Source organism: Gallinula chloropus (assembly GCF_964237585.1).
Source record: "Gallinula chloropus genome assembly, chromosome: 12".
NCBI classification, from domain to species: Eukaryota; Metazoa; Chordata; class Aves; order Gruiformes; family Rallidae; genus Gallinula; species Gallinula chloropus.
Window position 1 is genome coordinate 20,140,632 of NC_140097.1, and position 256,881 is coordinate 20,397,512.

The following is a 256,881-nucleotide window of genomic DNA, read 5'->3' on the forward strand; positions in this document are numbered from 1 at the left end:
CAGGATACTTTGAGCTGCATCAAGGTTCAGGGTTCCTAGTGTCTATCTTTTAAAAGTGACTGGCTTAGATTTGTTTCTGGGTGTAAAAGCTGGTGGGTTTTATTGTTGAAATCCCCCTCGGTTGTCCAGGAGGCTTTAGCTGCTGTTTTAGCATCAGAGTTTGATGTTTGCATTGAATATCCTGCAGGTATAGTTTTTATCAATGAATTCCTCATTTGGAATAAAGACAGATCAAGGAGGGAGATGAGAGGTTCTTGTATGTGAGGATTTGAGAGAGGCAAAATGTGGATGGACTTTTACCCTGTTACTGGGAAGAGGCCAAGGGTGTAGGAAGCAGTAATGAGGGTTTCTAGTCCAGCCCAGCCCTAAACTGTGCAGTTAGACTGCTGGAGCAGAAAGTATTAACCAGGCTTTTGGGGAGGTTACACAGTGCTGCGTCCTTTACAGCTGCTGTGCCCTGCGGGATGCCAGGAGGCACAGAGGTGGTTGTGCTTGTGCCCTGTGCTCATGGATTGGGAGTCTGGCTGGGAGTTTGGTCATGGTTTTACCTAAGCCAAATAGTACTGAAGAAGTGAGGTCCTGGAGACTGGGATATAGTCACTGTGCCAGTGATGGATCGCTGAGCTGGTAATGTACAGCTGGAGTGAATGCTGGACAGAAGCTGGAGTAGAACTACTATCTGTGTCCAGAGCTGGGGCCTGCAATACAAGAGAGACGTGGAACTGTTGGAGGGGGTTCAGAGGAGCCATGAAGATGCTCAGAGGGCTGGAGCAGCTGCCCTATGGAGAGAAGCTGAGAGAGCTGGGCTGGTTCAGCCTGGAGAAGAGAAGGCTGTGGGGGGACCTCATTGCAGCCTTCCAGTCCCTGAAGGGAGCAGAGAAACAGGAGGGGAATCAGGTTTTTAAAAGGGTAGATAATGGCAGGACAAGGAAGGTTTAAATTAGATATTAGGGGGAGGTTTTTTACAGTGAGACTGGTGAGGGGCTGGAACAGGCTGCCCAGAGAGGGGGTGGGTGCCCCATCCCTGGGGGTGTTCAAGGCCAGGTTGGATGTGGCCCTGGGCAACCTTGTGTAGCTCCAGGCCTGGAGGTTGGTGCCCCTGCCTGTGGCAGGGGGTTGGAACTCTATGATCCTTGGGGTCCCTTCCAACCTGTGCCATTTTATGATTCTTTGATTCTATACTAATCCAAATTGGGTTTCAGTTTACATGGGATTGGTAGTAAAGCCTGTGTAAAGGGAGACATGGTATGTGAATTCTCTTAACAGAGAAGACCTGCAGCTAGGACCTCTTGGCTGGGCTGTGGTGTCGTGTGTCTTCATACACACATAGGTATTATCCTTCTGAACTGCTTCCACTAAGAAGAGTCTACAAAAAACATACTTATGTAAAGGTGAAGCAGGGTGAATCTTTATTGGCTAGGATATGGTCCTTTCTAGAAATTTAATTTCTTCTCTTACCAGCATTATAATACACAAGTCATGTTGAAGCTGTACTGAAGCTTGGTTTTATTTTTTTTTTGGGTGAGGTGTTTGAATGGAGTAGTTACCCTTCAATCAGACTAGTGTGGCCTTAGCTTAAATAAACTATTTGACTTGCACTGAAAAAAGGTCAGCTTTAACAGAAACTGGGTTGTTTTTAACTCTTTTAAAGCTGAGGGCTTCACACCTTCTGTTATGCCAGATACACTTTATTTCCTGTTTGGTTAATAAAGTTTTCTAGCTGGGAGGGAAAAGAAAAAGTGTTTGCTCGACTCGTTTGGGTCAGGAACAGGTTTGGGTCAGGAACAGTCTCCAAGGGTCTGACTTGGACAAACTTCTTTCAGGTGTCAGATGAACCCCTTGGCTAAACCACATTTTGATGTTTTAGCTGCGCTCCCAAGTACTGTGTTACAGTTTAGCTCTTGTCAGTGTTTGTATGTGGTAGGTACTTAATGGAAATAAGGATGGCCTGGCAGTCTGTGTCCAGGGCCAGCTTCAGTTGGACCATTATTATATTTTACTGCTAAATGTCTTCTGGGACAAGTTTTAAGTTTGTGTTTTTGTGTGTGTTTGTCAAGACAGGATGTGAGAAATGGGTTGCTTTTTCTTCCTCCTGTACCTTGACCTTGTTCATGTAGTGAAAATGCCCTGGTCAGGCCCCACCTGGAGTGTTGTGTCCAGTTCTGGGCTCCTTGAGATAAAAAAGCCAGGGTGGCTAAGAGAGCCAATGGGATCCTGGGATGCATCAGGAAGAGTGTGTCCAGCAGGTCGAAGGAAGTGATCCTCCCCCTCTACTCTGCATTGGTCAGGCCCCACCTGGTGTACTGTGTCCAGTTCTGGGCTCCCTGGTATAAAAAAGACAGGGATCTGCTGGAGAGAGTCCAGAGAAGGGCAACGAAGATGATTAGGGGCCCGGAACATCCCCCCTATGAGGAAAGGCTGAGTGAGCTGGGGCTGTTCAGCCTGGAGAAAAGAAGGCTTAGGGGGGACCTAATTAGTGTTTATAAATATCTTAGACTTGGGATGCAGGGGGAATTGGCCAGCCCCTTCTCAGTGTCTGTGGGGACAGGACAAGGGGCAATGGCTGCAAGCTGGAGCATGGGAAGTTCCGCACCAACATGCGGAAGAACTTTTTCACAGTAAGGGTGACAGAGCAGTGGAATAGGCTGCCCAGGGAGGTGGTTGAGTCTCCTTCTCTGGAGATATTCAAGTCTTGTCTGGATGCCTATCTGTGTAATGTGAGATAGGGAGCTGCTTTGGCAGGGGGGTTGGACCCGATGATCTCTTGAGGTCCCTTTCAACCCCTAAGATTCTGTGATTCTGTGATCTCCTGGAGAGAGTCCAGAGGAGGCTATGGAGATGATGAAGGGCCTGGAGCATCTCCCCTGTGAGGAAAGGCTGAGTGAGCTGGGGCTGTTCAGCCTGGAGAAAAGAAGACTAAGGGGGGACCTTATGAATGTTTATCAATATCTGAAGGACGGGATGCAGGGGGAATGGGCAGCCCCTTTTCAGTGTCTGTGGGGACAGGACAAGGGGCAATGGCTGCAAGTTGGAGCACAGGAAGTTCCACAGCACCATGGGGAAGAACTTTTCCCCAGTGAGGGTGAGGGAGCCCTGGGACAGGCTGCCCAGGGGGTGTGGAGTCTCCATCTCTGGAAAGATTCCAGCCCCATCTGGACGCCACCCTGTGTGACCTGTCCCAGGGCCCCTGCTTTGGCAGACCCCTGGAGGCCCCTTCCAGCCCCCACAGCTCTGTGATTCTGTGAAAAATGCACATCTTTGAGGTTATTCACGTGCAGCAGTTGCTATAGCTCTCAGTTCCCAAATCCTATGTTCCTTACAAGTCTTAATTGCTACTGTCACACCCTTTCTGTTAACGTGATCAGTATTTAAATGCTTTAAATTCAGAAAAGAAATGGCTGTGGCAATAGAAGTTGAATAAGCTCTCACTCATCCGCTAGCAATCCATGTGTCGCAGATGGGATAGGTCAGAGGGATGCACTTCACTCTCAGAGAGAGGCAAGAATACGTTTATTGATATAAGCAAAAGGGTGTAACGGTGTTTGGTAATAAACGGGACAGTAATTAAGATTCGATGGTAAGGTGCTCTTGATTAGTTAGTGCATAGAGAACAGGGTCAGATGCATCTATCAGGGAGACCCTCCCGTTGAGTCATGAGGTTCAGAAAGAATCCCCTTGCTTTCTAAACTCCTGCTCAGAGAGGAGCCCAGGTGTGGCTGGATTCAGTCTTAGTCCCAGATGGTTTATGTCTAAAGGACTCTATGTACAATCAGTCCTTTCTATTTCTTAGCTGAGATCACAAATGTTAGTGCACTTATTCCCAACTCACTTCCCGAGGATCTGTTGTGATCGGGTGAGGGTTCTCTCCACCTCGGCAACCTGTTGTGTTAGTATTGAACTGTGTGCTCCAGGATCTATCAAAAATTTTACCAATTGTCATCGAGGACCAACTGGAATTAAAATATATGGGCCATCATCACTTATCTATTGATAAGCCTCCGCTTTCTGTACAGGCAGACCCAATTTCCTGCTGGATGTTACTAGGTTTTTTGGATTCAGTTCCTGTAATTTCTTTCTAAGAGGGACGAAAGGATTTTCTTCCTTTCTAGGGGGTGGCATAGGAGGAGTTGAAATTTGCTCCTTCCTTTCATTGTTATCTCCCCTTTGGAATGCTTCAGTTAGACTCAAGATATTGCTAGTAGGCTGACCTTGAATCACAGCTCTGGGAATGCCTAGAGCTAATGCATTCCTCCATGACTCAGTCCTCTGTTTTGCAGATGTTGTTTGTGAGTTTTTAAATTTGTTTCCTTTTAGTTCAGTTTCTGTTTCCCTTTTCACAGGCCTTTTTATCTCCCTGGGACTTTTGTTTTTCAGATGGTATGTCATCATTCCAGCCCATTTCCCAGCTGTAGTTAACAATGTCATGCATCAATTCTGACCATGTAGGGAGTGGCTTAGGAGCTCTATTGCCATCCCTGTTGAATTCAGTATCTCTTTTAATCTCATCTCGCTTTGCAACTAGATAAGATTTAAGAAGTGCTGGGGCTCCTCGAATTAGTGGCTTTAACATTGCAAAATTTACTGTAGCAGATAGTGGGATCTCATGTAGTCCTCTCTCATGCATAGCTTGTAAGCAAGCAGCTTCTGTGACAGCTGTAGAGAGTTCACTTAACAGCTTTACTAGGAATTATGGAGGGTTGACCTCACTCCATGATGTCTATTCCACTGGCCCAATAAGCTCCTCGGCTAGTGATAGTGGGGTGTACTCATTGGGTTGGGTCCCAAATTTAAAAAGACTCCTGGACCCCAAAATCCATTTGCTTCATCCTCACTTAATATTATTCTGTCACCACCACTTAGACAACTAGCCACAGGTGTTCACATTCAGTTTCACCTGGGTTTCTGCTATATTTCTCTTGCAAATTTGTCAATTGCAATGGATCCCAGGGGATGGTTTGTGTAGTATACTGCAGCTGACCACCCCCGAGGTCCCATAGTTTCTTCTTTTTTAACAACAGGTCTGATTTCATATTCAGGAGGATTTGTAGGGAACAAAACGTCCTCCTTATCCAAGTCACTATCATTATTATCACCCCAGAAATCTCCATCCCAATCTTCAGGAGATACTGTCAGTTTCCTGATCTGTACAATATCATTTCAACTTTTTCTCCCAACTTTTCCCTTTTCTCTTTTTCTTCTTGCAACTGTTTCTGTATCTGTTCAATTTTTAAGGACAGTAACATTTCAGTTGCCTTTCTGCTTTCTATTTCCTTTTCCTGGTCCTTCTGGTTTTTTTGTCTCTCATTTCCCTTTCTTGATAGGCAGCTTGTAAACAGGTACCCAGCATTTTACAGATGATTCCTTTATTTTTTCCCGTCCTTTGTACAGCCTCTCGTAACTTTTAGGTGTTCTTCAATGGCTTCCCAGTTATGCCAATTGTCACAAGCCCATTCATTTGAGAAGTTGGGGGCTTGGATTTACTCCATGCCTCCCTAAATAATCAGAGATACTGTTTACCATCCTGCCAACTATGCCAATTTGTCACAGATGGGATAGATCAGAGGGAGGCACATCTGTCTTCCTGAACTGTGAGACAGATGCAGAAATCACAATCAGCACCAATGGTTATCAATCAATCCATATAAACAGGAAAACATGGGGGCAATGGGGGACACATACCATCACACCGTGCAGTGGAGTATGTATTGGAGACCTCAGCACTGATTCCCTTGATCTCAGGAAGTATTTCCTCAAAGCTCTCAATTAAAGGCAGGTGTCTCAGGCTCTGGCAAGCGGGATGTAGAGCTACCTGACTGGCTGGTCAAGGTGACATCATTAAATAGTGTTGTGTCAGCGAAGAGTGTGGAAGCTGTACACAATAGCCACAATGTTCTTTTGGTTGCCCCCCATTTTCTTCATTCACACAAAATAGGGAAGTGATGGCTGTTGCCACATACCTCTGAGTGTTTGGAGAAGCCTGAGGATAACCTTGTCTGGAGGACAGCAATGAATGTACAGCTGTACAGTTTTAATATCAGGTATTAATCTTTAATTCCACATCACAGCAGTCGAGTGAATGGGTAAGGGAAAGAAACCCAAAACAAACGGCAGATATTTACATCTAAAATTCACACCACTTATTTGTTGGTTCTGGAAACATGCTATCACAATATATACAATGAAGTACCTTTAGGACACTTGTACAAATTATTTTTTTTCTTTTAAATTTGATTTCCATTATAGATAAGATAGCTGTTTTCATTTTATTTTAAACATGAATACACAAAAGAGAAGTGGTTAGAGGTTTTTGCCTTTTTTAAATAAGCACAGAATGCCAGAGGTTAAAAACACATTTACAGGGCAGAATACCAGTCAGACATCACAATCTATACATTTTTTGCTCAATTTCCTGTACAAATACACAGCATTCAAATGGGGGTATTTACAAAGAAGCATGATCAGAGGAAATTTTAAATATCACATAATTTGTTTCCCAAAGGCTCTTGCTCTCTCCAGCCTCCCCAGTTTTGGCTCGTTCTCCCACAGAAAGGGATATGTAATATCCCTTACCTAAAAAAGGGTAAGTAAGCTAAAAAGTAAATTGAGGAAAAGACAGAAAAGAATCTTGTAGACAATAATAAAACCAACCCAACCATTGGGAAAGAAAAATTGTAGGATTCAGAGAAATTGTTTTAATTGCTTTTCTTCAATTACTGTAGTTTCTTCTCATTTTTGTTTCAGATGGGGCCAGCAGGTACACTGAAGATGGAGAGATTTGTAGCAGACTTCCACCAATTTTTCTCAGGATTGCACATGCTATTTTGTTAGGCAAAGAAAACCCAAGGAAGGCAAGTACATACTAAGTTTGAATTAGAGTTAGGTGTAGAATGACAAGGTCCCATTCAGAACATCCTGTTGCTGTGGTTTATACAAGGAATCTTCAAATCCTGCTGGGCAAGTGCAACAACTGTTGCTTCCACCTGCTCCAGGACCGAGCTTGATGCTGGAGTTGTACTATGCTATAAGACACCCCACCCTACTGAGAAGCGTTAGTTCCAAGCAGTGTTAGTTCCAACATTCACAACATCTTAACAGTGGTCTATCTTCTGCCCCCTTTAAGGCAAGCACTGCAGAGGGAGACAGGATACTTGGTAGGTACCAGAACAGTAACAGAAATTTAACTCCAGAGAGGCTTGAATTTGGTAAATTCAGGAATTTACTCTGTCCTCCTGTGTGTGTACCTGCCATAAAGTGAGTGTTTGTATACATCATCTGATTGTTGTTCAGTCCCTTACATAGAAGTGCCTGACTCCCTAGATGGCCTTGCTGCTGTAGTACAGTGTCTCCCATCAGAGCAGGATGGGACCGTTAGAGAGACTGAACAGAGCTCCAGTGGGCAGGTTTTCCAGCTGACTGGGACTTGCTCCTGTGGTAGTTGCATTGTTGGTTTTGCAGTTTTATTTTGCAATACCTGCTGGTTTTTTGTAATAAGGAATCTCAGTAAGTTGCCCCACTTACTACTTTTTGTCTTCCTGCCAAAATAAAATGGGGGGCAGGGGAGATGGAGTTGAATACTTAGTTCTCCTGCAAACTTCCCTTGAAGCCTCTCATTTGGATTGGAGAATAGCATATGTGAAAATACTGCAGTTGTTTCTAAGGAATTACCTTGACTTACCTTGAGTGAAAACATAATTTTGAGTTCTCATACATGTGTTCTATACCAGAGATCCATCTTGGTTCGTTAGCATTTAGTTCTGTCCTAGCATTGGGAAACTCTCCTTCCTGCTAAAGATGAAACATCCACTACAGCCTAGATTTTATTACCCTTGTCTTAATTGTGAAGGATATAATGATTACAAGCAGCCTGTGTTAGTAACAAAATAGAGGAAGCAAGAGAGACTTTGTTCCAGCCAAATAGGCCATTTAAGAAACAAATCCATAACTTACTAGTTTTGCATGGGCTAGAGCTTGAGAAAGAAAACAAATCCCCTTAAAATCCCCTTCATACAACTGCTGAGTCCAGACAGACCATATTCATGCGAGCTCAGAAGCGATGTACTCTGCCCAGTCACTGTATTTAGAGGTAGTGCTAAAGGTGACCTGTAAAAGATTCCTAATATCCTTTTTTGCTTCTTTATGTTGTTTTTCATGTGAGAAACTAAAAGTGGTTAGGGCAAGAGTTGGACGTGAGTGTGGGGTGCTATATCCATTCCTGATGCTAATTGACATGGTGGAGGTAAGTCTCTCGTTTCAATGTGCTTCAGATTGTTCAGTGGTGAGGAAGAGGGGGGGCTGTTCCCATCCTCTGGAGTGTGCTTTGCAGGCTGCAGGGGTTCTAGGAAAGGCTAAAATGGGCATGGTAGGGGGAAGGAACAGTGCCTGTTTATTGAAAAATATTAACTAGTTGGTGCTCTCTAGATTTCAAGAAGCTTTCAAAGTATTGAAAATAGGAGTAAAAGATTTCTTAGTGTTCTTTGGAAAGAACAGTTCTTGGCTGTATTAACCCACAGAACTTACTCCTTGTACTGAAGCAAGCAAATACTGATTAAAAGGCTTATTTTGTGTTCACAGACTTGCACTGTTATCACTTCTGCATAGGTCTGTTTCTTGGTTTTGCTAAATATTTTCCAGCCCTTTCTGGAGCTGGTCAATAAAAAAAAAGGTGGGGGGAGAGGGGTGGGAAAGGCTGTATTGCTGCCTGAGGAGAAAAGAAATCAACCTTGCAGAAGAGAGAAGAAGCTCTCAAAGCTTCTTTATACATTCTAAAGAAGCAAAAGAGGAAACAAACATTTCTTCTTTACAGGTTGCCTTTAAGATCCCTCACTCCAGGGTGTACACTATATACTGGGCTTTTTTTTTGAATCTTAGTGTTTTCTGCCTACTGTGAGAGATGGAGATTCTTCTGCACACCAGCTGCAGTGGGTTTTTGGGAGGGCCTGAGGACATGATGTTAACAGGGAATGAATCTCAGCTCCTGGGTGATGGAAGTTGGTGACAATGGTGATGTTCAGCCCTGAGGCAAGGATTGTGGGATATGATGTATTTAAGCCACTTTTTCTTTTTTTTTTTTAACTGGCTGGATCACCAACCAGCTGTGGCACAAAAAACTCAATTTAGTTGTGGTTTTTCTTTCTTTTTTTTTTTCTTCTTTTTTTATTTAAAAACTGAAATAGAAATGCTGGTGTCAACAGCCTGCCCAAAGTTGGGCATGGGAAAGGCCTACAAACAGGTTGCAGCTCCAGTGGCTACTAACCTCCTCTCATCCTGTAGCACAGATGAATAGCATGTGATTCCAATGAGAAAGCAGGTTGGTTTAGCCAGTGAAAGCAAAATTTAAGAAATCAAACAGTACATAAAAAACAAAGGAGGCAGAGTTTGTTGGAAATGATATCTTGGAAATCAGTGCATCAGCACTGCTTAGATTGCCTCAGCACCTATGAACCAATGCAGGGAGATCACTGCACAGATATGTACAATCCTGCTCTCAAAAGAGCCAATTTCTTCTTAGAATTGCCATCTGTCCACTGCCTGCAGCTCACGCACCTTCCAGCCTGACAGTTCATAGAATCCCTGATTTCAGCAATGAGCTTTCACTTCTGTACAGCAAAGAAATATGTCCCTAGTGCAACTGCTTCTACTCGTGTGCGTCTCAGAACTGGGAGGAAAGCAGTTTCAAAATCAACTTTCCATTCCCCCCTTTATTTCCCCCTCTGCTTAAAATACTATTTTCCAGCTTCTGCCAGTCTCTATGGCTTGTCTGCCATATGATGTGGTTAAGAAACTGCAGAAGGATTCAACTGTCCACTGCACAGAAAGTTAAAAAACTTAACAGAAAGGTGTAAAAAGAAATTAAAAAGGAAAGCAGCAACCTCCCATGCTGGCCCAGTTGCTTTTGTGGGCTCCAGACATAAACTTGCGGCAGTAGAAAATGGGGTTTGCTGTTCTCCGAGTCCTTCTCTCTCTCCTTTGCAGTCAGACCTGGGATGATGATGCAGGCTGCTTACCAGGAGCTGTCCCTACTGCTCGCTGATGCCGTGTTCCCACGCTACCCTGGCCTGCTCTTCCTTTCCCCCGCTCACGGGCTGGGACACTTTACGGTGCAGCGGGCGGTGTTTGTCATCGTCTTCAATCATCATCCCCTCCTCGTTCTCCATGTTTGGCAGCCGGGAGTGGTAAGGTTTGGGGGGGAGAGCAGGAGGGTCCATGGTGTCCTGAGGAATGACTCCAGATGGAGCAGAGTGGCTTCGGCATGGCTGGGATTTGAGCGACTCTAGGACATCAGGCTCAGAGAGACTGTACCTGACAGGGAGGTAGGGTGTCTCTAGATCTTCATCCGTGTTCCAGGCCTGGCTGGGGACAGAATCCATGGTGTCTGTGCGAGGAGGTGGTTCAGAAGAATGTCCAAAATTACTCTCACTCAAGGAAGAGACACCACTGCTGGCACTGCCGGACAAAGTGGAGTTACTTCCATCTAGACCAGACTGTGGACTGGTGGGCGATGCAGGGATAGGGTGGAGAGGGGACTGTTTGGAGAGAAACAAAACAAAGTTACAATTCACAAAGGAGGTGACACTGCATCGTGTGTGGTGTTCCATGTTTCAGCTCTCCACAGTGACGTAAACGGTGCGGTTCCCTCTGCACTCAAAGTGGCAGCGAGTGTTGGTTTGTGTGACCTGTATGGCAGTTCCTGTGGGCACACAAGTGCACTTAACACCGGAGCTGTTAAGCTGTAGTTGAGGTGATAATCAGGGTGCTGGAAATCACAGCGTGTGATGTGAAAGCTGGAGAGGGGCTGGTGACAAGGGCAGGGGGTGATGGGATAAGGGGTAATGGGTTTAACCCAAAAGAAGGTAGATTTAGATGTTAGGAAGAAATCCTTCCTGGGGAGGGTGCGGAGGGCCTGGCACAGGCTGCCCAGAGAAGCCAGGGCTGCCCCTGGATCCCTGGCAGGCTTCAAGGTCTGGCTGGATGGGGCTTTGGGCACGCTGGGCTGGTGGGGGGTGTCCCTGCCCAGGCCAGGGGTGGTACTGGGGGTGGAGTCTGAGGTCCCTTCCCACCCAAACCAGTGTCTGATTCTATGATGCAGAGAATGGAAGCGCAAGGGCCTATAACACATGTAATTTATTTCTATAGACTTCAGTTCTGGAATAGGTGATGGGCTTTCAGTGGAGTTTCTCCCATGTAAGTTACTGGCATGTTAAAAACAGTGTTTCTGTATTCAAAAGCTGCTTGGTGGGGGTGGAGGAAGGGGGTTCCTTCTACATCCCTCTGCGCTCTCCTGCCACTTCTTCCTTACCTTGCGCAGCGTTCGTGCAGGCAGTGCCGGGGGAGCGTCGCTGAGCTGGTGGTGGAAGGCATCAAAGTGCAGCGAGTAGTGCCCTGGAAAGAGACAAGCATCAGGCATGCAGATTGGTGCTGCCTCACTGCAGCACTGAGCTGGGGGGTGACACTCTGGAATGCCAGGTAAAAGCTCCAACCTCCAGAAACTCCACTCCAACCTAGGGCTTCCTTTCTGATGGATAGATACTGTGGAGTGCATCTGTCACATCACAGAGTGCTAATGAGAAGTGCAGTGATAGATACCCACCCACCCCTTTTATCAAGGATCTCATGGCAAGGCAACAGGCTCGTAAAGAATGAACAGTTGAAGTTTCATTTAACAGCTTTGTAGCTTTAAATTACCACTGAAGATGTTCACTGGCAGAAAGCCAGGCCAAGCTTTGACACTTGACACACAAGTCCAGGTTATTATAAGGACTGTAACAAATTTTTTGGGAAAAAAATAATAATTGAAAACTTTATCTAGCGCTAACCTAGCAGACCAGGAAAGACTTTGGGAGTTTTGTTTCTGTTTGTTGTTGTAGGGGAGGAAAAAGGGCTCAGATCAGCTTCCAGGTGGTCTGGACGTATCTGTGTGGCTGCAGGCACTATGCATCAGGCCTGCTGGGCATTTCCTTACCATGGGGCAGGCTTCGGGGAGGTACTGGTGGGGCCAAGATGCTCCCAACGTGGGCAGACAGGAATGGCAGGGCCTCTCTGGTTCCGCTGTCTAGGCTCCAGCTGCTGGGTGCTGCTGGCACAGCTGAAGGAGTGAAACAGATTCATCTTGGATAACGTAACAGGGAGTGTGTGGGGCCAGAAGGACTGGCTTTCCTGTGTGCTCTTTAGCAGTGAGAGAGGCAGGTTCCAGGGACTCTGAACGGGAGGGTTGAAGGCACACAGAGACTGTGTCTAGTCTACAGGGTGTTAAGTTGACAGGTTGCTTTGTTAAGGAAGCAAGAGTTAGGTGGTTGTAGTGTTAGTCTGCCCATTGCCCCTTAGTGACCCCCAGGCTTATTTCTAGCAGATCTCAAGAGCAGTAGAACCCTGCTAGAGGGTAGTTTGGGGGGTGGCTTTGCAAACCAGAGAGTAAATAAAAATGAAATCTCACTGATGTAACAGCAGCTGGAGCTCAACTGTGAGCTGTTCTGCTGCAGATGATGACAGAGCAGACTGGAAGGTGTGTCAGACCCCTCTCGAAACACCGTACGGCCTCTTGCTGCACTGCAGTGGCCAAGGTCAGACCGAATAAAGGGCTGAGGGACCTCACACTGACACAAGGGGAGTCCTGACTTCAGAGCCCCAGTTTACTAAGCCACAGAGTTGATGACATAATTGTCATAAAATTTTTTTAAGACTTTAAGACAGCAGTTTGGACTCCTGGTATTATAAAGTCACCTGAAGAGATCAAGGCTTTGTTCATGTGGAAGGATAGAGAGGGTTTGACTTGGACTTGCTGCTTTCTAATACGAATGTTTGTCAAGATCTTGAGAATTCTGCTGACCTTAACGGTTATTAAAATATACCTTCCTTTCTTCCAAACACACTGCAAGACTTGATTGATTTGGAGCTCAGGCAGATATGCAGGAAATGTGTTTGTTGCAAAACAAATAAACAATTTCTTCAGATTAGCAAAGAGAAGGAAAATAAAGTAATTCAGGGAGCCTAACAAAGAATCCTCAGATACAAATTGCTTTTTCCATCTTTGGTTTGGAAAATGGAAGCCTGGTGAAATAAACACAGGGTGTGACATCTGAAGAGGATTTCTCCTTAATATAAATGCCTGCAGCCATGTTTGATGTATTTCTTTCTTTTCTAAAATAATTTTGAAGGTTTTTTTTTCCCCTCCTTAGTTCATGAGTGAGTTAGCATGAACACAGGCTCCCCAAGACCTAAAATTCTCTCAAGTAAAAAAAGATCACAAAATGACATCTTCATATGGTGGAACAAAGCCCAGAAAAGTAAATGTTTTTAATGAGATACCCTCAAACTGAGAAAGGCAAATGAAGAAGATAGATATGAAGAATCCTGACAGAGAATAAGTTCAAACCAAGGGATAGGGATACATCTCAACAAAGAAGGCAGTGGCTTCAGGTGAATTTTGTGAGCCCCCTTGCTCGTGCTGTACATGTGCCCGAGTGCTCTAAGTTGCACTCCTGCAGTTGGGTGTCAGAAGGCCCAAACAGTGGGACAGGATGCAGAGTGATGCCAGCCACTCTGTCTCTCCTGCAGTATACCAGCAGCCAGTGAAAGGGACAGAATGAAACCCCATTTGCTTGGCCTGGAACAGGATTGTTGTGGTTTGGGTTTTAAACCTGGAGATGCAGAAGAAGAATGGGAAGAGAACACGGTGACCCCAGTTGCATAATCCATTTATACTTGGTCAGAGTTCCCTCATTCACGCCCTTCTGAGTATTTAGGAGAGCTGGAACTCATCCTGAGGCCAGATGATGTTTGAAGTGGCTGCTGCCTGCTAAACCCAGTGCTTTATCCAAAGTGCTTCGGGGACAAACCTACCCAGAGAGCTCCTAGAGCTCTGTCCTCACCCATCTCTCTCTAGAACAGCAAACAGTGGCCAAGTTTAATTAGCAGGGAAGCTGTATTTGAACCACCCTGCTCTGGGTGACTGATGTCACCCTGCTGTCAGTGAGAATTACTGAGCAGAGCTTCTGACATGGCAAGGAAGGGGGTGGGTAAATTCACAGGGCACAAATGTTAAGAACCAAGGCAGATGGCATCCTGAGGAGGGTTCAAGGGCTGCTTCAAACCCAAGTACCCTAAGAATGATTATTGAACGTCATCTGTGTCTCATGGCACCTTTGAGCTTCTGAAGGGGATTCTGTTTGAGCCCCTTCTCGTGCTGCACTCTGCACTCTTGCTTAGTATTGCTCAGAAACACATTCAAGACTTTTTATAGACTGGTAATGAGTATTTTTCTACTTTCCTTTTCCAGATCTTTCCCTTGTCCACTATAAAGATCATAGAATCATAGGATGTGTAAGGTTGGAAGGGACCTTTAGAGGTCATCTAGTCCACACCCCCCTGCAGTGAGCAGGGACATCTTCACTAGATCAGGTCACCCAGAGCCCCATCAAGTCTGACCTTGAATGTCTCCAGGGATGGGGCCTCCACTGCCTCTCTGGGCATCCTGTTGCAGTGATCTACCACCCTCAGACTGAAACCCTAATGCTGAACTACTGTATTTGGATTTATTAGGAATTATTCCAAAAGATAGGATTTAGTTCAGGCACAGCTACTGAAACAAAAATACTGGTAAAAGTCAAATGGAGTGTATTAGGTGGGTCAGACTGGAGAATGGGGATGGTCTTTCCTGGCCTTAAAAATCTTCTAAGATTCCATTTCCCAGCCACACACAGGACTGTTGCTTTGGCAGCCTCGTCTCAGGTTTTGACTCATGAGTTTTGCCCACTCCTGCTTTTTCAGAACGCTGCCTTTCAGATCATTTTTTTGAGCCCATCACTTTGTCCATGGCACCCCTTTTCCAAGCTCCTCCTTCTCTGGCATCCTGTTTTCTCCAGGGGCTCTGCCTGTTTGGGTTTTTCTATTTTTTCAAAATAGTGAGTTAACCCCCCCCCATACATTCCTAATGATAAACCTGCATAAATACAGAACTCCCTCAGAGAGTAATTACAAGAAATGTAAATATTTTGAACAAATGCATCTTCAAAAAGCAGTATGTCTCATTATTTAAAAGCAGGGTCCAAATACTGCACTCATCTTTCAGATAACTTCTCATTTGCTGCTTTGGAAGTTTTGCTTGGTAAAGGCTGCAGGATTTGTTTCAGTAACAAAATCCTAAACCCAGAAAGCTTTCTGAAAAGGAGAGGTTTGTGCAACTCCACCCTTCTGTGAATGATCTGAAATGACTACAGTTTGGCAGAAGGCCCAGTTAATTAAACTGTTAATTAAAAAAATGTGAGAGAATGCACTCTACCAGGAAATGTAGAAGCCCATTCGTTACTTGCTGCAGCGTGACCAGAGGAATAATAGCTTAGGAAGTGTGCATGCTGGCGAGGAAAAGGGGTACCTTTCTCAGCCACAGACAGGTTGGGGTCACTGCAGGGTTTGCATGGTCCAATCATCTGCTGGATCAAGGCGCGCTGGAAATTTGGAGGCTGAGGGAGAGGAGAGTCAGCACAGAAACAGGAAAAAAATAAAGTTAGTTATGAACAGTTGTTGCAGAACCCTGAGCTCTCTGTCAGCTGGTTTTAAGCAAAGGGTTCTTTTAACTAAAAAAGTCCTGGGACCCTTCAGCTGTGTCTCCATCAGCAGGTCCTGCAGAGCAGGAGTAGTGGGTCTCTGGAGGGTAACCCACAGTTGCTGCTGCTTGTGTTGTCTGGAGGAGTTACTTCAGACTAGCTCCAGCCTGGCCTTGTGCCTGTTACCAAGTTGAACTGACCACGTGCCCTTCTGGAGCTTTCCTTTTCAACTCAATCAATCAATCAATCAATCTTTTTGCTTTAGTTTCCTTTGAAAGATCAGAGTTGCACGCTCTGAGGCAGTTCTCTGCTGTGAGCTGAAGAGTGGTAAGTGGGCATGATGAGGAGATTGCCTTCAAAAGTACATGCCAGGCCCAGATTAAAGGCCTACAGCTAGGCACGTCCTGAATCCCTCAACTTGTCCAGGGAAAGTAGTAGATACAGGCACAGGTTGTTTGGAGACCCCATATCAGCATATTATTTTAGCCTCTGGAAATTACCATAAAGCTATTGAAAATCAACTTTGAAGCCAGGCTGCAGGACAGCCATGGTTCTAGAAAAACCAGTAAATAAAATGACAGGCAGCAGAGCAAGGCTGGTAGGGTCGAGCTGGGAAGTCAGGAGCGTCGGGTTTCACAGCGTGTATCTGCAGCTGTGAACAGTCGTGATTTGTGTCACTTGGTCTCACAGTGAGTGGCTGGAGGAAGCCACTAATGTGAAGAGTTCTGTGCTGACTCTGGAAATGATCCAGTGTCAGGTGTGCTTTGAAGTGGTCAAAAAATACTACAACTAAAGTCAGAGTTTCATCAGGTGGCTGAAGTGCCAGGAGAGGAAGGAGAGCTGCTACCTGTCCGTTTTCCATGATCGCGGCGGGATACATGGCGCTGCTGGGTCGGTCCCGGTGGGTCGGCAGCAGCATCATCATCTCCCGGGAGTGGCGGTACTTATCTGGTAGAGAGGGAGAGCCTGTAAACAAGTGAGAATGATCACGTACACGGGACAAACAACAGCCACGTCTCCGCATGCCCAGGGAGCTCAGGCCTCCTCTGCAGTTTGTTCGGACAGATGAGCTTACAGGACTCCAGAAAACATGGTGCTGAGCCCACTAAGCAGCTACGTGTGGGTGAGGTGCTTAGCACGAGGAAGTGCAAGTGAAGGACACACCACCTGAGGTGTGCAAGGTGTCGGTGTCCCTGTAAGCTGCAAAACGCTTCCTCTTCAAAACAGACAAAAGTGGGCATCGGTGTGGAATCGGGTGGCTGTGCTGCACAGTGCCTCATGCTCCCTCGCTCCATAAAGAGCGGTAGGTACAGGAACTCCATACAGTTGTGGGATTTAGGAGTGGATGTGGGAGAAAGGGATCAAAGCTTGAGATGCACCGTTCGGTGAAAGCGGGAAGCCACGGGAAGCTACTTCCTTCCTCAGTTGTAGTACAGGCTGAGGGGCTGCCACTGAGCTGGCAGTACCTGGGTTAGCTTCCTCTTTGTTAAAGCAAAACAAAACCCAGTAATGAACAGGAGGCTTTTTAAATGTGGGTGGCACTTTGCTTATAATGCTGGGTAATGCATGATTACTGCTGAGTGCTTTGGTATACTGAGCCACTTGAAGCCAAGAGGACGTTTACCAATGCTTAGAGTGACAGTAGGGATGCACTTAACTGCATAGTAGTCATTTAAGATACTGGGGTGTAAACAGCTTCCTGGGGCATGGAGTTATTCGGGACTCCTGTCCTTCAAGATGAGTGCCATGTAACAATATGTCTCCTGATAGGCAACAGCTGACAATGAACTTGCCAGGGGAATGATACCCATTACTGACTTCCTAAAGCCTGATACTACTGATACATGCATCCCTTGGGATGCACAATATTAGGCAGGAATTGATGTGAAGCTGCTGGAGTGAGCTTTAATTTGCAGTGATCATTTCATTGCGTCACACACACGCACTGAACAGATGGCAGCACACAGCGCATTACAGAGCCATGCTGGCTTTTGGGGAATACATGCCCCCTTTTGCAAACTTTCCACGACCACACACGTTACCTGAACAGCACTCCAACGTATGAGCAAAGGCATTGGTGCTGGTTAATGCAGCTTTTACCCCAGCAAAAGCAAACATGCAGTTTTTAGGACTGATATTCAGCACACAGTGGAAGGAACAATGTGTCCAGCAGAATGCAGGATAAGGTCCTACAATTGCAACAATTCCATCAGGGGTGGCAGGTCCCAGATTAAGCTACACCCCCACCCCGACACGAACAGCCGCAGAGTGTCTGCATTCTAGTTCCGAACTCATTTTCTCCCCAGACATAAAACAGAAACAGAATCAGACAACATTACTTGCTGTTATGTACAACATCAGCTGGGGAAACACAGGTTAACGCTTTATGCTGAGTCTCTTTTACTCACACATCACAGGTAGTCCTGTTTCTGCATGACAGATGTGAGGATGCTGAACTTTTAGGTGTGCCCAGAATACAACACAGCACGACCTGTACTGTAAACCTCTCTCTTATATTTCATCATCCTTGCTCTTTTAACTCCAAGATGCAAACCACCTCTATGTGCCACCGGTTCAGATGGGATTACAGTTTACACAGCCCTTGCAGTGCATGACCTGAAGGAGCCCATGTGTAAGGGGGAAGAATCTCATTTAGAAAACAAACAGCTCTGCTGTTTGGTGCCCTAAATTTGTAAATCACTACAGCTAGAGAGACTGTAACAGATTATGCCAACCACCCAGTCTGCAGGTAAAACTGAGTACTGATACCTCTGATTTGTGAGCCACGAGAGGAGCTGCTAGAACAGAAGCTTCATGAATGGTCAGGCCTGCTGCTCGGGGCAGACAGAGAGCACAGTCACCACGTCCCCTTTCAGGGACTGGCAAAACTTACAAAGTTCTTTTTTTTTAAAATAAAAGCTTTTAAAAGCTTCCAGAGCAGCCAGTGGCCACTTAAAAGGCTGCAGCACATACCAGGGCCTATTGCTTTGAGCTTGTAGCTTGGTTCATTGTATGTACTATTAATGAGAAAGGAGAACCTCTGATGAGACCAGAGGTAGGAGGGTTTTTTTAAATTATGAAAATGTTCATCCACTTGTGACAAGTTTTAAGGAATGAAACTGAAAATTAAAGTAGTTAAATTCCAAACTCAGTTACTCTTTTTTCTGTTTTCATTACAATCACGAAAACAGTTCACTCCTGCACCAAAACAGAACTTTTTTTGCTTTAAGGAGGAAGTTTTTAATGTAAGTATGTGGGTACTTGCAAAGTGCTGAATAAGGGGATTCATTTTCTACACCTTAAAAAGAAGGCTCTGTTAAGGAAGCAGTAGGGATGCTTTAGTGTCAAGTGGGAGTTGCTTTTAGAGTGCATGGGAGGACACCCATACATATTTTAAATGAAATTACTGAAAAAACCCTAACCCACTCCTAACTCTTTCCAGGCCTTTTTGCATTACAATTTCTGGTTAATGAACATGGGTTTACATAACCTTTTGATTCCAGTATGGTTAGAGCAGTGCCTCATGAGTCACATCAAATGAAGCCAAAACAAACCCTGAATTTCTTACTGATCCTCCATACAATAGTGTTGATTTCTTCATAGGGAAGAAGCTACACAAGGGTGAAGCCAGGAAAACTGAAAGATACATCCTGTTAATCTGAAAAACAGAGTAGCTAGTAATGTCTTTATCATTACCAACAGGATTACAAGATTCTTACTGTATTCTGACTGCAATTCTATTTAAGGCTTCTGCTCCAACTTGTGCACAGCACAGCAAGCATAAGGTGTGCTGCTTTCATCTGCAGTTCCGTGATATGATCAAACCATTAATTACTGTCTTGATGACTAGCTTTTAAACAGAACGGTGGATTAATGGTTTTAGTACTTTCTTTGGACAAGCCAGATGATTTCCCTGTGTTGCTGTTTTAAATGTCATTAAAGGGTCATTCTTTTGGAAGTGGAGAATTGGAAATAACATTTAAGTTCCTGCTGGATTCTTAATACAAACGTCCACGGCTTCCTCTGAGCACTGATGGGTTAATCTAAATTAGGAAGGGGCCTGTCTCCTCAGAACCCTGATAGTAGCTGAGCTCTGGGACGGACTCAGCAGTTAGAGAAGGTGGTATCAGTAACTGGATTATGGGATAGTGGTTTTGGACTTCTACATTAGTGTTTGAATCAGTGAGAGAACCATTTAAACCTCTGACCACACCCTGGACGTCTGAGGTAACCGTGCTCAGGTTAAAGCCCAGGTGATGAGGAGGCCAAGTTGATACACTGAGGTGGCCTGCATGAACCCAATTGCTTCCCAGCTGGAAAGGGCTTAACTGTAGCAGTGTGACTATTGCAGCTTTGTTGGCAGTCTCAGCAGAAAGGCCAAGGATTGGATGGGTCATGGTGACTGAACTATCCTCTCACCTCTAGAGGTGGTCCCTCCAGGACAGAGATGAGGCACATTGGTGGGGGCAGCGTGGGGAAGCTTGCACGGCTGCCGCCCATGCTGTATCTGTTCTGTGGATAAATAGAGGGCTTCAGCCTCCAGTGTTGTCAATCCAGCACCTTTCACCAGCACTAAATTAAAAAGAATATAAATAAATACCAAAAAAAAAAGGAAAAAAAAGGAAAAAAAAAAGATAGAGGTGCATTGGCAGAGCTGCACATGGAATGTTTGTGAAGTACCTTGCTCCAGCCAGTGATACTGGTCTCTCAGTTTCACAAGCATCAAATTCACCCAATTATAAAAAACAAAGCAAAAGGAAAAATCACCAAGGAGAAAAACAAAGCTGTATTACCACAGTGGAACTTAAGTGCTTTTTCTTGAACAGCTCCATTCCAGACAGCGGTGTCATAACAACCAGAACAGTGACCTGCACACTGGGAAGCACAGAGAGCATCTGGAACTGTACTAGAGGCAGAATCCCATCGTTCATGGGTAATGTCTGAGGGCTGTGCTCATCTAACTTACACGTCAGCAAAACTAGCAGAGGAGAAATGCTGTGTCCTAGTAACATGTTAGTAAGAGTGAAGAATAAAGCAGATGTATTTGGTGAAGTATTTTTCAAAACCATTGCTTTCCTTTTCCTCCTTTGTGGTCATTTACACTGTCTCCTTCTCATCTCTGGGAGGTGCTGTTGGCTCATCCATCAGCACCAAAATCTTTGTAGCATTCATCACTTTGGTTTCTAAGCAACGGCAAAGAATACAGTGAAGAGGGAAGCTGTGACGCTGTGCAGTCATCCAGCTCAGAAAGGCTGGCACAGCCTGGTGCTGTGAGCACTGGACTTTTAAAGTGGAAAACAGCCTGAAACACTACGAGCACCAAAACCTCTCAGGTCCCCCAAAAGATTCAGGGCTCACGTGCCAGCTGAGGCCCATCTATCCATTTAAGGACAGATCCCTGAGATGACATCTCTGTCCTCAGTTCCACCTTCCCTTTCCTGTTATGCCAGGTTCATCTGGTTATTCTTTCCCTGGTAACAAGTGAAGCTATGAGCCTTCATCTGAAGAGGTCCACTTCTAACCTTCCTCCACCATCTGATCCTTAATTAAATCCCTCAGGTCCATTTGGGTCATAAGAACAGCCAGTCAATTAAGATTCTACTGCAAGACTGAGCAAAAAAAGCCCCAAACAGGCCGGAGAGAAAGAGCCCTTCTCTGTATTCTCTGTCCGTAAGGAGACATAGAGTTCCCCTGTATGGGAAAGAAGGGCAAGATTTAAATACCAGCCTCTATCTCTGACTAGATCCTGGATACTTTCTTCAGGTGCCTGTGAAAAGAGATGCAGGAATTTGTGAACCTGCAACTGAGAGTCCAAAAAGGAGAGGAAAAAACCCAAACATTTGCATTGAAGTTACCCAACCAGGAGATTGTACAGAGTGGCTTTGCTTCAGCTCTGAGGCTTGGGAAGAAAGTGATTAGCAATATCAAGACCAGCTACTGTGACAGCAATGGCAGTACGAATACCCCCAGAGTCTGTTTTTACATTTTTCCTGCCTTCAGGAATTCCCCAGCAGGGAAGCCCTTCTCCAACTGCAGTACTTAAATCCATATCTTTCAGCATTCATCGGATACATTGGCTTCTGTGTACACACATTTCTGCTGAACTGCCTCAAGTTCTTCATTGTACCCTAATTTCATTAAACATGTAAAATGATTTTTTTCCCTTTTGTCTTCATGATCTCTCCCTTTTAAATACTCTGCCAAAGACTCTGCTTGTTCTCCTGTAGATTGCCTGCCACAATTTTGTGGCAGAACAGTGGAAATCATTATGAAATTCAGCTGCCCCAAACCAGCATGTATTAGAGATACATTCCTAAAATAAAAACCATTACTACATCTATTTCTGGATAATGAAAAACATTTTTTAAGAAATAATTTTTGAAGAGGCATTTACAGGTCAAAAAACACCCCAATTTCAGTGTAGGTGGTCTTTCACCAAGAACTCAACAATGTTGCCAGGTCTAGGGGACACTGCAGGTCCCGTTAACCCTTCACTCGAGTCCATCCGTTCTTACCTCGAGCGCTGGAAGGAGCAGAGTTAATCATCTGGGACGGTGCCGAGTGAGTGGAGCTCAGGCTGGAGGTGGAGGGGCTGGCCTGGGACGAGGACAAAACAGAGACGTTGGTGACTGAGCCTTGGTACCTGCAGTTAGGGTAGACAAGCTGAGGGAGGGTGAGAAATCACCGAGAGAGAACCGACTGATCAGTGCACTGGATATTTCCCTGTCTGAGCTTCAGTGCAGACCTCTATTCGTCTGCACGCAGGACTGTGGGACTCATCCCACCCTCCCACAAACCAAGAGCAACACTAACTGTGTATGGTGATCAGGTCAGATCAGTAACATGCTGAGTGAATCTTTCTGAAAGCAGCAGTGTGATCTCAGAGCACAGCAGCAACTTTCACCGTACAAACAGATTTCTCTCCCAGGCAAACCCAGCCGCATTCCCCTGTCTCATGCTAGAGTGTTAGACTCTGCCTATTCCGTTCAGAGAAAAACACCAGAGGACAGAGCCAGGCGTGCGCAGGTGAAGCGTGCTCCTCCAGAGCACCTCCAGCCACTGCTGGCTGTGCTGGAGCTGTACCTGCATGTGGTACATCTCCTCAGCAGCCTCTCCCACAGAACTGTCTGTCAGGATCACCAGGTTCCCTGTTTCGCTGGAGGTGTGGGATGACAGAGAGGATGACGAGTGTCGCACTGAACCGAGCAAGTTCAGCGGGCTGGAAGAGAAACACAGACAGGCAAAAGGCCACGTTATTTTTTGAACCTGTGTTTTAACTTGTGGAGCCTGATTTGTTTCTGAGCTAGTAAGTACCTACAGTTATCTAATGCTTTGGGTCACCTCTGCATGTCAAACACTTGAAAAATCAGGCCAAGTAAGCTTAAACAAACCCATAAATGCGACTAAACATGAAAGAAGTGTCAGCAAGGTTACATGTAAGACAACACAGTATGCAGGATGTGCAGTTCAGAACCCAGCACCATGCTGACATCACGTCATGATGCTGGGTGCTTATTTGTTTCATTTATAACAGAGCACTCCGAAGTCACTCTCATTTTTAACTCTGAGGTAATGATGGTTGGAAGCAGCTTAAAACATTCCAAAGGAAGCCAAGCAGGAGCTGTGCAGGTGAAAATAAGAGTTTTCCTTCTTGCATGTGTAGGACCTCAGCATTACAGTTGAAGGCAACTGTGTAGCTGACAGTGCATTAATCCAGCCCAGCTGGGGGCACGCTGCACCCTGATCACTTAAGGAATGATTTTTTTCTTTTTCACTGGATCACATGCACACATAGATACTTTGTACCCTACAGAACGTCCTTGGTTTGCCCTGAGCACTAAAAAAGGCTTTACAAAGTGAGGAATTTTGAGGAAATAAATGTCATCACCCAGACACCAACTGTCAAACTGCCAAGTCACTGCAGCAGTGTAAGAGCTACTCAGTTTAATAGTAAAAAGAACGTCACCATCCCAGATTCATGCTCTAAAGACCAAGTTTCCACAGGCTTTAAAGACAGCTATGTGGACCCACCAAGAGAAATAAAATATGGAAGAATAAGCATCTACATTTTGAGATGTTTCTGTGAAGACTGGGCCTTTTTCTTTTTTAATTCTAATCAAAACACCTTGGCAGCCTTTCATATATTGGGGGTCTGATTTTTTGATCCCTAAAAATGGGTACATAGTGAGTTGGGTTCTAAAACAAGCAAAATACAATTTTCTTTCCTTCTGCCAAAACTCATCCTGCCCCTCCCTGCAGTCCTGCTTAACCACTTCTTAGATCTGTGAATCTTAATGCATCAGTGTGCAGAGATCCCAGATGTTTCAGTAGGAAAAAGCAGGGTACCTGTGTCGATGCACCAGCTTTATGCTCTCTGGGCTCATAGGTCCATGTGAAACCAGAACATTGCTGCGTGGTGTACTGTTGCCAGAACAGGCTGGACTCAGCTTATCCAAACCAGGTAACTCCTGCAAAGGAAACAGGGTTTTTTTTGTATGAAATAAGGAAAGCAGCTAAGCTTGTCAGGAAAATTAGAGGTTTTCTTCTCAGAAAAGTCTCAGGAGACTGAGGGGTGACCTTATTAATGTTTATAAATATGAAAAAAGTGAGAGTCATCCTAACACACATCTCCAGTACAGCTGTCACAGACTGCTAATGCAGAGCAGAGCACATAGAGAAGGAAAGGTGTCATTCCTAGAGTGTGATACTTGTGCTTCTGGTACAGAAGAGGTGGCATGAACCATGCTCTGGAGGCAGCTCACTCAAATATACAGGAACTACAGACCCATAATAGTGTGTGTCCTGCTCACCAGAGTGAGGTTCCTAAAGGATCCAACAGGAATTCCTGTCACTGTCTGTATAAAACCCTTCTGCAGGGCCTAACCCATGTCATGCTACTCAACATCTAACACGCTGTCTTAATGTGTCTTCCTCTGTTTCACAGCATTTTCTGCTACATCAGACAGCAACTGAAGATCCAGCTTTACCATTGATTTGTGATACAAAAAAGAAGACATGAAAATGAAAAATTCCAGTTTAACTGAAAGGCTCAGTTATCAGACTTACAAAGACTTCCTTCTTGCACAAGAACCAAGAATTCTTTTGACAGTTTGGCAAGCCAGTAAGTTCAGTCAGTGCTCTACCAGCCCAGTTCTTTTGTGAACCTTACTGCAGCTGACAGTAAGGTTTGTATTGCTGAGGGATTCAAAATGGGGAAGAGGCCTGTTGGCTTACATGGTACAGGCTGGATCGCATCATCTGGAACTGGTCTATCAGCTTCTTATGCAGGGGACGCATTTCTGGGTGTACAAACTTCTCGTGCACTGCCAGACCAACTCCCAACACGTGCACCTGTTAAAGAGAAAAGGTACCATCACAAAACCACACAGGTCTAGGAGCTGGAGTGGAAGCCTGGCCCCTGGTTCTGCCAGTGTGCAGGAAAGTCCTGTCAAACACGGCCCTGTTCTTTCACAAGCCCAAGAGACTGGGGCGAGTTCGTATCACTTCAACAAGTGGTGTCAGTGTCAGACAAGTACATCTGTGTCGTGCTGGATCACCTGTGCTAAGAGATCCCTGTAAAAAATGACCAGACTGATTCTCTCTCCAGAGTGACCTGTGTTACACCCTCAGTGTGGCAGAGACGACGCTGTCCACCCAGGCTCAGAGAAGGGGTTAAAGTTGCCAACAGAGATGGCTAGAAGGAGGTTCTGATGGTTGAGCTGCAGTGGCAGTGTGGCCTGTACAGTCACTCTGCTGCTCATTATTTATTTTTAAAGGTCACTTTTTCAGAGGTGAAGCATGCAGTATTAGCGATCGAATCAGATTATATAAGCTCTCAGATGAAAGAAAACAGTAATGATAACAGGCTTGAGATGTATGTAATTCCCTACATGATCCCAAGTCTGTACAAACAATAGCTAATTAATCTTCAAACATCCTTTTGAGGATTGAAGGGAGATAAGCACTATCTTTATTTTACAGATGGGCAATCTGAAATGCACTTCAGTGATTTGTTGAAGAAACAGGCCTAGTAGCTCTATTCAAATTTGGACACATTGTTTAATGGGGCATATATCTTGCCCAACTTTGAGTTGAGGCATGTGATTTTTTAGTTTCCCTCCCAGCAAAGCATCCAGCTAGCTTTATCTGCCCAGATGTTTCATGGAGACACTAAGGAGAAATACAATTGCAGATAATACAAATAGGCATTAAGTTTTCCTATGCATTTCTGCCAGTTTAATCTCAAGTCTGACCTGGCTTCTCCTGACAGATTATCTCTGAAGCTTACTGAGAAGACACAATTTGAAATGCCCCAGATGAATGGCAGGTTTGAGTCGTGGCAAGATGTGTATTGGATAATAAATGGAGACAAAATTAATGTACTTTTAGCTGAGCTTCACCTCACATCCTGCAAGGTGACTGGCTTGTGCATCAACTCCTTGGCCACCTCCCCTCTGTTTTTTGTCTAAATAGACTTCAGATCTCCTGTACCAGAACTCTCTGTTTCTGAACGAATCGTTTGGATCCGCTGTGCTCAGGCTGACTGCTGAGCAATCCAGACACTGTACCTGTTCCTGCATGAGTTCCTTGAGCTGTGTGATCTTCTCTGCATCTCCAGGGTGCTTTGTGATATAATCCTTATCAAAAAAGGCCTATAGAAAGAAAAACAAAACAAACAACAAAAACTCTTTGCTTACTGGAAGGTATTTCATCATAACTTGGTGTCAAAGGGTGAGAGGAAAAGGTCCAAAAATCTTAGGAAAGCAAAGAATGTTAAGCTAACAGCAGCTTCACTGCATTGCTCTTAGCACTCTGGGATCTGGGTAACGCTGCAGCACAGCTTTAGCAACCCTGATGGTTCTGCTGAATCGTGAATCTGACCCCAGGTGAGAGAGATGAGCAGGACCACTAAGCCTTGTATCACCCAGGTAGTGAGTTTTATATAGTTCCCTTCACATAACCACGTAGAGGTAAATGAATTGTGTGAGGAATGTGGTAACTAAGGTAAAGCACAAGGAACATTCTTTCCATGGCTCTGGAGGGAAGACACAGCCCACATCCCTGGAGCACTGCTGCCATTTCCCAGTATTTCACCCTAGACTGACCTTTTGCAATGCAGTCTAAGAGCTGGCCAGAGATCACACCAGATAACATCCTGCACAGACCATCATTACAGGGTTACAGCGAGTCCGGAATTAGCCTGGCAATGATAATGGCTGAGTAGCACGGATTAGTGTCTCTTCCTGATTACAGGCCCAATCAGTCTCAATTACTGGGAACCCACTGCCTCCACTGCAGAGCAGTTTATAATATAAGCTGTATAACAAAATCTGCTTCACTCTTTTACCTGCCGAGTCGGGATTTCCAGGTAAACCACCTTTCATCCTGCCAACTGCAGCTGCTCCAGTGTGATATCCCAACCCCACCTCTGGATCCCCTCCTGTTGGTGTGTGGCTATGCAAGCACTGATGCAGAATAACCAAGTAGGGGTTTTAACCTCATATTTAGATAATGTGCATGAAAATGTCTTATCTTATTAAGTCCAACTCTGTTTGAATCGGAAATGGAAATAAAATTGAAAGAAGATGATCCTGAATTCAGAAGCAGAGCCTGGCTTACCTCCTGGTATCGTGCAATTCCCCCATTAACTGCTGCATCAATCACTCCATTCAGACACATGCTGAGAAGATTAATGTTGCCATGCATTTGTTTGTGCTGGTACTGGCTTATCAGTGTTCTCAGCTCCTGGTTTTTGTTCTCCACCACTTGAATGGCATTTTCCAAAGGACTAACTTCAACCTCAAAGGCAATAAAATATACTTTAATTCCATGGACACTTCTTTGAGATTTATTACCTGCCTTGTAATGAATTTACAGTGTAGTACATTGTTCAGTGATCTCTCAGTTTTTCCTGCTTTGTAGAAAATTAGCTATATTAACAAGCTTTACTGTTAGCAGTGCTGTGTTTTAGGTCACTTAGTTGCAATACGTTCTTTCTGTATACTGAAGACATAGTAACATTATTCCATCTTTCTGACTGTTTCCATTATACTGTCATGTTCCCTCACATAATTCCCCTGGTTATATCTAGCAATTATTTAGACTAAATGGTGAAAATAGGACATACTTTGGTATACATTGGTAAACTTCATCATTAAGAACTGCAGGATTTCAGCCAAAGGAATTTTAAGTTTCCTAGCCCATGTCCTCAGTAACCCATCAATTCAAATGGCACTTACAGGAACTGTGAATCTTACCAGTTCTCTTCTCTCCACCTCAAACCAACGGGAGATCCCAGGCAAACTGTGAGTCAAGGTCAGAGTGGTACGTTCAATCCACAAGCTCTGCAGAGTGTAATTGAGAACGTGAGGTACACAGTGAGTCACAATCACATCGTCTGTACTGTTACTATAGGTGCTATGGGTGGAGTTCAGGGAAGAATTTGTGCTAACTTCCTGAGCATTATCTTACTTGCAGGAAGTCACCTCAACAAATCCAGATCCCAGTGTGCTCTCAGGCAACACGCACAATGTTTCTATTAATTTCTAAAGGTTGGTCACCAATTCTGTCATGGGACCCAAGAAGACATTCTGGACATATAAGGTAGCAAGAAACAAACAAAAATCCAGCCAAACAAATACAACCACCGACAAAGAAAGAAAAGAAAAAGAAAACAACATTAACCACCCCTCCAAAAAACCCCAACACAAACAAACAAAATCTCCCCTCCAAAAAAAAACCCCATCAAAAACAAACCAACAAAACTCCCCCCAAAAAACCTCCCCAAAACCTGTTCCTGCTTCAAAATGTTTCTTCCCTGGCACTCCCATAACACACCTTTAAACTGGAGAAGGCTTTCCTCAGGTCAGGTGTGGAGCCACCAGACCCGATGGCTACTGGTTATTCACGTTACTACGGTATCTTTGGTCATCACATCAGAACTTGAAAGACTCTATCAGCATAAAATAACCAAACAGATTTAACACAAACTGCTGATTTGCTACTTGTACCTTAAATTCGTTCTCCTTGTCCTTGGGGCCCTTGTGGAAGGGTCTGTCGTAGCGGAACTTGCGGATGTTGTTGACTCGGTAAAAGCTCTTGATGCGATCGGGGACTCGGTCCATTTGCAGCACGTCGATGTTGTCTGGGATGGGAGTGACTGCATAGATCTGCAAATCTGCATGTTACCTCGTCAAAGGCAGACACAGGACTTCAAACAGGAAAGCTGTCTCTACCCTGGAATTGAACTCAGAAAGCCAACTCCTCTTTGCTTTCCAACTCTCCTCGCACTAGACTAGAACTACTGGCAGAGCCTGTGGAGTTACAGTCCCACACAGCCAGGTCAATGGAAAGGAACATACCTGGGGATGCAGAGTATGTATAAGACATCAAAAATAGCTACAGCAGGCAAAATACCCAGGTGCTGTTAGCTTTAATAGAGCTCACTTGTGCAGGAGCTTTTGTAGATCTTGATGTATTTAGGTACTTAAATATCTAATATTTACCTTTGATAAGCTTCACCCTCAATACTTCAGCTTTGTCTACAAACCAAGGTTGTTCTGATTTCCTCAATTTACAGCCCAGTTTAAACAAACTGGTTTAGCCTCAGTTCACAGACAAGATCACTGCAAGCACAGAGAAACCAATCAAAATACACACACAAGGAACCCTGCTGTCTGTCTGTGGCAGAGAAATGAAAAAAGAAAAGCTTATGTTATAAAAGACAAGTGGGAAACAGCAACCAATTGCAGGAGATTCCACTTGCTTACGGTTAAAGCCTTGTGCAACGTCCTTTCTGTTGTCACACAAGCCAAACAGGGGTGTTCTCATGACTAAAATCTCCAGTAGTCTCCACACACCCATTAAATGTTATGTGACTCAGTGCTTAAGTGTACATGGTGTCACACTCGTCACATCAAACCACAGCACAGGCTACTGAGGAGAAGAAGGAGATCCAAAGCCTCAGGTATGAAAGAGTTCAGCAGTTTAAAAGAAAGGGAGACTGCAATAAAGGAAACAAAAAAGGTGTGAAAAATAAACACAAATGGAAATAACACTTTGGAGCAGTATCTGTTCAGCACAGAATGCTCTCCAAGAGACAGTATCAGGAATACTTCTAATGTATTCCAGTTAATGTATTTTAACATACACAGGAAGTGCATTATGGCAATGCTGTTGGTAAATGCTAAAACAAAGGACAGATCTTTCCCTTACACATCAAAAACGACCTGCATTACCCCCTGAATGAAAAGGGACCTCTCCAACCACACACAGTGCAGTGAACCAGCTGATGTTTACTGTAGGCAGGTGTACATTTTGCCCACATCCAGCTCTACTGAAGCCACTGAGGAACAGAGGTATCCAAGTTGATGACCTTTTCAATACCTTTCCCCTCTACTCATAGCCTGCCCTTTCACTGAAGGATACACTGGGCATCACACTGCAATATAGAGTCATCGGGGTGGTTTGGATGCTGCATTGCGATGGCTTGTGGGAACTCACTCAGCATCCTCTGCTGGAAGGCTTCCAGCCTCTCATAGTCGTGGCCCCGACACACATACTCTTTGTTCTGCAAGAAGGACGAGCGTAAATCAGTCTCCTTAAAAGTAAGTTAAGTTCTATCAGATTTCATCTCACTTTAAATGCTGCTGCTTCAAAACCAAAGAGAAATGACACTGTCAATATGCTAATGGGAGAGTAAAGTGGGTATTTAATACAGCTAATATATTTCATTACTTCCTTTTTCTGTACAGTGTATTTCAGCAAGAAGTGATGAAGCAGGCTACCCCCTGATCTCTCAACAGAAAGATGCCTCTAATCAGTCCACATGTAACACTCCTGTTGTCTTACTTGCTTTCTGACAACTGAAAAGGGAATATTTTGTAATGAGGCTGCACTGAAGCATATCAAACAAAACTTAAGCCTAAGTCTCCAGCTTAGCTGTTGTGCACTGGGAAAGCTGCTGTCAGATAGAATTTAGATGGATCAAAGTCCTGAGGATTTCACAGAACAGAGGGAGATACAGGTTTATCAATGTATCAGGCATCCGTAGAGGGAAGTCCTAACAGACTGTTCACAAAGTAGCTGTTTAATCACTGCTGTATCCCCATGGCCACAGAATCCCCCTCTGATCAGCCTGAGCAGTGTCCTCAGGAACTCCCCGCTCTGTGGTGGAATAACAGGGAAGAGCTGTGCCAAGGATTCTCTGGGGCCACCTGCAAATTCCCCTTCAGCTCTAACAGCACTTTCCTCTTGACAAACACAACTCTGTTTCTGCTGGAGAGCTTGCTTTTAGATGTGCCTCCTGAGGCACTGAACCCCTTGTGCAGAGTTCCTGCACGCTTTGTGAGCCATCTTGAACTTTGACCAGCAAGATGCAGGATTTCTGAAGCCCTCAGTGTCACACAGGTTTTATTCCAGGGTCTGAACTGCGTTACCACAGCGCAGTTCGGGTTGGTGGTAATGTCTCCTGGTGTGAGACCAGTCGAAGCAGGGAAAGTCTCTAATGCTGGTACTTTTAACTCATACACATAAGGATAACTGGGAGCACAGGGAGATTTTCCACCTTTGTAAAGCAAAGAACGGATCCCAGCAAACAAGAAGAGTTCCCGTTGTACTTCTTGCATTTAGAAGCTGCAGTGTAGGTGATGACATTTGAGCTGATTGCTCTGAAAAAGGGTTCTGGCTGAGCACAGAATCACAGACTGGTTTGGGCTGGAAGGGACCTTAAAATGACAAAGTTCCAACCCCCTGTGATGGGCAGGGACACCTCTCACCAGACAAGGCTGCTCAAGGCCCCATCCAACCTGGCCCTGAACACCTCCAGGGAGGGGGCAGCCACCACCTCCCTGGGAACCCTGTGCCAGGGCCTCACCACCCTCGTGAAGCAGCTCTTGATCTTGTAGGAAAACCAAAGGGAAAGCAGCAAAACCTGATCATATGAGACAGCCAAGGAGCACAGTTATCTTTGGCTTCGTGTTTCAACTTTATGGAACGGGTCTCATGTTCCAGCTGTGACATCTGTCACTTTGTATGCATCAGTCACAGCAGCCAATGAACTGGGAGAAAACCTGCATGATGGATCTTGACAGTTCAGTCTGTAAAGCTGAACTTTGCAGCTATTATTAAATTTGGAGCGAGTCCATGTTTGAAGGTGAATCTCTTCATGGCACCTACTGCATTCCCTATTTTAGCTTTTGATTGCAGCAATCCAGAAAACTCTAAGCCTATAAATAAAGTTATTGTGATTCTAAAAATAATGCCCTGAAAACACCTCAGAGCTAAATTTAATAGACTCTTCAGACAGATGCCAACACAAGATCTCAGAACACAGCTTGTCAGGCCTTACTTAAACTTCTGGTAGGTGGAAGACATGGGCAGTTTTACTTGTGTAGGAACGCTAGAAATAGATGCAGAATTTGTAGAAGCATGAACAGTGACTTCTCTAGACAAAGGGTCTTCAGAATCAAAGATGTAGAAAGAAGTGGTTATTTGGTTATTTTCTTTTTTAAGCTATACAGCAGCAGAAAAATAGATGAGAAAAGGGCATGGAGTTATTTGATCACTTTAAATCACTCCCATATCCATTTGAAAATTTTAATTCCATGTAAATCTTTTTTCTTCTCCAGAATAGCTGCTTCCAGTCTCTTTACAGGGTGATCCATGCTGATGTGATTGCTAATGGGCTTAGTCTGCGCGTCGCAATGTGTACGCTGTATGGATCATTAGAGAGAGAAAGGAGGAGGATGACTTTTAATGAGATTGCTACATTAGTAATCTGCTATCAGAAGTACTGCTACCAAATATAATTGCAGAATTAACAAGGATTATAATTATGTAAGCTCATGTTCACTGTTCGTGTCTCCAGCCGAGTTCCATATTGTCACGCTGCCTCGCAGAGAGCAGTGCTGAGCGCTGCAGCCTCGTGCCGCGTCACAGACATGGCCTGTGCAGGACCCAGGGTAAAGCTGGGGGCTCCATGGCAGGAAAGTTAAGCTACATTCACTCATACAACTTCACATGTAGGATTTATGTGCTGGAAGGGTTTTGTTGTCATTTATCTTCTGAAACATCTGTTGTTAGATACAAGAAATTGCCAGTTTCCTTCAAAGATCTTCATGAAACAGGGTAGCTACTGCTTCGTGCTGCAACACTTGGCATTTCCTCAGATTCCTTTGCAAGTGTGTTTTGCACACCAGCTTAAGCTGCTGCCTTGTGGCACTGTGCAACTTCACCTTGATTAATCCAAACTTGCCTTTACTTCCCCCTTCCGCCTCCCTTGCTTCCATTAAAAGACTGTAGTGAGACACCAATCTTTAAATCCTAGTTAAAAAAAACCCCAACTTAGAATTTGGGAGTGCAGTTTTCAAATTGGGTACCCTGTGGGGAAAATGGCACAGAGCCTGGCTTTCTGTGGCTTCGTCCTGCGTAACTCAGGAGTGGTGCCACCTCTTGTCAAACTGCTCTTTAAGGAGAACACAGAGCATGCACCTCCAAGGCCCTGAAAGCAGGCTTCCAGTTAGCTTGTCCTGTCAAGCTAGATGGCATCTACCATCAATTTTCAGACAGTTCTTACAGCAGTTGTCAGATTATATTCCTTCCATGCTCTGAACTAGCACCAAGACATCGTATGAGCAAATACCCATTGTAAGTCTGATTCCTCATTAGGAAAAGGAGGTAATTTCACTTTTGAAACAGATTGCACACCCAGCTGATCCTCTGTGTACCAGTAGACACTAAGCTGAAAGTGAGGACATGTCCAGAGAAGCTGCTAGGCTGTTTGTTGGAGAGAGGAAATTTTCACTTGCAGATAGCGCAAGAGAGTCATCAGTCTGGTATTAGCATCCTTCTGTCATGTGAGCCTTTTTAAAGCCTGATAATTTGAGATGATGAAAATTAGTTGAGTAATGACCCAACGTTGCAATACAGCATTTTGCTTAATATAGAGGCAATTTGTGCTGCATGTGCAGATTGTCCAAAATACACATAGGCACGAGTCAAACTTCTGATCTCTTTTCCTAGGAGCATTCCCAATGGACACAGCCTTCAGTTCAACTAGAAAGCTGTTTGCTGCTTGTGAGGCATTAAAAAATAACTCCATAACAGATGCACAAGGGCTGAACTGCAACTCTGAGCCCGGTCACTCTGCCCTGTCTTGTCCAAGCCTGGCTTACCCGCAGGAAGAATGGGAATTTCCGACCGTAAAAACCAACTCTGAAGAACTCGGGTTCCAGGCGCTGCTGCTCCATGATGTTGTCATAGTATGTTGCTTCCATTTTCTGGGGGGGCAAAGGAGAGCCAATGTCAGAGCCCTAGAGCTGCACTTAAAACATTACAATAGCAAGACACATTAAAATACCACATTGCTCTCTTGCCCCCACAGCTTCTGTGAAAAGATAAATTTCTTTTCAAGGTAATTTTTAATTAAACAGTCCAGATAGTGGAACAGACTGTGGTATCCTTATACTAATTTTACATTTTTGGAGATGACAGGAATTTTTCTGTTGTATCTCACTTGAAGTTAAACGGGTCTTGCACGTAACTGTCTTTGCATTGCAAGTGGCAAAGCTGAGATTAAGATCTATGTTGCCTGGCTCATAGTGTCCTATTCTGTCCTACAGCTCAAAATCTAGAGCACTGTCTGGAAAAAGATACCAAAATCAGTTGGGAATGTCTTCATTGATTGAGGGGCATGAAAAAGGATGAAAAAAATTACACCTTCTGTAGCTGTGTGCACCAGTAAATTTAACATGGAAGAAAAAAAAAGGAGGGGTTTGGAAAAAGTAAAAGGACTTTTCTGCAGTTATTAGCTTTGTGGCACTGGGCTCATGTTTGTATCAAGATGGGGATTTCAAGACCCCTCGTTACACTGAATCTCAGCTGAAAGGCTCACAGGAATTTCACCATAGAAAATGATAGCTTTCTAAAGAGAATAATCCACTTGACATCATTGCTTTCACTGCAGGGAACCCTAACAGCACCTTTGACTCGGAATATTGCATCAAGGCTTTGTTCCCAACCAGCTCCTTTTCTAAAATGGAGAAAGTCCCATAGTCATCGCAGGAAGAATAAAGGAATGTGTTGAATGATGTGAATATCATAGAGGAAGAACTATAGAGGGGGTAGAAATTCAAGTCAGTTCAGGTCATCACAGATTTTGGTACCTTGGACAGCAAACAGACCACACTCAGGAGAGTGGAAGCATGAGGTCAACTGGTTACACCGTCAGCAGAGATGCTACTCACCTGACAGCTCATTAAATCCAAATAACAGTCAACAAGAATAGCTAATTTACAGATGTTTTAGGGAAGAAAGCCTTGCTGCACAACTTGAGTAAGCCTGTTAATAGGTTGGTTTGCTCATCATTCATGCCTGCTGTTCTGGTACAGTATTTCCTGTGCTCTGGGGTAAGCTCTCACACTGCCCAGCTACAGTAAACGAGTGTTAAACTGACACGGTCACCTGTACACTCTTTAGAGCCACTTTGAAGAAAATAGGTTCATGCACCTAGCTAGATGGGTAGCTTCAGATGAGAAAAAAATTGACTTATTTGAAAAATTTGACTTAAATTTGACTTCTGAAGATAATTTAAACTACTCTGTATAATAATGTGTTCATAAATTTTCACTCAGGACATATGCATGCTGTCCCAGAGGACAGAAGCAGATGAACTATTTTCACATTCATAAAGCTTTTAAATAACAACCAGCACCGTGACTCTTTCTGATTAAAGAATGATTCTGCAAATGTGCCCTGATTTAATCACGTGCTTGGTTTTACCAGAGGACCAGATTCTTGTAAACTGACAAGAATGCCATAAGCATTTGCCTTCTCCATTCTTCCTGTCTTGTTCCTCGAACATCACCTGGGGCACAAGCTGTCCTTGGTATTTTTGGAATTAAGTATCATTACATCATTTTTTTCAAATAAGAAAAAAATACTTTATGCAAATACATCTACCTAAGTGTGCAGTTGCAGAGGGAAGCCCAGCTCCTCTGTGTGTGCTGTCTCCATATGCTCATGGGAGTTTACTTCTAGCAGACATAGGAATTACTCAGTGGGCCTACGAAGTTATCTAAGTGAATCAATGGCAAAGAAGTCAGTGGAGCTCTACAGGGAATATGTTTTTTAAATTCAGGATATTCTGACAGGAGAGCCAAATTCCCTGGGACATGAGAGTCTACAAGGAGAGGAAGTGCTGCTACTTACCCGAATCCAGCTGAGGCTCTGGTAATCATAGAGACTTTCGTACTGTATGGCCAGCTCTCGGCACAGCGGGATTCCAAACTCCCAGCTCTGCAAAACCAAAGCAGATCCACTCACAGCAACCAGAATGTTCTCACCAACTTGGCTGAGAGGAACATGAGAACTCAGTTTTGGGAATTCATTTGGTACGAAATGCCAGGGATTACAAGTGAGTATGCATTGTGATGCAACTGCTCCCATTAAATATCAGATTAATTCCTTCTTCGGGGTGGCAATGGAGGCATATGTTCTCTTGAGGTTACACACACACTGCTTGTTACTGACAATTCACTCATGAGACTGGGAACTTACTTGGAAAAGGATAATACAACTAACAATTAGGAATAAATGGCTTTTGTCACACTGTGTGAGCAGAGTCTCACTTCCAAATGGGATGCTGTGCAAAGCCTACGTAATTCTCTAATCTGTCTTCTGGATGGGAGCAGAAAGCTGGCCATCTTCCCTCGAGGTGATCCTGAAGATGTAACCTTTTCATGCTCCTTTTCTGATGTGAATTAAACTAACAACATGTAACCACATCTGATTCTTTATACCAGCTCTTCTACACGTGCCCTGATACTATTCCTGTCATCCTAACCCAGGCTTTCTCTCTCTCTTTTGGTTAGAGAAATTCTGTTGAATATTCCGTAGATACAAGATGAGATACAGAAGGAAAGAAACACAATGCACAGGTAACTTCTTAGAGACAAGACAGTTTGCAGATATTTGGAAGGCAAAGAGAATGAAAGGAAATCTGAATCACCAGGACTCTCTATTTTAAAATCTGTGATGTTGATGGGTACCACCGTCACAGTGCAGACACGTAAGATGTAATTCCGTGTGCTACACAAGTGCCACTTCCCTCTAAAGCAACAGTTCTCCTCCTCCTAACAATTCCTAATGTCTCCACTGTTAATTTCCCTCATTACTGCTTTCTCTTTTGCTGAGGTCTGATCTGTCTGCACGTTCTGTATTATGTCCTTCACTCACAAAGCACATTCATATGACATTTACTGCAGCTTTCTCCTGTGGCACCAGCAGCTCCCAGCAGAGTGCTGCTGACTGCACATGAGGAAGCACAGATAAAGACAATCAACATTTATGAAAGGCAATCTTTATTTACTCACATCCCAACGTGCAGCTTTTGGAAATGGGATACAAATGAGGGTGCACAAGAGAAATCAGTTCAAATGTTGGGTATGGAGCACATGATCTAAAAATGCACTGCTTTGGAAAGACAGCTTTGGGTCTCTGGCACTTGCTGGCACTAAGGAGAATGCACACTGTGATGGGAGCTGGTCAGAATTTTGAGCTAATAAAATCCAGCAGTTAACTGGACAGAAAAGGGTTGTGTAGTTCTCAGGGTATTGCTGTCCAGAAGCATAATCAATTAGGTACATAGTCTCCAACTTAGAAAACCTTGAGTTTCAACAGATAAAAATCGTTACTGTGAATTAAAAAGCAAACCAAATCTTGTGCCCACTGCTGACTGAGCCATAGACCAGTTAAAGCACAGCAGAAATGCACAGGAAGGAGCACACAGCCAGAGTGTGCTTAAAGGGCTTGGGAGCACCTTGTTCCACCCCAGCAATGCTCCAGGCCTGCTGTGGGCCATGCCACTGCTCCTTGCCCTCCGCTGCAGCGCCTGCTGTATCAAACTCAGGACAGTCTTGTGGCCATAGTTTCCCTCCTTCTTGTTCTGAGAAAATCTTCCCATTAATAAATGCACAATTTTGATACCCTTTTCCTGCTGCTTGGACCACTCCCCAACCCCTCAGTGGAAGATGCCAGAAACTTAACTCTAGAAGTGCCACTGAAGGACACAGAAAAACAAATTCCACTCTTCAGGTCTCAAGGAGGGACCATCTTAGGGCAGTGCAGAAAGAAACTATCAGACCTGAGTAGAGGGAAGCAAGTTTCTTCCATTCCCTGAGCTGTCCCTCGTTACACAGCCTCAAAAAGAGCTCCAAAGCAGCGAGAGGATTTGACTTCTCAGCCTCTCTCACTTCCACACTCTGAGTGACATACATTCTGCTTAAGTAGATTATTTAGTCATTCAGCTACCATTTATAATAAAGGAGGATTAAAACACAAAGTCAAGTAACTCCAAAACCATCCAGTGGGGAAGAAAACCTCAAGAGGTTAACACTCTATAATCTGTTAGGAGTTTTATAGCAAAATTACATCCATCAAGTTTTCGCTCCCTTTCCATGCAGATACAGACTGCCTGTTGTTTCTGAAAGCCACAGGCTTGCTTTGGCTTAGTCTGTACACCATTGCTGTCTAGTCAGGCAGTACAGTGCTGCAGTATTTCAGCACCTCAGTAATTTATTTTAAGTGCAGTCTGAAAATTTCTGAAACTAAAAAGAGAGCCATAAGCAGGATTATTACAAAAGAACAATTCTGGCAAAACCCCCATCTTCCTAATTAATTGCTTCCTCATAAAAAGGCCATTTCTTTCTACACATGGGAATCTGACGTCCTTCTGCTTTAGAGAATGTCTCTGCCATATGCATCTGCCTGTTACCAGGGCTAGAAAAGAATTACCTGGAATAGCAGCTCTGTATGAACCAAATCACATTTGTATTTAATGCTGCTGTCATTGCCATCACAGACAAAAACAACCCTGAGGCACACATCCAGATGTTATCTTCCAATAATACAAGCTGTAGGAATTTTTCTAGGGAAGGGAAGAAATTTAAAATACTCTGACAGATGATATCACTTGTAAGGTTTACCTCCAAAATGTTCCCAAAACGCTGTCACACAGGGGACTGTGACACCTACATCTGCAGTGACTTCAGAAAAATCTTGTAGGAAAAACATCTGGAATACGTGAAATGGCAACGGCTTGGCTTTCATCATGGGCAATGGGTGGAACTGCACTTTAATTGGAAGCCACTTTCAAATAACAGTGACACTGAAAAGACTTAAATCTTTTTTAATAAAGGCACTCCTGCAGTGCATTGCCTGGGATTTACTTCTGTATGTTAGAAACAAAACAAGTCCTTAACTCCTAACACAGCGATTGGCACAGACGATTACAAAACGCAATCCCACTCTCCAAAACCTAATGAACTGTCATTCATAGAGCTCTCTGCTGTATCAGGTGACCCAAAGTTTGGTTTAAAGGTATAAATATATTCTGGTGTTTTCCTGTTGGCCTGCCTGAACTAGTTCCCAGTGTTATGAATAATGAAATACCCATATCCTATTTTTTTCCAGCTGTTTTTTTGTCTAGAGAGCCAAACCCAAGCAACTTATCAAGTTATAAACCCCTTTGATACACATTTACTTCCCGCCTACTGAACTGAGGTAGGCTTGCAAGCCCTAAGTAAGTCAGGACAAGGGAAGGAAGCTGCTGGAAGAGAGAAGAAGTTGGCATACCTTCCCTTTGTTGAAGTAATGGATAATCTTACGGCACAGACCTTCCTTACGTTGCCACTCTGACTGAGACGGATAATGCAGGAACTCTCTCAGAGGTCTGTCCTCCCACTGGAGCAACTCACAGTACAAAAGCAAAGTAAATGCAGCCTCTGTGGGAAAGCAATTATTGAACACTGAATCAACCACACCAAAGAAACACAACCAATGGGCTGAAAGGTCACTAGCCCTGCATGTAAACAGCCTGGAACTTCTGGTTACAGTTTGAGGAAAAAATTCTGAACTCTTAGATGTTCATTTAATTACTCAATTACTTAAATTAGCAGCACAAAGCTCTTTGCTCTGAACCTAGTTTTTAGGTACAAAGCTGTCAGGTTTGGTTTTACTAGCTACTTGATTTAAATGCACAGTTGGATGTTCAGATATGTAACTAGATTTGGGGCCTGGAGCTGTCAGCAGAGCTTGGACAGCAGAGAATTAAGGTCTGTACACTTTCTAAGTGCTCCCTAGGTATTACAGTGCCAGGAAACATGGCAAATGATAATATAACTGTGATTTTAATCTTCCTCTAATTTTGATTCTGCTGTCGTGATCTCTTCTGATCAGCTTCCTGACAGAACACTGGAAAACAAAACCCGGGGGTGCAACCAGCAGTCTTATGGCTGCGTGGGCACAGACAGACATTGTTTCACTTGAGGGAATGGGCTGGACCCCAGGTTCTTACCTTCCCAGCTGCCATAACTTACTCATACACATTTCTCCCAAAAGAATGAATCATGTGTTGGAGTATAAGCTTGGGAGAGCCAAAGATTTCTTTCACCTGGTTTCAGACAGACCCCCGTTACTTACCTGTGTAGTTCTCAGCCTGCAAGTGCATGTCACACAGCTTGTGGATGTAGCGGATGTACATCTCTTCCTTGTTAATTTCAGATTTATAGAAATTCTGTGAAAGAAGAGAGAGTTGTCATCCTTACTGACATTCTTCCTTCATTCAAGACAATCAGCAGCATTTGTGCATGTTTAAGGGTGTTGAAAAGAGCACGTTATTAGCATAAAAGGAATAATCGTTTTCACATTCATGGTGATTTAACCCACTAAGTTCATCACACCATGATTTTTTCCAAAAAGAAGGTAGTCAAAAGCTGAATGAAAAAGCATGAGTGGTTGTAGAACCCCTGGCACAGGGATAGATACTTGGAACTCAGCTGGACAAGGCTCTGAGCAACCCGACCTACTTGGCCCTGCTTTGAGTCGAGTTGGAGCGGAGGCCTCCAGGCGATGCTCACAACCCCCGTCACTCTGCTCTGTCATCCCGGTGCTCAGCTTCTGAAGCTCCACTTGCCTGACATATCCCTATCCCAGCTTTTCCCATCCCACTTGTGACAACATCACACAGTATCACAAAGAGATAAAGGAAACATCTTTACCATGAGGTTAACAGTGCAGCCAATTTTCTTGTTTTCCGTTTCGTCTCCTTTCATGCAGTCCCTAAGGAAGCAGAGCAATGTTGAAACATACCTCTGCCAAAAAACCCCTTTAAAAATAATTTTGAAGCTGTCTTATCCTCCAGAGTTTCCTTGGATCAGACACAACAGTTAAGCATAGACTTTATTTTATAAAGGTCCTCTAAGAAAAACTTCCACATTCATGTGTAAATAGGAGCCAAACGTCCATTCACATGGCTGCACCTGAGAACAAGCACCTGAAATGACTGCTGCTTCATTTCTTACAAGAATCTGACAAACTCAGATAAAAGATCTACTGTAAAAGTGAAAAATTATTACTTATCCAGATGTCAATGTTTACTTGTTTTCTAGTCAAAGGATTAGTTTTCCTAAGTTCAGGTATCTGGTGCAGTGTTGGCATGCTGAAAGATACAACCTGAGTAGTTCAGCCTGGATTACTTTCTCATAGGCAAGTTAAATCCCAAAGTTCATCTTTAGTCTCTGGAATATTTTAGAAATTATACCTATTCAAGCAGTACCTAAAGCTAAAGGCTTCAGAAATCACTAATCTTGACTTGAAAAACACACATTTATTTGTGAGAGAGAGAATTTTTAAAGCAGCAAGAGAGCAACGTCTCGCGAGGCCCCGTGTCAGCTGCGGGCAGCTGGACTCCACGGGCCACTCTGTAATTCTAAATTCTGATGCAGTTCCTTGTTCTGGGAATGAAAAAACAATTGCTGTGGATGAAAAATCAATTAAAAGCCAGTATCTGTTCCTTAATTAAGCACGGAAATGTGTATCTGTCTATCAGAGTTGCATTGATAGCAAACTTCATTAAAAAAACCCCAGCTTCCTTGCGGTCGTTGTGTCCCACTGGGATCCCCGCTCTTGCATAGCAGGGTAGAGCAGTGGTGTCAGGAAACACACAGGAGATTGGATGGGACTAGTGAGGACAACAAGAGCAGCAGACTGAGAAGCACAGAAGAGGATTTGGGACTGCAGAATGCCTGCCTAGTCACAGGTTTTCACCTATAATGAGCAGTAGCAAAAATGATCTGAACCCTTGTCAGTAGGCTAAAGACAGGAGTATCTGGAGCAGTTCTGGGTAATTTCCAATTGTCTGTCATTCCATGGAAACAACTCTGAGAGTGTGTGTGTGTGTGTGTGTGTATGTATGTGGAGTTAAAATATTTTCAGCTGCATTGGCACAACAGTCCTGCAAACTTCAGTCTAAACCCAAACAAAAGGTGCCTGATGTACAGTGGAGGCTTGCAGACACACCACCGGCTGACATGTCCAACGTCCCTCCCATGGAGACCTTTCCCAGCCTGCGTGTGTAACTGGGGCATTCAGCACACGCTGGTTCAGCGAGGCATTTGAGATCATGCTGTATTTAACAGCTATTTTGCTGAATTCTGCAAGATCATTTCAATGACAAGAGGAATGAATCATGTAGCAGCCTGATTACACCTTAGTACAGAAGTACTAATGGAAGAATTTCTTTATCCTTGCTATTGGCAGGCAAGAACGGGGATTAGGGCTCTAGAGAGACCCTTTTAGGAGCAATGAGCGTGGCCTGCTTACACAACACTTAGCATCAGAGAAGTATGCAGCTTGATAAACAACAGCAATACTCCCTGTGGAAAAGACATTTGGTACCACCTTTTTACAGACCCCTTATACTTAGAGTAGGTCACCGCTGGTGCCAGATACCTGTAGTCAAGCAGACGCTCCATGAGGCGAGTAACTGATGTAACGAAAGAGATTCCGGTCTCCCGCCACGTTTCCTGCTCAATCTTCTCCAGCAAGCTGTGTGGAGATGGAAGTGATCAGGTGAGGCTTCCGGGAAGCGGCCCAGGGTGTGCAGACAGCTGTGGGCAACTTGGTTTCTCCCTCATGAAGCAAATTCATCAAATTACTGTCTTACCTGGGATAAGGCCCAAAGAGCTGGGTTCTACTCCAGGCAGCATGAAGCAAAGACAAGGAAATTACAGGACTGACAGGATTCACAGTGCCACTTAGAATAGAGGACAAAGAGCAACGCTCACGGCAACGGCTGATTCCCACATTATCACCTGTAGCTTAAATACTGCTGGCAGCAGGCAGAGGTTGGGAGGCTAAAACCAATGCAAATACCTTTCTCTTTTTTGCTCATCCCTACATGAATTTTCTTTAATCAGCAACTGATCAACCAGTCCTGAATCACTATTTGAACTGTAAGTAAATACAGGCAATATTCCCCTGCTCCCCAAACCAGACAATACGGGGAGCATCTCCCTGAGACAGCTCTGAGGATAAGAGAAGGCTGTGGGTGAGAAAATAAAATCATACTGAAAAAGTAACAAGAGAAAGCAAATTTACATGCTGGTTTCCTGAAAGTGGATCTCTGGTCAAAGAACTTGCCATTTTTATACTGGCAAGAGGAAAGAAGTCATGTTGAGTGTCATACATGTCCTCACAAGAGGCACTCTTCTGTACTGGAAGGATTTCCTTCAGCAGTGTTTGCTGAGGCAGTACAATTCAGGGTCAGCTCTTTACTTTGCACAGTGTTTAACAACTTTGTGAAACTGTGGTATTGCTTCCTCAAAGTTCACACTGCACTCAGAAAAGTTAGTAGCAAATATAAACTCCAGGTTGCTGGACTTCCAGGCTTTGTTTCTTGGTAATACATGCAGTCACTACCATCTAAAAATAGCTAACAAGCTGCAGGCCCTGAATTCTTAACATTTCAGGTAACAAATGTCTTCAACTGGAGCAAAGGAAACACACAATATTCCTCTTGCCAGGTGAATTTAAAAAAAGGTAGAACAGGGAAGGTATTTTCTTTCCTTTGCCCCTGAAACAGATTTTATGTTATCTGTGCACATAAAGCCTTGGGAATATGCACAAATCAAGACTGACTGCATTTACTGCTTCCTTGGGATAGGTACACAGGATGGGCAGGCTTATTTCTCTTGAAAATGAAGGAATGTGTGATTGCAAATTCCAAAATACAAGCAGTGAGGCTAGTGAAAGAAAGGCTGATGCCTCAAACTGCCAGCATGCTGTTGGGGGCCCCTAAAATTGTCTGGAATATATTGGCTAAAATTCTGCTAATGATCTCTGTGGTTCACTGGAATATTGAGAGGTTTAGGGCTAACTGCTCTGGACTCTCAGTTCAAACTAAGCCCTCCTGAAACAACCTAGAATCACTGGAAATGGAATTTGGAGACAGATCAGTAATCAAAGGTAACTAAGTGGGAAGTCAGATGTAAAGTCATTAAGTTTCTCCTTACAGGTATGGATTTTTGGTGTGAAAAGGAGTGGAAATACAGTGTCGTGATGGGCTCTGCAGGAGGCAACTTGCAGCTGCTGAGCCAACCAAACACAACCTTCAAAAACTGGAATAAACACAGGAAAATGCTGAGGAAAATCTCTTCTGTTCTGACAAGGCCTGGCTTGCCGGGCAGGGTCTGAGTTGTCAGGACCTGGAACAGGCTGACCAGGGAGGGGGTTGAGTCACCTTCCCTGTATGTGTTTACAAAAATGGGTAGATGAGGTGCTCAGGGAGATGGTTTAGCATAGGACAGGAAGGGTTGGACTTGATCTTAAAGGTCTTTACCAACCTGGTGATTCTGTTACAGTACACTGTTTCTCTGAACAGTCCTGAAGCCGTGATTTCACTTACTGCCATGTAAAACAGAAGGCACTGCCTCCTCTAGCAACTCAGTTTTTGATAGGAGGATAACTAGCTGTGCAGCCTTACATTAGATTTCACAGACAGAAGGCAAAGAAGAAATCAGGTGTATGTATTTCAGAATTAGGGTGATGTGTTCCTGTTTCACTGGGCCATACCATGAAACCCTGCCAGAAAGCCCTTCACAGCTTTCTCTGAAGATCAGCACCGTAGCACAGATCACTGCTCTGACTCTTTCAATGACCCCACACAACAGAGAGTGAGCAGAAACTGGCAGAGCTTACAGCAGGCTGAAGAGTTCCCTGTAGTTCTCATCACCTTTTCCTTCGGATACCAGGCTGTCCAGCTTATCGATCAACTCAGCTTCCACCTGGATGAAGAAGCGATTGGTCACAAATTAGCTGTTCATGTAGAAGACAAGAGCCCCAGACAGAGAAAGCCTGGAAGAACATTTCATTTCTCATGCCCTGGGGCTGCCCACTTCTGTGTGGGAGATGATTTCTGGCTCTGTGGCTCAGTTAAATGGATGCACTTTTCTCATTTTCAGTGAAATAGAAAGACTAAAACTAAATTATCCTTTTGCTTATCAGGGTCTAAATGAACATCCCAGGGGAAGGAACTTCAGGAATTTCTGAAGTTAGTCTCTTACCAAATAAATCCCTCAGACACACTTTCTATGAAGCACTGTACCAGATAAATTTATATCCTTACTGAAACAGAATATCCATGCAGAGAAACTAATCAGTGGTGTGATCACCACTGCTCTGCTGTGATTGTTTTACTGGTAGGAAATTGATTTCTAATTGGGAAACTGTTTGTTCAACTGGGAGATTGTTTATTAAAACCAGTTTTGTCAAGCTGCTTTGTGATCGTAGGATGTGTTTTCACACTTCTATGAAGGGCCACAACAATATTATTAATGTTTCTCTTCCCTTAGAATGGTTTTGAATATGTATTCATTTTCCCCCAAGCCTAATCTGTCCTATCATCAGGTTTGACATCAGCTATTCTATGTATCTAACATGAAACAAAAAAAATTCCACATAGTCTTGGAAATCATACAGAAAGCATAACTTTCAGTACTAATGAAGACAGAAGTTCCTAAAGGTTGAAACTGTTTGCAGAAATACAACTTGTTTTTATTTGAAGTAAGCATAGTTCGAGCTTCTCTCTGTTTTCAGCTGCCAAATTGCAAAGGAAGTAAAGATGAGAAGGGAAAGCAAATCCGAATCAGCCAGTGGCACACAAATGGAGCTGGTGTTCTTGTTGCTGAAATCATTAAAGGGAGCCCTGATTTAGTTTGTGAATCAGACTGCATTGTTACCCAGTAACGCTGGAAAAGAACGGTGTTAAAACACGAGCGACTGAAGAATATAAAACAGGGCTGGAAAATTAATTTCCAGGATTTTTATATTTTCTGACAACCAATTTAGTGTCCAACAAGAGAGAAGCTCAAAATGAAAACCTCCTACCCTCAGTTCGCCTGTGATCTGCCATGACTTGACAGAAATCAGTAATGCAGCTGTCCAGCTGTCTGGGCAACAAGGAACTTCCTGGTTTCAGCAGCTGGTGTTAATAAATCTGCCTTGTGCTCTACAACTGTTTATTTCATTCTCACTAATACAGATAATTCTGTCTTTAGTCTTAGAAAATTACGACATATGCTTCATAAGACAGTGTGGGATTTGCTCCAAAGCCCATTTAAGAAGTATTCTTGGAGGTCCTGTTTAGAATACATTAATTTAATATAAAAATTAAAACAAGATTATGAAGAGTTCATCTTGATACAGAAAGTATAAACAGGTCCAGAAACTCCAAGATGACTGTACGTACTTAGAACTTTAAATGCCAGAGCAGGGACTGTCCTATTGTTATGCTAAAACAGCAAAAAGAGGACTGTGATCAAATGCTACTGTAATAATAATAATAGTAATAATTAGAATAATAATAGTAGCAGTCAAGGGAGTTGAAGAGGCAGAAAAACATCAGCTCCTGGTAATACTTTTCCATCCAGCCTTTAATAGGTCAGGTTATGGAAAATGTCTGTTATTCTCCTGTAACGACAGATTAGATCTGGAGTTTTAATGAGTTTGTGGGAAATAAACAATCACATGAATTATAATAATTTAGCTAAAGAGATTCAGTACTCCAGAGCACTTATCTGCAAATACCTGCCCCCAGCATTGTCCCAGTCACAATGACAATGAAGCACTGTCACCTAAGGATCAGGTGCAAAGCCAGCCCCCGTTAGTACCGCGCACTCGAGGGATGCGCTTTGCAGCAGAAACTGAAAGCCCTTCTCTGGCCATGGACGGGCTGCACCGCCCGCTCTGCAGTCAGAGCTCACAGCAGGTGGAAGCTACTGAACCATTCCAGGGCCTCACCATTCCAGGGGAGATGCTACAGCATCTTAAAGAGCAGACAGTCACAAAGTCTGTCCCAAAGCATGGTAACTGTATTTAATTATACAATATCACTTTCTAGCTGGAAATTGAAGCTGGAGAAGCAGAGCCCACTGTTGTCACAAACACTGGCTAACACTTCACAACTCCAGTTTTGCTTTTCAGTCTGACCTATTTACTGATGATCTCAGTGAAACAAAAGGGAGTGGTGAGAGCCCAGCACTTTGAAAGTTCTTTTCTCTTCCTCACCTCTGACGCAATGAGCACATCACCCCTCTTCTCTCTGCTCATTAATTAAACAGGACACTGTTTCAATCAGCTCGGGGGTCTACTAATAGTTTTGTGAATTATGCCTCAAATTTTCTGTTTTTACATAATCACACATCATCTTCCTTACAATCACAGACCCACAGACACAAACTGCTTCCAGCCAGGCGTTACAGAAAGACAGAGCAAGAGAAGGAACCCTGCAGGTGCCTGGGAAGCAGCTTCACCTGTTTGAAGTTGCCGTTCTTCCGCTGTTCCCAATCCATCATGTCATGGAAGATGGGGATCATGATATTCCGCACTTCCGGTTGTGGGACAAGTGTAACACCCAGAAAGGGGCCAATCATCCCCGGAATGAAGTGAATCTTGTGCTCACCTGTACAACACAGAGCAAATGTATTAAATAAAGTCTTTGTAACCTGTCACTGAAAAACAGGGAACCCTGGCAATAATGACATATCCAAAGTAGTACACATGAGTGTTAGAAAAGCAAATACATTCTTTTCCTGAAAGGGCTGATAAAAACAATATTTGCTTTACAGCATTCCTTGCAAAGTCTCTGGGAGCATTTTGCATTTCCCTATGAAAGCCTTCAGCAAAAATTGTCAGCACATTTTACTTGCAAAGGAATTGCAACTGTCAAAAATCACCAAACTACAACATACTAGCTGGGGGGAAAGAGAGCACACATACTTCTAATTTATGAAGAAAAAGATTTTGATCTTGGTGAGAACAATGGCATTTAATGGAACACAGATTTTAAAGAAATATAGAGCTCTTCATCCTCAGTGCTACGGAGGTCACTATTTCATAACTGACCTTGACTTAGAACCACACTGCTGCTCAGCAGCAGAAACCTAAGGCATTTTGCAAACAATCTCTTCTGTGGCATGCTTGCTGTGCAGTCACAGGGAATAAATAAGAACAGCCATATTTGGAACAGCAGTTGGGGATAGCTCTGTATCTGCATATCTAAAACTGGCTTCTCACTTCTTACATGAATTTGTCTAGCATCATTCTCTGGATATTTGGTATCTGTTATACTGGAGACTCTTCTATCCTCCGCACACATGCTTAGGCCAGACTGCCTCAGCATACTTCTGAAAGTGAGTCCCACATGAGAAATCTCCATTTACCTTTTGAGAACTGTAGCAAGAGGTATTTTTTCCCCCATTTAGTAACACGCCTAATTTCTTAATCAAGATTTAAAGGAAAAGGTCAAATGAATTGCAGAAGTTGAAATTTCATCACAAACATTATTATTTCAGATGGGGCTTTTGTGAGGTCTGGGCTGGGGTTTGGTTTTAATTTCCTTTTTTTTTTTTCCTTTTTAAAGTAGTAGCATTGCCCTTGTCATGCATATTGGATACCCAAAGACACCATAAAAGATGCTCTACTGGATGCCCCTTATGGGGTTTATTATGAAACAAGCACAGCTGTGGTTTAGTGGTGGACTTGGCAGTATTAGATTTACATTTGGACTGGATCATCTGACACATCTTTTCCAACCTAGGTTATTCTATGACTCTGTAATTTTGAATCACAACAGCTTTGGCTTTTGAATGAAGTTAGTTACAAATGTCACGTTTCTGCTTCGCAGCCATGGATCAGGCAGAAGTCAGAGTAACAGTGTATCTCCCTGTGACTGACTGCAGCTCAGCTGAAGTGATTAGAAAAAGCTGATCTTGTATTTACAAACACACAGAAACTCTCCCCGGTGTGTCAGAACCCCAAAACCTGCCACTGTCGCACTGGAGAAGAAAACATTCAAATTCATAGCAATGGATTGTTTCAAATGAAGTCTGATGAGACACTGCAGAAGTTTTTGTTGGGAGAGGAAAAGTGCTTCCTGGTTTTACAACCCTTAGGAGAAACTAAGTGTTCTACAGCTACAGAACTTTCCAACAGAAATTGGGGGTTACTTTGGCTTTGGTTGGTAGGACAGAGGAGGAGATGACATACCCAGGTTCTGCCACATGCTGAAGAGCTCGTATGCCATCATCACTCTCATATCGCCGTATCTGAAAGAGAGGAGAGAGACAACTGCCTCAGGGAACAAAATCTGGCCAGGCAGCAATGTTAAAAAATACTAAATTCACGTGTAAGTCAACACAAGAACATCCAACAACTTGACTAAACACTGAACACTGTACAAGGAGGTCTACTTCTTTATTTCCCAAGCATTTCCACATTGCCAGTTCGTAATAAATCATGGGGACTTGTGGTAGAAAAGGCTGGGAACTCAACGAAACATGTTCTTACTTGTCCAGAATCTTCTTCCTCTTGGCTGGCGTGGCATTTTCTAGCTGGAGACTTGGCTGGTTTATAAACAAAACTGCCAGGCTGAAATAAGAGTTCCACACCTGTGACACAAGAAGGAAGTTTCATAACATTACACTCCAAGGAGTAAGCTTTAAATAAGTGCAGGAAGACATATGCTCCTTTGTATGAGAAATGAGACCATTCCTTTTTGTAATCAAGACGTAACATAATCAGTTGGTATCTTAACTATTGAGATACTAAACTCTTAAGGATACCAGGGGGTTATTTAAAACCTGGTAGGAACTAAAATTAAAACCCCAAGAAGGTAATGCCACTGGGCTTTCCTCTCAGCACCAGAGTTCAAAAATGAATAAACTTGGTGACTTCAGCCAAGTTTTAAATTGGTTTTCCTGCAGGCTAAACAGATTTTCTCGCTCACAAATCCCCAGAGATTGCATTGTATCATGATTGAGAGCTCTATAATTTAGTTGGTTTACCCACAGAAAGGAGGTTTATGTCATCCTGCTGTGCACACATGTGCTTAGGTACATGTCTGGCAGCTTTTCCGTGCCAACACTGAACTTGTTTGCCCATTCTCAACCACATCAGGCTCTGGGAAAACACGCCCTGAGATGCCATGTTTCTCCAGGTTTTAAGTCAACACCCAGCAAGAGAGGCTCTGGGAGTGGGAGATCAGGAATCACAAGTGCCCCAGCTCCAGGAAGAGCATTGCCTGAGCTGTTTGCATTTCATTAGCCATGGCTCTGCAGGACAGCAGGCTTCCTCAGCTCCACTGCTTATTCGTTTCCTTTATAAGGGGCTCAATTTTCTTGATTCAATCTCCCAGTGTATCTGCTCTACTTCCTCTCAGTTCCACAGCAAATTCTAATGCCTGTCTTTTAGCAGTTAGGTCATCTTCCTCACAGATACTCAGATAAATGCTCTAAATACAATCAACCAATGTAGAGAACAGCTCTTGTTCCTTGGTTACTGCTTGTTTAGAAAGATGAGGTACCATTTTCTCAGTATCAATTCTTACTTTGAAATCAAAGTCCGTCTCCGTGAAGTTCTTGTGCAGCGCAGACGACAGGTACTGAACGGTTGTAACTATGATACTGCAGTCAAAAAGAAAGGGGGAAAAAAGAGAGAAGAAAATCACATTGAAATCTGGGGTTTGTGCTGCTGCTGTTACTGTACATGCAGAGAGGGGCATTCTTCATGTCGTCACTGCAAGACTCACGGGCATCTCTCCCTTGTAATGAACAGTCTGTACTAAGTGACACAAGATTAAGAATTTTCAGCATTGTGATTTTTAGAAATTACACTGGAGCATTTAAAATCCTGCCTGTTTTGTATGGCTGAGCCATATTACCTTCACTGAAACGACAGGATACACAAATCTTTCTCCTATTTTAAGCAGGATAGCAACTCAAAGAGGTTGAGCTATTTTCAATCTTGGCTGTACAGTGGTCCTTTATCTGACACATGCTTCAATTCAATGCATTTTGAGTTCCCTGGTGGGTTTTTTGTAGATGGCTAAACACACCTTTGTGCAAGGCAATCAAGGCAAGTGATAAAATTCAGGAATTCATAAATAACATGTAGATAAAGCAATAATAGCATCAAAAAACCCAAGCACATCTCTGATTCACTTCCAGTAACCCTATTAAACATAACAATGAGGTTTACAGCCAAACTGTGCCAAAGGAAACTAGGTAACCTGCAGCATCTCAGGTAACTACTCCTTCATGTGGACTTTTCTTACAGAACTTCATTTCAACTCTGCAGGTGAAATACTGAGGTCCACCTCTTTTACTTCACATTAGCACTGTGAACTTGCAGAGCATACAGCTCCACTGAGCAGTCAGCCTTTAGAAAAACTACTCCAAGGTGTTGTCTTATAATGGGAACCCCTCCAGTTGCCAGTTAGAAGTAATTTCAGAGCTAGTTTATGTAAAGAAACAAGAAACCAGTAAGTCCAGCCAATGAGTGTTCACCATGCATCACTCCAAACAGCATCTTACTTAATCCCATCAGAAGCCAGAAAACTAGGCAAAATTAAGCCTTAAAATGGCAGGTGACAGTTTAATTGAGAAAAACCTCTATGCAATGCATGTGGTGTGATCGCTCCTCCTTTTCCCAAACAACTGAGCCCTCCTCCTAGGCAGGTTAAGGAATGATGCTGATGGGAAGAGACAGACATTTCATGTGGTGACGTACTGAGCGAGGTTGTTGAGGCCTGTCCACTAATACAATGTGGCTGTTCCTTGCCATGTAGGTGCTGTGCCACTCTTACCCTCAATGCAGCTACCTCAGTGCTGGGTTTAAACTTTCAACTCTCTGATCCCTGTGCACAGTGGTGGAGTTTAACAAACAGAATGAACAGAGAAATCCCAGTTTGGTCCAGAGTGGTTAAAATAACTGCAGCGTGAGGATGAGCACCCCTCATTTCCTGTGCTGGTCAGCACATCTCAGTCTGATGAAACACACTGCATCACAAGTTTTAACTGCCCAGCTGGGGAGAATATACCTCTGATGCAGAATGCCAATAGTTTAGACCTGCTTCTCCACTTACTTGCTGGTGAGCAACCTCATCACCATCCAGTCTCGAGGAAAGACACTCATTTTCATCAGGTTCCGAAATACACAGAAAATCTTCAGGAGGAACTCCTGTCACACAGAGAAACAAATTGAGCAATCACCAGCTACTCCAGACTAACCTATTTCCTTGATTATAAGGCAGACAGGTAAGCCAAGTGTGCTCCCTCCCCATGAGCTCTGTGTCCCTAGGCCATTCCCCTGAAAGCATGGCAGCGCCCTGTATTGGGATAGGGCTCTGTTAACTCTGCAGCTTGTACTTACTAAAGTTGCAGCTGTCTTTTAAACCTTAACTTCTACAGTGAGACAAACACTTCCTTATGTGCACAACTGTACATGCCTACTCCTGTCTGCTAGAGTTATGGTGTCAATCTGTAGCTTATTTAGGCATTTAATTAATGACTGTGTCCAAATTTCTTTGTACTTGTGTCACAGATTTGATAAAACCTCACACACTCAAACCCAGTAAAACTTTTAAAAACAGTAACAGAAAACCCCATTTCTGGCAATATGCAGCAGAGATCTCTCCAACACATTCAGCTGAGTATTTGCTATCCAAGAAATTCCCCAGACATGAAGACATTTTGGTTTTGTTGTGTACTTGCACCTCTGTGCCTATACCCTCACAGATAAAACATGCATGCCTCTGGCCTTGCAAACTGTGATTCTGTTGGTTTGCCTTTCTTCTACACAAAGTCAAGAGAGCACAGACAGCAGCAGTGTGGGGTTTCTTCAGAACCATCTGATCATTATGCCTTAATTTGGGGGGAGCGTGTGTGAGAAGATTAGCGTTTTAGGAGTAAAGCATCAGAAGCTCCTTGAATTTAGGCCTCATTTTTGCCCAGATGTAACAGTGCTAAGTAAACACAATGCCTTTCATCCAAGAAAAAGTACTGGAAGTATTACAGCAATATTTGAAAGGAAAAAAGTAATACATTAGGTCAAGTGATGGCTGGAAACAAAGCAGTGTGTAAAAATCTTCAGCCTCTGTGATACACCTGAACGTATCCTTCCATTATCAGAGACATGACAGTTTTTTCCCATGGGTGTAAAGACAAATTTCATTTCTATGACAAACCTTTCACTAGTCTGACATAAGAACTATAGTTTAAATAGCTTTTTAAAATATCTGTTATAAATCAATATGAATTAATTTACCAAGTAATTTTGCTATGAGCAGTTCAAGTTAGCTGAAAGGTAGTAATCTCCAATAACTATCAACATTGGACCCTGCAACCTAAAGGTAAGAATTCTATCATCATAAATTTAACTCCCCAATTTATTTAGCTACTATATGCCCATTTAGAAGCTGAACACCTGTTCAGAAAGGTTTTCTCACTGTTTCTTCATCTCATTTAAGACATGTTCCATTCTTCTTCTTGTCCAAATTTTGAATGCCATGCTAATCTAAAGCACTTTATAGACAATCTTGGCTTTACAAAGTGATTCTGCCTTTGAAACGGTCTGCTGTCAGAAATACTCCTCTTGCCTGTAGAGACAAGATGAGGTCAGTACACCTCACCAACCCCTTCTGTTCATGAACAGCCAGAATTTCCACTACCGTTCCCAAATTTGGGAAGGATGCAGCAAGTGGACTAGTGAGGTTACTGCTTTCCCAAGAAAGATTTTATCTGCTAGGGACATCTGTATCCGAAAAAAGGCTTGAAATTCTCTTTTGGCATAAAATCAATACTCTGTAAGTAGGCCCCATGCATCCAACATCTAGTAAAACACTACAGAACAACTGACTTTACATTCATGGCAATGAAAAAACCTGCTCCTCTTGACTGTGTTCTGTATAATACAATGATTATATCCTTTTCTGTCTCACATCATCTATCTTGAGACTTTATTTGCTCTTATGAAGATAACTCAGTGCCCTGTGGTCTTCAACGTTTTTATAACACAACACCTATTAATATGACGGTCTGTGAAGAGAGCGCCAGTGAATGGGAGCGATAAGCTGAGCCAATAAAGCTGGAGGGATTCCCCTCTGTTCTCTCATTTGGAGTGAATCATCCTGCAAACACAAGGTTCTGGTGTACCTTTAGTTCATCCTTGCTTTGGAAGTTGTCCAGTAAGTGCTGGAAATGAGTGTCTGACATCTGACGAAGCAGAGATAACAGGCAGGAGACATACTCTCCCTGTTGACCAAATGAGACACCATTTCATTCAGACAACCCGAAATTTCCTAAACAGAAAACTCAACCTGGGGTAAGGTATAGAGGGAGGGGTCTGAAATGGCCCCAATGCCTATGAGAGGAAAGCTGACATGCACAGAGATTAAAAATACTGCATGTTAACAGTTCCTGAATTACTGGTGATCTATAGGAATACACCTCTTAGAGGCTCCTCCACAGCTGCCGCTTTTAAAGGTCTTTTAACCCCTCTTGTAGTCCAAACAAAATAATTTCAAATGATTAACACAGACATTAGTGAATCACCCTCCAAGCATGCAGTTGTTGACAATCACCTCTTTTGTTAACTCCATAGACTATCACAGGTATGACTGCAGCTCAGACAGACATACCAGGAATTATTTGAACTAGCTGGGGCTTAGAACAGCAATGCTGACGGCAGCGTGGGATCAGTGTGGGCTACAGAAGGTGCCTGGCATCTTGTAAATACTTGGCTTGTTAGTGGCCACCAAGGTACACACTGTCACAGCTACAGGACGAGCCACATTCCAACAAAGTATTCTGAATGTAGTTTGGGAAAGCCAGCTGAGCTACAATTACACTGCTGGCCAGCAAAGCAGATGCACCCTAACCAGTTACCACAGTATCCCAAAGTGTTTTCCAAAGATGAGCTCCCCCATTTTACACATCTGAAAGCAAAGCACAGAGAAGTTAAGCAATCTGTCCAAGATACCAGGCCAAGCAGTTCCAAGAACGTAAGGAGTTTGTCTTTTGTCTGCCAGTCCCTTGCACAACATTATCTTTTTCTGTGATGAGTGATTAACTTGGAAAACACATGCACTACTTTCTAAGCAGTGTGCAGTAAGATTCCACGTATCACTGTGCTGTGAAACATAAATTCAGGAACAAATACAAGGGGATTTTACACCCCCAACCATTCATTCAATTTTAATTTTTTATTTTCTATTTGGCTCCAGCAAATAGAAAATAAATTTGCTCCAGAATTTGCACCAAATTTGCTCCAGAAGCTTTGACACTGGTTGATCCAATAAACTTTGGAAACAGGAAAAAAAAGGCGTGTGCTTAGGTGTGAGGTGGCCTGTAATAAGTCACAGGAAGTCAAATGGTAGGAGTCAAAGGAAATGGAGACGTTACTGGACATCTGCAAGGTAGTGCCTTTCTTGTTTCATAGCAAAGAATGTGTCTGAAAGCTGCTAAAAGCCTTGTTCTTTATTAGGATTCACTTTATGTGAGCTAACACAGAATGACGGAATGTTCCCTCTTGTGTGGAGTGTACCTGAGTGTACATGTGCCCCAACAATACAGCTGGGGGTTCAGCCATCTGGAAAAAAGCAAGTTCTTCAGAACAGCTTAACATCATACATTGTGCAAAAGCTATGCTGGGGACTAAAATAAACTTGGGTAAAAAAGGGCAACAATTCCAGAAAAGAAGCAAGCTGAACAGGAAAATTCTGTTCTTTTTCTCCTCTTCCATTGCATGTTCAAAGCAAGAAATTCTTCCCCATGGCTTATGCTCACACTCGGGACAGAGCAGAGGCTTTTCCTTCTTCTTCCACCAAGCTCAACAACTCACTCAACTTAGGATCTGTTAGTTTCTTTTTCAGTAAGTTGTGTTCATCTGCATGAAATAATCAGTGAAGCTGGACAGAAGCTCTCCAATAAGCTCTCCAGGGTGTTAAGTGATGGGACTTGCCCACTGAGCCCTGTGGTATTATCAGCCTTTGAAATCAGAGACTGATACTCATACAGCCCTTGGTGACCCCTATTCTGGGGTGAAGCCCTAGGCAGCTGCCCACCTAGTGTATGCCTGAAGCCCTGAACAGTAACACTCAATTGCAGCTGCAAAAACAAACAAGAAAATAACTGGGAAACCCACAAAAGCTTCCTGAGCTCCACTGCTTCCTGCAGACCTCACTGCTGCACAGAGGGAGGAAGGGATTTGTGGCTTATTAAGGGGAAGATACAAAGCCTTGGGCGTTCATGCAGCAGAGATGATAATGAGGTGCTGGTGGTGGTGAGGGACTGAACCAAAGGTTAGAGAAGCAGGAAATAGAAACTGATTGTTAGTTACTAACAGTGATTTCTGCTGTGCACTGCGGGCAACGCTGCCCTCTTACCGCCTCCTGAGACTGCGATTTACTCATGATTGTAAGCAGAGTTTGTAAAAGCACATCCAGGAGGCTCTCCACCATCATCTCAACCTCCTCCACGACATCTCCCTCCTACAGTAAGTGGTGAGCAAACAGACAGTTAGAAACTGGAGAGAATGGAACTGGCAAAGACAGTTCTGCTGAGTCAGCCATACCACAAATACTCGTTTGCTAGAGCGCTCCATAATGACAGTTCAGAGAAGTACAATCAAATCCATCAGTGGTACCAGATACTGTTGTGTTACCTCCTCAGTCTCTGATGGAAACATTCAAGGTCGCAGCCATAAAGGGAAATCTATAATCAAAGGTCTGCATACACTCTAGAACACAATGGGATCAAATTATGTTCAGGAACCTTTATTTTATGGCAGCATTATTTTAGCTTATTACCACGATCCCTTTCATCTCATTCCTTTCACACAAAGCCATAACTTGTAATTGGAAATACTCACTGGTATGACTTATATTTAGTGTGCTGAGCTTCCTCCTCTAGAGTCAGGTGGGGAGACTTCACCAGCCTCTGTTTGTGAGCATGGCTTTGAACGATCAAGTTACCATTCGAGCTCAGGGTATTACGACTGTCAAAGCTGGGTGTTTAAACTCAGCAGCAATTGCCAGGAGTAAGTGTGATTTCACTGATTGGATAATTTTAGAGTATTCTCTTAACATGAATCACAAAGTGCTAGTTACTGTCTCTTGCAGAACTGCGAGTCCTAAAGCTGTGTACAGCTTCTGAACTCCATTGACATCCATGTTCTGGGCTTGGATGAGGAAAATTAAACAGTGTCAAACCTGGCAAATGCGTATGCTTCCCCCTCCTCCTAACAGCAAGAACACTGTGTAATCAGAATGCTCTGAGTCACACACAGAAATGCAGACCACCCTCATTTCAGATGCTCTCCTGCTGACAGAAAGTTGGCAGATTTTTTTTTTAAAAGGATCTTTGAAAACCCCCTATTAACCTATAAAAAACACTCTTCATTTTACTAAATCAGTGGTGCAATCAAATAAATACATAAAAAAATCAAGCAGCAGATTACCAAAGAGCTGGTCTTGATTATGGAGAAGATACTACTGAGGATCCCAGAACAAATAAGCAGCTCCTTCTGCTGTCGTAGGTGAAGGTGAATGTGGTGAAGAACTACAGGCAATAGGATGCGCCGGGACTCTGAAAGAAGGAAAATCAGGTCACAGGTCTTCCAAAAGAAAAGTGAATTTCAATCATCCCAATCAGCAGCCTTTTGGCACCCAAACTGGCCTGCTGATACACAGCAGGTTTGATTAGTTGGTGCAACCTGTCCTGTACAGTTTGTAGCACAGCACACATCCAGGAATGGGGTCTAATAAATTAACAGTGCATCTAGTGTTCAAAGTTCACACATGCAGTAAATGCTGTACGCATGATGTCCTCACTACTGTTACAGCTTGGAAGCACCAGCTGCAAAGTGATCCTTTCTAATGCTCACCTCCTTTGTGCAAACCTCCTCTCACTTGCTTTCCAGCACTCCTGTCACAGCTAAGAGAGCTTCTGGCTAATTCTTCCTTTCTAGCTAGCTTACACACCTTAACCTTATTAAAGAAGGGAGAGCAGGTAGCAGCTGCAGGAAACAGTAGCCAAAACAGAGAAAAAGACAGGCAGGGAAAACAATGGCAAGGTATCAGGAATCAGGCTGATAGGAGAGATTAAAGCAAGGAACACCATATGGGAGGCAAGAAAAAGAGAACGTTATCTTCCTTTAACTGGAAGACCTGAAGAGCAGGTAGGGTGGGCAGCCAAAAGGTAACTTTGGAAACTAGATCCATCTTCCAGGTGCAGATAGCACACGGAGAGACTGTTGACCTGGAAGTATTGAGTCATGCTACCAGGGAAAGTAACAGGGAAAGGGTCTACCATTATGTTGGGTGGAAAAATGGGCATCTGTGCAGTAACAGCTGCCTTGCAGCATTGGAGCTTTCTTTTTGGCTTTTCATGCTGCAGTGAGATGTCATGGTGCTGCACAGCAGCTAGAAGCATCACTAGTTGCCAGTATTATCATAAAGGTGAAATGAAGAACTACAGCCCTGGACCCTGTGGGTAAATTTACACCTGGCTTTATTGAGAAGTCAGAAGAGGTCTTTGGCTGTGAGCATGGGACCTACAAAGACAAATATTTTTATCAATAGATTCAAAACACTATAAGGAGATAAAGCTCACTGCCTGTTTTACAGCCACCTCTGGACCAATGAACTCATTCCTTCATATTTTTTTGAGATTTAAAATTTAAGAAAAAAATGTTTATAAACAATTACAATGGATATTTTAGACAGGATTCTGTGATGTTACCACTATCACCTTGCACTGACTAGAGTTATTTGAATGTACTATCTATTTAGACCTTTATGTATTAAATAAGCTCACAATTCTTAAAGAATTACTAATATGTCAAGCCAAGGAAATGCTAAAGTTATAACGTAAAGATTCAACATACTTGAAAAGAATGCAGAGGGTTCCTTACGTAACTTTATCTGCCTGTTTTTCAGAAAATAAGCTTGCTGGAAAGAAGGTTACCTTCCTATCCACACCAAGAATAGAATAGAGTAGGTTGGCAATGACCCTTAAGATCATCCAGTCTAAATAATACAAAGAATCAGGTGAGAATTGGCAGTTTTAGTAAATGACTTCATTTGTTGACATATATATTTTATCAACCTTTAATAACTACGGTTTATTCATGATGGATTTATAACTATTTTCCACCCACCATAGGGAAATGTACAATGTACCCACACTGAACAGATCTATCAATGATGCCACCAAGATAAATAATTACCAAGATTACTGGCATTCAGCAATTAATTGTTTGAAACAAAGCAACTGCGAAGTAAATGTAACGTGTTCCTACCCTTAGCAGCAGGACTTAAGCTCAGGTACCACTGTCTTACCTGAGAAAGAGAACAGGCGGCTGTCAACAGTGCGTGCAATAGACTGTAGCTTCACCACATCCATTGACTGCCCAATGTGTACTGTGCTGGGCATGCTGCCCAGGGTACCCCGCACGAACTCCGCTACTTCCTGCACCGTGAACATCTGCAGCAGCTCATCGAAGATGGCAGGGAAGGAGTTCAGCAAAGCAGCCTGAAGGAAGTGAAGGAAGAAACTGAAAACACTGCATTCTGTAACTGCAGCTAAACACAGTGAAATAGAAACAACAGTGAAGCTGAAGTAAGGGTCTGCAGAAAGCCACTAAGCAATGCACTATGGCTGGTGTTAGTGTCTTGCAATACCCAAAGCTCAGAGTGAAAAACTCACACGTGGTATATAAACATCAGGCACTGTTGCTATACTGTGTCTTAGAGTAAGCAGAGCCCACAGACACTGCAGAGCTTCCACAGGTTGGGTCTTGGACCCAGCCTTATGAAAGAGAAACCCCCCCCGAGGCACCAGGGAGCAGAAAACGATCCGGTTTTGTTGATTTACTTTTGTCAGTAACTAGAAAACTTGCTTCTGATCAGGGAGTTCCATACCAATTGATTGTGCTGAGCAACTAGGTAAGCTGGCTGAAACTCTTCAGAAAATGTTCTGAAGAACATGGTGACAGACCCTGAGCTGTAGCAGCACTCTCACATCATATCACTGTATTTCTGCATCAGGGGTGGGGTGTGATTCATGTGAGAGAGACATGACATCATGCAGTACGTGTGCAGGTGATTCTTGCAGCAACGGGCATCTCCAGTAAGCTGGAGCTGTCCTTGAAGGTGTTTCTTAAGTGCAGAAACAATATCAGCATCACCACAACAAAATCAAAGACCTCCTTTGTAATGCCACACTCTTCCAATGAATTCCTTGGTAACAGCAGAAAATTCCATGCATTGCCCTATCCTCAACTTCCACAGGCGTGGCAAGGTACCTAACAACTGGCCCTCACCTGTCATGTTTGAAAATCTTTGTCTCTTGCTGTACACCCTGCCCAAGGTCCATACCTCCATTACAACTACTTACAGTTCCCAGCAGTGGCTTTCCTGTGCTGCTGGGCAGGCTGGCTTACACCCCCCTCCTCACTGCTTCCCCCTGCCTTGCCTGAAGCTCTCCACACAAACCACACCGACTTCCTGCACAAGTTTGGATCTACCAGACTCTGCGATCTCTGTTCACTTCAGCCCTTCCAGCACCTCACCACCTTCCAGCATTTCCTTCTATTCTGCAAGTTCTCCTTTTTCCTCAGAGATTTTTTTGTTTCCTCATTGCATAAACACTTCTGTACCTCTCCCATGCTGGCTCTGACACTTGGTTTGCCTCTCCTAATCCCACGTATAGTTTCCTTCTTTGCCAAGTCTTTCCTCAAAGTATCCTTTCCTCCAAACAGCACAGTGATATCTATTTAGTAGTCTTTGAGAAAAGGCAAAGTTATTTTTACAACTCACACTGTAGAGACCATTAAATTATTCCAAATATAAATTTACCTTTCTTCTTCAGCGTGTTACCGCTCTCAACATCTTGTCTTGTTACCATCAATTCAGATTACACAAAACCCCACACAGCCTCCTGGGTGTTGTCACCTATTTGTTGCTACATACAGTGTACTAACAGACAAACAGGAATCATTTAAATAGCTTGTGGTATGCTTGGAAGGCTGTAACAGCTACAAATCCAGGTATCATCTCTATTTTTGAGACAATACAAGTGAAATTACAATACTGGCCCAACAAATCCTTACAGGAGCTTTCCTAAACTTATTTCTAACTAGTACTATGAAGCAGGGGGATTTCCATGGGGATTTAGGGTACCCTATGTGAGGGTATGCACAGGATCTCTCCAGCAAGCCTTGGAGCAGTCCTGAGGAAAGCTACATCATTTCATCAGTTCCTTGAAGGGCTCTCATCTGTACACTACCCTAAAATATTCTGGAACATTACTCATGTCAAACTAATTGCCTGGAAGGAAGCACATAATCAGTTTTAACCTCATTGCTGGGAGGAACTATATTGAGATCTCTCTAATATCCTGGATAAGAGGACAAGTGTGAAGAAAATGATGTTTGCTATGGCCTCAAGCATTTCTGTAGATATTTAACAGTTTTCCAGATTTCCTGAACTAGTACATGATCTCCTTGGCTGTCCTGAACAATCTGACTTCTATAATCTTGTCTAGCCCTCAGTACTGTTGGTATTCTCAGGCTGCGGATGCCACAAGCTGTTCCATGAGTTACAGAAACATTCCTAGTCCTAAAGTACCAGCCACTGAAACATTAAATTCCAGTTTATATACAGGAAAAAGAAGGTTTGGGGTAGGGAAAAGGGATTAACTGGGAACAATCGTGATGAGATACTTGTGCAGTTCTGGGGATCGTTACTTACAGAGTTAAATGACGGCCTTGAAGTACCACCACATTTTTGTGGGGCACATGTCCCAGCTCCGCTCGCCTGCCCTCCAGGCTGAGAGGCCTATGGGGCAATTGGGATCAAGGGGCAACATAGTGGCAAGGGGGAAACAAAAAGTAAACTTTTCAAAGATTAAACAAGGACAGGCTTTACAAAATACTAAATCCAAAGTAAGAAATACTGTAGTGAGAGAAAGGAAAAAAACAGAAAACAAACAAACAAACAAAATACAAACAGAAAAAGGGAAAATAACCCCATCCTCAGATCTGGTCCCCTCTGTAGTTTGATTAACACAACTGCAAAACAAACAACACTAAACAGCCCGTGTTCACAACGTGCTGTTTCCACTCACTTTGCTGGCAAAATCTGCTCACTGATTTCTCATGTTCCTGGCTCATCTTATTATAGCCACTAATGAGTGATTAAATAAAAGATTAGAGCAGCTGTTCTCAAAATCTTTCAGAGCAGCTTCTTAAGGAAGTGATCACATTGCTGGCAGCTTCCCTAACCAGTGGAGTCACTCTGTTTTGTGGCAATGTTCACAGCAACTGCTTCTTTGGCAAACTACGGGAGGTGTTCAAGCATCTGTAAACGGTAAATTAAGGGATTACAGATCACCTTCACCTCACCAGGAAGTTCTGGGTGGTCTGTCTTTGGTGTTCTCTGAGCTGAGGCACCCACATAATGCATGACATAACTATTTACCTGTTAAACACAGAAGTATGTCATTTAGAACAGTGGTCTTTAAAAAAAAATCCTTACTCACTTTGAGTAATATCTTAAGCCCACATCAAGTCCTCATGAAGTCATTTGGGGTATATTCAAACCAGCAGATTAAATGTGAGCGTGGGTATCACACTGTGCTTGCAGTCAGGCTGCATATGATTCTGACTGTAATTTTAGACTATGCTGGAATTAAGTTTATCTGACTGTGAGTACCTCAGTTGAACTTCTCTGGTGTTGCTACGACCCTAAGTATTGACTTGAGCTCCTACAATTAAGGCTTACAATGTTTTTAAGCCAAGACATGTGAACGAGGGGCTTGAAAACGCAGTTTGCTTTTGAGAAGAGTAGAGATTGAATGTGACAGTCACTTTCCTCTTGAGAGTCCACAGTTCAGCTCACCTGTACCTGTGCAGCAAAGCTACTGTCTAATTACACTAACTGGTGATGTCATTTTCCAGCATCATCAACATGTTAGAGGGGGACACTCTACTAACCTGCATTTAACTGTCACGTGTCCATGTGTACAACCTGTGCTGGAAATCGCTGCCTTTTAGATTGCCCATTAAGGTGTAGGAAATAGCAAACCTGTGTAAAGATGAGAGTCTCAGAGCTCCTGCTGTCCAAGCTGAGCACAAATCTGATGGACTGGAAAAGCTCCTGGATGCTGGAGCGGAACTGTTCCTCCTCCATTCCACAAGTAGCTCTGGAGTAAAGGATCCGAGATTGGACAATGAACTTGAAAAGATATTCCAAGGCCTTAAGGAGTAGGAGAGGAAGGAGATTAAGACAGAGAAAAAGAGAGAAAGAAAAATAAAGGAGCTTTAAAGAGAACCAGGAAAGAGACTAGGTGTGTAACAACTAAATTCTTCAGCTGTAGAAAGGAGAAAGAAAACCAGGTTTTGTAAGGTATATAACTCAGTTAAGGAAGAACAACTCATAGGCAGTATTCCTTCTCAACCAGTAACGTTACTGGCATGTCCCACTAATAGCAGCACCAGCAACATTCCCCGTTTCACACACCATTAGAAAGCTGTCCCTTCCCACAAGAACACACTCTCATCAGGCAACTGAGGTTTAGGTCCTGAGCAATGGCAGGTGTAGAAGTTCCTGCCAGTTAAAGGCTCCTGTATCTGCTCCTTAAACTTCCAACCTAACCAGTGACACAACGAAGCCGCGTCACAGCCAGAGACGGAAAGTGGATCCGCAGCACCTGTGCCTGATACACTGAGAATAACAGCCTCTTGACATGCAATGTGTAGATCACATGTACACGCATGGCATGTGAGTATTTACTCCATGCAAGTCCCAGTGAAGTTCTCCACAGGGCTGCAGAAGGACTTAAGGAGATATAACTCTTCCTTTTTTTTTCTGCACAAGAGTGGATCTCCCCCTAAAATTAAAGTTTTGGCAAAATATTAAAAATAATTAAATCAGTGCCAGGCTACCCTTGATTTGATCTACAGCTCCCCCAGCCCTTCTGCAGTCACAGATTGGAGCAGATACACAGATACTTGGTTGGATACATACTCTCATTGCTTCCTGGATGTGGTCTTGGCGTACGAGCTCAGCTGAACGGTCCATGTACCACTTCAGACATCGGATCAGCTCTCTGAATATAACAAACAGTGAAAAGAAGAGGAACTTTTAGCACTATTTTAAAAGTAGTCAGGCCACAAACATTTGGGTTTCAGGGAGAAATTATAAAATAGTCTCATGTCACTCTGTTTTAATGTTTAAGTTTCAAAACCAGAAGATAATTTCTTCTCTGTAATTGACTTCAGCCATGAGGAAGACTGAGAGGACATCAAAAAGGTGTTATTAAAAGAGAGAGCTTTGATAAAGGTATGCAACAGAGATTCAAGACCAAAACATACTGGGGGGGGGTGTGGGAGGATGGTAAGAAATTCCAGATCTCCTTCCTCTAAGCAAGCAGTTTCTGGGAAGTAGGACTAACTTAAAGAGCTGTATTAAAAACACAGTCTTTTTCATCAGACAAGCAAAAATCATTTCTTTCATCTGAAAGAGGTAATAAGAACTACAAAGTAGCACACCTTCTTATCCCTCTGAACTTGACTAAGTCTTCTACTGTTGGATGGAACCTATGTTTTTTTACCTGCCACTGACAAGGGTTGTTTTTTTTTAATTCCACTAAAATGCAAATGCCTTAAACCAATCAAAACCAATTACAAGTTGGTTTTAATAGTTTTATCATGGCCAAAGATAGAATATCATCAAATGTACAAAAGAAATGGTCTAAAAGGAAGGAAAAACAAACCCCTGAATGATAACTGTCACTGCTTTCAAAAATCTGTCCTCTCTGATGCAAAACTCACAGAAAGAGTACTAGAAAATAAGGGAGAATCTTCAAAGTGACAGTGAAAATTGAATTTCTGGTTTACGGAAATTTTACATTTACTCTAATCAAATAGAACATTATCTTCTGTGAATTCTTGTCTACCTTGGAAGTAGAAATTACATTAGTTCTCTAAGCTTTCACAGAAGTCTTGTATCCCAATGTCCTTAAGACAGAAATATGTATGCTCTTGGTAGCCCGTTAGTGCAGACTGAGGAGTTGTTGCTGAGTGACAGTGTCTCTTCAATTAGAGAGAAAAGCAGGTGAGATTTGCCAGTACAGAAAGGCCAGGTGAACCCCCCAGCCTGCTCCTTCCCAGCCACCGGGTGACACTCAGCAGCTTCGCTCTGTAACGGGGCTGGGAAACTTGTCTGAGTAGTTCTACTACTGCTCACACAAAGGTTAGGATTCTGATGGTGATATCATTCAAAAGTTTGCTAATAGCATCACTTTAAGTGATGGATAAACAAAACCTACTTGTAAGCCAGGGCTCCTGCAAAGTGCTTCTGAATGTAAGTGTCCATCACAGGTCGAAAATGAAAATACTTGCTGTCACGCAGCAGATTTATGATGAATACCTGTGGGAGATGAGAAAGGGAACCCATACTAAAGGAAACTGCACACTGTTGCCAGGTTTCTATAATCAAGTTTCATAAGCTAAAGGAACAATGAAATACACGAGTTTAATGTCAGAGTTGCTGCTTGCTTGTCCCAAGTGACAGCAAATGTTGCTGTCCTGAGGTCTGCTGAGGCTGTCCTGCCCTCCTCACCCAAGACTGTTACAGAAGACACAGGGCTGGATATTTCAGAGTTCATGGAATTAAAATACTTGCAATGTGATAATAAGAAACTTCAACCTCACTGACCATGAGATACAGAAAAGTAGAGATTCAGTAACTTACCAAAGACTGAAAGACCAGCAGACCATACTTTTCTGTGTTGTCATCCAAAACTACAAACAACGTGTCGAGAATATCTTGTAGGAACTAAAACATGAATAAACAGAGAATTTCAAATTCAGTTGTATTAAAAGAAGGTTATTTGCCCCTGCTTTAATTATTTCATACATGGTGACACCTTTGTGAAATGCTCACCAAGGACAAACCACTTCAGGTTCACCCACAGATTTTTATTTTTTTAACTGAGAATAACTTTTCTCTTTAGAAGGACTATTTCTAAACAAAACCAGAATGACAGAAAACCAAACAAAAATAAGCAATAGGGACTGCAGGCCTGATTGACAAATCTCAGGAAATAAATCTCAGCCTTTGGCTTTCACTGTAAGCTGACCAAGCACTTCCTAACAGCAGGAGAACTAACTTCCATTTTCATGTCATGGGAGTGTATTGGATGCTGTTCTTCATCAGTTTGAAGGTTTGGAAGCACGTTAACTGGTGCTTCAAATTTTGTTTAATATTGAAACCCGTTCTTATATGACAGAAAGCAAAACTACAGTAACAAGTGTTACTTGGGGCCAGGCACACACTGCTTGTTGTTCCCTTCATCCCCAACACTGCGGCTCCCTGAATGCTGGCAGGTCAGTGATTTTTTCTTTCCTGAAAGCCCAGTCCTTGGAAAGGATGACTGTGAAGAAGAATGCTGAAGGATCAAGTAAACGGCCGATTCTCTCATGAGTTTTTAATCTATTCTAATTAAATATTGGATGTGGAAAACAAGACATAAAATACAACAATTTATGAAGTCTCTGAAAGGATAACATTTCTTTTTTTTTCCTGAATTATTGCATCTGTTCTTCATATCCCAACGCCAAACGACAGCTGATTTAGGGCAACAATCAATTACTTCTCCCCATGGAATAATTTAATCCCTATCTTTTTATGCTGTGCTCTATAAAACCCAGAAACTTTAACTGCCCTGCAAACTAAGTGTACGAAACATGACATTCTTGAAGAATTCCAATATAAACGGGGTATTGTCCACTTCTGATGCTGTGACGAAGTCATCATGAAGATTAATGTTCAAGATATGGCAACATTCAAATGAGATACAGTGAAGTGGCTTTAATCATAAGCTAGCAATGAAGTGATGGGATTTCTCTTTGGTTCTTCTCTCTGGTTGTTTGCCATTACAAATTATCTCCTTTTACTTCTAGGTTAATTCTAGGGACTGTTCATAGCATATGTAAAATGATCAGAGGGGTAGTTGGAACACACACGTGTTTGCTGAGACCACAAGTATTCAAACACGTTTTGGAAATGACCAACCACACTTAGTTTGATTTCATTAAATGTCCTTCAGAAAATGCTGTTGGGGCAGGTGGGTCTGCCCAAAGCACCACTGCTGGGGCTGTGCCTACATCAGCAATGTGGCTCCACGGGAGCAGGCCCACTGACAGAACAGCAGGACCTGATACAGCTCATGTGGCTGAGGGCACTGTCCTGAGGATTAGCTCTGGTTTGATCCCAAGGGCTCACGATCCATTAATTTTGGGAGTGTGTCTTCCTGTTCAGTTTTGCATCAAATTAAATCCCAATTCAGAGTCTTAAGAACTCACAGTGGGAATCAACCAGGGCAGTAAGAGGGAACATGCAGGAGTGCACTGCAGGTCTGAATTCGCTTCTTAACACAGATACATCCAAACCCCGTTACTTCTTGTAGTACCTTAACAATTTCCTCGCCACTGACGTGTCTCAGTCTTCCTAGAATATCCATCACACGATCTGGGTAAGCTTTCCACTTCAGTAGGGCAAGTAAATCCACTGCAGAACAGTAAGAGAGAGAGCTAGAATCCATGCGCAGAGGGAAGAGCCGCGACCCCAGACCCACCAGAGCTCCAGTACATGTTACAGCTCTGCTCTTCCTGCAGCTCACGCTTCTTGGGGCAGGGAATAAATTAAGGGAAAATAAGAAGGAAAATAGGGAATAAGTCCAATACTACCAACAAACAAATGAACAGAGGAGTGGCAAAGTACTTTAAAAAGAGTAAAGACTGCATTCTTCCCTAGGTGGCTTGACACTGCACTGTGGACAATCCACTTTTGTCTTCTCATGCCTCAGAGAAGTTCCCATGAGAAATTTTTATTTAATTAGTAGCTCTGTAAAAGCTGAACAAAACAAATTTTGGATTGTGTGGAAAGGCTAACATTGAATTTTTTGTTCCTCAATCATCTAATGAAAATTACCTTTGCTTCAACATATTACCCTACTCTTGCAAAAACGTCTGTAATTTCTCTGCTGTCAATATACTTATTTCCTCAAAAAAACGCTTTCTGCTCATTTCAACAGTGTTAGTGAAAAACCAAAGCATACCTATAATGAAATGATAACCCAGGAGTCATTTAGTTAAATAAACAGAGCACAGGCATACCCATCTTATCTTTTTCATAACCCCTGTTGCCTTGGGCAATGTCGGAGGCTCAGCTACTTACCATTCTGGGTCAGTTTGGTAGAGGAGAGCTGTGTGGAGACTGAAAAGGTCTCTTTGGTGCTGCGCTGGAAAATGAGGCTGGAAGGGATGTTGGGGCAGCCGTTGTAGTCCTCTTTGCAGCAAGGCAGCCCCAGGTACAGTGCGTGATTGTTAAAAGTGCTGTTCTCATCACACTGCAGGTACAGGACAGGAAATGGAATTGTACCTAGTCTGTCTCACTCCCCACACTCACACCCTGACAGGACTGTCACTGATCTTTTGGGTGCGTGAAACCACTTCTAAGACTAATACCATCAGCTGGAAAAACTGTTGGATGTCCATAAACACTAGTATGTTAGAATTCAAAATAGGTGGGATTTACAGAAAATAATTCATAGTTACCTGAAGGGAAAAGGCAAGCTGTACTTAGAGCAGAAGGCTACACCCTTACCTAGTCACCTGATTCTCAGTGTATACGATTTTGAAACTACTATTAATCTGTTCCTCACATACTTCTAATGAGGGGAAAAAAAGACATACTGCCATGACCATTACTTATTGAAACTGAAGTACCGATGTGCAGGTGAAAAGTCAGCAGAGAAGACTCAGTACCTTATAAACATAAAGCTCATGGATGTCATCTGACAAGGTCGTGCCATCATCTCTCATCAACGGAGTGAACGCAAACCCAAAGAGCTTCTTTTCCCCTTTGTCTTTTGCTGTCACAAGAAACAGAAACAAGGAATTGTACGTATTCTGTCTGTACCACAGGGTTACTCAGTATTTACATAAAGCATGCAGGTTACATAAGAAAAAACATATAATATACTGTGTCTAATTCTATCCTCAAAACAAACATAAACATGCTGAACACAGTGAAGTCTAAAACCCACATCCTGTAAGGAAAACATTCTGCAGGAAAACACAGCAAAAGCACAGCAGGGGAGAACATTTACAAATTGTTTTGCGCTGCACTGATTGCTCACAATGTTTTTAACGTGCTGATTAATAAATGTAGCAACCAGTTAATAAGCAGTGCACCTTCACTGCATTTTAGGTTGGCAGCCCTAGAATCATAGAATGGTCTGAGTTGGAAGGGACCCCAAGGATCACAGAGTTCCAACCCCCCCTGCCACAGGCAGGGAAACCAACCTCCAGACCTGGAATTTCACAAGGCTGCCCAGGGCCCCATCCAACCTGGCCTTGAACATCCCCAGGGATGGTGCATCCACCACCTGTTCCAGGCAGCCTGTTCCAGCACCTCATCACTCTCTCTGTAAAAAAACTTCCCCCTAAGATCTAATTTAACCCTTCCTTCCTTTAGCTTTAATCCATCCCCCTGGTCCTGCCATCATCTACTCTTTGAACAAGCTGATTCCCCTCCTGTTTTTCTGCTCCCTTCAGGGACTGGAAGACTGCAATGAGGTCCCCCCAAAACCTTCTGTTCTCCTGGCTGAAGAAGCCCAGCTCCCTCAGCCTCTCTTTGTAGGGGAGGTACTCCAGCCCTCTAATCATCTTCATAGCTCCTCCGAACCCTCTCCAACAGTCCCACATCTTTCTTGTATTGGGGCCCCAGCTCTGGACACAGGACTCCAGCTGGGGCCTCATGACGGCAGAGCAGAGAGGGACAATCCCCTCCCTGTCCCTGCTGGCCACCCCTCTTCTGATGGATCCCAGGATACCATTGGCCTTCCAAGCTGCAAGAGCACATTGCTGGCTCATGTGAAGTTTCTCATCCACCATCCCTCTCCTGCTTTCCACCCAGTAACAGCCTCATCTGAGTTTAAACGGCCAATGGAAAGACCTTGGTGTTTTTAGCTTTTGGTTCTGTTTTGCACTCACTGGAGCAATGCCTGAACTCAAACCGGAGGTGAGACCCACGGAACCTGTCTATAGGGATGGGCAACTTGATGATTTCCCCCCACCGAGGGCTGTTATTGTGGTAAAGGACAAACGAGTGGTATGCGCTCCTGCTTGGCTCTCCGGAGCCCAGGCTGATGCAGTCCTGGAACAAAAGAAAACAATTTAAGATTAAAAGACATCACATCACTACCGATGAGTCATTTTATTACACAGTGATAACCTTTATATAATTCACATCTTTCTGTAGACATAAAGGACGACTCAGAAGCAGAAACCCAGACAGAATGAAACCTGAAATTTTTTAAGAGTTCTTTAAATTGTGCTTGGGGTCAAAGGATGAGCTGGGACATCTATGATACTGGAATTCATCCAGTAGCTTAAGTTATTAAGCTAAATTTTCTAGCGTTCTATTTAGGCTAGACAGAATAAACAGATAAATCCAAATATATAAAGACGAGTCCAAGAGAAAGGGACCTAACAGGACGATCACTTGTAACATTTGACTTGCCCAGAAATATAATTTAATCAGATTTCTGCTTTAGTATCTCAGTTTAAAAATGATACGTGAACTTTTCAAGCCCTTAAAAATGTTGAAACTACAACCATCTAGTCTTGAGTGTCCCACAGAAATCTGAGTTATTTCATTAGTGGGGAGCAAAGAATTTCTGTTGAATAATTGTCACCTAGAAATATTATGGGATCTATATTTCTTCTTTAAGGGCTCAGAGATCTCGACCAATCCATGTATTCTCAAAATACAAATAAAGAAAAATATTAATTGATATTCTTTAGGAAATATAGGAATCCTTAGAACACGAGCGAAGGAAGTTAGGAGAAATACTGAAGTCCTGAAATAAGGACAGTACAAGATCATTTGTAATGAAGACATGGAGCAGGAAGGACTTTTTTTTATGTAAGCACTAGCCCACGTTTTAGACCTAGCACTTACAAAGTGATCCAAAAGATGTGCTGTCTTATAAAACCATGGAGAAAAAAAGACACCTTAGAGATTCCTCACTTTTAGCACCTCCAAGGATAATAAATCCCAGAAGAAACAGAAGCTAAGCAGCCCTGGAATGACACACACAACATAAATTCTGACATAAAAACACCCTACATGGAATAGTATCACGACAAGACTTACCAGTCATGTCCCCAAGGCATCTCTAAACAATATTCCCAGAAAATACAAGCAATGTTGATTTGATTTTTTTTCATCTGTCATCAAGGGACTATTAAGTAAATTACATCCCTATAACCACGGTCAGCGAGTTCGGCCTGTGGTAATCTTCTGGCTTCCAGCAAGTTAAGAAGTTGTGAAGAAGCCCAAACGAAAGAGAAGTTCTCTGGAATGTTGGGATTCGAAGCACAAACAGCCACTGCAAAGGCTCTAATCAAAACCAAGTGACTGTAGCATTCACAAAACTCACTCCTCTCTAGTAAGACTTTAGTAACCATATGGTATGTGCCACAATCCCAGGATCAAGGTGGTTGTTTTAATACAGCAACAAGAACTAACTGTTGCAGATATGAACAGGTTGGAGTGAGAGCAGGGATGGCAGTACTAAAAACCAGAGAGCCTGTGTATTTTTTGGTAAGTGTAAGGTGGTTGGCTTCAACATGGCAATTATGAAACCCCATTCACATTAGGTTATTTGGAAAAAGTAAAAGTGTGTTCAATTCTTCTATAAGGTACAGTAAAAAATCAGATTTTAACATGATCTTTTTTTCTGGTGCCTCAATAATGACCTGCCCTGGTAGACAAATGGTTGGTCCTTGAATGCTGTTCCATGCTATAAATGTTAAGTAAATGAATAGGCACAGAGTCTCTTCTTCAGGTTAACAACTTAGTTTCTCTGCTTAGTTTATACTACAATCTATAGTCTGAGCAGGGAGGATTGTTTAATTCTGAATCGTGATCTGCAAAATATGAACATGAAACCAGTCACCATACACCTAGTTACCAAGAGATCCAAATATAGGAGTGAACTGGAGGGCAGGGGCAAGCTAAACCAGCCAGTGTCAGGTAATAATGTCATTGTTTAAGGCATGGCCTCCAATCAGAAAAATACCCCTGCTATGGAAAGAGGAGTGAGGAATGTGTTGAGGGTTTTTATTATTTCAGACTATATTAAAAGATACTAACAGTTGAGTAAGGCCATTTTGCAAAGGAAATACTCATTTACTCCCTGAATACAGTGCTGTTCAAAGTGAAATTTCACTGCTTTGAATAGGACTATTTCTGGACCAAGATATACTGGACCAACTGCTGCAAGGATTTGAGACAGAATATTCTCATTAACGCTGCATATGGTTCTGCTGAAGTTTCACAAAGGCATAATTCAGGTTTGGATTGTGCTGCTGGTCGGTAACAGTTCAGAGATTTGATTCTAGTATCAGATGAAGGTTCTGTGGCACGTTCCCAGCTGAACCGTGTACCTCGGCACGGGCTTTGTCATGGGGCAAAGCCTTGGGAAGGCCAAGGTCAGGAGCAGGAAAGGGCACTGCAAGCAGCAACAGGGAGGCTTTGGGGTCAATGACTAAACATCTGTTGTTCTACCCACACTACTCTAAGCATGCACTGGAGGTTTTTATTAGCTTCTCCACTGTATCACCTACAGGGAGTTATAAGATTAACAGCATAATTAGACAAATGAAAGAGAAGAAAGAAAAGAGCTACACTTGACTGTGAAAGCAGCCACAGGTCATACAAGTGATCAGTCAGGGAACAGGGAACCCAAACCAAGCAATTCCCTTCACCAGCACACACCCTGTTCTTAGCATTTATATTAAGACATTATTAGACTCCTCTCATTGCAGTCTTTAGTATTTTCATTTAGATTATGCTGAATGACTGAAATGAAAGCCCTGACCTAGCAGTATCTTTACAGCTGCATCATTTCGAATGAAATTCTGTTCTGTCTTTGGGTGAAACCAGCTCCCTCCTAATGGAAAACAGCAGGTCATCACCCACTGCTCTCAGTGCCCATATCAAAGATTACATAAACCAGATAGTGCCAGTGAAAAATAAGCTGTCCAGGGTTTAAAACCAAGTTTGTAATAAAAGGTAACCTGGTCTCCATGTAGTGGCATACTCAAATAACCCAGACTGATAGACCTGTGTTAAGGTTGAGGTAAATGGATGCTCAGACTTCCCCAAACCCATTGCACAGGTGGGATGGCTGGAACCGGTGTCACGCTCTGTTCCCAGGGCTTTTCACCTGAAGCAAGGGGAAGATTTTGAGCACAACCTTTACCTGTATGTTACAGCAGAAATCTGAATTCTGGAAGTTGAGACAAACTGAAAAATCTACCATTAAAGGAGACGAATTCTTGTAATTTTTAGGGCCTTTCTATAGACTTAGAGCAGCCATATATACTTAAAACGGTCAGTTGTCTTTTCAAGGACAAGGACATTACCATTGAATGGTAAGATGACCCACTCAGAAGGAATTCCACATGGTTGTCTCATTTGCTTTAACTTTGGTAGATGCAGAACTTTGAAGTCATGTAGAAATACAGCAGTGACAAAAAAAGGGGAGACTTGATTAGTCTGCAAACTCCGTCCTAAGTAGCTACTTCTTTCTCTTACGTGCATGTCATCATTCCTTCTCATTGCCATTTAGCACTGCTGAACTATGCCTCTATATTCAGTTCAACTGATGCTCAGTTTTAGATGTTCTTTTTCTACTTCTATGCTGCAGCTAAGAGAACACAAATGTACCTAAGCAGTGAGAAGGAGTTCAAATTAAAGGGAAGAAGAGTTCAACTTCTGTTGTTATTGATGGTTTTTTTACTTATTTTTCAGCTTACCTGAGTATTTCCTATGTAGGAAAATTCTAGTGTTGGCATGCTTGAAGGGGGATCTTATGCATCATTACACATCATGAACCAAAGATCTCCCTGACATAAAGCAAGTATCTTTGTTGCTTTGACTGTAACTATACAGAGGAGCAATAGCATCAATGCTGGTATAGAGATTTTCTTTCAAATACGCAGTCTGACTTTAAATCACACAAAAGATTCTTTATATGTAAAGCCTCTCCTTTATTACAAATGTTCACCTGAACTTTTTCTGATTGGATTGACTACCTTTACTGGCTGGTTGGTTGTACCAGGTCTGCTCCACTATCCCACATAAAGCTCTGAAGGGCTGTCATTGGCAAGGGTAAGGAAAAGAGAACTTGGTATCTGTGAATGACCATTAACTTAACAAGTTAAGACTGATAACGTCTAGAAATTATATGGCTTTTACACTTAATCATTAGTCATGGTTACGGTGTAATTAGGTACCATTACTTATGTTAGCATTCGAAGCTGCTGATATTGCAGCTTGGAGAGTGAAGACCTACACTGGTCTTTGGCAGACTGCTGGGAAATAAGGAGATGATTAAAAGTACGTCACTCCATTTGAAAGGTATGCCTAATGCAATTAAACAGGAAAGGGTTGTGATCTTCCTGTGACGGCTACAAGCTCAAGCCAGCTCCTTACACGCGAGATACTTGACTTTCAACAAAATCACAAGCAAACGTAGTAATAAGGGCGAAGTTCTTTCAATGAAAATAAAATGATTGTGTGGCAATCACTTTGGTACACAATCCCTTTGGTGTTTAGGTTCTTCTATGATGGCTACAAGGGCCATTTTATGGCAGTGGAGGTAAAATAAAAAGGTAGGAGGAAGTTATTTCTGATAGATAGTTATGTCAAAATACTTTGCATTTACTTCTCTATCCTCACACCCTCCCACCCTGCACAAGTTAACTTACCTACCACCTTCTCTTTGATAATACTAAAAGAGGAAGAAAGAAAAACATCAAACATAACCATCCACAGCTGGAATGGAGCCATCCCAGGGGAAAGCCAAGATCTTTGAAAAAAGGCAACTCAAATTTATTTTCCAAAGCTACGTTCAGTACTGTAACTCCAACAACTCAGATATAAAAGCCTCTTTTGTAATCACAATTCATCCTGTTCATAACATGTTACTGGATTTTAAGTATTTCTCATATACTCTTCAGTTCTTTCTGACTACAGTTAGGCTAAGTTTTCTTTATAGCACAGCCACTACCTCACATTTTGAAATTACAGAAGTTTTTTAGTTCATGAATATTTTCTCCAAGTCTCTTCTTCCCATATAGGGGAAGTGCTCCCAAACTCTTTCAAATTTATAGCTGACCATCTCCTCCATCATAATACAGCATTCAAAAACCAATAAACCCCAAAAAAGGTAAAAAAAAAAGGTCTAGTTTTAGATTCACACAATCAAAGATGACAAGAGAATGTGCCCATGGAGCAAGCATACGGCACCTGAAGCTCAAAGAAGAAATACGCACTTACCTTCAAGATTTCTCCATCTGCATAGAGCACATACATGGTCACTTCAATGTTCTTCTGCACGCTCTTCCCACCTCTTTCAAAGTCTCCCTTTTCTAGGGTCAGGTACAAGTCATTGCGTATGTCACCTGCAGAGGAAGAGCGGAGTCGCATGCTTCAATTCAAAGGGGAAGAGTCGGTGCCTGTGTGCAACCTGTTTTCATTCTGCAAACCGTTCTCTGCAAGACTATGGGTGATGCCCAGATCATTCCAAGCAGCAAGTTAATTGTTAATAAAGATGAACACTTCAACATCAATGCGTAAAATCAGACCGTTGTTAGTAATGCCTTTATTAAGTGTGACCTTGGAATCAGTACTTGCGATTACTGTGTGTGAGAGGGAACGGGAAACAAACCTGTACTGCTCTGCCTAGTTAGTGGATTTGGAAGTATCCAGCTAAGCCTGACAAAATACCATTGACATCAGACTTCCTCTTTCCCCAATATATTTTAATAAAATAAGTATTTTCTGTGATAATCAGCAGGAAATTAAGTTCAGTTAGCTCTTCAAGTATTTGCTATATTTTCAAAAGTTCTTTTTATCATAACAACAAAGTAAAGGTAACTGGTTTGGAAACCTGGCTGTAAATCAGTTCAGAGGGATTAAGAAGAAACATTTTTTTGCAAGATTTCTGGCCAGCCCTCGTGTCCCTGTGCATGACTATAAGAAGCAGGCAGTATGGATACTTGCCAATTACACATTACCTCATTTTTGAGAGCTTTCAGAGCAAATGACTCAGAAATACAAAGACTAGCATCTATCTCAGCATCTTGTTAACCTGAATTTGACAGATTCCAGGCTAACTTTTTGTCTTTTTTTTTTCCTTTTCTTTATATATATATAAATTTTAAGAATCTGACTTGGAAACTCCAAGTTAATGCAGTCAAATCTAAAGCATGCACCAAAAGGTAGCACCTATTCTTCTGTAAGGTTTAGCTACTGTCACCATTTCAGGATGGTTCACTTACCACTTCTTTTCATTTACTTGCCACAAAGGCAAATACACTAAAGAGCAATATAGAAAAATGCAATGTGAGTTCAGAAATTAAACCCTTTCAAAGGCAGGTATTTTGTTAAGCAACCTTGAGAGACTAAATAATGGAATGGTTAATCCAGCTAAGCAGAGTCTCCTTGAAGGTCTTATTGCTTCTACCCCAGTACTTGGAGAGGCTGATGCAGTTAAATCTGTTTATTAATCAGAAGCACAATGAAAATAGGCAGCTTTCTGGCAGTGAGGGATAGATATCCTTTTGTGTCTATCAAAGCAGCACTTCAAATTCTTGAAGTGTGTAACCCCACAGAATTTATTGCTTAATCTACTGTTGGGACAAAGAATAAAAGCTTTCAGTCCTGACTGTACTTTCATTTTTATTTCTGGAGAGAAGTACAACTTTTAAGCAGGGAAAGCAGAGCTCTGCAGCCAACAGTTCGTGCTTTCTGCTCAGAGCTCTGTGTGAATGGCAATCCGTATGCAAAATGTCCTCCTTTTCCCATCAGCCCCACTCTCACTGTGGACTCACACAGAGCTGACTGCTTGAAACTCCTCGCAGCCAGAGGTCTGAAAACGCTACGGTTCATTAACGGGAAAAAGATGATGGCAAGAGGCTGGTGAAAGACCTCAAATATTTGTTCTGTTTTTCCTCAACAAAGAACAAGCATCAAACATGACACTGCAGGCCACAACCACAGAGAAAATTACCTTGTGGTATAAAATGAAGCTCAGCTACCTACATGTTGCCTATCGGAATGGCCAGGAAATATCATCACAAAAGAGAATTTAAGTAAGGACTTCTCTTTGAAAATCCTCCTGCTTAACAGGCTCTGTGCTTTTGCCTTAGCAGTTTGCACATGGGGGGAAAAAGAACTCTTAATAGAAATTAACTGTACTCATTATAATTAGTATTTTGGTGCTTCCTATTTATGACCTCTTTTCTGGAAGACAGTCTGGCTACACAAACTCCGATGTCAGATTGCAAATCATTTTCTAGCCTAAATTGAAGGCATCATTTAGTTAAATATAGCTTCTTACCTTCCATTAAGCTTAACAGGAGGGATATTACTGCACTAATTAAAAAAATGCCTTGGGGGGGGGGGTAGAGGAATCTAAAAATCAGTGGGTTTGCATCAAAATGAAAAAGCATTTTAGCGAAGTTTAATGGTGCACCTTCTCTTGTACAAATTTTGTCTACTGAATCCTAAAAAAGGGGGAAAGGCCATTACATAGAGTAAAAATAGGAAAGTAAATATATCTAGCAAAGACAAAAAGCACTTAATTATCAGGTGTAGAGCCCATGCATTTCTTGAAAATCTAGAGTTAAGCCTACAAACTTAAACAGTGGTTTATTTCAGGGAAAATAACCTCACCACGAAGAAGCATCGCCTTCTCCCAACACAGTAGTTAGCCACATCTCCTGCCATCTTTTTCTCCAGCTGCTACTGGCTCTGAGGGGTTTGGGCTCGGATGCACTAATGGGCAGCACAGAAACTAGAGCAAGTGCTTCGACACAGAGCAGTTGGTTAACAGTTTTACTTGGAGTATGCAAATAGTAAGGCTAGAGGAAACATTCTGCATGCCAGCACACAAGGGCACGAACAGGCCTGCACGTGACTAAACAGTGTGATCAAGAAGTGATCTGTGTCAGCTCTAGCGCAGAATGACAGCTACATATCAAGGCACAATCTTGGCAGATAGAGCCTTTCCTGTATTTAATTCCATCACAAAAAGGTACATAAAGAACTTATTTAAGAGACCAGACACTCTGTGCCCTCTGTGGGCTAATGACTGTGTGAGCTGTATGGGCCCTGAAGTGACAGAACCACGTGTGTCAAGAGAAAAACGGTGTGGAACTGTGATCTGAATCCCTTCGGCCTCGCATCTTCACAACTGGAGCAGTACAGCTGGTAAAACTGGGTTAGCTGTGGCCTCCTATCATTAGTACAGAGATAAAAACGTGCTAGAAGGCTAGTGGGGCAGGAGTATTTCCAGACCAAAGCCTGCGGGGGACATTTAAAGCTGAGGGCTCTTTGTGTTAGCTGGCTGCCAAAGCTGAACCAAAAACCTAAGGGGACTTTTCAGAATGGTATTTGTTTTAAAACTCATCTTTACAATTGTTCTCAATTTAACTCAATTTAAACTCAAATGTAATCTGCTTTTTAGCATAAAATATGTACATTTGCAGTTACTGAGATGGATTCTTTATGAAACATCTTGAAAGTCAGTGTGTTTCACAATAACAAAAGAATTCTTATGTGTTATGCAGCTCTTCTTTTACCCTCCCTTCACTTTTCGGGGGGTTTTGTTTGATTTAACCTGTTTAACAAAGCCTCATGTCAAATGTAAAACTGTTTTTTAACTTCTAAATCTTAAATTATCACTTTGGGGGTTTCACTTGTATTGAAATGAAATCCTCTCTCCTATGTCCTGAAACTATTTTAATGGTAATGAGGAAAAAAAAAAAAAGTGTGATGGAAAGGGCTACACAAGCCATATGTTGATTTTCTGTTTTCAGTAGAAAGAAATGTGCTGGACGATGTTCAAAAGCTTATTTACCCTTTTCAAAACTTAATAACATAAGTAGTCCCATGGCCAATAATTGTCTGTTACCTATTAGAATAAGTAGATTTATCCTGGTAAGTTAGTAGGTTTTCCACTGGAGGGCTAACCGGTTACTTGAACTGCAAAGCAGTAACAATTTACAGAAACCACCTGCATTTAACACCTTCTACTAAGAGATCCTAAAAGATTTTATACACCGAGGACAGGAATAGCCTCGATTTTACATAGGTGAATACTGTGGGGAAAAAAGCATATATAATTCACACAACTTCCTGCAAGAGAAAGAGACAAACAAATCTCTGGCTCCATGATTCCAGCAAATTTGTTTTCTAAAAGGCTGATGCTCTGTGACTTTGTGAACCCGCAAAGGACATGTAACAGATCCCTGTAAGCTGGGGAAAAGAGGCAGCTCCCCACACGCCGGATGTGCAGGTCGAGTTTCAGGTAACTTAGTACAAGAACTGTATTGATCCAGAGTCTTCATTGGATTTTTGAAACAAAGTTTAGTCTCAGAATTTAAGCATCCAAGGATAGCAAGAACAATCTGTCTATAAAAATTAGCATTTATGTCTCTGTTAAATTGCTGAGCTGGTCCTAGTTACTTAGGGCCCAGCACTGTGATACAGCGTCTGCTCAACCCGAACATCACTGGGTGCAGAAAAGCACCAGTAACCCCAGTGCATGAAGCGGCAAGGCCGCTCAGAGCACCTCTGACAACAGCTTATGAAGAAAGGACAAAACCATACGTTTATGTCCTATATAAATGTGCTTCCCCACAACTAGAGTAAATCAGCATCACCCAGCTGACATAAAGTCACAGCAGTTTAAACCACTGAAGGTTTAGCTCTGTAAGAGGAGACCCAGGCCAACAAGCAAGTAAAATCTCTGAAACACGCTGTGAAATGTGACATGTTTGTACCTGTGGGTAGTATGGCTCTTCTTTCTGGCCAAGAGGGTCATATCAAACCAGACATTCCCCCCACAGACAGCTCTTCTCTGCAGTAGCTTCGGAGGCCGCTGCACAGGAGCAGGGTGGCGGCAATCAGACCCTGATCTCAAACAGCAGCACCCTGACCTGCAGTTGCAGCTTTCTCCATATGAAACACATGGCACTCCCTGGGGAGCGCAATGATTGCAACGCATGCGAGGCCCACAGGCAGCTTCAGGGGCATCGCGTTCTGTCTCCAAAGCAAACAGACTAAAGGAGACACCTGACAAAGCCGCCTGGCTGTACAGGAAGGGCCTGACGCTCCTTCCGGCCGGCTGCTACGGTCTTGTTCTCAGTCACACCTGACGATTCTCCCTTGTGTTAACAGTGAAATCACCGTTATGCTGGTGTGAAAATCTCCTGTACTGGCCACTGCATTACAACCTGCCTGATCAAATTAAGCGCCCTGTCTCTGGGAATCACACCAGATCCATTTCAGCAGTTTATTTCCCTGCCTCTTCACCTGTCGGTCACTAATTTAAGGTGTATATTGAAATAGATACTGTATGTGACTGTTAAGGTTATTGGGAGTAATGCTACAGCAACAAGGGGAAGCAGAGGTTCATCTACTCTGTGTGTGTCAAATTAAATTAGTATGTATTCTTTTTTCTGATGCAAGTTTCACTTTGTGTGCTGCTTTAGCTTTTGGTGTGCAGAACTCGCCAATCCTCCAACTACTTTAACTAAAAAAAAACGAGGAAAAGGAACAAACAGACTTCACCAGATTATTTGCTATCCATCTTTTGAATTCTGTGTATAGAATTTATTCAATGCTCTTTTTAAATTTGGCAATTTCCCTGAAATAGTTTCCTTTCAGTAGTGGTAAGTTGATTTTAAATACATATATTTTTTATGTCTTTCAGCTTAGGATTTTAACATTTGCACTATTTATGACAAAAACATTTTTCATTCTCCTTATGAATGCTTTTTAGGGATAATTAGTACATAACTATGTGTTAGTCTCATTGACTCTTGCCACGAACATTCTGAGAATAGCTGATGGATTTTGCCATGTCCTTTTCTTAATGTGTTATTGCCATGACTTTGTGCTCACTGACGGAACAGATGCTGAGATGTTTCTCACCTTTGCTACTGATTCATCTGTCATAGCTACTAAATTTGTCTGAAACACCGTGGTCTGAAGAGAGACTGATAAGACAAAGTTCTTCACCTCTCTGTTACCAAAGTTCCCCTATGATGTCATGGTTTGCTACCTTTACCAATCCCCAGCATTCCATGGAAGAGGTGAAAATGGGAAAAAGCAAGCAATAAGCAGACATTACACAGAAAAGCAGAAACTTACACCCAACTATCTTCATCTCTGCATCAGAAAGAAAGGAGAGAGCACAAAGGGAAAGGAAAGGGACAGAAGCCAGGACATTAAGACAAGGAGAGAGAGAAAAAAAAAAGAGAAAGAAACATCACTCACAAGTAGAAGATGAAGCATGCACTTTTCATCAGAGGATCAAAGTAAAAGACAGAATACTTATCAGCACATGGGGAAGGGAAGGGATGTCCTTTGGGGAACCGACAAACGCCATGCCTATGCAATAGATTTCTGATCAGCAAGTTCTGTATACAAATAAAGTTGCAATCCAAAAGGCAAGCAGCACATGCCTCATGGCTTTTATCTCTGGGGAAAGGTAAAATTATCAGGATCAGATGGATGGTCTTAAACCCAGTAGCAATTTAGAAAAGAAAAAAAAAAACCCACAAATGAACAAAAACCCACCACACCTCTGCATGAGGCTGGTTTGACCGAATTCCTTCTGATGGGAAAAAAAAGATCATTAAAGTCTGTATGATGCTCTTCTCTGATCACAACACAGTAGGAAGTAGCATTTTATCTTTCAAAATAAAGACAGGCATGGTTATTTTGTAGGATACTAATCTTGTTCTGCTTAATGATGCCAGATATAAGCAGATGAAGACTGGTTTCACTTTATTTCTTAATAAAGCCCTCACATTGCTCATGTCTGAGGGAGTGAAAAGTACCTATATCGTGTAGGTACTAACACTGCTGTTTTAGAAAACAAAATGGGCTAAGAAAACTGTGTGATATCAAAGACATAAGACACTGCTAAACAATCTTAATGGTTAAGATATCCACTTAGGAAAGGATTTCCTATTAAAAAAACCCAAGTAAAAGTATTAAAACCCATGTCCAAGAAGATTCATTCGAATTGCCAGAGCTATTTAATTTTTTAAAAAATAGATTTCTTGCTTCAGCAGAATGATCACTGCATATTTTAACAACACTAGGTGACCTAACCTTTATTAATTTATTCATAAAAAACATTTTAAAATCACACTGGCTTGAAAAAAATCTGCATCCACTTGCAAAACACAAGGCACAAACTTTTCTGAAAGAAGAAACCCTGTCTTTAATGAGAAAGAAACAGTTCTGAAGCAAAGCACGGAAAAAGTAGTTTGACAAAGACAATTAAAGCAGCAGACATGGTTTAGAACTGCTAATGTACATAACAGTGTTGGGGTTTTGTTATGTTTCTTCAAAAATTAAGTACTTCCTAAAGTTGAGACAATACTAGTAAAGCTGAGAAGAAACATTTGTAAGAACATAAGCAGAAAGTAAATTGATGGAACATTCCCTGTTCACGTAATCCACTTGATAGGTACCTTGCTCTACCCAAACATTCTGTCCTGGATATTGGGTAAACTCAAACCACAGTCTCATCTGTTGGTTTAAAAGCATACAACAGGCAATACCTGCTGTGGCTTGAATAAAGCCAAACACACTTCCATTGCAAAAAAAAAAAAAAAAGATAAATAATTAGAACAAACACTGTTCACAGCAAGTGAAGTTCCATTATATTTTAATCTCCCATTTTTTCAGGGCTTTCACTATTCCTGAGAATACCCAGGACAGTGAAAATTTCTGCTCAGAGCACCATTCTTGGCTACCTCTCCTGTCACATCCCACCCTGTGGCAATGTCCTCATTTATCATGACAGGGGAAGTCTGTTCACACTTCCCTGGCTGCCTTTCTTTTCTTACCTGGTGTTTGAAGACATTTACATTTTTCCAAATGCCCATGCCTAAACCTTGTCATCTCAGCTCTATATATGCAGAGCTCTGGCAGCCCCCTTCGAAGTGAGTAGTAGTTCTGCGTGTCCAGCGCCTCTCAAGAGGCAGTAAACATTTAAAGCAGAACACTGGTCCTTTCACACATTTGTTGGTATCAATCAATACTTTAAGCAGATATAAAATCAATGCCATATAGATTATAATTTTAAAATCCCAATGTTTTCTCCAGTACTGTTGTGTTGTGGTTTGCACAAACATGACGTTCACAAGCCACTGCTCTCTGGCAAACTACCATTTGAAAAACTGCTGGGCTGACCAGAGCTGGGAAGATCACTACTGTATATGTATAGTGAGCCTTACAAAAGGAGTGCTGCAACATATGCTGTGGGATGTGGTTTTAACAAAAGTCATAATAATAAAATACTTATGATTTGGTGGGCATCTTTTGTGCTGAGGCAGCGTTTCCACTAGCATCCTTAACTAGAGAAGGTTCAGAAATTCAAATTAGCTGCAACGACCAGAGAATTTTTAAAGTTAGAGTAGAAGCACCTGGTGGCATGAAAACTGCTAACCTGCTTGCTCAACTCCTGGACAAAAGCATTGCCCACACCAGCCAGGGTGGAGGGAAGAAAAGCCCCTGTGCTTGCAGAAAGAGATTACAGCCCAGAAAATGAAAAAACAATTAGGGGAATGCTGAGGCCGTAACACCGTTCCTCAAGCGTGCTAAAATTCAGTGGTTTGAAGCACCTGAGGGACAGCTCTACACATTGAAACAGAGAATAAAGTGATTCTTGCAGTTCACTTATACAGGTATGTAAATGTTATTTTTTTATGTTGACTTTTCTAGCTGTGATCTGGCTATTCTGACACATCCAGCTGTGATCTCAATTACAGCAGATCACCTTACAGCAGCTGTGCCTGCATATCAACAAACAGTATTTAATCTTTTCTCTCTTTGTTTGCTTTGGGTTAAGACTGGAACTATAAGGTCACTAAACCCTACAATTTGTAATTGGTTTTATAGCCCATATCCTCTGCTGCTGTATTGCTGTTACTTTCAAGTCCGTGAGTAAATAAAACACGTAGTGTTCTAAATTCTTTTACTTTCGCCTCTAGAAATTCTTCCCACCTACTTCCTATGTTTATTATGCATTCTGAAGAGCCTCCATAATGAGGCTACAACTGCTCTTGATACTGATGTGTCGCTGCAGCCTTGCGAGTAATAAAATCTGCTACTTTTCCCATTATGCTTTCATAAAATTTCCTATGTCTGCAAAGTCATCCTTGGTCTTGGTTATAATGCATAGCAATGAGGTAGTATTTCAAATGCTATACATGCAACCTAATTAGTAAGCCCATTTCTTACTACTCTGTAGAAGTCAAGATAGTAAAATGCCAGGTTTTATATCTATTTGCATGACTGGCCAGGTTCCGGTTTCCTTCCTAAATGAAGCCTTGGCTACACTGGGGCTACCTTATCTGGTGCCAAAACATGAAGCATCTCAAGCTGCTGCTCCAAACACAAGGAGCAGAGTACGGGAGTGCTTCGGCCAAGACAGCCGTGGAGCTGCCTAGGTGCTCTGTAAGTCCAGCTGGAAAAATCAGACCAGATTTGCAGCCTCATGTATTGCCAATCAACACAAAACAATCATATTAACTCCAAAAATCAAGGTGGCAATGTGGAAACTCTTTTCCAGGCTCTGGATTATGGGGAAGAAGAAACTTCATGCATTTTAAAAGAAAGATCTCTGTACTTATCATGAGGGCTATCTAACTGCCTAGGGAGTGTGGGGGGGAATATCAAAGTAATCCTTCCGGATCACCTTCTATACATGTGAATTTAACACCTTCTATTACTCTACCACTCCTTGATTAAAATCTTTTAGTGTGCCTCCATGAATCTGGAATTGGCATTTACTGATAAAAAAGGCAAGTCTCTAGGATTCATCTTCAAGTAAAGCACCCATCCCAGCAACGCCTGTCTAGGAGAGTATGAGAAATAAAATGACCAATGCTTAAGCTTAGAGCTGTTACATTTACCTGGCATTATGACATCAGGAAAACCCAGCTTCCTGGTAACAGAAATCCCTCTGTTAAAGATCATGGGGTTTTCCCTTCGAATCTGCTCCATATCACCACGAAGAAGCTGAAGAGATATAATAAGTCCTGGAAAAAAAGAGCCACAAAGATGTTAATTGTTTCCAGCCCTAAGAATTAGATCTCTCTATGTACTAGGTGTGCAGGTGAAACAATGCTTTGCCCCACAGCTAATTTAATTCAAATATATAAATACACAAGTTTTTTCTGCCTTGAAATAGAAGAAACTGAAGTGCTTTAAGCATCAGTTAAGAATATAACATTTATTGCTTTTAAATAGAATGCTTAAATTAACAGAGGCATTACAAGTTACAGTGAAGTCCTTGGCCCTATTTCTATTCCTCACATACAGCAGGTTACACCACACGTATGAGCAATGTCACCTCTAGTTGAACTATCACATCACACAATGTGTGAAGCATCTCTAAAGTGCTTTTAATACCACTTAATATCATTAAAAAATAACAACCCTCAGGCATTCCACTTGTTTCTTTAACTGCTTCACACAAAAATGCTGATTTTAATGAAACTCCTTTCAGTAGCTCCAACTGTTTCAGGAGCACCAACTGCTCAAACTGACTTCAGAAAGCAGGAGTAAGCAAGGCTCAGCAACCAGCTCTTTCAATATGGCCCTGTGTTCACTTGAACAGCTTAACTAGGAATAATTACACAGTTAATCACAGTTCAACTGCTTCCTCTAGTTGCTTTTAATATACAGTATCGTGCACCCCTAGAATGAGGATAATGTATTGGTAAAGTTAGAGCCAAGCATTAATATACCAGGAAATTCCAGGACTAAGCTTAACCACATAAGCTTGGTCTTATCTGCTGAGCATACACTACCAGCTTCCCACAGCACTGATTGCTGCGTTCACAATGTCATTTTCCACAACCTTTATCTCAGTCAGCGAAGGAGTCAGACAACAGTTCTTTCTATCCTCTCTGTTGCCTTGCTGGAAGAACACATACAAAAGCAAACACTGCCTTGTACACATATCCTCACACCAGCCACCCCAAGCTCTGCTATTTCCCACACTGAGTGCATGGCCTTTGTGAACAGCACTGGGTCGCCATCTTGTTAGTTACTGGGGGCTCGAAACCAGTAACATCATGTACCTCACACACAGTTTCTGCTCTCCACCCTTGAAAGAATTTTCAAGCATGTTGTTTGGCTTCAGTGAACTTTAGCAAGTAAGTCTAGATAACAAGAAGACTGCTCAAGTTTTGTGAATACCAGGAATTGGGATGGAAAAAGTGCATAAAGCTTTGATTAAGGAAAAGGGAGGCCAACCAGCCAGCTGGGCAATCAGTGTGTATGTACTCCAAAGCTGCTAAAACATGGACTTGCAACTGTCTGGCTAAGTAGGCAGAAGGGTGCTGCAAAGCACTGCAGGGACAGAGGCTTTATAACCATGGAAAAAATATCCAACCCTTCAGATACCATGTCTGAGTTTACATCTGTGTGTGTGGCACTGGAGGCTTAGCAGAGCACAGGACACAAGTTCTTTAGAAACCAGCCTCAAATGTTTTTGCCACTTACAAAAAAAACCAACTTGTTCATTTGTTATTCTTTTTCACTATTAAAACCAAATAAATTAAAATTTAAAAATTCCAGCATAAAGGACTGGAGTAAATTCTAACTTGGACCATCAGGGTGGAAGTTCACCAGAAGAGCACCAGAGTTAATCTATTATCTATAAAAATCAGTCACTGGTAGCAATATAATTTTCCAGCATGGTATTGCATATATAACTTATGTGATATGCTTCCACATATTCCACCCCAAAAACCTTCTGCCTAGCTCCTTGCTCTCCCTGAGAAATCAGTACATCTGCTCTCCAGGCCACATCTTCTACTCAGCCTTCTATTATTTTTTTTTCTCCAGCAGACCCAAAGGACTAATCTTACACGAGAGCTGGGATGGTGGGGAGAGAAATAACCAGACAGGTTTTCTTCAGGGAAAAATCAAATTTGTGATTTGAGCATTTTCTTCCTGTAAGAGCAGGTTCTGGGAGGCTGAAATGGTGTTTGTTACTGATGCTTACATCATGTCAGGCTGCAACCCTGCCCCTCCCACCAGGACAATGCCTCTGCCAAGATTCAACACCCTACTCCAGAGATGCACTAGATCTTAATGAAATATTTGAAATAATTATTTTAAAAAGCCAAAGGCAAGTGTAAAAAGCTATTCCCATTTCTTTCTATTCTTTAAAAATGTTTTAGGCAGACACAGAGAGCCTCTGTGCTAATTAATTTATCAGTGTGAAAACACTGGTTCTCTGGACAGTCAGAATTTTCTGACCAGCCAAGAACGTTAGACTCATTTAACCTCTGGCTTTGCTTCTGTTGACAAGGGTGCACGGTGTCCTCAAGAGAGCAAGCCTTAAATACGTGGGATACCTGGAATTTTCAAGGAACAGAGGATGGAAAGGAAGACAGTTTTAATCAGGGAAATTCTGATGAATAAAAATTTAAATTGGTCATTTCCTGTGCAGCCAAGACTGGCCACAGTAACACTTAAACTAGTGTGATAAAAAAGCCCTGCTAAAGAGTTCTTGATGCTGTATACTCTGGCTGTCACAAGCACAGGCAGACTCAGCAAGTCTAACAGCTGACAGATGAAGACTCACAGTGGAAGTTAGTGCTACAGCACGCTGCTAGCTCTCTCCACTGCTGACCTCTCTCCAGATAACATAACACTACAGATAACAATTATGAAGGGAATTTCATGTGCTGAAATAATATTATTGTAAGCTGTATCTGAGAGAGAAAGAAAGATATCAGGCACTTGTGGTTTTTTAATTCCTGGTTAAATTGGAAGCTGCAATACAGATTTTCACCTGTAAGCTGAACATGAACCTTTGTATGATCACAAGTGGAGAAATTCAGCTATGCATAATCTCACATCTGACTGAATTTCTCTGCTATAAATAATTAGCCATTTCCTAAAGTAAATCTTCAGTTGTTATTACAACAAACATGTAAAAGTAAATATTTACCATAGTTTGAGCTGGGTGCTGTGTATTTGGTGCTGGACTTGCGAATAATATTTTCATGGATCTGGCACCATTCATTTTCGTTGTTACACCTAAAATGAAAAGAACACTAATTCAAGTTAAAAGCTTTCTGCTGAACCATCTCAGGACAGGAAAGTCAACTGTGCTGTGGAGAGAACATGAAAGGTTGTGACGTTTTGATGGATGAGAGGAATGCCACACAACTTGTTTTTAAAAGTGGAAGGAAACAAAGCATTCCCAAATAGCTGTCTCCTTCTTATGGACAGTTTGGAGTCTGTGGTGGCTTTTCTGTCATGAAGGCCATTGTTTTGCTCTTCATATTACAGCAGAACAAAGAGAGCTCTGGATGCCTTTAGTTGACTTCCATACACATAGAACACTAATTTTAAGCTGAAATTAACTGTTACCATGTATTACCTTTCTGTGCTTATTAAAAAGAAAAACGTTAAAATAGTGACATTTAAAAGACTACATAACCCCTGAATTTTTATTATCTCAGGCAGTTACAAGACTATTGCATACCTAAATATTTTAAAGAATGCTTTGAAACATCACCCAAACTGTAGGACAAAGATATAACACAAAGTATTGTTCTGTACGTGTACCACCTTCAGAAGGAGCAATTCACCATTGTTTATTCAGCTACATGTAATTTTAATAAGCATTCATAAATACCATTCTATTTCGTTTTAGGTTACATTACCATCTGTAGATCTTCACTAAATTTCTAGACCAGACTTCACAATCTAATTATCTGTCAACAGATTTCTTATATTTCCAACTCAATATCTTTTCACCAGGAAAACTTCAGTTGTTAATATCTGTTTCAATAATACACAACAACTTGGTCGCTGGTTTATAACCTCCCTCCAACAATACCCAGGCAGGATAGCTGGCTGCACTGCTCCTGATCAAACCTGCTGGATGTACATCTTACTGAGACCACCACTTAAAGGCAGCGCCTATGAATGGAAGTCTTGAAATGCTTCCTGTTGGGTTATGCAGTTTAAGGCTCATCTGGAATACAAAGGGGAAGGGGAACAATGGCAGGACCCATGTCTGCTGCAGGAGGATGTTCGGCACATTGTCCTGTGTGAAACCCAGCAAGATGAGTCAGCCAGAAAGGCTCCCTGGATCGCTTCAAACACTGAAACTCGCTACTGCCTTTGGTGATACAGGACTAATTATGGGATGGTGAAGAAGAGCATTTTGGGATTGTTCAAGACTTAATAGGGATTGTTGGGAAATAGAGGGATAAGGATATAAAAAAGCCCCCATTACTTGCTGTCAGCATGCTTGTCTGACCACGACCTGTGCCTCAAACCAGGGACTGCAGGGATTTGTAGTGTGTAAATGTATGCACGTTTTTCTCTAACAACTTCTTCCTGTGATAAATGAGAGGACTGTAGGCTGAGACCTTTGGTGCTGTACATGTTTGAGTGTGTGCTCCCTGTCGGCTGTGTGCATATGGACTGTGTGACCGTACACATGGGATACACACTCAGCCTTGTGCTAGACCTGGGGGCATGGAGCTGTGGTGGCCCCACCTCTGTCATGCTACTGGATACAGCAACTAACACCCCTCACCATCATTCCAATGCCCTCAGCAAATTCAGAGACTTTAGACTAATGATGTGACATTGTATGCACTTACATGAGACTTCTCTTCTGGGCTGGTATTTTTTTAATGTTTAACTTCCAATTCCCTCCTCCATTCTTAATCTTTCTCAGGATTGTTTCCTCAAATTGGAATATATTATGTTCAAAATACAACCTCAGGATAATTATAAAAACAACATGAAGATAGGAATACAACAAAGAATGTGCTATACTCTCTACCATGCATGATGCTAACCCATCACAAATAAAATTGTGTAGCTGTGTAGTGAAATCAAAACCAGTATCTCTTATTGCTCCAACCCAAGTCTTGTGTATAAATATTTTAAAGCGGAGCAACATTAAAAAAAATCCTCTGTAAATCACTGTCTCTGTCTATAGGCTCTATAGACATTCTCATTACTCTGATGGCAAGGTCCTGGAGAGAGAAATTAGGGTCACTGCAGCATTTGGAAATTACATTGTGACAGAGATAGCTGAGAGCACCAGAAGCAGATGTTTCGGTTTCCTTCCCAGCCACGGAGAAATACAGATTCCTTTTAATTATAACCCACAAAAAAATCATCATGTGAGAAAAGAGCCAGCAAAGCAGGAAGCAGAACAAGAGGACATCTTGACACTTGCTTCTTTCTGGACCTTGGGCACCTGAGTCAGAGGTACCATACTTTTTAGGGTCCAAAGCCAAAACTGCAAGAATTGTGGTGCCACTGAGAGAGTAACGAAGGAAACAAGCCCCATGTCTGAGTCTGTAGGCTACTATCCCATTATATGAGACACATTACTCAGGGGGGAAGGCAAAGAACTCAGATGTCCCTCTATTACACAGAAGATGAGCCATATACACTTCTCTCATGAGCTGTGTTTTTAATAGGATTGTGGTGGTGTCACCAGCACCTTTAGAGGGCTTCTGGGTCTGCCTATAGCCCTTGGAAGAGGGGCAGGGCATTAAGTTTCCTTGTTTCTAGACAATAACCATAACTCTTTCATAAAGTTTCGGTATTATGTTGCATATTCATTCATGATAAACCTCAGGTACTAAAGGGACCAAAACATGGGCATCAGGTATGTTTCCCAACTGTGAAAACATTTTTCTAACTCTCCATTTTGAGCAATAAAAGTTCCCCACATATGTATAAATAATAATCAAACAAAATTATTCTATCATATTTTCTATATCTGTTACTACTTCAGATCTTTCTTCATCCTGCATCATTCAACCTAAATCCCCACAAAAAGCAAGCCATGCTAAATGCTTAGTGAAATTCCCAAACCTTTTCACAAATCAAGGACACAAGTCCCCATCTGCTAGGGAAAATGTTCCCCAGTGATGGGACATACCCAGCAATGTTCCTCATGTTTCACATTACTGTTTAGACAACATATCAATATTGAAGTAGTATTTTATGTTTTCACTATCAGACATGATTTGGCAGTTGTTAATCTGGACCTAGAATGCTGTGCTCAGTTTTAGGCTCTCTAATAAAATTGGACAACTGGAGGGTCCTGTGGATGGGCAGGTGGCTGAAGCATATGCTGTAGGAGAGGCTGAGGGACCTGAGCTCTTTAGCCGGGGAAAGAGGAGGCAAGAGGGAACCATTAACAGCAAAGACTACAAGTAGTTATGAAGACAGAAGAACAGCCAGATTCTTCAGTGATGCATCCTGAGATGATGTGAAGCAACAGTCATAAACACAAACAAGAAAGGTGCAGTCTGGGTATCAGAAAAAGCTTTTCCATGGCCTCTGTCAAGCATTATTGGAACAAGTTGTCCAGAGAGTTTGTGCAGTCTCCACCTTTGGATATTGTCAAGACATGACTGGATAAAACAATAAGCAAGCTGGTCTGATCTCAGAGCTGGCCTTGCTCTGGCAGATGATCAATCTGAATTAACACTTATTTATCTTAACATCCAAGTTACATGTCATTATTTGCACTAGTACACAGAAAGCTGTAGAGCCAAAGCACTGAACTCACTAAGATTGTATCATATGAGGAAAAAGGTGCCATCATTGCTGGACAGCTTGTTACCACATCATGAAAGGACAGATTATAAGTGTTGTAAAGCACTTTACACTAGTGTAAGCACAGCTGAACATTACTAGTATAAGAATCTGACTGAAAACCAAAAATGGGACCATTACCACAAACAGTGCTGTGGATTTGAAAACTAAAAAAAAATGGAAAAGAAAAAACCCAGCATGCTGATCGAGTCTAAGTGACTTTTAATCACAGAATAATAGTTTGGGTTGGAAGGGATCTCAAAGTCCCCCCAGTACCACCCCTGCCACTGACAGGGACATCCCCAACCAGCCCAGGGTGTCCAAAGCCCTATCCAACCTGGCCTTGAACCCTGCCAGGGAACCAGGAGCAGCCACAGCTTCTCTGGGCACCCTGTGCCAGGGCCTCCCCAGCCTCCCAGGGAAGGATTTCTTCCCAATCTCTCATCTAAATCTGTCTTACTTCACTTTAGGATCACGGGGTAATGACTCCTTGTCCCGTCACTCCACATCCTTGCGAACAGTCCCTCTCCAGCTTTCTTGTAGGTCCCTTTAGATACTGGAGGGCTTTTAAATTAAGTTGTGCTTTACTTAAAGACTTATAAATTCAATTGTGATTTATTTAACTCAGAACTGAAAGATTTAAAGATTCCCCATGAAGTCAGCAATTTTTAACTCAGCAGCAACAGTGAATCTTATTTCTCCTGAAGTGAAATTGAATTAAACGATTAAATTAAACTTCTGTCCTAGTGACTCTTAAAAGGAAAAAAAAAAAAAAAACCCTAAACCACAAAACCTCCCAAACCCCTAAGTCTATAAGCCTTCAGCTCCTAGATGGACAGGAGTCTATAAATCACTCTGTAAAACTTAACATTTTTTGCCTTGTTGCCTTTCCCCCAAAGAGTACCTAACGGCACAATCAGGGTGAGCTATGAGGCAGCTACTGTAAAGACAGCAGGGATTTTTTTGTCTGCTGCATTATGTAACTGAAAAATAGCATGGCAAAATAAATTAAGGCTATCTAGAACAACTAGTAGCTGGTAATTCTCTACAGCTTCAGTATTACAGGGCTATGGACTGCCAAGAATAATGAGATAACCCCCACAGCCTGTTATGGCACACTCACTGACACCCCCCCAAAATGTTGATTATAATAAAAGCAAAAGGACCATAGACAACTTGGAATAAATCAAACATGAAATCAGACAGTGAAAAAAAGAAAAAATGGAGAAAAAAACCAGAGTTACTTCCTCCCAGTGTGCTGTCTAAAATGCTGATCAGGCTCCATTCCTCTTTCTTCAGTTATCTGGTGCAGTTAGATGGGGGTTATCCCACCCAAAAATCATAGCTCCACCTGTCTCAACGTCCCTCCTGTCACTGCAAGGGTTCAGGTATCGGACATCTCAGCTCATTAAGAACATATGAAGGTTACAAAACCAGGCTCCCTACACTGGCAATGAAGGACACTGCTTGGGCAGGGAACTTGAGCAGCCAGGTTCATGCACCCTGCCCCGTGGCTGCTGGATTAGGGGTGTTAAGAGTGTACATCCCTGTCTGCTTCTATTCCTCTGTTTATGGACCTGTTCATAAACTTGTTTAATCCCCTCTGGACCTGCTAACACTGCCTGTCTTCACAACATCCTGTGGCAATGAACCCCAGAAGATCATTACCTGCTTTATAAAGAAAGTTCTTTCTTCCATCTTTCTTAATGTCACCTCCTGCCAATTGCACTGGGCATCCCTAATTCTTCTAATGTTATAATCTGTGAACAAATTTACCCTCCACAAAACCCACAAGATTTTGTAAGTCTTGCTCATATCTCTTCCCACCACCACTTTTCTCCTCTTCAAACTGCAGCTCCCCATCTTCTCAATCTCTCTCATAAAGAAATGACTCTATGCTGTTAAACATTTCAGTTGCTCTACTCCATATCCTCTCTAACTACTATATCCATTTTGGGAGGAGAGATCAGGTATCCAGACAGTAACTCAAGGTATGTCAGCACTGATGTGACACTCCAGACCTTAAAAGCAATGGCAAATCAACAATATTTGCACTGCCCAAAACAATCTCTCTCAACCAAAACACAACAGAGCTGAGACATAATGAACAGTACAAAGACCTTTTAAATAATTGTGGTTTTCTGTGCTAAGTCAGAACTTTAACCAATATTCAACTTACTAATCAGGAGAAAAATTGTAATTATCTTCACACTGCCAACACATTACAAATAATCTTTTGAAATGCAAATAATATTCTCAAAGTCAAGACATAACCTATAGGACAAATACTGTACCATCCTCCATCCTCACAGCTGAGACCTCAGAAAATTTCTAACCTCTGATAACTTTTTAGTTGCTGTACCAGCCTCTGGAGTGCAAGTTAAAATAGATTTCAGCCTCCAATGACTTATGCCTGCAAATTAACCTGGAACAAACTTATCCCAAAATCAATGGGCTGTAAAGATAGCTTAAAGCTAGTTTTGTACCAACCACCAATGTAAGCTGCACTTTACATTTCCTGAACACAAAGAGCCATATTCTCCCAAGTCTGAAATGCTGCCCTGAAAACACTTGCCTGTAGTGCATTTTATTGTGTTAATGTTTTACTTGTCTAAATACCAAATATATTACAAAATATATTTCTAGCTTAAATAAGGATTTTCTCTTGAGCCATCCATCACCTTTTCAGGTTGGCTGGCTCTACAGTGAATTTGCCATTTGGAATGTTTGCCATACTACATCAGACCCTGATGTCAAACAGATGGGTGCAGACATGCAATGTACGCTCTTCTCCAGCTGGGCAAACAGCAAGGACTGAGTATCAAAAGGGAAAGGCATTCAGGCAATACACCACTTTAAGAGGAAGGAATTTTAAGAGCAAGTGCAGGAGAAGGAGAAAAATAAAGGATTGGGAGAAAATAGGACAACTCCTCCTCTCCACATCCACTGAAAAAGATAATATGAATGAGTTTTCAGGGGAACAGGAAGGTTAACACAAAGAGCAATGTGCTATGAGCAAAAAACTCCATTAAAGAGAAAAATTAATAAAAAAGCCCCAACAACTGAGAATTAATTTCCATCTGACTTTTAAAATATTTTACATGTATATTATTAAAAATAATTATAAAAGTAAACCTTCATGCCTTTACATAATGAGCTTATAACTGGAGCTGTGCTACTATATCCTCTTAGTAAGATTATAACATGACTGCAGGATTAACAGAAAAATCTAGATTGGGGGAAAGAAGTATTTTTCAGACATAAATCTTCCATGATAATAAGGCAAGCTGAGAATGACTGGTGAAGTAAATTGATTCTTTTTTTTTTTTCCCTAAGCATTCTCTCTTGTGGATCCAACAGAAGTCTCCACTGAAACCCCATGTGTTTGTTTCAGCCTTTGTTAGGTTCTCAATCTCTCAGTTGTTTTCCAGCTTCTCCCTGTGAAAAGGCTTTCCTGGCTGTGTGCTGCCTGCCTCATTTGTGGTGGCTGTAGGCTTTAGCCAGGCAGCTACAAAAAGAAAGCCTTTTACTGCTCCTTTAAAAAACACAAACACACCTCCGTCCTTATTTCATCTTTATAGTGTTTTTGGGTCGGCCTGAGGCATTTTAGCGATAATCAAAATGAGAGCAGCAGGTAGGAAAAGCAGTTCAGGTTGTTTAAGCATTCATGTACAATTCTAAACTTACAAAGGACAAGAACCTGTCATTTCAATTTTGCTCTACAAAGCAAGAAAAGGTAGGTTAGCTAAAAGAATGTGCAAAGAGAAGGTGCAAGCAACTAAACCTATGAAAACATTCTGTTGTGGAAGACCAACAGCTATTAAAACTGCAAAAGGGATAAACTGCTGCTCTTTGGATATATTCATTTTCCCTTCTGAAAAATTTTACTGGAGGTTTAGAGAGAACACTTCAAACTGCAGTATCATAAAATAATGATGTACAAGACTTATAACAACTCAAGCAAATGACAATAGTGATAAACAAATGACAAGCATCTGATTAAAGAGTTGAAATCTGTTATGGACCCTATTTCTCTGTAACGGCCATGCACTGATGTTCAGAACAAAGGGCCCAGAAAAGCAGAGATGGTGAACACCAGTGGGTATAAACCTACTGAAACATTTGCTGGTTATAGAGCTGGTACTTTGGGTGGTTTGAATGGAATCCACATTAAGAAAACATTCCAGGCTAGGAGGTTGCAAAGGGAAGCTCTCTATCCTGGGATTTGTTTCCCCCTAATACTGGGACTTTGGATTGCTCTAACTGGCTGCATGACTGTATTTGTCACTGACAATTGGAGAAATCCAGTATTTTACAGGGCTTTTTCTCTCCCATCTTTCAGTAAGTAAGAAGCTAAAGATGCACTGACAGGACACCAAACTAGAAACCCGTTATTCGGAACGCTCCGTTCCTGCAAAGGCTGGAAATGTTGCAGTTCCAATACATTCACACAGATCTACACTATTAACATGAACTGTACAACCAAAAACACTGCCTTGAGATAAGCTGAAACAGAACGGTGACAAATGCCAAGTTTATCCACATTCTTTTGACACAGAGAAGAAAGAACATTTTATTCCCTATAACTTGGTATTTTTGCTACAGTTTTCATAACTGTTGGCAAAAGAAGAATGGAAGAACTGATGCCCAGAGACTCTTCTTTCTAATCTTGTAGTGAACAGTGAAAGCCATTTTTTCGTTTATAGTTTCCCCTGAATGTCAGATTTTCTGCTGCTGAATGCACTTCTCAAGAATAACAAAGTTCTCTAACCCCCTCAAATTATCTTATTACTCAGAATAGTGGCCACAGACTGCAAAGTAACGTCAGCTGTATTTCAGCCCATCTGCAAGGCAGATCTTGCCAGTATTTATTCTCACTGACAGGGGATTTAAATATTCCCTGCAGTCTCCAGACAGTTTGTCTTTATTACAACTGTTAGACCACATTTCATAATAAGAATTCATTAGTTCAAAGTTCAAAATCACAAATAAGAGAAGACTGATTCTCGCTCAAAAACTGTCGACTAGTTTTTTGGCCCCACACTGTTGACTTGAGTTGTTTTCTGCTTTTCTTCTTGCTCATCACAACAGATAAGAAATGGGAGATGGGGCATGAGTAGCATTCCCTGCATTAGATGAAACACAGCATATTTCTTTTTTTGAGCTTAGCAGATGTAAAATAAATCCCATCAATAAAAATGCTGCTTTGCATGCCACATAGGTTTGGGCAATAGTAAATAATTTCTGAAGCATTTTGCATATCTGAAACATCTGATAATATTCATTAGCTTCAATGAGCTTCTGGAATAATAAAGGAGCAAAAGCAGCACCAACACCTCCGGTGTACCATGTGAGGAAGATAAAGCAGCAAATGTAGTTTATGACACCTTGATATTTGATTCCTCTTTAGTATCTCACCACTCAACACATACAAAGCATTTTCCATAATTCCTTTCCTTCCAGGAGTTACTCACGTATAAACTTTGAGAACAAAATCCTTCTCTTCTTTTATTTCAGAGATGGACTGAAGTACATCCATGATGCTCAATACTGCACAGCCATAGGGGCGGCGATAGTGTAAATGAGGGGGCCCTTTTTTTGAATCATTTAGCAACATGCGACCTAGAATTAAACAGAATTTAAAATATTAGAGATTCCCAGGGACCCATTATGCCCATTCTGTTCAACTACAGCTTGCAGTCTTCTCTATACTTGTCACTCTTTTTCCTTCTTCCATGTTTTCAAATCTAGAGGTCCATTTAAACCTTCCCAACCCACTGGGCTCCTCTGATTAAGACACAACACCTCATTCAGGTAACAGAACACCCAAGGGCAAAGTGACCAGGGTCATGTCTGGCCATCTTTGATTTGTGGCCCCATGACACATATTAGCATCCAGATGAGTTCACTGCTCATCTTCTCTTGAATGATCCAAGAATACGGCTTGTACTCACCTGTCCGCATCCACACAGAGATTCACTGTGGTTCTTCCATTATAATACAGTACTCTCACAAGTTTTCACTTTATACAATTGCTTTGAGGAAATGCATTACATATTGAGTCATTTATCATATCTGTCTTGGAGCAAAAAAGGAGAATTCTGAGATGTGAAGCTGCTCAGTGATTAACTTCCCATTGCTAAAGCGGCTTTTTAATAGAGTAAAAAGTGCTCCAACTGTAAAAATCACTATGATAATCATAAAATCATAGAATCATAGGGGTTGAAAGGGACCTGGAGAGCTCATGGGGTCCAATCCCCTGCCAAAGCAGCTCCCCAGCTCATATTGCACAGGGCGGCGTCCAGACGGGGCTGGAATCTCTCCAGAGATGGAGACTCCACACCCCCTGGGCAGCCTGTCCCAGGGCTCCCTCACCCTCACTGGGGAAAAGTTCTTCCCCATGCTGCTGTGGAACTTCTTGTGCTCCAACCTGCAGCCATTGCCCCTTGTCCTGTCCCCACAGACACTGAAAAGGGGCTGCCCATTCCCCCTGCATCCCACACTTCAGATATTGATAAACATTCATAAGGTCCCCCCTTAGTCTTCTTCTCTCCAGGCTGAACAGCCCCAGCTCACTCAGCCTTTCCTCACAGGGGAGATGCTCCAGGCCCTTCATCATCTCCGTAGCCTCCTCTGGACTCTCTCCAGGAGATCCCTGTCTTTTTTATCCCAGGGAGCCCAGAACTGGACACAACACTCCAGGTGGGGCCTGACCAGGGCAGAGCAGAGGGGGAGGATCCCCTCCTTTGACCTGCTGGCCACACTCCTCCTGATGCACCCCAGGATCCCACTGGCTCAAAGCCAACTTGCAACATTAGACTTAATAATTTGTCCAGCACTTCTTTCATCAAGGTTAAAAATCTGAGCTTGAACTACAGCATATCTTTCTACAAGCTTTATCACCTCAAATGATTCAGAGGAATTCTAACTTTCAGACACAATGAAGTTGCATCTCCCCAAACCCAGGTAGGGGTTCTTGGAAGCACTGCAGAGTCCCACAGTGGAAAACAGATCTTTACATGCATTGTCTAACAGCCTTGGATTGAATGGCCAGGTATGCTGCTGTCCTGCCCTGTCAACTAGCTGTACATCATCAGTAAAAAAAACCTCATTTGAACTTTCGGCACATTAAACAAAGAGCCTTTTTAGTTCCTCTCTGCTCCCCGAAATGTGATGTTTAAACATGCATTTTGTTTTAGGCTGAAAAAAGCCACAGGCCACTGTTAAACAGTCATAGGAAACCTTTTAACACTTAGCTACACACAGCTGAATACGAATCTCAGCAGACAGACATGCTCTATAACTGAGTCTTCTAACTGGTTAAATCACTATAATGTCAGTTAAGCAAAACACATTGAAAAATACTGCAAAAACATTTTTAATTGCTTGTGTGTCACGTAATAAATCATATCATACCTATTCGAATTACATGGGCAACTATGTACAAATCTCTCTTCATGTCCTTGCTGCTGAGATCCTAAAAATTGGGGTGGAAAAAAAGACATTAGAAAAGGAATACATCCCAATTCCAAAGCAAAGCTCCCACAAACAATAATAAAGACTACCTATCACTCTCCATTCACTCAGCTCCTGTATCTTTAAATTAGAGGAAGTGTTATTATTTCCAATTTACAGTGAGAAAAATAAAGCACTGAAGGATTATATTTGTTCAGAATGTTCCTCAGAGTGTGGGAGAGTGAGTGAAGTAAGTGCACATGTAAGAGGAACATCCAAAAAAAGAGGTTTTAAGCTTGGTTCCAGTTGCTCACTTCACACCTCCCCTTGCACTGAAGCAATGGGCATCACCTCCCATTCTAAAACAATTTGAGTGGTTGCTTTGTACAATATGTTTCCAGCATTAGGCTTTTAAAAACAGCTCTAGGGCTTTCCATATGACTTTACAAACAGCTCGAGATGATAGCTATGTGTTCATGTGTCTCCACTTTCTTTTTCCATTTCAATCGAATACAGGTATCTATCCCAGGGGTACAGTCCTCCCCTAAGATGTACAGGTGTGTGGGAGAACACCACTGCTGGATTTGTTAGCACACAAACATAGCCTGGCCTTCTACTACTACTTTTTTTTAAAATTCAATGCAAAAATCAACTAGAAAAAATCTCACATTTGGATAAAATCCTGTATTTTTCTTTTCAGAATAAACACATGCAGTGTGGCGGTATTATAACCACTGTAAAAGGAAATAATGCAGGTTTGATATAAAGGAGGGAGGAAATTTTAAACTGCTGACAACTACGATGTGCCACTCCTAGTGTGAACCAATTTAGTGAATTAAAAATTGTGTTTTGCTGGAAGCTAAAACATGAACTTCAATTCACACAGCAAATTTCTTTCCCATGTGACCTGAGAAACCAAACTCCACCACAGAGATGATGATGGCAATGCACATAAACACTGGCCTTCCGATTACAGTGACAGATAGCACAATAAAATCCGGGCACGGTGACTGAGAATTAGGCATAAAAAGAATTCCTTCCAAGGAGAAGTTTCAGCCCCTCTCAAATACCATTATATCATTAAATTACAGCAGGCAAGTAATAAAGTCGTGGTTGTATCTTCTTAGTCTACACAAAAGGAGCGCTGCATTTCCCTGGGCAGCATATGCAGGGCTGCAAAGCTCTGTTCAGTGTGCTTGCTAGAGCTAGCAGTTCCTGTCTGTCTGAAGCCAAAGAATTAAGCTACATAAATCTTCCTCAGTGTTTTCTCTTCGAGTCCTATTTTGCTGCTGCATGAATAAGGGAACATACTTTCTAGGCTTTCTTCATCACCTAACATCCCGGCGTAGCATATGGCAGGCTTTATCTTGCATGTCTTGGAGAAATTAAAGTTCCACGCTAAGAAGGAATTGGACATAATTTTAATCCCAGTGGTGCCTGACAACACGTTTTAAAAAGCAGAAAAACCTTGGAGGTAGTGCTTTTTACTCTAGAGAGTAATAGATTTTAAAAATTATCTGTGATTTGATGTGGGGGAATTTATTATACTATGAGATTACCAGTTCTAATTAACAGCAATTTAGAGAACCATTTTTTTCAAGGGCAGCTGTCAAAATATCAGAAGATGGTAGGGCATGCACATATTTGATGGGTTCACACTTTAGTTGCTTTTTAATTTCACAAAAAAATATACTGTGTCACAGTCAAAAGACAAAAACTGTCGGCCCAGATGGCCTTGTATTTCATTTTGTACAGCAGAGGCTTTTTATAGGGGGAGAAATTACTATGACACGGACCAAACAATCAAACACCCCAACCCCTGTGAGGAGATTTTTAACTAATTTCTTTGCAGAGATTCCACGCACGTGACTTCGGACCCAGCAGAGGACAAACAACACTTATTATTTGCTTCTGTGCAATAAAAATAACTCAGCTTCCAGAACAGTGTTCTTAGCACAGGGGGTTATTTCCCACATCCTTCTCAGCCAGTTGATAAACAAAGTAACTTCGGAAGAAGAGCCTGGCTTTTCAGAACACAATCATGTGGAAGTTCCTCACCCCCAAAAAAGAGTTACTCTGGAATGACCATTAGTTCTTTTTAGTGCTGGGTTTCTATAAAGGTCTAATTGTATGTTAAACCCCCAAGACACCCAGAACTGTGGAATCCAAGGATACCTGACTGTCAGTAATTAGTTTAAACCTCACTGGCCACAGAGATGAAGGTATTTCATAAAATTAACAAGCTTACACTGTGCAGTGAGGCTTTAGTTCAGACACAGGGATGTTTCTGAAGTGTGTATAGGCTGAGGCTTGCTTGAGTGAGCTTTAATCTTCAGAGGAAGCAGCTTCTCACCTTTGGTGTGATATGACAGCAGATTCAAAACCAAAACCTAAGTGATTTTGATATGTTGCACAAGGAGACAGCTGAACCCCTAGCAGCAACAGAGATAGCAGGGAAAGGCAGGGATACCTTGAGTTATCTGTGATGTGGGGCTGCTTGCCTCTGGGGGAAAAGAGAGTTATAGAAAGATACTGTGGGGGGAGGGGGCAGCAAGAACTAACCAGATTTAACAGCAAGGCCAACAAACTTGGGACAGACTGAAAATCATAGAATACCTTATTGTGGATTTTTTTTTCATAATTAAGACATTATGGTAAGATAGAACCATTACAGATAAACAGTCATTCAAAAGGCTATTATCTGTTGCTCCTTTGCTACATACTTGAGAAAGTTCTTTGAACACGTTGATGGAAAATATTGCATCAGATATCTGCTTTTTTTTTTTGCACAGATTTTCTGCAATGACCATAATTGCTGTTATGTAGAGTAAGCATTCCAGAGGGTGTGAAAACCAACAAATCTAAGCATCTCTGAAAGCTGGCACTGAGGCAGCTTTGGTATTTGGTACAGTTAAGTAGAAAGATAGCTTGGGAAGGAGAGGTACAATGTAGGGGCACGTCTGTAACACCCAGAGCTGGCCCCACTTGTAATGTGCAGCAGGTCTCTTCTGGAGCTATGTTGTGCCTCTGGCCATAGCATGTAATTTTCTGTTTGCAGCTTTGAAACCACACAAAGACACTGTTACCTCTTCTGACATTTAATGAGCTGGTAGCACTTCACTGAAGGTACCAAAACCAGACCTGCTGCTGCTGTCAGCATCAATGTCAGTGCTATTTTTGGATTGATCTGCATCTCATATCCAGATGGAGGCAGAACTGAGCATTCTTACATTTGCCTAGACATGCCCTGTTCCTTAAGAGGAGAAATCCTGCCATCTTCTCAAAGGAGAAAAGGGAACGGTGCTGGGATCCCTGCCTATTTTAGGGTCCAGACCTGCTTGTCCTTGGAGGGTTTCACTGCCAGAACTAAAGCTCATACCAAAGCTGTCTGCCATCTTATTTTCTTCACTAGAGATATAAATACTTCTGTCAAAAAAGCTCTAGCATGTGCACTAGCTATAGGTGAGTCACGATGGAAGGTGTTTATCACACTTGGGATCTGAAATTCCTTACGGTTACTCTGTGATGAGCTGTTAAGTTTCAGTGTCTCTAGATTTCCATATTCTTCCTGAGAAGAGTTGACAGATAACATCATGGTTTGACACATGATTCTGAGGCAATTTTTAAAAGAAGTTCAGACCAGTGCAGAATGGATAGTAAAGTCTGAAAACTACTTTTTTTTGGCATAACCAAAAAGCTGAAACAAGAGGGCAGTTAGGTGAGACTGAGTCTGGAGAACTAAAAGGAAGTCAATCTCAGCCAGCTGCTTCACTCCCAACTGAGGTATCATCCGGTGGGAGCCACAGACGGGTATTACCCTGTCTTTCTGGCACAGATGGTTAAAGACTGACTGCTGGTACAGTTGGTCAGGACAGGGTAGCTACTCACACAGACCTGCTGTAGAAACTCAGCAGGTCAGCGTTCCCTTTATTGCAACCACAGCTCTGCAGCTCAGCTCGGCTGCTGCTTCTGCAGCACAGCCTCCTCCTCCTGTTCCCTCACACACACTGCGCTGCTGCGGCACCAACCTGGGGCTGCTACACAGACTCAAGTGGGGCATGACAAAAATCTGTTTAGAGAATTTGTTGTGTTTCTGTGTGCACTTTGCTGCATTTCCAGCTTTGATTCAGGAAAAAAAAGTGTCCTGCTTTACATTCAGGCCAATGAAGCTTTTTCCTGTGCCCTGCTTGGCTAAGTACACAGAACGAGCCATCAAAATATTCAGAATTCCAAACTGCAAGCAGAAACAAATGCACTTAAAAGGAAATATGTCAGAATATTTTACTTAGCCATAAAAATAATTTAGAAATACTTCCATTTTCTTATGCTAATGTTTAGCTATAACCACAACAAAACTTAGAAACAGCTTCTGGTTTACTGAATATATTGAAAAGGAAGCATGTGGGGGTTCCCCCCCCTCAGGGTGATTGCATCTACCATCACACTACTGTAAGGGAAGAAGATATAGAAGAGACACGTACTGTGAAAAGCGCACACATTCGATCTATCTTCTCCGGATTCCTGGGGCCTCCATTCTTGTTTAGCCGCACCATAAACCTCTCACTAAAAAGCAAACAAGATTAAAAAAGTAAGTAAGAGTTTCACATACACACTTCAACATCAAAATACAGGTAGACACATGGTTTGGGTTTTTTTGGGTTTTGGTTTGGTTTGGGTATTTTTGTTTTTAAACGCAAAGTATTAAAATTTAATTCCTCAAGCATGTGCAACAGTACTCACTGATCTGAGTGAGTCAGAATCATTGAATCATAGAATGGCCTGGGTTGGAAGGGACCCCAAGGATCACAGAGTTCCAACCCCCTGCCACAGGCAGGGCAACCAACCCTGTTCCAGCCCCTCACCACTCTCTCTGTAAAAAACTTACCCCCAATATCTAATTTAAACCTTCCTTCCTTTAGCATTAATCCATCCCCCTTGTTCTGCCATTGTCTACCCTTTTAACAAGCTGGTTCCCCTCCTGTTTCTCTGCTCCCTTCAGGGACTGGAAGGCTGCAATGAGGTCCCCCCACAGCCTTCTCTTCTCCAGGCTGAACCAGCCCAGCTCCCCCAGCCTCTCTCCATAGGGTAGCTGCTCCAGCCCTCTGAGCATCTCTGTGGCTCCTCTGAACCCTCTCCAACAGTTCTACATGTTTCTTGTACTGGGGTCCCAGCTCTGGACACAGGACTCCAGCTGGGGCCTCACAAGGGCAGAGTGAAATTACATGGAAGAATATAGACAACGTTCCATAGCAAGGACTCTGCACTTGAAAACATCATGCTGATGCATATTCATGATGCAGTAATATTAAATAATGTGACTATATGAAACACAGGGTTTGAACACATTACAAGTACTTCAGGCAAAGGCCAAGGCACACTTGCTGAGGCATACACTGCCTTTGGTAAAATGGAATTAATTAAAATCCACTCAAAACTACACGTAACAAGAATGCCAATTAAGCAATCTCCTTCAACAGATGCTATTTATAGACACAATATACTAATTCAAACACATTAAGATTCAATTGATGGATCTGATTATCAATCAAATTAAACAGTCCTTTTATGAGCCAAATCAGCGTGTATTGCCAGCCTGCAAAATACACAATCCTTACTACGGATGGTAAGCCATGGACATTGATATTATTTCTTAAGGCAGTCAGAGAATTTAAGTACCCAAATAGATTATATGAGCAGGAGTAATTTATTTACTAGATGTGCAACAACACGCTATGTATTGACTAGAATTTTCATCCTACAGCTTCACAGATATAAAGCAAGAAAACATAATTAAATCTCCTAGCTACCTTTCCATTATATCACAGACCTTTTCAATTTTATCCTGTATGATTGTACCCAGTCCAGTAACCTTTATTTGACTAAAACACATTTTCCAGCTTATTATCCACTCTCGGTGGCCTGAAATAATAGGAAAACATAGAGTACACAGCATTTCCTCTGGTAGCCTGCTCCCCCAGACATCACCCCGACTGTTAAAAAGCATGGGTTAACACCAGCTTGGAAACATCTGACTCCAGTGCTTAGCCACTGCTTTTTGTCACACTTTCTTCTGTGTGTTAAAGACCTCCTTTAGAACAGCTGATTTCTTACAGGGTAGTGATAGCAGTCACTAATTATCTCATGCAATCAAATGTCTCTCCAAACAAGTAAGCAATGTAGCACTGTTAGGAGATGCAAGAAGTGCTGGAATTGTTTTACAGAACTTTCCCATAGTGCAATTTTTCAACACTTTTCCCAAACAGCTCTAAAAATGTAAGTTTGTAACGGTCTAGTACTGGTACCACCCACACCATAAACACAAATACACCCCTATGTGTACTTCACACATATGAAATCGAGTCCCTACTAACCCTGTAATTTATCAAATATCACATATTAGCCTTTTGACTACAGCATTACACTGTGAGTTCATCTGAAGCAACCTGCCCGTTATAAATACTGATATATTTTCAGAATTGTTGCTTTTGTTGGAATAGTCCCTAATTCTGTCAGCATACCTTGTTATACACCTTTGGATGTTCATTTGCTTACGGTTTTCTTGCTGAGTAATCCAGATCATGCTTTCTGGCTGTTTCACTCTCCCTATTACTACTGACCTAACCTCCAGGTATCCCACAACCCCATTCAGCATTCATTTTAATTAATTTGCAGCAGGTGCTTATAACCTCAGAGACACAGGCTAACATGCCCCAAAGAAACCCACAAGAAACAGATGTTTGATGATTCTTTACCCACAACTGCTTTCAGAGGTATCGATTACTCAGTTAAGAATGTTTTAACAAATGCTTTAATGATATGCTATAATATAATCTTTCAGTAAGAATCTTATGATGCATTGAGTTCAGTCCAGTACAGTAGTACAACTTCAGTACACTGCAGGAATGGTTACATTGCAATGTTGTCTTCCCGTTTACCCCTCTACCTAGTACACAAATCACAAAAAAACCCAAGTAGAATTTTAAAAATAAGACCTATTTTCAATAAAAACACATTAATTGCTTTCTTAACCTTTATCACTAACTTAGTCTTCTGCCCATTATTTTACCAGTACCTGATTAAGACTGGAAAAAAAAAGTAGCCAGCAATTCAAGCAGGATGGTGAAAGCATTGCTGCTCCCAGCTGTTCACCTCACCCTCTGCTGCAGCAAAGCACAGGGCCCTCCAGCAGGACCTGTTTCTGCAGGAGCACATGCAGGCCCCCCAGCTCTACCTAAGCCACTGCACTGCAGAACTCCAAACAGAAACACAACTGAAATAGGTGCCAGCTTAGCAGCAGTTACAGTGGCTGGCGTTCAGCCCTCCCTACTCAATGTGTTTCAGAAGGGGAGCAGGCCGCACAGGTTGCAGGGATGCCCACCAGTAAGCTCAGGCTAATAAAGGGAATAAAGCCTAAATGACTAACTTGTAACTATCAATTTCCAAACAGGAATCACACTTTGGATCATTAAAAATATGTGGTGATTTAAAGAGAGACCAACTCATAGTCACGTTCTTCCCAAGCCATGGCAATGAACATCAGTATTTCCAATGCCTTCAAAAACACCATTTAAGGAGATTTGATTTTAATCCTTGAATCAGTTTAATTGTACAGTCTTTCATTGAGAAAGATTAGGAAGAAACAGACATTTAGTTTCTGTTACAAGTGTAATTTGTAAAACATATCACCTTCCACAAACCAAAATTCCTTAAAGAAAACAAAAAACTGTCATGACCTACAGAGTTACCAAAGTTATGTTCATAAAGTAACCATCATTCCTCTTTAAAACTGAGCTTGAGACCATGATAATTAAATGATTGCAGTTTATTTGTTACATGTAAATTTGTCAACACCCTCTACAGTACAATGAAAGATAATTACTGTACCCTCTGCGTATTAACCGTGTCCTGTTTTTAAGGATAAGAGCATACAATAGATCCATAGTACACAAACCAGATCTCTGGTAAACCACCCTTTCACTTCAGCTGCTGGGAGAGCAATTTGGCTCCCAAATGGGTACAACAGATGAACACAAAGCTAACAAATGCAGCCTAGGATCAGGAGGAAACAACACAATGAGCAGAAGATTCCGAGCAATATATATCCCATCTGCAGGTGAAGGTGTCCTTCCAATATCAAAGCATATCAGAGCTCACTCATATTTGATTGCAAATCTCTAGAACTTATTATACCCTACACAATAAACTCCTGGAATACCTTCACTTTCATGGCCGTGGTCAGATCAAGGCTGGCTCTATTAATTCAGAGACTGACCGATGTTCTGAAGGGAAACCAAACCACTAGTAGAGCACCAAGCTCTTCTGCAAGGTGAGGAGTTATTTGCAGGAAGAGAAAAGAGAAATTTGAAAATGCACTGCTGACTAAGAGTATTTTCAAATTCTGAGATAAAAATACACAAGGCCTATACCACTATCAAATATTATAGGAGCAGAAGATGCTGGTCTACAGGGAAACTGAGTCGAGATCAAAGATAGAAAATCATAACAATGGGCCACTATATGAAAGGTCCATATTACCCTACTATCCTCTCTTCAACAATGTCCAGTACTGGGTAATTAGAGAAACAACAGAAAAGAAAGTATACAGTTGTATTCTGCCGATAGGTACTATCAGCTTGCACCAAGGTGAAGCTCAAAACCAGTAGCAATATCTTGGAGTTTAATATTCTTGGATAGAACAAACCCAGAAAAGTATTTGGGCTGTCATGCTTAAAAAATTCTCTCTAGCCATGTAAAGAATAACTATTAGAGATGGGACTTTACAGTAATTTATTATGTATATATGTATCATACCAATGCATATACATAGATAGGATTGTCCAGCATAAGAACTTAAGAATAAAAACTCATTAAACTGAAGTTTAAGAAATGTTGTAATGGCTTTTACCTCAAATAATCTTGATAATGTTACATATTATATTTTAAATCTCCAGTAAGTTCTGAAGATCTTCTTTGAAAACTTACTTCAGCACTAAGGAGCATTTCATTTTCCTACCTGAAATTGAATACAACACCGTATGCCACAGAATCCTGTCCCTCTGGCATTGGCAGGGAAGGGACTGTCAGGTCTTTGAGCCAAGATAGTCTATTTATACCTGATTCATTACAACAAGTTGTATTGCTTAGTCTGCTTCCAAAACATCCAAAGAGAGAGGTTCTGGAGGCTCATTTGATAGCAAGGTTTTACACCATTAACAAATGAAAATATTTTAAAATTTGCAATTCATCCTCTTCATCACAGCCACAAAGAGAATCTGGTTCCTGTTCCCATATTCCAGTGCTTTTTCAAGAAACAAAGCAGACCACCATCTTTTCACCTGCCTAGTCAACAACTGTTTCCTTATTCCAACACTACTTCAGGAACAAACTTTAAATTCCTTCCTTTGAATTACAGTCCTTCCTTGAGTCTGTGTCACTATATGATTAAGGGGACTTTGAGGTAACAGAGCAATTGAGAACTGTGAAACATGGGACATCCACCAATAGGACAAGGAGAACAAAAAGACAGCAGTGCTAACAGGCCATCTTAGAAGACTAAGGCACCTCAAGTTCTGCCACCTTTCCTTTCTTCCACATTTCTCCTAAACATACAGTTTTGATTCTCAGCCCACAGCTTCTCTCATCTTTGGTATTACTGCTCAAGAAGAACTTACAGAAACTAGTCTAAATATTCCACTAAGGTCTCACTAGTGCTCATAATGTTGATATATCCTGGCTCCTCATGGAAATGGTCACAGCACCCAGCTTGACTGAGTTCAGGCTCAATCGATGCACTCAGTCCCACGCTCTGACTTGGATGGCCCTGTGTGGAGCCACGAGTTGGACTTCATGATCCTTATGGGTCCCTTCCAACTCAGGAGATTCTAGGAGTGTATGAATAGGACTTGAATCTGACCCATCAACTAGCTAGATACTCCTATTTTATAGCTGCAAATTTATTTCTATGTCAAAGGAAACCAGCTGTCCTCAACTATCATTATAGCTCCTTCTTTAGACAGACACACACACATTTAGGGACAAGAAACTTAAGAGGAATTCAGGCAATTTCTTATTTTCTGGAGCTACTTCTTTTGAAGGAGTTCAGTATTCACTGTGTCTGTTCCTCAAGCTTATCTTGCACAAAGACAAGAGCACACACAAAATCTAAACAATGTTAGAGTCCAGTTTGTTAAGACCAAAACATGAAATCCGAGTAAACTCCACATGGAAGTAATGCCCTGTGTTTGCATTAAGCATTATTTTTATTGTCACTGATTATGCAATAAATGCTTAAAGAAACCACAAACACAGTACTCTGTTAAAAAACCAAACTCACAAATCCATCATAAGGAAAATGAAAAAACTCAGAAGTTACAATTGCCAAATGAGTGGTGGAAATTAAGTATGGGGAGGCACTGAGTATTTGATGCAATCTGACTGCTTGCTCAAACCACAAACATGAAAAATAAATAAAACAGCTATTCTGAAACTATTAAAAAAATATCACCAAAACCAGTTCTCTTGCATAAAATCAGGTATAAGAAATGTAAGAAATGCACCAAAACAGAGAAAAGAATTAATAGTTTTACCTTCTTGAGCTCCAAACTAAGACGTGCCACACCAGCAGCGGTATTTTAAACAAAAGCTTGTTTATTTCTCTTGCTCCTACATGCTATAAGCAACCTTCAATTACTCTCTACTGCAAGATCTCCTCCTGTGCTAACTCATCATAGTGAAACTACCTCTTGTGTAGCAATAAGTCAGCTTTTACCATCACTCGCATGATTAGCAATTGCTAAAGCTACTCAAATATAAGAAACATTGCTCTGATAAGCAAAGTCAAATGGCTTCTTGTACTTGAAAGGAAGAAAGAATGAAAGCAGGATAGTGTCTCACTTCTTGGCTTCCTTTAAAGAGTCTGAAAAGCAGGACCATACTGAACTGGCATCTGTTTCTGCAAAAAGGAAGGAAGCAGTCAGTGCTTTGGGACATTACATTTTCAGCACGAAGGAAGGGGCAAGCAGGGACAAAATTTGCTGTTGAATGAGCAGGAGGGGCATTATGCCTTTGGGAAGAGGTTTTGTTGTGGAGGCTGGTTTGTTGGAGGGCTTTTACCACATAGCATGCTAAGGTGACAACAAAAGGCCTGGCAAAGGGCTTGGAACAGACTGGTGTGTTTCCTTGGATTAACTCCCTGACAGGTTTCAATCGTGTGGGGTTGAGAGGCAAAAGTCCCATGTATCACCTTACAAACCTAAGTACAGCATTAATAGATGCATGGTGCCAGAGCACTGGTCCTTTGTAGAGAGGCTGCTACTCATTTTCTGTGTTGGAAACCAATGATAAAGGAACCAAATCTTAAAAAAATATTATTTAACAATGTATGAGATCAGTTTTCTGAAGCAGAGACAGAGACACGTTGGGGCCTCAATCCCCTTAAGCAGAACCTCACATTTTGCACCATTACTGAGCTCTAAACTATGGTTCAGTGCCCATTTCTCCCAGAAACAAATGTCTCCTGCATCTTCTCTGTTCCAGTATGGCACTAAGAAGTAAAAGGTACAAATCTGCTCCTTCATTTTTCTTAATTTTCTTCGGCGCTTATTTCCAGAGAACAACTGGGAGGACACTGAAAAACTCCAACATTTTTACAAAGCTCTTCATCCTTTCTCAAAAGCTGTGTTTAACTAGGTTTTCAGAAGCTAGCATTTGTCTTATCCCTTCTAAAATAAAGGTTTTTTTAAAAAAAATATATATATTGGTCTCATAACGTATGTATCAGTGAGTGAAAAGGTCCATATAGGAGCAGAGAAGGTCATATAATAACTTATATTTTAGTCTCTGATCTTCTCTCAGCATAGAATCATAGAAACACAGAATGGTCTGGCAACCAGTAAGAACTGAATGACATTAAGCTATTAATTCAGGACTGCATGCCAGCTCCGGGTTCTGCTGCTGGGTTGGAAGGGACCCCAAGGATCACAGAGCTCCAACCCCCCTGCCACAGGCAGGGACACCAACCTCCAGGCCTGGAGCTACACAGGGTTGCCCAGGGCCCCATTCAACCTGGCCTTGAACACCCCCAGGGACGGGGCACCCACTCCCTCTCTGGGCATCTCCCTATGTTTTCTCACTCTTTTACTATCATGTCAAGCTTGCAGCCATAAACTACGTGCAACGAGCTGCCTGACCAGCACAGCTCACCTCCTTTCATCACATTCAGTCCTAACACTTAAGAAACTGTGCTAAGTAGGGTATTATTTAATTTCTCACAAAAGCAAAAATTCTCTTCTTGTCTCTTCTTTTAATGAAGACTCCTATACCTGACAATTTTAGAATAAAATTTGAGTTGGCATATGAGCATCATCAGCATTTCAAAATGGTACTGTAAAAGCACCATTTTTCCTCCCAGATAAATCATGAGAATAAATCTATGCTAGCCCAGGTCACCCAGGACAGACCTCACGATGAGCTAGTCATTCTCTATGACAACAGAAACCTTGCCAACATTTGCCTTCAGAATAGTGCAGTCTTGCTGTGCACACCACGTTTCAGGCAGTGTATTTCATCAGTGCCATAAGATACTGCATTCTTTCTACCACCATGGATATAAGCTTCTCAAGGCCAATATATTGACTAAGTGAATGGAATTATGTTAGGAATTACCAGGATATGACCAACATATTTTCTTAAATCTGGAAAAAAAAAAAGTACTTATTTTTAAACATTCCTAGGTTAGCAGAGAAACACTATGAAAAAGATTCCTGGGATTCAGGGAGAGGTATGGAAAGGGGAGATGGTGAAAGACTTCAACTATAATTTCTGAACCTCATGGTTTCCACAAGCTAATGTTTACAGGATTTAACTTGGGAAACTGTTCTCTGTATCAGAGAGGAAGCACAGCAAACAAGCACAGCAGAATTTTATAGCCCCAGTGCTGCAGCATGAGCTAGTTTTTCAGGACAGCAATTACTGCTCCCCAATTGCCTATGTGGTCACAGAGGAAAAACTCTGTCTGTATTGCCCTGGATTACCAGTGGTGCCACATCATGCTACACAGTTAACAATAATACAAGGCTTCTCATATTTGCTTGTACAAATCTACATAAGATTAGGGAAAACACAGAATTTTATTTTCATTCCGTTTGCCAGATTTGTCAAAATGTTTCTCATGTTTGTCAACTGCAAAAGCATTACTATGCTCAGTGAACCAACTGGTTTGCTATGGGACAGCATCGTACCTGATGCTTTTGAGAACACCCTGTAAAAACTTTCTAAAAAGGAAACTAGTTTCATGTCAGGACTTCTGAACTTTTATTTCAACCAGATGGTGTCATATTCAGGAAGAAAGCATGTGTGTCACTCGACATTTCAGTCATTTCCCACTGCCATAACACCACCGGGCTGGTTTTCCTCTTGAAAGATGATTTAAGCAGTAAGAGAAAAGGTTTCTGTCGTTGTATGACTGTTCATGGCACCTATGTAAGTACATGAAGAAATGGAAAAGTAAAGTAATGATCAACCAGTAAACAATTCTGGCTCTTCATAAGAGTTTTGAAGCCCCTTGTGAATCCTGCTTTGTGGAAAGATCACAAATACTTTTAACAGAGTTCCCTTTTTGTGAAAATACTTCAGAACACACCTACACGTTGCCATTGTACTTCAAAAGGCAGAAGTCTTGAGATATTAAACACTTTGTTTGCAGTTTAGGAGTATCCTCTGTAAGAAGCTTTCCAACTTTATTTTCTGTTACTCATGTTCACCTTTCAGAGTTGCTAATTTTTGCTCATTCTCTTGGAAAAACTCTGTCCTTCCAGCTGCTGTAAGACTGACCTACCAATAAAATCTCAATGCTCTGCAGAATGAGTCTTCAGTTCTTAGTTCTCAGTGTAAGAGTGAGTCAAAGCCTATGTACAGAACGATACTGTGTCTGTGAAGTATCAAGTGTAATCCAGTGGTGCAGTACCAGATCCCATGGTACAGCGGGGTTTGAGCGATCCATCATCAACAGGGGTCACTCCTGAACCCCCGAGAAACAAAGATCACCTCTGCTGAGCTTTCAGCTTGTGCATCCTCTGATCGAGGATTCATGGACCATTTAGAATCTTCCTTTCAGGCAAGAGCTCCTGGTGTGTGCTTGGTTCTCCCCAATTTCTTCTTCTTTCTTTCTTTTAAAGCAGGAGGGAGGCAGAAAGGGTTTTTTTCACAAGCTGCCTTATCCAGAAGATCTGCAGTAACCTCAGTTTCGAAAACAAGCGAAGAAAAGTACACTGCTTCGGTTTACAGAGTGTATTTTATAAAGACATCTTGGAGAATAGAATGCCAAATCTGTGAGGGAAATGAATCTGGCCCTGAGAAAACGGCTCCAAGCAACGCAGTTTGCTTCCCAGCAAATTTGGGCTTAATGCTCATGAATTATTAAGTTTCCACGTTGGCTCGAAGCCATAGGGGAGGATTACACAGCTTACAGTAAGGTTGGTACTGCAAACACTGGGTTTCCATAGAAACAGAAAATAGTGAAAATAACTACCTGCCATTCCCCTCTACCACATTCAAGGGAAAACAACCAGCACGGCAAAAACATTATTAAAGCTTGCAGGAGAAATGTAGCTAAGCACCAATTACACCCTCCTTGGGTTCTCATGAGTCTGCCATACTTGAACATTTGACACTGGCATTAGTACTCTCTGGTTATTTACATCATGAAAGGTATGTATTTGTGTTCCTGAAAGGAATCTGATCCGCTAGCTAGAGAAATTGCTATTAAAAAAAAAAAAAGACAAAAAAAAAGAGACAAAGACTTTTGTCATATACTGTGATTCCTTAGGCATGGACAGTGACCATCCTGTGGCCAGGATTTTAAGTAATGATAAGAAAGACAGACCAGCCCTGCCAGGAGGTATGTATGAAACGCTTTGACTTCTAATTTTGGATTACATGTATTTTATAGTTTAATTCTTTTATCACCCTCTCTAACCTGGAAGAAGCTAATGAGTCTGAGGTCTAATCTGGTGGTTGTCTCAATTCTTGTCCTACAAACCCAGTACCCAATACTTGGCTTTGCACCTGGCAATTGCAGTCAGTGACACAGAACTGGGTTTTGACACTGAATTTCCCAACAGAAAGTATGAATCACAGAATTATAGAATGGTGTGGGTTGGAAGGGACCCCAAGGATCACACACAGTTCCAACCCACCTGCCACAGGCAGGGACACCAACCTCCAGGCCTGGAGCTACACAAAGTTGCCCAGGGCCCCATCCAACCTGGCCTTCAACAGCCCCAGGGACGGGGCATCCACCCCCTCTCTGGGCAGCCTGTTCCAGGGCTCCATCACCCTCACAGGGAAAAAGTTTCTCCTTACATTCACATAGAACTTCCTATGCTCCAGCTTGCACCCACTGCCCCTTGTCCTATCGCTGTCATCACTGAGAAGAGCCTGGCTCCCTCCTCCTGACTGTCGCCCTTTTCATATTTATAAACATTAATAAGGTCACCCCCTCAGTCTCCTCTTCTCCAAGCTAAAGAGGCCCAGATCTCTCAGCCTCTCCTCATAAGGAAGGTGTTCCACTCCCTTAATTATCTTGGTGGCACTGTGATGGACTCTTTCAAAGAGTTCTGTGTCCTTCTTGAACTGTGGAGCCCAGAACTGGCTCCCCCAGTAATTGCTTGAAGAGGCCAAAGTTGGCCCTGTTGAAGTCCAGGTTTGTGGTCCTCCTTCTTCTCTACCCACCGCATAAGATCCTGAACTCCACCACCTCATGGTCGCTACAGCCAAGTGTACCCTCAATGAAAAGATCTTATTCCTCCTTCACCCTTTTAAAAAAAATCTACATGTTAAGAGAAACCTCTGTAGGTTACATATGTCTCCAGTGATGACGAAACCTGTATTTTCTAAAACTTAGATACTACACATCAGCAAGGCTCTTTGTCCACTGCCAGAGGTGTGCAGTAGACTTCAGAGACTTGTGTATTTCCCATGTTAAGTGACCAGAACAAGGGTCATTGCTGCAGACAGCAATGTCCCTTAATATTTGCTGACCAGATGATGTTTTTAAGGAAGTTCATCTTACGCAGGATCAAGAACTGATCTCCTCCTTGTTACTACTGCTACAGATCATCTATTGTTACTACTGCTACAGATCATCTATTTTTCAGTCAGAAAAATACTTTCCTTTAAATACCAAGAACCCAATAAAATAAGGTACAGGAGGAACTGATGGAGGATTACCTATCCCAACAGATCAGATTGCTAAGGGGTAAATGTTAGAAAGATGGCTTTTTTTCATGACTAAGCAGAAGAAAAACCTTATTAGTTGGTAAGCCTAATCCCTCGGAAAATTCTCTGAATATTAAAGAAATAATTCTGAATGATACAAAGTTATTTTTTCCCAGTAGGCAAATCATTGTACTGACAGTGAATGAGATAACTTTTCTATTTTAAAATAACTATGAGGATGCTGCTATTAAAAACATAACAAATGGAAAGTTTAGCGTGTAATTGCACAATAAAAAGTAAAATATAATTTTCTGCTTCCTAACATAGTAACTGCCAATAGGGGAACATTATATTTTTAAAGCAATTAAGAGGGGATAAATCCATATTGTCACAGCACTCCCAAAGCTATTGCCCAAAGGGAGAAGTAATGCAGAAAAAGGGATCTTAAGGTCAGTCCCATACTCTGGAGAGAATGCAGGCAGACTTTCTTGCCCCAGCTTTTAACATGGATCTTTCCACATTAACCAACTTCATTTCTTTTTTCAACTGCTCAACTTCAACCATATTAATTTACCTAGTGACCTTGCCTTCCTTTCTTCTGACCTTAACACCTATCTTCTTGTTTACTCATTATGTGCCCATATGTGTCCACTCTCTTTGCCATTGCCAGCAAAGCTTCCCTCTACACAAGCAACATCTGCAACACTGTTCTTACAGCTCTGGTTTGGAGCGTGCAGAGTGGCTCTGTGCAGCCATTCTCCCACTAAGCACATTGATCCTGCATGTCAGAGCTTTGAGAGGACTCAAATCCCTACTCAGAATCTGTAGAAGATTTGTTATTGCTTTTTCAGAAGTTTGCTTAGTGTTTATAATAAAAGTTCCAGATGATTATACTTGTCTACATTAGGATGTGTTACAAAAAGATTATTTTAGAAAAAATGGGTAAACACAATGTGATATTAGCTAGACCAGGACTGCTAACATTTTTGAGTACTCCTATTCACAGTCTAAAAGTCAAGAAAATACTACAAAATGATGATGAGAACCATGGAGCTAACTGTCATCAATAAGTACACAAAGAGATTCCTGTCAGATTTGTCAAGGTTGCCCTTCAGTAATGAGGAATACAGATTTGTATTCTGACATCTGAATTTGGAATACTGTGTCAGAGAAAGCTCTTACTATAGAAAAAGTGAAAATTAATTCCCCTACAAATTCATCATTTCTAGATCCAGTGTTTCCAAGGGGTGAATTTTATTCTAGTCTGTCTGAACACTGACACAAACATTTTCTTTTTACACCCCCCAAAAAAAGGCAGTGCTGTGACCTCTGTCAGTCTATCAAAACCTATGAGGGGAATGGTAGTTTAGAGATACTAAAATAGCACAAGACTTGTGAAAACTCTTCTTTTCTAACATACACACATGCACTAGTCAAATGAAAACCAGTTTGTGCAGTGGAAGTTAAACTATTTATGAGGCCAAGGAGCCAATACATTAAAAATAACAATCATGATGTTCTCTAGTATTTTTACACCTTTAATACTTTAAATTTCTATATGTTTGCCTGATAATTTTTATCAGATAAAACAACTTGGTTTGAAAGAATCTCAAGATGATGAGATGAGTTAGAAATGGGAATTCGTTATCCATCTTATTTCTGCAGTTACCACCCATACACAGAACTGTAGAGCAGTAGGACTTAGAATTTTTTGATTCAACCTTGGGGAGGGGGGGGGAGAAGGAGGCAGATGATTCTATGTTAGATGACTTTAAAATAGAAATCCGACTATCATGATACAGATTAACAGCATTTTTTTTTAGTCCACAACTCTTTTTCCAAGTCCTATTTCTCCCGCGAGCTGCTATGTCAGCGGTGATAAATCCTTCAGCCAGATGATGTGAGACAGACTGTGCTACCCACATTCTCCCCAACACCGACCCTCAAATTCAGAACATTTCCAGAAAAAACATCTTTCCATATCACCTATTAGCAAAAGGATTAAAGAACAGGGTGGTGTTTTACCTCATTTTGCTTATTACTTTTCCACTTTAACACAGAAATAGATGTTTCAAACTGACCAAATTCCCAGCACTGTATGGAAAATTGACAGCTAGGTAGAAGATAAGCTTCTACATTTCTCCTATTTAAAAATCACTGTGGGTCTCTGTTTTCTCACATTCCTGCACGTGCTTTACCTAGCCATCTGCTGAGAAAGCACAGATTATTATTTTATCCTCCAGTGAGAAGGAAAAGAACGTCAAAAGGCACCTCAACAAACCACAATGAGCTGCTTTATAAAGGCGTATACGTTAACCTTGTTAATACCTCTGAGGTAAGAATCAAAGCAGCAAGAGAAAAAAATGCGGCAATGAAGGTGTTTTGTGAACTTCAGAAGATATTTTTCTAAAGGAAAAAGGCCTTTCTCTGTACCACACCTACCCAATAACTGTTTGATTTGCATTAGAAAAGTTACAAGCAGTTATAAATTAGCCATTGAAGGATAAAGCCTGGAATCTGAGAAGACACGTGCTTTTCTACCCTTTATCTCACTGTCTTAGGCAAAGAGAAAGTGTGAGATCTGGACTTCTAAGGTAGAGATTTTTGGGGTTGGAGGGGTGGGATGGGAAATGTTTTCCCAACATATCTTTCTATAATTGCAATCTCTAGTTAAGATCAGCTTCCATCAGGACGCTTCTAGGAAGCTACCAGCTGATACAGCATAGTAAAAAGACTCGTACCTCGCAGATTAATTTTAAGAGTAGATGGGATTGTTATAGCAATTTAATCTTTTCTACTATATAACTCAGACCATTTATGCTATTAGAAACCTTTGGGTTTGCTGATTTTAAGAAGAGTAAGGGAGGGTTGAGGCAGATGTTTGGCTTAATAAATGTGATATTCTTCCCTTCTATTCCATACTTTCTAATTGGTTTTCTATATGTGCATTTGCTGTCTCTTTCCTTACATTAGAGTGCAAATGGTTTATGCTTACAATGTATACCCAGACATCAGCCTACAGTGTAAAAGAATGACATATACTCTGTTAACACACAGCATTTCAATACAAAGCCTTCGACGGGCATCTTGCACGACAGCATACACCCGTTGGTAGCAAATCCTACCCTGCTCCCACATCCACAGGTCTGAGCACACTATCTACAGTCATATCTACATTTATCACTTCAGTAATATGACAAAACCATCATAAAAACATGGTATGTTCTCCTTGTGTGAGGCTGCAGTTACAGAGCAAATAAAGCCCAAAGGCATAATTTAGTGTAGAATAAAAAAGCAAAGGTGTGAAATGCGAATCAGTCCAAGTTAATAATTAGCCAAATTATTCCCACACTGCTACTGTGCCTTTCCTACATTCCCCTCTCATTACAGTGCTTCACGCTCCCACAAACTGGCTCTCATGAATGATTTTAATTTCATTGCTCTTTCCCTTCTCCTTTCTCTTACCCCTTAAAAATAAGTGTTTATTTTGCAAATCAAAGTTTTTAAAATGATAATCAGAAGAAGAAATTCTAGTATCCCAATCTGGATGTTTCTCTTAAACTGATAACAAAGAGAAAGAATAAAGATCTGAGTAAAAGAAAATCATTTTAACCTAACAGTAAATTATTAAAGGATGGATGGCTGCAAATGGAAATGAAAGGAATGGTTTGAAAGAACCAAAAAAAAAAAAACCCTGAAAGGTGAAAAGCTCAAATAACTATTTGATTAGGTCCTGGTGAAACAGAATTAAAAAAAGGAAATCAGAAAAAAACCTCGGTGGGAAGAAATATTGCATTCTGTAGCAGCACAGTCAGGGAGGCATTATGGAAATGAGACTCCCCTCCAGAAAAAGTGCAGGAATTTGCATACATGAGAACTAGTCGCAGCTTTCAAGGTCAGTAACAAGGCAGCATCTTTCCTCTCATTTTGCTGTACTGGAAAGATAAATGGGTCATCAGTTTACAGATTTATATATGTCCTCTAAGCATCATCTTTGATCTCTAGAAATTTCCCATGCATTGGCATCTAAAAGGTCCAGCTGGGCCACTCTTCAGCAGAAGGAATATGTGGTTCTGCATTTACAGGTAAATTTATTTCTCTGCCTTCCCATACAAAGCTACCTCTTTCTCCCACCTCTAACTGACAGTATTTGTGAAATCCCTCAAAGCTGCCTAGACACTACAAATCTGTCAAAGAAAATCACATCAAAACACACAGAAGATCTACATGATGCATCTACATGCACCCTCACACGAGGAACAGACATTAGTCCTTACCAACCCTGAAACACCACCTGTTTTTTCCTGCAGTTCTATATCCTTTTGTCCTGGATTTTTCTTATCTTTCTGCTGCTGAAACAGGCTCAGTATAAGATGTCATGTACAAGACTTCTTAAAAAACAAACAATTTTTTTTTCTTTCATAAGCACCCTTCCAAATGCATTTCAGTAGAAGATGCACCCGTCTTGTTCTGCCTTCTCTATAGCACTGGGAAAAATCCAAGGCCAGTTAGCGGCTAGAAAATAATTAAATGGATCAGTGAGAGCAGTACCTTTTAAAATGTTATTTGAGCTTTCTTATTTAATGGAGAATCACATTTATTAGAACAAACTCAGTTTTGCTGGACAGATTGATAGATAGGCTTCCAGTTCAGCCGTAGGCATCTGAATGCAAACTCATAAACTTGGGAAGGATTCTCATATACCCAGCCAGATAACAACAGAGGCTTTGAAGACTTCTTGATGATTATTTCAGGGTTCAGAGCATCCTAAGGATCTGCAACAGGAAAAATGTGCAGGAAAGAGTGATAAACCTAAATTTGCCTTTTTAAGAGATAAAATAGGGAGTTGGATATAAAGTAAATTCCCCGGTGACCTGTTTAGTGGAGACTCACCACTACCACACCACACATGCCATCCTACATTCCTCTGCCAGTGGAAGACATTTCTATGCCTCCCAGTTCCCCTGTTTGTGTAACTACTCTGGATGAACGCTCCATACCCCCTGGACACCCTACCAACAAAGTGCTGAGAAACCAGACACTAAAAACCCTTCAGTACTTCAAGGTTTAAGTATTTGCCACACTTTTGGATGGGACAAGTTTGGATAAATGCCTAGATGCAATTTACACATAAAATGAGACGCTCACATAGAAACATCTGCAGTACAGAGAAAAGGTGCAATACAGATCCACAGAATGCACCATGAAGATCATACACAGCCTTCCCCATGGCTTTGTCAGCATCTCAGTTAGCTTCCTCCTTTCTTTGGGTAAATTGGAACGTTAATTTCTGCTAGGAGTGTCTTGGGTTAGGATAGCTGCTGTCTCTTGTTTCGTCTTCTCTGCTCTCTCCCCAGGGGAAAATCACAGAATAAAAAGTAGCATCTGTTTTTCTATTCTATTCCATCTTATTAATTTTTCCCCCACCTTTTGGCTAGGTTTTAGCTTGGGTAAGCTTTGTCAAATGTTTCCCAGGGCACTACAAGATAACGTGGGGAACAGTATATTACTGTACTTCCCATCTTTCATGGTTCTTTGAGTAACATATCCAGAGTACATTTTCATTAACTTTGAACTTTCCTAGCTGTAAGTAGCATATAATATAGGCTTTTTAGACACACTGTACTTTTAATATTATTCAAAATATAATTGTATCAGTCTCTTAACAAGTTGTGTTGAGAGCATCATACAGAAAAACACTGCAAGAGCACAGAGAAGAGAAAGCAGTTCCTTAAACTGAGTAACATCTACCTATCTGATCATACTTTCTTAATTGGTTCTATGTGACTATTTCTGGGTAACCTTGTTGAAAAATTGCTAATGATTTCCTCTCTCTCTTTGTTTCCAAAACTAAGATAAAGACAATATCATGAGGACATTACAAAAATAGTTACAGTTTAATGAGACAGAATGGAATAATAAATGTTACTAATAAAAAAAAGTCATATAAGCAGAAAGGACAAAATCCAACATGCATTATGGTGCCCACTGAAGAGTATGTGATCTTGTAAGTGAAGAGCTGATAACGCAGATGGCACAAGAGCAGCAAATTAGGACCAACCACTTGAGTACTGCACAATGCAGACCAAAGAATGCACTTGCAATGTCTTTCTTCATGCATGTATTACAAAAAAACATCAGTAACACAAAATCTTAAGAGTTTCATTACCATGTCACTGTAAGTATGCTTAGCTGCCAATCTCCACTGTAAATTTACATCTCAAAATATGTAGAGCCACCTGTTGCTACAATTAGGCTGAAAATATTTATTACTTAAAGTAGCCGCTGTTCTTAGTTACTTTTCCACAAGCCACTGTTTTGCTGAGCACCTGGGCCATGTTTTCCTTTGCTGCCAATGTACCTACAGAAGTTGTGTGTGTATGTGTGAGTGTGTTCCTCTCTACATTCAACTCCAGCAGAGCTTTTGCTTTTCTAATTGTCTCTCTGCGTGCCCAGGCATTTTCTTATTTCTCCCAGGCAGCTGATCTGATGCATCTGCTTGGCTGTCTGCATGTCAGCACAGACCATCCTTGTACTCCCCAGAATGCATGTCCAAGATAAAGTGAAAGCAAGAAAAGACAGTGTGCAGAAAGAAAAAACTCAAACCAATAAAAAGCCCAGGTAGTGCTGCATTCTGACTGAACAGAGCAGCTAAGGCCATCTGAGAAACCATGTCTTGAAAGAGAGGAGATCGTCACCAGCAAACATATACCTTCTGCAGGCACCATGGGGAAGACCTGGTCTCACAACAAAAAGGCCTTGAGTATATTCTGCATCAGAAACGAACACTTTGCCATCCTCTGTCACAGCTATCAACTCTACCATGGATGCTTATCACATCTTCCAAAATCTCCAGTGATAGGGAGGACTTCAGCCCAACAGGCATGGTACAGACACAGAAACTGGGCAGAGGGTGAAGTCACAAGCAGAGCTATGCACAGCACTACTTCCCACAGGTAACTACTGACTTCAAACTCATCAGAATTGCTTTTTTTGTTCTATTAATGCTCCATAATTAAAAGTATTTGTAGATGACAAGTAATGTTTAAAGCCCAGGGGAGTAAAATTAAGTAACTGGTTTTGATGCACCTTTACAGGTTTAAACATGAACTTCATAAAGGAAACAATCATACTTCAATTTATCCTTTTTCATGATTAGCGGTTTTTTCAAGCTTTTTTTCAGAAAAAAGTGATATTTTGCATTTGAATGTGTAAATTTTTGATGTTATGCAGAATTTTATGCATTTATCAGTAAAAAAAAGCTACTGTAAAGGCAGCTAAACCTCACTGCTTCACTGAATTTAGTTTATTTCCACCCATCAAAACAATGCTAAGAAACATTTAAATGAAAAAAAAAAATTTACTCATTGCATCCTTCCAGCACAGAGAACACACTCTGGATCAGTTTTTCCACCAGTTTTCCAGCCCTTTTCCAGAAGTTTGGTCTAGCCACTTTATTGTATCAAGTTTAATGATTCTCTTCTGTGGGGCATGAGGCGCATTCCCACGTAATAGAACAAAATTACGTGGCTCTGATGTGACTTCTGCTTGACAAATCTATGTTGACTTTTGCTTGTTAGCTTCTAAATGCTAATAAACAGTTTATTTCTTCCAGAACTTGCTTTTGTCATCTGATTTCAGTTGACCTTCTTAGGGAGACTGAGGCAAAACAACCATTAAATACTCCAGCAATCTTGGCAACATGTGCTGATAGCTTCATGTCCCCTTTAATCCATTCAGTTAGTTCTTGACTGTAAACATTTTTGCTGCTAAAGCATTACAGAAAATAATATATTTTTAATGTCTTTTGCTAATTGTTTTTTTCTACAAGTTGCTGCCTTTTTTCCATCCCTGTTTGTGCAATTTCATTAGTTTTGCCTCTTTATCTTCCCTTCCAGGCTCTGTTTCACCAAAGAGTGAGACAGACTTTTTGTTGTTGCCATATATCTAATCTGTACATTGAAGCAAATTGCTTTTGTGTTCTTCAATATTCTTGTTAAGGAACTGACAACTTTCAAATTTCTTTCCTCCAGATCAGTTTACCTATCTTTTTGAATGCTTCTGGATGCCTTACTGAAGTTCACCATCTTTATGTTAGCATTGTCTTTCTTTCCTTTTGTAGTTACTATCAACTCTTAATCATTTCATGATGCTTTATCCCAAGGCACTTCTCACAACGGGGCTGTACTTCCCCATTGGCTGTAATCAAAGTTAGATCAATTTTCTCTGCTAATTTCCACATGGCAAAGAGAGGCATTAAAGTTTTGCAACAAAGATTTTGTCTTTTGTGTGTTAAAATATGGAACAATTGTAAAACAAAACAAAACAAAAATCCCCAATACTTTAAAAGATACAAATAGACTTCCATCCCTTTTGATCTGAGCCATTACCTAATACTGTTGCAGGCTGAAACAAGTTACTGAGCAGACATTCATGGATCCAATTCTATTTACTTACAAGTGTTTCTCTTTATGTTTACTCTGACAGAATTATCACTTTTCCCTCTTTTTATATCTCTAGGTCTTACCCCTCTGACAGCAGCACTGTTGTTCCTGTTATCCATTATCTCCCCACTGTCATCTTTTGTCTGCTTCTTATTTTCAGACAACAGAAACCATTCAACATGGTGACATACAGTATTTGTATTCAGAACATGGGAATACATCTCAAACTGTATTCCAGCTGCTGCTCCAACCTTCTGATTACTAATCCATAATTGGTGCATGCTGTTATCCAGCTCTTGAAAAACACTGGAACTTTCCCTGATTCTTCACTTAACCTGACCAGGAAATAACTATTGCAACCACCAGGTTCAAGGTGGTTGGTAATCTACTACATGTCCAAAGCATTAACACTGAAAGCCAGTCAATGTCCAGCCTGAACCGTTTGGGTAAGAAATTTATCAACCTCAAGCCCATTGCAGATAAGTCAATTTGTCCTTTCCACTTAGAATGTAGCATGCAGAAGCTTCTCTTGCTTTTTTTTACCTTAATGTACTATTTCCTCAGGCATACAGAAGAGGAAAGAAACAATCTTTTAAAGTAGATATAAAACCACCATTCTAAATGCGTTTGTCTGTTTTCTGTTTTTAAGTTTCTTCTCTAAAGCAGAGCTCAGCCTCATTACACACTTCTTCCCCACCAGTCTTTGGGATGTAAAAGAAAAAAAGGAAAAATGATGCTGTTTTCACTGCAGCAGATCACTGATGCGTAATACAAAGAGCTAAGTAATAACAACTGCTTGCACATCAAAGCATTATTACATATATTTAAATATGCCTGAATTTTTTGTGGTTTTTTCCTCTTTCTTTGTATTTGTTTCTCTTTGTGGCTATCATTTTTTTTATCACTGACAAAACTCCTTAAGGCTTTCCCACTCAGTGTTTACACACTATCCAAACTGCAGCACAAGACAACTCATCTCCTTTTGAAGCAATTTCTGAGGCCTTCCACAGTGAATGGCAGCACCTTGTCCCTTCCTCTTTTCCCTGCAGCTTTCCTCATGTAAATAATTCGATACTTTACTGCTTTGTGGTACAAGCTAATTAATTGTGAGTAGTTTGTTTTGATTTGCCATTGCACCTTTTCCTCTGAACAGGCATTTTCTGTTAATTCTTTCAATAGAGAAATTAAAGGCATGTCCTCCTAACATCAACCCAAGCATTTCTCACTTAGTGGGGGTGAAATAAACATGACCTAGTATCAGATTAGGCATTCTTGCTGTATTATGCAAAATTATCTTTAAGTTATTTACAAGATGCAATCAAGGTGTTAGAGCTTTCTAATCTTGACCACATTTTTAGCAGGGTGTATGCCAAAGAGCTACAAAACTGTTGCCATGCTGCTCTGAACTTTCTTGGACAAACATTATTCACAATAATAAAGCTTTTGCAAAGACAGGAAAGGACATTTTGAGTGGTCATCTTCTGTTTGGAACAAATCCAAAGGTAATTTCCTGAAAACTAGGACAGTTTTGACCGTGGTAGCAAATATGGTGTGTGCCAACTGTCAGGCATGTCTTATTATACCAAACTGAAAACAATCTCACAAACATGCTGTGCTTTAGATCAGACCTAGCTACACTTCATTTCTGAGATAACACATGTACTGCAACACATTTCTACATGTTCTGATGTTTTCAAAACACATGCTTGTAAAGGAAAAATAAGCACACTTCATACTTGCTAATATTAGTACCAATTAATGAACGTACTGAGAAGCACAGTTGCCCAGTGTAGACACAAGGATGAATACTAATACTTTAGCTTGTATTGATAGCAACAGAGTAATGAAAACAGGCTATATTGTAACTGGCCAGTAAAGGCAATGAGAGTTCAAGAGCTGCAATCGAGCACACAGCAGTCTTTTCTCAAGACGCTCAGACAGCGTGGTCCTGCCATTATTAGTACTTCTTGAACAACAGCCCCAAGGCGGCGGCTGCTTAACAACCAAGACCTTCAGCACTGTGCAGAGGCAAAGTCAGAAACCTAAATGCAATTAAACTATTCTGTCCCTCTAATCCTTGGCTTATATGCAAGCCCTAAATTTCATATGCAACGATTAGCATTACTGATATTCTCATGCACTGCAGGGCTGTTAACTTAACATTTCTCAGCTTTGACCTTTCTGTAGTGTCACAAGCATAGCTCACTTGTTTATCCTCCAGTGTATTTGCTTTGTTCATACTGTTTTTCTAGGAAGCTTTGAGTTATTGGACAGTCCTACCTGATCTGCTTGCCTTCTCGAACATCATACAATGAAAAAAAGACATCTGTGTCTTCTCCAATTGTATTGTAGGTGAAGCTCTTCAGGCTGAGGAAGAAGTGGTGAGGTACTGGCATACGACAAGCTTCCCCATGACGCTGACGAATTGTATCCACCTGATGAAAAACAATGAAAATGACTTTCAGCTCTTCAAAAATAAAGGTGGCCAACCTGTTAATTTTAACTGAGATTCTGCTCTCCTTTCTCCATCAAGTAAAAGATTAATCTCAAATACAATCTGCCTTGGAGATATGTGACAGATTAAATTTTCTTCCTGTTTTTTTCAATTTTTAATTTGAATATTTTGAGAAACCACAGCAAAACCAAGTAAATATGAGACAAGTGGTTTACACATTTCAAACTCATTTATATCAAGTAAACCAAGTCAATCCTATTTTTCAAGTCTTGATTCTGGTATTGAAAATGAACTGTAAGATGATGGTGCTTGAGTGGTTCTTGATGATTTCCATTTAAAACATCTGGACTTCAAAACATTTTTAACAATAACATTTGTTATGTTATTTATTTTCAGTAGCTGCAATTAACTTATGGAGGTCATTTAGAATCAGCCTCTACAGGCTAATACCTGGTATACCTGCAGGTATAACAAAAAGAAATCTTAACAATGGTTGATAACCTGAGTAATCAATACAGTCAAACATCAGCAAGGTTTGTGTTTTGACTCAGCATACCGAAACCTCTTTACAAGAGTGAAAATTGGGGTAGAGGAAAAAAAGAATAATAGAAATGAAACTCTTATAGCCCTTTATATCCATTGTATTCTGGATTTTAAATTAAATCCAAGTAAATCCCCAGCCTTTAAAGACAGGTACCTGTAGAAGCATAGTTCTAGAAAGATTAGACCCAGATTCCATGACCAGGAAAGAATTATATTACTACATGAAGGATATGTGAAACAGAAGCTTATTAAGCCACGTGTTAGCAAGTGGCCTCATGTGGGCAGACTGATGTTTTTGATATCACTACAGAAGTTGATCTTTTTAAGAACAATAGTTAGAGCTAAGAAAGAGAGGCCTAAATGGAAGTTGAAGAAGGATGCCTTAAGTAAATTACTTGGGGATCTTCTGAGGAAGTGTTCTATGGGTAGGGTACTTACCCAACATCCTCCATCATACCTTTATTTACATCAACAAATACTTTAAGACAATAAAAATTCATATGTAGATGACATTTACCTGTGATGTGCTCTGCTGGACACTGTGTCTACTTGACAAATGCTGTGGAGATACAAAATAGGAAAATTTAAACCTTTTTGAAAGTAAGAAATTATATCTGTGTAGCATTAAAAGAACAATTTAAAGATGACTGCTCCAGACTATTACCAGCTTTTCACAGCCTATTTTCCCGCAGTCACTCACAAGAACACTAGGTTTCCTAAAGGCTTTTCTCAGTCAAGCATTTCCTAGGCTAACTACTCAAATTTACAGGTGGCATTTACCTTTGCTTTTAATCTAAATAGCTGTCATGAGCAAGACAGAATTTCCAACCCTGTAAAGGTGTTTCTTTTCAAAAAGTCCATCAGACAACACAGTATGGTCTATGCTCTTGCTAAATAGGGGATACCTCACCACTCATCTCCCAGGTATGTTGTCTATGAGAGGTTTTGTTGAAAAACACAGACATCTAAGGAAGAAGGGTGGATTTCAGACTCTGTCCAGACTTTTTATGCTGATCAGAAAATGAAATCCTGATAAACAGTTAAAGATTCTTCTACAGTTTCAGCTGCCCAACACCTGTAAAGAAGCATCATATAAAGAGCTAGATCTCTGCAACAGAACTCGGGGGATGATCCTGTATTTAAAGCCCTTTATGCTAGAAGGAGATGTTATAATCAGAAAATGGACAGCAAGTCTCACTGAACCGATTTAATCTCCAAAGGGAGATTTAAATACTAATCTAAATTGAAAATGTTTCAGAGAGCTTTCAAAACATATCATTAATGAATATCCCATGCCTGTTCTACACATTCATTTTAATATTAGCATTTTAAACTGAAATATTAATGTTAACACTACCACATGTTAATATTCTCTTCATTCACCCCCATCTCCATCCTTTTATTACACACCCAACATCTTATTCTGCCCAAACATACAAACTCTAGCAGGATCAGCTAGTTGATAACCTCAGAGTTTCAAGAGAGATCAAAATAAATGTCCACATGATATATTCAGCAATACTTTTTCCAAACTATGCCATTGTCTTTCACACAAAACAAAAATAAGACTTTCTTACCACTGGAGGAGAGATAATCTTCACAATGAGACTGAATCAAGATGATATTAAGCTAAATGGCATATTTTGACATCTGTTTACATTCACAGTTATAAAAATGCCCTCTTTCACACTGTCAGCAGAAGAAACAATTATCTCCAGCTCCATTGTTTGTCTAACTACTGCACTGCCTTCAGAATGTTAAATCCCTTTAAGTTTAGATTGCTGAGCTGCCTATTTAATCTTTTGTCACCCAAACCCACTCAGAATCAGCTGGCATAGAAAAGATCAGTTATTTTAGATGCTCAAGGAGTCCTGGCTTCTTTTGACTAAAATTCATCTCTAAATCTGAGTAAGAAAGTGGGAGACAAACTCAAGCAAGATGAACACGAGAGGTAGTGTGAAGAACTAGTTGCCTCAGGGAAAGAGCAGCTTGCACAGCACCCAATTAGATAAACCTGTAACATAAGTGGCCAAAAATCAGGTTGTAAGTGTTTCACAATCAGAAATCTAGACTTCACTAACTCTCTCCTTTTGAGATTCAGGGCCTATTATTACAATATATGACAATACAGACAGCCAGTGAGTTAATTTTATGTACCCTTGCCTCAGGCCCAGGGAAGGGCCTGAAGTGTACATGCTCGCCTGAAGCCACACTTTGGATACACAAATGACAGGGCGACTGAAAATAGCCAACAGGGAGCCACCAAGGATAAATCATGCTTGATCAAACTCATTGCCCTCTAAGGGAAAATGACCAGATCTGCAGATGAGGGAAGACTAGTGGCTGTTGTCTATCCTGACTTCAGCAAGGCCTTAATCACAGCCTTCCGCAGCATCCTTCTACACACGTTGAGAAGTTACATCTGGATGGGTAGACTAAATATATTGGTAAGAAAACCCCAATAAACAGTTGGATTGTCAGGCTCAAAAGTAGTGGCTGATGGTGTGTACCCTGCAGAGGTCTATCTTAAGACCTATCTAGTCTAATAAATGTGCAGATGATCCTAAATTGGAGACAGCAGTTGTTTTCAAGGAGGCAGCCTCTATTCAGAGGGACACACTCTGGAGGAATTTAAAGGAACCTTATAAAATACAGCAAGGCCAAATAAGCAACTCATGCACCTGGAACAGGCTAATCCTTCCATGATATAGGCTGAGAAATGACTAGCAGGGTCCTACTAAACAGCAAGCCACACATAAGTCAGGAAAGCACTCTGGCAGCAAGGCCATTTAGCAATTTACTGTTTCTATTAACAGGAGTGTAGGCAGTAGACTAAAAATAACTTTTATTCCTTTTTGCTCAGCCTTCAGTAAACTACATGTGAAATATCACACCCCTTCAGCAAAGGGCCACCAAAGCAACTGGGAGCTGGAGAGCATGCTGCATGAGATGGAGGAAATGCAGCTTTTTGAGTCCAGAGCAGGCTTAGGCATGACCTGAGGGCAAGCTTCCAACAAGAATGAAGTTACCATCAAGATGATATAGCCAGGCTATTCATAGAGCTGCACAGCAGGAGGTCAGAAACTACAACATGGGATAGCCCAACTTTCCAACCAGGAGAAAAATAACCTTATCAAGGCAGTCAAGCAGCAGAGCAGGGATCCAATCTTTTTCCTTGAGGGATTTACAGATCCAACCAGACAAAGCTCAGAGCAGCCTGGTCTGAATTCACTATTGACTCTGCAGTGAGTAGGAAGCTTGACTAGATCTCACTCCTCAGGCACCTTTCATTCTGAAAAGTGCCTTAGGTTGACATAAAGATATGACTATTAAGAAAATATCCATCTTCCTTCTAAAAGAATAATTTTTCCCTGTTAAGCTTGTGCAAACTTTAACTGGTAAGATGATCCACTTCAGTATAACCTTCCTCAAAGCACTTTCTGATGCTTAAACACAACCCTTGTTATTGTAACCTAAGCCCACTGTTTCTTGTCTTATTCATCATCAGCATGAAAACATTAATTTGGCATGTGTTTCTACTACCATACCCAAATCTTCTACAAGCCCACCCAAGCTTGTAGTGTCCCAACCTACATTTCAGAAGCAATTGACTGCAATTCTCAGATAATTTCTCAAATTTCTCTATATTATTTGGAATTCTTATCCTCTCCTCCCACGTACCCCTGACTTTGTAGCATTTCCATATTTAATAAGCATACTCCCTATTTCATCATCCAGTCATTAATGAAACATGAAACACTACAAAATGGAGGATGACCACAAGAAGTTGAGCTGATTCATCCCTCCTCCTATTTAATCAAATTATTGACAACTAATCTTGAACATTTTTTATAGAGTATGGCTTTCCTAATTAGCTTTGTGTTTACTTTACAGTAATTTCATCTAGAACTAACGACCTTAGGAGAATTTCAATTAAAAAAACAATTATAATCTTTATGAAAATCTAAATATGGCATCAGCTGCTTTTCCTCTATCCACTAGACTCCTTTATGTTCCAAAACTAAATGGGAACTTTTAAAAATTGCTTATTCTGAACAAGTTCACAGACACTATTACTCACTTCTTTGTTGCAAATGCACTTTTTTCAGTTCCAGCATTTTTTACAGAGAGAGAATGGTTACTAGCGCCACCTCATCCTCCATCACCTTTTAAAGGTGTAAAACATGCTTGTCCTTTGCTGTATTCTGGAACCTTATCCACCTTTCCAATGATTACTACTGACAAGTCTGATATGGTGTCTCTAGACATCCCAAATGAAATGTATATAGTTCTAAATCCCCTGGAACTGATAACTATAAACCTTTCACCCTGTTCTATGACTCCTTGCACTTTTCCATAGGTTTTATTAGTATTTTGACACAGTTTACCACCTCACCAGAGCTTGTGGGGGACAAGGAGGATATTAAATGCTGTGTTATTTTCTTGCATTATGTACATTGGGTTCCCTCTAGTATAAAGACTATTCTTTGGTTTCCCAATTACTACCAGTCTGTTTATATAAAACAGTTTCTCGATAAAATCGACATTTCCTTGTTATATGTTAACTTGTGCATTGGCTTTCTACTATTTTCCTGTTTACCCATTTATGCTATTCTATTATGCTTTTCTATACTTCTCCCATACTTCCTCTTAGTGATCTTCATTTCTCTTTCTTTTGCTCTGAAGGCAATGAATAATTCCTAGTTTATCCAACTTGGCCTCTTAGTATCTTGTGGTTTTGTTTTTGACTTACTGAAAGAGACAGAATTTCTCCTTGCCTCTTCTTTCCTGTCAAACTTGCTTCTCAAGATGCCTTATCTACCAGTATTAGTTTTTATTATTGGTCACCTTCCTTTCCTAACGATGCTTGATAAGTGAATCTTTCCATTGCCAAATCAGTCTCAAATGAACTGCTTTCTACGTTCATTACTTCTTGCTAGGGTTTAGAACCAAATGCACACAAAACTGTCCTCTGACAATCTGCTCTGGTAAACAAACAAACAAATAAATCCCAACAAGATTTCATGACCTTCCTGCACAGTTTGTGTCCAGTTGGTTTCCTTTCCTAGCAGTGTTCTGGGCAGTTGAAGTCTCTGTTTTCAACTACTCATTCTTACCAATCTCAGTTTCCATTGGAATAAAGAATTAACAATTATGAGGTGATGGCAGCATTCATTTGAAACTTGTCTATTTATTAGGAACTCTGGCAAACTCATGGGTTTTTTTCATACAGTTGAAATAAATGGCTGAGACCTAGCATAGCCAGGAGTTGTGTCTTTCACACACCTCTCAAATTCTTCCTGAAGACATACACAAATCAACAAATTCAGAGAAAAGCTAAACAAATTCATTCACCAGCTTTGAACATTTCTTATTTTTGCTAAAGCCTCCAGACATTTGTGCTTTGTAACCCCTTTCAAAGTGCTATCCAAGTGTTTGTGACATTCTGCTGGACTTGTGTTGCTCAGTGACAGCTTCAACCTAGTGGCAGCTCCAGCGCTGGGCTCTGCAGCAGAATCCTGACAACGTTCTCTTCCCCCATTAGAAAAATAATGTAAATTCTAAAAAAAATGCTCGTCATATTAATTAAAATCACATTGTCATTAGGAAAGGGCAATTGGGTTTACTTCAGGAGTAAAGCAATGATATCTGACAAATGCTCTGCATCCTGGAGCCACCAGTAATTAGCTTCATAACAAATAACCTGAAGAAACAGGGTATAAAAGGCTGCAAAGCACAAAGAGAGGAATGTAGTAGTCATACGATTGTCACAAATACACCAAGCAATGTAAAATGAGAGCTAAATAAAGTGCTCAAATTTTAAATTTTAAAGTTTACCAGGAAAAGTAACGCTAAGAATCTGTATTAAATGCCTGAGTTTCTTGTCACAGATAGAAAAGTCTAATATGTTACCTCATCCCTTGTTCTGCTAATAGGAGACTGTTTTCTATGGTACATTTAACATTCTACAATCCTGCAAATATGAGAAAGTAATTTGGCTCTCACAACTACTCCCACAAGATTATTTTACAACATAAAACCTCATTGCTCATTTGAGAGCCCATTACGTATTTTGCCAGGAGTAAGGAGGAATCTCTCTTTGGGTTTATGTTAAACAGAAAAACCAAAACTACACAAAAACCACCTAAACCAATACCCCCTCTTTCAATTTCTGTCAATTTTAAGGTTAAAAAAAGAAGTTTGCAGGTGCTTTGGTTCCTGAAATTGCCTTCTGACTATGAATCAAATGTGATTAGACAGGACTGTCTTCTTGAATCTACAAACTAAAGCAGCAGCGAAGTGCGAACTGACTAATGGTCACGTCCTGACACCAGTACAGATCTGAGCAGCTAACCCTGCTGTGGACACTTTCTTCAGGATTAAGATGGGTGACATAATCAGACTTCTCTGAGAAATATTAGCTGTTAGCTCTTCTACAAGTATTCAGAGTAAAAAACCCGCAGACAGAATCACAAAGAAATAAAGCAGTCCTGTTAGCAACATACCTGGCATTCACCAAGTCATTGCTGATTTACAGATTCACAGAATCACAAGGTTGGAAAAGACCTTTAAGATCATCAAGTCCAACTGTTCCTGTCCTATGCTAAACCATATCCCTAAGTACCTCATCTACCCTCTTTTTAAACACATCCAGGGAAGGTGACTCAGCCCCTCCCTGGGCAGCCTGTTCCAGGCCCCAACAACTCTCTCAGTGAAAATTTTTTTTCTAATATTTAATCTGACTCTGCCCTGACACAGCTTGAGGCCATTTCCCCTTGTCCCATCTCTTGTCCCCTGGCTGAAGAGACCATCACTCACCTCTCTGCATCCTCCTGGCAGGTGAGTGTAGGTGGTGATAAGGTCTCCCCTCAGCCTCCTCTTCTCCAGGCTGAACACCCCCAGCTCCCTCAGCTGCATCTCACAGGATTTGCCCTCCAGCCCCTTCCCCAACCTGGTTGCCCTTCTCTGCACTCGCTCCAGGACCTCAATGTCAAGCAGATCAACACTTCCTCCTAGTTTAGTGTCATCTGCAAACTGACTGAGGGAGCATCCAATCCCTTCATCCAGGTCACTGATAAAGATGTTGAACAGAACTGGACCCAGGACTGAGCCCTGGGGGACGCCACTCGTGACCGGCCTCCAGCTGGATTTGGCTCCATTCACCACCACCCTTTGGGCCCAGCCATCCAGCCAGTTTTTAACCCAGCTGAGGGTCCCTCTGTGCAGGCCAGTGTCAGCCAGTTTCTCAGTCAGAATGCTGTGAGAAACCGTGTCAAAGGCTTTCCTGAAGTCCAGGCAGACACATCCACAGCCTTCCCCTCGTCCATTCAGCGGGTCACCTTGTCACAGGAGGTGATCAGGTCAGTTTGACAGGATCTGCCTTTTGTAAACCCATGTTGACTGGGCCTGATCCCCTGGGCATTGCACACGTGCTGCATGATAGCACCCAAAATAACCCTCTCCATGATCTTGCCTGGGACTGAAGTCAAACTAACAGGCCTGTAGTTCCCCAGATCCTCCCTCTGACCTTTCTTATATATAGGTATAACATCTGATTTAGTTTTGTGCTCTGTTATTACTCTACTGTACTTGAAGGAAAACTGCTGCAGAGCAGCACCAAGCTCTCCTTGATCTATGGCAAATCAGGAGCAGACATTAAAAATTCCTAATACAATTTTCATTTATTTCCATGAAATCCACTGTCATGTGCTGCAAATAAACAAAACCAGCACCAGCATACAGCCTGCTTATAAAACTTGCCTTCGTTTTAGGGGGAAGTACACGTCGCCTATCAGAAAAGCCACCTAGACACAGATCTGTGCAATAGCAGATACCTGATGGCCAAAGAACATTTTAAAGTAGTAAATTAAGTGTTTACTAGGAATAAGTGAAACTGTAACAGTATTTATTGAAAAACACCACACACTGATATTTTCAGCTGTTACCAAACAGTCAAGGATTGCTTTCTATCTTCACAATGCCCTGTGGGGACCACCCAAGAAGCTTTCATTTTGTAGATTAAAAAAATTTTTTTTGTAAATGCAATTATTTCTTTACTTTGTAAATTGAAATTAAAATTAATATAAGCTTGCCATTTCCAAAAGAAGGTTGGTTCATTCCTACTAAACTCAGGGTACTAGAGACACTGACTCCTCTGGCAGTCAGGGTGAAAATTAAAAAGACATTCATTACAAGGCTGTTCTGAACAAGAAAGTATGAAAAAGTAAAGAATAAAATCTTTTCCCTTCTTTGCCTCCCTCCTGACATGAAAACTTAAAGGAATGTCCCACAGATTTCTTACCATTTTATAAAGATCTGAAACACTGATCTGATCTGAATCCACAACCTCAAAGTCCTTCCGAGGAACTAAATCCAGGCCCAAGTGTCTGCAAAAGAGAAGGCAGGCATAGTGGTAAGGTTAATGCACTTGAGTGTTCATTGTTATCTATTAAATGAGCTTACTCAAGGGCAAGGACACATGTAACACTAAACTACCAAAGTATTTTTACAATTGTCAATCATTAAACAGATAATCCTAAATAAAATCAAATGCCAAGATCAAACAAAGCCCACTATGAACTTGTTACTTTTTGTTCACTAGTTTCAGTGAAGCTACAGTAATTACTGCTGGTGATGCTTTTAGTCAGTATGTTGGTGCAGTGTCCAGAACATGTTCATTTCATACACAGAAAAGCAGTAAGCAAATGAAGTTGGTACTCTGGTTTCTGTTGAAGTATTGGAGTAGGCTCCTCCACTACATTGTGTGAAGTTCCATTAGTAACTGTTCAAATGTGTGAATCGATGCTGCACCTTGGGAACCTGCTTTGGAATTCCTGGTGCTCATGCAATTAAACCCTTTAATCTTAATTAATCTTAATTGTATCACTGTATAAACACAGCATGTTTCTTTAATAATAAACAATAGCTGCAATAATAAGAATTTTACTCTGTATTTTTAACACATAAAACCCCCTTTTAATTACTCTGAATGGAAATTAGTATTTTGAATCAAGCCAAATATATACACTGAAAAGTAAATTTTAAAAAAAATATACCAACACAAAGAGGATGACTGGTTAAGAAATTCTGTAGTAAAGGTGCAGTTCAGGTCATGTGAGTAGTAGACAGAATAAGCTATTTTGCATCCAGACATATAAATGGCTATTAACAATTAATTAATACAGGTAAGCCTGCTAATCTAAAAGCTGACTTTTGCTCTGCAGATCTTCAGGTTCTGAGGCCTGAAGAGTTCTCAGCACTACACAAAAAGCTATTCTAAACACACACATTAGGAGTAAATATAAAGAAAGGCATGAATGAACCATTTCCCTGCTTTCATCTTACCTAACTTCCACATTTCATTTACAGATAGTTCTCAAGAACAAGAAAAATCAGAAGAGGTGCCCTTTGCCCTCTGTCTGTCACTAGCGAGAAAAGCAAAGCCAAAGTCAATTTAGTTCTGTAATCAGAGAGGGAAACGTTCTGCACAGACTTGTTCCTGATGGTAAATGAAACATTTCTTTCAAAGAACCTCTCAGGTACTGCAGAGTACCAGAATGGTGCAATAAACAGAAGCCTCCAGGCAATGCAGCGTCTCCTTCCCAGCAATTAATGCCACAGAAAGGAAGAGCCAGAGGTCTGTAGGAAGCCCAGTTACCTCTGCTGACCGCTGTACTTTGAATCATTTCCCATAGGTTTCCCAGCTCCATAATTCTTTTTTGAAACTTTGCTTAATAAGGTTTTCCTTCTTTAATTATACCCCTAAACCATTGCATTTCAAAAACCGAGCTCATCCTGGTCCACTTGCTGGCAAACAACTGTAAGGCAGTGCTGTAATTGCCATTAAAATATTGTACTGACAAACTGGAATTTCCACATTCTTAGTTCTTTGCCAAAACCAATTTTGTTTTCTATGGAAAAAGGAACAATTTTCATTCTTCAATGCAGTTTTCATGCCAAATACCAGCTTCTAAACTCTAAGGTTAAATTGTGAAAGTGATGGTTATACACATTTTACACACTTTGTTTTGATTAAACCTATCAAACACAAGTTCTCCCTGGCCCAAGACCAGTATCTGAAAACTGCAGCTGCAAAGATGAAAATTACTTTATCTATTCAACAAATGAAAAAAAGACTAAAATAAGAGTGCACTGGGTAATCCTTAACTGCAGGTGCTATTTGAACCTACTTTATAGTAGTGAGTCCAGAAATAGGATAGAAAACAAATGGTAACAGGTAAAAATAGTTGACTTCAAAATTGGGGGGTTTTGTTGAAGTGTTGGCGCTTTTTTTAAGTTAATGCCCATCATATTCATTCACACAAGTTTTTCTGACTTTAAACCACCTCCAAAATACCATTTACTTGTGCACACACACCCACCCCCAAGGTATATTCTTAAAGGAGTTTCTCAACATGCAGATATTAACAAATGAGTTTCTAATGACACTATCAAAACCACTTGTAACTGCATTACAGTTCCAATGCAGCTCCAAAGTACTATTGAACTTTTATAGAAAAACCTGCCAAAGCTAATTATAACCTGATACTCTTCTATTCTCAGTTTCAACTCTCTAGAGAGCTGAGGTCAAACAGTGGTTGGACTCATTACTCAATACATGACAAAGGTATTATCATCTACTTAATAATGTTCAACACGACTGCAGTAGCATCCCTGTGAAACTTATCTGATATCCTATTTTTAGTTAAATCCCTTAACAACATGGATTTCCAGCCCAGAAGATTCTCCTCCTCTAATACTATGTTAATCCTGCACAATATTTGCTCCCAGGAAATAAAGGTGTCTTTTGCTTTATTGCTGACACGATGTCACTTATTGTGCAGGTGGAAGTTCAGGTTTATGCATTTAATTTGTATCAATTCTTTTTTGGCCATGAAGGACTGACAACATAATGCTTCAAACGGCAATGAAAGTCAGTGGCCCACTTTCACTCTCTGTTCTCAAACACTGTGGGAATAGAAGAGCACCAGCTGCCAAGCAGTATTTCTCCAAAACACAGCATGCATAAAAATTAGATAATGTGCTGGTTTGTTTATATGACAGTTCCTCCATCCACAACACTTTCTTTTACAAGCAAATTCGTGTGCTTTTTTATTCTGCCTTAACATTGAGTTGCCTTTCAAAAAATATTTCCCAAGTATACCTACAAAATGTCCCCAAGCCTGTCAGCTACCTCTAGACAACATATGGCTAGGATAACTCCAGCTGACATTTCGATATTCCTCTTCTTCCACAAGGAAGTCTTTAGAATTTTCCTCTCTTTGGCAGGGAAAAAAAAGAATCCACCACTCCAAATTTCTAGGTACTTTTCTTTGAAGTAATATGAAGACAAGCTGACAGACAAAAATACTAGCATTTTTAAAATTGAAAGGGATGAGCACAGAAATCTACTTCAGGTTAACTGGGCTTCTAGAGAAAATCAACTTGGTTTCAAAAGTGATTTCAAAGAATTATCTTAATTTCTAATATTGTCATTCATTTATAATACAAACATTACACCACTTAGAACTCATAAAACCACAAGTTGTAACTCTTCCTTGAAGAACCTTGCAGAATTATGTCATTTGACTAAAAAATGTCTTTAAAGATGAAAAAACTTGAAAACCAGATTGGGAGAACTCATCACATCTCTGGAGTGTGCAACACCTCCTCCTCTCCACTCCAACCACGTGCACTTTAGCTTTACTCTTTTTCAGCTTTGGTGGCTGCAAATTAATTTTCCTTGTATTCCTTCTCTCAATACATCAAAGCCTCATTTAATATCGTTCATATTTGTCTTACACAAATAGATTTATCAGGGTGGTGAAGGGAAAGGAAATGATCCTGACAGCAATTCAGACTTTAAAGAAATACCATACAGAAACCCATGGAAAATGAAACATGAAAAACATGTTTGTGAAAATTAGGCTGTGCCAACACAATTCGATACTTTTCTTTCATAGAATTCAGTTATTTTGTATTCAAAGAAGCTACAGGGACTGCAGTCTGTAAAGAGATTATTAAAGCACTGATGTAATGCTACACAGGAAATTATTTCTTAAAATGAAGGTGGATCAGACCAAGGGAAGCAAACTTAGTAAGGAATTGATTACAGGGAACAGCAGCAAATACTTCTGAGCATGGAAGTATCAGGCTACACAGAGGTCATGGTTTTCTGACATCCAAGGGAGTTCCTTACAGTTCTAATTCCTATTCAATTGTTATTACAGGTACAGTTGAGAGAAGAAAAATATTAAGTATTTAGACAGAAATGTCAACTATTCTTTCACCAACCTTTTTGAGGGCATTTCATTGGGGTTGTTTAAATTGTTCACTCCTGCTCTGACTACCTTTGATGCAACAGTGACAACTACTGTAATAAGAATTTCTTTAATCCTCACATTTCCAGACATTACAGCTACATACATACATTTAATGTGTATCTCCAAGTGCACTTTACAAACTTTAAGCTAACTGCTGCAATACTACTGGGAAGTCGTGATTATTCCTTTTAGTTCAAGAAAAATATGACAAGAGGGCATGTTACTCAAAAATAATCTTCTAAGAATGCAAGCACAGAAATTTAGGACTTCGTGGGTTTGAAGACTATGCTTACTTAATCGGATCAGACCACTCCCTCTCCAGTGTTCCACATGTCAGTAGGTACTAACATCCACACTGCCACTGGCTTTCCTACCACAATTTTGAAAAAGCCATGATTTAAAACAGTATTTAATTTGATTTGTATGACAGAGTGGAAGATTTACTTCTAGCATTTTTTTCTCCTGTTTCTTTTGGCTATCTGTGGATCTTTCCATGCAGAATTTATGGCAACTATTTAGAAGATTCCTTTTAATGCAATGATTTTAATAACATTTTATGTGAAAAAGAATAACCTTTGACTACAAAGTAACATAAGTCTATACACTCATCTTTTTTTATGGCTTTTATCTGTCAAAAATCTCCAAGTAATGGTGGCTTCCCCTCCCCTACTCTATTTCTGAGTCTAAACGTAAGAGTATCCATCCCACATTTATCAGGAAGGAAGTCTCTTCCCTCACTATAAACAGGAAAGGGACAGAGCTCAGAAACTGGGATGCTGTCTGTTCAACTCCTGGCCAAAGAATCAGTTCTGATCATCACTGAAGATGACCTCTGAAGGTTAAGTTAAATTACTTTGAAGAAATCTTCAACTGCCTTTTTGGTAAATAAGGTATGGACATACTGCTGCAATTTGTGTCTGCTCCACTGCAAAAAGTTGAGTAGTCACACTTCAAATACAGACTCCTTCACCTGGTTTGGATGCAAAAGGCTAGAAATAACTGGGCTTTTTTAGTAAAAAAAAAGTTTAATTCTGGTTTCCCCTTTGAAGCAGTAGTAAAAACTGAAAAATGTAGCCATTCATCTAAAAAACTTGCAGCATGACTTAAAATGAGATGATGAACAACAGATTTCACCTTAGAAGATGATTTAAAATAAGATGATGAATTGCAGACTTCAGCTTTATGATGTTTGTTTTCTCCTTCACAATTTTTTTCTTGTTATTTACAGACCATTGGATACTTCCAACAGAATTTCAGGTTTCAATAGATCAATATTCTAACAAATTGTTGAATAGTTTTTAAACCCACAAATATTTGTAACACCTAGTGAGATATGCAGGGAAAAAAAAAGACAGTTTATGAGATCTCAGCTGTGCAAAACTACACAGAAGGAGGCTTAAAACTGGAATTCCTAAACCACTAAAATGCTTATCTGAAGGTAGTAAATTCTGCTCTTTTGAGCAACTGGGAAACACAAAAACCTAGACAGCAGGAATACCAGTCACTGTATACATACAGAAACAAAGCTGTGGGAAACTGGAAGAGGTAACAAAGCAACACAAAAAGGATGCAGCCAGGATTATATTTTTGTACCAAAGAGACTGTGTAAGAAACAGAAAATTAAATTGCTACAATAAGTGGAAATGAGTACTGCATTATGAGAATGACTGGCATCAATACAAAAGGTTAGCAGCAATTGGTGCAAAATAAATTATATTCCTACGTTTTTAACAGACCAAACAGCAAAGCAAAGCTTAATATTTAGAACAAGTATACAAAAATCAGCAAAAGAAATTCACTACAGCGGTCCTGAAAACAGTCTAAATCATGACTTCCACAAAAAAATCTGCAAGTTGGTTTCCACCAACTCCTACAAGATCACAAGGGATGACTACCAGACCACTGCACCAGTGTGCTTAAGAGACAATACCAGTTCAAAAAAATGGAAAAAATCCTTCCCAAATAATAAATACAATGCACTAATGATCAAGCTCAGGGTACAAGTAGCTTTACACTAAAGAAACATGTGTTATGTGCAAGATTACTTGTTCCCTGAAAGCTGCTTGGTCATAGAATGTCTCCTATTAGATTGTGCTATCCTGAATAATACAGACCTGCTTAAATTGCATGTATTTAAGGATCTCAGTTAATACTGATGCATGTTAAGAATTAAATTTCTCATTTATTTTATTTGCAAGTCTTAAGTATTGCTGAAGCAGCAATGAATATTGTCATGTTATTTGAGAAAGAGCAGTACTACGTGAATATGTATAGGAAAATATTAGGGCTTTTTAACAGATTAAAACACGGTCATGAGTTTCATGATAAAACTCAGAGAGACAAGATACACACACAGAACTGTCTCTAGAAATTCCAAGGAAAGGAGCCATGTTGCAGAAGGACCTTCAAAACTCCCGGACTCCCAGACAGTTGTAATTAAATACGGCATAATGTACAGATTAATTAAATATATTTACTATAAATATATTTATGTGCCTTTTTATGCAGTTCCTTCATTGATACCTTCTTCTGTTCAAGTATGTAATTCTGATATCATGTACCTTTTTCTCTAGGGAGGTCAGTACCTATCTGTATGTAGTAAGAAAAACAGAACACTTTTTTTTCCCCCAAACAAACATCTTGAGAAGATGAATTAAGTCATTAACATATTTATATTTAACGATTTAACTGATGTCTGCATATTTGTCATGCATGAGATTGACCTTTACAAGTTTAATGTACATTTTATGTATTTTTATGTAATACATAATGAATGTATTTAATGATTTTACATTTTATTTAACAAGTGAGTAGCCACCTCACTGAACAACCTATTCTCTTCACTGCTGCATTGCTGTCTACTCTGCTTATCTTTTTTTTTTTCTTTCCCTACATCATTTCTGCAGCTTCCTATTGCTAATTTTATCCACACACTCCAAGCAAAAACGTCTGGGCATAATGTTCAAAAATGGTCTCTTGGTTCCCATTTACCCTGCTGGGAATGGCAGTGAAAACACCCGTAACTCTGCACTGCAGAACACTGGCTTGATGCAATCTATTAGCCTATGTCCTTCAGAGCTTGCTTTCTAACTGGAGAAAAATGAAATGGAGTATGGGGGCTAGGTAAATCTTCATGAATGTATTCCTGTATGCCTCTCATAGGGAGTCCTGAAGTGGGTGACTAAGGGACAGAATCAAAACAAAGGTGTGTTAGCAAAAAACACTGGGCTTTCTTCCTTATTGGTCAACTTACAGAATCCTTCCCCCATATGTTAATTAGCACTAATTCCACTTCTAGTCAAAAGGCAGTCACCACATGTCTGGGTATTTCTTTTCAAAAGGCTGTATCTACGTCATGTAAAACTTACCTGTCTGATACACTATATTTCAGAACAAAAACAACGCTGGTGATGGGCTAGATTTCGTCTATTGGCAATTTATTACCATTGCAACCTTTATCTGAATCACAGTCATCACTGGCTCTAAAAAAACCCAACCAAAAAAGTCTCAAAAATTCACTGTTGAAAGAGAGCCTAAAGTTCTGAGAAATGTCATCAGCAGCCAAATGCATAGAGGGTGTATTATTATAGAAAAAGTCTAAATATCACAGCCTCAGCTCCAAAGTCATTGTTGACAATGAGATTCTCTAGTTACTGCACCAACCATTAGGATACTTCTTCAATTGACAGATGGGCTTTTTTATCTATGAGCACATACTCCCAGGCCTAGTATTCACTGTACTGATACAAAGTAAGCAAATTGACCCAAGCCTTTTATAAGTGCAGATAGCCTTAGAAAAAGACCTACTAAAAAGTAAACAGCTCATTTTACAGAAATAGAAGAACTATGCAATAAACTCACTGTAAAAAAAAATCATAGTTTGTTTCCAGATAATTAAATGCTCTATTGGTCGACAAATACTACTGGAAGAAAAAAAAGATGCTGGTGTTTTTTTGTTTGGTTTTGGTGGGGTTTTTTTGCAATAAAAGCTATTTAAAAGTAATTAGAACAAACAGTACCCAGCTGGTACCTGTACTTACTCATTGCCCCAGTCCAGCCTCACTGTGAGGTGTCTCTTGACCTCTCGCACCTGATCCTGTGTCAAGTGACCTGACAGCAGCTGTCTACGTAGGTCAATGAGCTCATTCATCACATGGCGCAGTTTGTAGAAAAGATCTACCTTATGTTTCTGTAAAGGCATATTTTAGGGAGGAGAGGGGAAGAGAGTGAGAAAGAAAGAGACAAAGGAACAAGGAAAGAGAAGGTGGGGGGAGAAAGGGAGGAAAGAGGGAAGGAGAGAGAGATTAATAAGTTTGGAAAGAGAAAGTGTGTGAGAAAGAAGAAAGAGAAAGAGAGAGATTAATAAGTTACCAACTTTTCATTTAATTACCCTAGAGGAACATTAATCCAGTTTGTACAAGCTTTAAAATATTTGTATCAAAAAGTACTGTTAACTGATGATATTTAAAGTGATTTTTTTAGTTCTGAAGTTTAGGGTCACTCTGCTAACAGGTCCATTTTCCAATGGAACTTAATGCTATAAATAGGAAGATTCATTATGTGCAGCAGAGATCACTTATTCCAATCATATAATAAAATCGAAGTCTTAGGTTTAAAGTTACAGAGAGGCAGGAAAGTTTTTCTGTCAGCAGCTAACAATGGCTCTGAACAGCCACCACAACAGAAAATCACTTTTAATCCTTTTGATATTCCAATTACTAACATTTAACCAGGTGTTAGGTAAGGGAGTATAAATATTCATTATCTGCACTCCAAAAGGGGCTAAAGCAATTAATAAAAATCCACCTGCAAAACTACTTTGAAGGAGGAAAATCACTGTAGTCAGTAAATACACCCCACCTCACCTCCAACAGCAGAAACAACCCCAAACAACTCACACCACAATCCTTTCCAAAAGAGGTAGGATTCTTCAAATATGAAAATAAAATAACATCCCAAACAATAACCCAAACAAAACAAAGTCAACCCCCTAAAAACCAGAGAGAAGTGCAAACAGTTTTTTCCCCTGCAAGTAGTAACTGTATGGCAGGTCCACACGCTGGCAGCTCTGAGGTTAACAACCAATGCCCCCTATAAGCATCTGCACAAGAAGGAAGGGTGTCAAAACTATTCTCAAAGCTGCTAGATGAGGAATATGTGTGTCAAGTTGGCTCCTGCAACAAATGAGGATCTGAAGGGGGTAGCAGAAGGGGAGAAAATCTCCTACTGCAGCTAAATGCTAGGGTTTTTTAAAAAAAAACCCTAAGTTTCATTCCTACTTTCATCCCAAGCTCACTTGGGAGAAACACTAACTAGATGGAATGAAGATAAGATGTTGCAAGCTAGCCTGGCCTTGATGGCATTTCTGCTTGTAAACAAGTGTTTTATAAAATCCTCCAGATGAAGATATGTGCATTTATCAAGACTAGATCTGATGGCAGAACACCCATAAAGAAAAAACATAACTGTTTTCTATTGCAACATATAATTAAAATGAGTGTTTTTCACTTGCCTTACCAAAAATAGGTAAGATGACATGAAAAGTGAATTTCCATCTACTTGAGCTTGTTTTCCTACAAAACCACTCGGATTTGTATGACTTGGGAAAACAAATTTCAATGTACTCTGTTTGAACAGGAATTTGTCAACTTGTCTGAACCTGATTACACATCAGTTTTGCTGAAGCAGGTTAAGCACATATGGGATCCTCTGCTGTTCTTATCAAACAATTTTGAGATGAAAAGATGCACAATCTTTCAACTACACATTGACATTCGCTCAGGTCCCACCTGAAAAAATGTTATACAGACACCAGATCCAACTGGAAGATAGGGCTGAAGGAATATATCCTAGGAAGATAATTATGCACAGCTGTAAGTAAAATTACTAGTAAAAAACCCTAGATTTGTGTTTAGGCTTTTTCACTACATGTGGCCCCAAAAAACCCATACATAAGCTAAAGACAACAGTAGGCATATGAAAGGATGTGTCTGTCCTCTAGCACACCTTGCTGTTTTATTTCACTGAAACCCAGATACAAATACATCTGTTGTCTTTCTCTGATCTGTTACTTACCAACAAATTTCACTTGAAAACATTTCACCCTCACATGTACATGAGAAAGTGGAATTATGCTGTTAATGCTCTGGTCTTTTGTTTTTTCTTTTAATGGCTCCATATCAACACTAAATAGATCAAAAGCCAGATGTTTTGGTTCTGTGGGTCGACCTTTGCCAGATACCAGGCTGCTCTCTCCCTCCTCCCCTCAATCAGCCAGAGTAGATGAAACGACATGAAAATATTTCTGGGCTATGATAAAGATGAGATCACTTATCAGTTGCCATCCCAGCAGAATAGACCTGACTGGGGAGACGTAATTTATTGCCAATTAAAATATAATTGGGAGGTTAGAAACCTCACAAACCCCCTCCCATCCTCTTCCCAGGCCCAGTCTCATTCCTCCATTCCCACCCTTCATAGAATCACAGACTGGTCTGGGTTGGAAGGGACCCCAAGGATCACAGAGCTCCAACCCCCCTGGCACAGGCAGGGACACCAACCTCCAGGCCTGGAGCTACACAAGGTTGCCCAGGGCCTCATCCAACCTGGCCTTGAACACCCCCAGGGACAGGGCACCCACCCCCTCTCCGGGCAGCCTGTTCCAGCCCCTCACCACTCTCTCTGTAACCCTTCCACCCCCCTGCCACAGGGAAATGGGGTGGTGTGGGTGTCAGTCCATAGCAGCTCCTCTCTACTTCTCCTTTCTCAACTTCTCCCCCTTGCCTGCTCCAGCGTGGGCCCTGCCCTTCAGGATAAACCCTCTGTGCGGTTCTCCTCATGGACTGACTGCTCTCTCACCTCCTCCCACCACTGCTCCGGGTGTTCATGGGGCTGTTTCTCTCTTCTTCCTTCACCCTCACTGCCCGTGCAGCCTCTCTGCTCTCCCTGCAGCAGCCCCAGCTCTGCCCTGCCACAGGTGTCTGGTGGAACTGGCCTCTCCCCACAGAGCCAGTGCCTGACACAGCTGGTCAGGGTTTCAAACCTTGAGCAAACAAACACACCTGCCCTCACTTGAGCATGAAGCTGCTTCATGCTCAGGGCAGTAACACAAACTAAATACTAAAACCAAAATATTAGGAAAAAATTCTTCACTCTGAGGGTGACAGATCACTGTAGATCCCTGGCACAGCTTGCACAGATAGGCAGCGAAGGCCCCAGCCCTGGAGCTAGTCAAGGTCAGGCTTGATGGGGCTGTGAGCAACCTGATCTAGTGAAGATGTCCCTGCTACTTGCAGGGGGTTGGACTAGATGATCTCTAAAGGTCCCTTCCCACCTAACATGTTCTATGGTTCTATAAACTCCCTGTTTCATGCCCCTAATGGCTTTGAAATACTAAGGCTGCCTTTCCCATTCTTCTCTAAACAAATACCACATAACACAGAATATGAAAATATATAAGAGGTGACCTATTTATAGTCATTTTGTTACTGTGACTTCATTTAACACTACTGTAAAGAAGTAAAGGTTTTGCCTCTCTCAAGAGCAGTTTCTTAAGACAGAATTGCCTTGGGCTACAATGGGGGAGAGGGGCACAAAAAATTATTTTCTTTATAAAAGCAAGTGAGTATCTTTTCCCAGGTTCCTTGTTACAGATTTCAGTACCTAAATTAGTTATTAAAGCCTGCAAGCATCGTCAGGCATGAAAGGAAATAGCAAAGCTGGAAACAGCACAAAACTCTTTCTAGTTTTGTCTAGATTTTTAATTAAACAAGTTAGTATATATTTTCATATATATATCTGTAGTAAAGCTCTGTTGGAGCTTATAGATTTGTGCAATATGTATAGTGTAATCTACCCCAAATCTTTAATATTATTTCCACGCAAGCCTTAAATGCTATCTTGTCAATTTAAGACACTGTTCATCCAGTGCCTGATGAATAAAGGTCAGACTTGACAGGTCAATACAAGGATGTAATTTGGGTGGGAATGCGGCTATCCAGAATGGCACCTTCAAAAAAGCAAAGGAATTTGAGAACATAATTAATATTTGCACATATTCTTGTTTTGATAAGGTATTGACCTTATCACTGCCTACAATTACCTGCCAGGAGGGTGCAGAGAGGTGGGCGATGGTCTCTTCAGTCAGAGGACAGGAGATGGCATAAGGGGCAATGGGCTCAAGCTGTGCCAGGGCAGGGTCAGAGCACATGTTAGGAAAAAGTTCTTCCCTGAAAGAGTTGTCTGGGCCTGGCACAGGCTGCCCGGGGAGGGGGCTGGGTCACCATCCCTGGGTGTGTTTAACAGACACGTAGATGAGGTGCTCAGGGATCTGGTTTAGCACAGGACGGGAACGGTTGGACTCGACCTTAAAGGTCTTTTCCAACCTTGTGGTTCTACATGTGTGCCTAGGCACTTAGTCTTGTTTTATCACAGAACTAAAATGGAGTCTAGGAACAGTTAAGAAATATAGAAAATAAACACAGGAAAAGTAACATCAAAAAAAAGAATAAAATTAACTACAGGAGGTTTCACAAGAGCTGGGGGATGAGCTCACATTCCAACATCACACCACTAAATAGTCAAACAACATTTGCCTTTCAAACAAGTAACATGGAGAAAGAAGGGCACCTCAGTTTTGGTTTATTGCCATTCTTCTATCCTTAAGTTCTCTATTTAGTAGGAAGAATGCATTAACATGAACAGCATTTATTCTCTCCTATGAATATTCAGAGCTTTAGTAAACATAAATTATTTACTCTAATATGAATCTATTTTAAATGGATTCTCTACTCTATTTGCAGAGGGCATTTCAATTTACAGCGTGTATTAAAGCAGGGTAAATTAGAGTGACAGAAAAAGGCGGTCTCACATTGTTACTAGTAAATTCTTCAGACTTTTGCCAATGAAAGTGTCTAAAATAGTTTAAAATACTGACACATGACAAAGGGAAAACTTAAGTGCTAAAAAGAATGATGGAACATCAATAATGAAAGCAAAAGCAGAGCAAAATCAAGCCTTTACCAGATAAGCAGAGATGTTGCTACATGCTTTTCCTTTTTATTAAATTCCATATCTGGATCACTGTAGACCATACTTAAGTAGTACAGTAACTTTTTTCTGGATATGCTATGTCCACATGCTTCTTCCAAATAGTGAAATCTTTGAGCTGAGAGCTAAAAGATATGTTGAATTGACATCAATAAGTTCACTAGAAGGTTCCTTGCCACTCTTGGCAACAATCCAAGTAGAAAGACAAGAATTTTGTCTTTTCTCAAGTCATAAAAAACCCTGTGATACCTGAAACCTGTGGTACAAAATCTTAAATTATACAGAAGCTGATTTTCTATAGATAACCTCATACTATCTCTGTATACACGTGTTCTTCTCACCACTCTTCATTCCTACTATTTTGCTGCTGTATCTAGAAGCTGTGCTAACCTCCTCTACATAAGAGCATTTAACATGCTTTACCAGAAACACCACTACATTTAAATCCTTTTTTGATAAACAGAAACAACTATTTCATCTGCTCCAAACCCAAAATGGTGCACTTAAATCTATCTACCAACAAGTCTGAAAACCTGGTGATGTCCTGTCTGTTGCAAACCAAATGAGTACCTGCAGCTTGTGATAGGCATGAACACCATGCAGGTGATCTGGTTGGTGTGACTTCCCCTTTGTGAATCCACGCTGACTACTTTCAATCACCTTCAAGTGCCTGGAAATGCTTTCCAGGATTAGTTCTTCCATCAGCTTCCCAGGGACAAAGGGGAGGCAGAGCAGTCTGTAGCTTGCTGGGTTCTCCTTGCCCTTTGTGAAGACAAGTGTGATATTTGGTTTCCCCTCATCCTCAGACACCTGTCCCAATCGCCATATCTTCAAAGATGACTGACAATGGCCTCACAGTGCCATGTGCCAGCACTTCCAGGGATATCCCATCAGGGCCCATGGACTCACATACATCTTGCTTAAAGATTCCCAAGCATGATGTTCTTCCACCAAGAGCAGTTAAGTCCTCCTTTGCTTGAGACTTTCCCCTGCCCTCTGGAAGCTGGGATTTCTGTAGGTTGGCATAGACTGAGGTGAAGAAAGCATTCAGCACCTCACCCTTTGCTTATCCTGGTTTCCAGGGCTGCTGCCTCACTCAGAAGCTGGCCTACATTTCCCTGCCCTGCCCCGTGTTCATGCAATTAGAGAAGCCACCCTTGTTGCCTTTGATATCCCTTGCCATGTAGCTCTAGGGGGGTTTTGGACTCCTCTAACCCTGGTCTCTGCATACTTGGCTTATGTCTGTATATTCCTTCTGGATACCTTGTCCCTGCTTCCACATCCCCTATACTTCCTTTTAATCTTGAAGGTTTTCTAGGAGCAACTTGTTCTTCCAAGCAAGACTCTAGGCATCTTTGCTTGACTTTCTGCTCATTGGAATGAACTATCATTGCTTGAGTTTGGACAAGGTGATTCTTGAAACAGCTACGTTTCTCAGATCCCTCTTCCCTCAAGGGCCTTATCCCATGGGACTGTCCCATAGGACTGTTTCAAACAGATCTCTGAAGAGGTCAGTCTGCTCTCAAGTCCAGGGTTCTGATCTTGCTTTCTGCCCTGATCCCTCCCTCTGAGGATCCTGAGCTCTACCACCTCAAGGTCAGTGCAGACAAGGATGCCTTTGACCTTGACATCCCTAACATGCCCTTCCTTGCTCATAAATATGAGGCTCTAGCTATAAGCTCTAATAAGCAGAACCAAAATTGGTATAAAATGTTCATCGTCACCTTCCATTTTCCTGGCAGACTCGTGTCCCCTATTTACATAAAAATCAGTCAGAATGGTACTTTACATCCCAAAATACATTTGCTGAATTATGTGGTCTTCCAGAGGGGAGAATTGATTATCTTGATTCACAGCAAGTGTATTTCTCCCCCATGCAGCCCTGTGAAGTTCTGCTCCCTCGAAACCTGGAATATTGGGTTGGTAAATCTGCAAGAGGAGGACTTTCAACCTTGTGATGCCATCTCCACCTGGCTGCTGCTGGCACTCCAAGGTGGTGGTTCTACTTATCCTCTGAGGTATTAGGGAAGGGAAAGCTGTACAGCCTCCATCTGAGAGATACACAAATCCAGAGAGCCTGAGGAAGACACCACACTCAATACTAACTGGCAGTATTTACCTGTCAGAGAGGTAATAAATGAAAACATTTTGCTCTGAAAGAAACTGAAGCAGCATTGAGTAAGTGTGGATGCCTCTGTATTTCAGACTTTTAGTAGGCTTTTTACCATGATTTAAATGCAAAAGAATTTCTAACACTCAGAAGAAAGCTTCCTACCCATGACTAAATGGCTATATTCTTTTGCCAACACAGTAATCCCGCCCCAGAAATCAGTATTTTAAGGTAATTTTCTGCATGACAGAGAAATTACATTACCTTTCATATCAGTTTTAAGGCAGAGTTAAATGCTTTTGTTCCCACTTTGAATAAACATGATACATTTGTTAGAAGGTGTATTAATAAATAATTAACATTCACACTAATTAAAAATAGTCAAGCTAAGTCGCAGCTTACATGATAAATATCTGTCAAGAAATTCAAACTGATTAGAGTATGTTACAAGTGCTGTCAGATAAATATTTTCCCTGTAGCTGTGCCTTAAGCTGGTGTACTGAATTCTAAAGGTGCAAAATTTCTCTGCAAAGCATTTCCATTGCATTTAGGTGAAACACCTGCTTTTTCAGTGCTGTTTACATACTTAACAGGAAACTTCACATCCAGCAGAGTTCAAGTGTATAACCTGATACTTTCATCCTTTTCCCAGCTTCTCCCATACGGTGTCACACACACACAAAATTAATATGCTCATTCACACACATGGAGTGGTCTAGAAGTAGTACTACCACTTTGAGCCTGGCAAACACAGGAGTAAGAGGGGAAGAAAAAAAAAACCCAAAAGAAATCACAACCCAGTCTGTAGAACTGGGGAGTACATGTAATAGTAACTGTCTCTACCAAGCCCTTGTTCAGGCAGGTCATGCAATACGAGTTCATTGTGTTAGAGAAGGTTCTGCCAAAAGCTGGGTTTTGGAACTGTCTTAGGAGCACATAGAATGTTGCAGGAAAAAAAACCAACCCCAAAACAACACACAAGCAAAACACTATTATTCCAATAAAAGATAGAGCATTATTTGCAGAGCAGTTTGATTATGGCATTTTTGTAATTAATGATGCTGGGCAAGATGCCACCATGTGTCCTGCAGCAGTTCTGTGAATCCCTACAGAAAATGGCTGCATGTTATTCCAACAGTTTCACAACAACACACTTCTCACTTAAATCTGAAAGGGTAAAGACATTTCAATATTGTTCAACTGTAAAGAAGTTTCAGTTACACTTCTCAGACAGGTTCCAGTAAATTCTATTCCTCCAAGAGAGACAATTTCATCTTCAAAGGACTGATTCTAAGTAGAGAGGCATATTGGTTTCTCATGCCTTAACCTGTGACAGCATCTGTCATTTTGCTTGTGATTTTGGTCACAAAGATCTGTTTCAGTCAGTAAGCTACATGAAAATTCTGGGTTTATTGTATAATATTTATTCTGCAAGGAACAGTAGTAATTTCATTAATGGCATTCACTGTATTTCCCACATACCTACATACACAAGGATTCAGCATAGGTTCCTTACATTGCAATAAGTAATTACAAAATCCACTAGTTCTTAAAATCTTGACTTTAGAGTAAGAGCATCCTGTGGTTTAGATAGAGATTAAGAGGGAGTAGAAGTTTACATTCACATTTTCACATTACATTCACATTAGGGCTGGAGCAGCTCCCCTACCAAGAGAGGCTGAGGGAGCTGGACTGGTTCAGCCTGGAGAAGAGAAGGTTGTGGGGGGACCTCATTGCAGCCTTCCAGTCCCTGAAGGGAGCGGAGGAACAGGAGGGGAATCAGCTTGTTAAAGGGCAGATAATGGCAGGACAAGGGGGATGGATTAAAGCTAAAGGAGGGAAGGTTTAAATTAGATCTTAGGGGGAAGTTTTTTTTACAGAGAGAGTGGTGAGGGGCTGGAACAGGCTGCCAAGAGAGGGGGTGGGTGCCCCATCCCTGGGGATGTTCAAGGCCAAGTTGGATCCAGGCCTGGAGGTTGGTGCCCCTGCCTGTGGCAAGAAGTTGGAACTCTGTGATCTTTGAGGTCCCTTCCAACCCAGACCAGTCTGTGATTCTATGATGTTACCTGTAGCACATATTCTTGTGCAGTTAAAGGCAGTGTAGGCAATAAAAATTTTACAGGCTGGATGGACTGAATCCACCAGATTTACCTGACACTTTGAACACCAAGATGAGCTAAGGTTTCAAAGATTTACATGTATGTCAGGGGAAGACAATGGAACTGATGTTACTGATAAAAATCTCAGCTGCTCTACACATGTTAAAAACATTAAGAGTTGTGGGGTTTTTTTTAAGAAGGAGGGAAAAAAGAGCAAGATGAAAAAACAGAAGGTCCCGAAAATATTAGAAAGTTCTACTACTGAACCTTAACTGAAGCTTCCAAAATCAGAAACCACTGTCCAGCAGAGGAAACTACAGAAGATTATGGCCCATACACCTGGCAATTTAAATGGAGAATTTCTACTGCTTCACACAAATGCTTAGCACAACTAAACCATGCTGAAAGTCTGAATTTTTCCAAGTAATTACTTTATAAAGCCAAATTTCAGAAAATAATTCAACTTCACACCCCCACACACACATCTCCCCACACACACCCCCACACACCCATGAAGACAATGAAGTCCTGGAAGAAGTGAAATTACTTACACTTTACTTTCTAGGATATTTTATTTTATTAACTTTTTTTAGTGAGTTGATTGCTGAAATTCATCATCTGACTTTAAAAGCTTCAGATTTTCAAATTTGCTGTTTCTGTTATGCATTATAATGCAACTATTTTTATTCAGACATCAGGTATTGAATATAAACTTGTAAAAAAGTGAAAATCAGAAATCTCTTTATGAATGAGTATTTTCCCCTTTCCAAGAGTAAAAATTCTTTATGGTTCTTTGAGCTACTTCAGTCTATACAAACTCACATCAATGCATCAAACATCAACACTCACTTATGCCTCAGACATATTATACATTACAAAAAAAAGAAAAGGAATGGAGGAGCCACAGCTCTTGTTTATGCAAGCCATGTATGACACTCCTATTTCAGAGCATGACAGAAGGAGAAATAAAGGGCAGGTCATGGTATCTACACACTTGAAACGTCATTACTGATTAAATAACTATCCTTTATGTGTTCCAGTTCAGATTTCAATATTTATAACATGATGAACAAAATTTTTCCTAAAGAGAAAGAGCCAAAGAATAGCAGTTGTGCCAACAACTTGCACCATTGGACTGGAGCCTCTGTCTTGGCTGCCAGAGGAAGGGCACAAAGGTAGTTTTGTTTGGCAACCCTACAGATACCAACGTCTCTGACCCATGCAGGCGGTGCTGGCTATGCTCAGGTGCAGAGAGTATCTCTGTGTTTTAGGGAAGATGCTTCCAGACAGCTAATAGCAAATGGAAATGCATTGTATGATCAACTCAGATACTCAATGACAAGATGGTTTGGGTTTCAGAACAGCCAGAAATATTGTTATGAAGAGCCTGATCCATCAAAGTAAGACTTATATAAGCAAGTCATTTCTTCTGCCTTGACAGTGAATGCAGCACCACATATGGCCTGGGGAAGAATACTGGTAAAATAACAACTAATTCAAATGCAAGCCAAAGATAATCTTCACCCTACAAAAGAAGGTGTGAAGCAGACTAACTGTAACCTCTGGCACTGAGCTGATAGCCACCATGTAGGATAGCAGGACTGAAAAGATAAATTCCAGTTTAGTAGTTAAGCAAAAAAAACCCCAAAAAGCAAATAAACCCCAAACAAAAAAACCTCCAAAATGGGATGCACCAAGTAGGATGCAAATTAGAAATAAAGCCTGTCTTCAAATACCTGGTTTTATTTGTTTTGTAAAATACTGAAGTTTTTTGGTAAATAAAAAATTTAAATAGTCAAAAGATGAGAGGCAGAACTGCAAATAAAAAGCTAAGAGAAAACAGGTACAACTCCCAGGATAAAGAATTAATTCAAGCCTCTTAAATTTAAAATGTTTGTTCCACATACATGACAACAGTTCAAATATTTGTAATGGACCTGTGGCTGGCAGCTGTTAAAACTGCAGATTTTAAGCAAAGATCTCTATAACATCAGAACAAAACCACGTTTTTCCACTTAGGGCACGTCATTAATATCAAAAAGTAAATATGAAAGCATGCCTGTTAGTATAGAATATTCAGATTTTTTTCACCTATTTTAAATAGGGTCACCTTCTGAGATAGAAGTTCGTGCTTACAATGTATGCTCCACAGCCAAAAGAAAGAAGAAAATTATCATTACCCAGGCTAAGACTCAGCTTCAGTGTAACACTTAAAAGCTCCAGTTAACAGATAACTGCCAAGCATTATGTCAGCATTATTCCACTGAAACACAGCACTCGTGGCAATGCAGGATCCGCAAGTACACCTCTGACTCCCAACTGCTGAATCAGTATGGTCTCAAAAGCAAAAGAACTGGGTCTCACCTCACCCTTACACCTTTACACAGCATCTGAACAATTTCTGGTGATCTCCCACTCAAAGGCATCCAAAATATCTGTTGTTCTCTACAGTGCTTGAAACATAAGCAAAAAAGAACTACTGAATGTCAATCTTTCCCACAGTTTACATATAAATAGCTGAAAAGTGCCTTTGCCAAGTAGATAAGTAATCAAAAGCCACAAAGAATGTTTAAAGGGCTACAAGAATTAAGGTACCATCCCTGAAAGAGCTCACTAGAGAAAGACTCCTAAAACTGTTACACTTTTGCATACAATTCTCCTGCCTGAAAGAATGTGAAGCACATCAGTGCAGTAGATCCACTATTTCTTTGTGTTGTAGTAAGGCTGTTTTTCAACGCAGCTGGTCCTGACTGAACAGATTTAAAGATTCATCAATACTGAGACTATAAAGGATTATTGTGATTATCTAGCCTGACTTCCTGCAGGGCACATGCCAGAGAAACTCGCTCCCAGATTGCTGCAACATACTTACCCTAAAATAATGTGGCAACATATTTAAAATACAATCCAGTCTTGTTTCAAAGACACCAGTAATAAAGCAGCAACTGCTTTCCATGATTAATTTAATGTTAATTAGCATAGTTATTAAAAAGTGGCTTCATCTCTGTTCTGAATTTGCATGGCTTTGGTTTGTATGCACTGGACTTTGTAATATCTTTTTTGACAGGAGTGACAGATTTGAGACAGATTTTTGACAGACTACCTCAATTAGAAATCCTTTACCTGAAACCTTTCTCCATGTACCCACTGACACATCACAAACAGGTAACTCCTCACTGAACTTCTGCAGTCTGCTGGAGAAAATGTACAATCTGCACTCATCAGGCTGCTGCTGAAATGTTAGTCTCACTTCCACATATTTACTTCTCTAGATAGACAGCTTTATAAATTATGCACTGAGAAGGTGTGGATAAAGAGTTAATTCTTTAAAGCAGTAATGAGAGTATCTGGAAGACCTGATACATTCTAAAGATTGAGTTTTATTGTTGGGTTGTTTAGTCTAGAAATGACAAGAATTAGGAAAACAATTTAAATCAAGAACTTGCAGGAAAAATGAAAGGAATAATTTCTCCTTGTCCATGGCAAGCAGAATAAGAAAGAACAAGTGGTGAGATACAGCATATGGGCAGCTTCAGAATGTCTTTAACAGTATGGGACAAAAAGTACACAACTTCTTGAGAGGTTGCAAAATATTAATCATTACAGATTTTGTTTTATAACAGGCAAGACAACCACAGGTTGAAAATGCCACAGACATTAAGTTGTGTTAAAGGAGCAAGATGCCTAGACAGAGCATGTGTTCTCCAGGAGATGTGCCCTGGCTATCCCAGGTCAATCACCTTTTCTGACCTTGTGGAAAGAGAAGTAACATTAAGGTTCTCCTCTCCCCTTCCTGGTTCCCTCTCCTATCACTTATTGCCTTGCATGAAGCAAGTATTGCAGATCATCTCCCAATCGTTTGGCTTTCTCACATCTATTCTGAAGAGGACACTGCAGAATCAGTAGCAATTGCTCAACAACCACCTCATTTAGACTATACAAAGAGATTTTCAATTATTCTCCTTCTCTGCCCCCCAAGATGGCCCCCTGCCTACAAAGGCAAGGTTTCTTATCCTCTTAGCTATCAAAATCAAGGAAGAGGCTGATGTACAATTGGTTAGTCATAATAATGTTTCATCACGTTAAGTGTCATTGCACCTCAGGACACAAACACCATCTGTAGGTCTTTTCTATATTTGGATGTATTAGAATAGATGCTGCTTAAATGAGCCAAGTATCTGACAGAAACCACACAATTTCCTCACTAATCATTATTTAACTTTCTACTTCCACATCATCAGCATATTTCATGAGACTGCACCGATTTTTTCTGATTCTTATTACAAGAACAGTGAATAAGGGAAGAACAGACCCCTGCAGGTCCTACTCCATGGAGCACATCTGAATAACAATTCCCTTTCAGTTGCTTTTGTTCTCAATTAATCTGTTTTTAAACCATTTAGTAAATGCTGTATTTTATTCTGCATTGTTTGTTTCCTTAATCCTAGTGTCAAGGGAGGGCTAATGCCCACAGAAGTCCTACATCTATTGTTCACTTTATCACTGCAACTTGTGCTCAGGTGTATGGATGTGCATGGTTTGGAGGTTTGACACGATTGGCAATTCCCAAAGAGAAGGCTAGCACTAGAATACAGGGAAAGTCAACTGTGACGTTTTAAGATTTAAGGTCAGAGAAGGTAATTGGCCTGGGCTAGCCAGGACCTGTCTGCTGGAGAACATGTGCTATAATCTATGCTGCTGCAATATGGACCAGTGGACTGCCAGGCTCAGGAGTTCCTAGTGGCATCCCACAGTGTACCAACATCTTTATTAACAATCTGCATTCTGAATAGAGTGCAGCCTCAGGCTCCATGGAGATACCACCAAGCTTGGGGGAACGGTTACCATGCTAGAAGCTGCTATTCAGGGCAGCTTCCTCAACAGGCTGGAAAAACAGACTAACAAGAGCCTCACAAAGTTCTTAAACAAATACAAAGCCCTCCTCGTCTGGGATAGAACAACCTTATGCCACAAGCACATGCAGCAGCTTTATGGAAGACAGCCTAGTGATCCTGGTGAAGAAGCTGACCAGGAACCAGCTAAGACTGGCTATATATATAAGGTTGTATCAGTAAGACATTACCCTTCAAGTCAGGAGAGGCATTTCCTCCCTTCTATTCAGTAGTCGTGAGACATAGGGAGTACTCAGTTGCCATTTACAACTGCTAAGTGGGAATATTTAGAAAAGACAGACCCAAATTCATCTCAGAGGTACACCAGAATAACAATAAAGGCAACAGACACTGGAAATTCCAATTAGATAAAGGGAGAACATTTTTCCCTTGTGGGTGGTCAAAATCTGGAACAGATTTTTGCCCAGAGAGGTTGTGGAATCTTCACAAATATGCAAAGCTTAACTGGACAAGTTCCTCAACAACCTGCTCTAACAGGTTCTGCTTTGAGAAGGAAGCTGCACCAGAGACAAGTTTCCTTCCAGTCTACAGGATTCTACAATACTGAGCTCGTAAACTTACGACATGGCAGCAAAACTCCCTGTGAGCCATGAGAAGATCCTTTGGCTGGTTCTGATTTTAAAGCCAAAACTCTATGTTGGAGATAAGCAGCACAGCAATAATCCAGTTCCACAACAGAAGAGTTTGCAATAACCGATACAATAACCCCAGCAGTTAGGCTACTACCAACAGCATTGACACTCTTATTTAGCAATCACTCATGTACTGCATTCCAGTGTTAATATCATGGCAGGACAGCCAGCTTAATCCACCAGAAATACATGCTGCTGAAGAAAGGCAAGTGGTCTCTAAACCCCTCACTGTCCAAACCCATTGTGTCCATTCCATGCACTATGACTGGCACTCGTACAGTGAGCAATAGAATTCAGGGTGGTTAGCGTTCAGCTGGATCATTCCCTAACTCCCACTGCATGGCCACAGACACTACTGTATGACTAAATGCAGGAAGCAGCACACATGATGTTGCCTGGCTTCTCAAAGCTCATTCCTGTCTCTGTTACCTTCTCCTTCATAACATGGAGGAAATGGCACTGCAGTTCCTTCTATGGCAAGAGCAATAAAATCACATTTCTTCCCTCTACACTGCCACTTCCTTCCAAGAAAGTTGTTTTTTTCATTTGGTCTGAGCTAGAACAGGTAAAGAGATTCAACACAACAGGACAGGGGGTAGAAGAATGACAGGCAAGAGGACTGTCTGGAGTATTCCAAGGGACACCCATCAGAAGGCCCTGGCTAGGCCAACTTCCAACAGATTTCTAACTGGCCAGACCTCTAACAAAAGACAGTTCATGAAGTACAGCTTTCTGATTTCCTCTACTGAAGTGGGAAAAATCCAGCAGAAATCCAGTAGGTTTTGAGAACGTTATTGTTAAGTAAAAAACCTGCAAAGCACAGAACTACAGACTGAGATAGTGTCACTCTTTGCACCAAGAGTCACACACAACGTACAAACCTTTCAGCTGGTTGTTCATGTAAGAAAATCCTGGCTTTTTTTCAGTGATGCCTTTGAGCTCCCTAGTTATGTGTTTCCCAGACCTACCTACAAAACCTCCCTGAGAGATGGTAATGAAATGAAGAACTAAGGCATTAAAATTATGTCACAAAAAGGGTAGTTTTTCTAGGATAAATAAACCCGATAAATAGGAAAAGTTTACTTTACATTATTTTAAAAAAAATTCTCCTGTGTGAAACAAAGAAACATGCCTAATGTCTGCTTGCCTCTTTCTACAACTCCTCAATGCTACCAGTCTGTGCTTTGTCTAATGCAGCAATACCACTGGTTTCCAACACAATACCAAATCACAATTATGTCATTTCTAGAGTACCATGCTGGAATAACTCTTAAATAGACTAACTACATTTAGATGTGTCTCTAATGTAGATTTACACAATGACAGCCAACAGTATTACACTGAGAGCTGACATGCCTGCAGTTATTGTCAGATTTGAGACAACAAATTCAGCAGCTACTTCAGAGTATGACACCAAAATCCAACAACAAGCCTGACTGGCTCATTAAAATAATCTTCCCGGTTCCAAAGTTGTCAGCGATGCTGCTGGCTTCCCCAGCACAAACTGCCATTCTGTTTACATTCTGTGACACAAGGGCCAGACAAAAATTGACAGAAAACTTATCTTTGGTTGGTATCTTCTTAGCACTGGCCTGGTTGCAGTATTTTCCTGTTTTGAAATGCAACAGGATATCCTCACTTCACTATCTTTAGTGCCTCTTCAAAGAATAATGAAAAAATCTCTGAATGTCACTTTTTGGCAGCTAAATGAACCTTCCAGAGAATTTTTTAATTGCAGGAAAAATGAACTCAACACTTACTCTACTTACTCCCTTTTATAACAGTTAGACTAATAATTAAACACCACCAAAAGTTATCTAGGAAAATAGGAAGTACCCAATAAAATTCAGGAAATAGGACAAAATACACCAAGGTTTTATCAAAACACAAACTAGCACATGGACCATGGGGACTGACTGAGAAATAACTGACAAGGAAGCACAGGAAGGGAGATGAAGAGTTAATGAGAAGCTCAGAGAGGGATCCTGAATGAGACAAAAAGGGACCGATGATGGGAGAAGAGTTAGATGGAAGAAACAGAGTAGCTGAGCTCCCTGTATAAAGATGCATATCAAGGTTTCCTAATATTTAGAGTGGGGGTGTCGTTTGTTTTAACATCTGAGACCCACTGAAGAATTGACATGAGTTCTGAGAAACTTAGGGCTGGTCTTCTGAGCACAGTCTGTGCCAGTTCAGAACTGATCTGCCACACTGTTCAGGTCTTGTTGACTGAACAGGAGAAAGATGACAGGGCTTGAAGTCTTCTGAAAAAGTGCACAAGGTTTAAGTAAGGTGCACCTCCCTGAAAAAGGAAATTATACTGTCTCTTTGAATAATTATATATTTGAAATATTAAAAATATATCAACATTTAAATAAGGGTCCAGCAGATGGTCTATTCACTTCCAAGTTCAAAAATTCCTGTCACCAAATACACTTAAATGAAATGAAGACACTAGTAATATCTATATACAATACCTTTAAAGTTATTTGGTTGTTACAACTCCCCAAGTGGTTAAGGTCTTATTTTCTTCTTCCTTATCTTCCAATCTAACAAATATTTCATAATTAATGTTTTTGTTTAAATTAATTACATTAGCTCTACCAACACCTTTCATGAAAGCCTGACAGATACCTGTTTCTTTACAGCTTTCTTTGCCATTTGTAAGCACACAGAAAGGTTGAAAAGAAACCTCTGCTGCTATTCTTTTCTACTTCTCTGAGAAAATAAGTTCTAGTATTATGAGACACTATTCTATGCTACATTTTAGAAATTCATTAAATCCCATCTGAGCAAGTTTCCAAATATGTCCCTGTAATAAGAAAACAAGTCTATTTGACAGTACCAGTAGAACAACTCAAAATCACTAGATTCTCACTGGGCAGAAATCTCATCTGCAGAGAAACTGCAGATTACCTCACTGTGGAAGGTAATTGGCCTTGTGCACTTTAAATTAAACTTGAGCTATTCAGGTCAAAAAAACATTACTACCTTATTCCTTAAGAAAGGGAACTCAGTGCTTCTTCAGTATGCATCCTGCAAGGTGGCCAAGACTGCCAGGTTGCATATAGAACAGAAAGACTAGGAACTCTTACCTTGAGTTCTGGGGCTATGAGGAAAAATGAAGAAGGAAGATAAAGATGGAATCACAAAATAAAATTACTTTAACCCTTTACTGGCCAACCATGACTCAAAAAAAATTAAATTTAAATGTGGCCAGTACTTGGAGGTGTGGAAGAGCAGCAGCACTGGGATCTCTGCTAACACTTTAACTGCTGTATAAGGAAACACTGACAATACATGCACGCATACACAATAACTGAGCTTAAGCTAATTCATTAAAGACACTTCCATTACTCTTAAAGAATGACTTAGAGCAATATAATATATATAAACCTGCCTTGTGTATGAACAGTAATCCTACAGTCTGATCAGAAGGTATTAACTACTGGATTAAGCAAAAGAGAACCTCCAACTCCCCCTACCCAGCTGCTGAGTGACAGCACAGGCACACACAGCCCCTCAGACCACTCGCTCGCTGCCTACACACCTGCCTGCTGCCTGAAAGGACGGGAACAGGTCACAGGCCGGGACAAACTGCCTCTTCCAGCAGCTGTGCCAGCTTACGTCACCAGGGGAAGTCCGGGGAGGTATTAAACAACCATTTCCCTTTCCTTCAGAAAGAATGAGATCTCAGCCTCAGTTCTGGATGCCTGTTCTTGCACAGACTACAGAGCAAGCATTCATGATTTCCTCATCACCTCTAAGGACATACCTGAAAGAATAAACTGAAATCTGCTCATCAATTTCATCTAGATCAAAGAGCCCGAATGGCAAAGAGCGTAAGAGATGCCACTATTTCTCCTGCTATGCAAAGGATTCTGAATTCAGACTGCTGTCATTTTACTGAAGGAAAAGCAAGACAAAAACTTCACATTAAGAACTTGGGGCTCAAGAGTTTTCCAAATTTGTGAAAAAGTCCTTTTGGCTTAAGGACGTTCAAAAATTCACATCTCAGCAAAAAAGTGGGAAGAGTTAATAAGGTTATATCAGCCCTAGGAAGCCTTGTGCCACAAGTCACACATGCATGCAATCTTAAGGGCTGATAGTAACACCTCGAGCAAGACAGCAGACTTTAAAAAACAGTTCAACACCTTTGGACGCAAAGCTATTGGGGACCCCTAGAATAGGGGGTCCTAAACTTCCTGCATGTCTGCACTTGCTTGTGCAACCTCCACAGAAGCCACTCTCAGCCACAGACACCCGGGAAACAGCACTTGGTTCCTGTATCTGTAAGCACTTGCTGTGTGTGCCCTTCAGAACTATTAGCAACAGCGTGCATCAGTGTTGAAGGAAAACAAACTGGAGACCGTATCTCCAGTGGTCAGTGCCACAGGAAGGCACTGATATGAAGAGGTATGCATATATCAGTGGCTATTATCAGAAAAAATATATAATCCTACACATGATTTGTGTTTTCCAGTATTTTAGCAACAATTTTCTCTGTAATGTGTACTGGACTCACCTAAACATACTGGATCCTGAGCTATTAGTGCCAGTGGGTACTGGCTCTAAAAAGGCACGGGCATTTGTTTTATAAGCCATCAGGGTGCTCTAAATTAATTTCACTTTTGGACCTAACTTTTCATATCATCTGGGAGATTTAATTTTTTTTCCTCAAAGGCACTATGCTATTTTTAAGGGTAAATGTACAATCATAAAGCATCTTCACTACCTAAAGAAGCTCTTACTATACAGTGATAGTAGTGATAGCAGCTAAAGACTTCAAAATCAAGCTTGGCAATCAGTATTTTATATATTTAATTTACAATTATGACTAAAGGCCAAACTGTATCTATGAACAATCAGCTAGCTTAGGGATTTGCTTCTAAATTAAACATGAAACACCATCACCATGAAATGTAAAGGAAGATGAATAAAAAGACCGTGCGAACCCAAGTTACCTCTCTCAGAAACCTCTCCCAATTTCTTTATTTTTGTTTCTGTGTATTCCTTCTATTTTAAGAAATCTTTACATGTAAAACATAATACAATAACTTCTCTTAACTGATATAACGTTAGGAAACAGACTGAAGGATTTCTGAAGGGCAAACACATTTCTCCAAAGGTCACAAATCGCTACGAGCTCAAAATAAAGATGCAATCACAGTTTAAAGAATTAGGCAAGTGGTTTCCAAAGATAAAATGTATATCTATTTCCCCTTTTTCATTCCAACATTCACTGAAAACATATTATGAGAAAATTACTCAGAGAAAAATCAAGCACTCAAGAAGATGAGGACAAACAATAAGTGAAATTAGCCCTGGCTCCTGTACATATGCTTTACAATAGTTTTTAATTGCATGACCTCATGGAGAATTCCTCTTCATTTTTGTCAATTAATGAACAGCCATTCAGATCTTCATTATAATTTGTGGCTCAATGTGTGGTTCTTTGGGACTAGTTTACTAAAAATTGCCCAAACCTTCCCATGAAAGCAGATATTCCCCATTGCCAATGACTTCTAAATAACGTTTGGTATCCAAGTACTTCAAACCTGAAACATATTTGTGGAAGTAAATGAATGACTAGAGAGATTAATCCTGGTTTTGCAGACGAGCTTCTGTCTCCTATAACATGGAAGATGGAAGGTCACATCCCTCTCTGGGGGACATTTTCTTAATTTTAAGAGTTCATCCAGAGGAGGCCATAAAAATGACCAAAGGAGCTGGAGCACCTCTCCTACAAAGACAGGCTGAGAGAGCTGGGCTTGTCACAGCCTGGAGAAGAGAAGGCTCTGGGGGAACCTTATAGCCCCTTCCAGTCCCTGAAAGGTGCCTATAAGAAAGCTGGGGAAGAATGTTCCTGAGGGCACGGAGCCATAAGACAAGGGGTGATGGTTTTAAACTTGAAAAGGGGAGATTTAGGTTGGATATTAGGAAAAAGTTCTTCACTCAGAGTGGTGGATCACTACAGATCACTGGCACAGGTTGCCCAGAGATGCAGTAAAGGCTCCATCCCTGGAGACATTCAAGGTCAGGTTTGATGGGGCTCTTGGCTACCTGATCTAGTGAAGATGTCCCTGCTCACTGCAGGGGGTTGGACTAGATGACCTCTAAGGGTCCCTTCCAACTTTACACATTCTATGTTTCTCTTCCTGGAAGTCTCTCTCACACTCTCTATTCACTGGAGAAGAGCTGAAACCTGTAGAGGAAGGAAGGGGGTTTCCAGCCTGATTACTATACATCACATAGTAAGTGAGCACTAAATTAAAGGTCGTGTCATAACTCTTACACAAAAAGCAGACTGAATTGAAAGCACTGGCACTTCCCTGTCTCTTGAACACTTGCCTTCACAACCCTACTTACATTTTTAGAATGGTTTTGATTTACCAGATATCACCACAGCATATCATGTGGCTGGAACTTGAAATAAGAAGGAAGAAAAAAACACTTAATAATCTTATTAAATGTTTAAATTTCACCTTAATACCTTATGTAAAATTAAATATCCATCCATTTTTCAGACTTACACTGAGCTTTTAAAATTAAGATATGTTTTTATTCCTGCTTGTTAGGAAAGGCCCAATAATCAGTCATTACCTCCTGCCCAGCCAAATGCAACAATGCAGAAAGCAATCAGATTTGGCAGGCCCAGTGCTGGCAATCCACTGCTGCCCCCAGTGCTCTGTCGCTCCAGCCACAGGGATTTTAGTACCCTGTGCACACACTAATTCTCATAACCCTGATTTTCTACCCCTCCTGCTCATGAAACTTTGTTACCCACCCCCTTTAGAAAATATATAGAATTGCATTATATAGATATATATATCATTACAATCATTAATAATAATTACAATTATTTCATGTTAATTAACTTCTCTATGTGTTAAGGATAGAAACAACAGAAAGTAACACAAATCAGGGTAAGACTGAAGGACCCTTGATACCACACAGCCAACCCCACCATATAGGCTGCCAAAAGGACAAATGTTCTTTGCTTTTCTCTTAGAAAAAATTGAAAAATATCTGTCTTCTATAAAATGAAACCCAATAAAATTTTTACTTCCAATAAAAACCCATGAAGGATGAGCTATTTTTTTCCTTCTAAGCTCTATACATGCACACACGTCTGCTCACTCACTCCAAAAAGCCAGATTGCCAGTTTCCCCTAGAACTTTTTTTCCCTTCTTCTCTAATCTGTTCTTTAAAAATGAAACCAAAGCACATTTTTTTCTCAAAATACATCTTTGGAACACTAAAATCAACCCACTCCACCATTTGCTTCTATTTCAAATGCAATTCTGTCGTACATCATTTTGGAACAACCCAAGTGAGTCTCAAGTTACAGATGAAGAAATCCTCAAACTCCTGTTTGGATTTTGGAATAAAACCTTTCCCTGGTCGCCTGTCACAAAGTGTTCAGTTTGCTTACAGTACAAAAGAAACAGTTTGAAATCATCTGCAGGTCACCCGTTGGTTACCCCTGTGTAGATTCTATTCTGTTTCCTTGCTGGTTGCCTGTTCACAGCTAGTGTCAAACCAGCTTTAATAAAATCAAACTCCCAGGTTTTATTATAGCACATTTAGTTTGCATATACACTGTAACACTGTTTCAGCATGTCATATATGGAATATTGCTTTAAAAGGAAAGAGCTCTTTGTTAGCCCTGATCTTGCTAATGCTTTGAAAATTTAATCTCAGAAAAATCCTTCAAATCCCCAACCCCCCAAATTTGCTATAAATTTCAGTATCAGGAAGGCAGTTATTGATTTCTATTTACCAAAATAAAAGAGGATATTATGACCTCCCCCTGTCAACATCTGAATAACATTCTCCTACAAAGCAAGAAATTATAAAAACACCCTGCAAGTAGTTTGTCAGTGAGACTTGCCAAGGACAGCAGAAGGTGACTTACATTTAATTCTGTCTTTATTTCTAGAATCTATTAAAAAAATCTATCTATCCCCATGGTAACACAAAACATATATGCCTCCCATACAGTCTGATTAGTACTTCGTAGTTTGTGTTTTACAGTCCACATTTTGTTTGTTTGAAAATACATAAGAACTGCCTAGTTAATCCTAAGAATCTTCAATGCTATCATCAATTTGTACTTGGAAGTAAGTGAAAGATGAAATGTATCATAGAATCATACGGGCTGGAAGGGACCTGGAGAGCCCATGGGGTCCAACCCCCTGCCAAAGCAGCTCCCCAGCTCATATTGCACAGGGCGGCGTCCAGACGGGGCTGGAATCTCTCCAGAGATGGAGACTCCACACCCCCTGGGCAGCCTGTCCCAGGGCTCCCTCACCCTCACTGGGGAAAAGTTCCTCCCCATCTTGCTGTGGAACTTCCTGTGCTCCAACTTGCAGCCATTGCCCCTTGTCCTGTCCCCACAGACACTGAAAAGGGGCTGCCCATTTCCCCCTGCATCCCATCCTTCAGATATTGATAAACATTCATAAGGTCCCCCCTTAGTCTTCTTCTCTCCAGGCTGAACAGCCCCAGCTCACTCAGCCTTTCCTCACAGGGGAGATGCTCCAGGCCCTTCATCATCTCCGTAGCCCTTGGCAGGTATCGCTCCTTGTTCTACTGTTCTTTGAATTCTATAAACCATCCAGGAGTTCAGTGGTCTCCAAAGGAAAGTCACTTTCAAAGCAATTATCATAATTTTTCAGATTTTAATGATCTAAGACTTGCTTACAAACTAACCTTAGTTTACTCTACTAAAAATGTATGCCTACTGCTAAATCCTTAAAGCTCACAGACTTCCACAAATCGCTATGAGGGGCTGACTGCATTAAATCTCTTAAAATAGGGAAGGAAAACAGAATCATTATGGGTATCTTTTATAATCTTAAAATATGAAGCACTTAAACTGAACTTCAGCAAGTGAACTCTAAAGGGAAATGGACTGAAATGGATTGCATTTTATGGCAACGACCTAGTAAATACTAAGCAGAGATTATACATGAGGACTGTTTCACCAAAGAAGCACAGAAGTCATGACATCCTCTAACAACCTCCAAGAAACCATAGCTAATAAAATTATGTAAGCACAACAAAGCATAAGAAGGACTTTTACTCCACTTTCCAGTGCCTACATATCCAAACAGCATAGTGCCTAAGGTAATGAGGCATCAGTCACATTGCAACAATTCTATATTGTGGTCTTTAATCTGGCACCAGCATTTCAAGAAAGACACAGACAGACTAGAGGGTATCCAAGAGAGTGCCATAAAGATAATCAAAGAGCTGGAGAACCTACCCTGTGAGGAACAACTAAAGGAGTTAGTTCTTTGCTCCCTGTAGAAGGCTCATGGGGACCTCATCACAGTATTCTATGTTTAAAGGATAGCTACAATGATGATAGAGGTTCTCTTCACAAGGAGCCACATGGAGCAGATAAGGGACAACTGGTATTTGTTGCCCTGTGAGAGGTTTCATCTCAACATAAGAATGAAGTTTTTTCTGGTAAGAACAATCACACACTGGAACAACCTCCCTGGGAACATGGGAGAGTCCCCACTACTGGAAGTTTTTAAGATGCAATTGGTCAAGGTGCTAGACAATCTCATCCAGGCTCCCTTTCCCATGAAAAGTTGGAGCAGATGATCGTTCAAGGTCCCTTCCAGCTTGGGCTGTTCTATGATTGTATGATTAACCTCCAGCTTCCCTTTCCATGACTGAACATACCAAAATATAAAAACATTCATCTTAGGCACACAACACCAAAGTGTTCATCATTCTACATTCTCCATATCATTCTGCAGGTACCCTTCACAATCCAATCAAGATCATCTAGTCCAAACCCCCCCACAATGAGCAGGAATCAAGTTGCTCAGAGCCCTGCCCAGCCTGACCTTGAATGTTTCCAGGGCTGGGCCATCTACCACCTCTCTGGGCAACCTGCGCCAGTGTTTCACCTCCCTTGTAAAAAATAACAAGCCTTATTATCTGGTCTGAATAACCCCTCTTTCAGTTTAAAACCATTACCCCTTGTCCTATTGCAACAGGCCCTGCTAAAAAGTCTGTCCCCAACATTCTTCCGAGTCCCTTTAAGAACAGGAAGACTGTAATAAGGTCCTGTTGGAGCCTTCTGTTCTCCAAGATGAACAAACCCAACAGCTACAGCCTTTCCTCTCAGGAGAGGTGCTCAACTGCCCTGATCATCCTCCTCTGGAGCCATCCCAATCTTGAGATTCTTTCTAGATGTCTTTTCCAAAGGCTGAACAATCACCCTAAAGCACTTTTCTATTTGCAACTAACCTTGAAAACGACTCAGGGCAAGGAAAGAGGACCACATCTGTCTCAGTACAACTACCTCATCTTTTCAGGGGTTTGCTTGCACAGAACTGTGTGTATGAAATATACTCAGAGTTTTCACTTTCCATTCTATTCCTTCAAAGGAGACCTTCTGAAACAGACCTCAGATGCAGCATGCCTGGTTTAAATCATAACACTTTTTTTTCTGTCTACATAGTTTAGCAGGTTGACTAAGCCATTTATTAGCTACGAAGCTAAAGGCATCTCTCTAAATAAAAGTCTCATAAAATACTCCAGTACAAGAGTAAGCTACATTGGTTGTTTGGTAAATAACTTTTTTCTTTCCTAAGATGAGTTTTGATCTAGGGCCTCAATCTTAGAAACACCCTAGAACACTCAGCTTGGCTTCAATTGCACCAAGTCTTTTTACTCACTCTCTTTATACTTGAAAGGATCCTCAGAAAAGTTTAAAGGGCCCAACAGGAAATTTGTTTCAGCCTCATCTGGCAAAAATTCCATCTATTTCTCACACCATTTGGTCCTTGCTCCTAAAACCAAACGAGAAGTCACCCCACTCATCCCCCCTGTTCCCCTTCTCCATAAAAGTAGCAAATTACCTTTATTGATCTGACCAAATTCTAAATTGGGCAATTATGTTTGGTCTCTCTACAGTCATCTGCTATTTCAACAGAAATAGTCCTCACATCACATTTTAAACTCTAAGGAATTTTTTTTTACTGCTAAAATAGCTACTATGCTCCAACTGTGAGTTTCAGTGATCTCTTTAGCTGACTTAACAACTCACAGGAGTCTTGTTTGACCTAATTAACTAAAGCTCACAGAGAACTTGCAGATCCTTTATTTAGAAGTAGTATAAAAATAACAGATCTTATCAACACATACTGGGTAAGAGGGAAAGTTATCCACTTTATTGGTATTATTTTTCTGTCCCAGTGGAAGTCATACACTGGTCTGGGCAACTACCTGAGGGCCATAGACATGCAGTGGGCCATAACAAATGCAATTTTGCATCTTTATCCACCTTTGTGCTGACAGAAGCCTCTCCAAGGTTTGTTCTTGCTTTTCTGCTCTCTACTCTTTGTCTCTCCAGAGGAGTCACAAGAACAAGCCCAGCTTCCCACAGCAGCACCAATAATAATCTTGGTTTTCTTTCCCCTTGCACTTCATGTTAAGTACAATACTGGGGAAGAGAATCCCCAGCATCTTTTGTTTATAAGCCTTTGCAATACTGAAAGGATAAGCAGAATCTTCTTTTACATTTCTCGGGCTTCCCACAAAACAAAATAGGTACCTTCTTCAAATTAATCTAACCAACAACTACTTGAGCCAGGTAAAACAAAGCAAAAGGTCCATCCACTTAGGGACACTCTATGTACATGTGTGTATGTGGGTACGTGCACTCACACATCTGGTCAGCTACAGCCACCAGACACTCTGCCCACACGATGAGCAGATCAGTGTGCAGGGTTTTCAACACTCAGTTCCTGCCAACTCCCTCCCAAAGCTTTTGTACAATGACAGTCAAAAGGAGGAAAATCCAAACTGAATAGGTTAAAGAGAATATTGATGTTTTTGACAAAAAGTAGTTACTAAATTTCACTGCTTCTGTGCTCATCTTGGAAGCCTGGATACAGCCAGATCAGAAGGCAAAGAACTGTGTTTTATTTTCCAGTGCCACGGCATGATCTCTATCTGCACACAGGCTACATATTCACACAGGGGTAAATGTACTCTTTCTATCCTAGGACCATGAAAGTCATAGCATCTTTGCTCCTTAAAAAAAATTCTATTATTGATTATTCAGTAACAAGAAAGTGTTATTTTTAGGTAGATTTTTTTTAACTAGGGTATCACTACTGCTACAAAAAATACCCAGTACAAATAACAAAAACCCTGAATACAAATAATACTGGTATGGAAGCTATCAGAAAATGTATTTCTCTTTCCAGTTTGAGACAAACCGCCTGCATCTTCAAAATTCTTATCGTTTTGTTAGCATTTAAAGGGATGTAATATCAGAATCTAACTAGGCAGAGCATAATGTGATATTAGAAAGAAGCCAAGAACACGCCATACATCTTTATTTCAAATTCATTTTAGGCACAGCCCTTCCTTTAAGAATTCATCACACACAAATGCCTTTTTCTCCACAGTGTCAGCTCCTAGTTCCACTATCACTTGCTTTCACCTTGATAGCAAAAATTACAAGAAGATCACAACCCTGTATGGTTCAGTGAACTCAGACTAATCTTTCCAATATATATTTCCCAGACTTACAAACTAAAATCACTGTCCAAGTCTCATAACTCAAACCTATTCCAGCTTCCCCACACACAGTTCCTTCCTAGTAATAAGCACAGGCTCTCTGTGGTCAGAGAGCTGAGGAAGATTGCCAATATTTTACACGAACTAATTTTCTACAGCTGTCTCTCTCAAAGTTGCGCCTCACTTTGCCCTTCTATTTCTCATTGTTCTCTTCCTCCCTTCATTATTATTATTTTTTTCCCCATCTGAGCTATTTTATCTCAGAACAACACAGCATCCCTCTTCAGGCAGTGTTTTAATCACTCCAGGCTTCCTGGGTATGATGTTCCAGTTCCTATTGTTTAACTGAAAACCGAAGTACAAACCTAACAATGTATCTCAATATTACTAAAGCAGTTTCTTGGAATTTTTAATTGAAACAAATGTGGTCTTTCAAACCATAATCCAAGTAAGAAATCTGCCAAAAAGCATGAGACAAACATTTCAGCCTATTCAGAGATATTAAGAGATGCTGTACCTTTTGTTCAGCAGCTGTCTTGCAGTGCAATGCTGCTAACTAATGAAGTGCCTATCATTCTTCTTTATTGGTACTGACCTGCTGAAAACACCTGCAGTAACAGCTAACATTTGAACTTCCACTATGGTAAGAAACTTTTCTACAAAGCTGACTAGGCACAGAAGCCTGATAAACAACAGTAATTAGGTTTCTTAGATGATTCATATTACTGTTTGGGAATAATAAAAAAAATCTGCTGGTGCTGATCCAACACAAAGCAAGTCTTTTCATTTAGTTTCTTAATATATGTTAAGATATGACCTCACAGCATAGCTTCTAGCCTATATACCAGTTAGAAAATGCTAATCCCAGCTCTGCCACATCCATTTGCACATCTCTGTATCCCTCCTCGGGCTTCAGATTTAGTCTGTAAATGCAACAAGTTTCTCTTACGCTCCTAAACATGACACACTGATTGTTCTTCCATGTCAGAAGAACTATGGTACCACATCACTAGTCTTGAACATAAGGAAACACTGTCAGTGTTTGAGCAGGGGAGTTGTGGAGTTTTCATTCACAGGAAACTAAAAATATCACTGGCCACAATCCAGGACAACCTGCTTTAGCTGACCCCACTTGAGATGGCAGCTGAACTAGATGGTCTGAACAGATCCCTTCCAACCTGAACAATCCTCTGACTACTTCTGTATTAGAAAAATATTGGGAGTTCAGTTTGGGGTTGGGTTTTTTTTTTGTGGTGGGATTTTTTTGGGTTTGTTTGGGCTTTTAAAAATAACTTCTGGAGAAACCCTCCACAAGAAGTATTTTCTACTCCAAAGCTCAACCCATTTCTTCTTGTCATGGAGCAGATGCCTCCTTCCAAATTTCTATGAAAAGAGTAAATTCTTTCCTGTTAATTAAGAATACAATAGTGTTGTGTGTGATGTTATAAGTATAATAAGCTAGACTAGAAAGCAGTCCCAAAAAGAAAATTACTAAGTGAAAGTTTATAGCCAGAGCTTTCTCTCTTCATCCCCTCAAGGAACTAGTTTTAACAATAAAAAAGAAACAGATTAGTACAAAGGAAGTGTAACTCATTTGTAGGTAAAATGATTCCCCTTTCTCCTATTCAGTACCACTGTCAGTATTACTGTTGTCTTCTTCATCTGACACCAGGGAGAGAGAAAATCTTACAGGAAGAAAACAGAAAAGATTGCTTTATTCACATACACCAGAGAGGTAATCATTTGAAACAGAAAAAGCAGGAGTACTGAGCATAAAAAAGGTGTATACACCACGTGTAATGCCCCCCCTCAGGCTGGATGCTACTTTCCAAGAAAATTTCTTGAGAGGCATGTGATCCCCGTAGAAGTGGGAGCAAAGGAAATAAAACTGGTTTCCTAAAAGACTTGATTGCTTTTTGAAGAGAGTCTGGAACATGGTTGGTTATGCTAGAGACACAGTAGACTCATTTAATTGGATCTTTTATGATTTCATTTCTTAGGTATCTAACTATTGTCACTTCAGGTTTAAATAAGGCAGCAGAGCTGCAGCAGCTCTATGAAGGATATGTCTCTAAAGTAAAGGAAGGCAACTCCTGTATGTACCACCTACAGTTCCTGATCTTAAAACCTACAGTTATGGCTTGCAATTATTAAGCTAAAAAGGGAGGGGAAAAAAAAAAAAAAGAACACACCTTGAAATGTGCAAGGGTTTATTCACTGTTCCATGGGGTTTGGCCATTAAAAAAGTAAGAACAAAGATGAAAGCAGAGGTAGGTGACATTATGTGGCAGTAACTGAAAATTATATATAAAAAAATAGATGAGTATAAAACTCAATACACCTGAGTGTCTGTTTTTAATAGAGGATGGAACAATCATACAAAGAGACCTCTAAGTTATTCCTCTTTCAAACTCGGTGCTAAAACACACACTTACAGACTGTGATGAATAATTCTTTGAAGTGACTTACAGAAAGTCTTCTATTTTGTGCTACTACACTTATATGCTATTTCTTACATATTTAAGAACACTAATTTGTGTGACACTTAAAATATCTCCTAAGTTATTTGAGAAATAAAGTACAAGAAGAAGACTTCTGTTCTTACCACATACAGCTGTTTCCAGAGCACAGCCCATTCCTGCAGCGTGGCTGTGACTTCAGTCACCACGGAATCTTCAAGAGGAACGACTGTTTCATATTGCCTGTATGAGAAGGAGGGGAAAACATTAGGAAAGGTACCCTGGAAAAGGTAGGAAAAAGAAAGGCCAACATAGTCATTTGTAAAATGCTGGAACGTGAACTTGTTTAAATTTGTTCGAAGTATCTTAAGAGCAACATTTGTCTACCACTGAAGCAACTATAGTCATATCAACTGTTGCTCCACTACATTCCACAAGAATCAGTTTGAGTAAAGCATCTGACCTTATCACCACCTACAATTACCTGACAGGAGGGTGTAGAGAGGTGGGCGATGGCCTCTTCAGCCAGGGGACAGGAGATGGGACAAGGGGAGATGGGACAAGGGGAAATGGCACAAAGCTGCACCTGGGCAGGGTCACTTTAGACGTTAGGAAAAAATTTTTTCACTGAAAGAGTTGTCAGGGCCTGGAACAGGCTGCCCAGGGAGGGGCTGAGTCACTGACCCTGTGTGTGTTTAATAAAGGGTACATGAGGTACTTAGGGATATGGTTTAGCTTAGGACAGGAACAGTTGGACTTGATGATCTTAAAGGTCTTTTCCAACCTTGTGATTCTGTGATTTCCTAGTTCAAAATACATGATTTCATTCTAGGTTCAGGTCAATGAAAACACTTTACTACCGTTAAATTAACCTGCCTGCAAAGTGGGGTCCTTCATAGTTCGTGTCCCATCTTTCTAAGCCAGTCCAACCCTTTTTTCCACTATAATTAGTACACTAGTTAGTATTATTAACTACAGAAAAGATCTGCCATCTAACCCTTCCTATCCAGAAGAGTTTTTCAATATTGACTTCAGGTTGGAGCACAGGGACTTCTTCTCAGTGAGGGTGATGGAGCCCTGGGACAGGCTGCCCAGGGGGTGTGGAGTCTCCTTCTCTGGAGAGATTCCAGCCCCATCTGGACGCCAACCTATATGACCTGTTCTAGGGACCCTGCTTTGGCAGGGGGGCTGGACCAAATGATCTCTGGAGGTCTCTTCCAACCCCTGTAACTCTGTGATATGAAATTGGTGAACTATCTTCTAATCAAAAAGAATAGAACTTGCCCTATTGTGGTTGGACCAATTGGAACAATATTCCACCGGCTCTGAAGCAGCAGAACTGACAAACTGAAAATTGGTGGCTTGAAAGGTGGTTCGGGATGAGCAGTGTCAACTGAGACACAGCCTCTGTGGCACATCCAGCCACCAGGAAGGGCACAGATTCCTTCCTCTCCAGCAGTACGACTGTGCATAGAGCTTGCTTGGAATTCTCCTGAAGGGAAGTTACAAACTCCCCATTCCAGAACCAGTTTAGGCTATTTCTTCCTACTTTGTGCAGAGTTAAATGAATGCTAATGAGCAAATATGCAAACAATGAATTCTGAAAGGTGTGTGTGTGGGGTGTTTTTGCTGGTTAGTTTATTTTTAAAAGAGAACACAGTTAATCCTTAAAAAAAGAAGCCACACACTTTCATGCAGTAATTTGCTTGTGAAAATTCTTACTAGAATTAATTGTGCTACATTAACTGAAGCCAAAAGTAAGAAGTGATGGGGAAGAGGATGATGAAATTAGGTCACTGTATGTATCCCTACTCTTGGAAGAGATAATTAAAAGAAAGCTTCAATTCTTCATTTCAAAGCTACCAAAGCCTCATATTCACATCAATGACATAAGTTAATCCAATATAAAGATCCAAAACATGCATGTATTAGAACCATCACTATCTTAGAAACCTGGCATAGTCATATTAGGAGTGCATTCATCCCACTAAAGCCGGGGCTGGGAAGCTACAATTCATATACATACATATCTAAGAGACAAGACACATCAGGATTTTTTCCCCCCCCATCGTTACGCCAATGAACTTTTCATCCCCACATTTAGTTATGGGGAACCAAAATACTGACAGACACTGTGCTCTGTTTCACTCCTGCAATGCTTACACTTGGGTTGGGTTTTAAGGTTGGCTTGGTTTTTTCCTGAATTTGGCCACAGTAAGACTCAATTCATTCTCAATTCATGCTGCAACAAATCTCTATGAGTACGCTTGTCATCTGAAGTGTGCTGCTAAGAATATGATAAAAATCTCAACACCTATTCTTTAGCTCACATTCAGAGATAATTTCCATCGTTAAACAAAAAGTATGCGTGTAGTATAGATCATCTTGACACCAGCAATGTTCAAAATGATACCATAACCACTTCGAGCTGAAAACTCAGTTCTTTTCAGATGGCTGTAAAATGCCATTACAGTGAAGGGGATTCAAACTAGTTCAACATCCCTTTATGAAACCACAGAAAATGAAAGGACAAAAGGAATCACACAATACACTTTAGCTAATGGGGGTGGAGGGGAGGAGAGCAAAACCAAAGGAAAATGGTCTTTTAAAAATTATTTTTAGAAACAGATTTACAAACTTCTGGCATTGGTGGGAAAAAAAAAACCCAAACCAACCACATTTTGGAAGATATGTGAATATATTCCTCAATACAGGGGCAAAAATTCTTTTACCAAAACATGAAATAACCATGATCTCTGGTTTACAATTGTATCACGTTCTGTTGTACAATTGGTATAGCTGTCTCTGACACTTATTTTTAAAAGGCACATCAACTTTCCTAGGAAGTATCTAAATATCCTGAACTGGTTGCCCTTTAAACATTGAGTACTAATTAACTACAGATTATAGGAAACTGGTCTTATCCCTAAGGAGAATACACATTCTATGCAATATATATAATTTTATTACACCCCAAAGTTAAGAAGCCTCAGTATCACAGTTGCCTTTACAATCTTTACTCACTCCCTCAGAGGATAAATATTCAACTCAAGGCCATCAGAAGCCACAAATTTTTCTACAGATAATTCACTAAATGCCATTTAACACGTTTTATCTTTCACATGTAATTTGTTGCCTTGGGTAACAGTCTGAAACGCTGCACATATAAATCTCCCCACAGTGGCCTTAATCCAGAAAATGCAGGTAAGAGTAGCAGCAAAGACACAGGATATTGATATCAGGAGTCTTAATCTCCCAGGAAACTTTGCAGGTTGTAGAGCCTACACACAGTAAAATCTCTGAAATTGTTTCCATCAGTACTGTTACTCGCATTAACTAAATTAAACCAGCCTCTAGGTTTAACATATGAGCTACTTCTAAAGACAGTGAAGGTAAAACATTTTCAGCAGTGTATTTCAGTCATTCTTTGGCTTGAGCTGCAGAGGGTTGGATCCTTTTGAAAAGCTTCACCGTAACGTAGCTACCCTGTCAGCTAGGTCGCAGTGAACACCCACCGATGGCAAGATGGGCTGTCTGCACACTGCTACCTCCATAACAGAGGAACATGTAGAATTTGGGCAGAGAGGAACAAGCAGAATTGAAAGACAGAATCACAGAATCTTTAAGGTTGGAAAAGACCTCTAAGATCAAGTCCAACTGTCTAATACCACCATGTCAACTAAACTACGTCCTGGCGTGCCACATCTATGTGTTTCTTGGACACCTCCAGTGGTGGCGACATGTTCCAATGCCTGACCAAACAAGTGGAACTCTTTAAAATGCATGTGTTTCAGTTGACACTTCTGGAGTTATAATTTTATGAGCAAAAAGTGAACAGGAGCAAACCAACAGAATGGATTATTGCTACATTAAAAAAAAAAAACCACAACCAAACCAAAAACCAACCCCAAAGCTCTGCAGAGTTACAGTTCATTTTTAAAAACTCTAATACGCAAAAGATATAATGAACTACAAATCACTCTATAAATTTTAATAGCTGTTTCTTAGATTCCCTTCTAGATGAGAAACACTGCAGCTTCTTAAAGAGAATGAAAATTACTCACCCTCTGTTACTGACGATTGCCTTTTTCAAGTGAATATAGTTTGCTGGAAAAATCCCCTGGAAGAGAAAAAATTCTGTATGTTAAAAAAATACACTTGCAGCTTTAAGCATTCATATCCTAAGCCACAATAAGTAATTGCCAATATACTTAATATAAAAACACTTTATTATTTTAGTACTTTATTACTTGCATACCTTAGAGTTGTCCTTTCTCCTCCCCCTTTGCAACAAAAAGCTGTTTAAACCTACTTGGGATAGCCCTGGTTAGTTCCCTTTTGCTGCTCCCATGATGGCTGGATTCTAACTTTGCCTGTGCCCTTGTGTGATTAAATGTGGGGAAAAGAGGTAACTTAAACCCAATTTTTCACAGTGTTCCATTACCTCTATGAAACACATGGCCCTGCATCCTCAGAGCAAATGTCAGCCTGCAAAAACGGTAAGTCAGTGGGGAATACAGGATCAGCCCTGGTAATCTTCATGTTAAAAACCAGCTGGCAGCTCACAAAAATGTCAGTAACCAAGTGTAGGCTTTAAATTTTTAGAGCTTTAAACCAGTACAATTTAGGAATGAAAATTTACCCAGGGGGAAGGAGGGGACATGGGTGGTGGTGGTGAAAAGAACACTAAGAAAAGATGATTCAAAGTGCTGAGAAAAATTCCTTCCTTTTCACAGGCAAGACTGAAATTGCAGAAGGAAAAAAGATTGATCTAACGGGAATGGCTTCATCGGAGGAAAAAATAGTAAGTGCACATGCTTTCAGCCACATGAAAATCTGGAGAAGGAAGAAATGCTACTTTGGTTTCTTGTTTGGTTCACTTCCAATTAATGCTATTTATTTCTTTCATCCTGTGCTGGTTACCTAAGAAACCAAGGAAGGTTTGTAGGGCTCTCCGATCAAAAGAGAACATATACACAAGCAAAAGATAGAGCAAAACACAAAATCAATGCAGGTTTTTAAATTTAAAGAGTATTATAGTAATGAAAGCATAATACAGGTAGCATTATATTCCATAACACAGGTAAAAATGAGGAAATCGGGTATTATTTTCTTTTTAAATACAATTAATTCTTAATCCAAAAGATAATGAAGTGATTTTTGCATAGAAGTGACTGTTTCCATGTTTGCATAGACACTTTTACACAAATATGTGTGCACTCACAAAAAATCCGTATCAGAACAGTCAAAAAAGTTCTCCAACAGCAAAACAGGCATGTGACTGGAAAACAACCAAATGCAGTGGTCAAAACCTGAAATATTTTTTTTCATCAGACATTTTGTCAAAATGGTCTTAGATTAATAATGCAAATTATTAAATCAGTTCTTTAAAAATCCTGAATTAAGCAGTGCAAGATCACCCCTCTATGCCTTTCTTGGGGGAGCAGTGTGGAGAAGATCAAAATGCATGAGATTTATAAACGTTGGAAACATTACATGTTCACGTTAGGAAGGTTTATGATCTTTTGGGTGACTAATGAGTGTCACTTAGAAAATAAATCCAATACTCCCACAGGGAAAAAAAGTTGGAGAAGTAAAATCAAGGGTAAGGGAAAACAAGAGTTACAGGTTTGCAATAGCAAAGTAGATACAATCTCCCGCTAAATTAAAAAAAATGTATTCACACTTACCTTTACATTGGGCTTCTTAATGGAAACACCTCTGTACCAGCCTAAAAACATAAAACACATTATATTAATTTGTGGCACTCGTTACTTTACACAGAAGCTAAATGACTGAAAGTTTCAGTTACTGAGATCATCTCAAAAACCAGCTGTGCCTCATGTAGCTCTGATTTTTTATGGGTTTTTTTTTGTTTGGCTGGTTTGTTGTTGTTTGTTTTATTTTATTCTTTTGCTGTGCAATGAGAAGAAGCAATTAGAAACCTGGACTGCTCCTGTTTATTCTCACCAGGAGTAACAGCAACTTAGTATACCTAGTCACTGTGCTCAACAATCATTAGCCACTGTGGCAAAGATGTATTCAGCACTCATGCAAGAATCTGTACTAAACACTCTTCTTACACGCTGGTACACATGAGTCTCTTTGTAGTGTTTATCTCAAGTCTCCAGACTTCAAAAAGCTGTCCTTTTAAAGGCAGGAAAAGCTGTTATCATATATTTCTAATACTGTTTAAATGAATAGAAATCCTTTGCTCCTATGCATGTCTGTGAGACTAGGAAAGAGACTTCAGGATTTGTGTTCACAAGGCCAATTATTGCTCTTGTATGAGCTCCAGTCAGGATAATAAATCAGGAGTAAAAGCCAAAGCTGCAAGTTAAAGAGAATCACCCAATTACTCCTACTGTACACAGGTAAAAGCAACATCACTCCATGCAAGATTCATCAGGAAAAAATTGCTACAAACACCATCCAGTTTAGCAATGGCATAGGAGCACACTTCAGTCATCATGGTAGATGAGCTGCTCTTCCACTTCGTAAGACACATAAAACTTATTTGAATCCTTGTCAAAAATGCGTCACTGTCTTTCTATCTAGGTCTAGTGACTCAGCCCCAGAACATAAGTTAAATCTCAAGAGCTGAGCCTGAGACACCCCATGGCAGCATGGGCCATGAATAGTGCCTGGGGGCAAGGCCTGCCTGGGGGCAAGGCCTGTGCTGAGGCCTGGTCATCCCTGGAGATCACAAATTTGTGGGCAATGTTAGCCAGGCCCAGCCTCTACACCAGCACCAAGTTCAACTGCCTGCATGTCACTACGTCTACTGCAGCCCAGTATTCTGACAGGCAACAATCCAAACCCAGTAATATCACATAATCTAAATCCATTTTCCATAAAAATTCCTCTATTTTTTCCAGCAACTTCCTTTTTTTTTTTTTTCTACAGCAGAAAGACATAATTTAGTGCCTGCAGCATTTAAGAGAGAACTAGGAAAACAGTCATTTGTAACAGAAAACAGAGAACAGAACAAAGTAACTGTGCATTTTGTGTGTCTCAGAAAAAGGACTTCAGATTTGGCTGAATTATTACTTGAGTCTCATTTAAATGCACAGAAATGGGGAGTGTGGTCTTGATTCTGTTTTAAAGACAGGCTGCTAGTCTTGAATTATTTTTATTTTAAGGAAATTTGAGCCAATATAGAGGAGAATAATTGATGAATTTATAAATCTTAATACAGAAAAAAAGAATCCATCTTCTTTGTTGCAGAAATTTTTCATGAAGGTAGGACATAACACAAAATTTATTTTCCCATGAAATTATTGCTTATATTAAAAAGTAAAATTTTATTTTCAATTTATTTGATCAAGCTTCATGGCAATCTCATCAATATAAACATATATGCACAAGCAAGACATACAGACCCTTAAAATGAGTAATTCCTAAAACTCCATGCAACTGTGCTCACAACACCTGCTTTTGAGTAACAGATGCTACATATTTAAGGCCATAGAACAAAAACCCCAGCTATTTCATGATTCATTTTTCCAATATTAAATACAGCATGATGCTAATTTTTATATTCACAGACTCTGTACCATAGAAATAAACAAACATTGAAAGACAAACAGAATGGCAAACTTCTCAGTATCTATAAAAAAATGTGTACAAAGTTAGAACAAAGCCCGATAAAGCAGGTGCCTAGTAATGACACAGATGTGCAGGGTAGGTGATAAAACACATTTCCCCAAAACTACCTTATTTTCCAAATTTCCTGTTCTTAATCCCAAAGTAAGTTTTCAGAGGTTAAAAGGTATGTGTTCAGAGTGTAAAAGAAAGGAATGGAAGAACCACTGAGAAACCATCTAGCTCATGCAAGCAATATCTCTGAACTTCTCCTTGCAGTTGTTTAGCCTGTTTTCAACAACATCCAATAATTTATCACCAGGACTGAATAACAAAACACTTCATGCCTGTGCAAAATGATTCATACAACTTCTGCAAAACCTAATTCCAAGGTATTTCTGCACAGTATTGTAAGCAAACAGTGTATATTTCTGCTTCTCCACACAAACCAGTTTGTAAGTCATGGTGTTGCAGCAATCTTTTTAGAAGAAATTTCTTCCACTGATGGAAATTGGACAGGAAAACTGCATGTAACAATAGCATTTTGATATAGTACTTGAAAAATCTTGGATATTTAGGTCAAGTAAAGATGGCAAATCCTCACTGCACAATGTATGTCAGTCTCTCAGACATAACAGATGCACTTTATTACTTGAACTTTCTTTGCTGCTATTCGAATCCAGGATTTTTTTTTTCTTTTGGAGAATATGGAAAACATTTTATTGAATTCCCTTTTTCAGGTACTTTTATACATTTGAAATGGTGTATTTCCCCATAATCTTGTAGACTGTGCTTTCCAAATCTTAGTTTTCCTTTTTCTCTTGTCTTTTTCAGTGTGGTATAATAGCTTTAAAAACTGCACTCCTGTTACAGATTTTCTCCAACTCCATGCAAGCAAGATGGGAGGGAAGGAAGAACCTGAAAGTACTAAAGCGTGAAACGTAATTCCTTATTTTCTTACACTGAACATCACCAAGAACTCACTCTTTATCTCAAAGGAAAAGCTGTATGGAAAAACTACAATGATTTTTTTAAAAACACATTTAGAAAATTGCATCTGCATTATGTTATTCACTAAAATGAACAAAACCTTTATTCTGGAATTAGTCATAAATAGATTAATATTGATCTAATAATGTGTTTTAAAACACATTTATTTTGGAGGAGTGAATCACAGCCGTCATCAAATCCAGGCAGGTGTTTCAGCTAATTGCGATCACAACATGCCCCAGCCACAGAGACCTCAAAGTTGACTGATGTTTTAGATGCTACTGTCCAACAAATAGTTAATTAGTAATATTTTAGAATTATGCCTGTCATTTTCTGATGATACAAGGCCTTTAAATGATTACTGACTTCAAGGAAGTGGTGAAAAAAAGAGGATTTAAAATCAGGAAGCAAGAAAACATGGCTATGAAGTAGCAAGAGTTTTGTAAGAATGTGAAACAACACTCATGAGCATCCACAGTTTGAGCAGATTAACTGTCTGTTTCATCAGTAACTCATAAGAATTTGGAACAGATTAAGTTAAGGGGCAAGACCAGAGCTAGAACACATACAAATCCCTACAAAGACTCTGCTTCATGCTCACAATGCCTCCTCCCCCAGTTCCTTTTCCAACAGCTAAAGAATATTCTCAAACCACTCGAGGTAGTGGATGACCTAGGGAGTGGAAAACAGCTAAATCTAACTGGTTTTCAAAAGATGAATCACTGTACTGGGTCTACCTAGCTGGGGTTAACTTTCTCAGCAGCAGCCTGCTTCTGTGTTTTGGATCTGTGGCTACAACAATGCTGGTAAGAGACCAACACTTTGGCTACTGCTGAACAGTGCCTGTACATCATCATCAAGGATTTCTCTTTCCCCACCATGTGCTGCCCTGAAAGAGCAGGCTAGGGGGAAGCAAGAAGCTATGAGGAGGCAAGAAGCTGGGAGGGGACACAGCTGGGACAGCTGACCTGAGTCAGCCAAAGGGATATTTTATAGCATAGAACTTCATCTGCTGTAAGAAACCCAAAATCTAGTCTATTGAGCACCATGTATAAGCAGTGGCCTGTTCAGGATAGGAAAGATAACACTAAATACATCCCAAAGAAATCTGATTAATTTCAAGTGTATCTCATAGTCAAAGTAGATAAAATGACTAAGACATCCTAGAACAGGCAAAAATACCTTCAGTGACACAGATGACACTGCAAGGAAACTTTTTCTTTGATCACTCAGGAAGAGGGGCACAGGATAGGCTTCCTGCTTACATCACAGCACAATGACAACTAACGGCAGCACTGCCGTGTCTGAACGTTTGTGAGAAGCTGGGGGTGAAGGCAGCCATTTGGATTGCATCTTAATGTGTCACTGGGCATTTCTGGGTGTCACTACATGATGAATTTTGATGAACAGAGGTGCAAGGCATTGTGTGTGTTTGTTTTAAAGGGACTGATAGTATGACACACACAATGACTCAGTAAAATAGAACCTGTCCATGCAGGAATCACAGATGCTTTTCTAATCTGATTTTGAACACCTCACACTTTATATACTCAGTAGGCCCAAGACAAAAGTTTAATCGATATATCACAGAAGAAACCAGAAGACTACCTGAAGCAATACAGCCACACCTACCATAGTGTCTAAACATAATTATGCTTCTAAGGCAAAACATAAAACCCAGGAAAAAACAACAAACCTTTGCAGCTGCTTTTTTCAACACCATCTAATGGCATTTGATACACGTTAAGGAAAGTGTGTACAGAGGTGGGTGCTCTACAGCTCTGCCCTCTGTATACCCTACACAGCAAACAAAGCCTCAAAGATTACTTCCATAGTAATAAAAACAGAGAAAAACAGAAGGAAAAGTACCCCACTGTGCCTGTTGCCTCTGCACAACAAGACCACCACTTGCTGGTACCTTTTTCTTCAAAATGCATTCTCTATACACATATTCACACTGTAGGTTACTAGCAAGCCAGTGATAAAAGCAAAATTACTCAGCAGTATATGCAGAACATGTCCCCATCCTCCCTTTTGTTCTGGGACTTTCAGCTGTATTAGGCTTTCTCTGCTCAGCTCCTCTGAACCCTACCATACAACAGGGCCTCTGAAGAGACAGGACTGAAAATATTTAGGTAAATAAGGCATCTTTCACCTGTACAGATGGAAAAACAGTGTGGGAAATGCAAAGGCATAGTACAGAAACCTGCACACTTTCAGATGAAGACTGAAGAGCAGTCTTTGCAAAGCTGGGTCGCGCGCAGAAGTCTCAGCAATAGCTCAATCCTAGTTAAATTGCAAAAGGAGCTCTGTGGCAGGCCTGCACATCTCAATCTCTTAATCCCAGTGACGAGAAGAGCTACCCACATTTTTTGATCTTTACTTGAAACCACCTTGAGCAAAACAGGAAATTCTTTCTAAAAGCCACCCTGTAACCCTTTTCAGATTTCCACTTAAGCAACAACAGATCTGGCACACAAAATGCTCATTGCTTTTGAGCACTTAGAACCAAAAATGCTGTAATTGGAAGGTATTGATCTATTTTTCAGAAAAAGTAAAGCTCAGATATCTGGGTTGAATAAAGCAGCATCAGCTGCACACTGCAGAAAAAATTCCTCTCGGAATTTCTTGACGAACAGAGTTCTGACAATAAATTACATCAGTATTTACATTAAATTCTAAAGCTAAATTTGGTTCTCAAAGCACTGCTAGTAGAATCTGCTACAGGAACTCAAACCTTCTTTGTCCTACAAAAATAAGTATATGCTGCAGTATTGTGTGTAACGCTCCGAGTCTGGAGGGAAGCTATCTTTGCATACCTGCCAACAAACGATTGCTTTTACTCTGGCTGCAGAGTACCTTTGTGCAGAGCTAAAGGTACTCAAAATGACCCAGAAGAGGCATGGTAAAAGTGCTGAACAAAAGCTTCTTGATCCCAAAACCAGTCAATGCCAAGACCACTCTGTTCTGAGCTTGATGCCCTGAGCAGTGCCAGGACAGGACGAGCAGCAGATGAATACTCAACCCAGCCTGCCAACACTGTGTCAGGGAGCAGCCTCATGCCAGCAGAACCACAGGAATATGCTAATAATGCAGTCAGAGAGATACCACAACAAAGCAGTAGAGAGAATGTGTTTAATCTTGGTCCTAGCCAAATAGAGGGCCATCAGGAAACCATTTCTGTGCCCCAAAAGACTAGTTTGTAAGGCAAGATCTTCCAGAGCAGCTGTGAGGGTCAGAGCCTTCAGTTCCACTCTGCAAAATGTAAAGAAAAGGGATATCTCACTGGAGACAACATTCTCATGGAAGCCCAGATTTCTGGGAGTGAGTCAACCTGGCCCAGCCAGCCACAGCACAGCTCTTGACTCATGGTGGAAGGGCATGAGTTGCTGCACTGAGCAGAGACCTGCATTGCTCCCTCAGGAATGAGAGTCTGAAGTGTGATTCCTCACTCATCTGTATGCTACATCTCGGGACCATGGCAATGAAACCACCTCTCAAAAGCACACCCAATTCTTCAAAAATTTAAGGAAACACTAACTGCAAGCTGTATCAGCTGTATAAAAGCCTCCCAAACACTGGAAAGCCTTCATTCAGCCACACTGTCACTGCTGGAATAATAGAGGGAAACTTTAAATATATTAAACTGTTTAAGAACACTGTTATTAACACACACACACTGAAACCATGTAAAAAAATACTTGTGTGGATACCAGAATTTGCATGGACAGGGTAGTATTCAGAACTGGTGCTTCAGGCATCAGTTACTGTTTCTTTTCTTCAGTGACTATATGAGAGCCTCAAGGCAATAATTAAAGTCACTGAAGCTGTAGTAGTTTTAATCTAAATAAAACTGCTCCCTGGCACTAAAAATAAACGGGCAAAACAGACATTTTAAATTTACTCTCAATACCACCAGTTACTCCCAGTGGCAGGGCAATAGCCACATCACTTGAAAAAGGCAGTGTTCTTTGGAACACACAGGCCACCTGTATTTCAAACTATGACTATGCTCATGCTTTGTCACAAGACAAAAGAAAACCTTGTCTTTCAGCATTTATAGGAGGCATACTACTGCCATACAGCTCCTGGCATGTAAAGCAATAAACACCACTTACTGCTTCAGTTCTCTCTCAGCAGCAAGATATTAAGTGGAAGGGGCTTGAGAGGAGAAAATGAAAGACAAGCATATGTAGAATCATAGGGGTTGGAAGGGACCTCGAGAGATCATCGGGTCCAACCCCCAATGTACAACCGGTATCTTGAACAATATTTATTACCAGTGAGACCAGTTGAGGATCTCTGAGTCCCCTGTGCAACCAGTAACTGTAAAACTACACAAGTAACAGCACATGCTTCAGAGATAGTATAACATTAGATGAAAACATGGATGGAGCTTTCTACAGCTTCAGAGGAAAGGCGGGCATTAAGGCCATGGGTTTGAACCCTGTCGTACTGAATTCTTGGGGGACAGGCAGTGGGAAGTGTGGGTCAGATTTAGACAAGGTTAGAAAACAGTAGTTTGTGGCCTGGTCTAAAGTACACACAGAGATGGGCACAATAAATGACCGAAATTCAAAAGTTCCAATTTCAAGGATATGAACAAAGGCAACTTTCACTGTATTTTATTTAAAAAATGCATAGACAACCACACAAAAATATTGGAAAGTGTTATCAATTGGTACTTACATTTATTAGCCTTGAAGAGACAAATACACATCCACATATGTGTGTATATTTGTTCCTTTACTCTTCAAATATATATATAAAATTAGCTGCAGAGGCACCCAAGAACTTGATATAGAAAATTTCCTACTCTTTCACTCAATTACTTTAAATGCAGCAAGTGATTTTTACACAAGTCACAACAAAGGAGCACTTGCTCTTTTGCTTCCTTCAGTAAGTCACTATGATTAAAACTAAGCACATGCAGAAGTATAACTAGTTTGAATTCTTCTGCAAGCGTCTGAAATCATTCTTCACATCACTAAAAGGTTTGCATGCATGTGAACCCCTTTACCAGAGACAGCAAAGTCCCTATTGTAAAGAATTATGCACAAACTATTCCAAGAGGTGAAGCTGAAACAGCTATGGATCTTCCCTCGACTCTCAGAGTGGTGACCCGTATTTGCATGAGTTAACATTAATTTATCCACTTTGTCATGACAAAAGAATCCCCAGCAAACAATGCCGAAACAGATGATGAAGCATGTTTCAGTCTAAATTGGCAAGGCAAACCAAGGACCAAGTTAACAACCACTTACACAAGAGCACTTAATCAACAGCTACTTTTTTTCCTTTTGAGAACCTATTTTGCCCGTTTAGTGTGCTTTTTTGCATAATTCACACATGCAAGAGCTGTAACACAGACTATCTGAATATTCAGATGACGTTCATACTGTGGAGTTGCAGGGGTTATCATCACAATTAATGTATCTCTTTACATACTTAATGGCACCTCATCCATACTGACAGGACAAAGGGCTTAAAAACAAAAGTGAAAAAACCCCCTCCATACCAACATCTCCTTCCACTCAGGAAAACACTTTGCCTGAGGGTCTCCTTTCTCAGCGATTTGCAGGCTGGTGTGAATTGCCTTTGAGAAATCATCCTCAAAACTACCAGCAAAGGAAATATACAGAGCCTAATTATTGTAACACTGTACAGAGAGATTGGATTATTCTTCGGCTTTTCTGTAAGCAACCTGCTCCTTTGAGATTGCACTTTTATTTCCTCGAGTTTTCAAAGTTTCCTTGATTACAAGAACTGGTTTGAAAAGACCACAACTGCTTTCAGCAATACACCCCGTTTTACCTTAAGAGTTCTATCCTATACAAAGTCATAATGTTTTCTGAAGCTTGCACCAGGTACTAATTCACACAACCAACACTCATAAATCAAGCTTAGCCCATTACAGCACAATTAAAAGACCCAAGCAACCACAAAAACCCCACCACATTATCATTTACAGGTGTAATACTACAGGTATTGTTTACAGCATGCTCCTTCATGAATCAAACATCACTACTGCACTGCAAAACTCTCATTCAACAGAAAATTTTTGACAGGCGTAGAAGCTGTTACTTTTCTAGAAAAATTAGCATGTAAGAAGGCACTTTTTCATGAAAATTGGAGTCAGTAGGTAAAAAGAACACCTGAGTACAAGAAAAAACATCAAGAGCAAAAGACTTCTAGGCATGAGAGCAGAAAAGCAGTCTTCTGACAAGCAACATTTACTCCAGAGATGAAAAACGACTGTAAACTGAACAAACACAAAAAGCCCTACAACTTTGTGCAATGTTAATCTGGAATTCAAATTTGTAGATCTGATTTCTACTTTAACACTTGAGGATTAACGTTCCATTATTTCATCCTGGACAATAGTGCAGCGTGTTCTCATACTGTATCTTGCCAACCTACTTCTTAACAGACGTGTTTTACACCACTTGCTTACTCGGAGCACTAGGATAAAGATCATTCTCCTTTAAAATACAACTTCAATCACACTATTCATGTGAACAAAGCAGAGGATTAGGACATTCAATTTATTCACACAGAGACATCTCAAGCCATAAAGAACTACAGTTTTAACATTTATGATGGCATTTTCCTTTAGGTACAAAACCCCCCCTCACATGAAGATAAATGCAAAGCAATCTCTCCCCCCAACTGATATTCTTTTACGTTTTTTTTTCCAATATTGCTCCTAAATTATTTTCCAATTTATTTCATAACTAATGTTTTTCATGTTTTCAGATGTTTCTAATAGACACAGATACATTTAATTCAAATGCATAACAGCAAAACTGGGAAAAATATAGTAAAAAAATATAGTGATTATATACTTAACATGATGAAAATTCACTGTAAAACCCAATTACAATACAACAATCAGGTCAGGGTTCAAGATTTTCTGGACAGATGGTTAACTTAAAACACACTGACCCCCTATCAGACTGGATTAGTGCCAACAGCACTCAGCCTTTCCTATGGAAAGTGGGTCAGATTAGGTTTTATTCAAGTGCTTTGATTTGATGCATCATGATTTCCAAACAACTTATTAAAATCTGCTAGATTAAGATATTTGTATATTGTTATACAAAAAAATGGGATTCCTTCTTGGACATCACACTTACCTTCACATTTCTCTAGGATCTGGACAGTTTCACCTAGTTCCAGGACCAAGCCTTGCGGTACAGCTCCTCGGAAGCTGCATATCACTAGAGGGTGGGGAAAAAAAAGGAGAGAGAGACATATGAGGGTTGAATCTTTGTGTGATTTTTTTTCCTTCTATGCACAGCACTTGAGCTCACTCCTTACATAAAAATAGCTATTACATAGCTGCCCAGAAAACCTGCCAGTCAACCCTTCCCCATCAGATATCTTTATTTCAGCCCTTATCAGAAATTAAGATGGGCAGCAAGATAAAAGCTGTGCTTTTAAAAAGATTGCTGAATTAAGTAAGGCTTGTAATCACTTTAGTCACCAGACCCCAATTCTTATTGCTTACAGAGATTTCCTTGTCTCACAATTCTTACTCTACTACACAATTCATCAATGAACAGGCAGTCCCAACTGCAAAAATCGTAATAGGAAGTCAACTGCAGGAATTATTTTCCTCCAAGTTGAAAGTATTTCAAGTGCATTTAATGTGTATCTAACACACTGAAAAAAATCATACATTATTGTATTTAATTAGATATAGAAAGAATATCTAATAATCCATACTTTTCACAAGCACTAACACAACATGTATCTTCAATATTTTTTCAGCATCTTGTTTTCATTAACCAGGGAAAATAAGAACCCACCATAATGTTTCATAAAATTTGAATGCAACCATAAAAATTGCTAAACAAACCTTAATTTCAAAAATAAATTTTTAAATTATATACATTTTAAACAAATGTTAAAAAAAATTTTTTTAAATACCACTGTGTAAATTCTACATTTTTTAACTGTATTTACCAAAATACAATAGGAACATGGACCCAAAACAGGGCAGGTCAAACATACAGGACGAATTGCCAGTAAGATTTGCCCTCCTCCAGTCCCATAATGCCTGTTCATTTGCATTTTAAACTGTGATGTCCAGTGGGCATCAGCATTACTTCAACTAAGGGAACACTCCCCCTTTAAATGCCAACACTCAAGCTGCAGTTGAGATGTTCCCCTGTGTTGGGGCTGCATTTCACCTCCTTCCTGAACATCTTTGTGCCAAAGCCACTGAGTCCCTTCTGGCTGAAGGCTCTTTCTGTAGAATGTAAAGCAGTTAACCATAAAGTCTGAAGTCCAGGGAAAGAACACCATGGAAACTAAGCCTACCAGCTACCAAAAGGTGTGTTTCTCAAACCTTGAATTTCTAAGAAATAATGAGAAAAACATAGAAAACACTTCCTTCAAAATAAACCACGATTTGACCACACATACTCATTTCACAAGGGGAAAGATAAGAAAGAGCAAGGAACTACGGCCAGGCAGTCACCCACACAGGGGGGAGTTACACCAGAAACAATTTGAATAACAATCTGAAAAGAACCAAACAGCACTGAATGGTTGCTAGTCCACACTGAGATTCAGTGTAGGGTTTAAATGGCAAGGGAAAATCTAGGGATTCCATCAACAAACCTAAGCTGTTCTCTCAGCACAGCAGAAGTCACCACTGGTTAAATCACAGAATATCCTGAGTTGGAAGGGACACATAAGGATCATCAAGTCCAACTCCCAAATGAGGATTTAAATTCCTGTTTATATCAGAGACAGGAGAAACATCACAATTGCCTCCAGACTGGAGTAATGCAGACAACATAATCCAGGAAAAACATTGAGCTCATCAGCATTCTGGATTCATTCTTCACGCACAAAGAAATCATAAACACGGATTTCAACCCAAGAAAAACTACTTAATGCTTCTCCTAGAGCACAGGGACATGACAACTGCCAAACACTGAGCTGGCAGACCACAAGCAAACACCCCTACACCTTCTCCTTGGCCCTCAAGCATTTTACATGGCAGCACCCTCTAAATACAGAAAATGTTCACAGGTTGGTTGTTTTGTTTGGGCTTTTTAAAGGAAATTTTACCAAATCAAAAATGTACAAACATCTGTCCTTTTTTGTAAAATATATCCCTATATTAAAATAACAGGGCTTTTCTCAGACCAATGAAAATACTAAAAAATTCGAGTATGAATTACGGGTGAAAAGCTACTATTGAAAACACCAGAAATATGGATAGATGATAATACAGTAACAAGATGCATTTATTTATAACAGCAATGATAGATCCCAGATTATTTAAAAAATACATAATAATATTAAATGCAATTTCCAAGTCATTTTAAATGTCTCTGAATATGCCAAGACCATCATGACACAGAGACACCACTCACAGGGCACGTGAGTAATAGTGGTTGCAGACAAGAGAGTAGTTTGAATTGGAGAGAGATTAAGAACTGACTGATCTTACTCAGTTGAGCCCAACAAACAGTAGTCTGAAAAACATGACTGCATGTTAACACTGCACTAGAAGTTCTGAATAAGCAAACAGCTGGCTTCCTATGACACTTACTTACTATCCTACTGAATAAACAATCCAACCAGAAAAGAACACAGATTTGATGCACCTACTAGTTCTTTGGTTATCAGATACTTGCCTATTACATAGCAGTAAGAAGTGAAGTTGGAGTGAAAGCTGAAGGAAAGGTACCAGGAAAGAGAGAGCACTGCTTGGTTTTTTCTTAACTGCTGATAGAATGAATTTTTACAATATGGCCAGGAAAAATGACTTCAGTATATTTAGGCTTCCAAGAAGTAATTATAACAGGTCTGCTAGTTTATAGATGCAGACTCCCCATTTATAAAAGGATTCTCCTGGTCACACAAAGAAAATTTGATGTAAGAACTCTAAAGCATCAGCTCTTTCGAATACAGAGTACTTAGGCAAAGCTCTTTTCTTAGGTCTACTTCAGTCAAAAAAGTGAAAAGATAATAATAAAGCCAGAAAAAAACACAGAACAGAAATTAACCAATCCCATCAGCTGTAGATACAATCTGGATGATAATTTTCAATTAGAAGATAAATTCTCATACCAAAACAACATCCACCTCATGTCCCTCATTCTTAATACAGACATATGAAATCTGAATCCTTCATCGATAAATTTGTAATCATCAGTAAGTTATGTGAGTCTCTTGTTGGATAATTTTGCTATGCATACACCCTATTGATTATTAATATGGATGTTTTCAAAGCAACAGAGGCCAAATCTCAAGACCAGTTGACTTCCCAGACCCACTAAATGAAAGTCAGGGAAAATTAGAGAGTGCAGATAAACTGAGCCAATACACCAAACTGTATCTTGTTAAAACTATATAACAAGAACATAATTTAACATCTTTGAAAGAAAAAACAAAGAAAAACCCAACCCCCCCAACCCCAAAACAAAACAAAATCTAAACCACACCCACCCTACTCAATGCCTCCTAGAAATTTGAAGCTCTTTTATAGTTTGATATAGGATTTCAAAGGCTACTTCCAAAGTTATGGATTATTTTCATTTTTTTAAGCTAAACCCACATTGTTCCTAGCAGTAACATTTGAAAAACATGAACACAAAAGCACATGGGAAATATGGAATAAATTAGCAATTTTGGAGAAAATTATTTACACAGAGGACTCCAATAACTGACTTCTGTCCTTTCCACAGAGAAATTCTTTATACCATATGATCTACAACTGTCCCCCAATCAATGAGTCTCCATCATTTCTTCCAGGAGCCATCCCCTCAGCTACCAGAATAGAGAAATAACTCATCATCGAGATGTGTGTACAGCAGAGCTTTTACCCACAGGTTAACAGGGCTGAACAACCCCTCTTGGATTCCAGGACAGGCTGCTGAAATACCTAGTATCTCTCTTCAGATATGAACCCCCTCGTCAACATTCAGGTTTACAAAGAGGTCATAGTTCCCCCTCCTCACAAAACAATCTCAGCCAGCAGCTAAAACCAGCGTTCCGCCAAAGAGGAACGGCTTGAAAAAGCACCAGGTACCACTTTCAGGAATGATCTCCAAGTCAGAGGTTTCTTAACCCTGGCATTGGAACTGTATCAAAGTGGGCCATGGCAAAAGAACCCCTTCCCTCTGCCCTGCTGTAATTTATTAATGAGAACGGCACAGAGTAGTCTGCACAGGCATTTACTCTCAAGCTGGAGCAGAGAGCAGGAACTGGGGGGTATTACATATAAGAACAGATGGCATTGCAGTGACAGTTTGGAAAGCCAAAGCTCCAGGGGCGGACGGATTCAGAAGTGTTCCCCTTGCCTATGGACATGCCTTGACACAGCAGAAGCAGCTGCATTGCAAGTCAACAGCCGTAAGAGAAACTGCTTCAAAAGAATACGGGTACGCAGGTAAACATGACGTCTTAAGAAAGGGTCAATACATCTTCACACAGCCTACTGAATCATTGTGATAGATTATCTAAAGGAGCTGCTTGCTATATGGACAAAGATCCAGCTGATACAACGCAGTGGGTCTTACAAAATCTATTCCGAAACAGCCCCTGTCAGAAGCTCTTGCTGAAACCCAGCCTGGCTGTGATGAAGCAGGATGGCATCTGCCCTGAGAAGTAAGTGGCAGAGCGACGCGAAACAGATGCGTGACTCCGTGAAGACACATCGACCAGCGAGCTCCAGAGGCATCTCTGTTGGAGTCTGATCCAAAAGCTGATCATTTAGAAAAGTGACAAAGTTTGAAAGGCCACTGAAACTAGTCAGGGTGATAAACTGTCAGTTGCAGGTGGACCTAAGCACAACTGACACGTACACGGCTTAGTTCATCTGCATGGTGTTTCATAAGGGACAAACAACTCTAACCTCACATACAGAACAGTTGTGTCTCCCCTTGTGATTAACACTCCAAGTGAAACCCCAGAATCATAGAATGGTCTGGGTTGGAAGGGCCCCCAAGGATCATAGAGCTCCAACCCCCCTGCCACAGGCAGGGACACCAGCCTCCAGCCTGGATCTACACAAGGTTGCCCAGGGCCCCATCCAACCTGACCTTGAACACCCCCAGGGACGGGGCATCCACCCCGTCTCTGGGCAGCCTGTTCCAGCCCCTCACCACTCTCTCTGTAAAGAACTTCCCCCTAATAACCAATTTAAACTTTCCTTCCTTTAGCTTTAATCCATCCCCCTTGTCCTGCCAGTGTCTGCCCTTTTAAAAAGTCAATTCCCCTCCTGTTTGTATGGGGAATCAACTTTTTAAAAGGGTAGACACTGGCACTGAATGTTATTCAGAGTCTTTGTCATAAGCTCAAAGCTCATCCACGGCCAAGCACCCCCCACCCTCCCCACACTGCAGTAGAATATTACCCTGGGGAAAAGAAAAAAAAAGAGAAGACACAGTACTGTATAAAATTCACAGCCACCCCCCCATGTGCCAGTTTTCCCTTTGCCACTTTGTACAGTACAGCGTAAGGAAAGGTAGGAAGAAGTGAGACAAGAGATACCACGGCCTGCATAAGGGCTTTTATTAGCTTAATTATGAACCAAGGTAGGGCTCTACCAGTAAGACTGACAACTGAAAGGGGTGGAGAGAGTATAATTGGTAAGTTGTACATAGAAGGTGAACTGGAAACAACTGCTAATCCCCCCTTCCAGTGCACAAAGCAGGACAGTGTCGAATGAAACAGCAGAGAAGAGTTCAGGACTTTATCAAAGTCCTCTTCCACACAGGGCATAAACTGTGAAACCCCTCACCAGATGCCATGGCTGATAAAAGAATTTTTTTAAAAAATTTTGAAAATCACTCAAGTTTAAAAGCAAATAGGGAAAATTAATGGATATGTACCACTTTAGGCTCAGCAAGTCCCTGACCCAGAAACACTGACGTCTGGAGAAAGCATCACACACATCATCTTGCTATTGGCACTCTAGTGCAAACACCTGCTAGTGGTCACTACCATGGGCAGGACACCAGATGAGATGGGCACGTGTCCAGGCTGCTACCATCTCTCTCACACTTATTACAGACTCCCAGCCTGAGCTTGTCCTCCCGTGCTATCTATCAACTTGTGACCTCATCCCAATACTATTAAGACAAAAAGGATACAGTTCACAGAGGAAGGCTGCATGAGATTTCCTTTGTGTCATTATTACTTCCTGCTGCACATCTAAACAACAGCCCTGTTTTCATTTTTACTGTTGTGTAATTTAAAAACACATATTCCTTTTGTAATTCCTACCAATTCAATTTCCTATGTCCCAACATCCCCACCCAGTCTCACCTGGGTCACACTGCTTCCACAAATCATTCTTCTCAAATGGATTATAACAATTACACAATAAACATAGTAAAGGATCACACTTTTCCATTGAAAAATTGAAAAAAAACAAAACCAAAAAAAGGAACAGGAAAATGCCACAGTACTCTCCAGCACAACACACCCAGATAAAGATCACACAGCATCTGGGTGTAAAGTCCCCTGAAACATAATTTTTTCTTAGGACATACATAAAAATGCTTTGCAGCACAATGCACTGGCATGGGTACATGCCTTCTCATATACTTCCTAATTTTTTCAACTTACTGCTACACTTTGTAGTAAAGGCTACAAAAACATTTTGACACTGCATAAAGTTCTATTTACAATATAACACATCAGTTCAGCCAAAACCTGATTTGTTTATTTCATAAAGGAATAGGGCCCTTTTCCTGTCCTTTCCCTCCCCAAAAGACAACTCCTCTTGGCCTTTGTGACAGTTTTTTCCAGTTCTCAACTCGTTATTACCCTCATCTGTCTTCCTAAAGTTCTGGTAACTTGCAATATTTTTAGATGACACCAGCAGAACATAAGACAAGTGTTTCACCTTAAAGTATGCCATTTAATTTTTATAACTGCTTTGTACTCCCCTCAACTTGCAGTTATTCTGGTGATGCATTAATCATGCCCTTAGCAGATCTCTGACCAAAGTCATTTCAGAAGGGACAGCAAGGGTAATGCAGAGGAGAAGCATAGATGCACTTGTGTTGCCCTACATCCAAATTGCTTAACTCCATATCCTAACAATTTATAACCCCACTGAGCAGACACTGAATTGCATTCCAGGCTACAATGTTCTGAAGTTTCCTGCTGGTGTGGCTCAGCTGTATTTCAGACTCATACATCTGTCACACCAGCCAAGAACTTGGTCCTCATGTAAACACATAAACTCTTAAGTTTCATGGTCCTTATAAAAAAAGTATATAATCAATTTTGCAACAACTACAGCACACACCATCATCTTGAGAGGGTTTCTGCTTAATTTGCCAATGTTATAGTAAGATTCATTTGCCTGAAGTGGTTTTTATTTCTTTTTTGATTTAGAACTGACCATCACTCTGAAAACCAGTAATTATGTGAATAGAAGTATACTGGTAAAAGCTGTTTTCTGAATTCCTGACTAGTTTTCATAACTTTATCATTTATTTTCAAACTGGGGTAAGATTCCTAACCAAAGCAATACTCGAGTGGTATTAACCACTTCCCACCAGAAAAGACCTCTTCCTACCCCAATTCTCTCCACACATAATGAATTACTGTGATTTCTTGGTCATAAACACCACTGCAAGAGTTTTAATTTCCTATTCAACTAGTACTAGTTACCACTATTATTAGTTAACATGGATTATAAGTCAATCACTGAGCCTAAGATTGATTGCTATTGATGAACTTTTAAGACAACAATATAATGACTTCAGAGTGATAAATGAGCATTAGATGAGGGTATATCTTTAATTAGAATCTTTTCAATAAGACTTCATCTATTGTAATTGTCTAGTTTCTAACAGTATAAGCTAGTTTTAACAGCTGAATAACATGAATTTTAGTTTCTTCCCTGTAATCCCTAGGTGATAACAAAAGCTCCATATCACATAACTTCAGGGTCACTGCAGCAGTGATGGCTCTGGATACTTTTTCCCTACCAGGGGCCGAAAGGAGGAGGTGAAGGAAGGGTATCAAAACAAGCCAAGGATACAGCTTTCCCCAGCTTGAGGCATCTGCAGATTGGGACTTCCTAAAGTAGAAGGTTTTATCAGTATTAATTTTATAGTTGTATTTAATAGCACACGCTACACTTCTTCTAGGGAGCCACACAAATGTTTTTCAACCACATGAAATCTTAACATCTGCATCACCCCAGAACTCCATGCTTCACTCCTGCATCATGTAGAAAGTGTTCTTTAATCGTTCTGAACCAGCACCACCAACACCTCTGGGAACTGTCTTCAGAATTCTTCCACTCCACAGTATTTATGGTTTTAGTGTCCTCTAAACTACCTCTTCTTAATAATTTATTTTCCAAGAAGGGTGACAGCCGTTAACTCTTTCTATTTACATAGGGCAGGCAGAAGTCTCTAAGCCAGGGTGGTATGACTGCACAAGTAAACAAAACAGGGATACACATTACCACACAGAGGAGAAGACAGAAGAGAGGCAAGATTTGGCTTTACCTTCCTGTGAGGTAACTGCATTGCACAATCATGTCTCCAGGCAGCAAGGAACGAACACTTTCTCAACCACCACACACCTTCCAGTCTGAGCCCTTCTCAGAGCTACAAAACCTTTGTCCAGAAAAAAAAGAGTAGTTCTTGCAAAGAGAAAATTGTGGCTTTAATAATTTAAAAGGCAAAAAAAAATTAGTTTATGAAGGAGAAAAATCTTCACATATTTGTGCTGAAATTAAAGGGCAATATGATTAATTTTGTGTGGAACTGCCTGATTAAACCTGGCAGCTTCATAGATTGCACAGTAAAGACTCTGATAATATTTGACAAGGGAACAGAACCACAAGGAAATTAAAAAGAAAACATTTTCATTTTACCCTACAAATACCTAGAAGGATGTTTTCACTTTCACAGTATATCTTTCACATAATTTAAATGATCAAATGTGGATGAGGGTTTCGATTATTTGCTAGGAATTAGAGACATGCAGATTTATTTGGAAGCTCAGGCCGCATTCAGCAAGTATGTTCCCTGCTTGCTTTGTAAACAAAACCCAGGTGTAGCATTTCCAAAACATGATGCTGTTTAAGCAAGATGGACAATATAAAGAATTTTGGTATGAGGGAGAGGACATACCCAATTATCCTCTAGAAAAAACCCAACTATGTAAATAAAACATGCAGTTCTCACAGCAAGGGACATTTCTCTCAGACTATACTGGCACACATGGCATGGAACAGGGCTCTAATCCGATTGGAATTGCCAGGCACTAATGCAATACACACACACACACACACAAGATTATCAAAAGCTGATTAAAAGCCATCCAAACATTACAATTGAAGAGTAGGGATTAAACAAAATACACGATTTAGAAGAGGGCTAAAGAATTTTTTTGACCTTATTAATGGTCTTTATGAACTTCTATGCAAAACCTTGAGAAAGCAAAATATACTTCAGATTGAAAGCATTCCCTTACACTTAAGGTTTTGAATATTCCCAAAATTACACTACAATTAAGTGAAGGTATTTCAGGCTGGTCCAGGAGCACTGGCAGTTGCTAGGCAGCATCTGCTCCTGTCAGAGATGCTGCTTTCTTTGTGCAATACAGAACCTCAGCCAGGAATACTGCCACCAATGGATTATTACAAGGCAGCTTACTGCCATCACATGGCATCTGCAAAGTGCTCAAACTGCTGCCTAGCAACACCGCCTCTTTCTACTGAGTCATACCATCACTATGAAAATATTCATGTAAAAAAAGAAACAGATGCCTGAGAAGAAAGGTGATCATTCACCAGCAAAGTGAATTATTGCTAGCATCCTTCCCCTACCCTCCACGATAAAAATAGAGATTAGGCTCAAAAATCATGAGCTGTTTAAAACAAGTTTCACATGTCCTGGTGACATGAGGTAGAAATGAAGAAACAGGCCAAAAGGCCGCAGCATGGTCCACTACCTTAGCTCCACTAAGGAACTGATTTTGAGCTTCTAGCTTTGCAGACATAAATCCTAGTTACTCATCCCCTCCCTGTAAATCTGTTCCCTCAGCAATCAGTTCATTCAACTTCCACTCTGGCATTACAGACGTCCCTCACCCATACATCATTCCCCCGATGTGGGAAGTAAAAGGCAGAAAAGGATGTGCTGCATTTAAGCAGAAAAGGAGGCTGTTTCAGTTCCTGGAATTCTTCTCCTTCTGCCCAACAATTTGCAGAGATGAAAAAACCACTGACCATGGCACACATGGCACAGAGGAGCAGAGAGCCATTCCACGCTGCTGAGTTCCACACCCTGCCCGTGGGAGCCAGCAGTGGCTGCACTTCACAGGTGAACACAAGGAAACAAAATAAGGAACCAGTCAAGTTCTGAATATCCTGGAGGATGGAAATTGCACCCCCTCTCCAGGCAACAGGCTCCAGTGCCTTCCCACGTGCCTGTTGGAAATCAGTGTCCCTTACTGCAACCTGCCACCGCTGCTCCTTCTTCGTTCACTGTGCAACTCTGAAAGGTGCCTGGCTCTGTCTTCTCCATAACTCCCCCAAAAGTACCTAACAACAAACTAGGCCCCTTCTTACCCTCCTTTTCTACAGGTTGTACCACCCTAGACCTCACAAACCCCTCCCTCTCCCCACATGCTCCAGCCTCCCAACCACCTCCTAACCTCAGGAGTGATTCCCCAAAGGAGGAAACAACTGCTTCCATCAACATCCTGGTTATACAAGAACACCGCCTGGTGTGCAGGTAGCTACAAGAGCATCACCTGTTCACATTCAAACATGAGAAAACATAGGTACAGCCTTTTACATCCTATCCCACTTTACACTGACCTCCCACCTAACTGCTAAGTAAGTTCATAACATGGTAAAGTTCACAGTCAGTTTGCACATGTCCTATGAGGAGGAAGAAGGGGAGGACAGGGCAGGGTTACAAAGGTATATTTATCAGTATACAAGCTCTTCATCTTAGTTGGAAACTGTATTTTGGCCTATGCTGTCTCCCACACAAAACGTTTTTGTGGACATCTGAAGACAGCTTACAAGACTGCTAAGAAACCTTTCAGACCCCAGACAAGAACTTTGACCTTTCTGGTAAACTGTTTGCTACTAAAATACAAAAAAAATGAAATAATTGCCTGACAATTGATTTTTTCTTTAATGAGACCTAAAGAACACCTATCTCTCTTAATCTTGACTTAAGCAGACACACATTATTCAATGCTATCATCATAATCTGAAACACTAGTAAAATCCTCTTTTTTCTTATTGCATGCTCCACCCAAGCTGACATAATTAACTTTTTCAGCTTTTTCCATTAATAAAAGAATATTGCCTTGTGCCAGCAACCTGAAATTTAGTCACTCCAGAATTAAAAAAAACCACCCCAACAAACCAACATCATCAGATTTTAGAGTTTAAGGCCTTTCTGTGATGAAGAAAGCTAGAGAGAGGCCTATTTTCTACCTCCACTTCCCCAGAGACAAAAGAAAAGCCGTTCCTGCAAGATCAATGCTTCAAAGGCACTCTTCCTTGGCGCAGAACCAAGGAGATAACAGACCCACAGAGATAACCCAGTATCAAAAAAACAACCCCAACACCCAAACACATCCCCCCATCACCACCACCGCCTGCACCTCCCCCTGCCCAAACCACATCAGAGCAACTTTGTTCATAATTCCAATGAGATCAATGTGCTGGGAGGGGCTGAGGCTGCAGGTGACTGTGCGCACGAGGGAGCGATGAGGAGCACTCCCGACAGCCGCCGCACGCGCTGTTCTACGGGGATGGTTAGCGGCGTGGGCAGCAGGCAGCAGGCCCCAGCACCTCGGCTCTGTGCCTCGGGCCAGCTCTCCCCACACCACAAGTCACTGCCAGAGGAACAGCCAGTGGGTGTAAGCTCTAGGCTGAACCACAGACATGCAGGTGGTTGGCTGAGTCCCTCTCCCCGCGCGAGGCCAGCTGCACAGGTAGCGTGCGGCTCCGGTTTGTAGGGTGCGTTACAGCAGGTGCCACAGCAACACTCTCACAAAAACACTGATCCTGCTTCACTAAATCCACTGAAACAAGGCTGATCCCTCTTTGCTTTATCAAACATTGAGCTGCCAGTCAACCAGCTCATGAACATTCAGAGAGAGAAAAACCACAAAGAAGCATCGAAGTTGAAACCAGAGTTTTCAACAACCTTCTCTTAGAATAATTCATCTACTTGTCAATTCTTTACCCCACGCTGGCTGACACTTTCTCACTAGCCCCTACGCTCTCTGTCCATGTGTAACATGGCCACATACACAGAGCCTTACATAACTGAGAACACGTGCCTAGGTGAAGGGGGTAGCTTTACACAGAAGTTTCCTCAGACTTTTTTCTCTCCAAAGGAAGAGATGGGTGAGACAGCAGTGCCTCCTCCTATCCTCCCAGATCCAGAGCCTGTCACTGGAAGCACACATATTGCTGCCTACAGGGACTGTTTAACCCTGTCTACGATGGTCTCCAGGAAAGGTCTTCTACTACCTTCACAACCTGTTTGGGCAGACCACACACCCCAGGAAGACAAAAGGACTGTATGCAACCCAACACCCAAGCAGGCCTCTGAAGTTATATATTGCTTTCAGTTGGTTCTTCTGGGTTTCTCTGACACATGTGCCAGGTTTCATTTATCAAGATTAGGAGACTGACAGGGCAGGTATACCAAATTAACAGTTGGCATAAACACCTCATTCATAAACACATTTAGAGGGAAGAGAGAGTCCCCTGCTGTTCAAACACACAGAAACAGGAGATTTCTAGAACAGTATGCCACCTGCCAAAGCACACTGAGCTAAACAAGCACACTGGGCAGCTCACAGACTTATATTCAAAATAAATAAAATAATTCACCACTTTATCAACTACCTACTGTCAATGCCAAAAGTATTTGGTGCAGAAGCTTCCTTACACTGCAACACTTAGAAAAGTCTTTATTTTTGCTTCAGAGTAACTGGTACCAGCTTACCTCTGAAAGCAGAATAACCTGCATTTCAATCACCAAGAGGTAGCTGGCACCACTTGGCATAACCTTTTCTTAAGGTTTAATATCCAGAAAGACTCAGGAAAGAGAATGTCATCAAACACTGACATGGGACAAAAGAGAAGTCTTACCTTTCTAATAAGCAGTCACATCACAACTATACTGGAAAGCACTTATTCTGCCCAAACCCAGTTACTGGTCTTCCTAATTACCTGGGGTAAGTTTTGACTACAGATTTGTTGTTTAAACGGACACTAAAATATGTCAAAGAGTAAAGAACCACAGCTAAACAACCAAACTCTCAAATGATGCTTTCAGGATCTCAGAAAAGAGCCTGGAGAAGGGAAGGCTCTGGAGAGACTTTAGGACCAGCCTTCCAGTACCTGAAGGGGCTACAGGAAAGCTGGAGAGGGACTGGTGACAAAGGCAGGGAGTGACAGGACAAGGGGGAATGGCCTGAAGCTTCAGGAGGGGAAGTTAGATGAGGTATTAGGATGAAATCCTTCTTGGGGAGGGTGGTGAGGCCCCGGCACAGGGTGCACAGAGCAGCTGTGGCTGCTCCTGGATCCAAGGCCAGGTTGGATGGGGCTTTGGGCAACAAATTTCAATCACTGTACAAAAAAAACCTCCTCTGAAGCATGAGAAAAAGTTGCATCAGGCTGGTCACTGCTGAATAATCTTCCTAGGACTTTCTGTTCTTTGGTCAGTGTTTTCACACCCACATATGAGAAGAGCTCCCCTTCCTCAAGAAACCCAATCTATGAAGTGTGCATGGCCACCAGTAACACTAATTGTTGGAGGTCATCAGGGAATTACAGCCCTCTCCTGTAAGAACTATGTTCGAGTGTTTACCATACTAATCAGAAAAGCTTGTGTATCTACACATCTTCATGCATACAGAGACAAGGAACTCTTCCTCTTTCCCAATTATCACCTTTCTGTGGTCTTTTAAATGCCAATAAACACATACTAAATTTTCTAGATCACAAGTTCTGGTAATAGCTCTTGGTGTTTATATTGGACTCAGGCTTTTTAAGTACAGAACTGCTGAAAAGAAAGGCTTTGCAAGACAGTGAGGCTCAAGTCCAGCTGAGCTATGCCACTGACTGGAAACAAAGCAAGCTACCTGGAGGAGGATTGAAAGAATTACCAACTTTCCTCCCTTCCTCCTACACACAACTGCAAACAATGACCTGCCCATCACCCCCCCCCACACAGCAGCTTTCTGTGCCTTAAATTGTTCAAGAGAGAAGGGACTTGGAATTTCCCCACTAATTTCCCTCCAGAGTCTCCCTTCCTGCCCCTCAGGCCTGACAATCACTGGGAACCCAAAGCTTACCAATGAGAAATGCTGGAACTTTATGTAATTTTTCCAAGCACTAGGCTCATTCAGAGCATGCTGACACATACCCTGCTTTTAATTGTAATTGATCCCTGCTGCATTAACAAATACTGCAAAATAACATGTACCTGGAATAAGCACAGAAAGCCCAGTTTCCTACCAACAGATATCCACCTGCCCATTCCCTCTGTTTCACCAACAGCCCCACGGCAAACCCAATGCAGCACCACCAGACTTCTCATCTTGCACTCTCCCCAGTCCCGTTCCTGAGCACTCCTGTCCACAAAGCACCCCCAAATTCACTCCCATGCCCCCATCAACTGCTTCCCTTTCACATTCTCCAGCAAGCAAACGAAAAATACCCAGCTCTGCAGATCAAGCATTCAAAAGAGCAACCACAGTATCTTTCTGCTAGTCTTTTCTAGGATAAATGGGCCAAAATACATTCATCTCATTCCACAGTTGTATCTCCACATTATCTCAGCAGAACTACAGATTCACACTAGGCTGAAACTAGAGTTGCCCACTATGTTAAACGACACTTCACTCAACTCTCCAATCGAGCACATCTTGGGAGCTGCTCTTTTCCAGAGACATTCCAAGGTGTGATTCCCTTCTCAGTCAAATAACACACATACATTTGCTTTATGATCCCTTTGTATATTCCTTTGTTCATTCCTCAGTCCTAAGGGTAAAAAAAAAAGGCCCTTAGGTGCAAAATATTGAATAGCACCGAAAATTACTCCAATCCACATTGGTTTGGATCTAGCCTTCCTGATCTAGAAAATCTAGTTTCCCTGACTAACAAGCAAGTCCCCAGGTATTACTGCCACCTCCCAAAACAGCATCACACAGAAGGTTTAGAAGAACATCCCTCCACACGGCTTTGGTTCCAAGGCAGATCCCTGACAAATATCCTTAGTCACCTCCCTCCTGCTGCCAGACAATTACAGCTTCTGGCAATAAGGTAAGCAAGGGAGGATGAAGTGTAGTACACATCTCATACAGAATCCAGATGCAATGATTGATATTGCTTCCCAGATTACTGAAGGCAGACTTTTTCCTAATAGAATGGTTTGGGTTTGGAAGGGACGTAAAGATCATCAAATTCCTACCTCCCTGCCACGGGCAGGGACACCTCTCACTCTCTCAGGCTGCTCAAGGACTTGAACACCTCCAGAAAGAGCATCCACCACCTCCCTGGGCAACCTCTGCCAGGGCCTCACCACCCTCATAGTGAAGAATGTCTTCCTAATATCCAATCTAAATCTACCCCTTTCCAAATTAAAACCATCCCCTCCTCATCCTATCACTACATGCCCTTCTCAAAAGTCCCTTCCCATCCTCCTTGGGGGCCCCTTCAGGTACTGCAAAGCCACTGTAAGATCTCCTCATAACCTTCTTCAAGCTGAACCAGCCCAACTCTCTCAGCCTGTCTTCATAGGAGAGGTGCTCCAGCCCTCTAATCATCTTCGTGGCTCCTCTGGACCCATTCCAACAGTTCCATGTCCTTCTTACGTTGGGGACTCCAGAGCTGGATGCGGTACTTGAGGTGGGGTCTCAGGAGAGCGGTGTAGAGGGGCAGAATCCCCTCCCTCAGCCTGCTGGCCACCCTCCTTTTGATGCAGCCCAGAATACAGTTGGCCTACTGGGCTGGAAGTGCACAGTGTCAGCTTGTGGCGAGCTGCTCATCCACCAGCACCCCTAAGGCCTTCTCTGCAGAGCTGCTCTCCAGCACGGCACCTCCCAGCCTGTACTGGTGACAGGGATCGCCCCAACCCAGGTTCAGGGCCTTGCATTTTTTCCTGAGGTTCACATGGGCAGAGAGCTTTTGCTATCACTGTAAAACCTGTGATTTAAACCCTGTACCAAACTGCTCCAGTGACAAACCAGTCAATGCTCGAGGCATTTCTTCCTTCAGCAGCTGCCTCCCACAGAAACAGGCAAGAGCAGAGTGGTTATGGCAAGAGACTTGGTGAGGAAAGGCAGAGTTTTGGGAAGTTCTGCAGTCTTGTTCTGCCCAAGACAAACATGAACTAGGAAGCAGCAAGGTTTAGTGATGGAGGAAAAAAATAATCAAAAATCAAAATAGATACTGATCAAAAAGCAGAAGCTGCAGTACAGAACTGGAACTGGGACATCATGATGTACCATCCTTCCTTAGGAGCAAGGGAAACAGTAGTTACATCTGTTTGTGCTCATGGATTTGCTTTCCACTGGTACCAACTGATTGGTAAAAACAAAGAGGGAAAAAAAAAACCAGTTGAAGTAAAATGTTTAACAGATTTTACCATTAGTTCTTTGAATAGCCTAACAGGCTCTGTTTATGCAGGCAGGCTTCCCTCCTTCCCCATGATTTAGTGTGGTCAGCCATATGAAGTACAGGGTTAACTACACTAAAAAAAGGCAAACCCCTCAAATTCTCAAGAATCACCTAAACATGCTCTGTGCCCAAAAATAAAGCAGCAGCAGAGGCTGACAGCCTAATGAAATACATAATTAGCTCTCAAACATTTGCCAAATTTTAATTAACAGTTATTTACTAAAGAGTTCTCTCTGCTTAGCTTTTTCTTTTAATTCATTATTATTTAATACTTGCTTTAGAAGACTAATGTAACTAATCAGATCACTTTAATAAATATTTTCTTAGAGACAGAGACTGCTTTAAAAACATTAAAACACTAGAGGGCTAGAGAGCTAGTTATCTTCAGTAATGGTTTAGAAATCTCACTAATTGTTTTCCTAACTGGTCCTCGTGAGCATCCCTGGAAGAACTGTTTGCCTTTCAACGGCAAGTCTGAAGTTTTTTAAGTGAAGTTAGGATTGGAGACACTGAAAATTAGCATTTCTAAACAGAACAGAAGGGAATTCTTCACAATCACTACCAGGTAGTAGCTTTAGCAGCCGAGAAACCCAGTCGAGGAAGAGCTACAGCGCTGTCAGGGGGATGTTTAATTCCTTTATGTAGAAATAGCCTGAGAAATCTTTTAATATATATATATTTTGTGGAAGTGTACAGCAATGTGTGTGGGGACTGGGCAGCACAACAGTGTTTACCACCAGACGCATCGAGAGCTGCTCTGGATCGCAGCTACACAGGCACAGGGAACCTCTGAAACTCCAACAAGCCACTGACTGGCACTCACACCAGTGAATCTAACGTGCTCCCCTGCAGCCAGGAGTCTCCGTGCCTGTAAAGGGGTATCTGTAAAGGGGCTCCAGCAAGCATGTCAGAAATGCCTTTGTCCTAAACTCTTTGAAAGCCAACGCGGAGTACAAAGCCCTTCTATACCCACATGTGGAGAGAGGGAACATGGTGTCTTTCTGAAGGAACAGTTTCTATAAATGATCATCTCTGAGCCAACAACCCAGATAAGACGACTACATGAATCACAATTTACTTTCACCAAAGAGAACAGCACTGGCATTTTTATTTAATACTTTTACTTCCCTTGATCCACGCAGACAAGTACATATAGAGCCCAGGTGCCAAACATACCATCTCTGTGCTATTCCAGTTGCAGAAATAACTGGATTCTTCCCACCCTACAGACACTGACAGGGACATAAAGTTTATTGCCTTAACCCAAAGGCAGATCAAAAACTTGTCAGAGTTTAGCAAGAGCACAGAAAAAAATACTCAAGGGTTTGGTTGGGTTTTGGGTTGTTGGTTTTTTTTTTTGATGGACAGTGGTCAAAATAAAACCAAACTACTAATGCCCAAGGCATAAACTCACACCTGCAACTCCTACCAGGAAAACTGCTTTTGCACCTATTGTTTTAGTTGTGAAATTAGGATAACTTGCATTGGGGAAAAATAAATAATATACCAACCCCCCTTCCCCTCCAACACTCCTCCTGATAGTAAAACTGTAGGTCTACACCTTCTGTAGTCTGGTTTCTCCAAAGTACACAAAAAGGGCCACACCGACAGCAGTGACAGAGCTGTTTCCAAAGAACTAGTACTCCTCTCCCCACCTATAGTAACTAAACCCAGGCATAAGCAGCATTTTCCACCTATTCACCCTCTCTGGAGAATTACGAACCAAATTTCAATTACAGAAAAAGTAATTAAAGCTACCTAAGAATAATAAAAAAAAAATACTTGCCAAAGTTCTTAAGACTGGGCATTACCTCAGACCTACCTCCATGCACGTTGTCTGACAAAGAAAAATCAGCACCACAGGAATATTCCCAAGCCTACAGAGCATTCACTGAGCTAAGTCATTGTTTCATTCCCTAATCTCTTTTCCCATGCCTCTTTGTAACCCAAATGGAGATTTCCCTTCTTTTCCTCCCTTATGTCTCTGTTTAAAAATTAAAACAAAAAGTCCATCTACTTTTTTGGTTAATGTTCTTATCTGAGACCAGGGGCCAACCACAAACAAGCAAACCCCTGAGTATCAAACCCTGCAATGCCACAAAGAAAGATGACTACACACACCGGCCAGAGGAAAGCCAACGAGACTTGGAAAGTGAATCACGTTTTCCTGAGACCTGTTAGAAGCACAACACTGGGTGTGGAACCAGCAGAACAGAGGTGGGCTTTCAACAGTGAAGGTAGGAGTGAGCCTGGATCCTTTTGAGTTCTCTAAACATCCAGCTGGGATGTAACGGAGCCTGTTGAGGTTACACACCCCCAGTGACTGACAGACACAGCAACAGCATTTGCAAGTAGCAACTTTCTTTTTATGCCACTTGTGTATGTTGCCCTACACCTCCAGGTTCTCATCTGGCAGACTGTGTCTGATTGCAACATTATCCCAACCAAAAGTGGATTCCTCGCTTCTGTTCATTATGAAGACACCCAGAACAGACCAAGACGAGTATCTGTTGCATAAGATGAAAGGTTAACAGAAAGTACTGATACATTTTGCTGTTTCCTGGCTTCATGCTCAAAATGCATGGCTGATTTTAGTGGCACCAAGTCTTCCAGTAGCTCACAAGTCAGCTGTCACAATCCCAACAGCACAGGTTAACTTAATTTCGTTAGGAAATGTTTATGTTATTTTTTTAAAAACAACATTTACAGGAAGAGATCATCACCACACAACGCAGCACTCAGAAATCAATACAGACAATTGACAGGGATAAGGTTAATGGAGCATCTAGGTAAGTAACCAGGCCAGACCACCTACTGCTATTGTTATACACGTCAGCAGTTGAAAACAATTAAATTGAAATAAGCAAAAGTTAAAGTCCGTGCTCCCCTTCCATTTCATGAGGAGTAACATTCCTGCTCCTACCAGGAATTACAGTACTCCAGGACTAAAACAAACCCACCCGGGTCACCAACGACAGCCGCTCCACGTAGAGAGGTGTGCCTAAAATCAGATGTGCCACCGACAGCGGAACAACCACACGCCGCTGGGCACGAAGGGGAACACGCACAGGGCTCTGAACCAGGCGATGCGCCCCGGGCAGCCCAGCCCGGCTCACCCACAGGGGCCCGGCTCACCCACAGGGGCCCGGCCCCGGCTCACCCACAGGGGCCCGGCGGGGGAGCCCGGCCCCGCCGCCCGGCCGCGGCAGACGTCCGCACCCCGGCCCCGAACAGGTGCATCACCGACGCCCCCTAATGACACCGCACCAGAACCGTTCCCCTTGCCCGAAACTCCACATAAACAAGATCGCCACAAACCGCGGATTAAAGCGGGGAAGAAAAGGAACGGCCGCGCTTAAGGAGATTAAAGGCGAAGCGACTCGTTTTGTGATGGTTTGAGCGACCGGGACCCGAGCGCGGGCCCCGAAAGTCTGGTTTGCTCTTGCGGGGAAATAGCCCGGTGGAAACGCACGCAGGAGCAGCCCCGGAGCCCGGCTATGCGGGCAGCGGCGGCCGGCGCGGGCAGGGAAGGCGGCACAGCCGGTACCGCTCTCCCCCGCCCGCAGCCTCCCACGGCCCCGCGGGGAGAGAGGGGGGAGGCGTCTGTCCTCCTCGTCAACCCCCCCCCCACACACACACTCTCTACCTGCCGTGCCGCGGGAGGGACAGCGCCGCCGGCAGCTCGCTGAGGCGACCATCGCCGCCCCCGCGGGGAGGCAGCGGCGGCCGGCGGGGAAGAAGAAGCCCCCCCGCCCCCCCAGTCCCCGGGGTCCGGCCGCTGCGGAGAGTCGCGGGGAGAGGGGGGGGGGTGGCGGGGGAGGGTATGTGGCGGCACCTACCCACGCCGTATTTCTCCTCCTCGGTCGGACTCCACATGCTGCTGCGGCGGCAGCCGGCCGCGGATCCTCTGGGCAGAGCGAGGCGGGCGAACGACGCTCATGGAGCGGGGGCGGCTTCTCCTCCTCCTCCCCCCCCCCCCCCACCTCCCACCCCTCAGCGGGGGCGCTGCTCCGCGGCCGCCGCGCCGGCAGCCCTCGCCTCACGCTCCGGCCGGGGCTGCGCTGAGGGTCCCTTCGCCGCTGCCAGGGGCGGGGGGAGGTCGCCCCCCCCGCCCGCCTGGGCGGCAGCAGCCGCCGCCGCCGCTCCCCTCCGCGCTTGCGGGCGCTCGCCGCCGGCCCCGCGGTTCTCCTAGCGCGGCTCCGCCGCCCCAGCGGGCTCCCGCCCTGCCGACGCGGCGGCCCCGCGGAGCTCAGCGGCCGCCAACCTCCTCCCCGCCGCTCTCGTCGCCGCCGCCGAAGGACTCGCGCTGCCGCGCCCCCCCCCACCCCCCCGCTTCTCCCGGTGGAGCCCGGCGCGCATGCGCGGCTCGCGCCTCCTCCTCCCCCCCACCCCCCGCGCGGCCGCACGAGGTGCGCGCGGGCGCGAGGCGCGGGGGCGGCGGCGCGTGGCCCGGGCCCAGGCCCGCAGCCTCCCCCCCAACCCGCCCCCGCCGGCCCGAGCCCCCGGCTCGGCCTGACGGCGCCGCTGCGACAGGCGGCCGAGCGCGGGCGGGGGGCCTCGGCCGTGACCGGCCCCGGGCAGGCATCGCCGCCGCGTCGGGGCCACGGCTTTGGGGGTTGTAAAGAAGATAAAATAAAGCTGAGAGTCTCCTGAGGAAGCAGGAAGGCGGACACGGCCAGGCCGGGGAGATGGCTGCACGCCCCCTCGCCACCACCCCTGCCTGCAGCGCACCCCAGCTGCTCCCTACAGAGCCCGTGGGAGCCCCCAGACCACGGGGCAGGGAGAAACATGTTCTGAGAACTAGAAACACCCCAACTCAGTCCACGTGGGGGCAGAAAACCCCCTCGTCTGCTCCCTCGCCCTGGAGCCCACTGCTGGACACCCCTCCATACCCACCCACTGCTGCCCAGAGGTCCAGTTCCCTCCTTGAACCCCGAAAGGGAGGAAGGGCTGCAGCTCACCTACTGCTCTTAAGGAAACTGGGTAACATCATTTCAATTAAAGCAAGGGTACATAAACTGATTAATGAGTTATTACCAAAATCTGTTAATTCTCCAATTCACTTTCTCTAACCCAAATGTACGGAGGGTTTGGGGTTGGTGTAGGGTAGGAAGAGGATCAGGAAATGCTGCCCACACTCAAACTGGTGCCACCACCCACCCTTACAGAGATCGACATCTGGCTAATACTTCAGGTGATTTAACCTTTGGTCATTGATTCCCAAAGCTTCTAAGGAGCTGGCAAACCTTGTACAGGTTCCACAAGGAACCATTAGCCAAAGTCGCTTTTAGATTCCATGAGTTTCTCCCCCCGTCGTGCTCCTTCCCTGAAAACCTCAGTTTGAATCCCTCACAGCAAATTAAAGGCTGAAACACGAAACTCAAAACTTTCCCTGTAAGTGAAATTCTCATCACTGCAAATGTTCTGCCGGAGCAGCAGTTTCTCTTCCCACAGCTCAAGGCAGAAAACAACACTTCTCACACGGCACCTTCAGAAAGGTTTGCAAATCCATTACTGGACATAAAGTTTTAGGGTTGCACTCAACTTCTCAATAATAAAACTTCAGATGTACCCAACACTTTTTATAGAATATCTGTTCTATCATTATATAATAAAACAGAACGAAAGTCATCAATTTGCACTACAGGACTCGGGTTGCTGTGGAAACCCCTGTTATTTATTTTTTTAACGTGTGCAAAGTGAAGTTCCACCGCTGAACAGGGACAGCTTTCCCTTCGGTGCTGGGCTGTTGGTCTTTGCTTTCCTGTGTACAGTGCAACCAGAAAGCGGCCAGTAAGTAAGCATGTTTGTATGTTATTGATGTAGAAAAAAACCCAACTTATTCAATCACCCCTTAACTCACATGCGCGTTTGGGCATATATATTTACAATCGCTCCGTTCCTTTCCTTCCTGAAGCGCTCCCACAGCATGCCAAAATAGCTTTTTGAAGGGACAAAACCTGACAAAGTCATTGAGTTGCATCTGTTGGAGACAGGCTGCTGCTGCTGCATTTGAGAGTTTGGTTTTTTAATACATGCATATTGCAATAATGAATACCTCTTCATCTCATACTAGCACTTTGGGAGCAGAAAAGCTCTGTAGGGACAGGAATTGGTTAAATCTTCCAGCCCTTCACCTCTTCATTTTACAGCTTCAGCACTCCACAGATCCTTCTGGCTGCCAAGCTGACCAGAGTGACAAACATACTCTTCCTGCTGGAGGAACAACACAGCAGAACTGCCCAAGATACAGCCCGGTCTGCGGGGTCTTTAACATAGATACGGAATGATGATGAACTTGGGAAGATGTTACCAAATAGATTTACTCCTGTTCCTCTGATGCATGCGTTCAGCAGGTGAACGAGCCTCCCATCACCTCTACACACACACCAATTGCTTTAGTAAATATCCTTAGTTTCAGCATAGCACAGAAGGAGCATCTCATCCCAGGCAGCAGGTGGGTATCCAGGATCACCCGTGTGCGAGAGAGACCAAAGCCAACAGCAACTATTGCACAAGGCTGCAGACCAACTACTTCTCCTGACTTTCCTCCTCCAGGCAGAGCTCCCTGCTGCCAGCCTCAGTATCTGTACCATTCCATGAAGCATGGGAAAGCCTGGCAGGATGGTGTGAGCATTAATAGGTACTCTGGGGGGTGTGTGCCCAAGGTTTGTCTTTCTGAGCTGGTAAAGTAACAACCACACACTGAAAAACCACCGCCACCGAATCGGAGCCCAGCCCCTACTTCACTAGATTATTTAAATGGATTTAAGGCTTTGCTACAGCGTTTTTTAAATTATTATTTACATTTTTAATTAATTTTTAAATTAAAAATAAATTTAAAATTATTTCTAAGCTTTAAAAATGTATTAATTCAATTAATAAAAAGTAGATTTAAAAGTTTTATGTAGGTGCCAGTGCTCCTAGAAGAACTTCTGTTGGTGGGCGTCACGGGGCCCACCGACCAATACTTTTTGGAGAAAAGTGGCCTGTGCAGAATTCTTCTGAGCTGCCATTCTGAGGCTTTGTCACTAAACTTCTGTGTTGCACTATACAGGACTAATGGCAAATACACACTTCAAGACCCTATTTAACTGAACGGGACAAGAAGGGAAGCGCTGATCGCTTTGAATCACACTGTTTAAAGTTATTTAAGGGCCACTGTGTGGAGTTGCTTATGGTTAAGTTACTGCAAACACAATTGTCCTTATCCAAACAGAGCACACACTAATGCTTAACACAGTGTTAATTAAAATACATTAGACAGTTCATCTTACTTCAAGCTCCCATCCGTAATATAGATGTGATCTCAAGACAGCTGGCTGGGGAACGGAGAGATTTGACACAGTTTCTTTCTCTTAAATAGATCAAGGGAACGGCACGATCCTTTCAAATGCTCTGCAAGGGACAATGGAAGGTCAGAGTGCAGAAAGCAGAGATTCTCATGCCTCCCTGCAAGCAAATTCTCCTCAGTTATCTCAGCCATGAGGTATCATGGAACATGTCACCCCCCTGCCCTCTCTTTCAGGTACGAGCATCCCCATACTTTACCCTTTCTCCCCATTCGCAGGGCTATAGATGCTGGTAGTTCTACTTCCATTATTACCTCAAACTTCTGTTTTAGAAACACAGCCCAGAACCCCTGCTAAAAGAAACAGAAAAGAAACCAGGTGATGAATGCTAACTCCCTCCAACAGGCAATTTAAGTTACTTCCTTCTCTACACTGGAGGTTCCAACTTTGCCTGTCTGCTTCTTTAAAGTTCATATTCTTTCCCTGCTGATAAATCTGTTCAAACCACTAAACAACTTGACTTTCCTATTAAATTATAAATTCCTGACCCTGCCATGAGAAACAAAAGGATCTAAAGCAAATACACTCTGTCACCATCTCCAATGGCCTTGCAGGTCCTATTTGAAGCAACAAATGTTACCCCTCTGTGCCTCAGAACAGGGATTCACGTGTCTCAAGAACTGAGCTATTCTTCCCTTGGTGAAATAATTGGAAACTTTAAGCAGGAGGTCTCAGCATTTGATGTACTGATCCAAATCACACCCTTTGTCCTGCTGCACGAGGCAATCTCATGGATTGTTTTTCCTTATGAAGAAAGGACCAACCCACCACGTCAGGAATCTAAATGCAGCAAAGGACAGCAGCTCTTCCCTGTAAAGCACTGTGCTGTTTGTGCCCCACAACTCATGCACCTAATTATTCTTTCATCAGGGCGATTTCTGATTAGTGTTCAGGATTGGGGGAGGATTTTCAAGACTGTTATCTCAAGACTCCTTTTCTACATCTTTAATTCAGAATGAGCTCCTTGTAAGCAAGTCTGCTCCCAACCCCCAATGTTTCTGAGTGCAGGGAAGGAAAACAGGCCCCTCTACACCAGGCAGCATCTCCAGCTTCTGGTTAAGTCACTCCATACTGAGCACCTGAAGTAGAAGCTCATGATTGAAAATAACCAGCACGCATCTAACTTGCACATGTGAGATGTCACAAACTGAAAACCTCCTGGCAGTCCTAGGAATGCCTCAATTACAACAGTTCTATTCTTTCATTCCTTTGGTATAAATCCTTTTCTTTTGTGGAAAATGAAGGCAGCATAAAATATTCCAGTATATCTCCTATTTTTGGTGTTACTTTCTTCAGAGCAAAGGTACTCTGAAGTCAGCAGGGGCAGAGAAAGAGGTACTTCCAAATGCCTCCACAACATCAGATATTTGGAACTAAGTGAAAAAAAAAACCAAAACAAACCCCCCCCCAACAAACCACCACAACCCAAAAAAGCCCAAACCAACCAACCAACAAACAACCCCCCCTGCAGAAATATCAAGTAAGAAGAAATAACAGAACTTGCAGCTACATATATAATCATAGAATGCTTTGGGTTGGAAGGGACCTTAGAGATCATCTTACTCCAACCCCTGGTCATGGGCACCTCCCACTCGACCAGGTATCTCAAAGCCCCATCTGGCCTTGAACACTTAATGCTAAAGTTACTTAATTAACACTTAATGTTAAAAGTTACTTTTACCCTATGTGTGATACTGCTTGAAAACAAATTATAGAAGCAGAAAAGACCAGGACTTGCGTAAGGACGAGCATGGATCAATGTTGTTATGCCAACATACCGCAGTTTCCAAGTTCAACTGTTGCTTGCCTAGAAGGTGTCTGGATCAAGTCAGGACAATAACTTCTATTTATTTATTTATTTAGCACAGAAGTAGAGACTGGACTGACTAATGCTCTACCACCAGCACCTCAGGTACAATTAGTAAAAATTCTCAGTGCAAGTGGTAATTATCTAGTCAGCTGGACCTTTATTTAAAATAGATCCCAGATTATGCTGAACAAATGTTTTCCTGACACTAAGGAAACAGAGTGTTTTCTTCTTCAATTAGTAAAATAGGAAAAGGTTCATTTCAATCTTCATGTTTCACAAATTATTAGGAAATTTGAGGAAAATACTATTGCAGCTTCATATTCACTTATCTCAAATGTTCTCACTACGGCAAATTACCTATTAAAAGAGTGAGAAATCATAGAACGTTAATTAGCACTGTTGTGACAAATTGATACCTTTTCCTATTAGTTTCTTTGAATGTTCAGGATATGAGAAGCCCAACCAAGAGTAGTAATTACTTCCTGTCTTATTTTTTGAAACGAGAGTTCAGAAACATTTGTGAACTCTTCTTAGGTCTTTTTTCATTCCTGACCTTATGTATTTTTCATCCTACACTTCTCCATCGCCTTGAAAGGCATCTCTCTGGTGCTAGGAAATGCACACCGTTGAGATAAACCACCAGAGAACCGGTTTCAGCACTCACCGAAACGCAACAGGGATGCTGTTCCAGAGGCTGCCTTAACACACGTCAGCCCTCACGTAACCAGTCCTTAGCCAAATCTCTACAAGGGAGTACAGGGGTTTGTTTGGGGTTTTAAGCGCTCCCTCTGACGTGAAGGCTTTGTTGCAGGGACAGCTGGACGTTGGTCTGTGGGGAACAATGAAGCGCCTCCAGGGAACGTGCCTGCGGATTGAGCAGCTCCCCCTTTCCAGGCACTGTGAGAAGAGGGTGTTTCGGTTTGACCTGGCTGGAGGGTGGAAGCAGGAACACCTGTATCGCTGTCACCACGCAGCCTCTGCGCCACACGCTGCTCCCAGCAGCCTTACCATCACCCTGGATCTCCCATGGGCGCTATGCTGGGAGGGCTCTCTCCTTCCACTGCCCGGCGCAGTGCGCGGCCGGCGTCTCCCCGTGGGGTAGCGCGCAGGACCGGGGCCGGGAGCCGGGCAGGAGCCGGGCAGGGAGCCGGGCAGGGATCCATGCAGGGAGCCGGGCAAGAGCCGGGCCGGGAGCCGGGCGGAGCGGAGCCCCAGGCGCTGTCCGTGGTGCTGCCGCCAGCCCGCGCTGTGACGGCGTTTCCCTCCTGCACCTCTCCGGGGTGCAAAGCCTTCCTCTGTCGTGCGTGGCTTCAAGCCCGGCGTCCGCTGGTCCTCTGGCAGGCAGAGGACACCCTGCTGATGCCATTCGCAGCAGCGGTGGGGGGGGAGCGCTGCCTGGCCGCGTCAGCCCACCCCTGGCCTCGAGGGCCAGCAGATCGTTTTGGATCAGCCTTTATCTTCTGACCTGCAGGGAGAATATGCTTTTATCTGGAAATAAAGCTAGCACTACCATAGGCAGTTGGGGAAAACCTGGAACTGAGAAGCGCTGTGACAATTTGAGGTGATGCTGGACCTACCTACATCCACCCCATTTTTGCTCAGAGGGATGTTCATGCACAGTGTAGTGGTGAGCACACTACTGCAGTTCAACTACCAAGAATATATATGGGTGTGCCAAGGTGCTCAGTACCATTTCCTACCATTGCACTGCCCATATTAATTACATGCTGATATTAAAAAAATAAACATCCTATATGTTTACCTGTGAAGTTATTTAATTATTGTTACTTAGGTACATTCAGTATCGTGTATATCTATATTCAAAATAAAGAAAGAATATCTTTTAAGAGTGTGTACATCTTCACAGCTTAAAAAATACTACTGCTGAGATCAGAACAACTAAAACACGATCTGTTCAAGGCAGTACAGGGTCAGCATCTCCCCTTGGGGAAGGTGTGCAGTGGACAGGCAGGAAGCCAATCAAGTTTCTAACTGCTACTGTCAAGTGCCCAGAGTGAGATCCTCTGCTTAGCAAGTAGATCGTAGTTAAGTCTTCAGATTCTAAAGTGAATTTGAGATATAATTCCTGTGAAAGACATTACAATATTCTTATGTTTAAAAGAGAGATCTTCTACTTGTGTTCCCAGTGTGCCAAAGCCACGTCAGTCTTCTCTACAGCAAACCTCTGGAACCTCATCTCATGCATGTCTAAATCACAGCCACATCCAATCACCTGTGTCACTTAAATTAACCAGGGTGGGAAAAATGACAGAAATTTAATTTAAGAGCTTTGACCTGTGTAATGAAACCAAGCTCTCCTTAAGCAGAACAAAAGAAAGTAGACTATTTTGTTACCTGACGCAGCAGAACAATTAGTGAGTGTAACAATTACGCAGGCTGGCATGTCTCTGAGTAAAAAGGATGAAGTTACTGTAAATGCATCCAAATCCTTCTATCAGCTCTGCAAGTGAATCAGCACAAAGTGACCAGTAGCTGATTCATCTAAATAACAAACGCACGAACACCTCATCAGCTATCACCACGAGGACGTGATCAATAATTACACAAATACACTCTCCGGCCATAATACAGTACAGTCAAAGTGGCAAAGAGCTCTTAATACATTCAGCTATCTTCTCCAAGGCAGAGAAAGAGGGTTAGATGACGTCCACACCTCTCCTCAAGGATCTTAATATTCACTTTTCTTAATGGTGTTCCTGATGCTTTAGCAACAGTACACTTCAGATCTCACCAAGGACAAAGGATATGGAGTCAATTCATTCCCTCCACCCCCTGATGCATGAACAACCCTTGTGTAAACCCAAGCAGTAAAGTCTTAGCCCAGAGCTCCTCAAGATGCTTTCTAGCTCTCACATGCAAACAGCTCAGTCTGTCTGAGAGGCACTTTCCTGAAAACCAGCAAGAACTATCCTCATCTCCCAAAGTGACTGAGTCAGTTGGTAGAGGAAGAAGCCTGGAGTAAGCAGGCTGCCCTCCACATGGAGAAGTACCATCTAAGATCTTCAGGTGCTATGTGAAGGCAAAGAGTATGTTTTCTTTACCTCCTGGTATAGCTATGCAATAAAAAATTAATTCTTGACGTTGCCATTAGCATACTAAATAAATAGCAGCATTCATCAACATAGCTGTCTGTCTGCCATGCAGACCTGTCCACAACAGCTCTTGCACAAACATTGAAGGCAAGAAAGAAAGAGCCACATTTACCTGCATTAGAAAGGGATGAGTGACAGGCAGAACATCTCTCACCCTGGAAAAACAGTGAGGAAATAAACTTAAAGTGATCATCACTCAGAAACCAGACAGCATTCCAGCCACAAAAGGCCATTTGTTGCTTCGGAGGGAAGACCCAGGGAAGAGCGTGCACAAGCGGTTTTCTACAGGCCTACTTTTACCTACGAACTGGGACACACAGTAAAGGATAGATTCAGTTAGAAGATTCATTTTTCATTTATGATTTATAAATCTTCCACCATCAGGTGGGCTCCCAGCAGGTTTTGGATTGGTAATGGCCACTGCAGCCTCCCCACGCAGGATAAACACACGTACATATTTGGTTAGTAGTACTAAACCCAGCAACAGGCACAAAAATACAACACGCCTGTCAAGTGAAGCAAATACACCCTGCAGAGAGAGTGCTCAACTAATCCAAGCTGTTAGGATTATAAAGGTAAAATTCAGATAATTCTTTATCCATTTTTTTTCTCTCTTCCTGTTGGTACCAGAGAAGGTTCCCCAGGAATTCAGGTTCAGCATGCAAACGCTGTACTGGTCACAGTTAGAATTGTGCCAACTTTGATACAATCACTGCATCTTTCCATTAATAGGACATCATTTGTTGTTGGTGTCTGATACATTTCTTGTTCCCTGTTGCAGTTCACAATACTGCTTTGTTCTCAGAAGGCTCGGCTGTGTTAGCTGGAGTCGAACCCTGACAGCTGCTCCCTGTCACCCTCTAGACAGGATGCCTTCAGCACAGATTTAGGATTTCAAGTCGCTGTCTGGAGGAGCTAATGGCAGGTTTCTAGAGGACAGGTAATCTTCCACTAATACTAATTCTAATTCCATTGCAAACTGGTAAAAATCTGTTGTTCACCCACTAAAACAGATTTACTATTCCTTACTAGTTAGTCTGGAATTCATATTAATCATTGCACTTTGCAAACTGCTCGTTCAATCACAAATAACAGAAGTCAGTGTAAGGATTTTTAATCAGACCAACACGGGCAACTCTGGGGCAAGAAACATTTTTGAGTGCACAAGGCAGTGAAGCTGGATGTTGATAATGTTGATAAAATTACTACCAGAGCATATAAAGAGGTGAGGACAGGAATTTATCAGACAAATATGACATTTTACAGTTGGAATTATGAAACACAGCTTATCCTGAAAGAGCATTAAAATTATAACTAATAAAAGATTAAAAAGAAGGAACATACAGCAACATGATGCTAGTGAAATACTGCACTGATGTGAGATTGCTGGCTGAATAATTAATAATTAACTTCCATGTCTAATGTATCATTTAAAAGAACCTGATGAAAGTATCTAAGGAAAATGCGACTGAAAAGTGATAAAAACAAATTACAGGAATAAAGCACAGGAATACAGATATACCAGTGTTATGAAACAAGAAGACAACAGGTTAAAGACATGTAAACAGCATGGACAAAAAGGAATTTGTCTGAGTCAAAATAATTCTGGGGAATGATGAGCAAAAAACCATGAGTTTGCTCAAGAGTTTTCAAGAGCATTCTAGGATTGGAGTTGATTAAAAAACTTTTTAAATTTTATTGCTTCTAGAAATTGTATCAACATAGGAAGTCACTTTCCAGACAGAAACAGGAAAACAAATGTTCCCTTTAGTGGGACCACTCATATAATCATTAGTGTGAGAGATGACAGATTTCTTTCCCAGATCTTTAGCAGATTCACATGAAGTGATACTACTGCAAATGGGATTTTGATCTGCAACAAAAACACTGCAGAAGAGTTGATCAAACCACCTCCGAGTGAATGCACTTATGAGGATCCAATTTCAATTAAATGGAACGGTAAACAAACGTTGGGCTCAATCTGGATTTTAGAAGAAGAACCTTTGTGTAACTATGGTAACTATTTACTGAAAATATTTGGGCTGAAAAACTTATGAACTTGGAGGTCTAGAATGTATTTAATGTGTAAAGAGATTTCTGTTTCTAAAACTCCAATACTGAGCAAAGAGACTTAAGTGAACCTGGGCTCCAAGGGAAATTACAGCTCTGAAGAAAGTTAATGGTGCAAATGAAAAACCTAACAAAGATACAAGGATGGAAGGGGTAGGTACAACTTACAGGTGTAAAGTGTGAAGGGAGAAAGTCCAGAAATCAGTTTGAACTAAATCAGGGAAAGGACAAGAAAATAAGAGAGACCTGATTTTTTTAAAAAGGCAAAAAGGTGGACTACATTGCAGTGAAAATGAGAGATTAAAGGTAAGCTAGGAAACAAATCCCTCTCTCTTTCAATTTTCAGTAAGGGTGTGTGGCAGCTTCACGCCCTGAATTAACACCAGCCATTTGGTGTACAGGTAAAAGAACTGTGTGTAGGAGGCAAAGGTCAAAGAGTTCAACACAACCTCACTGGGTACCTCATAGTGTACTGCTCCGAAGTCTACACTATCTCCACACCTCAAGTGTCCTGTTCTCACATCAGAAATTTGCAATGTATTTCATCTTTTGATTCCAGTCTTGAAATGAGACAGATAAATTATCTGCATTTAGAAGCAGAACAGGTGATCCAAGCAGCTATTTCCCTACTAGGCCACCATCTGCAGTATGCAAAGTTCTCAGAAGGGTTTGAATGAAACACTAAAGGGAAAACAAAACATGACAAAGCATAAGCTTTATTTAAATATAAAATAACTCCTTTACTAGATGAAACTATATAATCTACAGGAAATCTACCTAGGATTCAACGAGACTGAGCAGTACACAAGGTGGAGAAGAAAGATCTTAGTGAGGGAGCTGAGTGCTTTAGAGATGCCTGTGGGTGTGGAGGCCCCAAGGGTTCTTTCTGAGGTGATCTTTTCACATAGTATTCACATTAATGTCATTTCAAAAAAATAACCAGAATCTGTACTAATATAAACTGAGTGCAAAGCAATGAGGAAGATCAGAGGAAGAACAAGCACAGCATGGCCAGCCAGCTGCTCTACACCTCACTGGTGCGGCCTCACCTTGAGCACTGGGTGCAGTTTTGGGCACCACAGTAAAAGAGGGTCACAAAGCTATGGGAGAGTGTCCAGAGGAGGGCAACAAGGATGGGGAAGGGTCTGGAGGGGGAAGTCTTACGAGGAGAGGCTGAAGTCCCTGGGTTTGTTCAGCCTGGAGAAGAGGAGGCTGAGGAGAGACCTCATCATGGTCTGGGCTTCCTGACGAGGGGGAGCAGAGGGACAGGTGCTGATCTCCTCTCTTTGGGGACCAGGGATAGAACCTGAGGGAACAGCATGAAGCTGCTCCAGAGGAGGTTTAGGTTGGAGGTTAGGAGAAGGTTCTGTACAGAGAGGGGGGTCAGGCACTGGAACAGGCTCCCCAGAGAAGGGGTCACAGCACTGAGCTTGACTGAGGTCAAGAAGCATCTGGACGATTCCCTCAGTCCCATGCACTCACTTGACTGGCCCTGTGTGGAGCCAGGAGTTGGACTTGGTGATCCCTATGGGTCCTTTCCAACTCAGGAGATTCTAGGAGTCTGTGATCAGAGTATCTTGGGAAGAGATGGATAAGCCCAATGACAGAGCAATCAGTATGGGGTAAGTGTTACTAGCACAAAGTGGGAAATCATGCTCTCAGAAATGACATGTCTGCTGTAAGCTTCAGATTCATTGGCTGCAAATGAGCGAGGAGGGAGAAAGCCTCTGGGAGGCTGACAAGGAGAAAGAAAGAGCAAGATGGTACTAGGATGGAACAGGACAAATCTTCACAATGAACAGAGACCTCCCAGCTACAACTCCATAAAAACTCTTAATAAAAACTTGGGATTGCTTTATGGGTTACTATAGCCCATCTCCCAGCAAGATGAACGTGAATGCAAAGGAATGCTATTGGAACAATCAAGGAGATGGAAGATCTACCACATGAGAAGAGATGAAGAGAAGGAACTTCACTTGCATAGCAGAGAGAAACAAAGAGAAGATGCAGGTCCTGTTAGGAGACCATTGCAAGCCCAAAGTCCACTAGAAACACCTTGTCATAGAGTAAAAAGGTTTATCTTGTATTAGGTTGTTACTGTAATAAAATATTTTATTCACAGCATTTCCCCACATTTTTAAATCAGTATTTTTATAGCTATTTTCTTTTAGAGGGAGGAAATGTTACATGCCCTCTTATGGCCATGTCAGGGGAAGCCAGTATACCACGTGCTGATGAGAGCCAAAAGCAGCTGTGAGCTTTTCATAATATTGCAGATATCCCATGAGATGGGATCCTAAAAAAGTGCAGCCAACTACAAGGAACACAGACATAGGAAGTTCCCAGCAAAGACAGACAGGCAGAGCCACCTGAAGTTTTACATTTTATTCTAAATACACGTTTATGGGAATTGCAGCCAAGGAAATATTTGATTCAGAGGCCAGCCAAGGCCATCTATCATTTACTCAAGCAAGCTGGATGCTACTCAGGGAACTTTTCATTCTGAAGCTGTGAGACATCTGATACACTCTCAGAAATTCAGATCTTCACAGTCCATAGATGCCTAATTTCTTTAGGTTTATTTGCTGAAATATTAAAAAAGTTTTCTATTTGCAATGAATATGAGTCATAGGAGGCTTCCCACTTAATATAATATAAATGTATTAGCTAAAATACTTTTGGGACAGAAGCACTGTGATACTGAACAATACAATGCTAACTGTTGTTCCTGAGATACCACTGATGTACATCCTGGGCATTACAGAGCTATTAAAGATTAATACAACACACTGAAGATTTTATTACTGTTACTAGCAGTAACTCAGTCCAGACATCCTGAATGAAGCAATCAGACCATAATCAGCTTTATAACTAATCATAACAGACCTCATACTGTTACGAGTCTCAGTGAGAGGAATATGGAGCTGGGATGGATTCAGATGAAAAGGGAAACAATTATTTCTAACTAATTTGCATTCACCTAATCTTACCAGAAAGTCTTGCATCCCTTTCAAATGGTAACATACAGAAAAAAGAACCCCACAGAAACAGAAAATATTCAGAGGGAAAAAAGCCAAAATGGTAATTTGAGGTCTGGAAAAAAGTGTATCTTCCTAATACAGAGATTTAAAGAGACAGACCTCCATAGCTCTATCAAAAAGATGTGTCAGATAAGATAGGATCAGTGTCTATAAGCCTGTGCACAAGGAGATGTCTGATAGCTCTCTCCATCTAGCAGACAGAGCATTAAAAGATCAAAAGGCTCGATGTTGATGACCTATTCAGGCTGGAATAGGTGCAGATTTTTAATCATTGGAGGAAACTGGTACAACTTACCAGAAGATGTAAAAGATTCTTTGGTGCATCAGGTTTTTACTCTAGGTTGGCTGTCACTGGAAGAAGCATTCATTAGCTCGACTAGAAAGGGCAGTCTTGAGGGAGTTCTTAGGTGCAATTCCTGGACTGATGTTTTCCAGGGTAGGTTACTGTTACCATTTCCTACAGAATAAATTATCAAGTAGGTGATCCTAACTCAAATTTATTCTCATTATTGAAGATGAAAATACATTTGTATTACTATACTAGCATATGTAGGTCTTACTTCAAAATTACATCACTAGATGCTACGTGTGGGTTTTTATCATGTCTGTTTTATGGAAACAAAACTTTCTAAAACTTAACAACATTTCTGAATCCTTTTCCACAGAGAATTTCATTTGTGCAGTAGGCAAAGGAGAGAGGCTGCATTCCATATTGCCCATAACAGTCTAAAGGTCTCAAAGATCACCATAAACCAAGGCTGCTTTGGAATCTCACAGCCAAGAAAAAAAATGTCAATTGTCTTATTTTTGCAGTTCAGGAATTCCTTCTGGGCTTAATAAACCAAAAGCTGCTACAGCCATGACAGCTCTCCCTGCCATACTGACAGACTCTGCTTAGTCTCAGTGGACAAACCACCTACATCTGGTATAAAAAAGTGAAGTACAGGTTTACCTGTTCATATAAGAAACACAGAGGCCTGAATCTGCTCAGAGATTGGCAATGGCTGAATAGATCCCAGAAATGATGACTTAGCAAAGAGGGTGTCAGTAAGATGGTCAATACTGACCAATTAAATTCATGGATATTAGCAGGTTTTAAAATACACAAATTCTAATGCTACCTACTGAGCTGTTAGTTATATTTATCTTGTTATCTGGCTGCTCATACACTCGCTCTCTCCTCCCTGCCTATCATCAGGCCTTAGCCCTGACTCCTGTGCCAAGGGGTCTAGTAGGGGTGGCACACAAGGACTCCCAGACCAGGAATCACACCCTTAATTAAGCTGCAGAACAATCCACTAGCTCTGCTCCAGCCTTCACACTCACCTGCTCTTTGCTAAGGCCACCAGCCTTCCATGGGGTCCTCAAGCTTCTCTGCTTAGAGAAAAGGAAAAAGGATTGCTTAATACTGTCTCATCTCAAACAGGTTTCCTAACCATGTACTGCTGTCTAAGACACAAGTCCTGAATCCCTTATCAAGTGGTTAAGACTCAGATGTTCAGAAGGTAGACAATGGATTTCCAATACAATCATGACTTTATGTGCACTTTCCAATTAAAAAAAAAAAAAATTAAATTTTTGTGAAGCTAAAAGCAGTCACAGTATTGTCACATCTGCTCACTGGTTCCAGTTTGCAAAGGGATAGTCACATGCAGACTGGCAGGGGGGGTTCTGTGCATGGGAGCATGGCATGGGAAATGCTTCACTTCAAGCAGCCTTTTTGTTCCTTCTCAGTGCTGCCCTGCTCTCAAAATGCATTGCTACACTGCCCCTCTGAAATATTCCAGGCATGTTCCTACTCACTGCATGCAACATTCAGATCATGCTTTGCTGTTCTGATGACTCACTGGGGCAGCTATCGCTGTTTCAGGGGATTGTTGTAAGGTTACACTGAACCTAACACAGCATCATCAGCTCAGCAGCCTTCACCAATTACTTCCAGCGCTGAACATTTACCCTGGCAAAAGCCCTGATTAAAGTGTGGATGGAAAAGGCATCATCTTGGTGATTTGGGGTACCAAGTTCACTTTGTGTGAGACTCTCCAACACGTGATGCCACAAACTCTGCTGCCTGTGGATGAGACCCGCTTGCCTGAACGGCTGCACTGGAGGTACATGGAAAGCTCAGGTGCAGATGACTGAATGTGGATAGTTGAACCTTGCCTTTCTGTTGTTAGTTACATGGAGGAAGGTAGCTAAGGTTTGTAGGGAAGCAGCAGACTGGAGCACCACTCGTGGTTGCCAACGTACTCCTCCAACCTTCCTCGGGGGTCTTTGCAGCTAAGTGAGCCCAAGGATTCCCGTTAGCTGTAGCAAGGCAGACACTGTTACTGAGGCACACACTAAAACACAAAAGGATTGCAGACTGCTCTTCTGCTGCTGTCTGCAGCCTGTACACTGTACTCTTGGGATCCAGGTAATTCATTGAAGACTCAGTAAGAGGAGCGTACCTGCTCAGTAGCCTTGATGGAAATAGCTGGCAAGACCTTCAGTTCCCTGAGCACAGAGCAGGAATAGGGATGGAGAAGAGGAAAGACAGCAAGGAGCAGAGCCATCTCTGACCCTACTTTGTTGTCACCGATGAGCTTCCTAAAACTGGGGCAAGCAAGAGCCTCCTCAGACCAGAGCACTAGTTTCTGTTCACGATTCACACACACAGCCTCACCTCAGCATCCTGGCACTGTGAGGTGAGCTGGGAGAACAGCCGTGCAGTACAACAGCTGGTGCTGAGAAGCACCATCTACAACGTATGTTGCTTTGGGTAAGCTTTGGTGTGGACCCAGGACCTCATATTCCCCAACTGCTTAAGGGACGTTGCAGGGTGTTCCTTGTTTAATCAGAGGGAATCCAATTCCTGTGCTCTGACACCTCTCAGTGACATGAGGAAGAGGGCAGTAAATGGGAATGACTGAGAGACTTACTTCAAAACAAGCTGCATCTCAAGCTTTAAAATACATGTTATCCTGTGGTAGGGCCTGAGATTAAAAATAAATAAATACAATTAAAAGCAGAGCACACTGAGTTGGAGTAAAATGTGATCTGGCTCCAACCTTCTTAACCTAGTGTAGAGAATTAGGGTTTGCTTTGGAGGCAACCTGGCAGATATTAAACTGACATGAACAGTCATACAGAAAGTACTTTTACCAGAGTGAAGACTGTGCTAGAAAACCCCACACCGTCTCACAGACTGAACACACTCACCTGTTCTCTGGGCCATGATCAAGAATCAGTGAAGAAGGATGAGCTTCCATATCCTCCTCAGATTGCAGAGCCATGAAGGTATGGCATAGATAGAAGGAGATTTAGCTGTCCTAGGAGCAGACCTAATAATAATTGAGTAGGGCATTTATCACAGAAAACAGAATGGTAAAATAGCAATCTACAATTAGTTCCAAATCAGGTTAGAGATAAAAATATCAAGCTAATTGGCTTGCCAGGCAATATTGAGTAGGAGGACCCACCAGGATTTCTGGAGCCTTGGTTTCCTGTGACTGTTGCTTGACAGAGTAAAGCTGGTTTATATGAAAAATGGCCTTCAAGAGCCTCATAGGAAGGAATGCATACAAAGGAATCCCTCAAAGACAAAAAATCACAGCTTTCCTGCTACAGGGACAATAACTCATGGCTATAAAGAAATGCAACTTATTTAAGGATGACTGCTTGTGTTTCCAGACAAATAACAGGAGAAACACCAGGCTGAAGTTCCTTTGAAAAGGCAGTTTTCAGTGGCTATGGTTCCACTCTCTCAAGCTTACTCCTGTAGTGAAACTGATGTTAAAAAAAGTATCAAATACTGAACTTGTTCAATTGCATTTCAAAACACAGGCACAAGTATGTAGCTGACCAGCAAAATGGCCTGATATTCAACCTCAACAGCTTGACAGAAGCCTGATTTTTTTTGTAATTCAACCTCAAAGTTTGTTTCAAAGGCCATTTTGATTCTCCTTGTTTTCCAATTCTAGCTTTGCCGTTGCTTGCGATCCACACTGGCAAGGCACCCCCCGACAGAGCTTGTATTCATTTTACTTCTGAGCTATCCAGAGCCTATTTACAGATTTCGAAGGGATTCCTCATCCCCCAACTTTGGGAGATCTTCAGAAAATAAAACCCTAGAATTTTCTGAGACAGACTGTATGGCTCAGCACCAGCAACTACAGCCAAGTTTTCCAAAATACTCAGCTACTCCGCTGAATATCCGCTGCGCTGCGTGCGGAGAGAAATGAGCATTTATAGTGATGGCACTGCAAACAATCTTTTCAGAAAACCTGGTCTGTGACTACATAAAACTGATGGAATCAGTGAAGACTTTTCAGAATTGAGGCATCTCTGTTCTGTTACCTGAGGCTGTTGTGAGAGTTAGTTGAATTAAATGGCAATAGAAGTGTGTAAATGAGACGTGAATGCCATTTTGGGGAGTATCTAAATGGGAGCCTAAATAATCATGGTTTATATGGAGATGGTAGAAGAAAATGTATATTATACCAATTTAGATACAATGCTCAATTCAGCCCGATTAAAAAGACTTGTAGAGATAAAGACTTTTAAGGTGCAACTTTAAGTAATGCCTAAAAGCTCATTGAAAGTCAAGGGAAATGTGGGAACGTGGAGCTGTTTCAATACTTTGCCATTAATTCAGATCAGGCTGCCTGAAATATTTTCAAAACACACTATGTATACAGTACACACTTCAGCTCCCTTTGGATATCCCCAGACAAAAGAGGCATTGCTGCTGTTCCAGGCACAATGCTGGAGCACACACACACACACACACACACACATACAGACACACAGTTCCTACCCCACGGCTGCTCCAGTCTAAATGAATCTTGGGACATAAGCTAGAGCTAGTACTGTGCTATGTAAAGAAAACACAGTGTGGAATATATCCCATCAGTTTTGTTGTATATAAGGGTCTGTTTAAGTAAGAAATGACTGAAAAGGAAGAAAAGCAAAAAGGACTTGGGATACTGATGGAGGTGGGTGAAGGGTACCATATGGAGTAAATCTATCTGAGCCACAGTAGCTGCTGCCACCCAGGAGAGAAAGGTACCAGTCCAGAGCTGTAATTAGCAGCAGTGTGATGACAGAGGGACACCAGGAAAGGAGAGGTGCTCGGGGTGTCAAAATCCTCACCTTAGCTCAGGAAAATGAGAGGGTGAGAGGGAGCAAAAAAAGAGCTGTTATGGTATAAATGTTAGCCTTAGAGAATTTAAGGGATAAAATCAGATGGGATTCCACTGAAAACCTGGAACAGGTACCCTCCCACCCCATCCTAGCCAGTAATCCAGCTCTTTTATCTGGGTGCATTTCTGCATGGAGGGAAAAGCCAAATCTCTGGCTTCATCAACTTGTGCAAACCCAGCGTCCAGTGACACACACACACACAGAGAGGGGTTCTGAAACTTTCTGAAGTAGAGCCACTTTTTGGAAGAGATGTTGCAGCACTACACCTAGAGGACATCGTTAAAATTCCACATAATTATTTCTGGAAAATGGCTGAAACAAAGCAGTCTAACTCCATCACTACAACTGTGTGTAGGAGGCAGGACTGTAGGACTTCCCTCCTTTGTCTTCTCCTTTGACAGCTGTGGTCAGAAGCTTCACTGTATCACCCATGCCCAGACCCTGACCAATTGCTCAGGCAGCCACCACGCCATTCAAATTTCCAATGTAAGATTACCGTGCTGCTGCAATGAAAATAAACCCCAAACCATGTCATTAGTGGCCTGTCACTGATCTAATTTAATCAACTTGCAGCTTCAGAAATGAACTAATATAATCCCAGGGACAGTGCAGGAAAGCCTGAGCTACGTACCGCCCTTGGAAACAAAACGCCCATCAGCTTCCCTACTGATTTGATTTCCATGCTGAGGATTAACACTCCCTAAATTTCCCCAGGTAACCACACTCTTCACACAGCATGTTTGTTTGTTAACACTTAGCAAAACTTCCTGCTAGCTTTTTCTCTAGGTTTAGAAATACCTCCACATCTGTAATCACTTCAGCCACTTCACACTAGGACTGCACCGCTGCCTCGGTGAATCGGAGGCCTGAGCGACGGGTTCTTCTCGCTCGCCTGAGCTCCGGTGTCTGTGCAAATATGACAAACTCCAGGGCAGAAAACAGCAACATTTCCCTCAGGTCTCCTTCTGGAGGGGTTCAGCTGTGGGCCCTGGAGTGGCAGCTGTACTGTGAGGGGGTGAAGAAAAAGCAGCTGATCGTCTCTTGGTGCTTGAAACTAGAGAGGATTGAGAGAGTCAGAGATCCCAAAGTCAGTCTTTGAAGACTGGCCCAAACACCATGGACTGTCACACACTCTGGTTTACAAACAGGGGCTACACAAGCTTCAAAGCAGCACCATTTCTGAGAGTCTGAATTTGATGCACATACAACAAGGGGTTTGATCCAAGGAGTTTCACAAACTTTTAGGTTTGAAAACAGACACGATGCATAAACAAGGACTCAAGGTCTTCAATCCTGGAAAGTTTCAAAGGTATAAGCACAGTGGTTCTTTCTAGTCTTTCCTCACCCCTTTGTCGTGTTGAGAAAGAACAAAAGCATCTTGCCATCAGCATCCTTCTGCATGCATTTGCCTGGTGTGCCCATTTCTCCATGAATATATTTTTTTGAGCTTCCCTCCACGACTATTGGCGATGAAACAACATTCAGAGGCATCAAGGAGATGGTTCTTTTGGAAAAGAACAGGCCACTTCACTATTAACTGCAGTTACTCTCAATGGAGGGTTTTTAAATGGTACATGCAGTGTGACAGGTCCATGCTGTGGGACACTTCCCTCTGATCATGTAAGACATTATTCAGACATCTTGATTCTCCTGCCCTGACAGATACTTTCCATATGATAATATGTAGAACCAACATCACTGCATCTCTGAACAAGACTTCTCCAGCATATCTTGGTCCAGTTCTATCAAGGTCTCAGTCAGCACATTTCCTGCTCATCATTTTTCTTCAGACAGCACCAACACATACTTCTTTGTGTAAAGCAGTTCAGCTCCATCCAAATAATTACCAGCAGAGGATCTGGCCTAATACATTCAGCAGATAAATTGCCTTCTACCAGACTACAGTATCTTCAAAGCTCTGACTTACCTGCATGTTTTACAGTACAAGGTGAGAGTCTCATTACATTGAGCCTGAAGTGAAATTAAGCCTGAAGTGAAATGAAGCTTACTTAGGTCTAGGATACATTTAATCAACAATCCCATCTCCACCCCCATACCACCCCCCACAAAAAAGACATAAACATGCAAATTTCTGTCGCTGTATGGAATATTAAAGACTTACTGAAGACTTCATGTGGCACATGTGGGATCATGTTCAATTCCACTGCAGAACTGAAGTGATTGAAAGAATGAAAACAGAAGACTTTTATAACTGTTACAGAAGTGTGATACTTTTATACTCAGGAAATGATCTATTGGACAAAGCTTCCAGGGAATCACATGTGGAAAATGATCCATTGATTGAACCAACAGATGAGACTTACGTCTTTCAACAGATACTACTGAACTTTTCTCAAAGTGATCATAGAATCATAGAATGATATTTTTTCTCCTTCTGTTTTTGTGTAATGTGAAAGTAGGTCTAGCCTGTTCATTAAGGTAATTCAAATGTAGATAAAAGTCTTACAAGCTGGAACTATCATCTGTTAAGTAGAGTCACCCCCCTGTACTGAAACCTTCCTGTATGCCATGCCTCCTGTCACTCCCAACAATGCGTTCAGCTTCTGTTTCTTATACAAAAATAAACCACAAACACGATCAGCATTGGGCCCAGCCCTCCTGGTCCCAAATCCAAGCACCGTGCTTTCTCAGATCCTTAGAAGTGCCCCACTCTGAATCAGGCAGCCAGTGGGTTTAGGTGGCTGCACACATTCTCTTGCTGGGAAGGAACACGGATCACGCTGCAGCCATATTCACACCAATGTCTCCTTATGTGTTACCTTGTAATGATGGATCACAAAGTTAAAAACAGGATTATTCAACTCAAATGAGACTTTGCAATGACAGACTCCTAACACACGCTTTCCTCTTAAGGAGAAATCTGGGACTTAGATCAGCACAAGAACAGAAGGAGAAGAGGCAGTCTCCTAGCACAGCTCAAACAAAATGGTGCCAGCAGCATGTCCTCAGACACAAACACGACTGGAGGAGATGACGACAGCTTGGTAGCCAGAACTGTGAAAGATATTACACACAATCTTACCCTAGTAATAGGGGGAAAAAGTTTCAGGGTTGCTAATCCTCTCTAACAGAAAAGTCTCATAGGCAAAATTTAAATAGAAACATGAAAATTACCATCGAGGAAATGCTCTGCAGTTCAGCGTGTCACAAAGTAGAGCAGGTATGTGAAAATACATTTCTGCCACTGCTGAAAGAGCTATGGTACTGTAAAGATTCACCAGAGCATGGCACAAGGTGACAGAGCATTCCTGGGCACTCCTTTCAGCGTGCAACTGCTTCTCTAGATTCTGTGCTGTCCTGGCTTTCGACTTCATAGCAAAGGGAAGAATGAGGAGGTTCAGAACTGCAGATCATCCAGTCAGCCATAAATCTCTCACAATATGGATTCACAATCAGAGAGGCAAACAGCACTATTCTTGCTCCTGAAATAAATGAGATGCCAAACAATTGCAAGAAATGCTGATATTTCTGGTGTCAAAACCAAGCCACCTGGGCCTCTGCCCTAGAAAAGATCTTAACGAGTATGGAGTGCAGATACAGTTCCAGGTCTGCAGCTGTTTGCAGGATTTTTCAAGAGTAGAACAGAAGATCTTTATGACACTAGTCAAAGGCTTGCTCTGAAACTGCTTAAAGCACTGGCACAGACAGACGTTTTCTAAACATACACTACGGGAGAGAAATGCTTGCCTATCGCCATATGGATTTACTGTAGAATATATATATTTTGCTGTTGGCTTGTAAACTACAATAAATTAGAGCATGCTTAATCACCTTCAGTTACAGCTTCTGCATTGAAAGTAAGTTTTGGGCTTACCCTTACCTGAAGAGAGGAATTAACTTTGGTGGTAAAATTCTGCCTACAGCTTGCAAATGAAATCTGAGAATAATGTTTAGGGATGTGTTGATTTGGTTGAGATGAATTTGAGGCTCAATAATTAATTGATTATAGGTTACAGATTTCCCCTAGCAGACAAGAATCTTCATTTATAGCATATAAGGGTCATCACTGCTTGGTACAGTTAACATGGCTAGACCTAGTCTAAGGTTTGTTCTTGGTGTGTAAGAATGAAAATGCTTGAGTTCCTAAAGAAGAAAGAGAAAGCAAACATTGCAGGGAGAGAGAGGGACAGGGTCCCCTATACCTTTCAGAAGAATTATGCTTGTGGAGAAGAATTACCCACTATACCTAGCAAGCTCTTTCACTGTCAAACCTCTTTTATGTCCAAGCGTCCAGGAATAGCTTTTTATCCAAAACAAACCAACCCCAAACTTCTCTTGGCAAAGCAGACAGCCAGAAACCCAGGAGGCTCTCCTCCTGCACCTCTAACCAGAACAAGGGAGAGGAACTGGTAGGAGAGACACAAAGCAATATCCCTGCCTCTAAAAGGCTGCTGAATAGCGTGATAGGCAGCCAGCTCCTCATTTTTATGTTTTGTCCTGTCACTTTTGAATTCAGCAAGAACATCATATGGCACTAAGATCAATATTGCTGGTACATTTTCATCTCCCCAAAAGCAACATATTTTCCACAGTTTTTATTTCAAATTCGACTGAACTATAGTTATTCCTGCAAGTTATCATCTTCCTAATAGCAGCAGACCTGGCAATGGGGCTGCAGGAGCTGAGGGATATTATGTACTGCTTTACTCCCTTAGCAGAGGAAATCCATTTAGACTTTTACGCTGAGGAGTGCAATACTAACACAAGGAGACATTTAAACAGTACAAGAAAAAACCTTCCATTTCCTTCTAGGACTCATGGAGGATTCTATTAGAAACATGGAGAAGCAGAACTAACCCCTGCACTAAAGCCATCCTTACAGTCCATATCAGGACACTCAGTTTTCACTTAGTTATAATTTTGCCAAACTTCATCTATTTAGCCTGACAATTTGATGCTGGATGTCACCTGCAGGGTAATTTTTCTTCCCTTGTAGACTGATGGTTTAGCTGGTTGTAACAACAAAGCTGGAGTAGGGAAAATGCATTGTTATGCTAACTTAAGAAATAAATTCTGGCAACCTGTGGAAAGCAACCGGTGCAACTTTCATTATCATCAAACTGTCAGTGCTGGGCAATGACCACACTGCTGCTGAAACTCACAGCCCAAGTTCATGCATTTCCTGACTTCATCTGAACTGGGAAGCTTTCAGAAGACAAACTCCACAGGCTTCTCTCTGCTCAGAAGAAACCAATGACCACCTTGGGATAACACATTTAGAGAGCAGCCTCAAGAGAACTGGAGAAAAGAAAGCTGAGAAAAGTGGCTTTCGCTGGGCTCCAAAGGAATAGGCTAAGTCCCCTCCTCTTAGTTTTAGAAAAACATAAAGGGTTTAGAGCAAATGGAAACAAATGGTCTTGTAGCCAAAATGGCTCTAGGCTGGCATTGCAATAATTTTTGCTCTCTGAAAAGCTTTGTATAAACCAGAATTCAACAGACTGGGCACAGACTGGGCACTCAAGTTATTCCAGTAACCTTTATGCACAAAAAAATTACCTCTTTGTCACACTTTTCTGCAGGAATATTTTATTTTTAATAGCACAAACTGTTTTTTACTGAAATTTTCTCTGTATCTTAAGCAAAACCAAACAAAATAGTCCTGCAGGTATCCTTTAGTCTTCTGTTCTATTATTACTGTCCGTCCTTCACACTGAAATGCAACTCTAATCCAGCTCAAGCTGGGAAGGAGAGCAGAAAGCCAGACTTCCCCTGGAATCTTGTCAAAGGAAGGGAAGTCCCAACCACCCGCTGTGACACAGGGCTGGAAGGTGCCAGTTTGAGCCAGGTGGATGCTGGCAAGTCCCTGGGAAAATGCTGCCTGCCCAGTTCCAGACTGTGGGTCAGAGAAGTCCCCAGTCGAGACCAACCACAGCACTGCAGCAGAGCTGGGGTAAACTGGGGTGGAGCTGAAGGGAAATCTCTGTGAGAACTTTCAGGTAAAGCAGTTTGTTTCTTAATACATCAATGCTGTTCCCAGGCTAGCAAGACCGCTGCTGCAAAGGCCTAGAGGTATTTGTATTTTAAACTCCTGGAGTCAGAATTTAACAAGAGATCAGCTGTGCAGCTAGAAGCCAACGTTCATTAATCCCTCAAAGGGATCTTTGATGTCAGATTGCACCCACATAATGGGTTGCACATGGCAGAAGGGCTGGATGCACCTCTGTGAAACACAGGGAGAAATCTCACTGTTGTCGCCTCTTCCCTGGTACTGGATACACGTCAGCCTGAAAATAGCAGGACTGCCAGCACAGCTGAGGTGGAGAAGCTGCCAGGGAGGTGGGAAATCTCCAAGTCTCTTTGCTTGCTCCAGGGCTTGTTCCACCGTGGCACCATTACAGATACACAACCCTAGGATCTGCTGTGCTGCCGGCTCTGGGAACAGCAGTTCAGGGGTGATTTTCTTTATGAATCTCACTCAGCGCTCCAATTAATGCTGACAGGAACCACACACAGGCTGAGAGCAGCACAGACTCCTTTTCCTCCCAGGTAAAAGAATTTTCATTCAGACAGCCCATGCTTAAAGACAGAGTAACTTCTTAGAGTTTCAGACTTACAACTGCTGTCTGATTCTTTGAAGTCACTGCTCTTCTTCAGCGTTTAGTGATAGTAATCAATTCCTTATTGCTTTAGAGATAATTAATTGATGGATTAATAGACAAAATGTAAATTTCTATCAGAACAGTCACAGAAAGGTCGGTAACTAGAGCCAAGAAACCTACTACCTTGCCTGAGGTGCTGTCAGTTCTCACAGAGGGGACACTGTCAGGCCGATCACTAATTCACAACAAGAAATGCAAAGATCAGGAACCCAGCAATGGAGAGAGAGAGAGGGGGATTCAGCAGATGAGAACCACAGGGTTTAATTTAAGCCAGCCCTCTAAAACCTGTAATCACATATGCATAGTGTCTTTTTACATACATTATTTTACATGTTCTTTACATAATTTTTGCATGTATTTTTTGCAAAAAGAGGTTGTGCATTAAGATATGGCAGCTCCCAGATTGTTCTTTACCAAGGGGTCTCAGGAAACCAAGGGTTGTGCATTAAGATATGGCAGCTCCCAGATTGTTGTTTACCAAGGGGCCCCAGTTCTGCTTAAGAGAAAGAAAGAGAGAGCACACACACAGAACTGTGGTGACAAGAACATGCTGATGAGATTATTGGACAAGCCCAAGAAATTATGGTTACTGGTCATGGGTATGCTCACTGCCCCTGTTAACAGCTTCTCTTTGGGAGAGGTTTAGTACCAGAACAAATACATATGCTGAGGAACTCATCCTTTATGTATACCAATAGCTAAATTGTTAGACTTCATTGGCTAGGACAGTGGATGGAGTGCCTGACTAAAAAGAATCGGGCTTCTTACCTTCCCTACAGATAAGAATATCTTATTGAGACTAGGAAATTCTAGCATCAGCTCTGTACTTTGCCTTCATTACCAATGTATTAATTTGTAGATACATGCACCACTTGAGTTATTTCATTGCTTCAGTCTTAGCTGAATCAGTTTAGTTACTGCATTTTTCATCTTGGAGTAACTTAATTTATTTGTCCTCTGTTTTCAACAAAAACTATTAAATGCATGGAGACGTTACATTCCCTGCATTTTATGATGGGCTATGAACACATTGGCATGGGCGACCTCAGATGAGAAATTAAGGCACTCAGCTTTGTTTGCAATTTGAAATTTATTTGCATCTATGTAAAGTTATGACCCAAATGCTACACAAGGAGCCTGTGCCTTTGTAGGACAAACAACACAGAACCAGATAGGAAGTAACACGATGATGGAAATGGAGAAGCTGGTGTTTTTAAAAATGGCTAAAGCCTGGCAGGAGGCTGTTCTGAATGGGAAAATGCTGTGTGTGAAGATGATCACTACTGGTGTTCCTCAGCTTTGCACTTGGGACCATTTTTATTTAGTATTTTAATTAATAGCGTTGGTACAAAAAGTAGGAGAGCACTCCTGGGAGTTGCTGACAACACGAGGGAGGCAGAGTCAGCAAAGCAGAGGCAGGTTTTACACAGGAATGCTATTTGTGGCTGGTCTCGTTTAAGAGAATAAGCAAAATAGATGAAAATTTAATAACATGCAGCTACTAGTAATAAAATAAAGAGATTACTATGAGCCTTAGCATGCCTGGGGCAAATGACACAGGAAAAACCCTTCTCTTTATTGGTAAATCTAAAGCTGATCCCAAGTTGCCTGTGTGTCAGGTCTCAGACATGGCAGTGCAATGCTAGGACTTGGAGAGAAAGGTCAAGAGAAGATAGAGAAGGACCCACACCATGGAGTAAGTTACCTCCCCTAGAACTCTTGTAACATGTTTTTTAACTAATACTCTCCTGCACCAATACCAGTTTGAAGGACTACTAAAGATATGAGGAATAGAAAGCTTACTTTTTGTAGTGAGGAGAGAAAGGTTGGCTTGTCTAAACAAGGGCTAAAAAGAGGAATATTTGCTTTAAGTGCTTTAGGGGAACAAATAAAGAAGCACAGAGGAAAGGAGAAAACAATGATCCAGGCTAAACAACATCTGCATCTCAAACCAGTGGACAGAAAGTGGTTGTAGGAAAATAAAAGCTGGAATAAGATTCTGTTACAGTCTTCCAAGAGGAGTTTCAGGGACAACTTAAGCGTCTGAGACTAAGCCTAATCCATTTGCCAAAGGGATTTATACTGATATGATTGCTTATGATAGGAATGGCTTGGACTCTTGACCCAGGAGGTGCCTCTTCTCTTTATTTCCCTGGAGATTGAACAGAGTGGGTTTCCAGCAGTATCAGCGTGTGTTATCAGACAGAAGATAATGTGCTGCTTCAAATCTGATCACACGTGGCTGGAATTTTAATTCTGTACTGCAATTTTAGAAGGCTCTTAAGCTCCTTTCAAGATTCAGGCTGCAGTTTTAAAAATGGCTTTGAGAGAGGTTTCTCAGGCATGAAATATTTCAGAATAACTGGCTGCTCAGAAGGCTTCAATTTTGATCATACAATCCCTCTAACACCAGTTACTTGGTAAGTCCAGTGAAGGTGTTCTGGCATTTTGGTTTCCCCTTAAGCACCACTTAGGAAGGGGCCACTCTGTCTCATTAAACTCACTTAAAGTTTTATCCCAACACAGTATTGGTCATAGTGTCCTCCTACCATGAAAGGCACTGAGGTGATAAGTATCAATTCACCTTATAGGTGTTTGCATTTGAAGTAGGAACAAATATTTCACTTGGAAAAGCCTCTGGGGCCCTTCAGCTATATAGATTGTGGTTTGGATGTGGGGTGCAAAGCGTGAGCTATATGCCACTTGCATTTTCCCTGCAAGTCTTCTTCCAGCACTTCACTATCAAGGGACTCACAAGGTTACAACTCCTCCACAGCTCGACTGGAAGCTGACTTTTAGGTAGTAAAAGTGATTGTAAGAAAAGTAAGTGACGTGCATCTTCTGACATAAAGAAATTCATGAAAGGAAATTACTTTTGTTAAACTCTACTTGTCATAGTTGTCTGTACTCTGAGAAACTGCACAGAGTAAACAAACCACTTTTCTGTTCAACCCTCAGCAGGATACATAAATGAACAAAAAAACCCCCCAAAGTCACTTTCTGTAGCTGAGGAACTTCGCTACTGTTCTATATTCACATTCATTCAGATAATAAAACCATTTCCAGGGGAGACAGACAAGTCAAATGATTACAATTTCATTACAAAGGTAAAAACACATTTTTGAGCTTGAAAAAACATAATTTCAAATGGAGGCTTTAGAAAGAAAAGAAAAAAAACAAATCAAAAACCAAAATACAGTTTCCTGCTTACTTGTCCTAAGATCAGAGCCTCCTAAGCAGTAAAAGAATAAAAATGCTATTCTTTGTTTTTACTGAAACAGAGCAACAAACACCCCCCCCAAACAAAACACTCCATTCAAATCTCAAGTTATAGAAACATAACAGACAGGCATTTTTAGTCTGTTTTCCCATCAAAAGAACAAACCACAAGCAAGATTTTATTTGCAGCAGTGCTCCTATCTCCTGTCTTTCCCTTTTGTTCCACCTACAACTCGCTGGCGATTTGAGAAGCCATCTAGAGTCTATAGATTCACAAACTAGGCAGTTAGAGGGGAAAACATTGACATATGTACCTTCTTAGCAACAGCAGAGCAAGTCCTGATAACCAGATAAACACCACGTGGAGAAGAGACACTGTCTTGAATCGGCACCACATTAGATACCGTGGCCACTCACATGAGATGTGACTGCATAGGAAGAGGACATTTTTGTTAATACCAGTGCTTACAGGACTACCTCTTTGATGTCTCAGTATAAATCAGTTTTTCAGTAATATACTGTGTGTGCATATCTATATCTGTATCTATATCGATATATATCTCTATATCAATAGCTGTATCTATCTCCTCAGGCAGTTGCAAACCCCCATGCCCCACTGTGTAGCACAGAATGCAGCCACAATTAAGTTCCTGAAGAAATAATTTGGTGATTTTTCTCTACCAACAGGAATAAAAGTACCCAGAGGACTGGACCCAGATGAGGGGAGTGCTGGGGGGTGGGGTGGAGGGTCATCACACCTGCCTCCCACTTTGAGCGTCACAGCTCACTGCTGGGATACAGCTTTCCACACAAGTCATGCAATACAAATTCAGGCACCTAAAGGCAGTTTTCACAGCAGATAATACAGAGAGCAATGCAATACTTAAGCCAACCAACAAAAAGACTGAAGAGTTTTTGTTAAATCAAGTCCATCCCCACTCTAACATTCCCACATACAACCCTGCTTTTTCATCTGAAACATCTGGACAGAGGACACATCTGCACTGCACAGTGCCCCACAGCGTTACCAGCTGGGCTCCTGCTGGAACTGGGAACAGGAAGCCAAAGGTCACACGGACACTAATTAGCTCTGACAGAGAAAAAATGGTTCTTTTATCCAATAAAGAAGGCACCAAATACCAACAGCCCACAGAACTGAAATGGAAACCTGGCATGGATGGCTGCCTTACTGCAACATAAAACTTCTTCTCCCTCTTACTCACTCTCTCCATGCCCCTAGATCTTGATTCTTTTTCCCTCGCTACTGGCACATGTCTAATCTCATGGCAAACATTCTAATCCCTGGCAAATGAATGACAGAGGTTGGAAATCCATGGAAGCAGCAAGAGACAAAGAACCTAGATCCATCACTAGATGGATCCACCCTAGATCATGAGTGCCACATGGGCACTCATCACCACTGCTCTCCTTTTCTGCCTTGATACTTCTTCATGCTGACCTTAATGGTGTCAGTGTGCACATCCCACTAAGGTCAGATACCCCAGGCCACACAGACACCTGGGTCTGTTAATCCCAAAGGGAGACAAATACATACCAGGGCACTAGGCAGTAATTTTGGATTTCATGCAGTTCTCTCAGGAAGCAAGAGGTCAATATATGATTACAATAGCTTTCCCCTACTCCTAGCTGTCCTGTATTTTGCAAGCAGATGGATTCTCAGGAACGCTGATAAGGGACTGGGTTTTACATGTATTTACATTCAGGACATGTGATGCAAGAAACATCTGGTAAAAATTGTATTCTAGAAGTTTCTTTTCTCAGCTTCCAGAAAGGAAACAGTAGGTTATAGAGGAAGCACTCTCTTGTGTTCATATTACCTTTCTGAAGTTTTACTATGCAGTATCTCTGGATTAGAGCTCCAAGAATGCTCAGTATCATCTTCTAAACAATGGTGGCAGATTTCAGTTTTAAACAATTTATGAAGATTTCTTTATCCCGGTAACACACAAGATACATGAGCTCAGAGGGAGGGCAGGGAAAAGCTGTTTTCTCCAGTGGTCAGGACACTAGTGCCCTGTGAGTGTATCTCAGCTCATTAATTGATAGAGCTCCCATTTCTGCCCGAGCACGCATATACTTTCACCACACTCTCCCACACATTCCTTACAACAATATTTTACAATGGAGATACAACTCTGAGTTGAATTTACACCTACAATAGCCAGGTAATTTCTCTTTTAGAGGGGCTGCTTAAAAGCAGTCCTTAGGCTCCCTGGAAATCTCCCCATCACAAATTGATAACTGCTCCGACTCAGAAAACGTAGCCTCTATCTATCTCTATCTCTAGGACCCGCAGGCTACAGACCTGGGGACTGCAAATCACCCCAGATCGTTTCCTTTCTCCTTGGAGAGCCCTGCTATCTACCCGTTAATTTTCACAGTGAATAGCTGCTTTGTTGATGGCCTAACTTCCACAGAACACTTAAGCTGGCCACTGTATGAATCCCTCTCAGCGGTGCTGTGAGCAGAAGGTTAAGCACAAACACTATCTATAAATTTACTATCGAATAAGGGATTATTTTACTTGAAATGTTCTGTAAAAAAACAGAATAAACACAAACAAGGCGGGTCCTTGTCCCTCTCAGCCTTTCTATGCTGTCTGCTGTGATGCAGCTCTCCCCATGGTTTTCACTACAGGATGCCCTATGTCAGGCTGTGTTTTGAAAGAACTGGATTTGGCTCTTTCAGGTTAGGGGACCCCAGAATTCCAATCCCCACACTCCTTGTCTCAATTTGATTCCCTTTTAAAAATCATCCTCCTTTCCTCTCTCAGTTAAATAAGGGTTGAGCCTTATCAGCTCTAGCTGCAGTTAGCTCCCCAGGCATACACCAGTTTTCATATATTTTGCCTTGCAGTAGGAGAGACAGAATATGTGGTGCTTAACAGGGTTTCTTCTTGCCATATGGACTTCAGTTAATAACAGAACTTCGACCATAAAATATATTAAAAAGTTTTTCCTCCCCTCTCTGATTTACAGCAATGGAACTGTCTTGCCTATATGTAGAAGAAACACAGATAAACAAAGTTCAACTTGAATTTTATTTTTCTCTTTCTATGCTACTTAACTGGAAGACAGCTTATACTATTCTCCCAGAGCTACTTGGGAGAAGATGCATTTCATCAGGAACCTCTATTTTGATTTGTAAAAGTGCAATGAAAATGACACTAACAAAGGAATTCTAAATACCCCAAGATCTTACTTAATAAAATAAAATCCACCTTTTAAGGCTTCAAGGGAAAATTAGAGGGGACTTCTTTAACCATGATCTTCATTTCTTATGGGAAAGAAAAGATGAGCAGATACTACCATCACCAGCTGCTTTCAATCATTAACCTGCAAGTAAAAATGTTGAAGTTCCTGCTGTGGTTCCAATAGTGTCCAAAACCCAACTGTAAAGCCCCCATGTAGTGCACAGCGCAGAAGAAGGGCTGTCACTGGACACATGACTGAACTCCAAGTTCAAGTGCAGACTAATGGGGTTTTTAGTTCTGAGGATCCTGTTTTTAGAGCCCTTCACAGCAGGGACAGGCAAACTGGCAGTTCTGCAGGCTCTCAGTTTATCATAACCACACAACAGAGGCTGCAGGAAGCATCCCCGTCTATGGGTAATGTCCTCATTAAGCAAAGCTTCTGGAAAAGCTCAGAGCTAGTTAAAAACTGTGGCTGTGTCCAAGTCCAGCATATTTTCCAAGAGTTTCCACTGAGTATTTTCATTGCCACAAAGATACCTCTTTTCTGTGCTGAATCAGTGCTTCCAGAGCAGACTTATGTTTGATATCTAAAGCCACCTGGCAAAGGTCCTGGTCAGAGGTGCTGCTTTTTGAATGAATCAAAAAGGAATTTGTGCAGGGAAGAAAGAAAAGAAAAAAAGAATACAGATTAGGAAAACAAAGAGGAGAAAGCAGGAAAGCAAGCTGGAAGTGCCACCTGAATCACTAAATGGAAGGTTAGGAATAGATTTCTAATGCTGGTCTGCACACCAAACTTCCCCCGAGGCAAATCACTTAATTCTTCTAATTCCATTTTCCTCATCAGTGTACAACTTGCCTAATAGGGACTCTATAAACAACTTACTGTTCCTTAAAGTACTTTGAAGCTACAAAATGCTTATTAATAAAGATGAGCCTGAAATATAAGGGAGGACAGAAAAGAGCAAGAGGAACTTAGAAGAATAATTAGAATAATGTAGAAGAGATTTTCAGATGACTGAAGCTGTGGTGCAGGAATAAGAGAAAAGCCAAATAACAGAGATTCAGAAAAATGGAACAGCAGAATCCTTCCAGCCAAAACTGACTCCAAGAAATGACCCAGAGTGGTTTGTAGGTAACCTACTTGTGACCCCTTGGTCTTTATTACTCATGATAAAGGGTTGCTTTCCTAATCCTAATTCATTTTCAAGAACAGCAGATTAACAAGAAGGGATCGCTATCAAGCTGAGTCTTCCAGACAATAATCTCTGGTAGCTCTAAATAATCACAGAAAGAGTAAAAGGAACCATAATAATTTCCTTTAATACTGTTACAGAATCACAGGATCAGTAGGTTGGAAAAGACCTTTGAGATCATTGAGTCCAACAGTACCTGCCCTCTACTAAACCATGTTGATGGGGAACATGCAGAAAGCTAACATGGAAAGGTGCTAGAATGCTGCATTTTCATAACAATTGGTTTTGTATCCTAATCTTACTTGTTTCACCCTACAATATTATTCACATACAGAATTATTCAAGATAAGGGGAAAATTATTGGTTGTCTATCTAGCAAGTTAAATCAGATTAAAATCCTGTTTGAATTTTAAGCAGAACTGTTCCTACACACACTTATTTCAGGAGAATTTAATTCACTTAGAGAGAATTAAGCTAAAAGAACAAGGCTTACTGAATTCTTAGCAGCGGGGTCCTCGAATTAAGCTATGCTGTGTTTTATGACTATTTTTCTAAGTTGCTTAGGCCCTAGAATTCACCTTCTTCTGCTGAGCACTGAACACTCAATGCTCACCTGCTGTGGCTGCTTATATGGCTGGTAACTCCATTCCTGCCCAACGCACATATTCGAGTCCCTGAATCTAACCATGTGTACACATGCACACATACATGCATGCACACTGTTTCCTGTATTGGAATGAGAAAGAAACAACACAAGTGACAATCCATACTCCTAAATTCTTGGACATACAAATTTAAACCCTAAAACAAACAAGAAAGCTTAGTATTTTACCTTACAACACCAGAGGAAGTTAAAGACATGTTAAGATGAATGTTGCTGCCTATGGGGCACAAAGAAATGCCTGAAATCTGTGAAAAAACACACAAAAATATGCTGGCTGTTACCCAAATCTATGCACCTCTTGCCCACAGACCCCTTATCTCTCAGTCCAAGACAAAGATCTCCTGCATCACGCCCACACAAATCACATTAGCTGCGCCTTGCTACTGCCTGCCTTTTTAAAATTCCATTTTCTCTTTAAAGGAATAGTGTCACTTTTAGAGAATTTAGACAACTTGGGATGTCATCTTTCTGTTGCTCGTGACACAATTCTCATTCATCAGTGCAAGCTTGCTTTCCTGAGAGTAGGAATGCAACCTACCAGGCTGCAAAGCAACCCCCCATCTGATTCACTGGTTAAACAAGCCTGAGAAAGAGGAACTGGCAATATCTTCTGCTCCTGTGTGATGCTGTAAGATCACTGCTCAGAGTTTAAGCATGCAGATAAATCTCTCTCTGACACTAAGGGAAAAGAGTGAACCAGGCTGTGAGGAGCCTTCCAACTTCACACATCGACAAGACAAACTCAGTACATCTTGTTTGCTCCCTCTGATTTATTAGATACTCTTTACAAGAGATCTGTGCTACCACTGCCGGCCCTGTGGGGGTTTCTACTCCACTGGTCATCCTCACACTGCCTGTAACACAGAACTCCAGCCTATTAGCAGGCTGAGGAAGAAAAGCTGCTCTCATCAGATAAAACAACAGAGGCATGACAGGCTCTTATATTTTCAAGCGTGGCTTAAGAGCTAACTTTAAAATATTACTTCCATCAGTAAATTTACCCCCAAATCAAATGAATGCTAAAGCCAAAATAAAATGAAACACACAATAAAATCCCCCCAAAGTAATTTTGAGCTTGAATAGAACTGTACTCTAAAAATATAGATGAATTATGTATGAATGGGAAGCAGCGACTGACACTCAACACAGGAGTTTGTCTTTGCCAACAACAACAAATCGCTAGCGCAATCACCGCACTGCCTGGTGCTTCCCCTCAATGCTTCCTGTCAGTGTCATCATCCCCCCTCCTCCTACAAGCATGTTTCTAATCCATTAGCTGGGGGATACACAGAGATCTCTCTTCCTGGCAGTGACAGGCTGCTGCTACACATGCCCCACACAGTGATGGGATTTGCTGCGTTAGAAGTGGTAAGTGTGTCTCTGCCAGAAACTGCTCTGCACAACTTTCCCTTGATGCCCCTGAAACGTTTCCTGTGTCATCATGCTCCCAAGGTCAATGTTCATAACAGCAAGGCAGCAAGGTGCCTGGGAGGGAGTTGCTGACTGACTGGCTTGTAGCCTGAGCAAAGCCACAGAGGCTTCTCCCAAGCTTGGATGGCTTGGCCATGACTTGGTGCAGCCCAAGGCTGGGCTGGAGCAGAGCCTTGCTCTGGTCCTGCCTGATGGATTCCCCTCAGCGGTGTGTACCAGGCTGGCAAGATCTCCTCTTCTATTTTCCCCCCTGATGCACACTGTAGAAATACATTATATCTCAATATTATCCCTTTGAACAAACATCACTGTGGTACTCCATCCAAACAACCAGTCACTTTAGGATTAATTCAAATCCTCCCCTCTTTTTTTCTTTCTTCCCTTCTAACATCTAAAGATGGTACTTTGTCCTACTTTCACAATCTCTTTCTTTTAAGATTGATTTATGGTAGCAATTTTCTTCCATCTGCATATCCACAAAACTTTGGGACCCTGCAGCAGAGCATAAGCTTATTCTAAAAATAAGAAGGCTTCCCAAAAAAAACCCCAAGAAGCCATGTAAGAACACCCATGGTGAGCTATGAGTACATTACACAAAGCACAATGGGGACCCTATGGAACACAGCAGCCCTAAAGTATTCCAGGCACATTTTTATCCTTAGCAAGCAGATAAAAGAGGACTCTTAGTTTTCAAATCTCTGAAGGATGAAAAGAAATTCATCTTGGATTAGGGTAAATACCATGTATGAAAAAAGACAGACAACAGATTTCTCTATGGGAGTAGTTTTTTCTCATGAACTTACTCTGATTTTTCTGTGGGTTCCTGTTAGCTCAAATTAATGATTCATGACTGCTTTAAACATCCACACTATTGGCTTATTGGCAACAAGGATTTGATTTTATTTTGGGAAAACAGAGAAAAAGATGACCCACCAGCATTTGCATGCTTTATGGGGTCTATATTTTGTTCTGGTTTTTTGGGCACGTCCTATGGGTAAAGCATAAATAATTATCTGGACAAATTTTTAAACAACATCTCAAATATCTAGGTGCTGATAATGAAGTGGAAATAAAAATGCTAATCTAAAAGCTATTAATACCACTTACTTTTTAAATGGAACTGGAGTACAAGCTCCATGTATCGGTTTGCCTATGAATAAGGGGAAAAGCTCTTTAGAATATAAATGCATTCCCTGCAGTGCAAACTGAAAGTGACCCAAACCCACTACTCCTACAGCACCACAAGGCAGGTTTAAATGTAGCTGTAGAGAGCTCATGACACAGGGCCTGTAACACTGGTGTCACGCCCACAGACACCAGGGTTGGATGTGAAGCTCAGATAGATATGTTTTACACCAGGAATGGGTTTTTCAGGGTATTATGAGAATCTCACACAGGGCTGATGCAGACAGAAGCAAGCTGTTTGCAATAGCTCTCTTTTATAGCTAAGCAGAGGACTTCCCACTGGAGCTGCCAAGTCTGCTTCTATCATGACTACTAAATTCACATGGAATAAATAATTTTTTAATTTAGTTTTAATACAGGAAAACTATTCCTGAGCTTTCCTGTTACAGGGAACAGATTAACCCTTGGTTAGGGATGTGTATGGCATGCACAGGACAATTACCATAAACCCTCCCTAATCTCAGTAAGCTCATCAGCATAGTTGTAGGTCCACGATTAGACACAGAAAAGTTCAGTAAGCACCTACCACTGAAGGGATGCAAAGCCTGGAAGAAGATTTGTTTGGGTTTAATGCACTGTGTATGGTTACAAGCTAATGACAAGTTCAACATGTAGCTGTTTGAGGAGAGGCTGCAGCACAGATTCTGAGAACAGCAATGGCCTTGGAAAAACTGTGTTGGCCAGTCTACTGTAACACTAAGAAATGATGAGTTTACCTTTTGCTGTCTCCACACAAGACTCTTGCTGAACTTCTGGGGGAAGGCAAAGTGCTGCAGATAGCACAGCTGTGATCCCACTGCACCCTGCACCTCTTTCCACTCTCTTGAACCTGGACCTAAAGGTGTATTTTTGGTAAATCTAGAGACAGAGGAAAGAGAAAAGACAGTCTGCCTTGCTAAGCTTAGATACAGAGTCATTTCTTCAGCTCTCAGTCCAGACCAGTCTCTGCTAATATTTTCCTCTAACTTAATTTTTTTTAAAAAAGTTTAAAAAAAGAAACAAACACAGATGAGAATTGCTGCAACTCTAGCAGTTTGCTTCCTCTGCAGCTAAAGCAGAAAAGTTCTGTTAAGTTTCCTCCTACATACCCAGAATAGTCTTTAACTTCCCTCTACATCTAGAAGACCATCTCAGGCCCCTGCCACCATCTTTGTGGCAATGGTAAACTAGATACTTAAGTGCAGTTACCAGACACTGACATTCACTTGGTTCAAAATGAATTTTGCCTGCTTTAGTGTCAGCAGGAACTTTACATTGAAGGCATAACTTCAGTCACATGAAAGGCAGAAGAGACCGAATCAGTTCACAGTTGATACCCGACCATCCCAAGAGGGCCCAATCCACACATCCTGCTCCTACTTACTTGAAATGCTTTGGGTAGACTCAGTTGTCGTTTCAGACAGTTCTCAGTCAAGAACCTTCTTCCTTTGGCAACAACTTATTCTTTCAGCTGTGTTCTTACATTATTACAGCTAATGTTTCCTAGTCAACTTGGTCAGAAGAAGGACCAGCTGCAAGAAAAGACATGGGCTTTCACTTTAGTCTAGGCACAGGTAACCAGAGAGGAGCAGCTCAGGTGTTGTCATGCGAAATGATCCTATTTGCACATCTGTAGGATCATGGTCTTTCAGTCCCTCAGGTTTCCTTCCCATTTCTCTTTATTCATTTCAAATTATTCTTCCATGTTTTTTGCTTTTGATCACCTAAGAAAGCCAACCCTTTTGATCTGCTCTGCAAATCTTCTGTATGTTCTCATCCCTTCCCAGTCTTCCAGCTCCCAGGGAACAACACATGGCATGCTGAGGAAAATACTTCAGTACTGCCCTGAGAGGAGAAGTGAAGACAGGACCTGAAAAGCCTAATTCAGCAACAGGCTCCTTTGCAGCTCTGTGTAGGAACTGCAAAATAAACATGGAAACAAAGAGCATCTCCCGTCTCAAACCCGTAAGTGACACCAGCTGCTTCTCCTTGTGAAGGCAGGAGATGAATTTCTATTTCTGATGGTCTCTGGGGCTGTCAGCCACACTCTTACTCCCTGGAGAAGCAGATGACACTGCTTTGTTGCACAGAGAAATGGGAGGACTGACCTTTGACTGCCTGCTTGGATATGAACCCTAACTGCTCAGTTTGGCTTTTGTTTATAAACTCCATTTTTCGCCTCTTGTACTGACCTAAATCCTGCCGTGTTTGGTTTACAAACATGCCAAGGGAAACCTGGTTTTGCCCTTGTCCTACATTTCCCTTTCTCCTCCCAGTTCAGCATCTCTAACAAATCACCTTTACCACATTACAGAAGCTGCTTTTTCACACACAGTATTTTGTCAGTTGCTGGAATTCGTAGGATTGTGAGTGGACTTCATATCCCACTGGCTAAATGGTCACCATTGAATCAATTCATCTACATTAAATAAACAATTTGCAATTAAACAACATTGAAATGCCACTGATTTGATTAATGTCTGCAAGGCTTTTTTTTAAAAAAATAAAGATTCAGGCAGACAGGGAAAACTTCTGTTGCTACGGTTTATAGTTTATAAAATAGAGAAAAAACTCACCTCTTCTGACATTCATTTTCATTCCACTGCCTTTCCTTCCATCAGACTCTTGCCTCTGTACACCTGCTCTCTATCTCCATTTGTCTGATTAATTATCCTCACTTCTTCTCTACAGGCTTTGACAAGTTCCTCTTCCTTCTCCAGCTTTGTCCCCATTTTTTGCCTTGCGTGGCTTAAATCTCTCCCCTAGATATACTGGCTCCTCTTAAAATGAAATGACACAGAAACCACCAATAAATAGTTTTTTAAATGAAATAACAATAAGTGGCAGAACATCTTGGCTACATACCAATTTTTGGAGAATTTATAAATTAAGCTGCTTTCAGAGTAGGCGCTGGCTGAGGGGTTTAGATTTCCATGTGATACGAACTCCCATGGAGAAAAAGTCATGTTCAAAGAGGTCTTTATGACAGCATTATACACATTATTTGCCTTTAATAACACAGTTAGAAATGATTATCAATTCAGAATGTAAAAGAAACGCTGAGCAGTGTTTTCTGTATGTGAAAGTATTCACATAGGCGTGTCTCACTATTTTTTTCAGCATCAGAGTTACTGGGTAGTGTATGCCATAATTAATTCTTCTCAGGATTTCCATTATTATTCCTCTCTTGTCCTCCCTTTCAGTTTGTTGAACCTTGCTGAAAAATCCTGCTGCTAAGCTAGAAGATACCCGTGCTTCATCAGTCACGAAGCTTTTACAGAGGAAACTTTGTAGAGTTTTATTAGTAAACAATTCAAAAGCAGGTGCAGAGTCTTCACAAAGCTGGGTCCAAGTATTCCTTGAGAGATTACAGTATAGAGGAACATGATGGTCCCTGAAAGGGCACCTGTGATACCTAGTTTTGTCTTTCAGTTTCTTTCCTGAAACTCACCTCACCTTTCCTGGTCTTTCAGTTCCAGATCCCAAAGGCCAAGAAGTCCTCGAGCATCTTTGAAATCAGAGGAGTCCCACTATTCTGCTGTCACCATTCTGTAAGGCTGGAAAGGGTTTCAGTGTGATTTTAGGATGGGCATTGTAAAAAAAAAAGCACAGCAAGCCTATCCAGCAAGAGGCAGAGGCAGCACCACCACAGGGCTGCACACCACTGAGGCACACCATTCCCCCTCTCAGGCACAGAGCCAGGGAAGAAAATGCTTGGAAGTAACTTTGCACAGAAACATTCACAAGCAACTGCACAGCCACACGTTCTCCCCAGCAAATCTGTTCTTGCATTCCCATCTAAACCAACCTGCACTTAGTAGGTGCCCATTTGATTCCTTTGCCCTGGGGGTTTGGCTGTCCTTAACACTGATTCTTTACCTTTGTCCTGAGAGAAATATTTGGCCTCACATGTCCCACCTCCAGTTACTTCTCCTCTCCCTCCCCTCCAAGCCTGTTATTACTGTATGTGAGTCATCCCATTAATCCGGAGAGAAGGCTAGAAAACAAGTGAATAAACACCCTGCTTCACAACCTTCTGTCTGCACTGTTTACTTCTCTGCTAATGAATGAACAGCTAAAAAACAGAATTATCCTAATTGGGGACATTCAATGGGACATTATCTCCTCTTTGTCAAGAGCTGCTGCCTGGGTCTGCCAGCGATTACACTACTGGATCAGAGGATGATCTCTGAATGCTCCCTACCAGTGCCAGTGAAAACATGATGGAAAGCCCAGGGAAACGGTGGAGAGGAACAGAGGTGCAAGTCAAAACGAAGAGCACAGGAGTCTCTTACACGTCTCTCCTATTAAAAAATGATTAGAAGAGGTGTGAGGAACAGGGAAGAGCTGTGACGCCAGACACAGGACCCTGTCTCCAGCAGCGCCAAGGTCAGATCCCTTCGATGCCCTGTGCTGGGGCTCAGCACATGCTCCGAGTTCTACCGTTCCCTTTGTGTGCACGGATAGGGCTCTTCATTTATCACAAGTATGGCAGGCAACTGTCTGCAATGTCCCACGCCCCCCCTTTAGAGCTGTCAGAGTGAGCCCATCTCTACTGACATGAATAAAGATAGAAGATGAAGGACTAAATGAGAAACAAATTACCGTAGCCTCTGTTTTGCCCTCCAATGCAGGACTGACAGGAATCCAAGGTCTAACTCCTGCCATCTCAAAGCCTGGCTTTTACTCTCCCTTGCTGCAGACAGATAGGGATGAACTGATGCTGCATGCAGCCCACACTTCATCCCCACTCCTTTCACATTCAAAGAATCAACTTTGTCTTGCCTCCCTCAAAAGCATACAAAGTTAAACCTTATCACTATTACCTTAACACTGCAAGGTGTACAAGAAGCCCCTTTCGACTTGCAAGGGTAAGAATATTGCAGTTTCTTCATAAAACAAGTATCTAATGCCCACAAAAAGCATCTAAATTACAGGCATATTAGTATGAATTCTTTTCCAAATAAGGCAACGACACTGTCTGCTTGTGCTCTTCACATATTCTTTCCCCTTCCTTGTTACCTATGCTCAGATTTTGGAATTTAGCCTGACCTTTTTATTCCTGCACTTGGCGCATAGCTGAACACACTCTTCTCTGATCCACTTTCAAAGAGAATCTATTAATTTCTATATCAAGGAGGACTGATGTTCAACCCCTGAGCTAAACATACAGTCCAACAGTACACAGAATCCAACATTTGGGCATTTGGTGGTGGTTTCTTTTCCTTCTCCCACAGCATAACAGGAGAGCACCTTGTACATGTCCCCATCGTGCAAATGGTGTATTTCCCCTTTGTGACAACTGGTGACACATGAGGCTTTGTCCCTGCCAATCCTCACACAGAGGTTCCTGCCTTAAATATGTTCCAACACTTGTAGAAACTGCTGTGTACCTCTCTGTCTCCTTCTAGATGGGAATGTGTTGCCCACTCTCTCTGGGCTGGACAGAACAACCAGCCATCATGGTCTAGGACATTGGCACAACACACTGACTTGTGTCACCCAGACTTCTCAGGACTTGCAAGGACAAGTAGACAGCCTCCACACCTGCTCTGAGCCCTGACACCAAACATGCTGACACCTTGTCCTGCTTTCTGCTAGGTCCTAGCTGAAACCAGGACACATCTTTGTGGCTGGCAGCATTTCAAATCAAGACTTAACATTCTACCAGGCTCCTTGATCGCTGGTGACACGCAAATGAACACAAAGCTAGCATTCAGCCAATAAAACAGCCTTTCCCTGACTCTCTGTAAGATCCTTTCCACAGCACACAGCTCTCTTAGATGTCCAGTTGTGTCAGAAAAAAGCCCAAAAGCATGAGTTACAAGTGGATGGCCACGTGCTAACCACCACTCCCTCACTTTCCCCCTCATCTGCCACACAGTAGGACGGTATGTGGGGAGGGCTGCTGGTCACCCTGCCTGGAGCACCAGATGCTGGGAGTAGGAGAGGTCCTTAGAGCAGAAACACTGCTCACTCCTCCTCACTGTTACAGGCCAGGTTCTCATTCTGCACTAAGACCTTCCCTCCCACACAGGCCTACCAGGACTGGGGCCATTCATGGGGAGAGGATGACAGAATATGATCTACCAGGCAGCTTCCCACAAAACGAGGCTTCCTCAGAGCTGAGGAACAGGTACTGAGCAATACACAGCTGACCTGCCATGCCTCATCTGCAGATGTGGAGTACCACTGGCAGTCCCAGCTAGAGCTCTTCCCCACTGCTGCTCTCCTCCTCCTCTTTGGACTAGGCCATGTCCAGAGACAGATGGGAGAGAGAAGACAGTGACACAAAACCACTCCACATTTACAGGCAGCGATAACCTTACTTTAATGATGCTGTGGGAAGTGAACTTGACAACAAAAGCTCAGACTGAATTTTTTTGAGGCTTTGTGCCAGAGTGTATCTCTGCATTTGTAAACAGGTATTTCATTTGAACTTCTGAACACTTGAAATACTTTCATGTGTGCTTACCTTTAGGATAGAAGGTAAGTAAAGAAGTAAGCACACAAAGTCACATGACAGAGGTATTATTGGCATTCAAACAGAAGACTAGTATGGCTTCTTAAAAAAAATAAATCATTGCTTTTGCTGAGTGGTGTTTCTGATTAATGGAGAATTTGAGTGAAGCATCTCCCCTTTCACATAGTTAATTCTAACAAAGCAAGCTCAAGGTTTCCAGTTACCTGGATAGAACTAGTTAGATTCTTCCACATTATTACTTCAATGTGATAACCACTCAAATATCAAGTTTCTTTTTCACAGCTATATTCTTTTTAAATTTTCACTGGGAATAGTTTTCTGAAACTGGGGACAAAACCTGCTGCAAAAGGAAATACACAGTCTCAGAAATCCTACAAAGAAAAGTGTTGGGCTTAAAAGAAATACTTTAAAATGAATTTGCTTAGTCCATAACACCACCACCATTGAGGTTTCACATAGAAACAAAGAAACTATATATTAGACCAAAGTTATTGGGAAGAGGCTTGATGCAAGTGTGTGTGCCTGAATCGCTGTAGGCAGGCTAATGAAAGCAAACAATATTAACAAGCTAAGGTAATCACTGATTATTACTGAGTTCCTGCTAGCCAGGGATGTAGTTGGTGTCACTTGAGACAACAGAAGGTCCAAGCGATAGCACCGGGTGCCTGTGGACACAGTCGTGGACTTTGAGAGCTGATGATCACTCGTGTGATAGTTGTTCCAGGGTCCTCCAGGAACAGCTTAGAAACCAACTTTGTGCAGGAAAGGCAAATTAATCAAGAAAGCATCTGATAGCTCTCCTGAGTGCCAGCCAAGGCTTGAGCTGGATGCAGGGAATCTATTACGAAACAAGGAGGCAGACCTAGCTGAGTCACTTCAAATCAGGAAATTCAATCCCTTCCTACTCCTCAGATTTAAAATATCCTATAGCAAAAAGCTTCTATAGGGTATTTTTTGGGTTTTATGTTTAAGGAAGAACCTGAAATACTGCAGTCAAGTCTCTCTAAAAAAAGTACCCATCCCTTCCAAGCAGTGTAAAATACATGGAATTAACAAACTAAGGAGGAAAAGAAAATAAAGGAATTGAAAAGGAAGATAACCATACCGCCACATGAGCTCTTTGCAGCTAAATGATGTTTTCCACACAAAGACCTAAAAGCCAGGGGGAGACAACAGAGGTATTTCTGCTCTAAATGGCTACTTTTCATTGAGATGATGTACAACCAAGAGATTTTAGAATAACAGTTCTATAACACTAGCACAGTGTTTTACAGAGCTGACTGGAAAAAGCTTAAGTCCCATGGGATAGTGGGAGCATGTGTCACCCTGATGAGGCACAGAGACAAGAAGGTAGGAGTGATTTCCTAAGAAAATTAAACATGTTCATTTTGTATAAACCTGAGAAAAAATATAAAGGTTTAAGCATCCTGTGCAGGAGCTGGAAGGGCCAGTGGCTCTAGTTCCAGTCCTCCAGTCACTACAGCACCTTGGGTATGAGGCATCAGGATGAAGTGCACACACCTCTCAGAGAAGACTTGGCAAGGCAAGCACAGTAGAGCTGCGCACCATACCATTAAGCAGGGGACTTCCATGACCCCAAAGGAAGACCAGAACACTTTTGGGTTACCTCAAAAGGAGGCACCCATAAATACTGGCAATTGTACTCCCAGCCCATTCTCAAACAGGAAGAAAAGGTATGAAGTGCTAGTTGGGTTCATTTCTTTCCAAAGTCTTCTATTACCCGCAGAGGGATATCTTTTCCTTCTATCACCCATTGTTTGGAATTTTACATATAATGCAGTTTCTTGTTTCCTGACAGGTATTGGGATTCCTTGAAAATCTTCCAATATTTTACACCACAGTTTGGAAATAAAAGCAGAGGTGGCACAACTGTAATTGAGCCAAAGAAGAGAAACCACTGAGCCACGGAGCGTTAGCCTGGAGACAACTCATTAGATTTTTGCTCAAGACAAAAGTGAAACATCCAGTGATAAAGTGCAAGCTAGAAATGCAAGACATCAGAAAACAAAGAAAGAAAGTTAACCTCACCTTGACAAGGTTTGGGCAAGTAGAAAGGGAGCCCACTCAGGCAACTTTGGGAGAGCAGAACTTAATCTGCAAAGTGTATCTCTTCAGTTATTAGTTGCTCTAAAAGAAAGGTCACTTATTTGGTATACTAACAGCATTTACTCAAAAGTCTCATTTACAAACATCAAACTGAGCCTTGCTTTAGACTACCTCAGGAGAAAAAAAAAAAAAAAAAAAAGGAGTCTGCCTTGTATATCTATCTTTAGGGAAACATAATTATTTCTGAATTCAGGAATTGCTCTGGGTTGGAGCAGCAGCTAATATCCTAACCAGAATTTCCTTCATCATTACTCAAGCAGTAGCATTTTTATTTTAAAAAAAAAAACCTTAGTCCTCCTCCCCCACCAGTATTTCTCTTCTAACACATTCCATTCTAATTTTAGTCTTTTGAGAAGTTTCTTTTCCAGATCAACCCACTCTTTTTCACATTTAAATAATTTTCAGTTTTTTTAAAGCGCAGCGTTAGCAGGTGCTTCAGTAGCTAAGAGATAACAAATCTCATGAGAACATCTTCCATGTTTCCCAAATGGATTAGCCTGGAAGTTTTGGGAGAACAATATTAGGCAAAATAACAATGCCATTTAATTTTAAAACTGGAACAAAAGCCTTAAGATAAGAGACAAAAGAAGCAGCATTTATGCTCACTGTTAACAAACAAAGATGCAGTAAGAATTGGCTGTTACACTAGCAGTACTGGTAATTAACTTGACTACAGTGAAATGCAACAGAAATTAATTTAGAAGCTTAACATGGAAGAAAACGGTGCAACTCCTCCTTTTTTGAAGTCTTTGGGTTTAGTGCAGCCCCAGGACTAAGGGTGCTAAATGGTTTGCAACCATTTCAGTGGCTAAAAGTGGAAAAAACCCAGCACGCTGTCACTAAGCAGCAGAAACTTTACCAGTAATTTGGGCCTGCAGCTCCACACAGCTAAAACACGTTTATTATCAGATCTGGAAGCTGAACTGAAGCAAGGTCAAGATACCTGTGTACCACCCCTCCTCAGACAAAAGACAGCCTGGCCCTTCACCTCACCTCCAGCTCTTTGAAAGTCGTGTTCTTTCTCTTTTGTCTCCTGGATGCTAAAAACGCTGCGATATGTGTCAGTGATTGCTTCTTTCTGCAGTCCCAAGCAGTATGAGGAAGCCTCTGTGCCACCTCTGTGCCTTTCTGCAGTTAGAACAGATCCATGAGATTCTGGCACCTGGGAGACTCACAAGACAGGAAATTTTGAAATAAGTGGACTCTAAGCATCATTTTCAGATTTACCAATACAGGTGTTCATCACAAAGTTATCTTCATATATTCCCTACAGTGCAGGAGCACCATCCTCCTCCAGTGGTAAAAAAAGCTTAATAAATTGAATCTGTCCTCTTATGACTGTAAAGAGGTAGGGCCTGCAGTAAAAATGTAAGTTGGAGTAGAATCCAACAGCAGACATTCCTTATCTTGTTCTCCAACATGACATATCCCCCATTTCTACTCCCTTTGCCCCATTAAATTTTTCTAACCACACAGACTAAAACCAAAAGCAAGCCTATTTCAATGCTGGACTTTATACTAAAATAGCATTTTCTTATCCAGTGCAAAGATTTCAGGGAAACATCTCTTCAGGAAATGCTATTACCTAGGATTGCACTAACCTCAGTTTTCCAGATGTGGGATCCATTTAAGTATGTACCTGGAGTCAACTTGCTTGTTAACCTGCAAGAATTTTTAACATTTTTTTTTCTTTGAGGTTTTGATTGTATTCACTGTCTTTCAAAATGCTTCCTTGTCTCCATCCTGTTTAAGATCTCCAGAAGAGAATGAACTTGTCTTCATTCCCAGCTATGCCAGCTCCACTACCAAGAACAGCCAGGTAAAGAGGGGAAATACTGGAACCTAGGAAACAGAGAACTCTGGTATTGCCACAAAAATCTCCCTAAAACATGTACAATTGGAAGAGAGGAGTTCTGCTACATGTAAATTCATTCCCTGCTTTCCTTCACTCCCTTTGTCCCTGTGCTGTCTCAGCCAGTGTGAAAGGGCACTGGTGAATGAGCTGGGGTGCATCCCCAAGGACAAGCTTTCCTCCCCTTGCACACAGCTGAGCTGGCTCCCATGGCTGGTTTCATCCTTAGGCTAAGCATGCAAATATACCAAAGCAGCTGGGCACAGATTAACACCTCTTCCCTACCTTTAAACACAGGTTTAAAACAGTACATGTACTTATGATTACATGCAAGTAATTAAAAAGCTTCACTTCTCCTCACTAAATCTTCCTTTTCTCAAAAGGGCCTTTGTCTAAACAGGGGCCAAATAAAGTCTGAATTGAAAAGAGGACGGGAAATTAGATCAAACTGAGTATGTAGCATTCTCATTATCCCTCATGTCAGACAAGTCAGAAGCAGTTACATAATTGGGCCTCTAGACTCTAGGCAGTGAAGTGTTAAGAGAAAAGCAATCCCAGGACTGCATGCTGGGTTTTGACAAATACAAAAACACAGAAGTAGGCCAAGAGCTTACCATTAGTGTTAGTTTTTAATTGTCTAAAAAATGCTCATTGTGGGGCACATGTGGCCAAAAAGCTAAGAATGCATGCAGGAAAGGGACAGGTGAGGGAGGGGATGTTACCTGTGCTTGTGTGTCAGAGGAAGTACACATGCAAGCCAGTGAGAACACGTGTGTGAGAGGAGTACAGTGACCAGAAATCCAAGGGGAGGCAGCGGCCCATAAGCAATTGCTGTGAAAAGGAGTGGGGGTGGGGAACTGTGCACAGCCCTTTTTTAGCTCCTGCTGTAAAAAAATAAATAGACCTTTTAATCTGTGTTCTCCTTGAAGCCTTCTCTATTGACCATTCATTTCTTCTTTCCCTTCCCAGCACTTTACCTCCTCTATATGGCTGATGAATATGCAAATGTATAATCAGTTCTATAATAGCCTATCCTTTCTAAAAACAGGCTATAAATTTGGATCCTAAGCAGCAGGTTCTAAAGAGACTATTATACTATATGGCTGGAGGAAGAGGGAAGACTCAAATACCACCACTAGCACACCAGAGCTCTTTATAATGCGTGTGAATGCAGCTAGAAGGACAGGCCCTTCTTCTAACACAGCCAGCAGCCAGACAGGAAAGATCTTCTGCAAAACATACACAGGGATCTATCTCATCGCAGGCTTCTGCAGGGCACGGCGCACGGGCTAGCAACAGGCACCGCCGGCTTCGGCTCTGCCACAGCCCCCGAGATCCCCCGGGTTTCAGCCTCCAGCTACGGGC

At 41.6% G+C, this 256,881-nt stretch overlaps 1 protein-coding gene across 1 annotated transcript; it reads right to left on the reverse strand.

The window, feature by feature from the left end:
* Window positions 1-9,623: 9,623 nt before the first annotated feature.
* Window positions 9,624-208,854, reverse strand: DOCK3 (dedicator of cytokinesis 3; the record flags this gene model as incomplete). Its single annotated transcript, XM_084269630.1, has 57 exons — window positions 9,624-10,523; window positions 11,297-11,379; window positions 11,960-12,082; window positions 15,368-15,455; window positions 16,387-16,505; window positions 19,959-20,111; window positions 22,055-22,136; window positions 22,623-22,758; window positions 23,886-24,007; window positions 24,774-24,890; window positions 26,108-26,191; window positions 27,159-27,338; window positions 27,797-27,883; window positions 28,550-28,716; window positions 29,967-30,108; window positions 33,713-33,817; window positions 35,748-35,834; window positions 39,171-39,319; window positions 40,017-40,110; window positions 40,595-40,655; window positions 42,327-42,422; window positions 42,541-42,567; window positions 44,574-44,659; window positions 47,186-47,334; window positions 48,921-48,979; window positions 49,221-49,321; window positions 50,260-50,335; window positions 51,796-51,890; window positions 53,864-53,962; window positions 56,053-56,199; window positions 57,168-57,295; window positions 59,050-59,242; window positions 61,462-61,548; window positions 62,797-62,967; window positions 63,739-63,820; window positions 65,042-65,142; window positions 65,467-65,550; window positions 67,187-67,284; window positions 67,954-68,125; window positions 68,544-68,650; window positions 69,774-69,936; window positions 75,133-75,257; window positions 81,016-81,033; window positions 84,798-84,923; window positions 87,854-87,942; window positions 96,963-97,110; window positions 98,905-98,965; window positions 103,425-103,506; window positions 125,883-126,037; window positions 127,118-127,159; window positions 134,903-134,987; window positions 142,964-143,112; window positions 172,886-172,982; window positions 176,804-176,859; window positions 178,430-178,470; window positions 188,450-188,533; window positions 208,818-208,854. The coding sequence occupies 57 exons, from the start codon at window positions 208,852-208,854 to the stop codon at window positions 10,017-10,019; spliced, it is 6,402 nt and encodes a 2,133-aa protein (XP_084125756.1). The 3' UTR covers window positions 9,624-10,016.
* Between the last annotated feature and the right edge of the window lie 48,027 nt (window positions 208,855-256,881).